The sequence below is a fragment of the Equus asinus genome, chromosome 8 (assembly GCF_041296235.1).
Source record: "Equus asinus isolate D_3611 breed Donkey chromosome 8, EquAss-T2T_v2, whole genome shotgun sequence".
Taxonomy (NCBI): domain Eukaryota; kingdom Metazoa; phylum Chordata; class Mammalia; order Perissodactyla; family Equidae; genus Equus; species Equus asinus.
This window is the reverse complement of record NC_091797.1, coordinates 87100696-87346891: the sequence shown is the minus strand read 5'-3', so window position 1 is coordinate 87346891 and position 246196 is coordinate 87100696. Positions and strand designations below refer to the sequence as shown.

The following is a 246196-nucleotide window of genomic DNA, read 5'->3' as shown; positions in this document are numbered from 1 at the left end:
GCCTGTTTGTTACTGCAGGCTAAGGCTGCTTATCATGACTAATACTGATGCTAAGAAGGGCTTTTCCTCTGGGAGAAAGGCAGATGGAATGTGAGCCACAGCTCTTGCATGTCAAACTCAGTGGACCGTTTTGGCTACTACCCTACAGCTTGGAAGACAAGAAGGGGGCTTTTTTTTTTTTTTAAAGGGAGAAGATAAGCCCTAGGGTTGTAGCTTTGAATTTTATTTTACGCTTCAGAACCCTTTGCTCGAGGGAAGTTGTAAGAAACTTCACTATATAAAATTAAGGAAAGGCTCCAGCCCCGTGACCGAGTGGTTAAGTTCCTGCTCTCCACTTTGGCGGCCCAGGGTTTTGCTGGTTCAGATCCTGGGCCCGGACATGGCACCGCTCATCAGGCCCACGCTGAGGCGGCGTCCCACGTGCCACAACTAGAACGACCCACAACTAAAAATACACAACTATGTAGCGGGGGGCTTTGGGGAGAAGAAGGAAAAATTTAAAAAATAAATAAATAAAGGACTAAATATTTTTTAAAATAATAAAGAAAGAAAGAAAATTCAGGAAAGCAGAGCCTTTCTGATTAAAGTAAACGCGGGGGACATGGAAACATGGGGGAGAGTGTGGGGAACCCCTAGGGCTAAGGAGAGTTTGCACACCCTGCATATGCCCACCATCATGTTCTTCGAGTTCCGTTATCTGAAGATGCCTTCACATTTAAGTCGCATCTTTAAACCACCAGTACTATTTTTCACGTCATGTATTTCTTTAAATAGCTTTTTCTATAAATATACACTGCTAAATCTTTTATGGTGAAAAGTGTTCACACACAAAAGTATGAAAAGCAGAACGAACCAAGTGTACCCATTACCCAACTTAAATAAATACCAACTTAGGGCGGCTCTCAGTTCAGCTGTGCTCACGACTCCTCCACCACTGCATTCCCTCAAGGGAAGTCGCAAACATCATGACTTTATATATAAATATTTCAGTAGGTATTTCTAAAAGATAGGAACTCTGAAAATATATGTACACAACACCATCGTCAGGCATAAAGAACGTCACGATTCCTTAATATTATCCCAATCAATGTTCAAATTTCTCTCATGATCTTATTTGATATTTTTTTACTGTTGGTTTGCTCAAATCAGGAGCCAGACAAGGTCCCCACGCTGCCTTTAGCCAATCTGTCTCTCAAGTCTCTTTAGTTCTTTAGGCGCCTTCTCCCTTTTCTTTTCTTGCAATTTATTTGGGGAAGATATTGGACAATTCGGCCTAGAGAATATTCTGGATTTTCTTGATTGCATTCTTATGGGGTCCCTTAACACATTCCTCTTTCTCCTGCATTCCCTGAAACTGGTAGTTTGAGCTAAGGGGCTCATCAGACACAAGATTAGTTTGTCTGGGCAAAAAGATTTCGTAGGCAGTGAAGTACACTTCCAGCAGAAGACGCAGAGGTCTGGCTGTCTTTGCAAGATGTCGGTGCTCTCGTACACATTGCCTAAATCCACATTTTCTTAGGAGTTTGCAAAAAATGGTAATCCGCCAGTTCTAGCACGCCTCCTTCATTATAAGCTGGGACCCTTCTATAGAAATTTTTATTTTTTATCAACTATTTGGTTGCCCTGAGATACAGTTTGTAAAGGAAAGGCAGGATAATTGCTTGATGTGCCAGTTTTCAGAAGAGTGAGTTGGTTCTGCAGCATCCTCCAAAGTTGACAATGAGTTTTTAATACCATTGCGAGCTCAGTGGGTTTAAATGTATTTGATATGTTTCATGCCAAGACAATTACTATCCTGATCGATGCCCACTTTGGGCCAGAGGGAACCTATTAAGTGGCTCTTAAGTCCTTTTGACACGCCTTAATAGTCTTGGACAGTTTCCTTGCTCCTCAGAATGCCAAGCTATCTCAGATTCACCTTATACCTTCTCAGCCCAGACCTTGAGTCTGCGCAACAAGGCCTGGTTTATTTCAGGGGGAAGGTGGCAGATACCACAATTAGACACTAGGGGCGCTCATTGCCACTGGATTTGTCATTGTTTCTAAGCCTTTTTCAGTAGTGAGAACGAGGAAGTGGTTTTTTTTTTTTGAAGATTTTATTTTTACTTTTCTCCCCAAATCCCCGTGGGTACATAGTTGTGTATTTTTAGCTGTGGGTCATTCCAGCCGTCATTCCAGCAGGACACCGCCCCACTATGGCCCAACGAGGGGTGCCATGCCCGCACCCAGGATCTGAACTGGTGAAACCCTGGGCCACCAAAGGGGAGTGCTCGAACTCAACCACTCGGCCATGGGCCGGCCCCAGGAAGTATTTTTAAAATAATATACGTCATGCGTTTATTCTGATCAATGCAAGTACATAACTAAGGTGTTTGTGCTTAACCTTACTTTTTTTTTTAATATCTCTTCCCTTTTCTCCTAAGCAAAAATTCCAATTCAACAGAAATACCAATGCTATCACCAATATGATTACTGAAAACAGATCCAAAGTTTTGAATTATTTGTCTCCAGACTGTACTTCACTGGGGTTACACAGGCACACGACTGTGTTTTTTTTTTCTCCTTTATTTCCCAAACCGCCCCCCGGTACATATTTATATATCCTAGTTACAGGTCCTTCTAGTTGTGGGATGTGGGACGCCGCCTCAACGTGGCCTGATGAGCAGTGCCATGTCCGCACCCAGGATCCGAACCCTGGGCCACTTGCAGCAGAGTGCGAGAACTTAACCACTCAGCCACGGAGCCAGCCCCATGACTGTGTTTTTAAGCTCCCTTGAAATAGTTGACCTCCGCATGGCTATCTATACCAGCAACTACACCACAGTTAGGTTCATTTCCGTTGTTTTTTTTCCTTATTTAGGGAGATGGATTTTTAAATTTTATATTATCACCATGTAAAATATTTAACGGCTCCAGGGCTGGCCCCATGGCTGAGTGGTTAAGTTCGCGCGCTCTGCTGCAGCGGCCCAGGGTTTCGCTGGTTCGGATCCTGGGCGCGGACATGGCACCACTCGTCAGGCCACGCTGAGGCGGCATCCCACATGCCACAACTAGAAGGACCCACAACTAGGATATACAAGTATGTACTGGGGGGATTTGGGGAGAAAAAGCAGGAAAAAAAAAAGGAAGATTGGCAACAGTTGTTAGCTCAGGTGCCAATCTTTAAAAAGAAAAAAAGTATTTGCAGATTGTTTCAGTGCTTATCTGAAAAATTCAAGAAAATCAACCCAAAATCATACATGACATGCAAGTGCAGACCAAACATAAAGTTAATAGTCAGACATCAATAACTTTAATGTAACCAAGTAATTATTAGTTAGAAGATGTAATGGAAGAAGAAACTCTACTTAAAATACCACAAAAGAGGTGAAATGTAGGAAAAACCTTATTAATATATGTGCCAGATCTATATAAAAATAATTTTAACACACCCCTGGAAAACACAAAAGATTTGAGCAAATGGAAAGACACACCAAGTTCTTGGATAGGAAGATTCAACATCATAAAGACGTCAACTCAGCTAAGTCCGTCTATAAATTCAATCAAATCCCATTTAAAATACTGCCATGATTTTTTGGGTACTAAACAAACTGAGTCTAAAGTCCATACTGGAAAAATAAATAAGAATATCCAGGAAATTTCCGAAAGAAACAAAAAGATTAATGAGAAGGTAACAGCCTTAGCAGATATTAAATATAAAGCAACATTAATTCAGTAGCATATGCTTGCACATGCTGAGACAAGCGATTCAATGTAAATGAATAGAGAAGATAGAGCTTGTCCCAAGTATTAGGGGAATTTATTAAATGATTAAGATAGCATTTCAAATTCATGAGAAAATAAATTATTCAATAAATGGCATTATACAATTGTGAAAGCTGAGAGAACTGCTCATCTAAGAAGGATTAATTTTACTGCATGTAAATTATACATATTTATTCACTTAACTTTCAAAATTAATGTTGGGACACCGGAGAGTTCTATAAAAAACAAAGGTTGGTCAGCTACCTCATACTTTATACAAAAACAAATTCCAGATGGATCAAAGATTCACACATTAAAAAAGAAAGTTATAAAAGAAAAATACTGGAAGAAAATATAAGCAAAGGATTGCCTTTCTAAGTATGATACAAAATTCAGAAGCCACAAAAGATTGATCAATTTGACTACATAGAAAAAATTTCTGCCTAGAAGAAAACATCACAAGCAGAGTCAAAAGACAAAAACAATGTTAGAAAAAAATATTTGCAACTCACATCCCAGACAAATGATTAGCTTCCTTAATATATAAAGAGCTTCCATAAATCAATAAGAAAAAGTCCAACACCCCCACACATATCCCAAAAATGGACAAAAGATATAAACAATAATTCACAGAAAAGAAAATGAAAATTTGTCTTTTAAACATAAGAAAAAGATACTTGACTTCACTCCAAAGAAAACTGTTATTAAAATACGTTGAGATACCAATTTCCATTTTTGGCAATCTGATAGGTAAAATTTGAGAACACACTCTTGATGAGAGTGTAGCAAAGAAGTACCGGCATCTATTACAGGTGAGAGGATATGTATATTGTAGAACCTGTGTCAAATGTAGTTTATTCATGCATTTTTAAAATTAAGTGTGTATTCTTTGATGCAGTAATTTCATTTATCCTATAGATATGTTCTCACATAGACAAAATGTAAATATCCCTTAATAGGGAACAGGTAAATTAAATTATGGTACATGTAATACAATGAAACACTATAGAGGTACAGAACCTCCTAAATAGATTGCTATTATTTTTAAGAAAAATAAAAGGGGGCCAGTCCCGTGGCCAAATGGTTAAGTTTGCGCGCTCTGCTTCAGCAGCCCAGGGGTTTGCCAGTTCGGATCCTGGGCACAGACATGACATCGCTCATCAGGCCATGCTGAGGCAGCATCCCACATAGCACAACCAGAGACACTCACAACTAGAATATGCATCTATGTACTGGCGGACTTTGGGGGAAAGAAGAAGGAAAATAAAAAAAAAGAAGATTGGCAACAGTTGTTAGCTCAGTTGCCAAAAAAAAAAAAAGAAAAAAAAATGCATGCACATTCAGATATGCTTACAAATTCATGACATCTCCCTGAAAAAATGCCCAAGAAATTAGCAACAGTTATTGCTCCTGGAAGAGGAGGCTTGAGTTTCACTGTACACGTGTTTGCGCCTTTTGAATTCTGCTCCTGGTATTTGTATTATCTATTAAAAAAAATAAAATTTACAAATAAGAAAACTTCCCCATTATTCCATATCTCCACACCCTATTTGTTTCTTACGGCACTTTCCTCATCTTGTAGTGATTTTAATTACGTGATTTCTTGATCTTAGGCTGGCCCCTTCTAGAAGCCTCTCAAGGCTCATTCTTGCTCATTGTTGTGTCCCAGATTCTAGCCCAGATCTTGCCACGTAATAGGTGCTCAGTAAACTCGTCGAGTGAGTGAGTTAGAATTTTATTGCAATTCTGTACCTTGTATGGATTGGAAACAAGCTAGAGAATTCAAAGAGGAGGTGATGGAGCTAAAGTCATCGGTCTGGGAGAAAGCAGAGGTTAAAGAAAGATAGTCAACACTGGTTTGCCCAAACGTGTTCCTCCTGCCAATGAATCGTAATATTAAAATGGATAATAGCCTTTTCTCTTTATTGAGTTTGTACTATGCACAGTGCCGGGTAAATGGCAGTTTGCAAATAACAGTCTGCGTCATACCCATGACAGCTCATCAGGTAGATGGTATTTTCCTCACTTTGCAAAAGTAGAAACAGAGAAGTTAAGTGACAGGGAGGCTATACACAGGGCTCAGGATTTGGAGCAGGCTAAAGCCTAGCCCCACTGCTGTAGCTGTGTGACTTTGACCGGTGTCACCTCCCCCTTTGACTTCAGGATGGTGGAGGGGTCAGGAATTGCCCCCACCTGCACCCCACGCCAGGGAACCAGCCTCCTCCCCACTCCTGCTGCAGAGGTAGGTGGAACTTGTTACAGGTTGGTCGGGGCATGGCCCTCCCCCCGCCTCAGCTGGGAGGGGAACAGATCTAAGCCGGGCGAGACAGAATTTGGCCCAGGAGTCTGGGTTAGGGCCCCCATGAGTCTTAGTTCATCTTGTCATGGAGAAGTGAATTGCAAAATTATGAAAACAGTGCTGCTGGCCAAGCCAGCCCACGCAGACGCAAAGACACAGATTTGCTCTTCCCGGAGACAGAAAAACAATGACACAGACAGACACCAGCTTCCAGATAACTTCCTGGTTCCCATTAGATCTGGCCATACTTTTTGCAACACAGTGTGTGTGCACATGACAGAGAGAGACTTTCAAAAATTAATATAATTAATACCTGTACAATTTTTAAATGTCAAACAATTCAAAAAGAATTTTAAAAGAGCAAAAACCTGTCTTAGGTCTTTACAACTCACTCCCTCTCACCAAAGGTTTACATCTGTCCTTCCTGAAAATGTATGCACGTATTTGATTTTTCTACTCACACACTCACACAATACATGGCATACTGCATCTTGCCTTTTTATCATTTAACAATATATCCTAGAAATCTTTTTATATCAGCTAGAATTCCCTTATCCTTTTTACTGACTGCATGCTATCTCGTTGCTTATTACCTTCAATTATCCACCAACATTCACCGGGCTCCTTGTGTGTGGCAGGTCCTGTTCTAGGCGCTATGCTTGGGATGCACCGTTGAACAAGCCAGAAAAATCTCCCCATCCTTAAGGAACTGGCATTTCTACAGATGGACACGTAGGTGATTTTCAGTTCTTAGTGTCACGAACCACTTGTAATGGGCATCTACCCGCTTGCGACTTGGCCTCTCTTGCGAGGGAACCAGTAGGAAGCGTTTGCAGTGGAGGAATTTCCGGATCAAGAGACCCTTCGGAGACACGGGTCAGCAAACAGCCAGCAGAAAGATCGCTCCAAATTCCCCGGAACAAACTGGGTGTGAAAATGCAGTTTCTGCCCCCAGTCTCTCCAGTACTGGTATCATGGGTCTTTTTAATTTCACCAGTCACGTGGCTGGAGATGCGAGTATTTTGTGACCTGCAAGGAGCAGGGAGCATCTTTTTGTAGGTTTATTGGGTTTTTTAATATTTGTATGTTTATTGGGTTTTTGTATTTCTTTTTCTAGGATCTGCCCGCTCATATCCTTCCTTAGATTCTAATAGGGAACTTATTTTTGTCATTTATTTGAACATCCCCTTTGTGACATCAGGAAATTGACCCTCCCATGCACTGTCAATACATCTCCCAGTTTGCCACTTGTCTTTTGACTTTGCTTGTGGATTTTTTTCGGCGGAGAAATATCTGATGAAGTTAACTACATAAAAATGAATTTTTCCATTGTGGCATCTGGAACTCCGGCACTATTTACCTCTTCTTGGATCCCTTTGAGTTCCTTGCGATCGATAACAAAAGAAACTCTCAAATTCCCTTGTCTGGGTTTTTGTTCCTTGCGACTAAATAATAGAATCCTCTCGCTCTTCATTTATAAAGCGGGATCATAATATTTCTTTAACAGATTGCTTGTAAGAATCTGAGGCAATTATACATGCAGCACAAAATAAAAGGTAGCCCCTCCCCCAAGAAGTAGTCGATAATAAAGTAACAATAGATGTAGTAAGAATAAGGAGAAATGGCTAAGTTCCTATAGCTGGTAAGGGGCAGGGCTGGGTTCAACACACATCTGTCGCTCCAAACTCCTCCTTCTTTCCCTACTCTGTTCCGCCTCTTAGGTAGCAAAGGCAAGTGTTTTTTCTGTGTCTGTCTCAATGCTCAATTTTTATCCCTTTGAATTTATAATTAGGTTTACCTGCATCGGAGGAAGAACCACAGATTTGTCCTGCACCCAGGGCTTCCGGTTCCGTGGCAAGGAGATTGTTCTGGAATCTTGAGAAGATTTGCTCCTCCTGTTTAAACCCCAAAATAAAACCCCCCCGGCTGCAATGGTCTCAAGCCAGTGTTGAGCTGTTTCAAGGGTTCCCATGTGGTTCGACTTGAGAGGACTGAAAGAAGAAGTTGAAAAGAGGCCCCTGAACTTCTTCAAGACTTTTCCCATCTTGGATAAACTGTAGCACCGGGTAAAAAATTTACCACTGGACCCCTTTTCTTTGGGCTAAATTGTAGTACTTAAAGTTGATGGGGCACAGATTTAAGAAGTTTTGGCAAAAAGAAGCGAATTGAAAAGCAGAAGCCGGCAAAATTCGGGGCAAGGCAGCTCTGGGTAGTGGGAGGGCTCCTAGAAACATCTCATTGCCCTCCTTTCATGGCTCATGGGCCACAAACGCACCCTGCGTGCTGGCACTGGGCCCACGGCCTCACTTACGCTGATCGTCTCATCATCTCGTTTCATCCTCACAAACCCCCTGTGAGATAGGTGCTATTATCTTGATTTTTCAAAAGAGAAAACTTCGGCTGAACTACCCAAGACCTGCGCATGGTGAGTGAGGAAGGCGGGAATTCACGCCAACAGCCTGAATCTAGAGCTCTCGCTCCGCCTCCCAGCTCGCCGCCTCCCGTGGGGCCCGAGAGAAGAAGTACGAGATGGAAGAACACGACTGAGAAGAAAACCCAAAAGCCATTCTTCTAATTAGCAGCTTGCTCTGTCTGGTTTTGCCTAGAGACTACCATCTGCCTGGGAATTATTTTCAGTTTTGCAATGAGATCGGAACAAGGAAGCACGCCCTGGATTGAGCTGTGTGACTCCACTGCCCGTGTGGTCCCTGGCATCCTGGCCGAAGATTACCTTTGGATGCTCAGCATCCGTAACAATTAAATGCCTAAAGTGAAAACAGCGCTGTGTTATTACCATAAAATGACAAGGAAGAGAAACAGTGCACAATACTGGCAAGACTGAGATGAAACTGAAACCCGGATGCACTGCAGACAGCTTTCTCAATTGTGACCACCCTTTAGAAAGGCAATGCTGTCATATGTAAAAAGCCATTAAAGCAAATACACCGTTTGGGCCCATAATGCTGTTCCTTAGAATTCCTACTAACAATGAGAACATTTCAAACAATTAGAACATTTGTCTGTGTTTCTGCGGTATTATCTACAAGGGTGATTTACATTAAATGTACAATAGTAAATAGTCAAATATATTACAGGACTGAATAGAATATACAGAGATATCAAAGTGATGCTTATGAAGATTATGTAATCGATGTTTTCTCCCTTTTAAGGGAGAACAGAATACAAACGTATATGTGCACTATGATTACAAAGTATGGAGGCATATGGATGCTTATGGGCCCAGACTGGACTGGGACGTGGGCCAGACACAGTTGCATGAAGTGGCAGGTGCAGGCACTGGGTCGTGCACACCGTTCCCATGTCTAGGGTCTGTCTGCTCTCCCCACTGAGTGCGTGGACACTGAGTCCGAGAGTATTTTTATTTCTTTTTCCTGTTGTGATGCTAGTATCTGTTCTTGCCTTCCCGGCACCCACACCTCCTCCTCCGACTTCCCCTGGAGGTGCGTCCTCTCCCCCACTGGAAGGTCTCAGGTGGGACAGTCCAACAAGATGCTCCCATTTCCTCCAGCCAAGAGGAGGGTGGAAGACACAGCTCAGACTTCCAGATTTCTCTCTCCAGGAACTTGGATCTTGATTGCAAGGGTGCAAAGAAGGAAAATGGCCATGGCCGACAGCTCGGTTTGGAGGCAAGCTCAGTGTGTACCATTAGGGACGGGGTAAGCTTGGGAGATGCAGCTTCAGGAATATTCTCACAGCATCCTTGGAAGATATGAAATGCTTTATGATGGAAAAAGAAACAAACGCACCATTTAACTGGCATGCAATTCATTAACTTGCAAAACAAGGCTACACGTTGCACGTGGCTATAGCCATATTTAAAGATGTACACCAAATGCATTGGGTGGAAGGGAGCCCCTGCTTAGGAAGGTAAATAGCAGGGAGAAAAAAGGAACAAAAACAAATGAAGAGAGGGATTTTACAGAGACCAAAATGACCGTGTGACAGGAACTGGGGACACTCCATTTCCACTACCTGCATGAAAGTCAGAAGAAAAGAAGCAAGTAATTCCTTCTTAAATAAGTTGGGATTGTTTCTATTGTTTGCAACCAATTAAAAAAACAAAACAAAACATAGTGGGTAGAATTTTTTTTAACGCATTTTAAATTCAGAAGAAAAATGTATTCTTTTGGCTCAAACTGGAGCTCAAATTGTGAAACCAGACATTGAACACGGGGACGTGTCTCTTCAATAAATCTCGCAGCCTATGGAGCCCCGTCCTCCCTCAACGGAATAACCGAGGACACGCATTACTCTGATGCTCCCCAAGAATTATTTGGTGGCTTGTAATTTAGGGGTAAAAGCTCCCATTTTTGCTGATGGAATTACCAAGCCTTTGGTGGCTGAGCAGTAAATGCCATTGGATGTCTGCTTTCTCTTCCAAAACTCAAAAAGAAAGCAATCTGCCCCAATTCAAAAGACAGTTATTAATTAATTCTGTGGTTCTGCATTTCACGTGTGATTTTTGCTGTGTCCGAGTCTCGCTTTTTCTATTTTTGACTGTTTGGGTTTTTTTTTTGCCTCGATGCAGGATTAACAACAGAGCCTGCTTTCGTCTTGTCCTAAGTAATACTATCTAAACAGTGATGCAGTGATTTGCTAGTCATTTTTTTGTGATACACATTAAGACACAACTATGTTCATTCTGTCCTAGTTGAAACCATCTCGATGCTTCTACTTTGTGAAACTAACGTAATCTTTTTAAAAGCTGTAATTTTTGTTTCCAAATGCTCAGCAAATGATTCAATAACAAGTCATGAAAATGCACACTGTGGTTACGTTCAGTGGGTATGAAAAGAGTTGAATGAAGGAGGCACATGAGAGGTTTCTGGAGGGCCAGACCGTGGTGTCTTGACCAGGATGGAGGTTACAGGGATGTGTGTCATAACTTGTTAAGCTGCACAGTTATTTTACGTACTTTTCAGTATGTAGGTTAGACCCTGATACCCTACAACAAAAAGGCTTTTTGAAACTCACGCGTCATAATTCTGTTGTGTTTCCTCTCAAGGAAAAGTATATGGGACAGCAATTCCCGTGAGGAACTCCATACTTCCATTTTTCACTTATTCTCTATAAAATTGTAGTTGGGAAAGCCAAGTCATTGAGAAGTCTTGGTTCATCTGGAACATTAGTTAAACTTGTGGAGATAGAAGGCAAAGAAGATAAATCAAAAGAGAACGCGGCAGATGGGGTTGTGTGTTGGAAAGGAGGCTATATCGGTTCTCTGTCGTACCTTTAAAAAATGTGGATTTTTATTTCTCTCTCTCCACTAACACAGAATCCCGTGGTTGTCTCATGTCTAAAGCTTAAAAACTAACAAGGATTTCAGGCCGAATCTTACTTCTGTTGACATCTCTAATTCCCAGATGAGAAATGCTTATCTGTTTTTTCCTGAGTACACTACTTCAATGTGATTAATCTCACAGAGAAAAGCAAGACTGTGGGTGTTTTTGGCTGCAGGTCACACGTCCTCCACGAAGACCAAAGAGGCTTTTTCCAGGGAACAGACACATTTACCATCTACCCCGTGAAGGCAGATAACCAAAGAGTGAGGCAAACTATACCTTCCAGAAAAGTTTAGGCTAGGAGCATCAGCAAACTATAGATATTCTTGTCTCCAGCTCCCTGACATTATTAGTAAAGTTCCAGAGAGGCAGAGAGAGAGAGAATGAGAGAAAGAAGACCCTTGCTATGGCAGTTGTCTAACTGGCATGGAAACTGCAGCTGACATCTCCACACCGACGTGAGAAGTTCAGAAACTCCCGTTAATTTTGTCATAAACCGATTAGAGCTGGCACATACACCCAAGGGTTTCAGTACTTAGAGAGACATTCAGTAGCCACTCAAATCTCAATGGTTTCCCAGTAAAACCCATTGGGAAATCCTTAATAAGTTCACAACAAGGTGACATTTGAAACTCCCCGCGGTCTCATATTTATCCACACACATCCGGAAAAAAAGGAAAAGATGAAGCTTAGGCAAGAGAAAGTGCCAACACCCATTCCTGGGATCTCTTGCTTGTTTCTAAGAAATAGGCTCCAAGAGCCTTGTAAAGGCTGACCATCCGGCCACTGGAACAGGACAGAGGTCGGGGGGAGTCGCTTCGCTTTCCCAAATCAAAAGGGGGGAAAGTAAGTGAGAAAATCTGCCGAGTTCAAACATTCCTTTAAACCCCACAACTTTAAATACGAAATGTGTTTCATGGCTGCCATCTTGAAAAACATTAGTTTGCCAAAGGCGGCCTTTGATTCCCATTTGGGATGGAAACGCTTGCAGATAATCCATTGAAACAGGTCCGGCACAAAGGCCTTTTTGCAACAATCATGGTGCTGTGAAGGACAACATTTTTGTGCGCAAAATAAAACATTTTAATGCGCTACAATCCATTACACATATAGCCCTCCATTTCCTTTCAGTAATTATTCATTAGAAAACATTTAACGTCACTGTGGATTTCACACTGGGCAGTCTGGACACAAAGAACAAGAGATGGCCCATTTATAAGGGGCTGGGGCCTTCTTTTCTAATCTGAGAAACTCCAGGGAGGTGGGGCCCGCAGGACACAACAGGCCGGCTAAATTGTGCGGTTAACGGCCAAAGGCCCCCTGCCTACTTTGACACTCATTTAAAGATGACAGGGAACAAAAGAGATTTGTTCTGTGCAACCCTTTCTGGCTACGCAGCCTACATCAGCTCTGCACATGAAACCGCCCGATATTTTATTCCACCTGCCATCCCCCTCCCGCCTTCATCGACTCTCTCCTCTGCTACTTTGCTAGTTCCCACTTTAACACAAAGAGACAGGTAAAGAATATCGTTAAAAGCGGTCCATTCAGCATGTCAGCTTTCATAATACAATTGCCTGTCAGGTTCCCTACGAGCTATGAGGCGCTCAGGCGTCTGGGTTCAGGCCAGAAACCCGGCCCGCAGTTCGGTTAGTTAGCAGGGCAGCTCCCCAGCCACCTCCCACCCTCAGACACCAAAAACCATCTTTAATAACAACAGTCTGAAACATTTGCTACAACAGCGAGGGACCGCACGCCAATGCCTGGTGGCCTGTATGTGTATTCCTTTAATGCCTACATTTCAAAATTTGGCTAAAAACTCAGAGGCAAAGACCTAGAAACCCATTAGCAGGAGAAGGTGGGAAATATTTATCTTATAGCCGCTGTTTAAAAGGTACTCAACAGGGTAAAACAGTTTAGTACCCAAGAGTCCTTCCCTAAATTTATAGAAAAAAAAAAGAACCCAATCTTGAAAACCTTACCAGATTAACGAATGTAGCTAACCATATGGGAACATGTACAGATCTAAAACACTTCTGGTGTGGTTGCGATTTGCATACTGCTGGCAGAGCATATACCACTTAATCATGCTTCAAAATACATTGGTAAGAAACCAGTGAGCGCAAATAGGCATCGACTTTCACACATTCTCAAAAACGACTCATGTCACTGTGTTGTTTTTCCTTTTATGACAGTCCTGATGTTTGTATGTTACACTTGCTTCTGATGATTATTCTGACGTGTTATAGAAAACTGCTTCTCATCATAGAGTCAAACAGCAAGAACACACTAAATAAGATCAGTGGGTACTCAAGGAGAAAGCAAGTTTCATAATGAAGCCAGCTGTAGAAGCTCGGCCAGCGGTCCATGAAATCCTAAAAACAAAACAGTTTTGATGCTCTATGTTAGACAAGAGCGAAATACAGCCCACGGTCCCAGTCCAGACAGCTGCCATTTTTGTCGCAAGCTAAGGATGGTTGTACATTTTTAAATGGTTGGGAGAAAAGTCAAGAGAATAATATTGCATGACATGAGAAAATTACATGAAATTCTCATGTCAGTGTCCATAAATATTTATTGGAACACAGCCACGCTGATCATCTGTGTGTGTCTGTGGCTGCTTACGTGCTACCACAGGGCTGAGCAGTTGCAACAGAGGCTGCATGGCCCACAGCCTAAAATGTTCACTATCTGGACATTTATAGAAAAAGTTTGCTGATCCTGTTTAGCACACATTTCACTTTTCCTTAAGGAATCAGACTTCTGAATCAACGGTGTTTAAAAACTGTACACAGCAAGGGAAACAAAGTGGAATTTCAAGTATAATCCTTTCCAAAATCAGTGTTTAATGGTTTACGAGACATCCCTCAAATTTGGATTGGGATATTCCTTAATTAAGATCTTCTTTATACTCTGCATTGTTAAATGTTGAAAAATGAGATCATTAAGAAGTAGAGTGGAGATGTTAACTTTCCAAACCCATGGTTGCTTCCTCGCTTGCCAGACACAAACCGGAAATTAACTGTGCAAACAGCAGGTAGCCGTTTTTCGCGTCAAACTTAACGAATGTTTGTTCCACGGATGGACAGACACGTCTAGCTCTCAAGAAGCCTTTCTGAAGGTGCCGTCCGCAATTCTGAATGATGGTACTCAGTGGCAGCTAAAATTTAAACCAAACACGTATCAAGAAAGAAAACGTGGTCTGCTGTGTTGATTCAAGGGGTCTTAGCTGTGAAACTGACAAGGATCAAACGTGAGAGAGAAAGGCATTCTAACTTTGCGAGGTTTTAGGTATCTGATTTGCTCAACACAGACGGCTCAACGGTTGAAATGAGGGGCTATCTTTCATCTAACGACAAGAAGACTGTTGGCGTTTGATTATCCAACTGCAGCCTCTTAATCACTACTGAATGAGTATAATTATGAATATCGGCAAACACAATAATGCTTCTAAATTACCTTCGGGATTACATGGTCTCCTAGCAAGAATTAGAACAACCCATAGAGTCTTAATTGCCCCATGGGAGTTGCAGGTGGAGAAAAAATTTGCAGTTACGTAGCCATATTTTTCAGCTCAGAGGACTAAGTCTCGCATTTGATATTTTTTATCCTCTGAGCTGAAAAATATGGCCATGTAACTGCAAATTAAATGCAAGGCCTAGACTTCTCCTGCTATCCAACAATAAATAAATAAGTTAAATCAAGAAATATTAGACAAAAGATCTTTGGAAGTTTATAGCAGTTTTCTTCTTCCTTCATACACATTCTTTTTTTTTGAAAAAATTGAGACATAATTGACATACGTTATACTAGTTTCGGGTGTACAACATAATGGTTTTATTTTTGTATATATTGCAGAATGCTCAACACACTAAGTCTAGGTAACATCCGTCACCATACATAGTTAAAATTTTTTTTTCTTGTGATAAGAGCTTTTAAGATCTACTCTCTTAGCAACTTTCAAATATACAATACAGTATTATTAACTACAGCCACCATATTGTACATTATATCCCAGGACTTATTTATAACTGAGAGTTTGTACTTTTGGACTCTTTTCACTCATTTTGTCCAACCTCCATCCCCCCACCTCTGGCAACCACCAATCTGTTCTCTGTATCTATGAGTTTAAGTTTTTTTGTTTTGTTTTGTTTTGTTTTGTTTAAGATTCCATCATACAGTATTTGTCTTTCTTGGTCTGACTTATTTCACTTAGCATAATGCCTTCAAGGTCCATCCATGTTGTCACAAATGGTGAGAGTTCCTTCTTTTTAATGGATGAATAATATTCCATTGTATATATACACCACATTTCTTCATCCATTCATCCGTCAATGGACACTTGAGTTGCTTTCATGTCTTGGCTGTTACAAATAATGCTGCATAGAACATGCGGGTGCAATATACCAGTTTTAAATGGAGGATTACTTTTACCCTTTCCTGAAGTCTGCAGAAGTTTCCTGAAGCCTTGTTTCCCTGAGTTTGTAGATGAACCGATAAAAGAGGCATTTTTTTGCCTTAAGGAGAATCTTCCTGGCATCCTCGGCTCTCTTTCTCTTGAACAAAAGATATTTCATGGTCTGGGAGCCTTGCAAACACTCAGCAGAAATTGGATATTGACCATGAATTATACCGAAACCTGTTTGGACAACAAATGCACGAGTGTGGCCTGGAATTTTCCCAGGTTTTTATTTTTCCGCCCCAGTCCATATCCCTTTGGGGCAATGAGGAAATTAACAGACTTCGTACAGTACACAACTTTTCAACGTGGCTTTTTAAGGATTCCCGATCCAGGAAGGGGTATTTGAATAACACTCGGGTAACAATGACTGCGACCTCCAGCACGCCTAGAAATCACTTAAACCTGGGGCTGTGGTTCCTCAAACTTTGACAAGCAGGAGAATCCCCTGGTGAAGCCGGGAAGATGCAGAGGGTGGGCCCGGGAATCTGCACGTTTAACAGGTACGCTGGGCCATTCCGATGAGGGTAGCCCAGGACCACAGTTATAACTCTGCTTCTCAAAGTGCGGTCCGTGGACCCGCTGTACCAGCATCACTGCGGAGCTTGCGGTAAGGACAGAATCTCAGGCCCCACCCCAGAATACCGAGTCAGAATCCGCATTTTAAGATCCGCAGATGATTCCTATGCACTTCACTGTTCGCGTAACCCCAATGTTGGTAAGACCCCCTGATCTAGAGAAAAATTTACAGTGAAGAAAGATTGAAAGTCAGGGGAAACCCTCATTCCGCTGAGGCAGCGTGAATGTGAAAACAGACAGAAAACTCCATCCAGCACTGTTAGGTTGAAAAGGGGCTCACAGAGCAGGGAGGCAGGAACAAAGACCGGCGGGGCGGGCTCCTGCCAGCCCCGGCCGCCGGGAGCTAATTTGGCTGTGCAAATTACAAGTCCAATTTTTCTTTCTTTTTCTATAACTAGAACTTATTAGAGATTTTTCATCTCGAATGCCAGCCAGGTTATTTCTCTTTCATGTTATTGAACTCGCCAGGCAGCACGGGCTCCTTTTTCTTTTTTTCTTCTTCTGGGAGGTGAATCATAATGGCCTAATTTCAGATTCACAGAAGGAAATGTTAGGTAGACACCGGGACCAAAAAGACACCACCAGGCTTTAAGATTCCTCTTCCTAGAGAAACACACCTTTTCTGCCCCAAATTTGTAATAAAAAGCAAAATGTACAAGCTCCTTAGCCATACATGGGATAAACTTACTGGAAATAGTCACTCCACTAAGGATAGGATTCTTGAGCACCGGCCCTGGCAAGGGGTACCCGGGGCATCTCAGGCTGGGATTTCTAGCTTCTTATGGGGAGAGAGAAGAGGCACAGAAAAAGAGCTGGCACAGGCTGCCCTTGGGGACAAATATACAAGAAATAAAGAAGAATGTGTACAGTTTTTTTTTTTTTAAGATTTTTTTTTTTTCCTTTTTCTCCCCAAAGCCCCCCGGCACATAGCTGTATATTCTCCGTTGCGGGTCCCTCCAGCTGTGGCATGCGGGACGCCGCCTCAGCGTGGTTCGATGAGCAGTGCCATGTCCGCGCCCAGGACTCGAACCAACGAAACACTGGGCCGCCTGCAGCGGAGTGCGCGAACTCAACCACTCGGCCACGGGGCCAGCCCCGAATGTGTACAGTTTTTAAGAATTTACTTTTCCGTATTTTGCTGTGAACACTGAATAGTTTATGATGAGTTAGAGTCAGGAGCTGAGGATAAAATGTTTACTAAATAAGCAACTTCCCCCATGGATATAACTCTTTCAAAATGGTATCTTTTCCCTTTTTTGTATGATTATAAAAGAATTACACATTCATTTTAGACATTCTGGAAAAATGCAATAAAGAGAATAAAAATCACCCATAATCCCACCACTTGAAAACTAGCACTATTTTCATTTGGGAATATTCCTTCCAGTTTTTCCCTCCCTTGTGCATATGTGTACATGTGAAAATATTGGGATAATGCTATATATATGGCTTTATACATATATATATCTTTTGTGTGTGTGTGTGTGAGGAAGACTGGCCCTGAGCTAACATCTGTGCCAATCTTCCTCTATTTTGTATGTGGGACACTGCCTCAGCTTGGCTTGATGAGTGATGTGTACGTCCTCACCCAGGATCCAAACCTGTGAACCCCAGGCTGCTGAAGTGGAGTGTGTGAACTTAACCACTCAGCCACTGGGCTGGCCCCAATATGGTTTTATATTTTTAAAATAACATGATTAATCCTCATAAATTAAGAACAACACTTTAAAATATCATATAGTGTGAAATCATCTGGATTCGAAACAGCCAGAATTATAAGGTTAGAAATGAAAATTCAGCCAGCAGTTAATTTCCCAGTAAGGTCTGTGGACAGCAGTGATACTGTTTGAGTCTTCTGGTCAAGTACCCCTGCTTAAAGTATTCACACTAAGGACAGGAATTATTTGCATCAGTAAATGTCAGCTTTTAAAGACTCTATTAAAAGTGGAATTATGAGCAGAGCCAGGCTTCCGTGATGACAGGGGATTTACCCCTGAAAAGAGGAAAAACCTTCATTTCCTGAACCGTATTGGCAGTGCCTTCCACTAAACAAGTAAAACAAACTCTGAAGCAAAGAAACAGAAGAAAGCTCATCCAACGGAACTCTGATTATCTAGAAAATTATAGCGGAGGGAAAATAGAGTTTCATTTTCTCTAAATGACAGGGAGGGAAAAAAGCATGCCTTGAACCGACTTCTCCGCCCAATAGAGAATCTTCCACATTAGACGGTGCTCGAGTCAAGCAGAGATAAAATGAAATAATTTTGTGGAACCTGCTGAAGCTACCGTTGGAAATGTTGACACTAGAATCTGTATATGCAACTTAAGAAACAAATGATCACACTGGAAATGTGAGTGATTCACAATCAAAATCATAATTACAGGGGCTTTCTTCTTATTTTTCAAATGAACACAGCAGCTGATCAACCAACCAGCAAATATTTTCTGAGCGTCTACTGTACGCAAGGCATTATGGGAGGCACCTAGTCCCCAGGAACTCACAATCTCCTTACAAAGAGAAGACGATTATAGGAACAGTGAACAGGACAAGAGTCCTGGACTCGATGCCTAATCTTTTAAATAGCTTTTACACAGATGCCAATAAAAAACGGTTAATTAGGAAGTCACTTCAAATAGTGTCATAAGTTCTTGCTGCAAAACTATGCATGATTTTGCTTTTCTTCAAGATTTCAGTGTAAAACGCTTATTTTGTGAGTCAAAGGAGAAGATAGCATAATGGAGGTTGCCTGGAGGAAAGCGTTCGTCCGAGTGTTTATAGAAGTAATACAAAAACACACCGGCCTGGTTTCGATGCAGCATTGCCCTAAAAATAAGCCCTACCAAAATCAGTGGCAAAATTAAAAATGAAGTATCAGAAGTAAGATCCAAGAGGCCGCTGATGTAACCCAATTATTCTCTGAAGCCGACATATTAATCGGACGCCACTGCACCTCTTAGTGAAACTGCCTCCTAACCGAACATGAGAATGAGTCTATTAAAGGCTTAATGAGCTTAATTAATTAGCACTTAAGACACTCAGGGTAAAAATAATTACTCTCAATTGTGGTGGTTTGTTCCACGAATCTACAGATATGATAAAACAGCATGGAACCATGCATGCACGTCGTACCAATGTCACTTGTCCTGGTTCCGATATGGTATCATAGCTATGTAAGAGGTAACCATGGAAAGACACCGCTGGGTAAAGGGAACGTGGGACCTTTCTGTGCTATTTTTGCAATTTTTTGTTGAGTCTATATTTTAAAATTAAAAGTTTAAAGAAATTATCTATTGCCTTTTGACTCTTTGATGTGTTATAAAGTCACAAAAATATATAAAGTCGTGAAGATGTATTTGAACCAGGGCCAAGTACTTATTATTTGAAACATGGTGGAAGCTATCCTTTATAAATATCGAACATGGGTGTAAACCATGAGTCGTTTCCTCATTATCTGAGAGGGAAACTTTCTGATTTCTGACAAAGCCCCACAACCCAACTAACTTGGAGAAAGAGGCAACTACCCACATGGTTTTTGTAAAGTGAACTTTTGAATGACTCACCCATGAACTAAATATGCCAACATGGGGATGATGCCCGATCAAGGGGCATGAAGCCAGTGCTCAGGTCACATCAGCATCATTATCCATGTTGCTTCCTTCACCAAAGGCAGCTCCCGCTGACGTCATTTCTAGATGTCTCCATCTCTAATATTACCAGGTAAGGGTTTGGGTTTTTTTTTTTACTTTTTATTTTGAAATAACTACAGATTCACAGGAAGTTTAAAAACTAGTACAGAGAGATTCCATGTACCCTTTACCCCAAAGGTAACGTAACTATAGTACCAGGAAATCAACATTGGTACAATCTTCAGACTTCATTCAGATTTCACTCGTTTTCACATGCACTCATGTGTAGTTCTATGTAATTTTATCATGTGTGGATTCACGTAACCGCCATGACAATCAAGATGCAGAGTTTCTCCATCATCCCCAAGGATGTGCTACTCTTTGTGGTCACACCCACCACCCGTTCGCTAACACCTGGGAACCAGTCATCTGTTCTCCATCTCCAGAATCATGTCATTCTGAGAACGATACTTAAATGAAGTCATACAGTATATAACTTTTTGAGGTTGTCTTTTTTCACTCAGCGTAATGCCCTTGAGATCCATCTACGTTGTTGGATGTATCAATAGTTTCTTTTTTGTTATAGAGTAGTATTCCAGTCAAATAATGTTTTACCAAGGGAATCTGGGGATTAATTCATAAGTTAAAGAAGGATAGCTTCCTTCATTCTTTAAAAAGTATAACTTTGTTTTTAGTGCCCTGGAGTCAATTCCAAACCATAGCGACCCTCTGATCAGCAGAGCGGAACCCTGTCCGGTCGCTCACCTTCTGGCCCTGTTTCAGACTATGCTCCACTGCTGTTCACAGGGTTTTCATGGCAAATTTTTTTGGCAGTGGGTGGGCAGGTCCTTCTTCCTAGTCTGTCTTAGTCTGGAAGCTCCCCTGGAACCTGTCCACCATGGGTGACCCTGCTGGTATTTGAAATACTGGCGGCACAGCTTTCAGCATCACAGCAACATGTAGCCACCACAGTGTGACAATCGACAGACAGATGGTGTGGTTCCCTGACGGGGAAACGAACCTGGGCGGAGGTAGTAAGAGCACCGAATCTTAACCACTAGACCACCAGGACTGGCTAAAAAGGAAAACTACATACAGATAAACCTGCATGTACACTTCTACATGAATTTCATATGACCATGACGTGGAAAACGCCACCTTTGACCTTGCTTGAGGACAGGCCTACCTGTTGCATTCCCCCTGTAAGACGTGTTCCGTGGTGAATGCTCTTCCAGTCACTCCAATTATTTCTCTGAGTGAATCACGCTTCCTGGAGTTACTATTCTGAGATGTAATGCAGGAATGGCAGGTAAAACCAGGAGCTCTGGGCGTTCAGATCCATTTCCAGTCAAGGACAGTGCCACTTTCAGTTACCCATTGCCAAGGTGACAGTATTAGGTGCTATAGAAATGGATCATTGACTGAATGGATCGATGACAGGCTGTAGCTAGAGTTTCTTCATTGTGCCTAGGGTTTCTGTGGCTGGCTACTAAATTATTCTAACTACATATACAAATGCTTCTATAACTTCTTTGGCTATCTAGAAAAGGAGAAATAATCCTTCAACAAATAATGTTTTCTAAATAGACAATATGTGAGATGGCTATACAGAAAACTCCCCAAAAAACAGAAAAAATTGTCTTTCTAAATCTTTACGCCTTTAATTAACTCCTGGAAAAAGGCAATAGCTTTGACACTCAACTTCTGTCTTTCATTGTCCCAGGAGAATTTTTTCATTGTCCACCTGCCAATGAAAACAGCTGTTTCAGCTTCTGAAAGTCATCATTACCTGGAACAATTTGGAGTTCTCACATCTAAAAGTAAACACGATTTATCCGGGATAAAAAAGAAAATGTACAAATAGTCTTACATCTAAGGGCCAACATGTTACCTACGATTTTCTTCACCATCAGGTCACCATTTATTATTTAAGGCCCTACTTGTGCTGCCCAACACAGTAGCCACTAGCCCCATGTGGCTATTTAAGTAAAATTTAAAATCAGTTCCCCATCGCACCAACCACATTTCAAGCAGTCAATAGTCACAGGTGGCCAGTGGCTACCACATTGGACGTCAAAAATATAGGCCATTTCCATAATCACAGGAAGTTTGATTGACAGCATTGCTCTAGACCAGTTTGAAATGAATTGGTAACACCCCACGCTTCGGTTCTAAATCATCTCACGTTCCCCAACCAACAAAAGGGGGGCATCTAAAGATCATCTTAAATAAAATTTTCACCAAACAAATTCAGAATCTTATCCATGAGCCTAGTTCTCTCTCCGTGCCCACTGGAGACCCAGCTGGTACTGCCATTTAGATAGCTCCTGGTAGAAGAGAGGGCACCAGAGTGAGGCCACCTTCCAGTCATATTACCTTGGATTCCATGGTGCATGGAGGGAGAGCGGGTTGTTAATTATTCCTCTGGAGCCATTCAAAATGTGCTTCCCACTGCTTTATGATCCTGGACGCATGATACTCAGTCTCAAGGTAGAAAGCGATTCTAGCTCGCTGGGCGGAGCAGCATTAATAATTCATCGTGGGAGGCGGTGACTACATCCTATGGCCACCCACCTGGGGGCACACGGGGCTGCCTAGGAGTGATAAGAACTCGAAACCAGACCTCCCTGCCTATTACGTTACAGCCACTGCTGATCTTTGATTAGCCATATTCCTGACCGGTCACCGACTATTCAAGTAGAGTCAGGACCCTCAGTGAGCTAGGCTACAGAAATAAAAATTCTCCGGACTTCTCAGCCAAGATCCAGCTGTGTCCTCAATGAATAAAAGCTGTCACCAGAGTCAACTAGACAGAGACTAGCTCCCACTCCACCCCTTAGTTTCCAAGACTTCTTGAAAGATGACCATTTTGACATCTTCTGGTATGTTCTTCCAGGGTTATTCCTTAAATGCTTAAACCTTACATGCTTAAAGATGTAGGTTTATGGAAGTACAAATATTAGTTAAAATACACGCAACGGGGAATACACAACATGGCCCTCTCTACTCCTAGCTTTTATTTTTTCCCTTAGTCTCTCTTGGTGGTTTTTCCATTCTCTTAATCCACCTCCAGACGCATACTGGCGCGGGGTTGGGAATGGCAGCAACACCTGGCCATCTGCAGAGAATTTACAAATAGTTACTAAAAGTCAGTCTGCTTTTTGTCATCACTAGGTACCAGCGATTCTAGACAATGTCGGTCATAAAATACTCCTCCCCCAAAAGAATCTTTTGTTGGTTTAAGTCTTAGATGGTCATAGCTCAACTATTTCTGTTGAGGTTTTTTTTTTTAATTGTTTATTGAGTTAATGATAGGTTACAATCTTGTGAAATTTCAGTTGTACATTACTGTCTGTCAGTTGTGTTGTAGGTGCACCACTTCACCCTTTGTGCCCACCCCCCACCCCACCTTTCCCCTGGTAGCCACTAATCTGTTCTCTTTGTCCACATGTTTAAATTCCTCGTGTGAGTGGAGTCACACAGAGATTGTCCTTCTCTGTCTGGCTTATTTCACTTAACATAATTCCCTCAAGGTCCATCCATGTTGTTGCAAATGGGACGATTTTGTTCTGTTGTACGGCTGAGTAGTATTCCATTGTATATGTATACCATATCTTCTTTATCCAATCATCTATTGTTGGGCACTTAGGTTGCTTCCACATCTTGGCTATCGTAAATAAGGCTGCAATGAACATTGGGGTGCATAGGACTTTAGGAATTGCTGACTTCAAGCTCTTTGGATAGATACCCAGTAGTGGGATAGCTGGGTCGTATGGTAGCTCTATTTTTAGTTTTTTGAGGAATCTCCATACTGTTTGCCATAGTGGCTGCACCAGTTTGCATTCCCACCAGCAGGGTATGAGGGTTCCTTTTTCTCCACATCCTCTCCAACACTTGTTACTATTTGTTTTAGTTACTTTTGTCACTCTAATGGGCATAAGGTTATTTCTGTTGAGTTTTAATAATGTATATGTAAGCTTCAAATTAGCACATTTTGTTGATTATTCTTTAAAAAGTGTTGAATTCTACATAGAAGTTAATTTGGAAAATTCCTGGGTCCATAGTCATCCATTCGACAGCAAGATCCTATAGAATTAAAACTGAGATCACTGTGGGCGCCGGCATTGCCTCTGGTGCCCATCGGAGCACGTATTCCTGAGCTAAAACGGTAGGTTAGGAATAACGGTAGCTGTATGCATTTTTTCTTTTCAGAGTTATCTTTTTCTTATGTGAAGTTTTAAATGAAATTAACCAGTCATAAAAACATTTATGAAGAGTCAGAATCAGTCTTGAACACCAACCTTTAAAATTGTCCCTTGAAGATCCTCACACAGAAGTTGTGTGAAAGCCACTAAATATGGCTTCTTTACGGAGAAAGCCACTAACCATGCAACAGCAAAATGTAAGGATATGGGTGTATACATATACATAGAGAGAGAGAGAGAAAAGAAGAGGAAGTCAAAATGGCAGTGTTTAAATGCCTTAGTCGTTTTCACCAACTGGAGGATTGTTCTAAAGCAAAGGGCAAAATATCCTCACTGTCATGAGAGATTGACTATTCAAATGGACAATGGCCAGTCCGTATATAGAAACAGAACTCTGACCCACAACTTACAGCAATTTGCCCAGGAAACCAACCCATTACCTGTAACAAAGAGCCCAGGAAGCCAGCTTGCTATCCATCTCTGATAACAACCCAGGAAAGTCAAACAATAACCCCTGTATCTATCACTCAAAATGGCCAGGACTTGATTAATAACAGGCAGCTTCCCTAGTTTTTGTTTTGCCTTCCAACTTAGGACCAACCAGAGAAAGGCGAATGAGCTCCCCTAACCAATCCCGTAGGACACCACGCTTCTAGGTAGTCCACCTCCAACTTCCCCACACCCCATCAGGGCATCCCTGAAGTCTCACCCTTTTCCCCACTCCTTTGCCTGCCTGTGCATCTCCGCCAAATGGCCAAATGCACGTGATGGTGGCTGACTCCCTTGTCACAGTCATCTCTGAATAAGCAGCCTGTGGTTATTCTCACTTGGTTGGTCTATTTCCACAATTGCTGTCCTTGAGCCATTTTCTCTGTTTTCTGCAGAAGAAGAAAAACTTCAGAAATTTTTACTGAATATAATGAATTCTCTAATAAATTGTTATAGTGGGAATTTTCAACTAAGGAGACATTTGAAAGCTGCAAGAATTGATCTGAAGAAACAAAGATGTGGACAATATTGCCATTTCTGGAATGTATTGTGAAAAGGAATTTTTATGAATCTCTACCAAATTTATCCTTATGTTGAAGACTTTTCCTAGCTATTTGTAGATCTGTTTCACATCTATCAAACATGCATATGCAAAGAAGATTCATATGACGAAGTCGTTGACAAATTTGCACATTTTAAGGCTTGAAAACAAAGTGTAATGTTATTACTGTGACAAATATGTAGGCATAACTTTTTTCCCCTTTTGTCAAAAAATACGTTCATGTAATTAAAAAGTACTAGTCTATTACTTATTTTTCCTATCGTGTACTAAAATATTTGTTTAGAAATTTTTTACTGGCATGATTTTATATACACAAAGTTCAATAAGACACATTTCGCTCTCTCCATTTCTTTTCTGACCATTGTTATTTGTTTCATGATTACTGAAAACAGTTTTGTTGTGTAGAAGACAGAAGTGTTAGAAATGATCTCTGCGGGTGTCAGATGCTCTGGGTGCACAGCTGTACTGTGTAAGGTTCTTCACGGCCATGTGGGTTTGATACTGGCCCTGATAGCAGCTCCTCAACATTAAACCCAGCATATATGGGCTAAAATCAAAGTACTCATCCCATTTTCCTCTTACTCCCTGGCTTCCTGGCACCAGAATCCCCAATCCACCACGGAGGCAGACAACTAAGGACATCCACCTGTGGATTCCCTTATCTTGCCATCCTCATTTCCGCAGGCAGCCTCACAAGGCCAAACGTGGGCTGGTGGGAAAATGCCGATTAGTAAGGCCACAGGCTTCCCTTCCCTACAGGCAAGTGCATGCCTTGCAATCTTTAAAACCCCTGGCCTCCCATCTTTCGGGGACATGAGATGAGACGAATCTGAGGGCTCACTCTCATCTCCCGGCTGACATCACCTGAAATAAAAACGCTTCCTGGCCATAAGCCTGGTGTTCCAGTTTTTATTTGGCCCCTCTTTTTCTTAGCTTGAGTGGCCTTTTAGTTTTGGATACACACTGCTCCTAGATCAAACTCTGTGAAGTCCTGGGAGCCTTTTGTATCTATGGAGAGATCCGTGTGTATATTCATGAAGATCTCAGAAAACCCTCGCAATGCATCCCAACTTTCTACTGATTTAGAGAATGCATGTTTCAATTGGTCAGGATGCTACTCACTAAGAACTAAGAGTCAGATTGGGGGGGGTTTGTCCTACGAAGAGAGTAAAACCTTATAGAGCCATAATAGTTCTATAATATGTTTATATATATGGTTGTACAACTCCGAATATATTAAAAACCATTGATTTGTACAATTTAAAGCGGCGAATTGTATGGTATGTGAATTGGATGGTGACTACAACTAACAGGACTCTGACACCTGGCGAGGGATCCTACTCTGGGGTGAGGCAGGCGCTAGATGTCCGTTCTGTGTGAATGGTGTGAACAGTCCCCATGAGGGCAGAAAGGCCTGAGACCCCGGGGGGCTGCCCATGTGCAGTCACTCATGGACCCTTCAACAAATATTTGTTGAGAGCCTACTGTGTGCCATCTCCTAGGAATAAGGCAATGAACAAGATAGACGCAGTGTCTGACCTCAGGACGCTCGCAGGTCAGCAGGGCCAGCAACGGGTGAGGTGAGGTGAGGTGAGGTGAAGTGAGTGAGACGTTTAGGTAGGGGGTAAAATTTAAGAGAGAGTCAGAAAACTCAGTAATTTTCTTAGTCAACTTGGGCTGCCATGACAAAATGCCAGCGACTGGGTGCCTTAAACAACAGCAGTTTATTTTCTCACAGTTCTGGAGGCTGGAAGTCCAAGATCAAAGTGCCAGCCGATTTGGTTCCTGGTGAGGGCTCTATTCCTGGCTTGCAGAAGGCTGCCCTCTCCCCAGGTCCTCACGCAGCCTCTCCTCGGTGCGCGAACACAGAAAGAGAGAGAGCTCTCTAGTGTCTCTTTTTAGAAGGACACGAATCCTATCAGATCAGGTGCCACCCTTATGAGATCACTGAACTTTAGTTACCTCTTTACAGACCCGTCTCCACATAGAGTCACACTGCGGGTTATGGCTTCAACATACGACACAATTCAATCCTTAGTAGTAATCAAGATAATATTTTACTGCAATATTTTATAAGGCAAAATTAATGCAGAAAACCCATGATGAGGCACCACTGAGAGAGTGAAAAGACAACACTCTCATCTGGGAGAAAATATTTGTAAATAATACAGCTGGTAAGAGACTTGAATCCAGAATATATGAAGAACTCTTACAACCCAATAATAATAATAATAATAATAATAATAATAAAATAACTCAATTAAAAATGGCAAAGGGAGGCTGGCCCTGTGGTCAAGTGGTTAAGTTCATGCACTCTGCTATGGCGGCCCAGGGTTCGCCATTTCGGATCCTGGGTGCAGACCTACACACTGCTCATCAAGCCATGCTGTGGTGGCGTCCCGCATGGAGGAACTAGAATGACCTACAACTAGGATGTACAACTATGTACTGGGGCTTTGGGGGGAAAAAAAAGAGGAAGATGGGCAACAGATGTCAGCTCAGGGCCAATCTTCAGGAAAAAAAATGGCAAAAGACTTGTCAAAGAAGATATGTAAATGGGCAAGAAACACATGAAAAGATGCTCAGCGTATTAGACAATAGGGAAATGCAAATCAAATCCACAGTGAGATATCACTTCACACCCATTAGAAAGGTGAGAATCAAAACGTTAGATAATAGTAAGTGCTGATGTGGATGCAGAGAAATTAGAACCCTCGTACACAGCTGGCAAGAATGTAAAACGGTGCAGCCACTTTGAACAGTCTGGAAGTTCCTCAAACAACGAAACAGAGTTACCACATGACCCGGCAATTCCACCTCCTAAATAGGTTCCCAAGAGAAATTAAAACACATGTCCACACAAAAACATATACGTGAATGTTCATAGCAGCGTTATTCATAACAGCCAAAAAGTAGACACTAGCCAGATGTCCATCAACTGATAAATGTGATATATTTATGTATTGGAACATTATTCAGCAATAAAAGGGAATAAAGTATTGACACCTGGTACGACTTGGATGAACCTTGAAGACATGCTAAGTGAAAGAAAGCAGTCACGAAAGACCACGTACTGTATGATTCCACTTGTATTTTTAGATACACGGATGGATATGAATTTAAAGAAAAATTAAAAGCCATTCAACTTGTCTGATACCTAAAACCACCTTTATGGTGGTTGTAAATGGTATAGGTCCCAGCCCAAGTGCAAAGCCGCAGAATCAGGGGGCTGATGGCATAAGTCCTAGTCTGAGTCATAAGACCCAAGATCCAGGAGCACCAAGGTTGAGGAAGGAGGAGATAAATGTTTCAGCTCAAGCAAAAAGTAAATTTGCCCTTCCTCCAGCTTTTTGTTCTCTTCAGGCCCTCAATGCATTGGATGAGTCCACCTGCATTAGAGAAGGCGATCTTACTCAGTCTGCTGATTCAAGTGCTGATCTCTTCCGGAAACACCCTCGCAGACAGATCCAGACATAATGTTTTACCAGCTCTCTGGGCACCCCTTCACACAGCCAAATTGACACATAAAATAACCCATCTCGAGCTGGCCTGGTGGCATAGTGGCTAAGTTCGTGCACTCTGCTGTGGCAGCCCAGGGTTCGTGGGTTCGGGTTCTGGGTGTGGACCTACAAACTAGTTGTCAAGCCATGCTGTGGCAGCGTCCCATATACAAAATAGAGGAAGGTTGGCACAGAGGTTAGCTCAGGGACAATCTTCCTCACCAAAAAATATTTAAAACAAAAACCCGTCAAACCTTATAAGAATCTTTGGAGTCAAACATTAATAACCAATTAGTTACACTAAAAAAATATATTAATCACCTCATTTTGCATAGGGCATGAGCTATAGATCTGAGAAACCAAGGAACTTGTCCAAGGTCACACAGCTAGTAAGTGTTGTTAGCAGGTAGACCTGCAAGCTGGTATTCTTAACCACCGCACTGGATGCTGGGAGAGGATAGCCAGTTCTCATTTAGCAGGTCCTGATATAATCAGGACAAAAACTTCTAATGAATTTTTCTTCTTTTCGGTTCTGTTGTCTTTATACTTTAAAAAAGTTGAGCCCTCATTTTGCAACCATCTTAGTAATAATTGGATCAGGCTAGAATTCTCAATGGATACGGAATCCAGGGGAAGATTTTGATGAGGCGCAGGGTATCTTCCCACAGATTGCATATTAACCAAAAGGAGGAAAATGGTAATTACACAGTAGAGAAATCAGGCAACATCCTGGCTGGGTGTCAGAAGTCAGCATCACCAATGAGGGCCGAATGGACATCGTAAGCCTCCAGGTGTGATTCCTGAGAAGGATGCAACATCTCCTCTGGAGTATTGTGGCCCAGAATCCTAACCAGAGTCAAATCATGAGGAAACATCAGACAAACACAAGATGAGGAATATTCTATCAGTAAAATGGGATGAGAGGAACTGTATTCTTCTAAAATGTCAATGTTATAAAGACAAAGGAAGGCTGTGAAAAAGTTTCAGGTTAAAGGAGGTTAAAGAGACACACAACTAAGTGTAACACCCGACCCTAGACTGAATCCTGCTCTGGAGGGGAGAAAACACTAGAAAGGAGATGACTCAGGGTAAAGGGAGAGCAAACAATAAAGCAAATGGGCTAAACTGGTAACAATAGGTGAATCTGGGTCAAGGGTATACAGGTCTTCTTCGTCCTATTCTTATTCTTGCACATAAGCTTAAAAATTAAGAAACAAATATATAAAAATCATTCCTTCTTTGGACCGCACATTTGGTTTCAGTATGTTTCTGATCACTAAAAGGCTAATTATATTGATCACATTTCTAAAGAAATTCCTAAAGATTCTAAACTATTTAAATCTTCCTTTGTTGGCAAAAAAAAAAAAAAATCCCTTCCTCCTTCTCAATACCAATATACAAAATTATACCAAAAAATATAAAAAGATTTACTTCTTTTCCAAATGTTATTGTTTGCATCCTGGCCCTCACAGTCACCAGCACAATACCAGGCATGGAAGTAGATTTCAAGATGTTGCTTTACAGATTCAAAGTTCTCTAAAGTATGATTAACACTATATAGATAAATGGTGTTACACCAATATAGAGTTTAGTCACACTGTGTGGCACACCGAGATACTGATGCTGTCCTTTATTTACATCTTTGAAATTTCACTCATTGTGGATTTTTGCATTAATTTTGATATTTTAAAATAATGCATTACAATGTTGTTTATCTTGATTGTTGAGTTTTTTGGTGATCCTTTAAATTTGAAATGAGTGGCTCACTTGCCTCATCCTAGTCCAGCCCTGCTGAAATTCAAAGCTTATGGTTTTTTAAAAAAAATAAGTAGACAGAAAAAAAATTGCAAAATACTGGTAATGTTACATAGTTAGTAGGTTTATTTCTCATTTGTGGTTGATTCCTTTTAGGCTATGAAAAGAGCAATTCTGGACAATATTATCAAAAAAGGAAAGGAGTATTATATAACGCTATAAGAGATGCTTTCATTTGCCACAAAGTTTCCTAAATCAGTCAACCTCCAAAAGACCATGTAGAAATTGTGGACTAAGTGATATAGCATGAAAAAAAAAATAATAAAATGTCCATCAACTAATAAATGGATAAACAAATATGGTACATCCATACAATGGAATATTATTCAGCTATAAAGAGGAATGAGGTTCTGTACATGTGATAATGTGGATAAACCTTGGAAACATTACACTAAGTGAAATAAGCCAGACAGAAACAGCCATATATTGTAAGACTCCATTTATAGGAAGTATCCAGAATAGGCACATCCATAGAGACAGAAAGTAGATTAGTGGTTGCCAGCGACTGAGGGTAGAAGGCAAAGGGGAGCAACTGTTAATGGGTACAGGGTTTCTTTTTGAGGAGACGAAAATGCTCTGGAATAGTGGTGATGGCTGCACAATTTTGTGAATGTACTAAAAGCCTCTGAATTGTACTCTTTAAAGGGGCTAATTTTGTGATATGTGAATATCTCAATAAAGCTACTATTAAAAACAAAAGATTAACAACAAGCAGGGAAGAAAAAATAACCATGGAACTAACCAGCATGCTAACTATAAGAAGAGATGGAAATGTTTGTCAATGAACCAGAGGCTCCTAGGTACACACGCAAGAAAACATCCTGCTGAAACCAGGAGGGAGCTTGAGGTGGTGAAACGTGCAGTGGCTTCAGCTGGCGTTTTCAATGGATCTAGTCCCGGCTTTGTTGATTGTTTAAACTTTTTCAGTTGTATTTTCTCTTCTGCAAAAATCTGGCTAATATCTACTTCCCAGGGTTTATAGGGTTCATGAGGTCACATACACACAGGTCTTAATACTCTGGAAGGGACAAAATTTCCCCCTTTAAGAGGGGGTCAAGAGGCCCATTGGGTTTATTTTTGGAACTATAAATATGTTCTACCTACATGAAGGGAAAATAGTGTCTGTGCTTGTAGAATTAATGCCTGCCAATCTGACATTACTTTCCTCTTCATCAGTAAGCATCCACTGAGTATCCACGGAACAAAGGGTGCCAAGAGACATGTTCCTCTCATTCGTTAAAAGTTGGAAAATACGTCTACAGTCGCTCAGGAACAACTCGGGAAGATCTGTGACAAGTTCCTGCGCTTTATATGGCGAATTTGTCTTCAAAAGACCTGGCACCAATTCTGACATATCTACTGGAGACAAAAAGATTTCGGAAAGAATCTCAAACACAAGACAGTGGCAGAAAATCTCTACCAGGTTAAGCTGGGTGAGTGCTACAGAACAACACCAAATAGCAAGCATTAAGAGCAATTTAAACAGAAGCAACTCCTTTCGAGCTTTAACGCAGGAGCGACATTATAAAACTGAGTGCAGGAGGGAGAAATCATCATCACGTGGGAACCTAAGGAACTGACCCCTGCCATGAGGACCTTTCACATTCCATGGAAGGCCCGCCCTGGCCTCTTTCTCTTTTCTGAAAGGTCTAAAAAGTATCCCTAAGGAGGCAAAGCCAGTAAAAGCTGCTACTAAAGTTCTCTTCCCAGGGCGGTCTGCTTTGCTCACAAGCTCTTGGCTCTAAGGAGGGCCCAGGTTCTGTGTCTAGATGTTTGGCAAGGTGTCTGGGGACTTCAGAGACCCCCGCTGACCGTGGGCACACACTCTCAAGGGATATGACCCATGCCCAATCTCAGAACTTCTACCTCCAGGGGGAGCAAGTCCTCCAAGGGCCTTTGGAGGGCAGTCAAGCTTGTCAAAGTAGGAATAATTTTCCGCCTTGCATTGTTAAAATATGGTGAAAGCTGGGACAACCGAGAACTCGATAGCAGAAACAGACATTCCTGTGGGTTCTCGAAAATGAGTTTCCTACTTGAGGCGCTGACTGATGACTTAACAACATCAGGAGAACCATAAAGAAACACAAAAGCATAGGATACGCGAAGGATGATCTATTTTATGCTAAATTGGAATAATTAGCAAGCATGAGTCCCTTTAAACAAGGAAAAATTTATCCATGGTGTAACGCCACAGCCAAAGCAGCACTGAAATGATAGTTAAGTGAGCAATCTGCCAAATTACGTCCAGTATTACAATATTCATTCATTTTGAAAGAAAAACTTGCACTTCTAGTACTCCCGTGCTAAAACAAAATAAAACAAAACAAAAAATAACCTTCTGACATAACCTGGACAGCCCCAATTCAAATATTATTTTTGGTTTAGCAACCCAAAACTACAGCCATAAAGCTAGGTGAAACAAAAGCCTGGAAAATAGTGTGATTTCCTGGAAATCCCACAATGCAATTTCACTTTGAACTTGCCGGCAAATATCCCGGCATGATCCGCATGAAGCTGGGTGGCGTTTACTTCTAGAATGATGGGCCCCAATTAAAAATAATGAGGCCTGTCTGCAGCCGCCAGACCCAATTAGAGATAATGAGGACTGATAGCTCCTGAAATAGATTCATTTTTCTCTGATAGACGAATTGGGACAGGGGTCTTGGTAGGGGTCATTGGGATAGGGCTGACAACAAAGCCTGGGTCACTGAGGCTTAAGAAGCCCTTACGAATCCAGTTATTAAATGAGGAAGTAAGGACAACCCCGTGAGACGTTCATCCATCAGCCACTTACACTCTGCCCATTCACATCCACGTCGTTAGCCAAACGGTGTGTCTGTTGATATTAAAAACTTTTTAAATAATGACCATACCATTTAAATGATTGTCTAAAAAAATACTGAAAATGTATGGCTGACTTCACATATGTGTGTGTGTGTTTGTGTTTGCGTGTATGCACGCACATACTCTGTATTTGAAATCACCGTAGACTGACAGAAAAGTCGCAGAGACACCACGGAGAGTTCCCATGTCCCCTTCAGCCGGTTTCCCCTCATGCTAACACCTTACATATTCTGGCACATTTATCACAACTAAGAAATGAAATGAACATTACTATCCACTAGACTCATTAGCCTGGGAATGGAGAAGAGAGACCAGGATGGCGTGACGGGATGGAAGCAGAGGGAGAGAGCGCGCATCAGGAAGAAATGCAGAGACACTCTAAGTGCTGGGGCCCTGGGCAACCGGGACGATCATGGAACTGCTCACCTGATGGAAGAGGACAACACCTGGACAGGTACAGATAGGCAAGCAGGTTGTGCCCAAGGAGTCTAATTAGCATCTTCAGGCAAGGGCCACCGCAAGATGACAGGACCTCAGAAGGCACAGAAACGCTTTCTAGACAGGGCCTTTACCAGGTAATGCAGAATAGTTCTCAAGCATACAATTGTCTTGTGTAAGCCTTAAAGAATGGAGGTGCTCTCAGATAGGGTGATAAATTTGGAAAGAATCCAGTGTTAACCTATCGTCTTCACCTCTGGTTCCCCGAGCAAGATTTTAAACTCTAATAAAACGACAACTTTAATATCTATATAAGAGATGTACTGAAAGGTGCGTATTTTGTCAAAACTGTCTTCATCATAGAGAGAAAAAAAGGTTTTAAAATTAAGTTTGGCAGATTTGACTTTCCAAAGATGGTCACAACAGTATCTCCCATTCCATTTGTTCTTCTAGGCCTTTCCATCCTGCTATCCAAAAGCAGAGCCTAATTCTCTCCCTTGAGTCTAGATGGGCTTGTGACTGGCTTATAATCAACCAAATGTGGCAGGAGGGACACTGTGTGGTGTCTGGGGCTAGATCAAAGACACAGCCACCATCACAGCAGTTGGCTTCCCTGAGGCCGCCATGTTGTGAGGAAGCCCAAGCACACAGAGAGGGCACATGCAGGCCTTCTGGTCAGCAGCCCTGGTCCTCCAGTCTCCCTAGTCCCGGGGCCAGACACAAGAGTCAGATGGTTTGAACCCAGCTCTCGAGTGACTCCCACCCCAGCCTTCCAGTCTTCCCAGCCTAGGACCCTGGCATCAAAGAGCAGAGACAAGCCCACTCCACTGTGCCCTGCCGGAATTCACCACCCACAGAAGGGGTGAGCAAAACGAAAGCATAGTTGCTTTATGCCACTAAGTTTGGGGTGGTAATTAAACAATGAGGAATATACTCTTAATTGACCTTCATGAACCGAATCCCAAGACTAGCCATTGCTTTCCATACCCTGTTGAACACACTGATGACACCCATGCCAGCTGAACTCTCAAAAGCAGCAGGAGACTTTCTAGAACCTGGATGCGTCAGGTCCACGAACCAGCAGAATCGGCACCATCTAGGAGCACTGAGAACTGTACAATCTCAGGCCCCATCCCAACTCACTGAATCAGAACCTGCTTTTAATAAGTTTTGCCGGTGACCGACACATACGTAAAGTTTGAGAGACAAGGCTCTCTAGAACATCCATGCATTTCTGTCCCCACCAGTTGAACCGAATGCTCGAGTTACCTGTGTTTGTTCCCAAACCTATATGTACTTATTAAACTTGCTATTATAAGCAATTCATTTCAACATCAGGTAAACTGATGAAACTCAAGCACACAGACATCCCTCAATGTGTCTTACAAAGGGAACATGGCATGGGGGTTAATTTCCATTAAATTAAAGAAGGGGAGAAACTGTAAAAGATCTAGGATAAAAATCTAGAAGCATCCTATTATGGATCCTCTCCAGATTTATATATTGAAGCCCTAACCCCCAGTGTGATGGTATTTGGGGGTGGGGCCTTTAGGAGGTAGATAGGTTTAGATGAGGTCATGAGGGTGGGGTCCCCATGGTGGGATTAGTGCCCTTAAAAGAAGAAGAGGAGGAGAGAGAGAAAGGCCCTGTGAGCACACAGCAAGAGGGTGACCCTCTGCAAGGGCCCTCCCCAAGAACCAGATCTGCCAGCACCTCGATCTTAGACTTCCCAGCCTCCAGACCTGCAGAAAATGCCTTTTGTTTACGCCACGCAGCCCATGGTACTTTGTGACAGCAGCCAAGCAGACTAAGACAGAGCCTGTACTTAGAGCCTTGAAGAGCAGTCCCTGCCATCTGCTACCCCATTCCCACCTCTGGGTGTGTGTCCCAAAGAACGGAAAGCAGGGCCCCATATTGTACACCCAGGTTCACAGCGACATTATTTGCAATAGTCAAAAGGTAGAGATGGAAATTCTGACGCATGCTACGATATGCACGAACCTTGAGGACATTGTGCGAAGTGCAATAAGTGAAATAGTACCATACAGTAAAAAAAGACCGGTACTGTACGACTCCACTGAGATGAGGTACTTACAGGAGTCAAATTCACAGAGATGGAAAGTAGAATGGGGTCGCCAGGGGCTGGGGGAGGGGAACGGGGCGTCAGTGTTTAATGGGTACGAGGTTTCAGTTTGGGAAGATGAAAAAGATCTGGAGATGGATGGTGGTGATGGTTGCACAACAATATGAAAGTGCTTAATGCTACAGAACTGCACACTTAAAAACGGTTAAGATGGTAAATTTTATGTTATGTATATTTTACCACCATAAAAAAATTACCCCATCCACAAAAAAAAAATCTCTCTCCATTTACTCCTTTCCTTCTAGACCCTTGAAAGTTTTGAAACTCTTCTCCATAAAAGCTTTTGCAACAATGAACTATCAGAAAGAGGAATTAAGAAAACAATCTCATTGACAATAGCATCAAAAAGAATAAAATACTTAGGAATAAATTTAACAGAAGAGGTGAAAGATCTATACCTGAAAACCATAAGACTCTGATGAAAGAAATTGAAGGAGACACAAATAAATGGAAAGATATTCTGTGTTCATGGATTAGAAAAATTAATATCGTTAAAATGTCCATACTACCTCAAGTAATCTACAGATTCAGTGCAATCCTTATCAAAATTCCAAGGGTATTTTTCACAGACAAGGAAAAAACAATCCTAAAATTTATATGGAACCACACAAGGCCCTGAATAGCCAAAGTAATATTGAGAAAAGACAGCAAAGCTGGAGGTGTCACACTTCCTGATTTCAAACTATATTACAAAGCTATAGTAATCAAAATAGTATAGTATTAGCATAGAAACATACACCTAGATCAATGGAACAGAATAGAGAGCCCAGAAATAAACTCATGCATATGTTAATCTACAACAAAGGAGCCAATTAATATACAACAATGGAGACAAGGATATATAATAGGGAGAGGAAAGTCTCTTCAATAAACGGTGTTGGGAAAACTGGACAGCCACATGCAGAAGAATGAAACTGGACCACTGTCTTACATCATGAATTAAAGACTTGAAAATCAACTCAAAATAAAGACTTGAAACCGTAAAACTCCTAGAAGAAAACATAGAGGATAGGTTCCTTGAATCTGCCTTGGCAATGCTCTTTTGGATTTGACACCAAAAGCAAAGGCAACAGGAGCAAAACTCAAGTGGGGCTACACCAAAGTGAAAAGCTCTGCACAGCAAGGGACGCCATCAACGAAATGGGAAGGCAGCCTACAGAACGGGAGACAAAATTTGCAAATCATGTATTCGATAAGGGATTAACATTCAAAATATCCAAGCAACACTTAGAACCCAGTAGCAAAAAAAACAAAAACAAAAAATGGGCAAAGGATCTGAATAGACATTTTTCCAAAGAAGGCATACAAATAGCAATAGGTACGTGAAAAGATGCTCAGCATCACTCATCATCAGGGAAACGCAAATCAAAACCACAGTGAGCTATCACCTCACACCTGCAAGGATGCCTATGATCAAGAAGAGAAGAGACAACGAACGCTGGTGAGGATGTGGAGAAAAGGGAAACCTTGCGCACTGTTGGTGGGAATATAAATTGGGATAGCCATCATGGAAAACAGTATGGAGGTTCCTCAAGAAATTAAAAATAGAACTACTAGCTGATCCAACAGTCCCACTTCTGGGTATATATCCGAAGGAAATAAAATCATTTGGAAGAGATATCTGCACCCCATGTTTATTGCAGCTTTATTCACAACAGCCGAAGTACGGAAACAGCCTAAATGTCTGCCAGTGACTGAATGGATAAAGAAAAATAGTATATATATGTAGATATACACACAATGGATTATTATTCTGCCTTAGAAAAGAAGGAAATTCTGCCATTTATGACAACATGAATGAATCTGGAGGGCATTATGCTAAGTGAAACATGACAGACAGAGAAAGACAAATACTGTATGGTATCACTTATACATGGAATCTAAGAGAAAAAGAAAGTCAAACTCAAAGAAAGAGAGAGTAGAAAAGTGTTTCCAGGGCTGTGGGGTGGGGGTAATGGCTAATAGGGAGAGATTGATAAAGGGGTACAAACTTTCAATTATAAAATGATAAGGCCTGAGGATCTAACGTCTAACATGGTGACTATAGTTAACAACACTGTGTTGTATAATTAAAATTCGTGAGAGTAGAACTTAAATGTTCTCTCACATATGCAAAAATGTAAATATGTGAAGTGATGGATGTGTTAATTAACTCGGTTGGGGAAATTCTTTCACAATGTATACATATATCAAATCACATGCTGTACACTTTCAGTGTCTTACAATTTTGTTTGTCAATTATACCTCAAAAAAGCTGAAAAAAAAAACCCGTCTTTGGAATTCTTTTGGCTAACTTCTTTTTTTAGTGGCATATAACATTTATTTGTTTATTTATTTTTATTGTGATAAGAACATTTAACATGAGCTCTACCCTCTTAAATTTTCTCTGTTTGTGTGAGGAAGCTTGGCCCTGAGCTAACATTCGTGCCCATCTTCCTCTATTTTGTATGTGGGACGCCGCCATAGCATGGCTTGATGAGCAGTGTGTAGGTCCACACCTGGGATCTGAACCCGTGAACCCCGGGCCCCCTAAGTGGAGCACGCCTAACCACTACACCACTGGGCTGGTCCCTAAAGAGCTGGTTTTTATTCACCTTCCTAAGAAAGGAGAGTAGACAGACAACAGATAATCCAGAATTCCGTTCAATGTGCTTACAGAACATAATCAGCAACATTCAACTATGTGCATGTTCCTTCTACCCTCCGCCCTGGGGCCCAACAGACCTTGGCTTCCACCTGCTCGTCTGCTCCTTACATCCAGCTCAGTGGGGAAGACACTAAGATGTCCAGAATTGAGAGGGACTGCTAACCAGGGTGGTTTTCAGCTGCAGAGGGGCTCAGCTACATTTTTAGACAGACAATAAAGGAGCTCCAAGCCTGGGATGTTTCCTATGATCATTGACAGGTGCATAAGCTCAACTCACAAGTCATCTTGCTCTTCGCCTCCCTTCGTTCTTTTTCTGATGAGGGCAGTTGTGGGCAGGTAATGAGGGCCAGCCTGGTAGCGGTTACTGGTGTGGCTAATGAAGGATCCACTCTCTCCTTTACCGTCATCATCACACACTTTGTAGCCTGGAAAGGACTTCAAAGACCAGTACCCAACAAATAGATGAGATGAGCGAGAACACCGTGAATACGCTAAGCATCTTGACCAGCGCTGCCCATAGGACCTTCTGTGATGATGGTAATGACCTGTATCTGTGTGGTCCAACATGGTAGCCACGAGCCCCATGTGACCATCAAGCACTTCAGATGTAGTTTATGAATGAGGAACTGAAACTTAAATGTTAATTATTTAATTTTAATGTAAATAGCCCCAGATGGCTAATGACTACTGTATTGGACAGTGAAAGTCTAGACAATTATTTTTTAAAAAATCTGTTTCCTTTCTCCCCCAGTCTTATAATAGGCCCATGGTTCTCAGCCAGGGACAACTTTGCCCTTGAGCCTCAGGGAACAGTTATCATTGTCTGGAGGCATTTTGGTTGTCATGATGGGGGGAGGGGTGCTAGTGGCATCTAGAGGTCAGAGATGCTGCTAAACTTCCTACAATGCACAGGGCAGTGCCCCCAAACAAAGACTCATCCAGCCAAAATGCCAGTAGCATCAAGGCTGAGAATCCTGCCACAGACCTCTTCATGGTAAGCAAGGGTTCTCCTAATTTGTACAGTTATTATATGCATTTCCTTGATTTTTCAAAAAAATGTTTTAAACTGTGGTAAAAAACACATAACATAAAATTTACCATCTTAACCATTTTTAAGCATCCAGTTCAGTAGTCTTCAGTATATTCACATTGTTGTGCAACGGATCTCCAGAACTTTTTCATCTTTCAAAATGGAAACTCTACCCATTAAACACTAACTCCCCGGTCCCCCTCCCCAACCCCTGGCAACCACCATTCTACTTTCTGTCTCTGTGAATTTGACTTCCCTAGAGATCTCATCTAAGAGGAATCATATAGGATTTATCTTTTGTGACTGGCGTGTTTCACTTAGCATCATGTCCTCAAGGTGCATCCATGTTGTAGCGTGGACAGAATTGCCTTCCTTTTTAAGGCTGAATAATATTCCACTGTGTGTATCACATTTTATTCATCCATCACTGGACATTTGTGTTGCTTCCATCTCAAGGCTATTGTGAATAATTCTGCTATGAACTTGGGTGTGTCACTTATTTGATTTAAAATAAACTATTCTGGAACGATTTTAGATTTACAGAAAAGTTAAAAGATTACAGAGAGCCCCCATATCCCCTCACCTGGTTTTCCCCATTGTTAGCATTTCCATTGCCACGGTACGTTTGTCACAACTGAGAAACCTACGGCAGTGCATTTCTCTTAAAGAGCCTCCAGACTTGATTTGGGTTTTACCAGTTTTCCATTAATGTCCTTTCCTTCTTCCAGGATCCAACCCAGGGCATCACACTGTGTTTAGCTGTCATGGCTGCCCAGTCCCCTCTGGTCTGGGACAGTTCCCATTCTTTCCCTGTGTCTCATGACCTTGGCAGTTTGAAGCATCCTGGTCAGGCATTTTATCGAACGTGCCTCAACTTGGGTTTGCCTGAGGTTCTCCTCATGGAGAGACTGAAGCTATGGAGTTTTAGAAAGAATTCTGGACGTGAGTTTCCCCTGTGCCTTCTCCTCTCATCACATCAGGGGGTGCACGAGACCCACATGACATCACTGCTGACGTTGACCTCTGTCACTTGGTTAAGGTCGTGCGTGCTAGCTTGTTCCACTATGAAGTTACTTTGTTTCTGTAGCTATGCTCAGTTATTTGGAGGCGGGTTGCTAAGACCAGCCCAACAGTGAAGGGGAAGAGAGGAGGAGAGAGTATCTACATACATCATTTGGGATTCTTCTATAAGGAATATTTGCCTCTTCTCCCCCATTTATCTACTTCAATCATTTTTATCAGTACATACTCATTGATATTTATTTTACACTTTGGGTTATAATCCAAAATTTTCAGCTTTGGCCATTCCTCGCCTTTTTTTTTAAAGATTTATTTATTTATAATTTAAAAATTATTTTGGTGAGGAAGACTGGCCCTGAGCTAACATCTGTGCCCATCTTCCTCTATTTTCTATGTGGGATGCTGCCACAGCATGGCTTGAGGAGCAGTGTGTAGGTCCGTACCCGGGATCCGAACTCGTGAACCCTGGGCTGCCGAAGAGGGGCACGCAAACTTAACCCCTACACCATGGGGCCAGCTCCCCATTCCTTGCTTTTTTAAACAGTATGTCAACAACTACACATTTTGCATTTGATACTTTCATGTATGTTTCCAACCTGACAGAAACAGACTTTTCCCAAAGAACGAGTGTTGCCTCAGTGTTACTAACATCATTGATAACTGTGACAATAAAGGCCATGTTGATCATTCTGAACAAGATGCTATCCAACCCCACGCCTGAAAGACAAGGCTGAGATAAGGACCAGTTGCAAAGCACTTCTAGAATAATCCCGTCAAGATGGGGCTGTGAAACCCTTCTGGAGGGTGATTAATTGGTCTGATAGAGAGGACGTGATCATCATCACTCAGCTGGCCTGTCACTGTCACAAATCCCTGGGTTCAGGAAAAGCAATAAACCCAGCATGGGCTGCATGTGTGTAAACGCAAAACAAAACAGTTTCTACAATCAGACACAGACACAACATCCACTGGTACTTTCCTTTTGCTCTGAGCTCGAGAACACCATGGTGTCTGGAAAATATTTAGAACGAACAACAGTTCATTTGGATAAAAGTTTTTTCATTTTGTTTTGTTTTTGAGAAACAAACCCTAAAAAGCCGAGAGAACTGTGTTAAATTCTTTTAAGCGTTTGGCTTTTTGGTTTCTGACAGAGACAGCTTATTCTTCTGACTGGAAAGTGATTTCTCACCTTTGCATCTGACGTCGAACCAGAGATTCAGCAGGAGAACTTTCTGGGTGCATACAGAAGCTGCATGTGAACTTCAATTATCTTTCAGATGGCTAGGCTCTGATTTTAAAATTTAGTGAACAATTATTTAAAAAGAAATAAGTGGTTTAAAAGAAAACAGCCTTTCTTGCTTAGTTCCATCCCAAATACAGTTACTCACTGTAACATGGTCTGGATTTCAGACTATGTGTACGAGGGCACCATTTTTATTCTCAACCTCCAGCTCGTCATGGGGTTGTCAGTCTGTGGCTCAGCCAAATGACAGTTTCAAAATCAGGGGCATTGTACTTGGGAGTCCTTCTCATTTCAGGCGCAGACTAATTTCTGAAGCAAAGGACCCTCCCCAGCCCCCCATGCACGCAGCACATGAGCTGAAATTAGCAAACAACGGCAGGTACTGGTTTCGACACTGAGCTCTCTCGGCACGGGCACACCTGCCAAGTTCCCACCAAATGCCCCGCTGTGAAGTTGCTCTTTAAACAAATTCTAAAGGAGTCTGGAACGGTTAAAGCTAAGCACACTGAGGGAACACTTCCGCACATGCCGTTGGTGGGTTTCAAAGCTCACAGAATGCACTGCGAAATCTCACATAGGCCAGGTGATGAAACAGGCGTTCTTAGGGACCCGAGCATCCCAAACAAGTCAGGCACTAGGACCTCCACCGTCTCCTCCAGGCTGAAGTTGTGGAGGTCTTTTTGTCCGTTACACCCATGCATGTAATCAGCGATTGTTCCTATTGTGAATTCTAGATTCACCATCTGTATGCTCCAAAGGCCTGGGTGATTCTTAATACCCGGTCCCTATGGGATTAATCTGCAATTTCACACTAAATGATTTTTAAGTATAATTTGTTACAATGATACAACATTACCATTTCTAAAACAAACAGCCAGGATTGTAAAGCGGAAAGTGTCCACGGAGGGCCACATTCAAACAAGTTCATGTGCTAATCTGTTTTACATTTTCGTTTTTAGACGCAAATGGAAAGAGATGTGAAAAAACATCAAACCCAGTCCAGAACCTGGGGAAGGGGCTGTTAGGAAACAAACACACTGCTTTTTGTTACTGGGAACAGGATCTGAACGTGTAACAGTGATAAGACTGAAAGAGAGCTCTCTGGGCAGTCTCTTAAGATCACTCAGGGTTGTTTTATGTCTGCAGGATAAAGCTGCTTACAGTGAAAAATCTGAGTTTGGATTCTCCGTTGAGCAAAGAAACGCTAAAGGCCTTTTTGTGGACAAAGGAGAACCCCCCCCCCCCCAAATCAGCCTGTGATATTAAAAAGAGCTGGCTTGAAACGTGCAGAGAATTTCTTTCTTTTCATGGGGCCCCTCTTTTTTCATGTCTTCGTTTATTACGCAAAAAAGTATTACACCAAGTTATAACTCTATGAATTTAAAAATATATGATCCAAAAGAGTATACGCATTTGAAATCAAGACTAACCCAAGCAAGGATGCCAAACGTTGAGATATGCCGTCTGTTTTACCAAGAATGAAGCCTTTCCGTTAGACTGAAACAAAGAGAGCAATTTTATTTTCCCGAACTTTTACGGTGGGTTCAACTGTTCCGTTTTATGGATCAGATGGCTGACATGTTAGAGCCAGTGACTTAACAGAGTCGTAAAGTGGTCTGCACATCCAGTTGGCTCAGTTCCATTTTTTATTAGACTCTACCCCATGAACTAAATGTGTGACCTCTACGGGGCTAATGTGGGGATCAGGAATTCCCTGGGCTATAGCTGCATCCTTACCAATGGGACCTGCCTTGTCCCAAGCCGTGCATCGTAAAAAAAGGTACCTCAAAGCTGCTGTCCATAGGTGACCACTCGCTGCGAAAATGTAGGAGGGAGTGGTCCTGCATACCACTTCTTCCCCATCCCCTAACACCGCCGGTAGCACAGATGAAGTGAGCTGACTCAGAGTCATTTTCTCATGTCTCTTACGGGTGCAGTCATACCCACCTCACAGCGCTGTAAGGACAGAGAAAGATGTGCAAAGCACTGAGCACATTGTCGAGCAGAGTAAGTTGTTCAAAATGGATAGATTATTTTTATTAGCTACAGATAATCTTTCTAAGCTTCTGATAGCAACACGGGCACAAAAAAATTTCACTTTTGTCTTCAGTCTATTATAAGGAAAACAGCAAAGACCAATGAAAAAACATGTTCAAAAACAGACCAAAGCATTGTGAATGGGCTATAAGGAGTGGTGGGGCCTGTGGCACACTGGAGACAAGGTGACCATTCCTTGAACTGGGGCAACTGCATTCGGTCCCAGCTGATGGCGACCTCCTGGGATGGTGGGCCAACTTTTCAGAGTTTTCAAGGAAAGCTGGAAATCTCAACTTGAAGGATTTTAAAATGCTGACTTCTAATTCAAGTTGTTATCGTTTAAATCCCATGAGCCAGACAGAGCCTTTCTGTGGCTGTGTGTGGCCTGTAGACCCCTGGTTCAGGACCCCTGATAGAAACAATAGAAAAAGACATCCATAGACAACAGAATAGAGTGATAGTCCCAGTTGTAATAATGTAGCCTCAGATTAGATGTGGAATTGTATATAAATTGTGCCCATAACGTGGATGTAGAGTCTGGAGAAATACGCCCTGCACAATGTGGGGAAATAACACAGGAGATACACAAAAATAGCCAGATTAAATCAATTAGAATTCAGGGGGCAACACAGCTCTCCGCACCTGGTGACTGCTGAACGGGACTTCCTGGTGGATGAACGAAGGTAAGGGCTTCGACTGGGTACCATTATGGATTGTGTGCAGAAGATAAGAACACTGGCTATGTGTTTAACACCTAGAACAGCCCTGTCCTGAGGGCACAAACGCTGACTTCTCTCTGGAAGCCAGGAGAGGCTGTGGCAAGCCTTTCGGATCACTAGAGAACTGTTCGGTGAATCCAGATCCTCTCGGTTTAAAAAGTTGAGACAGCTTCCCAAAGGGACGCGATTGATTCCTTACTTTCTCCAGGACAATCCAGCTGCGGAACAATGAGAAGCGCCTTTAGAAAGACAAAATCACCCGGAGACACGGCCCTACTACGCATCAGCCCTGCCATCTCCCAGCCTCACACAGCCCTGAACTATGGGTGATGTTATTCCTTAGGTGGAGATAAAGAAACAAGGGTGCAGGGGATAATTCTGCCTAAAGCCACTCAGCCAGGCGAGGGACAGCGCTGAGAGCCGGGAGCCATCACAAAACCTGCGTCCCGGCGTGCTGTCCCCATATTGAAGAGTCTGTGAGCCCCTGGGAACGGGGGATTCTGAATAAACACTCAAATCCAGATGGAATTGCTATGTTAAGAAGACAGAGATTATTCACTTTCCAAAAATATGATATGCTTAAGGTTACAATGATGCCAAAGCATTTGATGTCTTTTTTATTCACAGGGTATCTGAGTTTTCCAAGGCCTGACGAATAGCAGTTGGCATTCTAATAATGTAGGTAACCAGTAATACCAGCCAAGACACGGTCCAGCTTTTTAAAACATTTGTACTGTGGGAGCCCCTTTTAGTTCCTAAATTCTTCTTTTTGTGCTTTTAAACTGAAGCCGAATAGAAAGATAACTGGGTGATCACTTCAGTGTGGCCGTCACCAAGATACCGGCATTGAAATTGATAGAGCGTTATTGTAAGTTTTCCTCAAAGTGCTTCTTTTTTGCGCTCCTCTGCATTGTCCCAATTAGATAAAAATATAGTATTTATTAAAGCAGCAGAAACTTGAGTGTCCACACTCGACAGAAAATGTGCTATTGCTGTTCACGGACTTGGCATTGAAGTTCAAGGACGAGATGTAGATGACCATGGAATTTCGGCATTGGGGGGCCTCAGCGGTCTAACCCAACTTGCCTCTGGTTTGGAATCTCACCTCACCTGTGCTCAGTCACCAACAGCCAGGTCAAGGGCACTTTCCACCATCAGAGGAGACAGGCCGGCCCGGCATCACTGTCATTGTTAGAAAGTTTTTCCTTATACTGATTAAAATAAGCCCCCTGGAACCTACAGCCTGGTAACATCAGCTCAGTTTTGTGGAGTGACAGACACAAAGGCCTCTGGTTTTCATTCTTTTTATTTTTTTTTTAAGATTTTTTATTTTTCCTTTTTCTCCCAAAGCCCCCCAGTACATAGTTGTATATTTTAGTTGTGGGTCTTTCTCGTTGTGGCATGTAGGATGCTGCCTCAGCGTGGCCAGATGAGCGGTGCCCTGTCCGCGCTCAGGATCTGAACCGGCGAAACCCTGGGCCGCCGAAGCAGAGAGCGCGAACTTAACCACTCGGCCACAGGGCTGGCTGCTGTGTTTTATTCTTTTGACACTCAAAAAAACAAAAAGAATTCGAAAGGGAAAAAAAACTCAAATAATTTTCATAAAGGAATACTGGGACCTATTGCCAAAATTGATGACAACTTCATGAGATTATTATAAAGGGAAGGAGAAAGAAAAACTGGAAAATATAAATTTCCTGCAACCTGCTGGGTGCACACTCGTGGTCACGCTCTTCAATGGGATTCATTTCATTGCTACCAACCGCCTTTCTCAGGAGGAGGACGGGATGATGATTGAACTGGATCTGGGTGGAGGCAGTAGGATATCATAAAAACACCAAATCATTTTTGTATCCCCTTCCTGGAAACATCCAAGGGTTTAGCATCCTTTTATTAAATAAGATGTATAACAGCGGTAAGTGGCCGTTCCTCCACGAACGCGCTCCCAGTGGAGATCCACGACCAGCGCACTTTCACGGTCTCCCACGGAAACAAACAGATTCTGAAGCTTCAGAAGCTGCCTTTAGACATTAGACAGTGGCTTCTCAGTGCTGGAACATCCTAAGAGATCAGAATCAGGAATTCCTTTCACACGTGGCATGAGCTTGAGAGAGTGAATACGGGGCAAGCTTTCCGTTGAGAACTTGCTTAGAAGAAAATGCCTCCTGATTAGTTTTTAGCAATTAACAAACCAAGAAAAAAATGTTTTAAAAGGCTGTAAATCTCCAGAGTACCTACTATGTGCCAGACACAGCCCAGGGTGCCGTGGCCTAAGGAGGCCATTTTAGTATCATTGTTGATGAAAAAAAACACCAGGATATTTCTGCTTCATAGACATACCCCGTGGTTCGTTATACCTGCCAGTGGTCAGAGTGGAAGAGAGAGAACAGAATATTTATTGCTACAAATCATACATTCCTGACCATCCTCTCCCTCCTTACTACCCGAAAAAACCAGAATAAGCAAAGCAAACGTCAAGAACTTCAGAAAAAGGAGAAGAAACGGTCATGGCCTGTGACAAAACCAAGCTGCTTCTTAATCAGACAAAACTTACTCTAAACTTGCTACGTGGTTAGTAGTTTTTAATTTACAGTACGAACCTACGCATTGCACACAAGGAGCTGGTCTTCCCAGTTATGACTGAGTTGGTTTTAAACTCATTGTCAACGCCGTGGACAAATATTTCTTACATAGCCACGGGCACCCCAGCCCTGGACAGACTAGGCAAATAAATATGCCGCTCGACTATCAAAACTTCAGAAACACAGGCCCAGATCTGAGCATTTTCCACGACATGGAACCAGAGAGAAAGCAGAAAAGCCATAACCTGTTGCTCTGTCCCCTTCGGGAGATTTCTTATATGATGAGAAGTCTGGAGAACTGGGTTTCTGTTGAGTCTTTTGGAAATCCTGCTGGCAGGGAAGCAGTTTATCTGCCAAATCAGGAGCAGTCTAAGGCTCTCCCTACACAGAAGCAAGTAAGATGCTCTATAGATAAGAAGAGAAGCGAACTTCACACTCCTTTGTTTAAAAACGAAAAAAGGGCATTGGCCATCTTGACTTCAGTAAGGAGAGCTCCTGGTCCAGGTGCCCACACTTACTTGATCAGAGACTCATCTGAGATACTTGTTGAACAATAAGGATTCCCAGCTCTTCCCTGTTTATGGTTCTAATTTCACCCCAGGTGACTCATAATTCAGTGGGCTTGAGACATACCAGACAGTTATAAAGGGAAAAAATACATTGATCTAAAAAATGAAGGGTTTGTGCTAAGTTGCCTGGGCTTTCTGAATACCCCTAACAGTAGATGTTTGAGTGGCAATATTTTCACCACCAAACGTAAAGCAAAGAACTGAAAATCTCAATTCTTTAGTGAAATGACCACAGTTACCAGCCAAAAATCCAGGCAGAGAAACCAAGTTCATAGGGAAAAGGGAGGTTTTGAGCGCTGCCCAGAACATTCTGTATCTTCTTCTTCTTCTTTTTTTTTTTTTTTTTGTCTTTTAAAGGAGGGTCCTAGCTCTTCTTTTCCACAGCGCATGAGCCTACGGAACTCACGGACCGGATACCTTTCATTTCAAACGCTTTCCGGACTCCGTCAGCTTTCAGAAGAGAGGTTTTCATTCCAAACCACTCTAAATATATAAAATTATACCTTAATGAAAAGGACTGTACTTCCAAAAGGAGGTTGTCATCACCCCTGTTTTCTTACAACTCCATTTAGATTAACAGAAATAAACCCAAATGCTTTGAACACTTACAACTTAATCCATGCATTAATTACAGCTCATTCAGGGATGTTCAAAGCAACCTACACTACCTTTATAATCAGTCAGAACACACATTTTAAATATATGCGGGTCGGAAAACTGAGAACGTTTCACAACCATGACCTGAACTAACGTCTGTAAACTGCATTTCCCTCCCTAGAGAATGCAAGCTGATCTATTTACTCCTGGCAGAGAAGGGAAGGGAGACCAGGTACCGCAAGAAAACCATTCAAGAGGACGTGGACCAGCGCCAAGGTCACAGCCCACCCGAAGGAAAAATGCCGTCCAGGTACACCCGCCCAGGGAGCCCCAGCTCCCTCCTGGACTGAAACACCGGGAAGAAAGGCTTCCCAGCCGCAGGCGGGGAAACGCGGTTCCGCCGCCCGGTCCGGGATACCCAACGCGAGCACAGCCTCCAGAAGCTCCGGAAGCATCGGGGGCCAGGCCCGGGCGGCGCAGCCTCGAAGGTCCACGTGCAGGCGCAGCGGCTGGGTTCGAATCCCCACTCCGCCCGCGCGCCCTGGGCCCGCTCATCGTCTCTCCGAGCTTGCGTTTCCCACGTGCAAAAAGGGGACCATCCCATCTCCCAAGGGGCTGGTGTGCAGACTAATCGAGGCGGCGGAAAGAGATCAGTAAGCAAATAAAGGGTGACTGTGACCAAGATTGTTGTCACCATAGCAAATTACCCCAATGCATGTTCAAAAGGAAGGGGCCCAGGAATGCAAACTTTCTCGGGGGATCCAACTACCCCAAGCCCCGTCCGGGGCTAGAGACCTTTGTCCGCGCCCTGCCAGCCGCCCGCGGTCCGCGCCACCTTTCCCGCGCCGGGCGGGGCGGGGCGGGGCGGGCCGGGCGGCGGGGAAGGCGGGAGCGCGGGCGCACCGGCGGGCCACGGGCCCCAACGGCTCGGCTGGCCCGCGGCGCCGGACCCCAAGCGCCGCAGCCGCCACCGCCACCGCCACCGCCACAGCCGGGGCCCCGGCCGCCTCCGGGGCGCCTCCCTCTCCGCGCGGCCGGGGTCGCGCACTCCCGGCTCCCCCGCGGCCCCGGCAGGTGGAGGCGCCCGGCCCGCAGCCCCCTCCCGCCGCCAGCCGCGCGGGCGCAGCTCTCTTAAAGGGACAGGTGGCCGCGCTCCGCGTCTACCTGGGGCCCCGGCTCGGCCTCCTGGCTCGTCCCCGCTTTGGCGGACAAAGGGGCTTGCAACAGCTCTCTGCGCCCTCCCACCTCCTTTCCCTCGGGCAGTGACGGATGGCAAGTCTTAATACACCCAGCATCCTTTTGCAACTTAATTCTTCCAGCCCAAGTCACCCTCGCACGGCTCCTCCACGCATGCTCGCGGGCATGCAGGGGCTGTCACTGTGGGCAAAGTTGGCAGAGGGGTGTCCCTAGCCCTGCGCCCCACCCCACCCGGAGCCCCGGGGCGTGCAGGGCTCGCGGCGTCTGGCAAACGCCCGTGCGATCCCCTTGACCCTGCCCTGCAGCTGACCCTTGGGGAAAAGCCCCCCGCACGGCTACTGCGCATGCTCTGAGCTGGACAGCTCCAGAGAGGGAAATTTAAAAACGGTTCGAGCTGCGACGGCGGCCAAACTGCGGACCGCGAGGGGCGAGCGCGAGGGAGCCCCCTCCGACACCCCCGCGCGCCCCGGCAGCGCCTGCGGCGGCGGCCCGGCGAGGATCAGCTCCAGGTACCGCCTTGCAGCGCCGGCTTCGCTCCCTCCGCCCGGGCGGCGCCCTGCGTCGCCTTTCCAGGGCGCAGACCCGGGGCAGGGGCTGGGGGAGCTGCCTCTCCCTGCTTCCCTTGTCTCCTTCCCAGGAATCCTTGAATGACTTTTGGGGGCGGACTTGAGAGTCTTGGGTGGGTTTCTGTGTTCATTGCAGGCTTGGAGTTTGAGAAACTTAGGGAATTTTTTTAGGGCTGTTTGTGTGTGGCGGGGGTGGGGTTGGGATTGGACTGGTTTTCCGGCAAGAGCATGTGGCATTTCTGAGGGCATTTCCAGAGCCCGGCCCTGCGGGGACTAGCCCCTTTGCAAGTGGGAATTTGGCTCCCCCAGAGAAACATCCATGACACATCAAGCTATCCTTTTTGGTTTATTTTTTTATTTTCAAAGTGATCCTAACTGAGCTGCGGTTGAAAACATAAGGCTTGGAAGGGAATCAGGTTTCTCTGGCTCCTAGTTTGTGAGTCCACATTTTCCAAGACTTGACATTTGGATTCTAGAGTCTTCCTCTGTCCTTCCCTCATTAATTCGAAAGAACCTGGAATTTCATTCCATTTTCTTCATTGGCTTCTAAAACCCTGTAGAATTGCCCTGGGAAAGTGACCTGTGACGCTCAAGAATCCTCTAGTACTTTTTTCCCTCTTTTTTTTTTTTTTTTTTAGAAAAAGTGTTCTGTTAGTTGTTTGAGCTCCATCCTTCTGAACTGTGGGAAAACTGTGGGTTTCTGCCCTGTCCATCGTTGCTGATGGGAGCTTTGTTTTCTGCTTGTCTTTTCCCCAAGGAGATGATAGAAAGTGACATCTCATCCATGATGTCAGGAATTATTCGAAACTCAGGGCAACATCGCCACCCCCCACCACAGGAATACAGGTGAGGGTTTCAGCCATAACAAACGGCGGATTTTTTCATTGCTTAAGGTGTTTATGTGCTGTTTATGGTTTCTGAAGCTGCCCAAGCGCTATCGTTAAATTAAATTCTGTGATTTTGCAGGAGAGCCAGAAGGTCGTGATTTCAAAGTTGGTATCTCTTAGGCTGTGGGAGACCTGTGGCCTGGGCAGTGGGACCACTAAATGCCTGCCATCTTTTGTACCCTCCAAGAGAGGTGCCTTCCTGGGTGAGAGACTGGGCATCCTGGTGAACGTTAAGAGGACAAAAGCAGCTATTGCTTCCCCTCCGTTGGCCCCAGTGGGGCTCCAGGAAGTGCTCCCCAACTCCACAAAGCTTTCTGGGGCAGAACTGGCTTCCATTCTCCTTGGATGTTGAAAAAGTTATGAGTTAGAACTCCTGAGTTGTTAGGCTGGCTGCGTGACTTTCAGCAAGTCCCTTGCCCTCTCTGGGCCTCACTTTCTCCTTAGTTAAATGATGCTCTTGAATTAGATCGTCTTAAGGTCCCTTCTAGGTCTCATGTGTTTGAAAATGAATTAGGTGGAGACTCAGGCCAAATAAATTATTTTTTGAGACCAGATGAAGCGAGATACAAGTTGGGTGGGGGTGGGGAGCGCCCTTCACCTTTTTGTCTTCAAAATTCAGAACTAGCAAGGTCCCTAGGGAGTCAACTAGTCCAGCCTCCTTATTTTACAGATGGGGAAACTGAGGCCAAGAAAGGCAAAGGGGCTTGTCTAAGGTCACACAACAAACAGGAGCGAGGAGAAGGAGGAAGGGCCCGGAGTCCCCTCGCAGCCACTCTCCCTTGAGTCTGGGGGGGCGGCCTGACCTGGTTCCCAGGGCCCACCCCCAAGGCAAGCAGGGTGCACAGCTCCCTCAACTCATGGGATTACGGAGTGGGGACGGGACAGGGGCTGGCCTGGGAAGAGCAGGCTGTCACCTCGGATCAGCCATGTTTACCCAGGGGCTGTCTGGCCCCCCGGGGCCACCACCACTCACCAGCAGTGCCTTCTGGGGCGGACCGCAGCCCCCAATTAGAGGGAGGCTTCCTTCTGAGAGCCAAAGGAGGCCACAAATTCAAACAGATACCTGCGGTGTGTGGAGCGGGGACACCAAATGTGAGCCAGGCATGCAGCCGTTTATAAGCGCCTACTGTACACCAGCCTCCTCTCCCCATCACTCACCTCAGCCTGGGAGGCTGCCCTGATGAGCCCGGTTGTACAGGCGGGAAACTGAGGCTCAGAGAGCTTTTCTCAAGGTCACACAACCAGAGACACCCCCCCCCCCCACCCCGGGCTTCCTTCCGGGGCTGAAACAGTTTATGTCACGGCAGGTGGAGTGGGGGCAGCCCAAGGGTGAGGAATTTAGCCTCTGCAGTCAGTTATAATCCCAGCTGCCCTGGCCGTGTGGAGCTCCCTGAGCCTCAGTTTACTCATCTAAAAAATGGGGCTAGAAATAGTGCTCACTGCACGGAATTGTTATAAAGATGAAATAATGATTTCTGATTCTGCCACTTGCCAATTGCATGGTCCTGGGCAATTTCACCTCTGAACTTCTCCGCACAGTGGGGCAAATAAAAGCTGCCTCGAAAGAGTTAAATGCAATAGCTATGAAAATATCTGTGTATCCAGGGTGGCTCTCCTTCTGCCCTCCCAGCTGGAAGCCTGTGAGAAAGCTGGGCCAGCTGGAAGAGCTCAGAACCAAAGATTCTTATGGTCATAAAAGCGCCAGAGGCTGGGGCGTCACGCCGTTAGGGCAGCTGCTCTGGGGTCCACGCCTGAAGGTGCAAAATCCAGCTTTGGACAGGTCATGTGACTTGCGTCGGTTTCCTCATCTTTAAAATGGGCACACAGGGACACCTCCCCGTGTGGTTGCCGGGAGGACTAAGCCAACAAAGCTCGCAGAGCGGGAGACACAGAACCACGAGTTGCTGTTGTCCTGACCTAGTTACGTGAAAAAGCCCAGCTGTCTGCAAGAGCGGGCCTTCCACGATGGAGGGCCCTTGGGGAAGGACGTAGAGGATCGTGGTGGCGGGAATCCCTGAATCCAGGTGCCCAAGGACCGCCCAGCAGGCGCTCCCACCAGCCCCAAGCCCTGGCACTGACTTTTCCTATTCGCATGGATTCAGGGCTGTTTTCTTGTGTTAAACAGCTAGCATATCCAGAAGGCAGAAGAACAAAATAATAGTAATAATAATAATAATAACAATAGCAGCTGGTGGTTTCTTAGCCCTTTACTACCTGCCTGTCTTGTGCCGTAACCATCCCACGACAGCAGCACTTTTGTGCTCATTTGTCAGTTGGGGAAACTGAGCCTCCACCAGATTAAATGGCTTAACAAGATGACACAGCTGGTTATGGGTAAAGTGGGGACTTGAACCTGAGGCCGTCACACCCAGATGGTATGGTGGCCACCCCCTACCCCCATCCTACTGGTAAAGAGCACAGGTGCAGGAACAGAAGACGTTGCTCCACCACCTTACAGCTGTGTGACCCTGGACAATTCCTCACCCCTCTCTGTGCCTCAGTTTCTTCCTCTGTGAAATGGAGCAAGGAGAGGACCCAATTTGTGGGTTGTTGGCGGGATTCTGCGCCTCCATCTAGAAAAGGTGCTCGGCCAGGCCTGGGACGGAGCGCCTTCTCATGGAGGGGGAGGGGGCTCTTAGGATAATGCAATGACTCGCCCATCCCTTCCAACCGCTCCCATTTTTCTCCCTGCGTAACAGCCCAGGAGAAGGTTATAGGCTTCTGATGTGCCCTCCCACGTCTCCAGAGAACCACTCCAAGGACCACGCGGGCGGCTGGGCCAGCCTGGTTCCAGCCCCCTGAAGCCCTCCACGCAACCGCCAGCCCCTCTATCCCCAGGGGCCATTTGACCGTTAACTTTCAATGGCCCTGTGCGTGGAGGAGGGGGGGACAGCAGCTGGAGGCGGCTGCCCTGTCCCCGGGGAGCTGTCGGGAGTCAGTGGCCAGGCCTAGACAGCAAATTGGCAGCAGCCTCCCTGCCGAATGATGCTGGGGCCAGGGGCCGGTGTCGGGGGGTGGGGACCAGCCCTGACCTCCCAGGCAGGCAACAGCCAACAATTTGTGCTTGACGTGGGTTCGCCTGTTTCCCCTTGGCTCAAAGGCTGGGGTGAAGTCCACTCTTAGAGATGCTGAGAAATACTTATTAAGTACCTACGGTGTGCCAGGCACCTGCTAAGCTCCTTAGCAAGTGCACCATCCCGTTTTATCTTGCTAGTAACAACTGTGAGGGAGGTGCGGGCAGGAGCCCACTTTGCAGACCAGGATACTGCGGCCCAGGGACACGACTTGCCCAAAGGCACACATTCGGGAAGGGGCCGAACTGCAGATTTTAACCACCTGCCCCAACTTTTGGACCTTATTCTAGAGGTCAGGTCCAACAACCTCCTTTTATGGACTGGGAAACTGAGGCCCAGAGAGGCAAGAGAAGGTAGGCTGCTGGTTCGTTGGAGCCTCGCCTTCTGCCAGGGCCACGTGGCTCAGCGGTTCTCCTGACAGATCCTTGTGCCAGACCCTCTGCAGTCCCTCCTCTGAGAAATGAGGTGACCTTGGGCAAAGCCCTTCCTCTCTCTGGACAGTGGTTTCTCATCTGTGAACCACAGCGCCCAGCACACGGTAGATGCTTAATAAATATTCATTGGGTGGATGGATGGTCGGATAAATATCACGTGAATAATAATACATCCATGGAAATACAGGAAGGCTTCATGCTCAAGGGATGACAAAATCCTGCTGTGTGGACCAGGACAGGCAGATGGTGCCTGCCTTTCCTCTTAAGCCCCGCGCTGAGCTGCGTGTGGCGATGGTTCAGTCTCTTATCAGTGTGGCTCCGCCCATCAGAGGGAAACTCCTTGCGCAGGGGAGGGGCTCCATCTGTCAGGGGCGGTGACCCTCCCAACATCCTTCCACCCCTTCACCCTCGGGCTGGCCTGAACAGCTCCTCAGGTGACCTTGCCGGCAAGGAAGAGAGGTGGCCTTCCTAGGGGCCAGCCCTCCTTTGGGGTCTTGTGGTTCCACCCCCTAGAAACCCAGAAATACGTGCACACACACCCCCCAAGAACCAAGCCGAGTTCTAGAAAGGAAAGAGTCTCTTTTTCAAATTAATTCCTAATCAAGTCATTTCACATTGCGCTTACTCTTGGCCCAGCTGGGAATTTCTGAGCTTGCTACAAGACATTTGATTCTTTTTTTTCCTGTAAACGGTTACAAGAGATGTTACAAAATGTTAGCTAAATAAACACCTCCACGGAATGCTTAATCCCTTCTGTGTGGAAGTTGGACTGGGAACAAGAACAGTTGGTGCTGATGTAACAGTTCTTACTAACCACATCTCAGCAAGGCAGGGGAAACCGCTGTGTAATCAGAGTGGAAGTGACATCCCAGGTGGGGCCAGGCGTGCCTCTGTACTGCTGGGATGGTGATCTGCTGCCCCAGAGACAATATTTTTTGGGCAGACCCCTCCCAGTGGCCGTGCAAAGCAAGAGGAGAGAACGCCAGGGCTGGCCCAGTGGCACAGCGGTTAAGTTCACAGGCTCCGCTTCAGCGGCCCAGGGTTCATGGGTTCAGATCCCAGGTGTGGACCTACACACCGCTCATCAAGCCATGCTGTGGCAGTGTCCCACGTGCGAAATAGAGGAGGGTTGGCGCAGGTGTTAGCTCAGGGCTAATCTTCCTCACACACACAAAAAAAGAGGAGCGAATGCAGTGGGAAAGTAGGAAGAAATGTGCTTTGAGCACCTGCTGTGTGCTGGGCCCTGTCCTACAGGTTATCTGACCTTATCCTCACAGCCACCCTTGGTGGTGGTAATTATTAGTATTATTCCATTTTACAGATGGGGAAACCGAGGCACAGAGAGGTGAAATGACTTGCCCAAGGTCACACAGCTACAAAAGGGTTGAAATGGGATTTGAACCCCAAACGGATGTTCCTTCCAGTGGACAATTGCTGCATCAACACTAAGATAGGAAATAAAGGGTTAAATATGGGCTCTGGATTCCAGCTCTGCAGGCAAAGGTCCCCGGAGAAACCACAGTCCACCCACCAATATGCACGGCCCTGTGCATGCTCCTGCCGAGCCCCTTAGCACTGTCACATTTCACCTTTCCAGCAACAAAGGACAGTGACTGTGGGGTCCAGCTCTCCTCAGGTGGACAAATATTTGTCAAATGAAAGGATGAAAGCCTGAGCTGGTCCCTGTGGGTCTGTCATCAGGTGTAGGACAAAGTCACTCCTGTCCTCCAGGAGCTCAGCGTCTAGAAGGCGGGGTGTACAAGGAGCGATGCCCATGTGAAATTGACGAGTGATCTGGGGAGTCTCTGCTATGTGTAGACGCTAACGGCATCATCATTCCAGGGGCAGGAAGACCGGGAGATGCTGGACTGGTCTGGGAGGGCTTCCTGGGGGAGGTGGTGTCTAAGCTGGGCAGGAAATGGGTAGAGCCTGGGGAATGCAAAATGTGTTGGAGCTGGGCTGGACTGGGGGATCCTTTCCCCCTCCCGGACTCCAGCAGGTGTGTAATAAATGCCCGCAGGGTGCCAGGCCCTGTGCTGGGTGCTGAACAGAGCAGACGGCCTCCCAGTCCTTGATTTCCTAGAGTGGAAAGAATGGAAACACGTGGAAATGAATACCTCATTGCAAAATGCGAGCTGTTTTGCAGACGAACACACGAAGGACCACTAGGGTCGGGTGGCCAGGAAGGGCCTCTCAGAGGAGGCAACATTTAAGCTGAGATCAGAAGCATGAGAAAGAGCCATCTGTGAATGAGCGCATGGAACAGCATTCCTGGCAAAGGGAGCAGCATGTGCAAAGAGAACTTAGAATGTTTGAGGAACTAAAAAATCGACAGGTGTGCTAGAGTAGAGGAGATGGGAGAGAAGGGGGCAGGAGGTGAGTGGGGAAGATGGCCAAGGGCCAGACCATGGCAAGGAGCTGGACTCTTCCTCCCCTGATGGGTTTTAAGGACAGTGACCGGCACTGATGTTCCTTTTAAAAGGTCACTGAGCACTGGGTGTGAAATCCATCCATTCCACAAATACTGCACTGTGGTTTATGTACCCTGAACCAAGGGGCGGCCCCTATCATCACCTCTATTCTGACACGAGGACACTGAGGCTTGAAGGCTTTGAGTCATGTGCATGAGGACCCCATTAGCAGTAGAGCTAGGACTGGAATCCAGGCCCCCTGCTCATCTGCCATCCCTCCAGCAACTCAACTGAGGAATTAAGGGCATCGTTAATCAGTGTTTGTCGGGTTGGCCCCCTGCTCATGTAGGATGGCAGCCATGGCCTCCAGTGGTGTTTTGCTTTGCCCAGGGCCACCCAGGGCCACCCAGGGTCCCCTGACTGTGGCCTTGTCACCATGGAGGCGCATCCTTCTAAAACCGATATGATATTTGTTTGCCCTTCCTGCCCGCAGCTTGATTTGTTTCAGCCGAACTGGCAGAGTGTCCGAGTGAAGAGGCTGCGTGCGGGGTGGATGGTTGAAATCCCAGCTCCTTTGCTGTTGTGCTGTGAGGCTGAGGGGCAGCACTTCCCCTCTCTGGGCCTCAGCCATCCCATCCGTGATAGGGCTATGATAAGTAGCCACCCACAGGCTGTGGGCAGGCGAGGGAGGGGCAGACGTAAGAGGGCTGCAGGAAAGCAGGCATGCCACAGGGCAGATGCCCCCCCTTTTGCGTCCCTAGGTCAACTGGAATGTTATCTCCTGGACAGAGGGAGTTTTGTCTGCTTGGCAGACCAGGGCCTGGCAAGCAGGAGTTCAGGAAACGTTTGTGGAGTGAAGCAGGTGCTTACTGAGTGTCTGACACACTGCTCCCCACGGAGCCCGTCCCACGCCGCATCCACGCTAGTCAGAGGATGTTTACGATAATGTGAACCGCTGCCAGGCGTCGCACCTCCACGGGCTGAGTGGCCCACCTGCATCGTCCCGTTCAATCCTTGCGACACCTTGCAACAGGGGTACAGGTGTTAGCACCCCCACTTTACAGATGAGCTAACTGAGGCTCAGAGGCAGATGGGGCTGGGTGGGATTCCAAGCCAGCCTGGTGGACCCGAGAGCCTGCCCTTGTGACCACTGTGCTGAACTGCCAGAGAGAGAGCAATGGGGGGCGCCCCGGGGCCCGGGGTCCTCAGCTGAGATGGGCTCAGAATGTGGCATTGTGGGGGACCTGGGCTTCTGATGGCCCAGAGCCTTCAGAGCAAAACTCACAAGGACACGGGTAACACAGGTAAAGTGATAAGCACATAGTAGGCCCCCGGCCATGGGGGCCAGATGGTTACACTGCTGGTGGAGGATTACTCTCCTGTTGATTTTCCCAGGGTGCTACATTGCTCCTAGCCAGGCTCCGCTCCCTCCCGGACATTCCATGCTCTGACCCCTCCAGATCGGGGCCATGCCTTCAGCATCCCCTACTTCCTGGCAGAGGTGGGCTGCCTGCCTCTGCGGTCCCCCACCCCGGGCGGCCCTGCAGGCTGTATGTCCCCGTGGCAGCCTCAGAAAGATGGGAGGGGCTCACCCTCCTCGCGTTCCAGTTGGGGAAGTCCAGGCCAGGGGAGGCTCAGGCGGGAGGCTGCTGAGGGAGTTCCCCTGGCTCGGCCTCAGCTTTCCTATCCGTGAAAGGGGGAGATGATGGCCCCAAGGGGTGTGTGTGTTTCACAAGGAAAAGATGGATGTGGCCTAGCTTTGAAAAGCAAGAAGTGACCCCCGTGTGGGGTGGGAGCTGTTGGTGAACCACAGAAATCAGAAGGGGACTCGGGAGCCCCAGATAGAAAGAAAATTTTTATTTTCTTCTTGTCCAAAAAGCTCTCCAGTCACTAATGAGGACGCCCTGTTGGTGGTAAACCCCCCACTTGGTTTGAGAAGGGCGCACTGTCAGGGGTCACCCTCAGGACCCCTGAACTAATAGCGTAACTGCTCTTTCAGCAGAAGAGCAGATGCTTCATCGGAGCTGATGCTTAAACGAGCTGCTGTCATATTCGATCAGCAGCACCTCAGCGGAGGTGCTATCAGGATTCCCATTTTACACGTGGGGAAACTGAGCCCAGGGCAGGTGACGGTCGCGCCCCCAGGAAGAGCCCAGGCCCGCCCGCCTTGGGGGTCGTGCCTGCTCCTGACCGCTGTGCTCCTCCACCTTCCTAGAGCCCGAGAGCCGGGGGTCTGAGGGGACCTCTGCTCTGCCACGACTGCTTTATAGACGGGAAACTGAGGCCTGGGGAGAGAGAGGGCTTCCCAGGAGGACAGAACTGTGGGGATGCGCCCCGGGGGTCTGCCTGCAGGCTGCTCCAATGACTGACGGGGCACCCGTCCAAAGGGACGCTGGAGGGAGCTTGGGCTCATCTTTCCCCCAGCAGCAGCCTGACAGGTCATCCCTCGGCTCCTGCTTGAATGCTCCTGGGCCGGAGAGCTCACTACTTTGTGAGTTGCCCATTTTTACAGAGCCCTTCCCTGTAACTTCCTTGCTGGTGGGGGCATCTTTTCTAAGGAAACACACTAAAACTCCAGATTCCATGAAATCAGCTCCTGAAACCCAAACCCCAATCAAATTTCCAGTTGTTTAAAGGCAGTGAAAAAACACCACAGATTTTTCCATCAACATTGAAAAGAATGTTCCAGACTCTGTGCCTAGTAGAACTTTCTACAATGATGGAAATGCGCCGCATCTACGCTATCCAGTCCAGCAGCCACCGGCTGTGTGCAGCCACTAAGCACTTGAAATGTGGCTGGTGTGACGCAGAAACTGAATCTGGAATTTTATTCAATTTTAATGATTTTACATTGAAATAGCTGCATGCAGCTAGTGCTACCTATTATATAGCACAGAGCTGGGACCTCTAGAATTCAGCGCATGTCTTCACCCATTCCTCAAAGGGCAGGGAGACAGCACGGTAGGGCTGTAGCCAACGCAGTGTCTGGCTGGGGGACCCTGTGGTCCTCAGTGTCCCCATCTGGCAACTGGGCAGGTGGCAGTGATAACACCATCTGCCTGCTCGGGCTCATGTGAGGATGACATGAGGTCGGTCTTGTAACCACTTTAGCTCAAGGCCGGGCACATATCAAGGGGCTCCCCCATCCCAAGCTGTGTCCACAAATTAAATAAAGTTAAGCAGGGCCTTCCACCCTGCCTGGCCCTGGGGGTTGGAGTGGGGTATCTGGAAAGCTGGTCTGTGGCTCATTTGTCTAATCCGTGAGGACTATGGCGCTCCCGTCGTGTGCCGGCCTGTGCTGGGCTCTGGGGCATGGCTCCTCCCTCAGGGGGTGCGAGGTCCCTGCTTCAGCATCACGTTCTCCTGGGGCCACCTGCATGCAGCAGTCAACTCAGCCCCGTCCCGGCCTCTGCCCTGCCAGATCTGGGGCCCCCAAGACCTGGGGGCACAACCCCTGCCCTCCTGGGGATACCAGCCGGGCTCAGGAGAAGGCGGAGGCTTGTGGCCAGCTAGGGGGCTCCCTGGGGCTCAAGAAAGGGGGGACGCTGAGAGGGGCAGAGAGGGAGAAGGAAAGGTGTCCTTTGTCAGGGAACTGAAGGTGCAGAGACACGGAGGAAGGCACCATGGAGGTGGAGGCGCAGGGTCAACATTTGGCCTCATCCGGGGCCTGCAGTGGGCCCTGGGCCTCCCGGCCCATGACACCCTGCACCGGGTTGGAGCGTGGGGTCACCTGAGCCGGCCGGAGGCGGGGGGGTGCCACGGCTCCCAGCACTGGGTGTGCGGGAAGCACCTGGGGTGGGGGGTGCGGTAACTGCAGGTACCCGGTCTTATTCCCAGAAAGCGTGACCGGATGGCTCTGGGCAGCCCTGGTGGTGGGGACACAGGATTAGCGAGTGTGTGGACAGAGACGGGTCTGTGGGAGACTGGGGGGCTGCATGCCATGTCAGAGAGAAGGGGGAGGAGAGGGGAGGGACGCTTACAAGGAGCCTCCTGTGGGCGCTCTGCCACTGTCGTTACCCCATTCTGCAGATGAGGAGACTGAGGCTCGGGAAGGTTTGGAAGCAGAGCTGATGTCCCTAAACAGGAAGAGTGGGGCCGGGACCTCATCACAGGGCCCCTCAGTCACAGTGACAGAGAGACAGAGAAACACGGAGAACATTCACAGAGGCACAGAGAGGACGGAAAGACAGAGACACAGAAAAGGAGAGAGTGGGAGAGGGTCAGGACAGAGGACAGGGTGCAGTGGGGACTGGGGGGCTGGAGGGAGCCGACAGAGGATCCTTTCTTGTAGCCTCCTCTGGAGGTGACCCCAGGCGGGCAGGCACCTGCCACACGGTGACCCGCGGGGAGAAGGGGCTGGATTTCCTCGTCCCCCAGAGGCTGAAGAGACGCCCCGGAGAGTGAGCACGACAGGTCTTGGAGATGCCAGGGCAGGGCGCGGGGTTCGCCTTTTCCTTTAAATTGCAAATATCCTGTCATTTTCCAGCAGAGGAGAAACCGGCTCGCTTGGGAAACTGACACAGGGTCACACGCACGCACACCAGGGACTCATCCCAAACCCTCGTGGACGGCAGGATGGTTCACAAAGCCGCTTCACCCACTCCCCGCACGCCAGCCCTGGGGGGTGCCAGCGTTGCTGCTATTATCATCATCCGCGCCCATTTTACAGCAGGGAATCTGAGGGCCTATGGCTGTGAACCAAGAGGTCTTTCCCATGTCACAGTTGCCAAAGACCCTGTGGCGTACGTCACCTCAAATGAATCACTAGGGAGAACAAGGATGGGGTACACGGGGCATCTTTAATGAGGGAACCCCAGGCACAGGTGAGGCAGAGGTTTGGGGAGCCCTCCCACGCCACCTGGAGAGGGGGCTGCCCTGATGCGCCTCTTTGCAGGGGACAGAAGAGGGTGGAAGAGAAGGGGACGGAGACGGCCAAGGACCCAGGCCGGGCAGCGGGCATGTGACGCTCCCACTTAGGCCCTGGCCACTTCCTGGTCCCTGTGACGCATGGAGAAGAGGTGCCTGGATGCCAGACGACCCTGTGAGGTGCAGGAAGGAGCCAGGCTGCGGGGCCAGCGGACCCCACGGCGGAGCTCCAGAGCACCCACATCCACTTCCAGGGCAGCAGGGCTGGGGGGGCCCGGGGCAGGCATATGGGGGCCGACATTCTGGCACAGGCAGGAGGGGGGACCAGACCCCCTCTGGGATGCCTGGGACAGCAGGGGAACAGGGCCTGGCCACCGACCCCCAGAATGAGCAGCCAGGCCTGGGCCCAAAGTTGGGGACACACCATCTCCGTTGATCATCACAGTAACCCAGGGAGATATGGACTGCCATTCTCCCATTTTCCAGATGAGAAAACGGGGGCTCAGGGACCCGCAGTGACTTGTCCAAGGTTGCAGCCAGGGGGTCACAAGGACTTGCACCCAGAGCCGTCCGGTCAAACCTGAGCTGTGCCCCCGCCCCTGCCACACCCTCTCAGGGCCGCCCTTCCCCCAGGGCCTTGCTGGGAGTCGCTAAAATACAGCTTACTGGGCCCCATCGTGCACAGGTGCGGCTCCAGGGTCTGGGCTGAGTCTCGAACTCGGCTCTGGACCCAGCTCCTGAAGAGGCTGCTTCACACAGCCCTGGCTGCCACCCCACTCAGGGCGGGAGCCCTCCCCTGAGGAAGCCTGGTTCTCGCACTGCAGGAACCACCCAAGACTGGAGCAGGCAGACCCGGGTTCGAGTTCTGGTCATGATTTTTTGTCACCAATCTGGCCTCAGTTTCCCCATCTGTAAAGTGGGACCCCCTGCTCCCTGGCCAAGAGGCTGTCGCAGGGACTCAAAGAAGCAGAGGATGGCTCTGTGGGAACTAAAAGTGTTGGACATGACAGTCACTGTCACGCCATCCTCTGGGCTGGTGGCCTGGGGTCAGCCTATTTCAACCAGCCCAGCAGGCATTTAAGTGGCGCCACTGTGTGCGGGACGCAGGGTGAAACGGGGCTCAGGGCCAGCCCTCAGTGAGCCGAGAGGCAGAGCGAGGGCAGAGATGGCTGTGCGGCGCTTGCTGGCCCTGGCGAGGTCTAGGGAGCAGTCAGGACACAGAGGGGTCCCTGAGCTTGGGATCTGGGTGGCAAAGACCTCCCAGAGGAGGAGCCGCTCCTGGGCTGGAAGGAGCCCCAGCCCTGGTCCTTTTCTGGACTGTGAAATTGGGAGCAAACTGCTTCCCCTCTCTTGGCCTTGGTTTCCCTGGGCAAAATGAGGGGTAGGGTCAAATGATGCCTGAGGGGACTCCGGCATTAAGAGGCCAGAAGACGGAGCTGGAAGCGAGCCTCCAGGATGGGGGCGGGAAGAGCTAGCAGGCATGCCCAGCAGGGGACTGGCAGAGGCAGGGAGCAGCCGTGCTTGGGTGCACCGGGTGGGCCGCTGCTGGGTCCCACAGGAGTGGGGAGGGGGCCGAAGTGATGGGGAGGCAGTGGGACTCACAAACAGCCGGAAAAAGTACTAAGGAAAGAACCATGAGCAGAGCACTGTGCCCTCAGCCCCTGCTCCGTGCTCAGCTGCGCCAGTCAGGTCCCTCGTGTGATTCCGAAACAGGCTCAGGGCACTGAGTGACAGCTCAGGGTCTGTTTCTCTGTCTGTAAAGTGGGGATGGCAGGTAGCCCAGGGTGTGCTCAACAAATGGGAGCTGCTGGTGGGAGCAACCACAGAGGCGGCCTGTGTGACCCCAGAGCCCAAAGCTTCCGGGTACTTCCAATCCCCTGAGGGCCTGGCTCATATTATCCTTAACATTAATGTTGATGTTAATATGAATGACACCTACGTCAGACACTCCTCCGGGTCTTTACAGGCGATAACACATTTAATCCTCACGACACCCTATGAGCAAGGAACCATTATTACCCCATTTTACAGATCAAAAACTGAGGCCCAGAGAGGTGAAGTCAGTGGCCCAAGGACACACAGGTAAGCAGAAGTCAGGATTAGAACCCAGAGCCCAAGCTCTTAACCGCCACGTATACTGTGTCAGAGTCACCTACCCAGAGCTTCTGCTCCACGATGGCGCCCAGGAATCTGGTTTGTCTACAAGCCCCCAACGCCATTCAGGGTGCTCTAGTGCACCCTGCCTTGAGAAACCTGCCAGCAGGGGCTCACCTCCACTTCTCCCTGTGGCCTTGGCAGCAGGCAGAGTGGTGAGGGCAGTGGGGAGGTACAGCAGGTTACGGAGCATGAGTGGGACGTGCACCACCAGACATGTTTGGCCAGCCACGGGGTGAGGAAGGGTGGGTGGGCGCCAGCCAGGCAGCCCTGAGTGCGGGCAACACACCAGGCCCTGCCCCTCGGCCTCACCCCGTGGTCTCCAGGGGCCCAAGGGGACAGATGGCATTGCCCAGGCCTGGGCCATGGCTGTCACTTGGCCAGATGAGTTATGCGCAGGCCGAAGGGGCGGCAGCCGGGGGGCTGCAGAAACAATGGCATCGAGACCCAGGACAATGGGGCCACGTGCCACAGGGGCAACAGTCGTTTGTCACACAATGGGCCGCCAGGGGACGGCAGCCGGGCCAACTGCTGCCACTGACACGGGCCGACCGAGTTTTCAAATCGTTTCCAGGCCCTGTTTTCCTACGAGGCAGCCAATCGCTGGGACAGCCGGGCAGTCACCTGATGCCAGCTCGGTGGGCTGAGGGCCCAGGCCCGGGGACAACTGAGCCGCAGTGGCCATGGCAACGCTAATTGTGGCCCTAAAGCACAAGGAAAGAGAAGGCAGGAGAGAAGGGAAGGAGAGGGGAGAGAGACAGGGAGAGAGAAACGGAGAGAGACTAGCAGAGAGAGGAGGAGGGAGAGGAGGAAGGGGAGGAGGAGGGGAGCACCTGTGGGAGGCGGCCGCGCAGCCGGTAGGAGGGCAGAGGCTGGTGTCCCACTGGGTCCTCTGTCAGATGCACCAGAAATCCAGAGGCTCCCCTCTTCTCTGTGAGGCCCCGAGACACCTAGTTTGGAAACTTGGACCTTTGAATTTGGACCGTGGGCCTCTGGGCAACAAACCAGAAAGCGCCAGCTGGGGGACGGCAGGTGCAGTGGGGTCTGCTGTGAGCTCCTGGCCGGTTTGCAGCCCTGTTATAACATGGACAAGATGCTGTTGTGGGGCCCCGGGCCCTCGGAGCCCCATGGAGAGCCTGCCTCAGGGGCGCCGGGGAGTCAGGGTGACCCAGATCAGGGTCCCTGTCTGGCATCCCAGATGGGCAGCCTTTTTCCTTCCATGGAAGGCGATGTTCCTGCTCGTGAAGCTGTTGAGGGGTGGTGGGCAAGGGTCCTGACTGCAGCCGCAGTGGCTGCCTGGGGTCGTGTGAAGAGCTTGGGCTCCAGGCCATGCTGCCTGGGCTCCAGCCCCACCACTTCCTCTTTCATGTGGCCTTGGGCAAGTGGCTCAGTGCTCTGAGCCTCAGTTTCCCCATCTGTAAAATGGGAATAATGACAATACTACCCACCTGATAGGGTGACTGGGAGCGTTCAATGGGTTAATGCCTGTGAAGGACTCGACACGGTGCCTGGCACCCAGTGGTTGCTCCATAAACATCAGAGTTTATTATCTTGGTTGGGGCTAAGTGAGATGTGGTAAGTGAGTGAGTGAAGGAACCATCTGAGGATGTGCAATCTGGCTGCCACACGGGGGATCCCGGGCCCAGGTTCCCATGTGCAGCCCTGGGGATGGGCAGAATGGACGGCGAGGATGGCCCGAGGAGGTGAGGGGCCAAGGGGGTGATTCCAGAAGTAGGGGAGTCCCCCAGGAGCTGAACTCAGCTCCCCGCCTGAGCTCCTGTCCCTCCCTGCAGGCTCCTGGCCACCAGCAGTGATGATGACCTTCCTGGGGACCTGCAGTCGTTGTCGTGGCTCACAGCGGTGGACGTGCCGCGGCTGCAGCAGATGGCGAGTGGCCGTGTGGACCTGGGCGGCCCCAGTGCACCACACCCACACCCAGGTAGCCTCAGGGGCAACGTGGGGCGGGGTGAGGATGCTGCGGGCAGGGGAGAGGCCAGCACCGCCACCCACCCGCCGTGTGGCTGTGGCCGGGTCATTCTCTCTCTTTCTCTCTCCGAGCCTGTTTCCGCGTCTGTGAACGTGACTGATTCTACCTTCCTCCGAGGGAGGTGGTTCAGTGTGCCGGGCCCCGCGTGAACTGAGGTTTCAGTGAAGCAGTCAGACCTGCCCCTTCGCTGGGAGACGGTGAACAGCCAGAGCAGTCAGCAAACGATGGCCCGAGGGCCAAAGGCGGCCCGTGGCCTGTGTTCGTACAGCGTTTCTGTTAAGAACGGTTTGTACGTTTTTGGAGGATTGTAACAAAATGAAGATAGAGACCACAAGGCTGGCAAAGCTTAAAATACTTGGCATCTGGCCTTTCACGGAAGAAGTTGACTGACCCCTGATCTGGAGATTCAGACAGATGATACATGGAAAGTACGAAGCGCAGGGCCCAGCACACAGTAGGTGCTCAATAAATGGCAGCTGGTTGCAGTTATAGCATGTGGATTAAATGCCTAGAGACACAGAAAGCGCTGAAGAAACACAATCATACCAGTACATTCAAAGTACCAACAGTTGAAAAACTAGTGTCTGGCAGTATTTCCTTCACTGGACAAATTGTTCCTGGCCAAAGCGTCCATAGCGGAGGTTAGCGAACTCTTTCTATAGAGGGCCAGGTAGGAAATGTTTGAGACTCTGTGGCCGATGCTGCCTCTGATGAAACTACTCAACTTGGCCGCTGCAGCGCAAAACGAGCCATCGACAATATGGAAACGCGTGCGTGTGCCCAGGTGCCAATAAAGCTTTATTTACAAAAACAGGCGTGGGCCAGATTCGTCCTGCAGCCATGGTCTGTCAACCTGTGATCCAGAACCCCCAGGGGACAGCTGTGTGACTTTGGGCAAGTGCCTTCCCCTCCGCCCTGTTTCTTCATCTGTGCTGAAAGAACTGCCCTGATAAGGTGTTGTGAGCATTCAGAGTAGAAAGCATGCTGCACACAGTAGGTGTTCAATAAATGGTAGCTGAAGTAAGGAAGCCCCTTCCTCCTCACTGTGTCACCACACGCCTCCTGTGTGCCTGTCACTGTGCCAGGTGTCTGGAGCCCTGAGTCACACAAGATGTGGTCCCAGTTCTCAGGGAGCTGAGGGCCTGGTCAGAGAAGGACAAGGCAGACAGACCAAGGCACAAACGATGAGCCCAGGTGGCGGCTGGAGCTCGGAGGAGAGCTGAGGGACCCAGGCTTCCTGGGAGAGACGGCCCGAGGGCAGGATCCCCTTGCAGGGCAACTTTGCTTGATTGGAGGCAGCTCCCTAAAATCTCCTGGTGCAGTGAGAATCTGTGATAGATCAGCAATGTCTAGCACAGGCAGAGCGCTGGATGGGGTGTGGGTGTGTACCTCTGCTGTTTCTGAGCTGACCCTTGGCAGAGGAGCAGGCTCGGCAAAGGGGACAGGAGGCACAGAGTCATCTGGACCTAAACCTAGAGGCTCTGGGGAACCAAGACACGCTTTTGAGGAGAGAGGAACAAAGAATTGGAGTTTGAACTTCATGGAGGACAGGGAGCGAGGTAATAATTACACCATCATTATGACTTATTAGAGACCGATATTTATTGCGATGTTATCAGGTGTCCAGCAATGTGCTAAGCGCTTTATAGACATCGTCTCAGGTAACCCTCACAAGAACGTCACAGGTGGGTAACATCAGTAACCCCATTGTACACATGAGGAAACTGAGGATGGCCCAAGGTTACACAGCTGGTAGGAACCCACTCTTCACCACGACACCCCAGGGAAGTGATGTGCCAAGCACCTACTGTGCACCTGGCACCAATGGTGGGGATGGCTCCATTCTCTGGAGGTCCTCAGGGCCTGGGCTGTCTGGGCCCATGGCCACCGTTCCTCCAGCTCAGCGGTGTCTCTGTGCTTCCCTCCTGCAGGAGCCTTGGCTGGGGCAGCTGACCTGCATGTGGGAGCCACCCCAGGTCCCCTGCTCCACGGCCCGGCTGGCATGGGCCCCCAAGGCGTGCTGGGCTTGGGCCCCTTGGCCAGCCATGGAGCCAACGTAAGTGCTACCACATGGGTCCGAAGCAACAGGAGTATCTCCCAGGCTGGGGTGCCCCCCACCCTGACCCTCTGTCTCCTCTTCTCCTGGTCCCAGCAGATGAGCCAGTTCCCTGTGGGGGGCCAGCCCTCACCCCGTCTGCAGGACCCTCCACAGCTGTACTCTCCCGCCTCCCAACCACAGTTCCCGCTCCCCCTGGGCGCCCAGCAGGTACTGGGGCTCAGAGGGGCCCAGGACTCGGAGGCAGACACCGTTGGCTTGGGCTGGCCAGGGACCTCTCTGAACCTCAGTTTACTCACCCGGAACACGATGATACTGCTCCCACCATACCCACGGCATGGGGTCATCTACTCAGTTCTCCCCCAAGCCCTGCAGTGGCTGGGGAGCAGGTCGTCTCCTGGGGCTGGAAACCCCAATCTCGCTTTTTGAGACTCGGCTGGGCTGGGCTGGGGTTTTTGAGTGGCTTATGCTCTCTCTCACCTTCTCTCTCACCTTCTCTCTCTCTGCCACCCTTCCCCTGTCCCGCCTGTGGGAAGTGCCCTCCTGTGGGCCTGTGTGGCCCCCCATTTGGGGCACGGCCTCCCTACCCCCAGCCCCGCGGGGCCGTGCATTCATCCCAGGACCTGCACCCCAAACACTACCCCAAGCCCATCTACTCGTACAGGTGAGGTGAGGGCGGGCTGGCGGGCTCAGGGAGGAGAGGGCTGAGGGCTGCCTTAGGGCATCTCGGACAGCAAGGGCTGGTGGCCCAGACTTCCAAACAGGAGGTGTGGGGAGTGGGGAACCCCCAGGGGGGGGACCTGCTCTCAGGAAGGACCATCATGTGGTCTGTCACCCCCCAGCATTGAGAAACCACTCCAGACACTGAGCCCAGTGCCCCACTCCGTCACTCACAAGCTGTGAGGCCTTGGGAAAGTGGCTTGGCCTCTCTGAGCCTCAGTTCCCTGTCATAGAATAAGTCATCAAAATAACAGTATTGTGGACCTCACAGGAGTCTGGGGAGAGGGGAAGCAGCCTAGTGAGAGGCTACAGGCCTAGAGGCTCACTATGGGGAGGGGATGAAGACGGCCTTCTCAAATCAGTATCAAGGGCTGAGTTCAGGGTCAAGGAGAAGGGCAGGGCCGTGAAAAGGTATCCAGGGCTCACACTCTGATTACGAGGGGGCTGCTACCTGTGGGGTCGACCAGGGCAGGCTTCCTGGCAGAGGGGACCTGGGACTGTCAGCCCAGATGCGTTCATGCCCGGCTGCCCCACCTTTTGCCTCCAGCTGTCTGATCGCCATGGCCCTGAAGAGCAGCAAGACTGGCAGCCTGCCTGTGAGCGAGATCTACAGCTTTATGAAGGAGCACTTCCCCTACTTCAAGGTGAGGGGCCCCAGCCCCGGGCAGCAGTGCTGGAGCTGCTCTGGCCTCTCCCTGGCATGACTAGAGCCCAGGAGTGGCTGCAGGCCAAACTGGGCCACCCTTTTGGGCCCCATTATGTCCACAGACACCTGCACATGGGCACTTGCACAGATATGAGCAAAGAAATTCAGAAAGAGGAGGGAGCATTTGAGGTGGGCTCTGACGGATGAAGAGGAGTTTGCAGGCATCCCAGGGGCAAAGGGTAGAGGAGGCCAACCCAGTTAGTCAGCACAGACTCAGCAAAACATAATGAGGCAAAAGACAGACCTGGCGGGAGCCTCTGCCTCTCTGAGCCTCAGTTTTCTCATCTGTAAGATGGGGAGAATGATACCCAGCTGGGAGGTTAGTGAGGATTCTGCGTGTAAAGCGCCTGGCAGCTCATGGCACATGGTTGGCCGTTAGGAGTGTTATGTTTGTTGGCATCAAAGGAAAAAAAGGAGCAGGAGGTCAGAGGGTACCAAGCTTTGGGGTTGCTAGCCTGGACAGTGTCCTTAGCAGAATTATTGCAGCACAGTGCGCGTGTGTGTGTGTGTGTGTGTGTTTAGGGTGTTAAGTGCATTGTAAAATACCTGGTTACCTAATAACAAAGTAATGGGTATTTAACAATGACTGGCATTTAATATACTGGACTGGTTATCCGTGTTTTAGCATCATCTCGCTTGCTTTCTCCTCGAGTCGGGGAGAGCGAGTGGAAGATCCAACAACCCTGAGCCTCATCCTCGGGTATTAACCATTGGCTGGAGCTGAAGTACAGCTGCCCCTTTAATGAGGGCATGGGCCCTTCCGTTTGCCACAGTCCCCACCGCTCTCTCCCGTATTCCCACGTGGAGGTTGAGTGTCGGACAGTGTCATTTTACCCCGCCCACTGTTGTGTGCTGCCCCTGTAGGCCCGCATGTGCGATGTCCCTGGAGAGGAAGGGTTTATCGGGAGGTCTCTCAGGGCGTCTCCTGTGTGCCCATGTCTCCCGTAGACGGCTCCCGACGGCTGGAAGAACTCGGTACGGCACAACCTGTCGCTGAACAAGTGCTTCGAGAAGGTGGAGAACAAGATGGGCGGCTCCTCGCGCAAGGGCTGCCTGTGGGCCCTGAACCTGGCGCGCATTGACAAGATGGAGGAGGAGATGCACAAGTGGAAGCGGAAAGACCTGGCCGCCATCCACCGGAGCATGGCCAACCCCGGTGAGGCCTGGGCCCGCGCCAACACACGCGCGCACACACACACGCAGCACGTCCTGCCCAGCCGGCGGCCGGGCCCAGCCACGATGGCGGGGTCACAGGCGGGCGCCCCGTGAACCCCCCTCCTGTGAATACACCTCCCTCCCCCGTCTCCAGTGGCCGGGAAATTGAGGAGCCTGGTCAGAAACACATGAAAAGCTGTTGACCATCACTAGCAAACCCCGGTTTCTCACACAGAAATGCCAAACGCACCAACCACGGGGTGACACCGCTTTTTACCTTTCCCACCACATTGGCTGAGGTTTTAAAAAGTAATAAAATGATAGCACCCAGTGAAGGCCAGGAAGTGGAGAAGTAGGCACCTTCATAGACAGCTGGTGGGGATGGAAGTTGTTAAACGTTTCCAGGGCAAACTAATGTATCAAAACCATGCAAACTGTACGCATTTATCGGCCCGATTATTCTACTTCTGGCAATTTATCTTGTGGAAATGAAAGATTTGAGCAAAAGGTTTATGAACAAAGTTATCCATCCAAAATCTATTTCTAAGAGGAAAAAATTGAAAGCAATCTAGACCGCCTACAATAGGGGATTAAGTAGATAGAATGTCATATCATGCCAGTATTAGAGATAAAAATATTTTTGGAATATAAAGAAATGTTCCTGCTACAATAAGTGAAAAGGGACGTGTTACGAATTAATATAGCCAGCATGGTCACATTTTAAAATGCATCTACATCCACGCCCATTTATATATACATATGTATGTATGTTTTATCTGTATACACACAAGTGTACATGTATATACGTATATAACACATGCATAATGTACATAAATAACTATACAGAGAGAGACAGAGAAACAGAGAGAAACCAGGAGGAGGAAATATACCAAAATCTTTACTTGAATGGAGAGACCGCTGATAATTTTTACATTCTTCACGTGTTTCTTTATTTTCCAAATCTTCTACCCTGTTCATGAATTACTTTTATATTTAGAAAAAAATATTGCATCTGCTTTTTAAAAAAAAAAATTAAGAGACGTGAAGGGGTGGGCCTACCGGGGACATAGGAACGGAGCGTGTGAAACGGGGGCTGACCCCGCCCAGCCTTAGGACTGCGAGACTTCGGCCTGGCACCGTGTCTGAGGCTCGGGTGTGCAGGGGGACGGGAGGATAGCTCAGAGATGAACAATGACGGGGGGAGAAGGGCCACAGCAGGATCCAACAGACCCTCAGCTGAGGGGGTACCACATGACCCCCACCCCACAGGGAGCTCTGGGGGCTGGCTTGAGTCCCAGGGCCGGTCCGGACACATTCAGTGTGAGATCTTGGGCGGGCCATTTCTCCTTCCAGAGTCTAAGTGTCCTTGTTTCTTAAATGAGTGTGACCCAAATAGATCTCGGGACCCTAGTGGTCCAGTCTCAAAACTGCGCTGCGTTCCATGAGGCACGAGGCAACGACCACAAATAAGAGTGATTTCAGTCTCCTTTCCATCCAGGAGCGTTGAGGAGGATTCCATTTTTTACCCACAGTAACGCTTCTTCGTGTCTCTCCAGTAGCAGGGAGTACCAGGGCCCCTCGCATGTTAATAAATTTGTCCCAGTCGGCAGCCCCTGCTGTGCCTCCCCTTGCAGGGCTGTTAGGAGGTTCTGGCACAGTCTGGCAGTTACAGCACAGCCACCTGTCACTTAACAGTGGGGACACATTCTCAGAAATGATTGTTAGGCGATTTCCTCGTTGTGTGACCATCGTGGAGGGACTTACACACACCTCGATGGGACAGCCTCCTACACACCGGGCCTCTACGGTCCTGATCTTAAGCGACCACCCTCAAATATGTAGTCCGTCATTGTCCAGAATGTCGTCCTGTGGCGCACGACTGTGCTTTCCTTTAAGGCGCTGTCGCAGTGAGAGGAACTGATGTTATTAGCTGAGCCTCCCCTCGTTCCTCAAAGTCACTACTCAGTTTGTGATTTCAGTACTTTTCCACAACGACCCTGTGCAGAGTATATGATGTCACCTCATAGATGAAGAGACTGAGGTTCAGAGAGTCCAAGAGGCTTGCTAAGGTCACACAGGTGACAATGCTGGGATTTGAACCCAGGCCTGAGCTGGGGCCCTGGAACCGCACGGTGGCTTCTGAGTGACCTCTCCCCCTTTCCTGCAGAGGAGCTAGACAAGCTGATCTCAGACCGGCCAGAGAGCTGCCGACGCCCTGGCAAGCCGGGGGAGCCCGAGGCCCCTGTGCTGACCCACGCCACCACAGTGGCCATGGCCCATGGCTGCCTGGCTGTCTCCCAGCTGCCGCCCCAGCCCCTGATGACTCTGTCCCTGCAGTCAGTGCCCCTGCACCACCAGGTCCAGCCCCAAGCACATCTGGCCCCAGACTCTCCCGCCCCAGCCCAGACCCCGCCCCTGCACGCCCTGCCGGACCTGAGCCCTAGCCCTTGCCCACACCCCGCCATGGGAAGGGCCCCTGTGGACTTCATCAACATCAGCACCGACATGAGCACCGAGGTGGATGCCCTGGACCCCAGCATCATGGACTTCGCTCTGCAGGGTGAGTTGGGGGAACGGGCTGATGGAGACAGACCGGGAGGGGAGAGGCTGGGGTGCCGGAAACACAGGGAAGGGGAGGGAGAGGAAGACTCTGCATTTCCCCTACAGCTCACTCCTTCAACCACCTAGGAGTAGCGAATCACAGCAAGCATTTAATGAGCACTTACTGTATACCAAGCTCCATGCCAAGCACTGCAACGGTCCCATGAGGTCACTGCCATTTCATGTCCCCATTCGGCTAATAAGGAAACTGAGGTAAAGAGAAAGGAAGTCACTGGCCTGAGGTCACCTGGCTAGTAAGTGGCAGAGCCAGGATTTCAACCCAGGTCTGTCTGACCCCAAACATTCAATCAGTAACTGCTTCCACTTGCATGTGCCAACCTCAGGCCAGGCCACGCTCTGCCCCACTGCCCATCACACGGTCAGTCTCGATCCATGGGGAATGAACGAAGGGAGGAAGGAAGGAACAAAGGCATCAACAAGGGAAGCTCGGGTTTCAGTGAAGGCTCATGATTGAGTCACCAGCATTGGTGCACCTACTGTGTGCCAGCCAGTGGCCGAGACATCCTCTGCCCTCAGGAATTCCGCGTGTAGTGAGGGAAATGGACTAGTTAGCAGGTTAGTCAGCAAGTTAGTAAGTCAGTTATAGCCGTGAAATGGGTATGTTTGAACCTCCCTGCCTCCCGCCCTGGATTCTTGTTAGTGAAACCGCCCAAGGAAAGGGAGGCCATTGTGTGTCCTGGGCCTTGACCGTGAGCTTCTGCTGAAGGAGGGCTGCGTGCTTGCACACATCCCCTTGTTTGATCCTCGGGCACCATCTCTGATCATCTCCATTCCATTCCAAGGAGCTGGAAGTGACATTGCCAAGGAACCCCTGCGGGGTGGGAGGGGGCCCGGGGCCGGAACTCTGGCTCCTCCACACCTTTCTCCTCCAACATGTGGCCTTAAATCCCGCTTGTGCATAGTCTTGCCTCTTACTGAGGATGAGCCTCGAGTCTGTTGGCAGGAAGGTAGCTCCCCCAAACGCTTGTGTCTTTGACAGGGAACCTCTGGGAGGAGATGAAGGAGGAGGGCTTCAGCCTGGACGCGCTGGGGGCCTTCGCGGACTCCCCACTCGGCTGCGAGCTGGGGGCCTCAGGCCTGACCTCCGTCTCTGGCGGCAGCCACCAGTCCTTCCCAGACTCGCAGGGAACGGGTCTGTACGCCACATACTCGACCCCCGACAGTGTGGCCGCGTCCGCTGCCGCCTCCCCATCTCAGTACCTGGGCGCCCCAGGGAACAAGCCCATAGCCCTCCTTTGAGCTGCAGCCACGCCTGCCCAGGAACCCGGGCCCGCAGGGAGCGGACCGAGCTGGCTGTTCCAGAAGAAGGGCCCTGACCCACCTCCATGGGAAGCCTGTGGGACCTCCCCAAGTAAAAGGACAGCGGGGAGCGGACGAGCATCCTGGCTCCCCTAGCCCTGACGCTCCTGCGAGAGCTGAGACGCGAGGCTGGCAGGGCTGAGAACAAGGTCTCTCCAGCCTGCCTACATGCTGGGCTCCCTCTGGGACGCATTGGTGAGCCAGGGAACGGCCCTGGCCGGAAGGCTCTGTAATTTATTCTTCTGGAATGACATATCCAACTCAGCCTCCCATGGATGGGCCCTGAGGCCACGCGTGGAGCTGGCAGACTGTCGAATTTCTCTTGGACCAGAACAGGCTGAACCCTGACATGGGCGTCCGCCCTGCCGGCCCCCTTCTCCCGTTGTCTGTTAGAATTCCACAGAGGAGACCCCTGCACCATGCTGGGCACCGTGACCCCACACACGTGTATTTATATTTATTGAGACCTGGCCTCACCACCTCTTCGAACCAGCCCGCGGCCCCTCCCCACATCGCGGCGATCCTAACCCTAAATTCTCTGAGATTCTCGGCTCCCACTGGCTCTTCATCCCTTTGCGGCCTTAGGCTGCTTTTGAGAACAAACAAGCGTTTTGATACTATGAAACATCCTCTTTTTTAAAATTAGATATTTTTCTGATTGTTCCGTCATGATTCGCATCTCTCGCCTCGTGCACCTAAGAGGAGAGGTGTGCTAGTTTGCGGTCCAAGGAGCTTTCTAAGGGCAAGTCGGGATGAGCCTAGGAGAAATGGCAGGGGCTTTTTGTACTGGAATTTAAGAACCCCCGATGGGAAGGAGGCAAACTGTGAACCATGTAAGCTTGACCCACGAAGCGAGTGGGGCTGACGAAGCTGCAATGAGGAGTGACAATTTATCGTCACTTCTTGGCCTATTTCATTGCCGATGACCGTGTTATGTTTTTTTCTCTGATTGCCAGTGCCTGACTTTCCAAGTGGCAGGTCCTGCAGACAGCTGGGTCAGGCGGGAGTCAAGGGAAAAGAGAAGGTAAACAGTCTTCCAGCTAAGCTGAGACTGAGAACCTGCAGTAGCAGCTTGCACTGTTGTCCCCTCTTGACCAACTGGAGGTTTGGCTCCTGTGTCTGGGAGTTCCCAAACCCAGAGCCAGAATTTTCCAATTAAGCAACAGATCCACCACCTGGAAGGTTGGGTGTTTAGGCCTGTCTTGAAGGACCACCTTTAGGCCTTTCTTAGTTCTGGGACTTTCCACTGAGCATCCACCATCTTTAGACACACCCTGGTGCCGTCTGTCTGACCAGCCCTGCTCAGCTGCTTTGTGTGACGTGACCCCCGATGAGTTAACACATTTGAGTTGTTGTTGATGAAGACCCCGTGTTTGGGCGACCCCAAGACTGTAAGCGTAGCATTGAATACCTGCCTTCATGTCAATAAAGGCTGGACGGCAGCTCTGTGGCTCGGAGGGAAGTGGGAAGGGAGGTAAAGGAGGACGCCACTCACTCACCTCTCACAGGGGAGACCCCATTTACAGATGGGGAAACTGAGGCCCAGAGAGGCAGCACCACAGCGGCACTGAACCCAGGTCTTCTGATTCCAGGTTCCCATCGCGCCAGAAAGTGGGCGGAGTTTGTCATTATCAATAAAATTAGCATGGCTGCTGTTTATGTCCCTCAGTTCGAGGCTCGTGGCAGGCGTTCTCTCAGACAGCAATGTGAACCCCGTTTACCCTCAGAAAGTGGAGGCTCAGAGAGGTGGGGTCACCTGAAGAGGCAGGACTGAGTCTGGTGTGCCAAACAGCGGAGCGGGGCCCAGTGGGGCTGCTGGCAGCTGCCTCGGGTACACGCCTGCAGGCAGGAGACACACCTGTTCAGCCCCAGGCCTTGGGCGGGTCACTGCTGGAAATCAGCTTGTTCCACCCTCATTACAACCCAAACAGGCGTGTCTTATTAGTTATTAAACCCATTTGTCAGATGAAGCAACTGAGGCTCAGAGGAATAAAGCCGGTGACTTGCCACCCAAGATAACAGCAAAAGGTTGTATTAAGTAGAAACTCACTCTGAAGCCCACCCAGGAAGTGGCTTGCAGCCTCACATGGGAGATCCGATTCACGCACATGCCACGATTAGCGAGGAAGGGAGCGTGGGGGGTGACGGGGCTGTGGGGGGCATCAGGCAGGGCTGAACGGGCTCCCCCTCAGTGGAGACCAGGCAGCCGGCAGGGGAGGGTGCCTGCAGCCAGCCTGGGCTGCCTTTCTCTCCCCAGCACCCCTCCTCGACTTGGCTCCAGGGTGGCCCTGTGGCCCAGGCCTGGCTAACGAGAGCATCACAGCCCCCGGCCACCCCCAGTGATGAGTTGGGGTTGGGGGGGGCGAGGCAGGCTGTGTTGGTCACAGCCAATGAACGTCACCCCGAGGACCTTATAAAAGCTACGGGACAGGGGCGAAGGGCTGGGAGGAGGAAGCCTGAGCAGGCGAGTCACCACGTGGAGGACTGGGGAGCCCTTCCTTGGGTCTGACAGCCATGCCTTACACAGGCAGGTGGGGCCAGGTATGCAGAGAGTTGAGGCAAAAACGCCAAGGTCGCAGAGGCACAGCTGTAGGCGAGAGTTCTGGTCACACCAGCGCCCCCCGCACAGGGGCCACGCCGATGCCAGACGCGGCAGGAAGGAGAGACCAGAGGAATGAGGCTTCACGGAGCTTCTCCCTGAAGCTGGGTAACTAACGGGGGACAAATACAACTCGCGCCCCCTGAGCACCCGCCACATGCCGCACGGGGTTAAACGCTCGTCAGGAACATCTCCCTGAAACAGAACCACCACCGCACAGTCAGTGATGGTCCCGTCTCCCAGACGAGATAGCGGAGGCCCAGAGATGCTGGTCGTGCAGCTCTTCTTCCCCTCCGTGGGAAATCATCCACTTTCTAACAACAAAGATCACAGCGACCCTCGCTAATGCGTGAAACGGGCTTCCTCCACGCTATGTGCACCGTGACATGGCTTATCCCATTTACTCGTCCTCTCTCCGTGGTAAAGCTGTCACTGTCCCCCTTGGAAGGCAGAATAATGGCCCCCAATGGTGGCCACGTCCCAGAGCCTGTGACTAAGTTATACGAGGAGGAATTAACATAGAGGATGGAATGAAGGTTGCTAACCAACTGCCCTTAAGCTAGGCAGGGCCCCTGGATTCTCCAGGTGGGCCCCACATGATCACAGGATCCTCCTGAGTACAGAGGGAGGCGGGAGGGTCAGCTTTGAAGATGGAGCCGGAACTCTAGAAGCTGGAGAAGGCAAGCAAAGGGATTTCCCCCCAGAGCCTGCAGAAGGACCACAGCCCTGCCAGCACCCTGATTTTAGCCCCGTGAGACCCATTCTGGACTTCTGACCTCCAGAACAGTGAGGTAACAAATCTGTGTTGCTTTGAAGCCACTAAGTTGGTGCTAATTGTTACAGCGGCCATAGAAAACAGACACATCCCCATTTTACAGAATAGGAAACTGAGGCTGAATAGCTTACCCGTGACTGGTAAGGGGTAGAGATGGGATTCCGACAATGCCCTGCTTCTCCGCGGTCTCTTCACTCACAGAGGGCTCAGCCGGCATGTCCCCTTGCTGGTTTAAAGAGGAGCACCCATCTCCGAGGCCAGGCAGCTGGGACTGAACCCCAGGTCTGCAGGTGCCCCTCCTACGGCCACACACTGCCTGGTGTGGCGTTCGCTCCTGAAGGGCAGTGGGTGTAGGTTTAGGGAAGGGGATAAAAGGTATGGTCGGGAGTCGGGGATGCCGTGGAGCCAGGCATGGCCTCCGCTGGACAATGCTGGTTGCACCGACACCATCCTTCTTCTGGGTGTGGGCGCCGGACCTTCCGTCTCTGGCGTCACAGCCCCGAGTCCAGGGGTCGCAGCACAAAGACCAAACTGGCAGCTGAAACGTGGGCAACTTCAGGGGCAGGAGGGAGGGAGGTGTGGGAGCCAGGACAGCTGAGTGGGTGAGGGGAGCGGGAGGCGGACAGACGGAAAGGCTCGCCCATGGGGTCTGCATATCCCGCCCACGATGTTTGGGAGATGAAAGCAAAAAGGGTCAAAGACTTTTGAGTCAAAATTACTTCTAGGCTCCACTCATTCGTTTGGCTACTATAAAAACAAACCAAGAAACAGTTAAGTGTTGGCGAGGATGTGAGCCGCACTGTTGCGGGAATGTAAAATGGGGTGGCCCCTACGGAAAACAGTACAGCGGGTCCTCAAAAAATTAACCATAGAATTGCCATAGGATCCAGCAATTCCACGTGTGGGTATAGACCCAAAGGAAGTGAAAGCAAGGACTCGAAGAGATATTTGCACATCCGTGTTCGTAGCTGCATTATTCACAATAGCCAAAAGGTGGAAGCAACCCAAGAGTCCACCGATGGATGGACGAGCGGGTGAACAAAGGTGGGTGCTGTGGTCCGAATGTTTGCATCCCTCCAAAATTCACGTGTTGAAATGCAGAGGTGACGGCATCTGGGAGCCTTTGGGAGGTGACCACCTGATGCGGGAGCCCTCATGATGGGATTAGAGCTGTTACAAAAGATGGTCCATTGACCTCCCTCACCCTGTCAGCCATGTGAGGACACAGCGAGAAGTCTGCGACCCGGCAGAGGGCCCTCACCCACATCAGCAGCCCGCACTCGGACTTCCGGCCTCCAGAACCGTGAGCAACGAATGTCTGCTGTTTACGAGCCACCCAGCCTGTGACATTTTGTTATAGCAGCCGGAACAGACTAAGACAGTAGACTAAGAACATTCAACAGAATGTCATTCAGCCTCAGAAAGGAAGGAAATTCTGACACCTGCTACAACACGGATGAACTTTGAGGACATTACGCTAAGTGCAACAAGCCAGTCACAAAAAGACAAATACTGCACGATTCCACCATTTCTAGGAGGCCCCTGGAGCAGTCAAATTCATAGAGACAGAAAGTAAATGGCCGCCAGGGGCTGGAGGCAAGGGGGAGTGGAGAGTTAGTGTTTAATGGGGACAGAGTTTCAGTTTGAGGTGACAGAACAGTTCGGGAGACGGATGGTGATGATGATGGCACAACAATGTGAATGTACTTAATGCCACTGAATCATACACTTAAAAACGGTTAAAATGGTAGGTTTTATGTTACGTGTATTTTACAATAAAAAATTTAAAACTTACTTCTAGGCTCTTGGCCTGTGCTTCCTGCCCACGCCACCACCTGGAGATATGCTGCACGGCTCAGGGTATCACAAGATACAGACCATCACCAGACATGGCCTCTCATCTCACCTTCCAGAAGGGGTCCACCTCTCTGTCAGTAGATTGCTCTCCAAAATCCATCCTTAACTCAGCGGTCAGAAGGGTCTAGGGACCCCTAGTACACATTTCACTTAAAAATTCATGTTTCATATACATCACACAAAAGGGGGAGCATGGGGGCTGTGGGACCACAGAGGAGAGGCTCCCAACTCACTGGAGAGGTGGTCTGGGAAGCCTGCCCAGAGGAAGCACCGTTTGAGTTGGGTTTTGAGGGATGAGTAGGAGTCAGCCAGGCAAAGAACAAGGGGGAAGAGTGTTTTTGGCAGGAGAAACGGTCATGGCTCACCCGGACCAGATTGGTCTGGTTAACGAGTGATGACAGACTTGGTGGGAGGGAGGTGGGATCCGGGAGTGGGTCACGCCAGGCCTTACGGGATCAAGTGAGAGTTTTGTCCTGGGGGCACTTGGAGCAGCAAAGGGGCACTTGGGAAGATCCTCTGGCTGCTGAGCAGAGGATGCGTCATGGAGGACAGACAACTGGCAGAGCCTCGGTGTGGCTCAGGGATCAGCTGCCTGGGCAACGCCCAGAAGGTGGAGGTGGGGGGGGGTCTGTCCACACTAGTTGGGTGCAGAGGAGCCTTTTCTGTGCACAGGGGTCATCTGGGGAGCCTTTCTGTGGTCTCTGTGGGTGATCCTAGTTCCCTCCTCTACCGAGTTCCTATCACAGGGACCCTGACCGGTGGATTTGTCTCTGAAAGACACAGGACGATACAATACAAGAGACCCTGTGCATCTGCGGATTGAACAGGCAGTTTTGACTAGTCATGACCCCTGAGCTCCCGCTATGGTTAACCTTGCAGTTTCTACCTGTTGGGGACCCCGGTTGTCCCCAGCACACTGTCCTCACACGGTGCTTGGCACATACTACCTGCTCAATAAGCAGTTGATCAAAGTACTTGGCTGGGGCCACGTGCACTGCAAGGCTGGGGCTTCTCTCACTGGCCACACGGCTGGCCACTTCACCTCAGCACAGCTCTGTTGTTCTGCATGCATGCTTGGCTGCAGAAAACTCAGGAAGTGACTCATGAGGGCTGCACGGGGGAGAGGCCAGTGGTCCAGCTTGGACCCCAGCTGCCCATCACGACCTCTGATCCTTTCTCCCTTCCCTGCAGGCCACTGCACTAAGTCCCCCAGGGCAGGAAAGTGGGCCCGTTGGGGAAGGTACTTCCAGGGGGCCGCCACAGGTGGACCTCAGTGTCACCAGCCGGCAGACGGCAGCTGGTGTCCATGTTTGAAATCCAGCTGAAAGGACTAGGGAGCCCACCCGTGGCCGTGGGGATGCGAACTCCAACCAGAGCTGTGACCTCCTGGGATGGGGCTTGCTCAAGGCCTCAGCTGTTGCAGGAGGATGGCGAGCTCCAGGGCCTCCCCCAGAGAGGTGGCCTCCCTTTTCTGGTCCAGATAATAAGTCAAAGCCAATGTGCTTCCTTTAAAAAATAATTTATTCCACACATCTCCCAGCAGGTTCCTCCACCCACCGTTCCCGGACAGTGGCTCCTCTTCAACTCGTCTTTCCCTCCAAACCCAAAAGGGCCTCCGACACACGGAAAACATTTGGTTCCCAGAGCAGCATGGATTTCCCCTGAGTGGCCCTGGGATGGGACAAGGGCTAATGTGTCTTTCTCCCACCCCTCACTGCCCCCACGACACCTTCATTTGCCAGGGCTGTCATTGGCTGATGGCCAGATTTTTTTTTTTTCCTTTTTCTCCCCAAAGCCCCCTGGTACACGGTTGTATATTCTTGGTTGTGGGTCCTTCTAGTTGTGGCATGTGGGACGCTGCCTCAGCGTGGTTTGATGAGCAGTGCCATGTCCGCGCCCAGGATTCGAACCAACGAAACACTGGGCCGCCTGCAGCGGAGCGCGAGAACTTAACCGCTCGGCCACGGGGCCAGCCCCCAGATTTTCTTTTTTTTTTTTTTTTTTAACTCAGACATCCTCAAGCATTCCGGCTTCTGGGGGCTTCCCTAGGTGAGCTCGCTGGTCTCCAAGTTGGCCAGGTGTAATGTTTGGTGTCTCAGACAAACTGCCCATCACAGCAGCAGGGGTGGCCAACCAGCCCGCCACCCTCCCCCCGCCCCACCCCCTGAGTTGCACCCAGGGACGGATGGATGGGGCCAGGAGAATCCCAGGCCCTGACTTGTGCCACCTTCAGAGCTGGGAGCTGGTGGGCCTCCCTGAGCAAATCGATGTGGTCCTCGGGGTCCAGTCCTTGGGAACCAACAGCTCGGCTCCTCTGGGCGGGATCCCGCCACAGTCATCAAGGCAAGAGGTGAGGTGACGCGAAGGAGCCCTCCAAGGAGGGTGGTGGCAATCACAGTGGTGACACTCGTGAGCGAGCTGGGCCGTGAGTTTGAACTCTGACTCCCAGCCCCAGTGGGAAAGTGACGCTGGGGGAGGGGGCTGGCCCTTGTTCTCAGAGGAAGAGACGGGCAGAGGGCTGTGAGCCACGCAGCAGTGTCCCAACGCCCCGGCACTTAGGGCTGGGCAACTCTGCTCCTTCTGCTTTCCCATTCCCAAAGAGAATCTCTGCCAACGGGACACTCCCAGTGATGCCCTAGGGATTCACTTGGGGAACAAAATGTCATTTTATTCTCTTAATAAAAAATCTATCATACCCTCTTCCCTGGGTGACGTGCAGCATCCGAGTAAGCATCATCAGAAGAATAGGGTTTTCTCCTCGTCTCATCCCTATATTTCTTTCCTTGGCCTGTTTCTTCTGCTGAAGTATATAAGATGCTTACATCAAGACCTGGCCTCAGAGTAAAAAAATAAAAGATTCTGTGACCTGATATAAAACGAGCCTAAGAGAACACCTGGATCCCACACGCCAGGCCCAGGAAAGCAAGAGGAGACTGGGGTGTTTGGGTTAAATTCGATTCAGTGATGCAGCACAGATGTTGTCTGAAGAGACAGAACAGAACAAACTTCCTAGCGATGGAGAGAGGCGACTTCTGCCGGAGGGGGCACTCCTAAGCCTTTTATTAAGACAGGAGTGAGCTGGCGGCCAACAGCCCTGCAGAAATGCCCAGGAATTTTTTTAAAAAGCAAACCCCTGAGGTCCTGGTGAGGGCCTGCAGTCAGCCTCTTGCCCGTGGTCCTGCGAGTGGCCAGGGGGGCCGGGGTCAGGTGGAGGCTGGGCTGTCCATGGTGGACAGGAGGTGAACGATCTGGGCCCGCTCAGCCGGGCTGATGTGCTGGCTCATGTACACCACGCAGTCCACAGCCACCTCGGGGTTTTCCTGAACGAGGCTGCAGGGGAGGGGAAAGGTGGGGTGGGGTCATCCCTCTGACCCCCGAAAATGCCTGTGCTGGGCCGCGTCACGTTCCTGGGCAGGCAACGACCCAGAGCTCCCAAATCCCTTCCTGCTGTGGTCACCACTGGGGTGATGGTGTGGGGAACAGGAGGAAACAGAGCCTGGGGACCAGAACACCTCGAGGAACGACAGCGGACCCTACTGGTTACCAGCGGTGTGACCTGAGACACGGCACCTCCCCTGAACCTCAGCCCCATCCCCCAGGTGGGGTCCCACATGCTCACTATCTCCCTCACAGGGGACCCCGTGGGAAGGCGGAGCAGACCGTCTGGAAAGGCTGACGCTGAAGGGGAGCCAGCAGCTGAGGCCGAGTAGTTTGGAATGTGGTTCTCTAGCCAAACATGCTCAGCTGTGACCTTGGACGAGTTGCCCAATACATTCCAAAGGATCATGAGTTGAAATGATCGCACACCCTCATAGCATCCCTGGGAGATCGGGGAGTCGTGGGCTCCTTGCTGGGGCAGGGCTGGGGACCTCAGCACATGGGGCTGAGTCCAAGCCGGGGACCGGGCATCACGGCGGAATGGAGGGGCCACTCTGGGGTCAGGCGGCTGGAGGCCACTAAGTCCAGGTGGGCGAGGTGTCCACTCACCCTCGGATGGTCTTGAGGACAGAGTCTCGCTTCAGGTACTTGATGTTCTCGCGGATGGTGGAGCGCAGGCCGTCGCCCACCTGCCAGTGCTGCTCCAGCCACTGTACCACCATCTGGTTGTTGTCCCACAGGTAGGCCTGGGGAGGGCGCGGGGCTGCCTCAGAGAGGGACCCCGCTGCTGGGTGTGCCAGCCCTTGGCCCCCACAGCCCCCGCCCGCCCACCTGCCCCCTCTCGGCCCCAGGCCCACCTTGACTGCCCCCTCCGTCTCCACGAACCAGCGGCGCAACATGGACTGGATGTGCACGTGGCTCAGCTCGCTGCTGGCCCGCAGGATCTCCTGCCTGACCTGGTCCTCCAGCAGGAGGCGGCGCAGACGCCAGTACAGGAAGGTGCGTGAGGTCTTCCACTCCAGGATGTCCTGCAGACAAGCCCCAGGCCTGAGTCCCCGGAAAGTGAGGGACGAGAGGGAATATGCTTCCTGGGGCGGGCCCTGCCCTGGGCACAGGCTCTGATCATTTCACAAGCGGAAGCTGAGGCTCAGGGCAGTGAAGGCACCTGCCAGGCTGGCGGCAGAGCCGGGACTTCACCAGGACTCCAGACTGGCTCACCAGAGGCATGTAGGGTTTAGGCCAACTGGCAAGGAGCACTGGACACAGGTGTGGCGGGGGCCTGGGGGATGTCCTCTTGGGGATGGGGTGATAGGGTGGGGTTGTGATGGTCAGTGGCAGGTGAATGCAGGGCAGGAACAATGGTTCTCAAATCTGGCCCAGCGGTTACAAACACACACAGAGGTTATAGAGTAGTTCCCAAACCTTGCTGCCTGTTGGAACCTCTCGGGGGTTTAAAAAAAATACCAACGCCTGGCTCCCACCCCCAGATACTCTGAGTGAATTGCTCTGGAGACCGCCTGGGCCCTGGGATCTTCTAAAGCTGCCCAGGAGATTCAAACGTGCAGCATTCGACCCCCGTGTTGGAAACCAGGTGACCTTAGGAGGGTCATGCACACTCTCTTACCGAGATGACGCCCTTCTCCAGCATCCTGCCCGGCGTGTCGTGGAGGTCGGCAAACTGCACTGCCACCTGGTGGTAGATGGGCAGCAGCAGGTCCTCCCGGGCCTTCAGCTGCCCCTCCAGGTCCTTGCGGTCCTTGTCGGAGAGCTCGGACATCGCTGCGGGCAAGGGCACCAACCAGGGTCTGCAGGACGGGCCTGAGCGGCCCTCCGACAGCCCCTAAAGCACACTGCTCCTGTGGCCTCAGGCACGCACTCGCCAGCATTCAACATGCAACGTTCAACTTGCGCCACGTTATCAGACCCACTGCGTGTGTAGGATACCGCCGGTTACTGCTTTTCACAAATATTGTAACACGCAATAAGGGAACATTATAAACAACTCTAAGCCAATTCTACAACTTAACGAAATACACAAATTCCTTGAAATATACAAACTACCAAAGCTGCGCGAGAGGAAACAGAACCTGAACAGTCCTATGTGCAATAAAGGAGTTGAATTTGTAGTTAGAAACTGCCTATCAAAGATTTAAAGAAATCACACCAATACAGCAAAACAGAAAACAGAAAGAGGGAACACTTTCCAACCCATTCTGTGAAACCTGCATTACCCTGAGACCAAACCAAGGAAATCACACACACGTCATCATCTTCATCATCATCACCTTAAATCTTGTGAGTAGCACAGTTGTAGAGACATTGCCACCTAGTGTGGACTTTTAAAGAGAATTACATCTAAGGTTACAAGAAACAAAGCTCTCACGCCAACAAAACGAGTAAAAGACTTTTATGTCTAATTGGAAGTTTTAAAAGGACATTTTGTTATGAAAATTCTGATGTTCCCTGTTGGCCCCAAATGCTTCAATTGTATATTCTGTGTGTGCTGAGAAATAAATTCATTAAGGTATCGTATACATTTTTTAATGTTAAACAGGTTGATTTGCTGTATGTGAACATTTAAAATATCTCGCAATTTTTGTAGCTGTGTTTTGGTATGTCTTCACTTTATTTTTTTTTTTGGTGAGGAAGGTTGGCCCTGAGCTAACAGCTGTACCAATCTTCCTCTTTTTGCTTGAGGAAGATTGTCACTGAACTGACATCTGCGCCAATCTTCCTCTACTTTTGTATATGGGACACTGCCACAGCACGGCTTGATGAGCAGTGCATAGGTCTGCATCTGGGATCTGAACCCTGCAGACCCCAGGGTACTGAAGCGGAGCGTGTGAACCTAACCACTACACCACGGGGCCAGCCCCGTCTTCATTTGACGTTGGACCTGCTAGAAACCTCCAACAATGGAGCGGGCTGGGCTCCTTTGACCTCTGGGAGGTGACGCACTGCAGACCCTCTCACCTAGCTGTTCCGTGAGCTTCTTGTAAGCTGGGTCGATCCTTCTCATGGCCTTTATCAGATCTTTCTTTCGGAACTTAATCTCCACTGTTCCCTCCGGCTCCAGAACACCCCCCCTGAAAATAGAAGTGGCAGGGGGTAGGTGTGTGGTGTCCTCTAGTGAGCAACAGCCAGGAGACATGGGGTGGGGGCAAGAGAGTCAGGAAATCTGGGGGTCCGTTCTCAGCTCTTTCGTTGACTCACTGTGTGACCTTGGGCAAGTCACATCCTCTCTCTGATCATCTGTTCCTACATCCAGAAAATGAGGGACTGAGCCAACTTTTTAAAGTACAGTGTTCTCAGCTCTGGAGAGCCCTTTCAGCCACAAGAGACTATGACTTTCTCTGGAGCAGCATAACCATCCTCTCTTCAGCCACAGTCCTTTCTGACTCCTAACTTCTGCTCTCCTAGAGCCAGGGTACTACTTCTGATTTCCTTAAAGCTCACAAAGGCTCAGTGAGGAGCCCAACATGGTCCCATGTGAGCTGCCCTCCCATTTCCAACCCTCTCTCTCACCCCTCAGTCTCTCCCTGCTCCTTTTCTTTCCACAGCTTGGAAGCCCTGAGGAATACTATCTGTGGCTCTGAGCTTCCCGGTGGCCAGAGTGAAAAGTTAATGATGACCCCATTCGAGGTCCCATCCTGAGTCTTCCTGGACTGACCTCACAGCCTCCCATAAGGGTCTAGGTGCAAAAGAAGGCACTTAGACAGGTTTGGTTCATTTGCATAATATCACAATGCCTGGCATAATGCCTGGTACATGGAAGGTACTCAATAAATATTCATTGAATGAATGAATGAATAAGGGAGTGGACACAGAAAGGGTGCCTACATCTGGGGCAGAACTACTCTTGAAGGCTTTTCATCCTGCACAGCCTGGAGCCTGGTCTTCACTTTGAAGGCATTCAAACACTGTGTTGCAAGTATTATTGTCATCATCCTTTCTGTAGGAGCTCCTGAGATAAATTTCTCCTAAAAAAATGTCAAGAAGGTTTCTCTCCCCTGAAGAACTGGTATCCTCTCATGCAAGTATTCATTCAGTCATCCGTCGGCCAGCGTTTCCCAACCACCCACTAGGAGTCAGGCCCTGGGTTATAAAAATGAATGAAACGCAGCCCCTATGGGAACTCATAGCTTTGGGGTAGACTCAGAGTCTAGTGAGAACTAGCTGTCTGCTCATATTTCTGTTTTCATCCTTGCTGCCAGGAAGCTCAGGTGCTGTGGTCTTCCTTATTTTTGGATTGCAAACTTCCTTGGGAAACAGGTGAGTATAAATTATGAAAAAACAGACAACTCCTCCGCCACTTCTGGGCTCCAGCCAGGAACTCTACTGAGAAAATTCAATCACACACGGGATGCTAGCTTCAGATCGGTAGAACTGGAGACTCCCCATCTTTCAGAAACTCAGGACACCCCTATTCTCCCCGGCCAGTGGCTCAGAGGGAGAATGTGCTCAGGACTGGGAGTGAGAACAAGAAAAAGCTAAGCCAGGATGAGCCCGACATACCCACCTGCTCTCTTTGTCCGCGTACATCTCTATGCACAGGGGGTTGATGGTGGAGTCCAGGACCACCCAGGAGCCTCCCCGGAGCTCCGCGTAGGGCGGGATATAGATGAGGATGGGCTGTCTGTACTGCCTGAGGCCGTCCACGATGTAGGCGCCAAACTTCACCACCTGGTCGTACATGTCTGAAAAACCAAGCGGCCACCCAGCGAGGCGTCTTCAGGACCCAGGACGCGTCCACATGCAAAGCTACAGCCTTCGTCGTCCTGGGGGTCCTGGGAGAGTGTGTTCAGCTGGGAGGCCTCACAGAGCCATAGAAAGAGCACTGGGCCGGGAGGCAGGAGCCGGCCCATGCACAGATGGCATGCTAAGTGTCCGTGCGACCTAGGACAAGTCACTCTCCCTGCTTGGGCCTCAGTGTCCCCATCAGGAAAAAGAGGCACAGAAAGAAATGATCTCTACGATTCCCTCGGCCCTGACTCTGGGACGCCCTGAGTGGCCCTGCCTGTCCCGCCGTCTCTACACACGGAGCCCGCCCCAACAATAACCCAGGCCCTTCGCTCCTGCCAGCAGGCAGCACGGCCCTCACTCATCACCAAGATGCACCCCTCCAAGCACCAGGCACGCTCCGTGCTAACAATAATGCAGTAATAAAATCCCCATAACCACACTGAGAGGGAACGCCAGGGGCCAGCAATCAGCTCATCTAATCCTCACCTCAACCCTCTGAGGTTGGTCCTATTCTTACCCCCTTCACAGAAGGGGGAAACTGAGGCTCAGAGAGGTCACCCAGTTAGCCAGGATTCACCACAGGCCTGCCCGCCTTCCAGTCTGGCTCTTTGCTCAACATCCCACTGAGCGCCCCTGTATCCCGCAGTGTGCTCGGTGGCTTAAAAAGCACTCGCACCACTGTGGGGTCAGAAGCACCTTCTCCTCATCTTACCAAGCTGGGAGGTGACTGCCGGGCTGCCCCTCCCTGTCCTGCCACTCACAGCGTGACCTCCGGCAGCCACACTGGGAACCCTCAGTTCCTCATCTGCAAAATGGGCCGACGTTACCTGAACTGCTCCCGTCCTCAGGGCTGTGGGGGAGCTTGGCTAAGAGGACGAGGAGACCATACATAGAAAAATGGCGTCGCCACCCGAGGGGGCTGCCTGTCCTGGGCACTGACCCCACAGCTTCAGGGCACCCACGGGAAAGGTGGCTTTACCTTTCATGCCACCGGAGAAGCCCCTCCAGTTGGCAAAGATCATCAGGGGCAACTTCTCCTGGTTGAAATCCTTGATGGCCTGGGCGGTCTTGTAGGCCGAGTCTGGGAACCACACCTGGCCCGCCTGCTGGATTATCTGGAACACAGAGGAGCCTGGATCAGAACCATGTGTGCAAGAGCGGCCCCAGGACACGGCGACTGGTGGGCAATCTGACCCGTGTTGCCACCAACACCAGAGCCAGGGCTCAGGAGGGCCCAAAGCTGGGCTAAGGGCCCCGCTTGACCCTCACGCTGCAGCCCAGGGAGGTTCTTGTTGCCCTATTCACAGGCTCAGAGGTGCCCCAAGCTAGTGGAGGCCACACTGCGTCAGCGGCATAGCCAGTCCCAGGACCCACCCTCTGACTTCCGAGCTCCTCCCAGTGTGTGCTGTGGCCCACCCTAGAAACAGCAACGGGGCAGGGGCGAAAGGCAGGAGGGGTTCCCAGACACCTGTCAGCCTCTGAGGAGGAAGGAAGACAGTGTGGAACATTACATACCCCACGGAGAGAGCGCCACCAGAGAAACGGCTACAAGGCCCCCAGGGTCAAGGACTCCTCCGAGCCTCTGAGCTGGAAAGGCAGGCGTGCGACCACCCAGGACCCACTCTCGTCGGCCGAGCTGGTGGAACCGCAGCCCCAGACCCCGGCCCCCTCACCTTGGCCTCGGAATCCAGGTTGGCAGGGTCTGCAGGCACCACCACCTCCACCATCCGCGTCTCCACAGCGATCACTCCGACGGGAATGCCCCCCAGCCTGCAAGGCAGAGTAGAGGTGAGCCGGGCGCTGAGCGGCACCCCTGTAGGGTCCAGGCACAGGGTCCACCGGCCCTGGCTGACATTCCACGGGCATTCTGGGAGTGGGCACCATGGCCAGGACGAGGGCGTGCAGAGGAGAACGCTGGTTTTACTCTGACAGCTTATTTCACTGGCAGGCATGGAAGTAGCTCGAAAGCAGTACGAGCCTCTGGACAAGCCGGCAGCCGGAAAGGGCCCGTTAGACACCTTCTGGGGGCAACAGCTGTCGGGGTGGGGCAGGGTCAGCCCCCTGCAGAACAGAAGCAGCACTGTCCACTAGAACTTTCTGGGATGCTGGCCATGTTCTCTGTCTGAGCAGCTGCGAATGGCATGTGGCTACTGAGCACTTGAAATGTGGTAAGGGCAACGGAGGAACTGAGCATGTCATCCTCTTTCCTTTTGACTCATTTCAGTTTGAATTGTCCTATGTGGCCAGCAGCTACCACACTGGACAGCGCAGGTCTAGGACCAAGTCGCATTTGCCAAGGATTAAAGGATGCCGAGCCTGAAGAGGCATCAGCTCAGGGGACGCCGTGACACCAGTAACCGCTGCGGCTTGCTCCCGGCCGCCCTGTGCTGGGTGCATCACTGGATCGCTCTCATTTGCTCTCCCAACAGCCCCACGAGGCAGGTGGGGGCACAGCACTCTTCGAACAAGGGAAGGGCTTCCGAGCGGAAAGAGGAGTAGATTTCACCTCTGGTTTAAAAAGGAGTTTTTAAAATCAAACACTTACGGACAAGTGACTAAGTGCCAATACTAGGCTTAGCATTTAGTATTTTAATACTTAGTTACTGACCAGGAGGTAAATAATGACGACAGTAATAGCAGGCGCCACCACTTGCGTGGGATTTATGATATTTTAAGTGCTCAACATATGTAATCAGCACGACAATCCTCTGGGGGTGGACTCATCACCCCCGTTTTACAGATGAGGATGTGAAGGCCCAGAGAGGGTGACAGCCTTGATCTCAGGTCCGACTCCAGGGCCTGGACCGGGAGCAACGACATCAGGCCAGGAATCTGCATGGCGAATTACGAGGCTGCTGCTTTGGGTTCCACAGAGGGAGGAACTTTCGGGAAGCGGGGGCTGTCTAGAAAGATGAGGGCCACACAGCTGAGGAGTGAGTGGCTTGGCAGAAAGCACTCGGGCAGCTCGGCCTCCAGCAGCTGTGGGGTACACCAGGGCTCCCTGGGGCGGCCCTCCTGAAATGGGATTCACAGTTTGGAGCGTCCAGTTTTCTGGGGAGAGCACCCAGGGCCACCTTCTGCTTCCCAAAGGGGTCTGCGGTCCCCGTGGCTAGAGAGCCCTGACCTAGGGGCAGACACTAGGGGCAAGGGTCCTCGCCCCCAGCAAGAAGTTGGCTGAGATGCCTTCTAAGGCCACAGACAAAGCTGGACTTTATAAAGAACTGTATCATATAGAAAACCATCCTCTAAATTGGTTTTTCTTTCATAAAATCCTGGGGCCAAGAAGAAAGTGTCCCTGGGGGCCACCTGGGAGGAAAGAACCACCTGGCCTGCACCTGGGAGTCCCAGTGCCTGCTGAGGCCAGGTGTGTGCAGACTGCCCCATCCTCAGGGTTACCTTGCTCGTCCCGTCACCACAGTCTGGGCCCAGGGCGCCATGATTTCCCTGAAACTGCCCTGGTCGAAGAATCCACTCTGCCAGGATCCCTTCAGAGCTGTGGGCAGAAGGACAGAAGCCCAGGCTGAGGGGCTGGGTTGACGAGGGTCCCCAGGGTCCACCTGGCGGGGCAGACTGCCCTGCATGCTCTCTAAGGACAGCCCGATCTTGACAGCCCAAACACCTTTTTCCCTGGAAAAACCACACAGATCCCAACCATCTCCCAAAAAAACAGAACGAGAAAGCGGGAGTGCAGAAAACACACCAACTCAGGACTTCAGTCCATACGGAACACCCAACTACATCCACTCCCATCGATGTCACGCAGAGATCCTAGTCACAGTCTCTGCCTTTTCTTCCCACCAGGCAAAGAGAGCGGATGGACACCTTCGGAAGGTGGGATTTCAGGAAGGTACCACCTGCCCTGGAAAACACATTGCCAACCTGCTGGCTGCTGCTTAATCACCATTTAGCTGGAAGAAAGTCTTCAATTTCCCAGAGAGAGAGAGAATACGATGATGTCAGTTGCCCCTGTCCCTGGAGGGGCGATGGTGCTTGAGTCACCCCGTGGGGTAAAGGACTAGCATGGACCAGAGGAGCCAGGCAGCACGAGGGTCTCAAGTTGCAGGTGGGGGAGGCTGGGCTCCTGGGAACACAGCCGCCCAGCTTCAACGTCTGCCTGAGGGCCGGCCTGACTAGCTGAGCAAACCATCAGGAACCAGTTGGCCCTCTTTTAACCAGGGTAAAGCCAGCCCCCTCAGCGCTCACGGGCGAGAAAGCCGAGAGAAATAGAAAAGGCAGAAGCAAGCAGGCGGGCCTCGTCTGCAGGCAGAGCCGGGCAGGCTCCTGATGGCCGCCTCTCCAGCACCACGCAGTGGCATGAGCAGGCCGATTTCTAAGGGCGGCGGCACGTGAAATCCTAGCCTCGGCATTACTGTGACAGGGAGCTCAGCTTTCCTGCTCTGTCCTGGTTGCTCGGAATGTAATCATACACCTCCAGGAGACAGCCTGCCCCTTTCAGAGGGAGAGAATGAATGTGTGCCAGCATGTGTGTGCACGTTTGCACACACACGTGTGTGTGTGTAGAAGAGGCTATGTTGCCTGTCCTGGATAAACCCATGGAGAATCACTTTATTAAGGTCGAGCCAAATAGATAAAGAGACAGAGGGAGGGAGAGAGAGAGGCAGTGTTCTCTTTGAAACTCTCACATTTCAGCCTTGGATTTTCCACCTGTGTCAGCAGGGGGCAGTGTGGAGAGAGGGCCATGACCTCTGTTGCCCTTCACCTCCAACTATTCAGCTCCAGAAACCGGAGGCTGTCTCCACCCCTTCTTGGTCAAGAGCTCAGGAAATTCATAGAGTAGAATCAGTTCCTGCATCCCCTGCCTCTGATCTCGGGGGCACCCCTTGGGGATATCTGACCAAACATCACGCTTCTACCCACAGGCTCCTGGATCCCAGGCCCAGAAAGACACCCAGCACCCAGGTCTCTGGCAAAGCACCGTAGGACTTACTTGGGTGAGGCCTTCCCGCAAGCATCCACCGGGGGTTGTAGGGAGCTCTGGATGGGAGGAATTCGATCTCTCTGTCAATGGGGTCAGTGGGCAGAATGATAGGGACGGGGCTGCGGTTATCCTGGAAGAGAAAGCCAGGTCTGCGACTCCAGTTTCCCATGCTTGTCAGTATGCCTGTGGTCTTCTCTTCGCGCTTCCCTCCTCTGACTACGATGATGCCTGGTTACGCAGCACTAGCCCCTCCCAATCTAGCTCATCAGCACAATTATGGGCAGCAGGTGGTGAGGGCCTACTATGTGCTGGGCTCTCAACACTATTTCTTTTTTTTTTAATTTTTTTTAATTTTTTTTTTTTTTTTTAAGGATTGGCACCTGCGCTAACAACTGTTGCCAATCTTTTTTTTTTTTTTTTTTCTGCTTTATTTCCCAAACCCCCCCTGTACACAGTTGTATATCTTAGTTGCAGGTCCTTCTAGTTGTGGGATGTGGGACGCCACCTCAACATGGCCTGACGAGGGGTGCCATGTCCGCGCCCAGGATCCGAACCCTGGGCCGCCACAGCAGAGCGCGCGAACTTAACCACTCGGCCACGGAGCCGGCCCCTCAACACTATTTCATGGAACCATCGTGATAACACCCTGGGGTAGGCGCTAATCTTACTCCCATTTCGCAGATGAAGACACTGAGGCTCAGGAAGATTCAGAGACTGTCCCAACATCTCATTGCTACCAGGGAGGAAGGAATTGAATGCAGCCTGACTGCAAAACTTGGGAATTCTCTACTGTCCAAAGTTACCTCTTTTGATGAGAGGCAATGCCACCGTTTCTAAAGGATCAACATCCTTACAATGGCATTAAAAAAAACACCCCGAAAATAGCTAGTAGAGGGCTGGGTGTCAGAGAGGGAAGGAGACAGGAGTAAGGAAAAACTACCCCAGCCACATGTGCAGTGCTGCCTGCCCGCCCCCCCCCATGCCCCTGTAGCACCCAGCAAATGAACCTGATACAGAGTCTTCCAGGCCCTAAGCCGTGGGGGGGGGGGGGGGGGGTGTGGGGGATACTGCACCTTTGGCATATAGGACAGCCACTCCAGGATCGTATAAATGCCCTCAAAGTCATCTGGCACGGTGCTGTGGGAGACGCCATTGTAATGCATGATCTGCACGCCACCCAGCTGGTTGTTGGACGTGTAAACCTCTCTGCCCAGGACCTGCTTTGACACGGCACGGTTAGCAAGGTCCTGCCCAGCCAGGGTCCCTTCCACTTGCTTGGAAATCATCTCCCTCGGTGGTCCTCAACTCCGACTGCACAGGAGAATCACCTGGGAGCTTTCAAAGATCCTGATGCCCAGGCTGCATCCAGACCAATCACATTAGAATCTTTGGGGCTGGGACTCAGGCATCAGTATTTTGTTTTTAAGCTTCCAGATAATTTCACTACGCAGCCCAATTTGAGAAGCCATGATCCAGCTGATTACCTGGTTATCTCAAAAGCAAAACCCTTCCTGGTGTCTCTGATTCAGCAGGTCTGTGGTGGGGCCTGAGAATTTGCATTTCTAACAAGTCCCCAGGAAATGCTGACGCCGCTGGTCCTCTGGCCTGACTCTGAGACCCTCAGTGGGGTTTTAGCAGACACTATTTTGTGGAGGCTTTATAGCAACGTGGAAAATGTTTCAATACAGTGGAAAAAGGAGAATGCCAAACTGCACACTCACTAGGAGTCTAACAATGTAAAGACATAAGATGAGAGTGAAACACACCAAAACTACAGTAAGAGCAAAATTAACTTTTTTGTCATTTTCCAATTTCCTGCAATGTGTAATGCCATTTTAATAATTTTTAAAAATTTAGTAATTTTTTTAAAACTTAATGTCGGTAATACAGCGAGTTAGTTCCACCAGAAGAGCCTAATACTTTTCTTCCCTTTTTTTTGGCTCATAAGAGGCCCAGATAACTGCAAACTGGAAAAAATAGCTCTTACATCAGTAGGAACAAAACTGGTTTCATGTTGAGAAAAATCCCCCATCTGGAGACAAGGGGAAGGTTAAAATGACGCCCTGTGCCCACACAGGCCCCTTCGCGGTCACCTTGTTGAGAGCGCTTGCTCCCGTCAGGATGATGTGGGAGTTCTCCACCTGGATCACTCGCTGGCCCAGCCTCACCAAGTAGGCCCCGATCCCAAGGGCTCGGCAGGTCACCTGCGGAGACAGGATCCCTGCTGGCTTCCTGAGGTGGCAGGCCCCGCCCCCCACGGGAGGGACAGCCCAGGCAGCCGCTGGGCACAAATGGAAGCTACAGCTTAGCCACTGGCAACCTGATTTGGGGCCAAACAGCAGAGGCAAAGACTGCTCTTCATGCTCGTGTGACCTTGGTTTCCTATCCAGAAAGAATGCAGTTAATGAAGAAGAGTGTTGTAAAGACAGAGAGCAGACACGGAATGTTCTGGTTCTTGCCTCAAGAGGCATGTGTGTAGCTCTTCTGAGCTTCGTCATTCACGAGCCATCGCAGCCTCTATACAACCAAGAGGATGTCTGGGAGTGCGTGTGAAACTGGTGTACCGGGTTAAGGGTATTGTGCCAACGTCTCTGTCCTGGTTTGGATAATGTATGGTGGTCACGTAAGACAGTCACGGGGAAAGCTGGGTGAAGGGCACGTGGGACCTCTCTGTACCATCTTGTAACTTCTGGTGAGTCCTAAACTATTTCAAAATAAAAAGACAGATCTATACGAAAGACATACATTTATATTTTATATATTCCAAAATACATATATATCTTTTTATTTGGAAATATATATAAATGATATCTAGAAAATAAGTCTAAGGAAGACACTCATGGCCAGCATGTCCCACCTTGGAAACTAAAGATCCAACACTGACCGTAAAAATAAGGTCTTGACTGACAGTTTACACTAAAGAGGACTATGCTCCCCTCCTCCTTCTATTAGAAACGGAAACTGTTTTTGGAAAGGCCAAGTGGTAAGGGGGAGAGACTGATTCAATACCAGCTAAAATTAAACCCAAGTCCTTCTAAATAGCCAATACTTTTTAAATAAGAGGAGACTGGACTGTGATTCAAACAAATCAACTACAGAAAGATTCTTTTTGAGATGACCACTAAAACTGAACCCCAACTGGGTTCTGACGCTATTATAAAGAATTGTCGTTGATATTCTAGGTGTAATAACAGTAATTGAGGTTACGTAAAAAGTGCGGGGGAGTCTTTAGCTGTTAAAGATCCACACTGATATTTACAGATGGAAAGATACGACAGCGGGTTTGCTTTAAGATATTCCACAAGTGGGACAGAGGGATTGAGAACGCAGGAACGGCTACATGCTGATAAACAGTCTGAACTGCGTGATGAGCACATGAGGCTATCCATTCTCTTTATTTTGGTGATCACTTTAAAGTTTCTCTAATAAAAAGTTGAGACATAAGAGAAAATCAAACAGGAGGAGACTCACCAAGCTGATGGTGACGATCTCTTCGTAAGCCAGGGAGGACTCCCCGGCAATCATGCCCGAGCCCCTCAGGTTCTCCACGCCCAGGCCGTCGTCCTTCCCAATGATATCCGTGATGACGTACCTTCAAAGCCAAACACGCGTTAAAGACCGAGATCTAGTCCAGAAAAGTCCAAGGCTGATGCATCTAGCAAGGACCCGGGGCAGGAGGGACAAGCAAGGTGAGGAACTGGAAGGCGATAACGCAGCCAGAGGTGAAACGAACCCTCAGCATTGGCCCTAAAGTTTCTAGAAGGGCTCGGTCAGCATCAATAATTACCACCCCTCCAATCATAGACATCCGCCTGTTCGGAGGCTGTCTTAATGAGACGTCATCCCCACTGTGCATTTCTCCAAGAGCAATCTAGAATAGCATTTGGTCTGCAGAGAGACAGGGGTATACACGGTAAGCCACTAGTTCTCAACCCATCAACCAAGACTCCACAGCCACATAAGTGTGAGAGACTACAGCCTAACACCTGCTGGAGATTCACCAGGCACTTCAGCATGTTAAAGGTTCTGAGAAGGTCTGCAGGAAAGATGCTTGTTAGATCTCATGTAACCCCGGGTTTCTCGAACTTACTTGGCAATGGGAACTTTCCTCCTTCCCAAATATTACCAACTAACAGTCCAGAAATCCCAATCTGGGAAATTCTAATTTAATCTACCTCACTAAAAAACCCACAACTTTTCCTGGAAAAGACAGCTGGTAGCCATCGACATTCTCACTGAGCAGATGCCTGCCCAGTTCGCCAAATCACCACTGCATCAGGCCAGCCGATCTGGTCACAGATCGTGAGCCTGCAGCTCTGGGGACATCATGGGAGCCCAACCTAATTCTCCCTGCGTGATGTGCTGTCTTTGTGAAAGGCATGACTGGTTTTGGAATGACAAGGATGGGTTCACCCTGGAGAAGGCCCCAGGTATTTAACTCATCAGTGCCTAGAAGCTCAGGGCTCCCACTGTACAAACACCACCTCCCCACGGAAAATACCGCCACGAGCCCAGAGGCAGAGAGATGATGGCCCCATTAGAAGCTGCAATTAATCACGGGCCAAACGAGGGAGCTGCCTGACAGGTTATTTACCTGGATTCTCCTTCTTCCTCGATGTGTTTACAATGGACGGAGTTCAGGGAGCTGATTCGGGTGTAGTCTTGGGGGGTCAGGTACAGGTATTTGAATCCCTTAAAAAAATATACTCCAGTGAGGTACGAACCCAGGTCCCTGCACCCGACACATTAATAACAGGTATAAACGGAAGGTCTGCTCGGTGCTAAGGGCTTTCCACTCATCCTTACAACACAACCTCACGTTATTCCTGGTCTCCCTCATTCAGTGTTTCTCAATCATCTTTTCATTATGGATCCCTACGGAACTAAGGAGCCCTTCAAACATTTTTTTTCTTTATTGCCAGCCTCCTCTCATAAAATTTTATTATAGGTATATTGTTTACATAATATGTATATATATGTGTGTGAGTATATAGGTCTACATATGTGTGTATATGCTTTTTACATGAGAAAAATAATCTCTGCCCCCTTTCGGGGGAAATATCACCCCCTTGAGAATGCACGCTCTAGTTGCAAAGAATGATTCTGTCCCCTGCATTTTCACGTCACAAAATGTGCGCTGTTCTCTTACTCGTTTTGCCTTTCACTGTAGCTGGCATCTACATGTCTCTGGATGCCTTTTAAGAACTCTCTGAGGACAAGGCCCATGTATTACTCACCTTTGCATCCTCCGTCTACGCTGCATTCAGGAGATGCTCAGTACATATTCGCTCAGTGTTTATACACTTTTCTCATTACTGTCCCCCTAAGGAGACCTTTTTCCTAACTGCCATCCCCTCCCATGAAATTTTAATGCCAACATACTGTTTGTATGCCTGTTTATATTCCGCATGGATATACTATGTTATATATAAAGAGCATGTAGTAAGATTATCTTTACCCTCTTGTGGGTGCTATGACCCCCACTGAAAATACAACGCCAGGTGAGTGGAATCACACCGCCACACCTGCTTCGTGACGTACTTTGTGGGGGTCTTCTGGGTCCACCCACGCCACCTGGAACATGTGTTTGATCTCCTCTGCAAGGCCGATCCGGGCCCCGCTGTTGGCTGCCAGGTAGATCTTGGGGATGCCCTCTGCCCGGGCCATCTCGGACGCCCGCAGGTACAGAAGGTCTTCTCCCAGCCCAAAGGATCCAATGCGGAAGGTAATGTCGTTGCTGATGACAATCACGTCCCGCCCTTCTGGATACTCTCGCGTCTTAAACCTCATTTTGAAGGCCACCATGCCCACCTGGCGAGTGGATGAACGCACAAGGAAGACAGGTTTGCTTCGGCAGAAGGAAATTTTTTGAAAGGGTGATTCCAGCCAGGGATTGGGCTCCGTGGAGTCCTTACCTCGTTTCCTCCCGGAAGTCGGTTCATCTCCACCAGCTGGCCCTGAGGGTCCAGCACTAGTTCGGTGTATGTCAGGATGTCTTTGGGGTACTTGTCTGGGGAGCCCCACAGTTTAAAGAGAGCCTGGGGAGAGGGGAGGAAAGCAACACCTGGAGTCATCAGTAGAGAGTGACATTTTCTAGCTCTTTTGAAATCATGAACCATTTAAAGCACGCAGAAAAACATGCAGAATAATAAATACCCAAGCACCCATCTTGTGGTTTTGTCAAATCATAATTTTTCCATAGTTGCTTAAGATTTTTTTTAAAGAAATAAGAAAAATGTGGTTGAAGCCGTGGTGTCTCCTCCCCCACCGTCCTCCTACCTGCAGGTAACCATTATCCTGAATTTGTGTCCCAGCCCGCCGTGTATTTGCCAATTTTTATTTCATCATGTATGCACACGCTTAAAACATATAGTATTATTCTGCGTGACAAACTTTAAATAAATGGTATTGCACTGGACACATCCGTCTGCAACCTGCTTTTTCAACTCTCCTATTTGTCAGAGAGACTTATCCATATTGATAAATTTAGCTCTGGTTTATTCATTTTCTCTGCTATTCCGTTTCCACGGTGTGAATCTATCACAGTTTACGTGTTCACAACTCTTTTTAGGAACACTGGCTTGTTTCCAGTTCCACAGTATTACCAAAAGGCCGTAACAAACATCCTTATGGTTTCTTCTCATAAACATTGATGGGAAGTTCACCGGGCCTATACCCAGGAGCGGCACCCCCAGGACACAGAGCATGTGACACTTCAACTTTACTTGGTATTATCAGATCGCTCTCAAATTTTGTGAAGCTCTCTATGGTCCCAGGAAGAATGTCTAAGAACTCCTTTGCTCCATACACTTGCCAATACTTAGTTTGGTTCAAAGATGTGCACCCACCTTTCGGGTGTGACATTTCACTGTGGCCCTGCTCTGTACCCCCGATTACTAGTGAGGTGGACATCTCTGAAGATGCTCATTGACCAGGTGAGTTTCTTTTTGCCAATTTCCCGTTTATAACTCCTGCCTATATTTTTTTATAGCTCTGCTTGTTTTTTCCTAATTGATTTATCTGTAGATAATCTAGTTCTGATCCCTTGCTGGTAATAGGCATTGAAACATATTCTTCCGATCTGGGGCTTATCTTTTCTCTTTTGCATAAAGAACTTTTAAATTTTAATGTAATCAAATTTGTGGGTCTTTTCCTGTATAATTTATGCTTTTAACTGACTCATAGTGGCTTTAATCCTCTTGAAATTCATTTTCGTATGCTGGATGAGGTAGAAATCGAAATTGATTTTTTTAAAATAGATAAGCAATTTCCTTGTAGCTTTTAGTGAAGTCTGTTCCCTTCATTCACAATCTCACCTCTGCCCTTTGTCGGGGTTCTGTTTCTGAGTGGGTCTGACTCCTGGCTCTGTTCTATTCCATTGGTCTATTTATCTAGCTCCATTACAATACCACTTCTGTGTATTAAGTACTGCTGCTTTAAAATCAGTAACGGAATCTGCTAAGACAAGTCCTCCTGACTTTCTTCTTTTCCAAAATTGTTTTTGCTGTTAATGGGCTTTTGCTTTTCCATAGGAATTAAGTTTCACAAAAAAACCCTGGAATTATACGGAACTTATTAATTTAGGCAGAACTAATATCTTTCCAACAATGAAATCTTCCCATCACTCGTGAGCATGATATCTCTCTCCATTTATCTAGGCTTAAAGTATTTCGATAAAGTTTTAAAATTTCCTCCATAAAGGTCTCGTATGGTTTTTTTATTAATTTATTCCTAGGTAACCTTCTAACTGATCTTAATATTGTAAATGGCATTTTTTTTCAAATTCCATTTTACAATTACTGCTGGTCTACGAGAATGCAATTAATTTTTGCATACCGATCTTGTATCTGGCATTCTTGCTGTAGTACCTAATTAGTTCCACAGATTCTCTTGGATTTCTTATATAGGCATTTCCATCATCTGCAAAAAGCACCATTTTGCTTTTTTCTTTCCAGTCTTTACACTTTTTATTTCTTTTGCTCATCTTTTTGCATTGGCCAGGAACTCCAATAAAAAACATTGACTAGAAGTGCTGATAATGGGCACTTCTGTCTTGTCTGGGAAAAGAATACTTCCAACATTTCCCCGTCAGGTGCTATTCATTTCAGGTTGCGATTTTTTATCAAGATAAACAAATTCCTTTCTATTCCTAGCTTATTAAAACATTTTATTATAAATAGATGCTGTCTTGTCAAATACTTTCTTTGCACCTATTGAGAAATTTAAGTTTCTTCTTAATCTATTAATATGGTAAATTATATGGATAGACTGCTTAATATCAAATCCTATAAGAAGTCACAAGATAAACCCCACTTGGTCTAAATTTTTCCTTAATTGTTACTGGACTTCACTTGCTAATGTTTTATTTATGATTTTTGTGTCCATGTTCGTAAATGAGATAATAAACCCCTTCTCCTAATGTTCTTCCCTGAGATTAATATTAAGGTAATAACCCGATAAAATGAGTTAAGAAGCATTCCCTTTTTTTCCTACTCTCTAAACAACTCGCACTCAATAACAGAATTATCTGTTCCTTGAAGGTTTGACAGAAATTGTTATAAAATCATCTGGGCTCAATTTTAGTGAATAGACTTTTTAAACTATTAATTCAACTTCTTTAATGCTTATAATCTATTTAGATTTTCTATTTTTTCTTGAGTCACTTTTGATAAGATACATTTTTCTCAGAAATTTTCCACTTCGTCTAAGTTTTCAAATTTATGCATTGTCCTTAGTATTCTGTCTCTGTAGCTGAAAGAAAGGGAATGGATTTGCTCCTCATTTGTCTGTTTCTTACCCTATGGCCTTTGAGGTCAGAGGCAAAAGGATACAGACGATGACATTCTTAATCACAAAAGTTTCCATTTATTAAGCACCTACTGAATACTTTATATCTATTTCTCACAACAACCTTGTGACGTAGGTACTGCTATTCTCCTCGTTTTACAGAGGAGGAAAGTGGCCCAGAGAGGTGAAGGAACTTGCCCTCCTTCAGGACACACAGGAAACAAAGGACAGACCCAGGATTCAGACCCGTGCCTGAGCGACCCTAGACAGCAGCTCCTCCTCCTATTCTGCATCTCCTACGCCTGAGTGCACTGATGCTTTCCTGCCTGCAGCCGAGGGTCCACGAGCATCATCCACAATGCAGTGGAGGGGAGGGAAACGGACATCCAGGTCTCCAGTGCCAGTGTGTTCAGTGCCTCCAAAGGGCCTACTACATAGAAAAATAAAGGCACAGACAACATACCAGAAGGAAACACACTAAAATGCGACTGCAGTCACCAACAGTGGACAGATCACATACGGGTAAAATTGAATTCGCTTATTCCTATTTTTCTATATTTTCCAATGTATGCTTTAATAATCAGAAGAACATAACAAACGTTATTTTTTAAAAGTAGACTAAAACTTCCTCAAGGCCGTGACCCCACCCTCTTCCTCACGGTCTATCTGCCCTGAAAATGGTGCCTGGCAAGTGGCAAATACTTAATAAGTAAGTATTTAAAAGACCAGAAGGAAACACATCAAAACGTCAAGCATGGAACTATCAGTTACTCTTTTCTTCTTTCCACTGTCCTGTATTTTCTGAAGTTCTTATCTGCTATTACTTTCATCGTTGGGATAAAATTAGGTTTACTTTATGGGGCCAGCCAGGTGGTGCAGCAGTTAAGTGTGCACGCTCCGCTTTGGCAGCCCGGGGTCCGCCAGTCCGGATCCCAGGTGCAGACATGGCACCGCTTGGCATGCCATGCTGTGGCAGGCCTCCCACATAGAAAGTAAAGGAAGATGGGCACGGATGTTAGCTCAGGGCCAGTCTTCCTCAGAGAAAAGAGGAGGATTGGCAGCAGATGTTAGCTCAGGGCCAATCTTCCTCAGCAAAAAGCAGAGGATTGGCAGTAGTTAGCTCAGGGCTAAGCTTCCTCAAAAAAAGAAAAATAAATAAAAGGTTTATTTTAGAAAAAAATACTATGAAGTCATTCCCAATGTTAACTTCTTTTTCTTCATGAGGACCTTGTTATCTAGGCTGGGGTCTTCAGAAGAGTAGCTGAGGACAGAGGAGTGTGGTGCTGGTGCAGTTCCTAAGGGAGCCCAGAGGTGCTGGGTCTGACCGCAGGACTTGCCTGCCTGAACATCTCCGGGAGGTCGTACACGTAGGTGGTCCCCAGGGACTGAGCCTGGAATCGCTTGGCCTGAAGCAGGTCCTTGGTGACATAGGGAGTGTTGATCAGCATCCCGTGCTGGGGCCCTTGTTTGTTGCCAAAGGAGTGAAACATGATCTGGACCAGAAAGAGGAAAACAGAGAGTGAGGCAGGCAAGTCTCAGGGAACCAAGCTCCTGCCCACTTTATTTCTAGCCGGTCCCTCAGTGGAACCGCAACGGGGGGAAGGAAAGCGTGTCACGTCACAGAACAAAGTCAGGGCCTGGGAGAGCCAACGTTCCTCTCTGCTGCTGTGGGCAACCAGAACGAGGAGGACAGAGGGAGATGGGGAACAGAGCTCGAAAACTGCAACTATCATACGACCGTACACTCACACACGAACAAGAGGACATACAAACTGGTGAAATCTGAACAAGGTCCCCATTCCAGCTAACCCTATGGTACCAGTGTCAATTTCCTGCTTTGACAACATCCTACAGTTATGTAAGATGTTATCATCGGGAAGTCGGGTGAAGGGCACATCAGAACTCTTTGTACTATTTTTGCAACCTCTTAAGAGTCTGTTTCAAAACAAAAATTATATATTTAAAAACGGCAGTCAATGGAATATTTGATTGACTTTATAAAAGTCTGTTCTGAAATATAATGGGGGAAAATGCCCACTGCCCCAAGTGAACCAGTCTGGAAGGTGCGTTATACTCAACCACAGTACTCCACATCTTAGCCAAATATGGTCCTACAACGGACTAAATTTTGGATTCATTCTCCTCCCTGGGGGAAGGAACGACTGCCATTCAGAAGCTAACACGTTTATCCTAAAGCTCCGAGGAGCGACCCCAATCCCACCTGGCAAGGCAAGACAGCCACCGAACGCCGTTTTTATCTACGCCTTGCTCTCCCAAGCAGCCTCTGCTCTGACTTGGCCCGCCGGGGCCCCGCCCAGCCTTACGTTTCCAGATCTGGGGTCAGTGACTTCTCTGTAGAGGCTGATGTCCAGGTAGTAGCCTGACTCGTTGGTGATGAACAGGCGGATGGGAGTCGCACTGTCGGTGGTGGTCTGGCGGATGTTGATCTTGACCTCAGCCTGCAGCACGCGGAGCTTCCACAGCCGGCTGCCGTAGCGCATCACCATGGAGCGCACCGACTCCTCGATCTGCCCCAAACCACGGCAACACCAACTTCACAGCCCATTCTGTGTACACTTGTACTATCCCTAGCACTGATAATGGGATAGTGAGATAGAGCGAATGCAAAATGCCTGGGACATAGTATGCATCCAGCAACTATCAGATAATAATAACAAAAAGCACCAGGCTAAGCCTTTAAAGCTCGCTAGATCATTCTGTCTTCGTAAGCACTCAGAGAGGCTGGCATTTTTATGCCCCACTGACAGAGAAGGAAACTGAGGCTGGTGAGAGACAGAGCGAGTACTCCTATGTTACACTGTCTTTATCTCCATCATGCACCTCCAGCCTGTGCCTTTTCTCCTCCGGGAACTATGCGGACTAGTGGCGTTGGGGCCTCTGCATGGGCCCTCTGCACCCTACACATGCCAGGCTGTTGCCAGGACTCCTTCCATAAGACCACCATAAACTGCCTGCTCATGAACCAGCCAGTGGAGTACCCGACAGAGCCTGGAGCCAGGGAGAGGACAAAACTTTGCTTTGAAGCATTTTGGACATCTGTGTTGTCCTATGAGTAAAGCGTGCCCATGGAGGGTGAACACCAGAACAGGGACAGTCCTAAAGGCAGTGGCTCAAATAGGGATCTAGAATTAAATGACCGGAGGCTTGGTCTCCACCGGCAGCAACTGAGGTTCAAACACACACATACACATCCCGGAACTCGGGTCTCGAGTGCCAGGAGACAATACCCCAAAGCAGCATGCTGTGAAGAACCAGAGGTCCTGGAGAAGCTGAACCCAGAGCCCAGTGAGGGTCCCCCAGAGGCAAGACCTTGGAGGGGTCCATGATGACGGTGGGCACGAAGTTGAGGAAGATGTGGTTGCAGTCGGTGCGCACGCTGGTGTTGTTGAAGGCCACCTCCAGCTCGTCCATGGCCTCCAGGAGCAGCCGCTCACCCTCATTCTGCAGGTACTCGAAGGACGCTTCCTGCCAAAGGCGGGAGGGGCAGTGCTGCGGCAAGGGACGCAGGGCCCGCTCCAGGTGGCCAGAAACACAGCCTCAGAGAGGAAGGGGACAGGAAAACATTCCCCTCCTCTGAAAGGATCCCCAGGCGAGAACAGCAGAGCCCTGTCTCCCCAGGCGCAGGATGTGAAAGGCTCTCGAGCGTGGGCACCAAGTCTTTCTCTCCTCACCCTGATGCTTGGACAACTGGGGCCCTGCTGACCCCAGCTGACTGAGGCAGGGTTAGCCAGGTCAGGAGATGACAAACAGCTCACCCGGGAGCACACTTCTCAAACGTCCACACCCCAACCACCTCCTGTATTGGGTTCTCACACTCTGGGCCCCTATCGCCCTGCCCTAGTCACCCCAAGCCCAGGTACCAGATGACAAGGAACACGCCCTGTGCTCCAGAAGCTGCTGGAATTGTTCAGACTAGCCAATCACAAGCCTGCTTTCCCTGCCTCACCCTTTCCTTCCTGCAGAAACCACAATAAGGCCTCTCGCCCAGTGTCGCCCTCTTCCTCCGCCTCCTGGCCAACCCTGGTGCGTCCCCACGTGGCCCACATGGCATGGCGTGCCCCCTCCCCTTGGACATTGTGAGTAACAAGCTATCTTTTCAATGGCACGTGTCTCCTCATCTGTCAGCCTTACCACACCTGAATACTAATAAAACCTATTAAAATATCTAGTTGACTGAAGCAGCAAAAAACTGAGATTAGCTGAACATCCATCAATGGAGGATTAGTAAAAAAACATTACATACATACGGTACTTCCGTGCAAGGAAATACCATGGAGTGGATCATCTCTATGAACATGGACAAGGAGCTGACCAGTAAAAAGACTAGCCTTCAAACGATTTGTCCGTGCTGAGCTCCCATCTGTAACATTACACCTATAACTCAATGTATGGAATTAGGCCTGGAAAAGGTCACCAACAGGGCTCACCCCTGGGTGGCAGGATTCTGGGTCCTTCCTGATTTTTAAAGGTGATTTTCAGTATTGTTTGAAATTTTCACACATAATCATGGGTTATTTTTCTTCTTTTGGTGAGGAAGATTGGGCAACTGAAGTAACGTCAGTTGCCAATGTTCCTCTTTTTGCTTGAAGAAGATTGTCCCTGAGCTATCAGCTGTGCCAATCTTCCTCTAGTTTATGTGGGATGCCACCACAGCATGGCTTGATGAGCGGTGTGTATGTCCGCTCCTGGGATCCGAACATGTGGACCCCAGGCCGCCGCAGTAGAGCGCAGGAACTTAACCACCATGCCACAGGGGCGGCCCATGGTTACTGTCCGAAGTGCAAGAACCAGTGAAAAATGATCATGCACCCCTCCAGCAAATACAAGAGAGTCTCTTAACAAACCAGCATCTTTCCATCCTATGGATTCTCTTCTCACGCAGAGAGCTCCATGTGACACAAGAAACAGAGCCACATGCCACCAGCCGGCATAGGAAAATAGGCTACTTTGCTGTCCACCTCCATGCTCCACACTGGAGCGTCACAAGGGCAGGGCTGGGTGTGCCCAGAGCACCTGCGACCCGCAGCATGCAGCCCAGGGCCCGACACAGAGCAGGGAGTCCAAGAAGGGAAGGCACGAGCGAGAAGCTCAGAGGCAGAAAGAACCCCTGTGACATTTCACCTTCGTGATCAGGTCCGAGTGCCTGATGATGGCGCGGATGAAGAACCTGTGGTCCGTCACCTCCGCGCCCTCCTTCACCTTCGCAGCGCCCAGGTAGAGATGCATCTTGTGGTTGGCACAGGGCACAGCGGTCAGATCGAAGTTGCGCATCCGGCTGAGCTCCAGCTGGAAGGCCAGGGCGGGCTCCAGGTGCCGGTAAATGCGATCTTCTGCGAACTGTGGGTCGACCAGAGAGAAAAAGAGACACGGACGTAGGCGGAGTTTGACGTGGGGGCCGCGTGCCTGCTTGAGCCCCGCCCCGCCCTGCAGACCCTGGGGTCTCTGAGTTCAGCACTCAGGAATGTAGTAGGCACTGCGTCTCCTAACTGTGAGCAAGCCCAGGGCTCAAGAAATTTGGGATCTTGCGAAGCGCCAGAGGAGAGCCATGGGCACTGCAAGTCTGATGAGGCCTCTGGACTCCTGGGTGAGCCTCGCTCGTCCCCAGCACCTGCCAGCACAGCCAGGCTGTTCTCCATCTCTCACAGCACAGAGCATTCCTCCAGAGGCCACTCGCCCCTGGTTTCTTTGGGGAAGCTGGTCACTGACTGACAGTGCTGGAGTCTAAACCAAAGACAAACCGAAGAAGCTCAAGAAAGCACAGGTCTTAACGAGAAAAGGAAGGCTTTGGATAAATTAAAATACAAAGTACTGAATTTGCTGGAGCCTCGAAGCCGTGCTGGGAACAAGCCCAATGATCTACAACAGGGCTCTCAGCAAACTTTTTCCTAAAGGGCCAGAGGACTGAGGGAGCAGACCTCTGCCACAGCTACTCGATTCTCCCGCTGGGGCGAGAAAGCCACAGTGAACAACAGTCATGGACTTGGTCTGGCCTCGTTCCCATCAAACTGTTTATAAAAACACGAGGCTGACCTGCAAGCCACAGTTTGCCAACTGCTGTTCTAGAAGAAGATAAGAAGAGGTTGGGAGAACCATCTTCCTGAGCGCATCAGTAAGTACAAAAACCATCCAGGTGAGAGAGAAACCTGCAGCAAAAGCTGAAAAGGCAGGAAACTCGAGGCCTGAGCTCCGTATGGAAACAAGGGCTCTCACTGGAAATACAATCCCGGAGGAAGGCCGAGGTCGACATAAAAGTAGCATGTTCTAGAACATGGAGATACCTTAAGGACTGGGGACTTTAGTTTCCCCGAATATCATAGATGCCAGAGAAGAGAGAACAATACCGTCGCTTTTTGTCATACCTCATCTCTTGCTCTGAATGTGAAAAACTTGGGAAATTCTTTCTGCAAAAAGAAATCCATAAAAAGACAATTAAATCAAGCAAGACTCATTTAAACATTTGTATACCTGCTTTGTGATTTTTAACCATAACCTAGTCTGCTTCTAGAATGAATAATCTGGAAGGCCGTCTCTTCTCTAGCAATTGATCTCTTCCAACCCCGGCTACAGAGTAATTGTCAGATCGAAGGCACTGAGCCCTGAAGGACGGAAAGACTCATGCATGCGCCCTGAGAATCGGACTGACCTGCTGGGCAATCAGGAATGTGATTCTTCGGAGTCCACAACCCACGAGGATGTCTTTCTGCATTAAAAACCAAACACAATAGAAGAGCATTTGGCCACAAAAAGGAATGAAGTACTGATACACGTTGCCACATGGAAGAACCTTGAAAATGTTACACTAAATCAAAGACGCCTGTCACGAAATACCTGATATTGTATGATTCCACTTATATGAAATATCCAAAATATATGGGCAAATCCACAGAGACAGAAAATAGATTAGGGGTTGTCTAGGGCGGCAGGGAGGGTGTTGGGCTGGGGGAAAATGAAGAGTGATTGCTAATGGGGACAGGGTTTTTTTGGGGGGTGGGGGCTGGTGAAATTGTTCTAAAATATAATTTTGGTGATGGTTCCACAATTCTATGAATACACCAAAAAGCACTGAGTTGTACATTTTAAATGGGGGAATAGCATAGTATATGAATTAAATTCAATAAAGCTGATATATAAAAATACATATATACACGTATACATATTTTTTAACATTTCATGAAATCTTTAATGAAATTGCTGGGGAGGAGCACTGTTATATTTTTAAAAAGTTGAGTAAAAAAGCCTGATACAGAAAGTACAAACTGTATAATTTCATTTATAGACAGTTTTTTATTTTTGCAGGGGAAGATTTGCCCTAAGCTGACATCTGTTGCCAATCTTCCTTTTTTTTTTTCTCTTCTCCCTCCCACCCCCAAAGCCCCAGTACATAGTTGCCTATAGTTGTAAGTTCTTTTGGTTCTTCTATGTGAGCGAATGAGTGGTGTGGGTCCGTGTCCGGGAACCAAACCCGGGCTGCCAAAGCGGAGCGTGTCAAACTTTAACCACTAGTCGATCAGGGCTGGCTCTTTATATAGACAGTTTTACGAGGAAAGAAAAACCCCAAAAGACAAGAAAAGTTGTTTAATTTGTCCATAAGACAAGGAAAGTTGTTAGGAGAAATGAATAGTTTTGGCCCATTTCACAAAAAGGTAAGCAGACATACACAAAAGAATCCCTCACAGAATGCGGGTTGGAAAGGGAGCAGGATAAAGCGCAAAATGAAGCGGATTCCAATGTGAGAGGACCAGCCTGGTTACTGGGAGCCTGATTTTCGATTCTCAACTCAAGGTGTGCGTGAGTGTGTATGTATACAAGTGTGCATGTGCACACATGTATCTGCGTAATGTAAAATTTTTAAATACTATAGAAAATATAACATAAAAACTGTCTTTCCTTTCCCCAGGGGATGCAGGTTCCTTTAGCTCCCCTCTCTTCACTATGTTTTATATACATATATGCACACACACATATATGACACATGCACCTGTAACACACTTATATGTACAGAAATACACACATTCAATCTTTTCTGGCTCATCGATATCCTCTGGGTATTTAGAGAACTGGTTCCTTGCTTTCATGGCCACGTGGTACCCACGGCACAGGCGGGCATACTGCAGGATTCCTCACTGCCCACACCTTCCACAGGTGATTCCGACATCCCTCCCACCGCCCTCTCCAGGTAAGAACCACCAAGCATCCTGAGCATCATCTGATTTGGTTAGAGGGGCAGGCAAGCTCCCAATCAGCTCAGATGTCACCTCGTCTACGCGTGGGCTGCCACACTGAAAATCCAGTAAGGACGTCAGCTATGTCAGCAACAAACAGGCTGGAGGGAAATACGCCACAGGGGCAGCCTCTGGATGGCGGGGCTTCGTTTTAAAACCTGCTTTTCAGATTCGTCTGCACCTTAAACATTCTGTACAATGAACATCATCATGCTGTTGATTAATAAGTTACAGGCTAAGTAAATCACTAATAACCCCCCTAAGCTTTTACGGAGTAGCCACAACCTGGCGTCATTCACCCAATGTCTCCTGTCCAGGAAGCACCAGGCCAGGTCCACTGAGGGACGCCAAGTCAGAAGACACAAGAGGTGTCCCTCCCACCAGGATAATACAGGGAATACAACACATACATAGATAAACAGACTAAAAAGAACAACTGAAAATTTCCAAGTGTTCTTGAAGTTGAGACCAAGTCAGGAGGGTAAAGAACTAACAGCCAGACAGCGTGCCTGGTAGATCTATGTGCCAAGAATCTCAGCATCCCATTTTTACAGATGGGAAAACTAAGAATCAGAGAGGTAAAGTAACCTGCCTGAGGTTACACAGCACCTTCCCACTGTTTCTACTACCCACACGCACCAAGCTGCTCCACGTTTGCAGCTGAGGTCCTTGAGCATACATATAGCAATCCCCCAAACCAGAGGCACGCCAGACGTACCTTGGACTGCACAAACGTCCGGAAAATCGGCACCAGCTCCTCATCCTCTGGATGGTCCGCACACTGAAGGGCCACGTTCAGGATGTGAATTGGCTCTTCTCTGTGGCTCTGGGAGAGAAAACCAAGACGGGGCAGTAGAAGGGCCCAGGGCCCCAGCTCGTCCCCTCCTCAGCTAGCTCCTGGCTCAGACACTTACCTTGCTGTCGTCCTCGGAGTACAGGGAAGTGAGGGCCTTGCTGAAGAGGGGCATGTCCTTGGGCACGTTGGCAAAGCAGGAGATGACTTCATCAAAGTTCCTGGGGGCGCAGGGCAGAGAGGGAGGGCTGAGGGGCTGCGCCCTATGCCATCTAGGTCAGACCCAGGCCCTCCCCCTTCCTGACCACCACTGCAAGCTCCTGCATCCCTGTGCAGAGCTCATCTGGCTCCTGACTAGGCCTAAGGCACCACTGATGGGGTCTTTCCCAAAAGGGAAGCACGAGCCTGTGTGATCGGAGATCATGAAAGAAAGAAAACACGTCCAACCCAATGCTCTGGGCACCAGCTGGGCCCCCCGTTTCATTGGCTGGGAGACCCTCCCAACCTCACCCCTCTGAGTCAACTAAGGATAATCAAGCAATCACTACCCTCCTAAGGCTGCTGTGAAGGTACAAGGTAACCCAAGCGGCCTGCATAACACACAGGACCAGGGTGGAAAAGGGGCGATAACAACAATGGTTCCCACAGCTGACATTTATAGAGCACCCTATTCACATACTAATTACACTTTAAATACAATATTTAATAGGTACTATCTTGCTTCTTTTCCTGGTGACCCTATGAAGTAGGTCCTTCTGTTATACTCACTATACAGATGAGAAAACTAAGGCACAGAGAGGTTAAATACTTTGCTCCGAGTCTCACAGTTAGGGAGCACAGAATCAGAATTCAAAGGCGGGTGGGCTGACACAGAAGCCCACACTCTCGGCTGTGATGACATTCTCATTCTGTTATTATGAACTCTCTGTGCCATCTGTCTGGGCCGCCCCCACCTGGCGTGTCAAATGAATGGGTGGGGGTCAGGGGACGCTCGCCCAGCCCCTCTGCTGGGGGTATCTGGGAGGCGGGGCCACGCCGGGTACCTGGTGAAGTCCTCAAATCTCCTGAAGGCGACCATGGCCCCCATTCGCTGGCACAGAGGGGAGAAGCCGCTGTCCATGAAAAGCTCGGTGCTGTGCCTCAGCAGGTCGGGGTTGGAGACACTGATGGGCATGGCCACCCTGCAGGGGCACAGGAAGCGGGCACTGAGGAAGCTGCTTGCGAGTCTGGCCCCAAGCTTCCTGCCCTGGAAGCTTCAGTGAGCTAGACCAGCCGTAGAGCCCTTCCAAAGGGGGCCTTAAATTGGGGGTGGAGGGGACTGAGGTCGGCCCGGTGGCTGAGGAGTCTCACCTGATTCCTCAGAACCCGGTGTAGCCAAAGGGCTCAAGAAGTGAGTGAGCGAGTGAATGAATGAATGATGCAAACAAGCCCATTCAAACATGGTCCCCAAGGGGTGATATTGTGATTTATAATAAGAAATACATATTTGGTCTTTGTCCCTTTCTTGGCAGAGTTCCTAAAACCCTTGGAATTTCCTAAGAGATGAGAGAAATAAAGGTGTCTTCTGTTATGTTAATGAGCTGACTTTGGAAAGCACCCACGGATAGGGGCTGGTTGCCAAGGGAACCAAGCTTGATTAGAGGGCTGGAATTTTCAGTCCCACCCCCCACCCCCCCCACCCCCGATTTAGGGAGGAGAGAGGGGCTGGAGGCAAAATCAACTACCAATGGCCAATGATTTAATCAATTGTGCCTATGTCATGCAGTCTCCATAAACACCCAGAAGAAGGGGTTCGGGGAGCTCCCGGGCTGGTGAACCAGAACACATCCATGTGCTGGGCCCTCAACTCCACAGGGACAGGAGCGCCTGCGTTCAGGACCTCGCCCTAAGCATCTCTGCCATCTGGCTGTTTCTCAGTTATATCCTTTTATGATAAACCGATAACCTAGTAAATAAAATCTTTCTCTGAGTTCTGTGAGTCACTCTAGCAAATTAAACCCAAGGACAGAGTTGTGGGGACCTCTGATTTAAGCCAATCAGTCAGAATGAGACAGGAACCAGCCTAATGAGACAGGGCCATCTGCAAGGCCCCTGGCATAACAAGATAGGGCCCCTAACCAACTGGCAAGCCAGGGGAATCAGATAGAGCGCACAAAGATCCACATTCCACAGCCTCTGGACGTTCCTGGGTTCACGCACGCGCCCTAGCACCCAGGAGTTGCCTGAGGGTGACCCTAGCCGCATTAGCACGGTAAACATCACACCCAGGGGTGGTGAGCTAGAATGCTAATGATACGTGCATCGCATGTGGTGGCATGCTGAACAACAGCACAGGTGCAAGCACAGCCCCGCCTCTCCACGCCATGACAAGGCCATCCTCCCAGGCTTGCCTAATAAAGCCCCACAGTCACGCTCCCTACCGACTGGGTCACCTGCCCCTTTTCTTTCTGCGCCAGCCCCCTTGTGCCTCTCCTGTGCCCAAGCTGATAAACTTTTGCTTTTCTACTCCCGTTTGTTGTCTCTCTTGATTTCTACCCTGGGGGACAATAAGAACCCAATGTGCTGGTAACAAGCACACGTGACAACCTGGACTTACAACGGGCATCTGAAGTGGGGTGGGTCGGGGGCAGTCTTGTGGGACTGAGCCCTTAACCTGTGGGATCTGACACTGTCTCCAGGTGGACAGCATCAAAACTGAGTTAAATTGTCAGATATCCAGCTGGTGTCAGAGAATGGCTGATGGTGTTGGAAAACCCACACATAGGAATTGGTGTCAGAATCCTACAAGGTAAACAAACCCCAAGTAGTGAGGTCAGCTGGAGAATGAACACTCTCAGAGCCAGCTTCTCCCAGAGGGCCCCGGGCCCGGGGGCAGGCTTGGTTCCGAGACACTCCAGGCCCTGCTCTCCGGACAGGGTCCGAAACCAAAACTCCGCCAGGCCAAGCAGCCCACTAGAGTTTAGCCGGCCACTGCCCCTGACACTGGCTGCTCACCAGGAGCAAATCCAAGCGGGTCCCCAGGGGCAGTGAGAGCCGGGGATGGAGGGGCTGTCCGTCAGATAGGGGGCAGGAGTCAAGAGAGGAGACTGCTTGCAAGGCCGGCCCCTGGCTGGCATCCACGACATGGATCTGGGGAGGGTTCCCAGCCCTCCCTAAATGATGGGGGAGGCCCATTGTTGCAAACCGTTTGTGCTGTGGGGTTTATGCCGAGCACCTGCTTTCCTTCGGGAGCCTGGACTATCGGGACGTGCTTGGCAGAGGGTGCCACGTGACCACCTCCCACTGAAAACCCCAGGCGCTGAGCCTCTAACCGGCCACCGGACAACACGGCACTCGGCCGTCACACTCGTTGCTAGGGGAGCGCAGCACATCCCAGGCACTTCCACCAGGAGAGGACCCCGGTTCTTCTGCTGGCTGGGCTTGTGTCCCATCACCGTAATAAGTCATAGCCATGAGCACAACTACATAGTGAGTCCTGGAAACCTTCCTAGCGAATCGTCGAACCTGAGGGTGCCCTTGGGGACCCCAGACCCGGGGGGGGGGGGGCCTGTGTGCACCTTCCTGTTAGGTACCCCTGAAATCATCATTCGGGCCTCCTGCTCCCCGACAGAAAGATGCAGAGGTAAGAGAGTGGCATGGCAGCATGGGCTGAATTCGGCCAGACTGACTCGGGGCCGTGCAGCATTTTTAATATATTCCTATACAGTAATTACCTGGCCACACTGAAAAGTTAAGGGATTTGATTTTTTTTTTTTAAGTCTAGATGGGGGCTGGCCCAGTGGTGCAGTGGTTAAGTTCACGTGCTCTGCTTCAGCAGCCCAGGGTTCACAGGTTGGGATCCCGGGCGAGGACCTAGCACCACTCATCAAGCCATGCTGTGGCGGTGTCCCACACAGAATAGATGAAGATGGGCACAGACGTTAGCTCAGCAACAGTCTTCCTCAAGCAAAAAGAGGAGGACTGGCAACAGATGTTAGCTCAGGGCCGATCTTCCTCACACACACACACACACAGTCTAGATGTCCTGCTTCTCTTGTAAGAAAGACACGGAAAGATCAGGCGTCGCTGGGCTGCTTTTCTGCAGGGCGCCAGCAAGCCAGCAGGAACAGCAGCGCCCAGGCAGGGGCGTGCTCTCCAGCTCCCACCTCCTGGTTGTGCTCACAGGCCCCTTGGGCCTGGACCTAAGTCCAAGCCACAGCCTGCAGGAAGCCCTGCTGGCCTCTTCTCTGACTTCCCCTTGCTGCCCTGACCCAATTCACCACGCGCCTGGCTCTGCAGACACAGGTGTGGAGGGCCCAGCCAGGCCCTGCTGGGAGGTGGGACCTCAATCCTCACGGCCCTTCTCGGAGGCCTTGAAGGGCGGGGTTGTGGGGGCAGCTGCAGGCGGGGTCTCCTCCTAGGCCACAGGCCCCAAGTAAGCTGATGGCATCCCAGCTGACAGCAACAGTGAGGACCTGAGACAGTCAGGGACCCCTCCATGGTGCTCAGTGTCTCCCTGGGTGAAAATAGCACCCTGCGCCCATATTGAGGGTCACAGCCAACAACCCGGATACACGGGTCGGTCCCTCCTAAGACACAAGGCACGACTGGCCCACAGGCTTCAGGAGACCACCTTCCTTTCCTAACTGCATTGAACTGCTGAGATGACGAAATTAAGAAAGGAAAAGAATTCCTCCTCAGGAGCAGACAATCCCCGAGTCCTTACACACACCTCCCACAGCCGCCAAATGGTGCCAGGCCACAAGCCATCAGTCCCCTTTTCTCTCAATCAAACCAAACATCACAATCCTATTTTTTGGGAATAAGAAGTGTAAAAATAAACAATAGATAAGAAAGGAGGTGCCTCGTGGGGAAGCCCTTTTCTTCTCCATCCATAATAGAACAGCACCTTTCCTCTTAAAACCAACAGAAAGAGAAACATATTTTTTAAAATCCCAAGAGACCAGAAAATCCCGTTTCAAGAAAGCATGAACCCTGTTGCCCATATAGACATAAGAGCTGATCAACTCCGCGACCAAATCACGAGACCGTCCTAGCCACAAGCGAGGCGTCTGGGAACCCCCATGAGAAGCAGAAACAGAGGGGCAGGAAGAGCAAAGAGAACGCTCAGATCCCAGGGAGACGTCATCGCTTTAGCGGAAGGTGTCGCACTCTGTCTGACCAGGACGGTACTTCGGGTCCTGAAAGAAGCTGGATTAAAAAAGAGATGGTGAGGGAGCCACAAAGACACACCAGGATGTCCCCCACCGAGGACATCATGGGATCCAGACAGGCCAACACGCGGGCTGGCTCTGGGCGGCCCTCAAATGCTGAGGGAAGAACCCTGAGGTCAGAGTGTGAGCTGGGCCAAAATTCCTGTGCAAATGAGCAGCTCAGCCTATGTCAAGTGAAGGCCCCAGGGCTCCTGGTGTGTAAAACGGAGACAAGAACATATTTCTGGCCGACAGATAGCGAGGGCTGAATGAAACAGAGTGTGGAGGCACTTAGCATACTGCCTGACCAACAGCATGCCATCAGACAGCAGTAACAGTATCAGCCACAATCATCACAGTGACCTTAATATTCATCAACAACTTCCTGTGCGCCAGGCACTGTTCTAAAGGCTGCAAGTGCCTCATCTCACTTACTCTTCACAATGGCTAGGACAGCATGGTCCAACAGAACTTTCTGTGGTGGCAGAATGTTCTAGAATGGCAATATCCCATATGGCAGCCAGGAGCCCCATGTGGCTACTGGGCACTTTAAATGCAGCTGGAATGACTGAGGAATGGAATTTTCAATTTAATCTTCATTCGTTTTCATTTAAATAGCCCACATGTGGGTAGTGGCTACAACACTGGATTGTGCAGGTGTATGAGGTAGGCAGTGAATTATCTCCAGTCCACAGAGGAGGGAACAGAGATGTGGGGAGATCCCACGGTGGGGCAGTGGCACCCCTGATGTCCCCCAGCAGTGTTCACACACCCACTTGCTGGCTCCCTCCAGAGACAGGAGACAGTGGTTAAAGAGAAAAGAAATACCACCCACCCCCGAGTGCCCCTCTCCATACCGGTTTGGGTGGGAGGAGGGCAGCATGAACTGGAATTCCACCACGCAGGTGCCATCCGGGAGCTGCCGGTGCTGCAGGCTGTTTAACTCATAGGCAATGTAGGCCCTCCGCACGTAAACCTGACGAAGAAGCAGAGCAGACACTCTCTGAGGGCCGCACAGAGCGCCCTCAAACAGAACCGTCAAGCTGGAGAAACCATCTCTAAGTCACCTCAAGGCAGTAGTTAAGAGCAAATTCTGCTCCCATTTCAGGATGTTACCTTCTCTGCAAAGATATTATCTCTATCGCAACTACTCACTTCTGCTGCTGTAGCATGGAAGCAGCCACAGACAACGTGTAAATGATTGGGCATGGCTGTGTTCCAATAAAACTTTATTGGCAAACACAGGCTGGGGGCCAGATGTGGCCCAGAGGCGGCTGTTGGCCGACTCCTGCTCTAGAGTAGCGCTGTCTTATAGAAATGAAACATGAGTCACGTAGATAATTTTAAATTAATTTTAAGTTCTCCAGTAGCCACTTAAAGGCAACAGGTAACAATAATTTTAACCATATATTCCATTTCATTCCCGATATTGAAAATATTATCATTTCAACGTGTAATCAATGTAAGAAATTATTGCGATATTTTAAATTCTTCCTCCAAACTTAGTCTTTGGAATTCGGTGTGTATTTTACATTGAGAGCAGAGCTCAACTCAGACGAGCCACATGGCAAGTGCTCACTAGCCACACGTGGCCAGTGGCTGCCATCCTGGACAGCACGATTGTCAGGTTCGAGCACTGGAAGCTTTGTGACTGAAGAGGGCACATGAGGGCAGTGCAGCAGGGGTTAGCACAGCAGCCCTAACCGCCATCCTCTGAAAGGCCTGCTTACGAGGCTGGCCCTTGGCTGGCATCTGGGACTGGATTTGGGGAGGGTTCCCAACTCTTTTATCCCTGATGAGAATGGTTCACCATGCTAAGCTGTGCAAACGATAAGATTTAGGTGGAACATGTGCTTTCTTTCTGGGAATTTAGAATCTGGGTACCTTCTAGGCAGAGGGGGCCTGTGTGACCAGCCCCCAATAAAAGCCTTGAATGCTCAGTCTCTAAGGAACTTTCCTGGTAGACAAATTTTTTTTTTTTTTTTTTTGAGGAAGATTAGGCCTGCGCTAACTGCTGCCAATCCTCCTCTTTTTGCTGAGGAAGCCTGGCCCTGAGCTAACATCTATGCCCATCTTCCTCTACTTTGTATGTGGGACGCCTACCACAGCATGGTGTGCCAAGTGGTGCCACGTCAGCACCCGGGATCCGAACCGGCGAACCCCGGGCTGCCAAGAAGTGGAACATGCAAACTTAACTGCTGCGCCACTGGGCCGGCCTCCCTGGTAGACAAAATTTTGTGTGTGTTGTCGCAACTCACTGCTCGAGGAATTACAAGTGCCTGGAAGACCCCGGGAAGCTGGCACCCGGTTCCTCTGGATGTCCCCCATGTGCCTTTTCCCTCTGCTGACTGGGCTCTAAGTGCTTTCACTGTAACAAATGGCAGCCATGAGCACAACTATATGCTGAGCCCTGGGAGTCTTCCTAGCGAATCATTGAACCTGGGGGCAGTCCTGGGGGCTGCAGACACATTTAGAGCAGGCACAAACTCTACCCGTCTCAAGAGGTCAAGGAAAGACGTTATGTTCACAAGGCTCATCTTGAGTCGTGAAGAAAAGGTTGGACTATGTTCAAAAGATCTGCCAAACAGAGTGACGGAATGTGTAAAGCATCCGAGAAAAATCTCTCATAGAAATAAATGAGATTCAGCACTTCAAAAAGTGAGGAAGGTGAGATGCTGCTTTCCGGCTGCCGTAAGACCTCCCACCCCCAAATGGGACAGGTGTTTGGACGATGGGGAGCAACAGTGATCAATATTTACTTCAGGTGCTTACTCAATTATCTCCAAATCATCCTGTAAGGTAGGTTTTATTGCTCCTACTAAAGCAGGAGGATGTAAAAGTCCAGAGAAGGAAAGCAACTTGCCAGAGGTCACACAGCTTTGTGTATGTTGCTCCCACTGACTGGAAACTCTCTGCGTCTCCCTCCCATCAATTCCTACTTGCTCTTCATATGCTTTCCTATCACCTTCCCAGCACAGCCTGAGCTGAACCTCCCGGTAAGGTTAAATCCTGCTGTCCAATTCACACCATGGCCTGTATTTTCCCGCTGCAGCCCTATCGCACGTGTAATTAAAGAAATACTGAGTGTGTGTGTCTCCCAAGCCAGAGAGAAGCTCCACTAGGGCAGACACTATGGTTGCTCTCTGCTGCGTCCTAGAGCCTGGCACACAGAAGGTCTCAATAAATAGCGCTGAAAATTGGAGAGAGAGAAAAAGAAAGTAATTACTAAAGAGCTGTATTGGGTCTCGCTGGAAACAAAGAGCGGAACCTAAGACGGATTCTGAGAGGTGAAACCACAGAGGGGGTAAAAACTGTGGGCCCAGAAGACTGTTATACGCTCACAAGCCCAAAACGGTCTCCATGGAAACCCAGTCAACCTCCCAGCATCAGCATGGGTGACCTGGTCCAAGGTCAGAGGGAGAAGAAATGAGAAAAAAAACACCAGGGGAAGAGAGCCACGTTGAAAACACAGGACGTCACCCCTATCTCCTCGAGAGGATTCTGAAAGAGCAGATGAAACACTGCGATGTCCTGAAACGCACAAAACCCCTCCCAACCCCCGAATTCAGGAAGACCGGAGCGGGAGGAAGAAGACCAGCTCTAAGCCAGGTTTCGTCGCTGGTCATGCCCTTCTCTGCCCTGTCGCACAGGGAAGTCACCTTGAATCACATGTAGGCTCCTTCCAGCTCTTCTAGTTCCAAGTTCAAAGGTATCTATCACAGGTGAGTTGGGAAGTTTGGACCAGGTGCCTCGGACTCAGCTCTTGGGAGTTAGTATTCAACTGTGCCCTGTCTGGCTGAGGTTGGAACGGCACACGAGACAGCAGGAGTTACCAGCAGGAATTTGGACTATGGCAGATGTAGGGTGAATCCTGGTTCTGCCACCTCCTAGCTGTGTGACCTTGAGCAAGTTGCTTCACCTCTCTGAGCCGTTCCCTTCTCTGTAAGATGGCTATAATAACGGTACCCACCTTGTGGAGAGAATAAGATTATGTTTGCAAGGCCCAAGATTATGTTGCAAGGTCCAGGATCAGGCACGTGGCGTTTGGGCAGTGGATGCTAGAACTGGCATGTGCGGGACTGGTGCTGTTATGGGGGCCTCTCCGCTACTTACCTCCAAGGACGCCATGCAAACGATTTTGTTAGCATGATAGAAGAAAGTGGGCAGGACGTCAAAAATGGTTGTTTCCGAAAGTATTAATTTCTACAGGAAATGGAAAGGGAAAAAAAGGAAAAGTAAAGGTCTACAAGTTTTAAATAAGTCAGATGAGCGTGGGGTGAGGGCTGGAGCAGGGAGAAGCCAGTGGTGGTGTTCTCGTGAAACCCTGCCAGTGCTGCAGGCCCTGAAGATCTGAGAGTGGCCGCAGCTCTGGGACGACTGCACCCAGGGCTCCCGGTTTCAGATGCAGACCAGACGGGGTACCTGGAAGCTTGTAAAGGAGCCAGAGTCGGGGGTGGGAGCCTGGGAAGATGAAGCCATGACTCAGCCATGCCAGTGGTCGCAGCTTCCAGAGAAGCCTTGCCATCACACCTGAATTGCTAAACTTGCACCTCCAGGGCGAGTCTCTCTGCCTGACGCTCTGTCCATCCTACAGGACTGGGCCTCCACCCAAGGCCCCACTGGGCAGCCCCGGCCACACTGGACTAACTGACTGGTGTCTGCACCCGACCCTGTGGCCTGCACCCAAGTGCCAGCATGGGAACCCACCCCCCCGCAGCCCCACTTGGGCCACTGTGTGTGCTCCGTGGAAGGTGGACGGAAGGTGACGGCCTCACCTTGAGGTTCTCCGGGCAGAACTGGTGGCCGTACATGTCAATGGCAGACAGGAAAATGGACTCCACCTGGTTGTGCCTCAGCTCGTAGGAGGGCAGGTGGGAGGCAATCAGGACCTTCAGGGGGAGGGGATGGGGGGCTTGGGTGAGCCGCCTCACAGGGGAGAAGCCAAGGGCCCGGCCTGCGGGTCGGATGTGGGGCAGAGCATGGCGGGGAGGACAGCACCCTGCAACCGCCGTGCCCTGGGGGGACTGCCCCCCTCGAGCCTACCTGTCTGGCTCTGAGGGCCACTTTGCAGTGCTCGCTCTTGCTCAGCTGAGTGAGCTCATTGAGGATGGCGGTCAGCTCCTCGGACAGGGACGGGTCTGGGCCACAGAGCTCGTCCTTCGGGGGACAAAAATCAGAATCCAGTGGCTTTTCTCCGGGAGAAGGAAACACGCCAGCGCTCACCCTCGACCGGGGGTGCAAACGCCCCAACAAACCTGACAGCAGCTCCACTTCTGACACAGCCCGATATACATACCCTTGACTACTTTCCACTGTGTGCCCCTACTCACTCACTCATTCACTCATTCATTCAATCACCCATCCGACTACCCCAAACACGCTCATAATACCAGCTCAGAAAAGAAATACCTCTAGGTCCCTGCCTGTATCGCTATTAATAGCCAGTGATTAACAGGAACTCACCATGTGCCAGGTCAGCAGCTAGACCATTTACATTCATTTCCCCAATTCCCCCAACCCTCTGAGGAGTTACTGTCATGATCCTCATCTTACAGATGAGGACACTGAGACTCAGGGAGGCAAGGTGCCTTGCCCAAAGCATGTCAAGAATGCCTGGCACACAGTAGGTGCTTTGTGAGTGTTGGTCATGATCTCCGCCAGGGGCTGACAAACCCCACCCACCGGCTGCCTGGTTTGGAAACAAAGTTTTATCGGGACACAGGCACGCCCACTCGCTTACGCTGAACATGGCAGGGCAGTGTTGCGAGGTCAGGACAGAGACCATAGGACTGGCAAAACCTAAAATATTTACTCTCTGGCCCTTTCCAGAAAAAGTCTCCTGCTCTGGGTACAGGGCACGCTTTCCTGCTTACGATCAACATGATCACCAGCTGGTTCTTCTTGGCCACCTGCGCGTGGGAGAAGATGCAGTCCAGCACCTGTGACATGTCTGGCTTCAGCCGCTCCCTGAGGTTTATGACACACTTGTCGTAGTGGGCTGGAGGGAGACAAAAGGCCGCATGCGGGTAAGGCTTGGGGGCCCCTCCTGCCCTGTGGCCTTGTCATCAAGTGCCAGCGGCTACTCTTGCCTTGTTGGAAATGGTGCTCGACGTGTAAATATCTTCGCAGGAGATCCAACACCACGGTCTTCATATAGCCGCGGGTCCCGCTGCGGTACCTGGAGAGGAAGGGAACGCCGCCTTAACAACTAACTCCACTCCCCGGTGAGCCTGAATAGCCACAGCCAGGGCTTCTGGGATTTCAAGACGGAAAACAGGAATAAAGTATCTGGAGGATGCACCCCTCTAATCCTTAGACCTGGGGGGGACGTGTGAGTTGAGTCATTTGCGCTAACTCTGTAGGCCAAACTGAGCAGTGACTTGCCCAAGGTCACGCATCGAAGGAGAGGTCAAGCCCGAGCCTTTGCATGGCAGCTGCCTGTCTCCAGAGAGAAGGAAAAGCACTTACAGAGTTGGGATGCGGAAAGGGGTCAGCCTCGCATGCATGCTTGAGAACAAAAATTTTCAATTAACCATCCAATACATAAAGACAGTTTGGGGAAAAAACCACAAAACTTTCTCTCCCTGGGGAATCCACACTGAATTCTCCTTCCTCAGCTGCGGTCCTGGATTGTCAGCATGAGTCCTGTGAGCCGGGGAGCTCCCTGAAACGAAGGGCCGTCTCCCGCCACCGTACATGCTCTGCACCTCTGATCGTTTCTGGCATGTGGTAAACATGCGCTGAATTAATTTGTTTGAGTCTGAGAGCTTCCACTTGTCTTTACAAGCAAAGCTTTTTGGCTATGTAGTTTTCACAAAAAATAGCAGTTCTTTTTATCATCAGAATAGCTTTCCTTGCTCAATAGCTATATAAAATAAAATATAAATGCTTCATCAACTCTCCTTTGCAATGGTCCCCAAAAACCACAATGAGCATTTGTACAGTTTTTTATGACATATAAAGCTATTTCACCTCATTGTGTCATAATCAAAGCTACCACAAGTAATTGCTACGCATCAGTGCTTTACAAAAATTAATCCTCTCGTAACGAGTTCAGAATGACTTAGCATGCGGGAGGTGTTTGTATTTCCCTTTTGCAAACTGAGATTCACAGAATTGCCTTGCCGTGGGTTCTGCTATTAGGAGTGGCTGTGCCAGGACCGTAATCAGGGCCTTCAGACCCCATGCACTGGCCCCAGTTGGAGCCTGCCCTTAAGAAAGCCCCAGAGCACCAGCCTGGTGCAAGCCCTGGGACAACTCAGAGTGACAACCACACCCCACGGAAGGCCCCGGATTCACCTCTGGATCAGCTGCACGATGCTCTGGGTGTTCATGAAAAAGACCTCCCGGTCAGCCTTCCGCTGCAGGGTGGCCGCGTGGCAGTCCAGGATGGTGGCGATCTGGACAGGAACACAGGACAGGTCTGGCCACTCACAGCCACACAATCCGGTCGCCACACAGAAGTCACCGGAAGGACCCACCACGGGCTCCGGCAGACATCTCATCCAAGGCTCATTGGAAAACGGAAACTTCCAGCCCCAAAGCCCTCTGGCCACCCAGAAACAGCTCTGTCCCTCCCACTCAACATGTCACTCGAGGAATTCAAGAGCTCAGAATGACAGCAATTCCACAAAGACGCACACACACTCTCATTGCTCCTCTCCACAGACATGACTGGTCTGGGGAAAGAGGAGAAGGGGATTTCCAAACGCAGGGACAACGAGGGTGCTGGGCGGGGAGGGGTCCTGTTTTTATAATTAGACGTAATGTTATCAGCATATTGTTCCTGGCAACAAAAATTCTTCTAAAGAATAAACCTACATCAATGACAAATTCCTACAAGGTCCAAACGTACTTTTCTCAATATGGGGTCCTTTAGAGTTTTGTTTTTGCTATTTTTTAGTTGAGCTATAATTCCCATACCATAATATTCCCCCCCTTTTAAAGTATACAATTAATTCGGTGGCTTTTAGTATATTCACAGAGTTGTGCAGCCATCACCACTATCTAATTTGAGAGCATTTTTATCTCCCCCAGAAAAACCCTGTAACTGTTAGCAGCCACTCCACATTCCCCCTTCCCTCAGTCCCCTGCAACCACTAATCCACTTCCTTTCTCCGTGGCTGACCGATTCTGGACACTTCATAAAAATGGGATCCTTCATCACGTGGTTCTTGTTGACTGGTTTCTTCCACTTCGCAGAATGTTCTCAAGGTTCATGGTGGCATCGATCAGCATTTCACTACCTTTTTTTTTTTTTTTTTTGAGGAAGATTAGCCCTGAGCTAACTGCTGCCAATCCTCCTCTTTTTGCTGAGGAAGACTGGCCCTGAGCTAAGATCCATGCCCATCTTCCTCTACTTTCTATGTGAGACGCCTACCACAGCATGGCTTGACAAGCGGTGCCATGTCCGCACCCGGGATCCGAACCAGCAAACCCTGGGCCTCCAAGAAGCTTAACCGCTGGGCCACCGGGCGGGCACTTTTTATGGCAGAAGAATACTCTGGGAATGAGCTGACCTCCGCTGACCTCTAGCCCCCCCGAATCACGGGGGGAAGGACAATGGCAGGCAGCCCTTCTACTCAGACTGAGGCCAGGAAGATAAATGGGCAGACGGGGCTCTTCCAAATGTGAATTACCTTTAAAATGCTTGACAAAAGCAATCCCCTCCCCCCCAAAAACTAAAATGAGGCCAACATAGAATTATTACGGATACTTCATACTACCATGGAATATTTCCATTCTTAAAAATATTATATATACGTAAGGCGCCAAGATCATTTCTTTACAAAAACCAGAGGGAGGGAATCAAAGCCACAAACTAAGAAAAACTCACCTTTTCCTCTAATTATTTCAGCCAGAGTACTTTCTGAAAACGCTCATTCTATACCCACTGCTTACTCCTATTCTGAACCCAAGTTTTATGGAGTGAGGCCTAATAACTGTCGATGTGCATCTCAACAACTGTTCTTCTGGGGAAGACGCTGGGAGCCTGCAGAGAAGGCTTGAAAGAAAATTCTCTGCCCCGACATCTCAGCTGTAAGTGGGTGTCATGAAACCCATCTCCATCAGAGCCCAGAGGTGGAGACGGCCCAGGCGCTGAGTTCCCAAGGAGGCACCTGGCCTGGCAAGAGCAGCGGGGGGCGGGGCAGCGGGGGGTGCGGCACATACCTGCTGGCTGGGGAACTGGCACAGCACCGAGGTGATGTTGCTGGCATACTGGGCCATCACCCTGCGGACCAACTTCTCCACGGGGACAGGGATGCGGCCCGACACGCTGGTCATGATGTCCTGCAGCTCCAGCAGCGGCAGCGTTGGGTGCCGGAGGGTCATCATGAGCTTCTGCACCCACTCCTTCAGCTGTGGTGGAGACCACAGCATCGGCCAGAGGCCCTGCAGGGGTGTGGGCGCCGCCCCCCACCACGCGGTGCCCAATGCACTCAACCCACCCAGGCCCATGCACTCAAGTTGCCAAAGATCTAGACCCAGCAGCCTCTGGAACTGTCCAGAGTGACATGGCCCTGTGACCACAAGTGGTATACCCACCTGCACCCCCCCAGGAGGGCCCCCACTCCCCTCTCCATGCACGCAGAGAGCCGGGTGGTGCGGGAATATAACCTAGGCCATGTGAAGAGCTGACGTTGGTGGGAACTTGCTTCATGCCACATGCTGTTCTAAGACCTTTATCTGCACATTCTCATTTGATCCCCCAAAACACCCTTAGAAAGTAGGTATAATCATTATTCTCGTTTTACAGCTGAGGAAACTGAAACACAGAGAGGTTAATTAAGTTACCCAAGATCACCCAGCAAGTATGAAGCAAAGCCAGGAGGCAAACTCAGGCCAATTCCCTCCAGAGACTCTTAACAGCTGCACCACACCGCTCTGGCAGCTGAAATGTTGATGGTCTTTGAATGAGGAGGGTAATGGTGCCAAGCCCATAGGGTGGTCGTGAGATTTAAAATGAAATGATGCATGCACCGGCAGGTACAAAGACTAATGTTGCAAAGAGAGCAATCACAATTAGGCAGTGGCATGGGGGGAAGAGCACGGACTCTGAAGTCACAGGCCCAGGGTTCAAATCCCATCTTTGCCTCTTCATGGGTGAAACAGGGTACATTTCTTAGCTTCTCTGTGCCTCAGTTTCCTCACCTATAAAATGGAAATAATAACAGTTCCTACCTCAGAGGTTATTGGGAGGATTAAACGACTTAATAAATTGTAAGTGCTTAGAGAAGTAGCTGGCACACCGTATGTATCAGACAAGGGCCAGCCATCGCTATTACCACCATCACCACCACCATCGCCCAGATCGGCCATTCTGAGATGGAAGGTGGTACAGCACAGTTTTATCGCTACTGATGTTGGCTTTAGCATCATGGGCCTTTCACGGAGGTCTGCAAATTTGTGGACTTACTTCTCTACCTGGGATGGTGAATGAGGAACTGAGTTGTGTGTCTGAACCACGCCTTCCTCACTGTCTCTTTAAGAGGGCAGACCCACAGGGACTCCATCCTTAACCTGCTACTCGAATATTCTCAGGTTGAGCTGAGCCGAATCACCAAAAACCAACGTAACTTCTACAACAGTTTATAATCAGAGAGAAATGATACGCCGACGTCTACAACCAAATGGAGGAGTTCCCTGAGAATAGGTCCTTTCTACAAGCCACACAGGACTAACCATTTTCTCATCCCTTACTTCAGAAAGACCTCTGCTCTCATGGAGTAAAGCCTTCTGGCTCTTCACACCGACTTACACACGTGTGTAGAAGACAGTTACCCTTCGCGCAGACGATGTACCTTTATGCTAAAAATAGGCTCAGGCAGACAGTAGCCGCTCATGACGTTGGTCAGGTTTTCTAGGACGTTGTGGAAAACCTGGTGCAGTTTCTCTCCGAGGATGGGCAGAGTTTGCTGGGAGGGGAGCTCCCCTGTGAACGGCTCGGCCTGAGGAGACACGACAGGAACTGGAGGTCAAGGACACTGTGGCCTCCCGGAGGAGACAAGACGAGCCAAGGGCCAAGGCAGATCCCCCAATTCACAACATTCACAACACAGTCAGCACGAAGCCCGAGAACAACCAGAAGAAAACATCACCCTGGAAAGTCAAAATTGCTAAATTCACACCTCGATGCAGATTTTCCAAATCATGCCCTTTGCAAACGTCATAGTGAATTGTTAGGTTCTCCAAGAATTTTGGAGAAGGGTAGGTTGGTTTTTTTTGCTTTCTAATCAAAATGATCTCCCTATTTTCAGTCTCTATTGAATCCCAAAGATAAACACCTAGCAGGATGAAAATTTATGACATCCTTATACAAATGCTCTTGATTTTTATGTTTTTTATTTTTATTTATTTATTTATTTTTAGGAAGATCAGCCCTGAGCTAACTGCTGCTGCCAATCCTCCTCATTTTGCTGAGGAAGACCGAGGCCCTGAGCTGACATCCATGCCCATCTTCCTCTACTTTATATGTGGGATGCCTGCCACAGCATGGCTTGCCACGTGGTGCCATGTCTGCACCCGGGATCTGAACCGGCGAACCCTGGGCCGCTGAGAAGTGGAACATGCGCACTTAACCACTGAGCCACCAGGCCGGCCCCTCAATGCTCTTGGTTTTTATAAATCATATACATTTAGTCTTAGAGGACCGAAAAATAAAAAGCTCCCCAAAGGGGCAACACTGACTTAATGTGCCCGTTCATCTATTAACACATTCCACAAATTTCCACTGCATGCCTGCCACATGTGAGGCGCTGGGACCCAGGACGTTTGCGAAGAGCTGTCTGGCTGGCCTGGACCCCTCAGCTTTCCGCCCCCTCCACCCGCCCACCCTGCAGGCTGCCCTCGCCCCTCAAGATTAACTGCAGGCCTTCCTTCTCCACAATCTGATGCCAGCTTCCCATCTGGGCCCCTAGAGCCAGGGGCCAAGGGCAGTCCTCCTTACTACACTTATCGAGCTGAATCACAGCGCTCATCTGCATGTCTTTCTCACGGGCATATATGAACCTGCGGGGCCTGGGGGCCGGGCCCTGTCTCACGAATCCAGCCAAGAAAATGTCTACTGAATGAAGTCACAGTGCAGGCACAGAGACCTTCCCAGTGATCTAAAAAGACCCAGTTCCTAGCTTTGGGAACCCGCTAAAGAGAATAAGGAAAAGAATGAGAAGAAAACAAACAGAATGAACAGTCTAGAGGAAGACACAGTGATCTTTTAAGAAAAATGCTTCTCTAGCATTTTTCTGAGCATATGTACTAATCATTGTAGAGAAAACAATAGAAGCTTGGATGGCTGGCTACCTCTCCGTATGCATGGCTGACTTAGGAGGGTGTAAACATTCATTTTTCCATCTCTAAGACCTGTTTTCCTCTGAGCATCCTCTGTGCCCTGAGCACTGTGCTAGACACCAAGGACACAACGATGAACAGAAGAAGGCAGTCATCGACCTCAGTACTCACAGTCTAATGGAAAGCTCAACCAACGCTGAACAACTCATTAACAAGAACCGAAATTGCTGATCCCCCTGGACTCTGAGTTCAGGGCCACAAGACAGACACTCTGGCACAGGCTCTGCTGGTCCCAAGGACAGGCTGCTGCCCTGGGACGTGCCAGGAGCACATGTGAGCCAGCCGGGGTAGCTGTGCCAGGTGCTGGCTACATACCGGGTGCACTTTAGAAGGGTCGTCGAGCTCCAGCCTGGCCACCACACAGCCCGCTTCCAGCACGGCCCCTGGGCGCTTGACATACTTCACCCGGCCACTTTCCTGCACGTTCAAGGTCATGATCATCTTCATCACCTGTTTTGCAGAAAGAAGAAATAAGACAGAGCCCACCAAGACTGGCCTGTGTGTGTGACACTCAGAGTCGCCCAGAGCTATAGTAACTCTGGAGAGGGGACTGGGTCATTTGAATAAGATGACTCCCTGGGCAGAGCTCAAGTGGAAAGGGTAGAGGGAACCAGCATTTACTGAAAGCCTACTGTGTGCCAGGCACAGGGCTGTTCACGAATCCTCTCCATCTGCAAAGCCAGCCGGGAAGGTGGATGTTTATTGTGCCCATTTTACAGACAGGGAAACTGATCTTTATTTCCAAAGTAACGCCACTCTCCTAGAAATACAGTTAAATCATCATGTAGGGTGATTAAGACACATGTTCCTAAAACATGGTGCATCCTGTGACCAGCTCCTTTACAAGGGCAGTGAGAAAACCCTCTGGGAAACACTTTGTGAAATGAAGAACGTGCTCACAGAACAGCCACCAGCCCCTTTAACTGGCCTCTCTGAGCATCTGGATATGTGGACGTGACGAGTCCTGTTACTGTGGTGTGGGCCGCAGATGGTCAGCTCTGTGCTGCCGCTTCTCAGCAGTTCAGGCTTGGGACCCAAGTCAGCCAGGCCTAGGCTGCAACCCCAGCACCCCACCCATCACTCTGTGATCTCCAGCAAGTGCCTTCCCTTCTCCGAGCCTCAGTTTCCTCAGGTGTAAAATGGGGAATAACGACGGTCTCCTTTCATGGGGTTCTTATAAGGATTAAGCAAGATGAAGGCTCCAGCACACAGCAGGAGGCCAACAAGTGTAAGCTTCTACTGTTGCTGTATTTTCACTGCCATTAGCATTATTATTTTCCTTGGCGGCATGGAAAGGGGGCTGGGTTTGAATCCTGGCTTTGTGTGACCTCCAGTGAGTTCCTCAGCCTGCTGGGCCTGGTTTCTGCATGTACAAAATGGGGACCATATTCGTGTCCGTCTCCTCTGATTGCTGGGAAGATTAAAGGTACTAAAGATGGGTGAAATGCTTAGAACAGCGCCTGTCGTGTGGTAAGTGTTTTACAAGTGTTGGCTTACCACTTCATCGTCATCATCATCATTATTCACCAGTTCTTACTCATCCCTGGGCAGCCATACATTTTTGAGGTTTTTCTCTCTGAACACTGCTGGGAATCTGGGCTGAGCCCCACACACTGGCTTTCTTAGGAATCTGCACACAATGGCCCAGGTGAGAGGGGAGGCCTGTGCTCATGTGCAGAAGCAAGGTGAGCCCTCCCTTGGGGACCGGGTGTAGGGAGGCCCGGCTGCAGCCACATCCCCCAGGCTCATGTCTTTGCGCACCTCCATCTCAGCGTAGCTGCTTCCAGCCTCGACGTGGGCCCCATCCTCCACGGTGTACTGCATCAGCTTCCCAGCCGAGGGGGATCTCAGGACCGTGGGGTCATTCTCCTTCTCAAACACACATGTCTTGTTGCCGATGGTGACTCGGTAACTGGGAGAGAGGAGCGGGCAGGTGATGGGGAGACAGGGTGGACCATGGACCCAGGGTGCCCGAGTCAGGTTTTTGACAAGATTTTCTCCCTCCTCAAAGCAGCCGTGAGCATCGCCCTGTGTGCAGTCGGAGAGACTGCACTTTCCCTAATGGTGGCGATTGACAGATGCCACAGAGATACTGGGAGTGAGCTGGGTGAGCAAAGGGGGCATCATTTTTCTGGCTGAAAATGAGTTCCTTTTACTGAAGTATGTTGGGTACAGAGATGGCAACCAAAAACATTATTCAATAAATATTTACTGACTGAATGTCTTCACCTTATAAGTGAACTGGGGAGAGGCCGCCCCATGGGTGGAGCCTATAAAAACCTTGACTGTTCTTGGCAGACAGAACATGGGTTAAAAAGAGGCAAGAACACACCGCTCGGGGATTGGGGAGGGAATCTCCACTCTCTGACTGGGGCTTTTTCTGGCCTGGGGCCTCTGGCACCCCCTCACAGGTGCCTTGCTCTCCTTGGCTGGGGGTCTGCCCCGCCTGCTCAGCAGGGGTGGTCTCCATTTCACTGTGTGAGCTCAGTGCGGTCAGATACACCGGAGCAGGAGGCGCTTTGGGTCCGGCTCACGATGCCCTGTGCTCCATGCCTTCAGGCCGTCCCCTATCTCATCCATCCAGGCGACCTGTCCTGCCACTGTCTGCTTGTTTAACGTGCCGTGTCCCCAACGGACTCCAAGAGTCATGACCACACTTCTCCCGCAACACCCGGCCCAGGGCCTGGCACGAGCAGAGGATCAATAAACAGCTGCTGCCCAACTGGACGGCCACATCTCCTCCAAGCCCGGGCTCAGACGGGCGCGGACACTGCCGTTCGGACACAGAGCACGTGTCCCCTCGCCACACACCTTGCAGGCCGTGGAGCTGGGAGTGCCGTCCCATTCAGCTCTGAATCCTCCCACGTTACTAGAAATGGGCCCCCTGGGAGCATTCCATAAATGTCTGCCATGGCGCGACATTCCAGCCAAGAGATGGACCTCTCCACGGGCCCCAGGATTGAGCAGAAAAAAGAGAAAGTACTTTACAGAAGACCTCTGACTGCCCACAGGCCGGCTTTGTATTTTTGGCCCCGTGGGAGAGAGGCGGCCCGCGGCAGGCCTGAGCGCCCCACGCACCTGTCCACCTCTTCTTTCATGTAGGTCGTGTAGCTGTTACCGTTGTAGGACAGCAGTAGCCCACCATCGTTCAGCCGGTGGGCGTCAATCTCGATGTGACAGCCGTTCATGATGAGGATGAACATGGTCAGAGACTGCCGGGCCACCTGTGGGGACAGGCTCATGTCCCCACCTAAATTCAGGATGCCTGCTTGTCCCTGTGCCCCAGAGCACCATGTGGCCCCCGACCATGAGCAAGGGCCAGTGTCCAGGAGACCCAGGGTGGACACCCCACCTTTCTAGTTCCTGCTCCCACTCACCCCAAGGGAGCAGCTGGCGGGGCTGGAGAAAGCCTGGAGTCAGGGCCCCGCACCTGTGCTGTGGGTAGGCTAATGGCCACGGGCCACAGGTGTAGGCCACAGGGAATCCGGCCATCTCCCACCCACTGAGTGCCCTCACAGGCTGGGAGCTTCCTTCTGATTCCTGTTTCCAGGCATCAGCCCCAAGCATGGAGCACTGGGCAACAGGGAGACGGGGGTCTCGCTCTGGGTAAGCGGCTCTGGGGCTCCACCAGCAGTGTGGACACGGACTTGGGCTCTGCCCCCTAGACCTGGCTCTGCACAGGGGCACACAGGAGATCGGGGCACACGAGAGGCACAGGCGGCCAGGCCCTGGCCTTGGCTCTGCACTTCAGTCTGAAGTACTGGTCCCATCTGGCCCTCAGTTCAATGTGTGTCTTCTCTCCCAGAAAGAGCCCTCAATCTATAAAATACAGGGGCCGGCCCGGTGACACAGTGGTTAAGTGTGCACATTCCACTTCTGTGGCCCAGGGTTCAGATCCTGGGTGCGGACATGGCACCGCTTGCCAAGCCATGCTGTGGTAGGTGTCCCACATATAAAGTAGAGGAAGACAGGCATGGGTGTTAGCTCAGGGCCAGTCTTCCTCAGCAAAAAGAGGAGGATTGGAAGCAGATGTTATCTCAGAGCTGATCTTCCTCAAAAAAAAAAAGAAAACTATAAAATACATATTTTGAGATGAAAGACAGCAAGAAAGATAAGAATATTTATGGCAACATTATTTACGGTAACAGACAACTTAGAACCAAACTAGCTATCCAACAACCTTGCAATGAAATAGTCTAGACCTGCGCTGTCAAATGTGGCAGGTCCTAGCCCCACTTGGCTATTTAAACGTAAACTAAGATTCAATTATATGTAAAACTCAGTTCCTCAGTGACACTTGCCCCATATCAAGGGCTCAGTGGCCACAGGTGGCCCATGCTGGGCAGCGGAGATACAGACCATTTCCATCCTTATGGAAAGTTCTATTGGACAGCGCTGCAGACACTAAACCAATACTACAGAAAACTTGCTAGTAACACAGGGAAACTTTATGCCGTGATAATATCAAAGCAGGAAAACCACATTTGCACCATGATCTCAATTTTGTCAAATTAATGCATGAGGAGAAAAGATAAAAAGTTAACAGGATTTCCTCCAGGGGTCAATGCATAGTGGCTTTGTTTGTTGACACTTCGTGTTCATTCAAAATTTTGAAATTTTCTACAAGGAGCATGTGCCATATTTAAAATCAAGTTGGGGCGACTAGGCCCCCAAAGGTAGCCAAGAAGCACCGGGAGCAAAAGTGAAGTGGTTTTACAGCACATCCCCATGGATAACACGCTCGTTTGGCTGAACCAAGCCTGGAATTCTCCAAAGTGGAAAGTTTGACATGTGCTCAGCAATATTACAAATAAAGGAAAAGAAGATAAAAATTCTGCCTCAGAAGCAGACTTGAGCTCTATCTACTTTTCCCTCCCCAGAAAGTGACACTAAGAAGTACACAGGGGCCTTGGCTTCCTGGGGACACTTTGCCCCCACAGGTTACCATGACCGGGACCCGGGGCCTCACCCTGTGCCTGCACAGCTCAGATACTCTCTGACACTCTCTGCTGAACTGACCTCGGGTAGCTGTGGAGGGGTAACTGGATACTTCCAACAGAAGACAGCAATCCTGAGTAAGCTCCAGGGACACCAGAGGTGGACCAGGAAGAGGCTTGAAACCCACACGTTGATTCTTGGTGCAGAGACACAGGACAAAGCCAGCCTCACAGCCCTGGGGAATGGACCCAACACTCTGCCAGCTCAGCAATGGTCCTGCTCAAGCTCTGTCCTGGGTTGGATAGCGTCCCCCCAAATTCACGTCCTTCCTGGAACCTCAGAATGTGACCTTATTTGGAAATAGGGTCTTTGCAGATGTAGTTAGTTAAGAGGAGGTCATCCTGGATCAGGGTGGGCCCTAGATGCAGTCTGACTGGTGTTCTTGTTAGAGAAGAGATGCAGAGACACAGAAGGAAGACAATGTGAAGACAGACAGACAGACACACGTACACAGAGAAGGTGGTCACACAAAGTTGGAGGCAGAGACTGGAGTGACGACCTACAAGCCAGGGAACACCCAGGACTTCGCACAACCACCAGAAGCGAGGAGAGCACGGGACAGAGTCTTCCCTGGAGGTTTCAAAGAGACCACGGCCCAGCCAACACCTTGATTTTGGACTTCTGGCCTCCAGAATTGTGGGAGAAAAATTTCTGTGGTTTGAAGCCACCAGTGTGTGGTACTTTGTTACGGCAGCGACTGGAAACGAAAGACTGCATGGGCCGTCCTGGGACCCCAGCATGAGAAAATCCACTCCGGGGATGGCTCACAGCAGAAATCAAAACCTCAAGCCCCCGAGTGTCGGAGACATCGAGAGCACGGGCCTTTACCTTGAGCACGTACTTGATGCCTCCGTAAATTAATTCCACGTCCACGGTGTTCAGCAGAGAAGCTGCGGGGAGGACCTGGCCCCTGAAAGAGAAGACAGCCCTGCGGTCAGCCTTGGGAGTGACTGAGAACTCCACAGCCACCCCCTGGGTTTAAAAAACCACCCCGCTCTTTGCCTCGCCTAAGCACCCACACACCCGGCTACACTGAAAAAGCCGTCTGATTAAAAGGCAAGGAACGTGGATCATCCCAAGGAACCCGAGATTCCTCAGAACTCAAAGGAAGTGCACTTGCTGAAGGATGTGAAATTTCCAAAGGGCTTTCCAGGAAGCAAAATCCCTAACAGCTCCATCTGGCAAAAATTCCCTGTGTGGGAATCCTGCCGCCTGCTTATGAAGGAAACCAGCGCACACACATTAGTCTATTACCATTCCAAAGCACGATCACCAAATGCTGAAAACTTTTCTCCTTTTATTTTCTTTTTGGTAGCTTCATCTGCCTATCACAGTGGTTCTCAACGAGGGGTGATTGTGCCCCTGCTCCTGGGACATTTGGCAATGTCTGCAGACATATCTGATTGTCACGACAATGACATCCTGGGATTGGGGTAAGAGGAAGCTACGGATGCAGCCAGGGATGCTGTCAATTTCCCACAATGCACAGGACAGCACCCCCAGTAATAAATGGACCAGCCCAGAATGTCAATGGTGCTGAGATTGAGAAAGCCCGGCCCATTCTAACAGTGAGCACCTGGCCACTTCCATGCTGGGCCATTTCACTCGTCATCTTCTGACTCAGGTGAGGGTGTGGGAGAGAACATTTGCAGAAGTGACCCACACCACACTTTGCGTCTCAAATCCACCTCCTCCGCTCTGAATGCCTGAGCATTATGACGTCCCTTACAGGAGTGAGCACAAATATGCACATGACTGTGCACCGACTGCTGCCTTGGCCTTGACAATCCCATCCCCACCGGCCTCTTCCGGGGCAGCCCAGGTTTACCAAGACCGCACATGGCGGCGAACAGGCACGCAGAATTGACTAATTGCCTGGTCACCAATCTGCACCCACACGAAGCATGTTCTGCCTTACTTGCTACCAACACATACCCTAAGAGGGGGAAAGAATTACCCATGCTGCCCACCTTTCCAGTGAGTGTAAGAAATCCGTCATGCACGTTCTGAACATCGCGTCGGCCACATTCAAGGCTCCGCACACCACCCCAAGCATGATATCCGGCTTCTCAGCCTAGGAAAGACTCTGTGCCTCAGTATCCATGGTGAGCAAGCCCACAGGGAGCTGGGGGTGGTCTCTGAGAGCCAGAGGGGAACTCCCCACCTGTACTTTCTCAGCGATGAGGTGATCCAACCACCCAGTGTCAATGTCATTGTTCTGAAAGCTCTCGGTCTCCAGGAGGTTAATGAGATATTCCACAGTGGTTCTGAAGTCGCCCCGGATGGACAGTTCTTTCAAAGCCACCACCATGTTCCTGGAGGGGAAAGGCACACGGATTGTTTCCCAATTAATATACGTGTCAACAGATTTCCTGAGTGGTTCTCTGAGAGCCAAGACGGCACAGAAATGAAGAGAGGGCCCTGAGTCAGATGGCCCTGGGGTCATCTCAGCTCCCGCATTTACTAGTCGAGCAATCTTGGGCAGGTGACTTAACCACCCTGGGTCTCGGTTTCCTCATCCAGAAAACGGGGGACTAGCCTGTCTTCACACAGGTGCTTGAGGGTTAAAGTGAGACAACCCACATAAGGCACACAGGTACTGACCAAAAGACGGCAGCTGCTGTGAACATGATTAATTACTGAGGTTATAATTATTATTAGCCACTGCCAGTCACTCTGCCTCTCTCTCCACTGGACCTATTCAGATCTCCGTGTCCTGGAGCTGGCACTGCCTGCTGGCCGTCCACACAGCTGCTCTGTCCAGTGTGCATGGGGTGACCTGTGGATGGCTAACAGCATTACCCGGCACGTGCATGGCCAATAACCACCTCCGTTTTCACAACAAACAGGCCTCCAGCCCAAAGAGTTGAAACCTCCACTCCTATGAAATCAGAAGGTTTTGGGGGAAAAGCACCAGAGAGAGGGGGAGGCTGAGAAATCCTGCATCCTCGGAAACGCTCAGCCCCAGGAAAACCGGACAGCTGATCCCCCTATTGAGACACTGGACTCTGACTAACAGCAGGAAGAAAATCGGGAATTTTTTCCTCTGAATTCTGTTGAAGTTGCTACTGGTGATTCACAGCATGGGTGATTCACAGTGAGCCACAGGCCACTTCACGCAGAGTGGGCTGCGCCGCCTGACCTCCCTCTCACCCCCTATTAATCTTTATTTGCTGCAATCCTCCATAAGCTTCGAGCGTCTCAATTTTTCACTGACGAAAACTAATTATTCGAAGCTGGCGAAGAAAGCCTGATCATCAAAAACACCGAATGTAATTTAGTTCATGGCTAAGCGCCCCAGGTCAGAGAGATCTTAATGCTTTCTAAATGAAATGGCCATACTGTCTTTGGGCTTCTCCCCTCTAAAGGGCGCTTATGCACCCACACAGGAATGTTTAATTACAAAGTGAACTGGATTTTACCTTTTTGTGCCCACGTCAGGGCAGGAGAAATGTAAGATGTGGGTGTTGTGGAATTTGGGGGCCCCTTTGTCAATGTGGGTTTCTCTGAGGCCACCCTTTTTATCAAAGCTATAGTTCTAGGGCCAGCCCAGTGGCATAGTAGTTGGGTTTGTGCACTCTGCTTTGGCAGCCTGGGGTTTGCACGTTTGGATTCCGGGCGTGGACCTAAACATCGCTTATCAGGCCATGCTGTGGCAGCGTCCCACATAAAAAATAGAAGAAGATGGGCACGGATGTCAGCTCAGGGCCAGTGTTCCTCAGCAAAAAGAGGAGGACTGGGGGTGGATGTTAGCTCAGGGCTAATCTTCCTCACACACACAAAAATAAAGCTACAGTCCTCAGCACCTTCTAAACTTTTGGAATCATCTTGAACATTCTTTTGATCCCCTTCCACTTTGACCTATAAGAAGCTCAAGACCAAAAGGCCTTGGCGGGCTCATTTTACTTCATGGATCTCAAAGCCAGGAAGAGGGCAGGCTTTGTGCTTGGACTACAGCACAGGGTGGTGACAAGTGTCTGCTCTGTGATTCACCTCCCTCGATCTCCTCCAGAGCTACTGCATCTGAAGCCACAGGCTAACTCAGTCTCCTGAAGGAAGGGAGGGAAGGAGAGAAGGAGGGAGAGGGGGCCGGGGGAAAGGCAGGAAGGAAGGAGGCGGGGAGGAAAGGGGCGGAGGAGGGAGATACTGACGAAATGGCCTCTTCCCGGTTCTCTCCCCAGGAGAAGCAGTGCCCAAACTGGGAATCAGCAAACTCGTGTAGGCCACCAGTAGCAGCCACGCTGAAATAACCCCACACATTCTTGCTGCTGCGGAAATTCAGCTCCTGGACCGTTCCGGAGCTCGGCTTAAACCCCTGGAGCCCAGACAGGAAAAGCAAAATCAGAAGAAGAAATCATTACTTCAGATATATTTTCATCAGGACTGAATCCTAGGAAAACCCAAAAACCCCCATCCGAACCAAAAACTTAAACTGATCAATCAAACGTTGATCCCTCTCATTGGCGGAGGGGGTGCATGTGTCTGTGGGCGTATCCACGTGAGCACTTCAACGCATTGAATTTTTACTTAACAAAACCTATTTAAAGGGGCTGGCCCCATGGCCGAGTGGTTAAGTTTGCGCGCTCCGCTGCAGGCGGCCCAGTGTTTCGTTGGTTTGGATCCTGGGCGCGGATATGGCACTGCTCATCAAACCATGCTGAGGCAGCGTCCCACATGGCACAACTAGAAGGACCCACAACGAAGAATATACAACTATGTACCGGGGGGCTTTGGGGAGAAAAAGGAAAAAATAAAATCTTAAAAAAAAAAAAACCTATTAAAAAAAAACTAAGTTGGGATTGGGAGAAGAGGGACAGAGCTAATATGGGTGAACACTGATCATTTTTGGAGCTGAGTGAAGGTACCTTCTGATTTTAAATGCTCGACATTGTCGATAATAAAAAGCTTCAATAAAAGAAGAGAGCAGTTGGATTTCCAATTCTGGATTATGAAAATTCCAGCAGATAAAGAAATCCAGTGTTAGCCCTTGCTGATAATCACAGACACCTAGTTCCCTTTGGGGGGATGGCACGTCCCTGAGTATAATTTTGGCAGGGGGCATGGATGTGGACCCCCTCACTGGGATTAGGGCTCTTGAAGTGGCTGACGGAGGCACTCATTTTGACAGAGGTGCCTGGAGGTGAGAGATGGAGAGTTCCCGGTGCCTGGGCTGTTTCCACACCTGGTCCTCCATCCTCCCAGGCATCTGTGAATAAGCCACGATCCCTCTGAAAAGTTCTCATTTTGCCTGTCGCCCCCAGCATCAGTTGCTTGCTTGCAACCAAAGATCCCAAACTAATACAGTGGCCATAGTTTAAAATTCATTAATCAAAAGGGGGAGGGTAAAAAACAAACCTCTCTCACCCCAAGGTTCTTGAATATAATCACTATATAATTAAGTTGCGGTAGATGATGGGGATTATGTAACAATCAACCATTAGTAAGCATGTAAACTGCGACAGACACCAGCTGGTTGGTTTTTTAAGGCACAATTAAGAACAAGTCACCAAGGGACTCCTTACAATGGGCCAGACTGCATTATGTTGTAGTAAAAAGTTCATGGGGCCAGAAATCCAAGGACCCGGGCTCTAAGCCTGGCTGCGCAACCCAAAGATGGACATGTGCTTTAGAGCCCACTGAGGAGGCTCGGCCACGGCCTCAGCAGGTCCCAGGCTGGGTGGTAGACAGGTCACCCCAACCCCCTGAGCTGAAATGCAGGGTAATGATGCCCAGCAGCGGCGGTGCTGTGTGAGCGAGCAGTGGGATGCATGAAGGGCCCTGTCCTTTGCCTGGCACACACTACATGCCAATAAACCCTGTCCCTGCCCGCACCTGTTTGTTCGCCTGTAAACCAACAACCCTGGGCGTCTTGTCCAAGGCACACTGGGAGACTGAAGATGGCAGAAGCACAGGGGGCCCCCACAACTTGCCTCATCTGGGTTTTCACTGGTGATTCTGGCCGCAATGACGTGGCCTCGGGCGAGGGGAGGGTTGGAAGGGGTTTCAAAAGAAATGGGTGTCACCCCCCATGGTGACTCTCCATACAGAAGCCGGATGTCCTTCAGCCGGTGCAGTGGCACGCCCATGGCGATCTGAAATCAAGAAGTCCGTCCCACAGACTGTCAGTCCCACTAGAACCCCGGCCCCTACCATGGAGCACAGTGCTAGATGCGATGGAGGGAGGGGGCAGCGAATGATTCCAGACCCACCGAGCGCCCACTGTATAGGCAACACTGCTACATGGTGGCAGGTGGGGCAAAGAAAGGAAAAGGCAAAAGGCTTCGCTCTGCCCCAACGGAGCAAAGAGGGTTGTTGGGAAAAGCAGCAGTATTCATAAAACACCACAAAACAGGAAAATAAGTGCATCAGATAAAAGTTACTGATGCTTAGTGCTATGGAAAATGAGAAGCTAAGGGTCCAGCTGCAGAGTTCAAGGAATGGCGAAGGACGCAGGGAAAGCTGGACTAGAACAATGAGTGAAAAGCAGACAACGATGAACAGCAGCTTAACCAGTTTAACAGGCTGTCTCTTCTGATGGGGCACACGGAAAAGGACCCAACATGACGGGTGTAACGGTCTGCCACAACGCTTAAGTGACTCTCATCGGGAAGAAACAATCAGACAGCTCCAAACCGAGGGACATTCTGCCTGAACTCTTCACAAAGGCCAATGTCAAGACCGGAAGGAAAAGACTGAGGAACGGTTCCCGATTAGAGACTAAGGAGACATGACAAGGAAAGGGAATGCGTGGTCCTCGACTGGATCCTGGATTTAAAAAACAAACCAACAGGGGCCGGTCCATGGCCAAGTGAGTTTGTGCGCTCCGCTGCAGTGGCCCAGGGTTTCGCCGGTTCGGATTCTGGGCGTGGACATGGTGCCACCCATCAGGCCACGCTGAGGCAGCATCCCATATGCCACAACTAGAAGGACCCACAACTAAAATATACAACTATGTACTGGGGGGATTTGGGGAGAAAAAGCAGAAAAAGAAAAAAAGAAGATTGGCAACAGTTGTTAGCTTGGGTGCCAATCTTTAAAAAAAAAAAAAAGCCCAACAAAAATAGCTAGAAATTAGGGACAACTGGGACGATTTTACTGTGGACAGCAACAGCACATAGATAAGAGGTGGCGTTGATGCTGTGTTTCCTGTGTCGTAATTTCATTGTGTTGTTGTACTGGAATGATCTTGTTCTCAGCAGGTCCTTATACTCGAGTATTTAGAGGCAAAGTGGGATGAAGGCTCAAATCAAAACATCTCTCAAAAGGTTGAGCCCAAAAAAAAAATTATACAAATACACAACTAGAGAGAGAGAAAGCTGCGATGTTGGCTGAGACGCCAACAACTGGGGCTCAAGGTGGAGGGTACGGGTGTTAGTTGTGTTATTCTTACAGCTTTTCTGAAAATTTTCAAGCTAAAAGAAATAAACAGATAAAAATTCTGGTGATGGAAGGAAGAAAGAAAGAGAAGGAAGGAAGGAAACACTAATAAAAAAATTGAAGCATTCCCATTAACGCAAGAGTTTCTGACTCTGGGTCATGAGTCTCAAGGCGGGGGATACTGCCCCCAAGGGGGCAAAGAGGTCCTCTTGGAGGTGAAAAAAGTCTTACTCTCTGTATGTATAAAGCACAGATATATCTACAGTATCCAAATAGGTACAGTATATCTGTGATATTCAAATTGCTTGTGGGAGAAATTAGAGGAAAGAAATGTCTAAAAGGGCTCCTTAAGGGGGCAATAATGAACAAAAGGTTGAGAAATACTTCTCCAGGTCTATGAAATCAGGGGGTCCACAAATGCATTGAAATTATACAAAATACATTTTTCCAGTGAGAAGGTCCAAGGCTTTCGCCAGTTTCTCAAAGGACTACATGGCCAGACCAAGATGACAAACCCATCATGGAAGGTTCTCAGCCTGCATGGCTCTCAGCGCGACTCACACCTCAGAACAGTCACTCGCAGGGCCAGGCGGCCAAGAGATGGGCAGGAAGGCCTAACGTGAGCAGGACGGGGAGCCCCACCCTGGGCGGACAAAGCCCCAGGACTTGGAGCTCGTTTGCTCGCCTGTAGCTGGGCGGCCGGCAGGTTGACATCAGCGATCATTTCTGTGCAGGGGTGTTCCACCTGCAGGCGGGGATTCAGCTCCAAGAAGTGGAAGCTGCCGTCCTGGCTGTAGAGGTACTCAACCGTCCCTGCACTCACGTAGCCCACGGTCTTGGCCAGGCGGACGGCACACTGCAAGGAAAGACACCGAGGGGATTCCAGAGGTTTCTCAAGTCGTTTTAATGGCAGCTCATTCATTCTCCCACCAAATGCAGACTGAGGACCTGCCATGTGCAAATTACTTTGGGACCTCATGGATACTACTCCAATAAACCCACGAGAGGCTGAACGCCACCCTACTCTGGCAATCCAGACTGTAGGGAGCTCTTGCCGGCTCTGAGCTGCAACAGCCCCCCCGCGGCTGCCCCCCGAGCTCTGCGGAGCCCACCTGCTCCATGAACTCGAACACGGCCGGCGTGGCGATGGTGGCTGGCGCCTCCTCGATGATCTTCTGATGTCTCCGCTGGATGGAGCAGTCTCGCCCAAACAGAGACACGGCGTTCCCGTACTGGTCGGCAAGGATCTGGACCTCCAGATGGCGGGCGTGCTGTGCCAGCTTCATGAGAAAGACCGGGGAGCCCGGGATCTCGCTCTGCACCTAGGGAAGGCACAGAGACTGGCTCTTTCTTGGGGACCAGAACCCGAGCAGAAAGTTCTCCAAAGAGAACGAAACGACAGCAGTGCCATCCACAATTTTGCTGATCTTTTAGTTTTTTTTTTTTTTTTAAAGATTGGCACCTGAGCTAACATCTGTTGCTAATGTTCTTTTTTTTTTCTTCTTCTTCTTCTCCCCAAAGCCCCCCAGTACATAGTTGTGTATTTTTAGTTGTGGGTCCTTCTAGTTGTGGCACGTGGGACACCGCCTCAGCATGGCTTGACCAGCGCTGCCATGTCCGTGCACAGGATCCGAACCGGTGAAACCCCAGGCCGTCAAAGCAGAACACGCAAACTTAACCACTCGGCCAAGGGGCTGGCCTCCTGATCTTTTAGTTTTGTTTTACCTTTCTCACAGACATTACATTCCCATTGTTGTTTTAAGTCAAACATTGTCAAAATACATAACATAGAAAGTGAAGTTTCCCCACGATCCCCTCTCCTGAAGATAATGTACTGTTCAGAGTTGGGTACAAACTGGTTAAGAGTTTACGTACTGTTAAGAGTTAATGTGGTTAAGAGTTAATGTGCTGTTAAGAGGTGGGTGTACAAACTGGTTTTCTGCTACACGATCAGTAATACACACACAGAGAATGTTTCCTTAAACGAAAATAGGACCAAAACACACAACTCTGTAGCTTTCTTTTCCTCCTACTTAGTGCACTCGCTCAGCCAGCTCTCCACGGTGGATACTAAGGACAGACCTGCCCCACCCTTTGAATGGCTCAGAGGCATTGTCTTACAGGCATGTCATCTAGAGATTCTTAAAGAAAGATGACGGAAAAGTAAGTTTTCACATGGAATGATTTCTAAGACAAACCAAGAAAAAAAAAAAAAAGCTGTGATAATACCCATGTATATTGCATGGGTATATTGCATGGGCTCATTCCATATGAGCCCACTTAGGTGAAAAATAATCGAACAGAATTATATGAACGTGCATGTAGAAGTACACACCATAAAAGTACTGGGAAGAAACCCCACTGCTAACAGGGGTTACATCTGAGAAGCAGGGAGGGGTTGGGAGGTGATGGGGGAAAGGGAATCGTCCTTTTTTCTTCTTAACGTACCACTGAAGTGCTGGAATTTTTACGTTAAGAACATTTCCAGGCGCCGGCCCCGTGGCTGAGCGGTTAAGTTCCCGCATTCCACTCCAGCGGCTCAGGGTTTTGCTGGTTCGGATCCTGGGCGCAGACATGACACTGCTCATCAAGCCATGCTGAGGTGGCGTCCCACATGCCACAACTAGTAGGACCCACAACTAAAATATACAACCATGTACTGGAGGGCTTTGGGGAGAAAAAGCAGAAAAAAAAAAAAGAAGATGGGCAACAGTTGTTAGCTCAGGTGCCAGTCTTTAAAAAAAAAAGGACATTTCCGTATTGCTCTTATTCATTAATTAATTAATGAGGAATTAAAAGAATTAAAAGTAGTTGTAAAAAGTAATTAAAAGAAGGCGGCCTCGGAGAGATCGAGCGTGTGTGGGCGCCCGGGGTCTATAGGAACTCTGTGTGTCCCACTCAATTTTGCTGTAAGTTGAAACCGCTCTAAAAAGTAAAGTCTATTTTAAGAAGAGAAAGAAAAAGGTTTAAAATTTATACAACCCCTAAATGTAACGTGGGATCCAGGACTGGATCCTGGAACAGAAGGAAGACATCAGTGGGGAAAACTGGTGAGAGCCGACCAAATCTGGGGCTTACTTGCCAGAAATGTCCCACTGCTCATCTCTTAGTTGAGACAAACATGGCGTAGTTATGGATGATGTTAACAGCGGGGGAGACCGGGTGAGGGGCAGATGGGGACTCTTACCAGGGTTGCAACTTTCCTGAAAATATAAATTCTTCCCCCAAAATATCCCCAAACAAGTACCCCCCAATGGAGACACAAGGTAGTGAAAATACTACTTTATATAACACTTTCATTGCCCACAGCTGTATAATCAATAAACCTCTTCAGAAAGCAAATTACTGATATATAGTCACCAGTACACGGACAGCGCATACATTTCACTAAGTCTATCTCCTCCCATGGTCTTTCCCGAAGAAAATAATGCAGAAGAAGGAAAAAAGCTAAGCATTACTTATAGTACTAAATACCATAGTATACTACAGTAGCATTATTCATAATAATAATGAAAGTGGAAACAAGCTTAACATTTAACAAAAAAGGAAAAGTTTGATAAATAAGACTACGGTCATATAGGTATATTGTACAATCATCAAAATAATTGTAAAGACTGGAACGACATGGTAAAAACGTTCATGACCTACAATTTAGAACGTTTTAAATGTAGAACAAAATATTGTGTACACTGAACGCAGCTCTTTAAAACATACACGGAAACAAGGGCTAGAAGAAAACCAAGACGTTTTAAAACAGTTGGGTTAAGAATGAGACGATTGTGGGGCCGGCCCCGTGGCCGAGTGGTGAAGTTTGCACACTCTGCTTTGGTGGCCCAGGGTTTCACTGGTTCAGATCCTGGGCGTGGACATGCCACCACTCATCATGCCACGCTGAGGGAGCGTCCCACATGCCACAACTAGAAGGATCCATGACTAAAATATACAACTATGTACTGGGGGGATTTGGGGAGAAGAAGGGAAAATAAAATCTTTAAAAAAAAAAAGAATGGGAAGATTGTCAGCATAAATTTTTTAAAACATTGCCAATAATAGGCATAATGTTTTAAAAGTGGAAAACCAGCTACAAATAAGAAATGTACCTTTAGTTCCTACAATAAAAATCAGTCATCTAGAAATGTTAAAAACATCAAGACTACTAAGATTTATAAAATATCCCATCTCTCAATGGACAATTAGAGTCACAGACAGATTTTCTGACCCTCTATCTCTGAAATCACTGACAGACACACTGATTCACGGAATTAAACATCTAAGGACGTGGTGTCGAGATCAAGACAAACGGTAGACTTCTGGGAGTGAAAATGTACGCATTTGCTTCAGAACCCAACACAGTGACATTCCAGCTCCCACAGATGTCCTCTTGACTGTGACACAGTAACGCTAATGGAAACAGTCTGGTGGCCAACAACTAAATAAACACAACTCCCAAAGACACGGAAAAATATGCAGCAAGACCAGCTCACTTGTCTGAAAAGGATAGGGAAGTCCTCGGCGCTCTCCGCCTTCCGGATTCCTTTCCCTCCGCCACCTTCAGAAGCTTTGATCATCAATGGAAAACCGATTTTCTCTGCCGCCTGGGGGTGAAGGACAAACAGGCCTCTTTAGAGGTCAGACAGTTTCCACCACTAGGGCAATGAGGAGGTTCTGGCGCCCGGGCCCCCTGGCTCCGCATTTACCTCCAAGCCCTCATCTACGTCCTTCACACAACCCTGATCATAAACGTCTTCCGGGACGCTGATTCTTTTCCCCTGATGCAGATTGTCTTCTGCCCACTGCACCGTCAGACCTGGAGAGTCACAAGAAAGCTGAATCCTCCTAAGGATGGCAGAGACACACACAACACAGAAACCACGGGCCGCTCCTCAGCCCCTCTAGACCTGGCCTCGGGACCAACAGCATACAGACACGTTCCTCAGCTTCTCACAGTGTCTTTTAAGTTTCTTAAGGACTGACTCCACCTTGAATGGGAAACCAGGCTTAAGAAAGTCAGACTGAGTCTACCAAGAACAATCATATTAACCCAAATCCAAAAAAATCCCAATTCTACCCCACAGAGTCATACGTGTGTGAATCCTTACTTTCCAAAACCCTGTGAAGGTTAAAAAAAAAAAAAAAAAAAACAGCAAAAACAAACATTCCACCCCAAATTTAAAATTCAATCTTTAGAGAAAAATCAAATTGTATAGGAAACTCCTGAGATATTTTCCTGTTTATTTTTTCATTTATCCTAGAAATTCCACTTTTAGGAATTTATCCTAAAGAAATGATTAAAATGTACACAGAGATTTAGCTACAAGATTATCAAGCCTCCATTACTTTTAATATTTTCAAAATTAGAAAACAATAACTGGAAACAACCTAAATGTATATCCACAGAGATTGTTAAGTAAATTACAGTCTATCTGTATGATATAGTCCTACGCAGTCATTTTATATGTTGTAAGGTGTATTTATTGACACAGAAAGATTAGTGAGAAAAAACAAGCCACAAACTAGTAAATATAAGAACTCCGGCGTTTCAGAGGATGTGCCTAGAAAAGGAGGGACAGCTACAACGCAACAAACGTTCAACACTAGGTCATAGGATTACAGATGATTTCTATTTCTTTTTTGTACTTCTCATATTTTCTAAGCTGTCTACAATGAAACTGTACCACTTTAATAATTTTAAAAATTTAGATGAAAGAATTAAAAAAGCATACTCCTGTCACCCCCTCTGCTCACATTACAAGACTGGGCTGAGGAGACCCCCCCCCCCCCAAAGTGAAGGTCAGGTCATCTTACCGCTTCCACTCCAGGGCAGCGTGGGAATCTGCAGCGTCTGGGCCACAATGGTAGAGGCGATCTTATCTCCCAGGGCCCACATGGCTTCACTGGGAGGGCCTGAGTGAGGCGGGACAAAGGGGAAGGCAGACTCGAGTCAGCCACAAGACCCTCACAGCCAAGTACTGACCAAGTGCACAAAGTCCCAGCTTTCAACGAGTTTAACATCGAGTCAAGGAAGAAAAAAATCTATTAGTTGGCTACTTCATCAGTCAACTTTCAACACATCTGGTCTGAGTTACCAGCTAACCTATGGGGGGGGGGTGTGCGGCAAAAAGGTAGATCAAAGGGGCAAGCTAGCACCTCAAAAAAATCAGACCACGTGTTAGCAAACTTTTTCTATAACAAGCCATAGGCAACACATAAATGAATGAGCAGGGCCATGTTTCAATGAAACTTTATTTATAAAAGCAGACAGTGGGCTGCATTTGGCCTGTGGGCTATAGTTTGCCAGCTCCTTAGCTGGACCATCAACCTCCAGACGAGTTAAAAATGAGAGTCTCGTGTGACAGCTGATCGGAGACCACGGACAAAGAAAACATCAGTGGCACAGGTCACCAGGCAGACCCTCAGGGAAGTAGAAGGTGCTGATTTGCACCGAGCTGCTTCAAATACACAAGTCAGTGTTGCGGGCCCAGAGGGAAGGAGAGGCAACAGGGATTTATTGTGGTAAATGGTTCCCCTAAACCACACAAGGATGTCAGACAGCATATTTGCACAAAGTTTACAAATACAAATACAAATCCTGAAATAAAGACATGTCACAGACAATAACTCTCATTTTACCTAACCTGTAGTAGAGAGGAGGGGCTCTGGTCCCAAGGCCCAAGCAAAGGTGTGGCCTTATCAGAACTGTGACCTCCAAATCTAGTTAGAAATCTGAACGTGGCTGGGATCTCAGTACCAACAAGAACCTAGCAGAGGGTTCTGCTTGCCCCACATCCTCCCACCATGGTAAACATAGTAATGGCTCCTGCGTCGCTGGGCTAGCTAACCTACAGTGTGCTTTCCCACCCTTGGACTCGCTTGCTCCTGACAATGAAAGCGTGAGGTGGGAATATCCAACTGACCCCCGCTTACAGGGCTGCTCTAGAAAGAGGATCTGACCCCGCCGAGTGTCCCATCCACACCCCTGTCCCCACGTATCTGCTGGAGACACACTCTACCTAAGAAAGCAATCTCGTGCTTGCGCAGGAGCTCTGGAAGTTTGGGGTTTTCAGAAGCATGGCCCCAGCCAGCCCACACCGCCTGCAAACACAGAGAGGAATGAACAAAGATCTCCCTTCCAGGACCCACTTCCCGTCACACACCCAAAGTTCTTCGCTCGGTCCTACCGGCCCTGGATTTCAGAGTCTTGGAGGACCTGGCTCCTCTGCCCCTTCCAAACAGTGGACGCAAGTTGTTCCAGAGCTCAGCGCATCAACCCCTGTGGGCAGACTGGGGCGTCCCAGCCCACTTACCTGCACGGGGATTCTCTTGGCGATGTCCACGATCAGCTCCACGTTGGCATAATTGTTGTTGTTGGGCCCTCCCGGGACGGGGACATACTGATCTGCCATCTTGATATACTCTGGAATTAAACAGAAGAGAAAAGAGAGTGTGAAGACGACTGCAGGACTACGTACGGCCAGTGAAAGGACAACCGTGAAGACTCTAGGGCGACAATGGACAAACGCGTAAAATGATTTGAAAGAAACTGAAGATGATTCTAATTACGTGAAAATACACATGCATGAGGACAAGGCTTGGAGGGGAGCAAAAAAGAAGGAAGGAATAGTGGGATTAGAGACGGGTTTTTAAAAAATTCCCTATTTAAAGTTTACCTTAATATTGCTTTGACATTAAATAACGCAACTTTTTTTGTTTTGTTTTGCATTTTTGAGGAAGATTAGCCCTGAGCTCTGCTGCCAATCCTCCTCTTTTTGCTGAGGAACCCTGGCCTTGAGCTAACATCCATGCCCATCTTCCTCTACTTTATATGTGGGACGCCTACCACAGCGTGGCGTGCAAAGCGGTGCCATGTCCACACCCGGGATCCGAATCAGCGAACCCTGGGCCGCCGAGAAGCGGAACGTGCGCACTTAACCGCTGTGCCACCTGCCGGCCCCCCAAGGTTTGTTTTTAATTGTAGAAAAAACACACATAAAATTTAACATTTTATTCATTTTTTGAGTGTACAATTCAGTAGTGTTCAGTATATTAAAATTGTTGTGGGACCGGCCCGGTGGTGCAGCAGTTAAGTGCGCACATTCCACTTTGGTGGCCCGGGGTTCGCCGGTTTGGATCCCGGGTGCGGACATGGCACTGCTTGGCAGGCCATACTGTGGCAGGCGTCCCACACATAAAGTAGAGAAAGATGGGCATGATGTTAGCTCAGGGCCAGTCTTCCTCAGCAAAAAGAGGAGGATTGGCAGCAGTTAGCTCAGGGCTAATCTTCCTCAAAAAAAGAATTGATGTGCAACAGATCTCCAGAACTTTTTCATCTTTTAAAACAGAAACTCTGTCCCCATTAAACAGTCATTGTCCATTCCCCTCTCCCAAGCATCTGGCACCCCCCCATTCTACTTTCTGTCTCTATGAATTTGACTACTCCGGGACCTCACATAAGCAGAATCATACAGTATTTGTCTTTTTGTGACTGGTTTATTACACTTAGCATAATGTCCTCAAGTTGCAGCTTGTGACAGCAATTCCTTCCTTTTTAAGGCTGAATACAATACAATGTTTTGATTTTAAAAGATTCATGCTCTCTAAGCCATAAATTCCACTTCTAGGAATATGTCCTAAAAAAATACTTATCAACGAAGCCAAAGCATGATGTCAGAGGATGTGCACTGGGCAGTGTTCTGAACTGTGAGAAGTTAGACTCAACATGAAGCTAAGAGTTAGTACATCGGTCCTATGGAATTCTCTAAGATCCGAGAAGGAAAGACGTGGAACTTTAAGTGCAGATTCGGAAAGAAACGTGACAGTAATGGTTCCTTCCGGCCGGCCTGCCTCCAATGTTTATCAAACAAGCAAGTGATGGTGACTGGGGAGTCCCAGAGATTATAAACTGAGAAGTCAGACAAGCTCCTTCTCCTCATCAAGTTTGACTCTAATGTTGGAGAAGATAAACAAGAAAAGAAACCCAATAACTACAGACCGTGGTCAGCGCCAGGGCTCCCTGAGGGAGCCAGAGGGAGGGGTGGAGGCCTGCTCTGCAAAGAGCTTCGGGGAAAAGCCCTCTCGGCAGAAGGCCCAGCACCTCCAAGGCTCTGTGACAGGAAAGAGCACGGTCTGCCCTGGAGCCGACGAGGCCAGTGTGACTGGGACCTGGGGATGGAGGATGAGAGGCAGGAGCTGAGGCCAGGAGGCGGGCAGGGGCCGAGTCACGTGGGGCCTCAACTGGCCCGAGCGAGGATCTGGAGTTTCAGTCTGAGCAGGATGGAAGACCCCACAGGATGAGGCTCGGGCCTCAGACCAGGCTCCCATCCCGCCTGGATTGCATGCTGGTTTGTGTGACCCTGGGCAAGTGATTTATGTCCCTGAGGCTCGACTGTCTCATCTGTAAAATGGACCTACCAATCAAACCTCTCTTCACTGTTGGGAGTAAGAAGGAGGCGGTGTCTGTGCAGAGCAGAGCCCAGGGCCTGCACTCAGGGAGGGCCCAGGGGGCTAGGGAAGCCGCTGCGAGAGACAGCACGGCAGCCTCTGAAGCATTTAAGGAGGGGGCTGACGGGGCCTGTTTTTATTTATTTATTTATTTATTTGAGGAGGATTAGCCCTGAGCTAACTACTGCCAGTCCTCCTCTTTTTTTTGCTGAGGAAGCCTGGCCCTGAGCTAACATCAGTGCCCATCTTCCTCCACTTTACATGTGGGATGCCTACCACAGCATGGCATGCCAAGCGGTGCCACGTCTGCAGCTGGGATCTGAACTGGCAAACCCCAGGCCGCCGAGAAGTGGAATGTGTGCACTTAACCGCTGCTCCACCGGGCCAGCCCCAGGGCCTGTTTTTAAAAGATCAGTTTGGCTGCTGTGTGGAGAAAGATCTGATAAGAACACTCAGGGAAAAAAGCAGGGAGAAACTATTGCCCAGTAGTTATTTACAGACTCATCTATGCTGAGAGACATAGGCAATGAAGAGAAAAATGAGCCAATGATTGAAATACAGTACATACACCTGCAACAAACAAAAATCTGGAAGAAGACACACCAAATTTCTCAAAGATCAGATTTCCACTTTGCATGTTAATCATTTGCATTTTTATAAGGCACATGGGTAGCTCTTGTTATCAGCAGACATTTTAATTAAATAGAGAAAAAAGGGCAAATAAATACGGGCTCATGAGAGGTACCCTGGGACTCCATCTGAGGTCCAGGATGGACTTGCCCAGGTGGAGTGGAGGAGGTGAGGGGAGGTGAGGACCAGGTGTGGCAGAGGGAGGAAGTCAAGACCCAGGTACCTGCGTTGGCCTTCAGGTCCTCTGGGGTCACCATGACTACAAACCGGATGGCTCTCTCATTTCGGAACATCTCGTAGGCCCACCTGCGGATGGAACGCATGCACTTCACGGCGGCGATGCCATTGTTGGCGATGAGCACCTGGACAGGGAAAACGAGGAAGGGTGGGAGCTGCACATGGACCTGCACTGGAGGCTGCGCGCTAAGCCAGGGTCCATCTCACCACGGCAGAGCCCCCCGCTGTACCTGGAGCACGTCACTTTGTATTTCTACAACACAGAGCAGGTGCTCAAAGACCGCAGGCTGCATGAATGAATGATTGGATGGATGGTCAAATGGAATGACGCATGGATGGATGGACGGATGAATAAGTAGATGGACGGAAGGATGGTTAAGATGGATGGATGCATGACTGGATGGATGGACGGATGAATAAGTGGATGGATGGATGGATGAATGACTTTTGATTCCTTCCTTTTATACCATTATGATTGCCTTTAACATTTTTTGAGTGTTTAGGATGTACTGACCTTAGCACGATGTATTTTACGTGCATTATTTCATTTCATCCTCACAACAGCACTTTGAAAGAGATTGTATTATTAACCCTATTTGGGATTAAAGACATTAAAACTCAGGAGTTAGGGCACTTGCCCAAGGTTGTACAGCTAGTAAGTGGCAGACCTGTGCTGTGAACTGTGGCTCCCTCTGCATCCTCAAGGTTAAAAGTCCCAGATTTGATAATGAGGAAAGGCGGTGATACTGGCTATCCTCAACAACAGAGAGCAACAACAGGGGTCCTGTTTTCAGTTCTCATTGGTGTCATGAACTTGCTGTGTGGTAACAGATGGATCCCTTCCCTCTCTGAGCTTCATGCCACATGAGGAGCTCAGACTGGCCAACTCCCAGCTTAGTCTCTAAGAGCTAAAACCAAGCTCTAGTTTTCTAGTTAAAAAAAAACAAGGTATATGGCTTCAAAGTTTCAACTTACATAGCAAGTCCATAATTTTAAGGCCCTTCCATTGCTGACTAATCTTTATGACAGCCCTGGAGGACAAGTCTCATTAGAGATTTGGGATGTGATCGCCTCTATTTTACAGGAGGGGAAACTGAGCCCAGATGTCACGTCCTGTGAGCGGCCACAACAGATGGACCCTAGACTTCTTACTCAGGTTCAGCATCCTCTCCCCTTTCAACAATGTCCCCCGAGGAGTGATGACGAAATGGCTGGGCTTTGGCTTTCTCAGTCTGATTCCCAAAGCAAGGGCTGGTCATGAGGGAAGGACTACGAATGGCCCCATTGGTTCTAGCACACTCTGGGAGTGCCCGGGGAGAAGGCAGCTGCAGCAGGCTGGCTGTTCCAGCCTCCATAGCTGTGGCTTTCCCACAAGAAGTCCAGGAGAGGGCAAGCTATAGTCGGCTCTAAAGTCAGAGGGCGGCTCCGGGCTGAGGCCTTGGGCAGCCACCCCAGCCTGTCGGCTCCCGAGGGCCGAACCCCGGCCACCGCTTGGGCCGGCTGCAACACAGTCCCTAGATGAGTGCGGCAAAAATGCAGCTTCTGGATCCCCACCCAGGAGATTCTAACTCCCAGGGTCTGAAATAAGGTGGAGGAATCATATTTTCAGCCAGCAAGTCTGGCGGCAGTCAGGTGTGGGAGCCCGTATGACTCCAGCGCTCAATACTGCACTTACGACGCTGGGGCGAGGGCCTGGGCTCCGGAGTCCCATGGCCGGGGAGCACATCCCAGCTCCGCCGCTGACCAGCTCTAAGACCTGGACAAGCCACCTCGCCTCTCTAAGCCTCAGTTTCCTCTGTAAAATAATACCCACTGACAGGGCTGGAGGGAGGATTAAATGAGATATGATGATGTAAACACAGTTACCTGGATGCCTGGCCCAGAGCAGGCCCTCGATAAATGGCAGCTGCCACTGCTGTTACTGTTATTATCATTATCATTATTATTATTACCATTACCACCACCACCTTGGAGTAAAATGAAAAAGAACAAGGCCTTCCAGTCAAACTGACCTGGGTTCAAATCCTGGCTCCAGCACTCACTAGCTACTGGCTTTGGATAACCAAGGCCAAATCTCTGAATCCTAGCTTCTCCGCGAATACGATGGCAATAACCAGTCTGTGGCCAGGGACTTGGCCAGATAGAATGGGAAATGATGTGAAAAGCCTGCATAAATGGCAAATTTTAGCTGTTTCCTTTCTTTCCTGCCATTCTAGTACACGGGTCTCCTCTGCTCTTTGTTGTTACTGGGTCAAGTGGATTCTGACTCCCAGGGCGCCTGTAGACAGCAGAGTGGAACCCTACCCGGTCTTTCTGTGCTATCTCCCCACCTTCTGGTGCTCTATCAGACAATGCTCTGCTCTATTCAGAGGGTTTCCATGGCCTATTTTTTCAGAAGTGGGTGGGCAGGTCCTTCTTCCTAATCTGTCTCGTCTGGAAGCCCCACTGAAACCTGTCCACCATGGGTGACCTGCTGGTAGCTGAAATATCAGTGGCATAGCTTTCAGCATCGCAGCAACACGCAGCCGCCGCAGTATGACAGCCGACATACGAGTGGTGTGGTTCCCTGACTGGGAAACAAACCTGGGTCTTGGTGGTGAGAGCGCCGAATCTTAATCACTAGACCACCAGGACCCTTCTCTCTTCTAAGGAGCTGTAAACCTCAGGAGCGCAGGGCTGTGTCTTATGCTTCCCTCCCAATAACCTAGGAAGAGCCCCTTGCACCAAGGCACCTCAGGGTCCTTTGCGGGAGCCTCTCGACCCTGCGCAGAGCCCTCAGTCTCGTCCTCTGTGAAATGGGGGTCGCGGCCGTGCTGCTTCAGGCCATTGTGGGGGTGAAAAGCTCACCAAGTCCAGCACCCAGCACTTAGCAGGTGCTCATGGAAGGGTGGGCCTGAAGCTGGTTCTCCCACCCCCAGCTGGGAGGAGCAGTTCCACCTTGTCCCCACCCAGCCCCACCCAGAATGCAAGGACCCCATCCGTACCTTCTCAATGACCCGATCCCCCCCAAAGCGTGTGACAAACTCAGCCGGGGAAGCCACAGTAAAGTCTCTGTGCAGGTCCAGCTTCCGGTGTTCTCGGCCCCTCTTCACCAGGTAGAGTCCGGACATGCTGGTCCTGCAGAGGGCACAGGACAGACCCAAATGAGCGAGGAAGCCGGGGATGCCCAGGGACGAAATCAACATTAACAGAGAAGCCAAAGCCCATCAAGACCCCTTCTGCTCTGCAGTCCCTCTCCAGGGGCACTAAGCATTTCACGAGGACACTCAAGAAGCTGGAGCAAGAATGATGCAGGAGTGATCCTCTGACCTGCCCCAAGTTGCACGTTTAGATTTTTTTTTTTTTCCAGGGGGAGGAAGATTGGCCCTGAGCTAACATCTGTTGCCAACCTTCCTCTTTTTGCTCGAGGAAGATTGTCACTGAGCTAACATCTGTGACAATCTTCCTCTACTTTATGTTGGATGCCACCACAGCAAGACTTCATGAGCAGTCTGCACCTGGGATCTGAACCCACAGACCCCGGGCCGCAGAAGCGGTGCACGCGAACTTAACCACTATGCCACCGGGCCAGCCCCTGCACGTTTAGATTTTTCACCTTAAATTAATTTTTACTTTATATGCCCCTGATTTAGGAACTGAAATAATACTAAAAAGCTTCTAACAGGGGGAGAAGTTTATCATCAGGGAGAAAGCCCACACACTCTAATAACTTAGACTTGTTGAACAGTATTGATATCTTTCATGCACTTTTCTGTATATATATCAAAATTTTTTTTAAAACTGCAAACAAACCAAAAGAATGTATAACAACAAAACAGAGGTTCCTTGCTCCACCCCTCTTCCAGAACCCCACACCAGAGGACAGATCCTGTGAGTCATCCATCTGAGACACCATCAATGGCCTCATCTTGAGAGACGAGGAATTAGCGCCCTTTCTCCGCCAGCCCATCAGCCGGCTTCCCCCAGCCTCTCAACAGAGGCACACGGTAATCTGGTAGATTCAGTATTCGGTGTTTTATGAGTCTGGGATCATTATTCACAGACGAGCACTGTGGTATACCAGATTTTCCTTCCTTTCTTTTTATTTTTCCCCCTGGAGTTAGTGACTTTTTCATTTACTTGGTTTTCCTTGAAACTGTTGTTAATTTAACCCACTCCTAAGAGCATCCCAAGCCATGTAAGATAACGGATCGCTTCCCTTATGTTCCACGGTGACTGCCTCCTGGAGGTCTCTACTCTCCTTTCACCTGGGCTGGCTGTTCTCTAGACCCCCATACAACCATTATTCTGGGCCTTCCCTTTGCTGCCATCCTTACGATTCCCTGTGCCCTTCCTTGGGGTTTGATCCCTAATTTGGGGGATCACATGGCTCCCTCTTTCTCGGTAGACTCCCTTGTTTGGCTGGGGCATCTCTTCCAGTAGTTTCATCCCAGCGAAAAGACGGTACAATGGCAGGGCCCATGATGATGATGCCCTCAACATGCCTGTACTGCTCCTTGCTGCACGGGGCTCCCATATCACTGTCACCTTGGAGATTCCCTTTGATTCTAGGCTGGATCTCTATTTCTCATCTCCTATGTGTTGCTCTTCTTTGGCTTACTATCTTGTTTCAGTGGAAGACATCCTTCGGCAGCTTTCTAAGAAAAGGTGTTCAGGGGAGTAAACGTTTTGCAGCCTTGCATGTTCTAAAACTGTCTTTCTTCTGCCCTCACATTTGACGCTATTGTTTGGCCGTGGATGGAATTCTAGAAGGGAAAACCTTCTCCTTCAGAATTTTGGAAGCCTCATTGCATTGTTTTGTGGCTTCCACAGATGCTAGAACCAGAGCTGTTCTGATCCTTGACCTTTCGTGGGTGACCTGTTTTTTTCACATCAAAAGCTTACAGGACCCTCTCTTTGTCCTCCATATTCTACAGTTTCATAGGGATGTGCTCAGACAGGTGTCTGCTTCCATCAGTGAGGCTGGGAATCCATCAGCCTCCTTCAATCTGGAAAATTATGTCCAAGACTCTGTCTTCAAATGTTTCCTTGATGACGTCCCTGTCTCCTTTTCCTCTATTCTTATCAGAAGTCCTATTGTCTGGATGTTGAAATTCTGGGATGGGCCCACTAGTTCATGGACATTGCCCTCTCCTATTTTCTCTCTCTTTTCTTCTGCTTTCTGGGGGTTTCCCGCGGCCTTCTCTTCTAACTGTTTAGTGGAGTTTTTCACTTCTGCTATCGTGTCTTTAACGTCCAAAAGATTGCTTGTGCTCTGCAGATGTTCCTTTTTATGCATCCCATTCCTCTCCATCACCCTCCCTGAGCCAGATGAGGGTATTCAGGAGAGCTTTTCCAAGTTCTCTGCTCCTGGCAGGGCTTCTGTTTCTTCCAAGTTTCCTGTATCCCTTTGTTTGGGGCCTGCTTTCCATATCATAAACTGTACCTAAATGTTTGGTAAGCCTCGGTCACTCCCTCGTGCCCAAGAGCGTGAACTAAAGGCCTGATGAGAAGTACCGGGCATGTCGTAAGGCCAGTGAGCCCCGAGCTCAATGCAAGGTGATCTGGCAGGGTTGTGTGTTGGGGAATCCCAAGTATCTTTAGAGTCTTCCTCCCTCGCTGGTCCAATTTCCCTGGGAGAAGTCTCCAGGTCTTCTGCCTGGAGGATAAAGGTTGGCCGGGCACCTGGGGGGAGAGACATGGAGGAGTAACAACTGGGACTGCTCTGGGGGGCAGGTTCCAGGATTCAGCATCCACACAGCTGAACACCACCTGTTAGGGATATGGGTCCCACACCTACACTGTGCCTGTTGGTCCCCAGTACCCAGACTCTCTGCTTTTCCCTCCAGAGGACAAACGGACAAACGCCTGCCTTCTGCTGGATGGCGGTTCATATCCAGAACCACGCTGAGCGGAAGTGGGCAGCTGCCAGCCACACAGAGCAGGGGAGGGGATCCGGGCGTCTTTACCCAATCCTCTTATTTTGGTACCCCTGTTCACTGCCCCTTCACCCGCCAGTTGCAGAGGCACCTGATGCTGCCGGTCCCTGCACCTTCTGGGCTGCACATCCGGTAGGTTCTCAGCTTGCCTCCCTGCTGCTCTACGACTCAGCCCTCTTGGTTCTGCTAAGCCAGTCACCACTCGTCCAACAGCTTCCCAGCTTCCAGAACGTTGCTGCCAATCTACCCTCCTGTGCTCCCAGAGCTGACGGGCTTCTATTGCTTTAAAAAAAAATGTGTTTGGTGGGATTTAGACAGGAGTCAAATCAGGCACGCACATCCAGTCCACGCTCTTAAGCCGGCAACGGGGAATTCAGGCGGAGAGCCGCCTGCAGGGAACCAGGTTAGAGGTTAATGCCCCAGAGGTGTGTCCAGCAACTGCGTCATCAGGCATCTCGGGAGGCCGGGGGCCAAGTGGGTTCAGCGGACCAAAAGTTTGCTGAAGAACTGATGGATCATGAGGAACACCACCAACATGCCATCATCTATTGTCTGAGCAGGAAATAGCAAAGCTGGAAGCAAATGGGCAGTCGGAGAAGAGAAATTCCATTTTACAGATGGGCAACCCGAGGCCCAGGCAGGCAAGGGGGTCAGCCAGCAGGTCAGCAGGCATGGGGCTCTTTCAGGTCTGGGAGTTTTCTGCTGTAGAAAGTCTGTGTGTCCACTACAGCTTCCCATGGGAAAAGCCTGCGGACCTCCAGTCTGCCCCCGCTTCACGGTGTGGGTCCCCAAAGGCTCTGCTTATCAGAAATGAAGACACGGGCTTCCAGGCCAGGGGAAGACAGAGGGACGAGTGACAGGCGCCCATCGTGTGCATAGGCCACAATAGGATACGTATTTTCAGCTGAGACTTTCTCTGTTCAACTGGCCTCACGCACGGTGCCCAAATGAACAGACAAGTAAACAAACTATTTCTGGCCCTTGACATGGCCTCGCTGCCTCCCAGGAGTTGCAAACAGCTTTTCTTCTAAAACCTCCTAGGATGGAACTGCTGAAACAAAACAGGCCTTAGAAGGGGACTCGGGAAGGTGGAAACCATCTTGCAAATGTGAACAGGGCTTTTACCATAATTACATTCTATTAACCAGCAAGTCGTTCTGGGTTTTGTTTGTTTGTTTGTTTTCTGAGGAAGATTAGTCCTGAGCTAACATCTGTCACCAATCCTCCTCCTCTTTTTTTTTTTTTTAAGATTGGCACCTGAGCTAACAACTGTTGCCAATCTTTTTTTTTTTCTGCTTTTTCTCCCCAAAGCCCCCCAGTACATAGTTGCATATTTTAGTTGTGGGTCCTTCTAGTTGTGGCATGTGGGACACCGCCTCAGCGTGGCTTGATGAGCAGTGCCATGTCTGCGCCCAGGATCTGAACCGGTGAAACCCTGGGCCACTGAAGCAAAGTGCACAAACTTAACCATTCAGCCACAGGGCCAGCCGCAATCCTCCCCTTTTTGCTGAGGAAGACTGGCCCTGAGCTAACATCTGTGCCTATATTCCTCTTCTTTCTATGTGGGATGTCTGCCACACCATGGCTTGATATGCGGTGCGTAGGTCCACACCCAGGATCCGAACTGGCGAACCCCAGGCCGCTGAAGCCAAACATGTGAACTTAACTCAAGCCAACCCCTTCTGTTTGTTTTTAAGAATTTTATTTCTTTACAAAAACAGGCCGATTCGGCCTAAGGGCCCTAATTTGCAGGCCCCTCACCTAGGGAAACAGACCCCAAAATGTTAACAGCAGTTATCTCAGAGGAGTTGAATTATGGCTGGTTTCTGTTTTCTCCTCTTTGCCTATATTTGGTAAATTTTCTGCAATGACATATTATTTTCAATAAGAAAAAGGGCTGTTAATTCTGTAACAGAGATGCTGCAAGCCGTGGCCATTCCGGTACCCCCTGAGTAAGGCACTCAGTTTCCTCACCTATAAAATGACGAGAAGAACACGGACCTCCTCGGGTTGTGAGGATTAAATTAGTTAACACATTCAAAGTAAAAGATGGCGCCCGGCACACAGGAAATTATCTATTATTATTTCAGTGCCACTATGCCAAGAGAATGAGGGGCTGCTGATCTGCCAACCTCACCAGGAAAGGCATCAGCCAGGGCCCTCTGCGCAGGGCCTGCTCCCATCCGTCCACCCTCCCTTTCTGTCCACAGCCTTCCCTGACTGGTGGCTTGATCCGTTGGCCTCAGGAAGTCTGAGACATCCCATTTCCATGCACACAAACATTAAGACTCTAGCAGTTTGACCTAAGGTGCAATGCGAAAAATGCAACCACTAGAAAAACACCATGTTATGGGCTGGGAGAAACCATTCACGGTCACCATTTTTATTTCAAAACTGTTGACAGAACCCTCCATCAGGCAGGTCATAAACCCATCACAACAAATTGGTGGGTGAACACAGAATGCTGCCGGAGTGGCCTTGTTTCAGGCCCAGTCTCCAGACTGGTGGCTATTTTTATTTGCTTTTGACAAATTGGAGGCCAACCAAAAATCGCTCTGCAGGGCTGACCTTCAGCCTGCATTTGCTCCAAGGCAAGTGCGGAGGCTGAAATATTCCATGGTGGCTTTCGAGATGGCTTCAGGTGCAACCTACTTACTCGACAGAGCTGGCAGCGAAACACCAAACACCGTCAGTTCGTCAGGCACAAGCCCAGGCAGAAGTGCACTGGGAGGGAGGGAATAAACATTCTCAAGTGTCACTGCGGACGGGGCACAGGGGGCTTCCCACTGAATCCCACAGCCCTGTGCAGGCGAGCCCATCATCTCCTGCTCACGATGAGGAAACTGAGGCTCAGAGAGGCCCACTGACCTCAAGTCACGCAGTTGGCAAGTGGCAGAGCTGGGTTTCCAATCTGACTCTATCTGACCCCTAGAATTTAATTTTGAGGCAGACAGATACCCGCCATAAATGGAAGTACCTCTATTGTCTGCACTTTAAAAAACAGGCACTTAGGGGCTAGGCCGGTGGCATAGTGGTTAAGTCCACATGTTCTGCTTCAGTGGCCCAGGGTTCACAGGTTCGGATCCTGGGCACAGACCTACACACTGCTCAACAAGCCATGCTGTGGTGGTGTCCCACATACAAAATAGAGGCAGACTGGCACAGATGTTAGCTCAGGGCCAATCTTCCTCACCAAAAAACCCCAAAAACCCAAAAACCAAGCATTTCCATTTGAGAGGCAATATGTGTAAGGCAGGGTTCTCAACTGGGGGCAGTCTGGCTCCCCTGGGGACAGATGGCCATGTCTGCAGGCATCTTGGTTGTCACAACTTGTGGTGTCCTGCTGGCATCTCATGGGTACAGGCCAGGGATGCCACGTTGCATCCTGCAATGCACAGGACAGCCCCTACCACAAAGAATGACACAGCCCCAACGTGAGCTGTGCCACAGCTGGGAAACCCTGCTAGACTAGAGCCATCCTCCCAGGCTTGGAATCCATAATCCACGACTTATGACCTGTGCAATCTTGGGAAAGTTGCTTGAGTACTCTGTGTCTCGGTTCCCTCATAGGATGAAAATATTAATAATATTAACAGTATCTGCCTCACGGACCATGAGCCCAGGGTTCAGCTCTGGGCCTGGCCTGCAGGAAGAGCTATAGCTCAGGTGCCTCTCAGCAGGGCAGCCGCTAAAAGAGCCCCAGTGTGAGACCACGGGCCTAGGACCCTGGCTTTAACCACCCTTAAGTCCCTTAGCCTTTCTTTTCTTTTGTAAAATGGGGATGGTAATCGCTGAGAGCTGCTAACCTGATGGAAGTAAGGCCTTAATATTATCACCAAGCAAGAAAGAACATTGTACAGCCCAGTAAAGGCTGCTCCCTCTAAACTCATCTGTAGGCTCCCAGCTAAATGGACCCTTGGGAACCTCTCAGGCCACTCACTCCGTCAGTGCCTCCTAGGATGGCCACTTAGGCTACGCCAGGGGTCAGCAAACTAGGGCCTAAGAGCCAAATCCAGTCTACCACCTGTTTTCCTACCTCCCACAAACTAATTATGGTTTTCACGTTTTTAAATGGTTGAAAAAATTCAAAAGACTCATATTTTGTGACACGTGAAAATTATATGACATTCAAATTTCAGTGTCTGCGAATAAAGCGTGACTGGAATACAGTCAGGTCCATTCGATTACGCATCATCTCTAGCTGCTGGTGCAGTAAACAGCAGTTCTGAGTAGCTGTGGCAGACACCATATGGCCACAAAGCCAAAAACATTTACTATCTGGCCCTTTACAAAAACAGTTTGGAACTCTGAGTGAGGCAGCAGTCTTCAGCCCCAACTGTACACTCCATCACATGAGGAGCTTTACAAAATATTGATGCCCGGGCCCCACCCAGAGAAATTAATCAGCATCCCCAGGGCGTGCGGGATTGGACGGGGTGTGCCCCGGCATCTACATTTTCCAAAAGCGCCCCCCGGAAATTCTAATGCGCAGGCAGGGGTGGGAAATTGAACAGATCAACTACCAACATTGTGACAAGGCAACATTTGACATAGGCCTCTGTTCTGAGTAGATGTCCCATGGCAGTGACGTCACTCATAATGGGGATTGTGGGGCTCCCTGAGGACCAGATTCTTCTGCCTCCCTCTCCCCAACTTTTCTTCATTCCATTCAACTCAAGTCTCCAAGAAGCCCTTCTCCAACCACTCCGACCCACATTCATTTCTCCGTTCCCTGCACTCTGGCCCTGTTCCCACTCGGAAGGACTCTAGTCAGCATGTGGCAACTTGCCTTCCTATTCATTATGGCTCCTTAGGACATGCTGCAGGTGTCAGGACAGGATCCCAAATGCCTCTCACCTCAGAGGTCCTCTTTCATAAGAGAGCTCTGTCGTCACTATTATCAATTGTGCAAACGTTTGTGCTGACCTGGGATGGCACTCGAGGCTAGCACCTCCCCAGTGCTGGGGTCTAGCAGTGAACAGTCTCAAGAACCCTGGCAAGGCCTATTAGGATCAGCCCCATTGACAGAGGAGTAAACTGAGGGTCAAAGGGATGATGCCATGTGCTCCAGGTCACAGAGCTCAGTGGCAGAGTTGTGCTAACTCCATCTTTTTAGCAACTCTAAGCTAAGAGAGGCACCATCAATGACCCAAGAAAGCATCTTCATCTTATTATAAAAATGGTGACCACACGGCCTGCACTTGCTGGGACAATTCCAATTTCTTGCAAGTTTATTCTTTTGGAATAAAATGGTTTGTGAAAGGTATTATTTGGGATTAAAATGTACAATTAAATGTGATTCAAGAGTTATATGTTAAACTTTCCGGGTAAATAGCTTTATAGATCAGAACAAAACGTGCCCTTTGTCAACCACGTGGCCTGCTTTGGGCACTCCAGAACTTGAGTGCTTCTGCCAGAGGAGTTAGATTAGGGCTGGAAATGTGGAAGAAACTTGAGCTCTGTGCTCCGGGAAAGACAGTACATGAGAAAGACCCGGATCCAAACCCAGGACCCCGCCCCTCAGCAAGCCCTTAACTCAGACACGCCCTGAGCGCCCCAAGAAGGGCCCCTTGAAGACTCTGCTGGTCTCCTCTGTGGAAGGACCCGAGAACTGGAAGGCAAGCCCCCATCCTGGAGGGCTGGCCGCACGTGTGGGACATCTGTCTTGCCCTCTCTGAACCACCCACCAGAGAAACTAAACCACAGCTGAGGCCATCTGGCTCCATGAGTCCTCACTCCCTGGCATGCTCACAAGCCACAGTAACGTTACCAGCCAAGTCCTTTAGTCTCCTACTAGTCCAGCGTTAGGAAAGGCCTCTCCTTTCTGAAGGAGTCTATTTGAGCAGGTTGTGAACCTGCGGCCTAGGGAGCCGTTTCGGCAACAGCCCGAGGGTGAACCTGGTGATGCTGGCACCAGCAACAAGAGCCTCAGTTCTTACAATGGGGATGAAGACACCCACTTAGTGCCGCAAGGCGGTGTTGCAAACACAGCCGGGCACACAAAGCCGCCAGGAACGGGAGCGGGTACCAGTACTGCACTCGGGAGCCTTGAATTTGAATTACCGAGAAAACATCTGGCTCCCCAACTGGGTCAGGCTCCTAGAGACCAAGGTCACGATTCCCAAACATCTTTGTGTCCTTTCCGCCTCCCAGACACAGGCCTTACACATAGGAAATGCACAGGGAATGTTTATGGACTGGGTAAATATACCCTGAGAAAGGAGCAAAGGATGGAGGCAGAGACTGCTACAACACCTCACCGTGCTGGTTATAATAGCAAAAAAGGAAAAATAGCCCAAATACCCACTATTTATAGGGGATTGCTCATACATTTTAAGGTGCATCTGTTTAAAGGAACACTACGGACCCAGTAAAAAGGATGCTGTAGATCAAAGGTTGGCAATGTTTTCTATAAAGGACCAGATAGTCGATACTTTAGGTTTTATGGTCCAGACAGTCTCTGTCCCACTACTTCACTGTGCCCTTGAAGCAAGAAAGCAGCCATAGGCAACTCGTAAACAACGAGCGAAACCGTTCCAATAAAGCTTTATTTGTGGGCACTGAAATGTGAACTACATGTAATTTTCACATGCCACCAAACAAGATTCTTCTGTAATTTTTTTTCAACCATTTAAAAGTTCAAAACCATTTTTTGTTTACAGGCCATACAAAAACAGGCCGCGGGCCACAGTCTGCTGAGTCCAGTGGTAGAAAACGTCACGTCCACTGAAAAAGCAAGTTATAACACAATACGCTGTGTATGACTCAAGTTTATAAGTTAAGACATATCTGCACCAAAAAAAAAAGGCTGCAAGGATATACAGCAAGCGTTAATAAAGATCACATTGTGTGTGTGTGTGGGGGGGGGGGGCGGTTAAGGCTGATTTTTGTTCCTCCTTTTTGTTTATCTATAATTTTCTGAATTTTCAACAACAAACATAGCATCATTTTGGTAATTGTTTAAAATGCAATCAATCAAATGACAAGAAAAGAAATGAAATCAAGCAGGTTGGGCTAAGAAGCGCTCGGCACAGAAATGCCTACACGAACCTGTTCAGAAGATAACCCTAAAGGTGATGGCTGCTCAGGTGCACGTAGAGTCGCCCCGGCTTCCCAACCACTAGGCTTCAAAAACACCTGCCGTGTCATCACCTTTATCAAGGCCAAGAGGACGAAGAGGGGGAAAGCCGAGCCCCCGCCAACCGGTCCACCTTGAGGCACCTGTGCTCCTGAGCGCCCTCCTCCAGTCAGCATCACTGCCCAATCCAGCCGCCGCTTCAACCACCGAGGCAGCTAGAGTTCGCCAGGCGGGCTCCACCTCCCCAGCCGCCAACCTGAAGCCTGCATTTCTTTGGGTGGGGGCGGGGAAGAGGGGGCGGTGCTAAGAGGACACACAGCTTGTCTTCACCGAAGGCGGAGGGGGCGTCGTGCTGCAGAAGTTAAAGAGAACTCAACGGTCATTAAAATTGCAGGCTTACTTACCTGACTTTGCGATCAGGGAAACAGACCTTGCACTCGGCAGGGCTCATGTTGACCACCCCACCGGCCCATCCCACCGGGGTCCTGCTGGGATGCCGAGCATGCACCACCTAACCCCTGAAGCGGACCCTGGTCCCGGGGCCCAGCAGGACAGCCGGATCGTGACCGGGGAGAGGAGGCACCGTCCTAGAGCGCCCCGGGCTGGGTTGTGCAGCAGCCTGCAGGCCCCAACTTGGCGCTGCGCTTCCTCCATCCCGAAACGCACCCATCGCGCAAGTGCCCAGGATGGACACGCCCGCCCAGGCCCCGCCCCCAACCCAAACGGACCCCGCCTCCCACAAGGGTCCCGGCCCCTGACGTGGCCCCGCCTCCAGTCCCTAGTCCGGGATCAGGACCCCGCCATCTCCCAGACCGGGTCCCGCCTCCCGGACCCGCCAATCCCAGAGGCACCGCTGACCTTGGGCGCCGGGCGGGCGAGAGCCGCCCGAGTCTTAAACCCTGGGCTACTTCCTCCCCAGCTCCCTGCCCGGAGTGGAAGAGTTCTAGGACAGGCTCCCCTACACGCTGACAGCTGCAGAAAACCCCGTTACCTAAGTGCTTCCATACATACCCAATAGGGAAGTGGTGGAAAATACGGGTTATTTAAAATGTGACTCAGATGTCACCACGGTCGGTGCCTGGTAAAAACCCCCGCAGTCAACCTCTGGCTTCCAGGTTCCTGTTTTTGCTTCTTTCACCCCTCCTCCCGGGGCCATGTCTGCGCCATGCCCCCGCCTCCCCGCAGTGAGCTTGTAGCACGTGCTTTGAACGACCTGAGTCCCCTAGGAGGCGAGCGCCTTCAAGACAGGGAAGACCCCAGCTGCCCTGTGACCCTAAATAAGCTTTCTAGTGAAACTACCATTTGCTGAGTGCTCTTTTGTGCCTTTGTCTTATTTAATCCTCGGAGCAATCCTATTGTCTTTATTCCGGTGATACAGATTTTAAAAACGTGACCCAGAGATGCTATGTTTCCCAAGGTGACAGAGCCGGTGACTTGAACCCAGGTAAACGGGTTCCGGTTAGAATGAATAGAATGAATGCTTCTCCAAGTAGTTATAATAGGTAAAAAGGACCCCAAACACTGCCTAGAAAGCATTGCAATGATAAGAAATATAACCCATGTTCGTAGCAAACAACAAGTAATATAAATGTTTGCAGATGAACGCTCTTCAAAAGACACAGCCAGGGCCACACCTCCAGAGGGCGCCACCGACGTGGCCACAGTGGGAGCAGGGACCTGGCCCTGGAGTCCTCAGAGCAGCCCTGCCCGAGGGTGCTGGCTAGCTGTGCTCTAACCACATATTAAATAATGATTCAACAAGCAACGGGTGAACAAAGTTCTCAGTTCTTCAGAGTTTCTAGAAGGTTCTTCATCACCTTGTCTACACTCTTTCTGAAAAAGAAGCCACCTCAGGCCAATTTTTTTCTTCTAAGTTTCAAATCAAAACCAAAAAGTATTCATCGCCCACATTTAAATGTAACCACCTCAACATAGGAGAAACAATTAAAATCAGGAAATGAAGGTGTTTCGACCCACTCCTGCCCTACCCAAAGTCAGTTAGGATGATGAGTGGGAGAAGGCTCGCCAGTTTACTTGCGTTGCTCTAGGGTTTTATTCTCTTTTGACAAAACCCCAGCACTCACTGGACACTGAGTGGACAGTGTCACTTCTCTGCTAACACAGCCGTGGGGACATCCTGACACACCTGCGTTCACCCAGGGCTCCCAAGGAAGGGATTTCACTGAGACGTTTGGGCTTGGCATGTCACCAGAGTGATGATGACTTGGGTTTTTCTCTGCCTCCTTTATTAGGGAATAGAAGATGAGAAGAAAAGAATAAGCTACACTCATATGCATAACATCACCGGCATACAAACATCCATAGTTGGGATTTTCAATAAAACGGTTCAAACTTGGCTAAAGCTGCAGTTTCGTGCTATGAGCCCTTCTGCTTAGACTTATCAGGGGCTAAATTTAACTTGTTGGTATTGCCAAGGGAAAACCCAGGTCACTGACAGCACAGCACACAAAATCAGCAAGGAAACGCACATACGGTGAACAGCAGCATGGTGGAAAGACCTGAGCAGAGGTTGGCCTCCAGCCTGTCCCTACCTGCCGTGTGACCTCGAACAAACCCCTTCTCTCTCTCTTTCCACGTCCTCATCTGTAAAATCATCCACATATAGTGTGCTTTCAATAAAAGAAAAATAACCCCTTTCCACCTATGATGGGGGAAATGTTACATTAAGTAGAGAGCAGAAGTGAATGATTTTTCTAAAATGGGATACTGACACTTAAGGAGGAGGGGAAAGTAAAAATATTTAGTCCCTCTGTACCATATTAATATAACAGCCAGCCTTCCCCAAACCTCAATATCCATCTGCAAATGGAACAACGCTCGGACAGGGACCCCTTTATCTCAAGCTCCCAGAAAACATCTCAGGAGCTAGAGAGATTTGAAAATAGGGTTTTTGCTGGTCCCTTCCTAAATCAATAACTGAATAAATAAATTAAAACATTATAGAAAGATCCATGACATTCCATTTAGGGACAAATGAAAATATGTGTAGACAATTTAAAGTTTCATGAGCTGCTCCCTACTGAGAGCTGACGAAAACAGGTGCAGGTGCAGACGATGAACAGGAAGGAGCTGGGGAGGCGCCCACCGCAAGCCCACCCAGGACTCTATTTGGGACAAGTAGAAGGAGGTAAGGTCCCAGATGTCACTGTGCTTTTCTGATGTGTCTTCACTCTGACAGGCCCCCTCCTTCATGTCCAGACCCCACAGACCTTCACCTGCCTTCCTGGAATCTGAGGTCTGTGTTGCTAAGCAGTTCTTAAATGCAACACTCCCAGCATGGAAGCGAGCAGACCCGGACGTGGCAGGGGAAATACCCAGCACTTGTGTGCTGGTTTGTAGTTTATCCTTAATCAGGGCCACTTCTCCTGCCTCTTAAATTTCTCTTCCTCCTCTGTGGACACAAGTTGCTTTCCTTTAAAGGTGTATGCCAGGCAGGGCTCAGGAACAGCTGTGGCCACAGGCAAGACCTTTGAGAGAGGCCCAGTCAATGGATGGCAACCGAGGCCGCCTCGGGGCCACCCACTCTGGCCCTTCCTCCCGAGTGGTCTCAACATGCTTCCAAGGTAGACACTGGCATTATCTGGCTTCGACAGAGAGAGAAATTGCAGCTCAAAGAGGTCATGGGACTGGTCTGAGATTTGAACCCAGACCTGTCTGACTGCGGGTCCTGGGCCCTTACTGTGACGCTGTGCTTTGTATTTAATGACAGTGACTGCACCGTGGGCACTGCTGTAAGTGCTGTGCTCACAGTAACTCCACTAAGCCTGACCCCAGCCCTGTGAGGTAGGTACCACTGTGACCTCATTTTAGAGGATGCTAAGGCACAGAAGGTAACAGCTCGGCCCCAGGTCACACGATAGCTAAGTGGAGGAGTCAGCATGCCAGCCCTCAGTTGGCCTCCAATGAGAATGCTCCTGACCACCCCACTACTCTCTCCACCCATGACGGAGCCGGGTGTCTATGCGGCCACAGTGCCAACTGCAAGGCCTGGCACCCAGCAGGGCTGCAATAAATGCTCCCCAGCCAATGGATGGGCAGGACAGACCTTAGCTTCTCCGCTTGACCATTTCATCTCTTAGATTGCTCTTACACTTGCCTAGAACCCAGACTTTCTGTGGTAATTTGCCAAGGGGAAAATGGTTATAAATTAACAAACTTTTCCCAATTTTCCCACTGCTCTCTTCCCCATCATCCAGCTGCCCACCCACCCTTCCACATACAAAGAAACAAAAGCAAAGACTGTTAGAGCCACAAAGGACGTCCGAGCATCCAGTCCAACCCTCGAGAGGGTAGGTGATGTCCCCAAGGTCACACAGCTGAATGGTCGCCCCAATAAATTGCTCATCTCCTAACACTTCCCACTAACGGAAAGAACAAGTTAGGAGGAAGGCAGAGGTGCCTTGGCTGGAGCCCAGGTGAGGCGGCAGCATGAACCCTGGGAGTGTGCAGAACACTTTCTGATCTGCGTCTGCTGAGGGTCTGGGTTCAGATCGAGTCCAGGCCCGGGCCCATGATTATCCTGCTGGGAGACCTCGGGCAGACTCCTGAACTTCTCTGGGCCTCAGCTTCTTATCTAGGCAGCGACAGGACTGGTTCACTTTTCTCCTCAATACTTTATAAGGTTTTATTATTAAACATTGTTGAAACTTATATTATAACAAGGATATTTACAGCAGAAAGTTAGGAAACACAGAAGAAAATTTAAATTACTCAGAAACGTACCACGTAAAGACAAAGACTGTTAACTGTCTGGGGGCACTCTCACTGTCTCTCCAGTGACACACACACGTTTATTCGGCACAAGCCTTTTTCGTGCTTACTGTGTGCCTGGGCATGTTCTAAGCATGTTGCATGCACCTGTCCACAATCCCTTATCCGAAACTCCCAGGGCCCAATGTGCTCTGGAATTGGGGAATTTTTTTTTTCGGGAAGGTAAATCTTCCTATAATTCCTTCCTACACATTACCACGTTAATATTCCAGCAGCAGACGGCATGAATAGTCACACAAAATGGGATGAATCAAGACTATGAATAAATTCACCTATCCAAGGCGGGTTTGCTGCTGAATGAGCTCGCCGCCAGCTTAGGAATGTCAGTTTCATGACTTTAAATTTCAGGGCGGTGGGTAGGCGATCCTGAACCTGGGCCATCCATTCAATCCACACACGCACCCCAGTGGGTACAGCTGTTGGGGTGACAAGCTAGTCAGGGGCTGCTTTGAACGGGGTATCTCAGCCCGGGCCCACTGCGTAGGAACCTCACGATGCTTCTTAAACAAAACGGGCTTACCCTGTCACCTTCATGTCATCATGGGTGAGCAACTGTTTGCCCCATCACATAACGTCCTCAGCAGCTCTGTTTCCAAGGGTTGCATGGAATTCCAACCCTCGGGGACTGCTTCTAAGTCCAAGGAAAGGCCGAGCCCCAACCCCTGGCCTGAGACGAACCCAAAAGGGAAGAGACGGCAGTGGGGGGGGGGGCAGACCTGAACAGACAGCACAAATCATTGGATCTAAAATCTTAGCCCTCATCAGGTGGGGAAATGGAAGGGCCGGTGAGACTGCCTATTAAAGGCAGAAGAAAAAGTCAGAATTACAGTTTAACCTCAGAACTAGCCTATGAAGTCACAAGATTTATGCAAAAAAGAACTTGATGAAAACAAAAATGCAATTTCCGCTGAAGAGCAACAACAAAATGCCTGTTCCTCCATCCATTCACTCCTCTATTCCCAGACTCATGATCAAGTGCTCTCCGGGAAGGCAGAATTCTGTCTTCAGCAAGCTTGGGTTGCTCGTCTCATTCAGGCGTTTGGCAAATATTTATTCAAAGTCTACCGTGAACCCACACTAGGTGAGGCAGAGGGGAAAAGCAGAGACCCCATAAATACGGCCCCGTTTTCATGGAGTCTGCAGTCCAGTGCGGGAGACGGGTAATGACCAGGTAAAGAAAGAAGGAGATCCAAGACAACCTCAAGGAGTGATTAAAGGTTGTGAAAACAACACGTCAGAGTGATGGATCAAGAAACTGGGGGCACGCGGGGAATACTCCGTAGGTGGGGAGGGGACAGGGAAGGCCCTCAGAGAGGGTGGCTTGGATGGGCAAAGAGCCAGAGGTGGAGGCAGGACTGGCTACAGAATTTACGGGGCCCTGTGCAAATGGAGAATGTGGAGCCCCTTGTCCAAAAGCCACGAAGAATCTCAAGAGGGCGACAGCAAAGCACTAAACCAAGCGCCACGGGCCCTGCGTGACCCTGGAGGGAAGTCTGGGGAAGGATGGGAAAGGGAGAGCTCAGGTCAGATGGGACAGTTATTGCAAATGCCCAGAGTCGGGATGCAAGTCTGAGTATTCTGGGATGGGGAGGGCACAACAAGAAGAAAACGACCCCTTTGAAGACTGTGTCAAAAAAAGCTCCCTCCCAAAGCACAAAATTAAACACGTGCATTTTCTTTTTCTTTTTTTTTTTTTTTAAAGATCGGGCACCTGAGCTAACATCTGTTACCCATCTTCTTTTTTTCCCTTCTTCTTCTTCTCCCCAAAGCCCCCCAGTACATAGTTGTATATTTTAGTTGTGACTGCCTCTGGTTGTGCTATGTGGGACGCCACCTGAGCATGGCTTGATGAGTGGTGGCACGTCCGTGCCCAAGATTCGAACCGGTGAAACCCTGGCGCGCCGAAGCGGAGTGCACAAACTTAACCATTCAGTCATGGGGCCGGCCCCAACATATGCATTTTCCATCCATGCCTAGTCAGTCTCCCACTTGGTGGCCTGGCAGGAAGAGGCCCGTGTGGGCCACAAGGTGACCTTCGGGGCACCACAGAGGCCAAGTGGCTCCAGGAGGACAATGCCAGGGGCAGGGAAGATCCACAGACATGGCTCACTTCTTTGCTCTGGTTTCCACGTGAGCCCAGAGCCCTGGAATACACACCCCAGGTGTGAGTTTCCCATCTTTGAAATGGGGAAGGTATTAGATCAGGGCCGGAAGGACTAGCCCAAACACCGACTCCCTGCTCCCATTTTGCAGAAACCGGGCCTCCAAAGGTTAGGAGATTTGCCCGAGGGTGCAGATGATTAAACAACTTATGAGGAATAAACTAATAATAAAAGGACCTTCTTGGATTCTAACAAGGACTCCGTGACCACCTCTGCCTTCTAGGAGGTCAGGCTCCATTTCCTGATGCTCTGGCTGGTTGCGGGCAGCACACCAGCCTGCCCACCCGCTCTTAGGACCCACATCCCAAAGGAGCTTTTGACCTGTGGGTCCCCAGGAAAAGGCATTACCGCCTGTAGAGGAGAAGCAGCCCAGGAGCGGCCCTCCACAAAGCAACACTCTGCAGGCGTTTTTTTTGGAGGGGAAGGGGTGGTCCCCCTGAACATCCCTTCAGAGACTTGGCCCAAGCCCCTGCCAGTAGGTGTGAGCAAAAGGGTCAACAGAGGACCACCAAACGCCAGGCTACTGAGATTCCCAAAGATGCCAAGATACCAAACTACAACAGGACAACAGAACGCTCGGCTTCGTTCGGATATGGCATGGCTGTTCCCAACAGGCTGGAATGCACAGGTTTGACATAATTCTTCATCTAGCCAACCACCAGAGGCCATGGCACTAGGACGAGTGTCTGAGCCATCACGCCCTGAAGATGCTTCCAAGTAGGTCTCTCATTCTAGTTCACTGGAAACAACGAACACCGGAGGGTCTCCTCCATTGGAGGCCTCTGATTCGGGGACTTGGTTGAGGCTGGAAATGTTCCTCATGGAAACGCCAGCATCTTGGGAGGTGTCAGGAGAAGTGCCCCAGCTGACCCTAGGTGCTAAAATTGTAGATTCCCAACTCTGAAAAGCACATCCATTGGGGACAAAAGGAACTGTGTGCCTAGTGAGCTTTGTGACCAGGGGTCACACCTCAGGGGCTGATCCAGTGCCCATATGCTACAGATGAGGAACTAGAGGCTCAGAGAGGGTAAGGGACCTACCCAAGGTCACACAGCACATCAGTCCTCCCCGTGCCCCCATCGTGGCCCTTTGCATCTCCCACCACTCTGCAGTGTGCCTTCATCTCAACATTTGGTGCCTCCGGTTTATAAAAACCAAGATCCCCCGACCATCCTCCCAGTCCTTCACTGGGACAAAGCGAGAATAAATGATTTACTTACAATGCTAGTTTCTAGGCACTGAAGAGACAAGAGCAAAAAATTCATTTAATATTTTGGCTCATAGCCATGCAAAGATAGGGCCTTAGTTAAGTATCTTTTGCCTTTACAAATTCACCAGCTCAGAAAAGCTGTGGTTTAAGCACAAACCAGCAAATACCCCTCCAAGTAGCGGTGGAAGACAGAGTGGAAAGCTGGAGACTTGCCCCTACTCCATATTTTAACCTAGCATTTACTGAGTGCTTTATTCTCCTGCTAAGTACTTTAGAAATGTTAGTTCATTTAATCCTCACAACTTTCTGGGAATGGAAGACTCAGGAGAGAATAGCAATAGTAACAATGTTACTATTTGATAAATTCTTAATCAGCACCAGCAGAAATTCACACAGCTGCTTCTTTCTCTTTCAGGGCTGGACCCCCACTGTCCAATACAACAGCCACCAGCCACACGAGGCTTTTTAAATTTAAATTAAAAATTCAGTTCTTCAGTCACACTAGCCACATTTCAATTTCAATGGTTACAGGTGACCAGTGGTTACTGTATTGGACTGCACAGTTCTAGAACATTCTTTTCCATAATATTCCATTATGGCAGAAGGTTCTGCTGGCCTCTTCTGGTCTAGCCTGAAAGTTGCCTCTTCCAAGGGCTCTTTACTGCCCTGACCACGTCTTTCTAAAATAGATCCCCTCAGGTATTCCGTCTCCTGTACCCTGTTTCCTTCCTGGCACTGGACGCTCTTGAACACCATCCTCTCGGTTTACCTGTTTATTTGCACACTTCCATCTCCCTGGTAGGACCATCTGTCTTGTTTCCTGCTGGAGCTATTGTGATACACGCATCTCGCCCTCCCTCCTACTTTGATACCACTTAGCGACCTCCCATTGGGCAACCACTTCTAACATCATCTCTGATGTCCACCAATTTGGGTGAATTGGTTCAACGGACTGCTTTTCCCTAACCCCTGCTGTAAGTGCCACATCGAGGGAAAGAAAGGGGTTTGCAGGGGAGAGAATATAGGAGATCATGGGAGAGCGCCCACCGTGGCACAGCGGAACCTGGGTTCTGCAGTCCGACAGACCTGACCTTGAAACTTGGCGCTGCCACTTCCTAGCTGTGTGATCTTGGGAAAGGTACTTCACCTCTCTGAGCCTCAGTTTTTCTCATTTGTAAAATGGGGATCCACCAGTGGCCCTGTACCGTTGTTAGACGGAATAAATGGGTAATTTACATAAACTGCAGGCAGAAGGCGGGTGGGATGGCTCTGGGTAAATTCAAGTGCTGGGTGAAGTGGGTGCCGGTGGGCCAAGGACAGGCCCAGGAAAAGAGCTGGGGAGGAATCTAGTGTTTATTAAGCACCTGCTGTGCACCAAACTCTGTGCATACTTTACAAATGTTATCGCATTTAATCCCTTCAACGTTTTGCAGATGAGGGACTGAAGCCGGGAGAGGGGGAGTGCCACGCCCGAGGTCACAGGGTGTGGGTGACAGAGCCAGCGCTGAACCCAACTCTGGGTTCTGACTCCAAAGACTGCGCTCTTTGTACTAGACCCCGAAGACTTCTCTTCCTTTAGTCCTTCCAGAAACTCAAAACAGTCTCCCCTGGAAGACCGTCAGTAGAGGGAACGCTTGCATCTTCCTGTGTCTCTGTTTCCTCCTTCCAGTAACCAGGGTTAAAATTAAGCTCACCGGGAACACCGTGCCTATGAAAGAACCCATTTCCTCAGACAAGTTTTTCCCATTTTGGTAAAGTGAGTACAAGAGGTGCTTCAAAGAACAGCTGGTAAGCCTGCACCCCTGGGAAGAAAAACAGACGAAAGGAAGGAAGGAAGGAGCTCCCGAACAGAGCAAGGGTTCTCTCCAGCTGGCCAAGCTGTGGCTGGTGGCTCTTTTCTACTCTCCGCCCTCCTATTTTTTCCCAGGTTTTCTACCTGGAACTACTGTATTCAGTTTGTAATTTGGGAGCGGAAGTGGCAAAGCTTGATAACAAAGAAAGAAAGCCACCAACTGCACCCCTGGGATGGTCCCACGTGTAACGGACCTTCAGGCATTTGTTTCCAGCCATCAAATTGATGGCTGTGGTTATAGTGTCTGAGTTCCTGCTTTTAAGGCACCACTGGGAGAAGATGTGTTTTTGAGTTGTTAGCTACCTGTTGAATGAATGAATGAATGAATGTCTCTTCAGGAAGCAGGGAAACTGTCCCTCCCTCCAGGCTCCCATCAACCCTTGTGGTTCTTGCCAGCCTTGAATTATAACTAGTTACACACAAGGTCATCTTCCCTAACTAGGCTGAGATCTTCTGGAAAGCCAGTTTCCTGGCATGAGGCCCTGTACACGCAACAGATGCTCAGTAAATGATTCTGAAAGGACGGAAAGCTTCTATCTTCTTTTCACATAGCTACCCTCGAAGTGTTGGCATCCACAAATGGCTTGACAGAGTGGGAAGCATGCAGAGCCCACCCGAACTCTGCACCTCCCAGGATGAGGACCGAGGACACATTACCTTATAATAGGGAGGAGGGTGTCAGACTCGCCCGCAGTCAGAGCAGCCTCCAGGGACAGGGCCCCCAGGCTGGCCCGGCTGCCCTTCCGGGAAGACTCTCGGAACAAGCCAGCGCCAGGGTCCTCATCAGAGGAGTTGTCATCAAAGGAGCCCAGGATGAAGTTGGTCATTAGCTGCCTCTTGATGTGTGCCTGCTTCTCGTCTTCTTTGGAGGGGCTTGTGGCTTGCTGGCCCTGGGGCCTGGCTGGTGAGGACAGGTCATTGGTATCTGGGACCTCCAGTCCTTCTGTCCCTGTCGCATTGGCTGGGGAGGTGTCATTAGAGGAAAGGGGGTTTCTTGGGGGATTCTGGTCTGAGGGTGGCTGGGATATTCTTTGCTGACAGGCATCTTCTGGACCTTTGTGGGAGGCTGGCTCAGCCTGCTTAGAAGTCCTTGGCAGAGAGCTGCTGTCGCCGTTTTCCCGGGGTGGCTCCCCTGAGCCATCTGAGGTGGGAAAGGGCTCCTGGCTTGGGCTGAAGCTTACTTCCGATTTACTCTTGGTGACCGGCTTGGAGTCCATAATTTTCCCCCAGATTTTCAACCAGGAAAAGGTCAGGCAGGATAAAATCAGACAAGATAGAAAAAGAAGCAGGGTCATTCAGAAAATCTGTAAGGAGAAAAGGAGAGACATTTTAGGGTCTACATAATTGAGTTATGTCTCTCTCAAAGGAGCTAGTAGGACGAGAGGCATTTGGGTTTCCATGAATTCAGCTGAGAGAGCTGGAGGGGAGGAGCACAGGACAGAGCGTGGAGAAAGGGTTCTCTTCCTGGCTCTGCCCATAACATGCTCTGTGGTCTGGGGCACGTTCCTTAACCCCTCTCAATCTCAGTTTCTTATCTCTAATTTAGGTATACTAACACACGCTCCCCGTAAATCATAAACATGCATGTGAGAGAGAACTGAAAGAGATCACGTATGTTAAAGGACTCTGTTACAGATCATAATATCCCAAAAATAGGAACCCAAACAAATGTCCATCAACAAATGAATGGATAAACAAAATATGGTCTATCCATAGAATGGAATATTATTCAGCCATAAAAGGAATGAAACACTGACATATACTACAACATAGATGGATATTGAAAACATTATGCTAAGTGAAACAAGCCAGTCACAAAAGATCACATACTGTATGCTTCCATATATATGATATACTCAGAAGAGGCAAATTCACAGAGCTAGAAAGATTGGTGGTTGCCTAGGGTAAGTGGGATGGGGGTGAGGGCTAAAGGGTACAAGGTTTCTGTTTGGAGTGACGAAAATGTCCTAAAATTGATGGTGGTGATGGTTGCAAAACTCTGTGAATATACTAAAAACTACTGAATTATATACTTTACATGAGTGAACTGTAAGGTATATGAACTATATCTCAATAAAGCTGATATCTTAAAAAAAAGACTCTTCGCTATGTTCCAATTTGTAGATATAATGGGATTGTTGCTTCTGTCAACATCATCTTCATCACTATCATCATCATCATCATTGTATTCTTAGCATAATCATCATCATGGTCCTGGAAGGAGGAAGGGCACCTTGGCTTCTTTTCTCCACGGCGCTAAGACACGTGACGTGGGGTATGCTCACAACTAGAACAAAGGCTCAACAAGACCAAGGGTCTAGAACAGTGCCTGGCATAGAGAGAGCTTCATGATGGACAAAAATTCAGTCTGTCAAATAAAGGAATTCAGATATTCTGATTTCGAACCCATGTCTCACCACGCTAACTCTGTCCTTTTAATGAGTACATCATTCTTATTTGAAGGAAATGTTGTTAAAAAGCAAACAAACAAAAATGCGACTTGAACGCACTGAAATTTTGGAACCAATTTTGCCACAGTTATATGCTGGAAGCATTAAAAAAGCAGAATCATAAAGCTCAAGCATGTCAATTTAGTATCTAAAAGGCTTTTTCTTTTTTGATTGCAACACAATGTTCTTAAAAGAAATGGAAAGGTTCTCAAGATTTCCCAGAATTACATGACCCAAGTACTTCTTTGCACATTTTGAGCAACAGAATTTGCTGAAATGTGGTCAAGGGTATTTTCTAAGTAATACACAGGGTCAGAAGGTTTTTCTTTTAAGGTCATCAAGTTTCTTTTGAAAGAAAAGTCAGTCAAAGGTGGTTCAACATCAATCAAGGTAACAAACCACACCAACAGAACAAAGTAAGAAACCATACAGTCACCTCAATTGACACAGAAAAAGCACCTGACAAAACTCAACAGCCTTTCGTGATAAAAAGTCCAGAAAACCAGGAATAGGTAGAAACTTCTACATAATAACGCACATTTATGAAAAACCCACAGCTAATCTATACTCAGTAGTGAAAGGCTGAATGCTTTCCCCCTAAGATCAGAGTAAGACAAGGGTGCCCACTTTCACCACTGCTATTCAACATTGTCCTGAACGTCCTAGACAGAGCAATTAGACAAGAAAAAGAAATAAACGGCATCCAAATTGGAAAGGAAGACATAAAATCATCTCTCTTCTCGGATGACATGATCCTATGTAGAGAAAATCCCAAAGAATCAATACACACAAAAAAACTACTAGAGATAATAAACCAATTAAGCAAATTTTAAGATACAAGATCAACATGCAAAAAGCAATTGGGTTTCTATACATCAGCCATAAACAATCTGAAAAGGAAATTAAGAAAGTAATTCCATTTACAATAGCATCCCTAAGAATAAAATACCCAGGAATAAATTTAACCAAGGAGGTGAAAGACCTATACACTGAAAACTACAAAACATTGCCGAAAGAAATTAAAGATGACCTGAATAAATGGAAGGACATCCCATGCTCATGGACTAGAAGACTTATTACAGTCGCCCACCACTTGACGTTTCAGTCAACAACAGACAGCATGCACGACAGTGGTCCCGTAAGATTAGTATTATATGGCCTAGTTGTGTAGTGGGCTGTATCATCCAGGTTTGTGTGAGTGCTTCTAGGATGTTTGCACAATGACAAAATCGCCTAATGATGCATTTCTCAGAACGTCTCCCCATTGTTAAGTGACACATGACTCTATTGTTCAAATGGCCATACTACCCAAAGCGATGTATCAATTCATATCAAACTGCAAGGGGTCCAAAATAGCCAGAACGGTATTTAAAAAGAACAAACTTGGAGGACTCATACATCCCAATTTCAAAACTTACCACAAAACTATAGTCAAAACAGAGTGGTAGTGGCATAAAGATAGACATACAGACCAATGGGATAGAATTGAGAGTCCAAAAATAACCCCATACATCTATGGCCGATTGATTTTTGTCAAAGGTATCAAGACCGTTCAGTGGGGGAAAGCAGTCTCTTTAACGTATGTTCTGGGACAACCGATTTCCACATGCCAAAGAATGAAGTTGGACCCCCAACTCATACCATATACAAAAATTAACTCAAAATGGATCAATGGCCTAAAGAGAAGAGCTAAAACCATAAAACTCTTAGAAGAAAACACGGGGGTAAATCTTCATAACCTGGATGTTGGCAAGATTCTTAGATATGATACCAAAAGCGCAAGCAACAAAAGAAAAAACAGATTGGACTTTACCAAAATTAAAAGTTCTTTGTGCACCAAGGGGCATTATCAAGAAAGTGAAAAGATAGCCTACAGAATGGGAGAAAATATCTGCAAATCATATATCTGACATGGGTTTAGTATCCAGAATATATACAGAACTCTTACAACTCAACAACTCATTTAAAAATGAGCAAAGTGCTTGAACAGACATTTCTCCAAAGACGACAAATAGCCAACAGCTCGTGAAAAGATGCTTCCTTAGTCATCATGGAAATGAAATCAAAACTCCAAAGTACCACTTCACACCCACTAGGATGACTATAATCAAAAAGAGAGAGAAGGAAAGACATAGGAAGGGAGAGAGGGAGAGAGAAAGGAGGGAGGAAAGGAAGGGAAGGAGGGAAGGAAGGAAGGAAGGAAGGAAGGAGGGAAGGACGGAAGGAAGGAGGGAGGGAAGGAGGGAAGGAAGGAAGGAAGGAGGGAGGGAGGGAGGGAGGGAGGGAAGGAAGGAAGGAAGGAAGGAAGGAAGGAGGGAAGGAGGGAGGGAGGGAAGGAGGGAGGGAGGGAAGGAGGGAAGGAGGGAAGGAAGGAGGGAGGGAAGGAGGGAGGGAGGGAAGGAGGGAAGGAAGGAAGGAGGGAGGGAGGGAGGGAAGGAAGGAGGGAGGGAAGGAAGGAAGGAGGGAGGGAAGGAAGGAGGGAGGGAAGGAGGGAGGGAGGGAGGGAGGGAGGGAAGGAGGGAAGGAAGGAAGGAGGGAGGGAGGGAAGGAAGGAGGGAGGGAGGGAAGGAAGGAGGGAGGGAGGGAAGGAGGGAGGGAGGGAGGGAAGGAGGGAGGGAGGGAAGGAAGGAAGGAGGGAAGGAGGGAGGGAAGGAGGGAGGGAGGGAAGGAGGGAAGGAAGGAAGGAAGGAGGGAGGGAGGGAGGGAAGGAAGGAAGGAGGGAAGGAGGGAGGGAGGGAAGGAGGGAGGGAGGGAAGGAGGGAAGGAAGGAAGGAGGGAGGGAGGGAAGGAAGGAAGGAAGGAGGGAAGGAGGGAGGGAGGGAGGGAGGGAGGGAAGGAAGGAAGGAAGGAAGGAAGGAGGGAGGGAGGGAGGGAGGGAGGGAAGGAAGGAAGGAAGGAGGGAAGGAAGGAAGGAAGGAGGGAAGGAGGGAGGGAGGGAAGGAAGGAAGGAAGGAGGGAAGGAAGGAAGGAGGGAAGGAGGGAGGGAGGGAGGGAGGGAAGGAAGGAAGGAAGGAAGGAGGGAAGGAAGGAAGGAAGGAGGGAAGGAGGGAGGGAGGGAAGGAAGGATGGAAGCAAGGACAGAAGCAAGGAAGGAAGGGGAAAGAAAGAAAACAGGAAGTGTTGGTGAGGATGTGGAGAAACTGGAACCCTTGTCTGTCACTGGTGGGAAAGTAAAATGATCTAGCTGCTGTGGAGAACGGTTTGGTAGTCCCTCAAAAAGCTGATCATAGAATTACTATATGACCCAGTATTTTCACTCCTCGGTGTATCTCAAAAGAATTGAAAACAGGGACAAGCACATACATGGACACACATGTTCATGGCAGGACCCCAACTCTCTGATGCCCGAGCCTTGCTCTTACCCCAAGGTTTCTCAGTCGTAGCACTATTGACACTTGGGGCTGGAGAAGTCTTTGTAGGGGTCTGTCCTGTGCATTGTAGGACATTGAGAAGCATCCCTAGCCACTACCCGCTAGATCCCAGTAGCACACTCCCCTCGGTTGTGACAACCAAAAGTATCTGCAGACAATGAGAAATGCCCCTGGGGGACAAGCCCACCCTCCCGTGAGAACCACTCGCTTTAACTCCTGCTCCTACTCCGCCTCTCCCTCCTGCTTCTAGATGGTGAGGCAGGGACTTCTGGAGACAGGGCCTGTTTCTTATTCACCTCTTGCACACAGTAAGTCCGCCAGAGCAGGCTTAAAAAGCAGCAGCGAGAAGGGTCAGAGTCCTGAAACTGCTCACGTGTGCCCTCAGGACAAATTTTGAAATCAGGAATTGGCAGACGGCATTGCCAAAAATGTTGCAAAAGCTATGCTGGCTTCCTCAGAGGCTCGAGCAGGTTACAGTTCTACCTCCTCAGGCAGGAAGGCACGGAAGGACTTAAGGGTCCTTCCAGACCCCTGCCAAGTGGCTACTCCCCCTCCTCAGGCCCTCTGCTGGCCACATGGGCCAAGGGCTTTCACTACTCTGCAGCAGCTCCCTCCATGCTCTCTGCTGAGCCCCTCCCACCAAGTTAGCCAGTGAAGACAGACCTCTCCTGTGGTAACATATAGCGTGGGAATGGCCAGTTCACTGGTACGGCCCCCCCCTCCATCCCCCCCCCCCCCCCCACCCCCCCCCCCCCCCCCCCGTCCCCGACTCAGAGCCCCTAGGGCACATGGACCAACTGTCATTCATTTCTGGATCCTTCTTGCCCAGCTTGCTGCTTGGTACACAGTAGGTGCTCAAAAAGGATGTCCCGAAAGAATGATAAATCCAGGCACACACACTGAGCACCTCCTATGGTTTGAGTCCAGTTAGAATTTTGATTTTAGGCTGTCATTTCTGAAACTGTATTCAGGAGTTCTGGAGGAATAAGCTGGGTGTCTCCATGGCAGTTCTGAAGTATAGTGCCGAGCAGGACACCTTATACAAATGTGGCCAATTGAAGGCACATTTTAAATGTGCACATTTGAAATTGCGAGATATAAGAAATAGTAAGTGCATAACATTGAAATGCCCCCCCGTTCCCCAAACAGAAAAACACGTGAGTTATTGCCGAGAAGACAAAAGAGTAGCATCAAGGCAAAAGTATGCATGCGATAATGGTCTGGGATTCTGGAACCCTGAGAATGAGCCTTTACATTGATTCCCATGGGGAAACCAATCTGATTAGGCAAATTTGACATTATACAAGCTCTTTGGGAACTTGCTCAGGAAACCCCAGCTGGCCGGACGAATGGATGGCTGATCGGGATGGAAGAATGGAAAGGCAGTGCGTGGAGAGGGACTGAGAGGACGGGCAGATGGACAGACCCACGCATGGCAGGCAGTTGAGCTCGGTGGGTGAAATTGCCAAACTCTAATGAATGGAGTGGCCAGGAGGTCTCCCCAGTTTGGCCCCCTCTCTCACTCTGCCTTTAAGATCTGCAGTTACTCTGAGAGGAGCCAGAGGATCTCATATCCCAAAGCTACCCTGCAAGAGTTCCCTGCACCAAAAAACCTCAGGGTCTTTCCCTTTTCTCAGCAGAGTAATGACGTGGGACCCAAAGGCCACAACACGAGAACTTTTCCCAAGTACTTAGACACAAATGGGGGAACTATTTGAGAAACTCCCAAAGAACCTCTCTGAGCCTCAGTTTCCTCATCTATAAAATGAGGATACTAATTCATGCTCCATTTATATCGCCTCACAAGTTGCTGTTTGAGTAGCACATATACGTATACAGTATTTTTTTTTTTTAAAGATTTTATTATTTCCTTTTTCTCCCCAAAGCCCCCTGGTACATAGTTGTATATTATTCGTTGTGGGTTCTTCTAGTTGTGGCATGTGGGACGCTGACTCAGCGTGGTTTGATGAGCAGTGTCATGTCCGCGCCCAGGATTCGAACCAACGAAACACTGGGCCGCCTGCAGCGGAGCGCGCGAACTTAACCACTCGGCCACGGGGCCAGCCCCATACGTATACAGTATTTACACACACAGAAACCATCAAGAGTGCAGGGCCTTCAAGCTTCCGGTCCTCAGAACTTGATGGATAGTATTATCGCTATTGTCTTTATTTTGGTGGCATTTTACGGTTTGGTAAACTGTGGCTCAGAGAAGCTCAGTACCTTGACTTTGTTCAAACCCAGGCCCAACGCCCACACCTTTCCTGCCGCCCCACTACCCAAACTGGATAGAAAGAAATTCCACACGGCAGAGGGTGTTACAACGTGCAGGTAAACACAATTCTAAAACCAGACCCCTCGCTGTGTACCTGGAAGGTGGAGCAGCGGAGCGATGTGTAAACTACAGCGCCAGACAGGCACAGTAGTCTAGAAGGAGCACTGTGCATGTGGTTCGATTCCATGGGCAGGAAAGGCAGAGTCCTCCTTCCAACGAAACTTTGTGGACCATGTCACGCCACGCCGCTGCTCTTCGCTGAAACAACCCAGCTGACCCAAAAACCGAGCACCAGCCAAGCTATTTTTATTTCTTGCAAACCAAACCCAACCAACAGCTGTCTGGTGCCAGAGCCATCACGGCTCTGGCCATAATGAAGGCAGGAAACTGCTCGGTTCCAACAGGTGCTAGCCAGTGGCCAGACACGGGCTGGGGACGGAGGGGTCATGAGTATGTCTTCCAGCTCCCCCCACACACCCATACCTGGCAAGGTCTCTGAGGGACAAAGGGGGCAGAACGTCAGCATTAAACCAGCAATCCTGTTCCACCCTCGGAGTTGTCCTCCCACCAAGATAAACCCCTGGGTGCTTGCTGCCACTTACCCCCACTGTGGACACAGCCATCGGCTCCATTCTAATGTGCCTCTGCCAGGCGCCCACAGGGTGACTAAGGGAGCCCAGCCCTCAGAGTGTCACCTTTCAGCAGGAGGCTGGCGTTGTGCATCAGGCCATGGGGGAGGAGTCTGGCCAGGCCAGTGCACCATCTCGGGTGAGCGTTGACACTGGCAGTGCAGCATGCTCTTATCTGGCACGGCAAACATAGGCCGTTCGCAAACGTTCTCACTTGGCCCCCACCTGCGCTCAAGCTCAGGTACTTAAGAAGCTGTCTATGCTCTCAGGAGCTTGCTGGCCCACAGGTTTGTCACATTCCTGCACTTAGGCCCACTTCTCGGTTCATGCAATCACCCCTTGCCCAACAATGCATCTCTAGGCTACATTTACACAAGCCCAGAATCATGACAGCCTCTTGCTCCTGAGTGTTCATCTGTCAGACACCTGCTTGGAGGGAGGGCAAGTCTCAGCAGAGGCTGGCTTTGGCCATGTTGGGCATGATGGCAAGAGAAGCAGAAGTGTCAGGGCGAAGAGTGGGTGGTTAAGGACCCTCGGCTGGCAGGCAGATGGTGCAATGTCCTTTGCAAATTCAGAGAAAATTTAAGTTGTAGAGCCAGCCATGTGTGGCTGCCAGGGCGTTCAAAGCTGACTGGTGGATACCATAACCTGCACTCCAGCCTGCAGGGCTAGGGGCGTCACGGGTCACAGCGTTTCCCAAAAAGCCGCCTGCTCTAAGCTGCAGCCCAAGGGAGGGGCACTTGGGGACAATGTCCTTGTTTTATAGATGAGCAGAGGCCAGAGATCACATGTGAAATGAGTGACACAGCCACGACTAGCACAAAGGTCCCCAGCTCCAGGCCAGTGCTCCTTCTATACTGAGGCATCATTCACAGCAAAAGTCCACTGTCCTTGGGCACCTCGTTTGGTGCCTTGCAAACTGACCTGCGTTCACATCTTAGCTCTGCCACCTACAAGCAGGATGAGTCTTGGGCAAGTTCATACCCTCTCTGAGCCTCAGCTTGCTCATCTGCAAAGATAAGGATGTGCCCACAAGATAGAGTTGTTGAGTGTCCAATGCGATCACTCACCGGGGACCCTGAGCACAGTGCCAGGCACACTTCACGCTCTATGTGTCTTAGCAATTGTCACTAGTGATGTGCGCTGAGAGAATCATGCAGGATGAGTCACCACTCTGTGATGCTCTGCCACCCACAGAGCGTTATCTCTGAACCTCAGTTTCCCCATCTAGAAAAGGAGGGAAAACAGCCAGCCTCACCCACCTCAGAGGAGTCTGGGAGGATCAACCAAGATCTGTCTAGTCACTAACCCCAACCTTCCTCTTCTCGGTGCGCCAAAACAAAAGAACAAGGCAGGCAGCCGAGAGTCTGGTTTCCACTGGGAGGGTCCTCCTCCACAAACGGACAGGAATGAACTCACATTTGGTTAGTGGGCACCAACCAGTCTGCCACTGGTCAGGCATCAGAGCCACTCCCTAAGGATCAAGCAGCCCTGATGGGACAGGCAGATCCCCCCATCAGGGACAACTCCAGGATTCGCTTCAGCTTCTCAGGCCTCCAGCTGAGAGAGGGGACCAAAGGGCAGGCACTCTCCCAAAGGGGAGAAGTCTCTGGGCCTCAGCAGCCCGGGCCAGGCTGAATCAACTTCCCATCTGTTCCCTGATCCAGTGGGGCTGTTCTCAAGGACTGTGCGTGTTTGGGGCAGGGGATGGGGTGGGGGTAGGAGGGTGTCACTTTTGATATTATTCACAGAGAGGATCTTTTAAAATGCCAACACAGTGGTTTCAAAAGGGAAGAAAGGAAACGTGAGGGGGCATTGCAGGGAGTAGGAAGTGAATCCCACCAAATCATAGGGAGTGTTTTCTGTCAGGAGCACTCACTGCGCGCGCAGTCCATCACCCCACTGTGCTAAGAGCCTCACGTGCGTGAGGCGTCAACACCTGCCTGCAACGCTCCGCAACAGGTACCCCCTCACCCCCCTTTCACAGGAGCTGAGACAGGCTCAGTCACTCCCCACACTCACTTTTAGAACCCAGGTGGCCTCACTTGGAAGCCCATGCTCCTAATCCTCAGGGTCTCTTGCTCTATGTGCGGAAGTCCTGTCCCTAAGCCGGGAAGAGGTCTTAAGGCAGTGGACCTGAGAAGAGACTGTCAGGGTGCACTGCCTGGTTTCTTAGGGCTGTGAGCTTGTTTTTTAAGTCTCTGTGGCCACTCCTAAGAAACTAAGATGCAACCAAGAAATAAACAAAACGACTTCTCTAGACTTGAGGTTCTTCTCCTGGGAAAGGCTTTTGGGGAGATGGAAGAGTTCTGCCAAAATAAAGAAAAAGCCTTTCAAATCAAGGTCTAGTTGCTAGAGTCACAGAATCAGGAAAAGCCACATCTGGAAGGCAGCTCAGTGCGAATGCATCCAGGGTAGAGATGGGCAGGAGGGAGAGCTAAGAGAAGGAGACATCTGCTCCGGGCCTTTGAAGGCTGAATAGGAGTTCACCAGGTAGCTAAGGGGGCAGGGCATCTCAAGCAGAATTTGCTCTTGTGACTATGCCAGATGGTGATTTAATAACTCTACAGGCTAAAGATGGGGACTCTGCCAAAGCTACTAAACCAAGAGCAGTGACTAGCAAATTGGCTCTATGGTAAATAATCACTTGTTTTAATATTTTTGTGTTGAAGAAGATGTGACAATCATCAGGTGACAGTGGTGGGACCCTCCCTACAATTGTGGGGTTTTGAGAAGGAATGCACCCTTGTGAAGGCACCCAAGAACCTCGCCTTTCCCTGCGATTGTGACCGAGGGTGCTGGTACGATGTCACGCTTCCCTACTCCAGAGGAACAAATGCTCAGGCAGAGCAAAGGAACTGCCATCCTCCCCTCTAAGAGACTCACTAAAAGCAGGATAACCCGACATTATGTTGCTCTTGACGTGATGCAGCAGAAAGCACACAGCAACACCTTTAAGGTATTCTTGCCAAGGATTTGGACCTGAGCTGATTCAAACCTTTAGGCCTAAGCACTTATCCATAGGGACAGAGGAACAGGTTAAAAGACACATGAAAGATGCTTAATAAGCCAAATCCAGAATGTGGAAAATTCTACAGGACAAACGACTTAGGTTTCTTCAAGAAGTAACTGGCATTTAATAAAGGACGGTGGCGATTATTATAGATGAGAAAAGACTTAATAGGACCTTTTGTGGGTCCTGATTGGAACCAAAAAAACTGTTCAAAGACATTGGTCAGAGCACTGGAGGACACTGAGCACGACCTGGGTACCATAGAAGGAAACATCCTTAACTGTGCTGGAAACAACCATGAGATGGTTTCATAAACAAGTCCTCATCTCTCTTAGAGAAATGTTCTAAAATATTTACCTGGCTCTGAGATTTGCTTGAAAATATTCCAAAAACCCCAGAACTCTAGATAGTGATATGTATGCTGAAGCATTTGTGGGAAAGGTACCAACACCTGCAATTTATGCAAAATGCGTACAAAATTTAGATAGAGGGACAGACATGTGATAGAGCAAACACAGTAAAATGTTCACGGCAGAATGAAAGTGGTGGGTGTACGGATGCTCACCGTAAAATTCTTTCGCCTTCGTTGAACTTCGGAAATTTTCATAATAAAATGTTGGGGGAAAATACATGGAAAAGAGGTGGACGTGAGAGCAGACGAAGCTAGAAGAGCAGAAAGCGGATACTGAAGGTGGGTGGGGATGTGTAGGGGCTCGTGTGCCATTGACTCCACCTCCAAATGTGTTGAGGAAAAAAAGGTAACTTTTTTCTATACTAAAAGGTTTAAAAATATGTGGAACAAAATGTGAGGCAACCTGCCTGCTGATTAAAAGCTGAATACTAACTGTTAATACTGCTTAGTACTTACGGTGTGCCAGGCTCTGTACAAAGCCTTTTATAATCACGGCCTTACGCCGCCCCGGGGGGGCAGATCAGAAGCTTCCTTTGCTGAAGAGGAAACTTGGGGAGTGAGAAGCGCAAGCTGCCCCAAGTCACCCCGGCAGTGAGCAGTGAACTGCAACTTCCCAGTGGCTTCTCCTTCCTGTGGGCCACAGGGCCCCGGTGGCGTGGCCCCTGCCTACTCTCTGGCCACACTGTCCTCTTCAGTTCCTCTGCACTTGTTGGCCCATGTTCCGGAATGTTCTTCCCCTCCCTGCCCCTTTCCCGTGCCCTAGTTTGGTTATCCCTTGCTCCTTTTTTTGTCTTTGGCTTCACTGTTCCCATCTCAGACCCGCCCTGACACCCAATGGGTCTGTCTTGTTCTCTACGACACGTCCTTTTCCTTCAGGTCACTGATCACATGCTGACCCGACACTGTGTTTTCACCGACGGGCTCGCTCATCTCCCTCAGTGGAACGTGAGCTTCTAGAGAGCAAGGACTGGCTATTTTGCTCTCGGCCCCGCAGTGCAGTGCCCAGCACACAGCAGGGTCAGTAAACACCTGACCCCGGATGCATCAAAGCCTGCACCTCGCTCAGGTGTACCTGCAGGCCAGCCCGTCCTTCGTGCCTCACTGAGTCCCAACAGGGTGAGTGTCAAGGGGAGGCACTGGGCAACCACCTGAACCCCACCACCACCCTGCGCTCCCTTCCTGTGACGTACGGGCCACTGGAGATGCTGCCCAGAACGCCCAGGCTCCTGTTCTCCGCCATCATGGCCCCTGTCCTCTCCCTCCCGGTGCTCGTCGCAGGGTGCAGTCACGTGCGAGGTCACCACTACAAGCACACCCATCTCCCCCATGGGGTGGTAAACGCCATGAGGGCAGACAGGGCCTGAAACCCAGGTCTGCCCAGATCCAGTCACCCTGACCCACTTCCTAGCAAGCAGGCATTTGAAAAAATGACTCTGGGGACAGGGCTCCTGGGTAAATCCAGTACAGACACGGTGGGAGGCATGGAGTAGTCCTTCCACAAACCCACGAAATTGCTGAGTGATCATCAAGGCTAATACGTGTTAAGCACTTACTACCCGCCAGGCTCTACGCTGGGTACGGCGAGTTCATTATCCCTTTGAATGTCCACAAAAACTCGATGAAGTATGTGCTCCTGTTTGGCAAGTGAAGAGCTGAGGCACAGAGGCGAGCCTGTCGTCCGAGGTCACGTGATCATTAAGAGGCAGGGCTGGGCAGTCCAGCTGCGCTGCATGTGTGGGGCGTATGTGTACATTCGTGTTTTCTTCATCCCTTGCCTCACACCCACTCGCCCCAAGGCTGAGTCAGGGCAATGACCTCTTAGCAGATCCCCCTGCCTCCACTCCAGGCTCTCTCCGTTCCAATCCATCCAGAACCCCGGGAGCCTGCACTCCGTTTACACACACGCGCGCACACAGCCTCTGAAGCCTACTCAAGAGCTTAAGCCTGTGAACTTTATCCATTTCACAATCCTGCCTCCCAGGATTCTGATGGGAAATGAAGAGGCAGGAAATGGAAGCGTTCAATGTTTCTCAAGAGGTGGCTGTGGGATCCCAGCCCTGAGAGATGGCCGCCTTCCCTGCCAAATCCCAGTGACAGCTTGCAGAGGCCCACTCTCCACACAAGCAAAGCACGGCAGCACAGGAAAGGCTCTGAGAAGTTCACAGGCAGCCCCGTGTTTCCCAAAGGGACAGCAACCAGTGCTCCTCTTCCACCTGTCACGGGTTATCACTGCAGACAGGAGGGCTCCGAAAGGCCCACTCTGCTGGGAGTGCGGAACTAAGAGCCTTCCTTAGAACCGACTAGGGAAGTTCTGCTAGGAGGGGCATTTCCAACAGCTGCTTATTCCAGTCACTGCTAGAGCCCGTGACCAATTGACTTCCGAATAGAAAGGAGAGTGTGTTCAGGGCTGTCCTGTAATACCACTCCCACGCATGATTTAATTTGATTTCAAAAAGCGGAGCTTTAGTGAGCCCAACAGGAGTGGCACAGGACCCAGGCTAACTGAAGAGGGTGGTGGTTTTCTGGGGCCCCACCACAGGCAAGGATGCGGAGGTGTGCTGGGTGGCCCAGAAAGGTCCAGAGAGCAGCACTTCAGGCATGGGGTGACCCTAGTGGACACTGTACCATTTGTCACCTGACTGACCTGAACCAGTCATGGAAATTCTCCGAACCTTGGTTTCCTGGTCTGTGAAATGGAGTAAATGACACCTCCCTCCTGGGACTGTGCCACTGCATGACTGAAAGCCTGGCGCATGCCAACCACGCAGTAATCGATACCTCAGGTTCCCCACTGTGCCCGGCCTGTCCAGTACCGGGAGGCCTGGATCCCCAGAATACACGCCCACAGCCTGTTCCTGGAGAACCGTCTCACTCTGTGGCAGGAAGTTTACTATCATTATCACAAACAGAGAGGTCTGCTAGACTCGAATGTGAAACGTGCATGAAATCTTCAGATAAAATGCAAGATTTCTGACCATGCTTCCAGGCCTCCCCAAGTACAGACGCGCCCTCCTCTGAAGTAAGGACCCCCGGAGTCAAACGTCGGAGGAAGCTTTAGGAGAAGGTATCTAAAGTTTCTACAGGGGTAAGACTTCGAGGAAACCTGCATTTGAAAAGTCTGAAATGTTTATTTCCCCAGAAAGATTGACTATCTCCTGAAACGTTTTATACCAATTTCTGTCTCGGATGCACAGGTGATAAAAGTACCGGAAAGTTTACACAACATCTGAGCAGGGGCAAAGAAAACCCCCTTCATAAACATAAAACGCCTTCCCAGGGTTCCTCAAGTAACGTCACAAATTGGGGGTGTTTGCCCCTCCAGGTCACAGGACTTGGGACGGGCTGGGTCTTTCCATTTAAAACTCGTAGAGGGCAGTCAACAAACCACGTTTCGTAACGATATCCCAAGACACTGTGAGAAGGAAAAAACAACTGATCAAACCACGTCTATACCTCTGTTTTTAAATGGAAAGACCCCACTTCCTGGGAACTCCCCTCACTCCTGGGCAAACTTGGATGTTTGGTCACCCCACCTATGTGGAAGCCCGTTTACATTAAAATAATAATGACGACAATAGGTTGAGAGATACGGCTGTGCACTCGGTGAACGCACAGAATAAAAGGTCTGCCAAGTTTTACACTAAACCGTGCACAGCAGGAGGACGGACAGACGGACGGATGGTGGCAGGAGATGCCCCGTTTTACTCTGTGCGCTTCAGTCTTTTACTTTGGAAGACGCTTTTTAAAAATTAAGGCAAATCGTGTCTTTCTAGCCACACAGGACCACTGTAAATGCTTTACTCTTAGAATCTGCTTTTGAAAAAAATGAGCAACAGGTTGAGAGATTGGACATCTCTAAGAAACAGAATTCTTTTCCTGAAGACAGAAACTTTGGGGGCAAAAAAACCCAAAAGTAAAAATAACAGAACTTTTAGCTAAACTGAAACCTAGAGCTACCACTTTGGTGTGAACTGATGAAAGTTTGCGCAAGGATTCCCAGTAACATAACCATTTATAGAAGCAAAGACAGGCCCTTCTTCATCCACATTACCTTTCCGGCCCTTCAGATCAGCTCCTGCAAACACAACAGGAATTGTCCCCTGGAAACCCCACATGCATGCTTCTGCACAGGGGCTGCCCTCACGTATTAAATTCTCCCTCACTTGCACGTTGGTTTCAGGGTCAGTGACCGCAGGGAGGGGCGAGCTCACTTACCACCTTCTCTCTCCACCTTTTCTTTTCCCGTTTCCGCTCACCTGTGTACTCAGGGTTACATTTTCTAGGTTCCTTGTTTGCTGAGGGCCTGATTGAAGCCGGCTAACTGTCCACTGCCGTTACTGTAAATGTCACTTTAGATCAACTGGCCCCTGCCCCTTAGATATCTAAGCCACGAGGAATCTAAAGTCCAAGCTGTCATAGGCAATATGAACACAGTCATTTTGGCCCTCCTATAACATGCTGAAAGTTAACTGCAGATGGGTTGTTGCTTGTTTAAGAAACGGCTTCTGGAACGAGCCCACAGTGAAAACTTGAACAGGCTCAGGTGCTCACTATCAGAAAGATCACCTGGCTTCTCTCCCCAGAAATGGTTTGGTAAAACTCTCTCAAGGAAAACGCCACTCGAAGAAATGCTTCCTATTTCTCGTGACTTGGGAAAAAACCCCAAAACAGCCCCGTTCCCATTCAGAGTCAGCCTGCTCTTGCTAGGGCTGGGCAAAGAAGACGGAAACCCAGCAGAAGCTGCAGTTATAGAATGTTCTTTAACGTGGGGAGAGCTGGAGGCCTGTGGGACAAAGGTCGCCTCCAGGTCCAAACCAGTGCAGGTGGCAGGAAAGCAGAGGCCACACAAAAGGGCATTGTGCTCCGACAAAGGGAGGGGGAGCAGCAGTTTAGTGGCCCAGATTTCAGTAAAGCAGGATGCGCCTCACTAAACAGCAAGTGGAAAAACCCTCAAGACCACCGACCTGATGTGGAACAGTTTAAACAGCGGTGGTGACACGTGCAGCCTTCTCCCTGCCAGAGCGACTTCACCTGTGGGCTTCTTGTCCGAGGAGGAAAAGTGATCAAATACTGGACTTCGTAGAATTTTCTCCAGTGGACTCGTAAGCAGGAAGCACACTCCCTGCCTGCTATTCGAGTGCCCGTGAAGCCCCGGCATCATCAGCTGGAACCTGGGACCGCGCCACGTCCGTTTCACGGGAGTCGGGGATGAAAGCATGCAGCTCAAGCGCTCAGCGGGACATGTGCACACCTTAGGCTCTCCAAACCTGCCGCCCCGGACGGTGCTTAGATCATTTATCGAGACTACCTCATTCTAGAGCGGCGTGCACAAGCCTTGGAAAGAGGCGCCTCTCCAGCCGTAGACAACGTCCTTCCGACTTTCCTGGCACGGCCATCTGTGACTCAAGAAAATTTTTTTAAACTCCATTTAAAATTCCTCCCCAAATAATTATGATCCAAATAATTATGACTCCAAATAATTATGATCTGGGCAGCGTGTCAACAGTGGGCTTTAAAATCAGGTTGACGTGGGTTCAGACCTAGCGCTGTTAGCTGTGGCTTTGGGCAAATGGCTGAGGCTGTTCCCTCACCCAACCACGTCACCATATGGTTGAGAAAATTCAATGAAATGACATACACTGAGCTTCCAGCATAGTGGCTGGCTCATAAGAGGCACTTAAGATCTTTCTAATGAAACTCCTTACTTTCAAAAAGACTAGAAACACCCACCCTCCCCCTACACACACGCATACACACACACACACACACACACAGATGAAGAACACTTCTGGGGGCTCAGCTCTCCATTGACACTCTCTATTTAAGGCATAGCTATTTTCTAGAAGCCAAATGAAAGGCTTGAAACCAAAGTTATTCATAAATTTTTCTCGCCAAACACAAAAACATTAATAGAAAAATACATTTCTTCAAATACATCTTAGATTCAGATAGTCATACATTCTGTTATTTGCCAACAAGAAAAAAAAAAAACAGTTGAAGTAACTGCATGGCCTGAGGGAACAGGGCCTCTGGAAAGCTGCCAGTCCTGCTGCAGACCGGACACTGAATAAAAATGCCCATTGTCCTCCTCCCCCGAGGACCGGTAAATCAGAGTCTCTGGGAGTGAGCTTGGCATTCGGATCTCTGAAGTCTCCCCACGTGACCCTGTGCTGAGCCTTGAGGAGTACCCATGGCTTGTTTGAAGCCTGTGGACTCTGCTCTCTGTCACTCCAAATGCCGCTAACTGAGAGGGACACAAGGACACAGGAAATACACAGCTGAGTAGCAACGAGCGCAAAGTATTGATCTCCTGGTTGGCCCCATTTCACAATATCTGCATTTCCAATATTGCAAAAAGGTAAAAACCGAGACAATCAACAAAGTAAATTTAGGTGGTGAGAACCGGATTAAAAGTGTCAGAAGGACTCTGCATAGCCAAAGAGGCCGCGTCCAGCAGGTGTACGCTCCACTCTTTCCACAGATGGAGTCACCACCAGTCACCACGCCAGGACCCTCCAAAGCAACCCAGAGCCCACTGCCTGTTTCTCCTGGCACATTTCTAGGGTCTGACAAGAATGAAAGGCCACTGCCACACATACACACCAAAAAGTTACTTTCTCCAATCCAAAACTCTTTCTATGACTTTTTACACTGGGACCACACTGAAGCAGAAAGGGACTGTAAGAGGGAGAGAATGTACTATCTAATACTGGAAGCATGCTAACAACAGGCTAAAGTCTAATATTTAAATTGTGTTCACATTCCCCAACCTTTCCCCGAGGACTCAGATCACAATGAGAGTGCCTTCCACAGGACTGTGTATACCGAGGGGTTCCCAGGACATTTTGTTTAATTACAGACTTCCTTGTGTCTCCACTTCCGAAAGCCCAGCTTTCCTGGCCTGAGAAGGGGACACAGGAGTGCTTTCTGGCTGGGCTCTCACGTGCTCCCACCGTGAGCCACGCAGAAGTGCCCAGACAGCGGGAGGACACGACAGAGGCTGTCACTGCTGGCATCTGAGCGAGAGCACCTAAAACAGGGGTCCACAAATTACAGCCCCACCACGTGTGTCCCCACGGCTCTCCAACTAACACCGGATTGTACATCTGGTAAACGCCTGGAAAACCATTTCATGACACGTTCAAGCCATATTAAACTCCATTTCAGTGTCCATAAAGTTGTACTGGACCACAGCCACCGTCCTCTGACATTGGGCACGTGGCAGCTGTCTGACGAGTTGAGTAGTTGCCAGAGACAGCATGGCTGCAGCCTAAAATAGTTCCTATGTGACCCTTGACAGATAAACTGTGCCGAGCCCAGCCCCCAAAGGCCAGTCGTTGCCTTTTCCTCACTTTGGCCCACCCAGCGCTGGAAGCACAGCCAACTCGAAAACACGGTAAGACAAGTGCAACGACAGGACTGAAGGGTCATCAGCCTCAGTCTTGTTTCTTAAAGATCAATGATGAAACTTATATTTCTTCTTGCGGGAGGGTCACTGATGACAAAGACGCTGCTGTGTTCTGTTTAAAGTGTCACGACACCTCTAGGGTTCAATGTATTTTAAACCATCGTTTGCTTTTTGAACACTTACAGTAACTCAGAGCTGACTGTCTCCTAGAAGTGGCAACACCTAAGAAAGAGAAACAGCATCCCCTCTCTCCCAGGGATGAGGAGCCCCTGGTGAGGCTCCGGGGAGGACCCCACAGCTACCGGGGGAAGGCGGGGTGCCGAGAATGTCTGTGCTGCATCTCCCCTCGTGGAGGCCAGGGCGCTGATGACAGAGGGCATCATGAACCCTGCCCTTCAGACATCAGAAAACTGGGGACGCAGGGGAAGCAACATTCTCAAGCAAGACGAAAGGGTCTGAGTCCCACCCTCCTGAGAAAGGTGTTTGCTGGTCTAGATGCGCTCTCTGGACACCATCTTTCTGGCCCACTTGAACACAAGGCACTGTGAGCAAGCCCCCCAAGCCTTTGGCTTCCTTCCTCTGACATCTGGGAGTCCACCCTTTCATGGGGATGTCCGCCTGCCACTACAGCCAAGTGCTGGCAGGTCAGCGGGCCAACGGGGCGTCTTCCCCGTGCCCTGGCCTCACACCTCAAGTCCAGATGCCTGGGGAAAAGTCTGGAGACACACGCAGAGGGAGGATGGGCAAAACTCCCTTTGCACTGTCCAGGGCTTGGCAGGACACGCAGCCATGAAGGGCTAGCCAAGATGCCCAGAGAAACGCTTTCTTCCAGCCGGAAACGGCCCCTTTAGGGTCTCAGCTGACCTCGACCCTGTCTAGCCCCCACAGAGCTTGGGGCAGGGGAGCAGCTCCTCACTGGGGTGGGACCCAGCTCGGAGCCCGCTGGCCGCTGTCCTGTTCTCGCCCCTCCCTGGGACCTGGCCCAGGGCTTACCGAGGCCTGACGGAGGGCAGAGGCAGGAAGAGGTGAGGGCTGAAGAGACAGACAGCCCTTCATGCCTACAACAGTTCCGTGGTGACCAAGCTGTTCCCCAGCCCAAGGGCGCCCAAGAGTCCACAGACGCCCAGGGCCCAGACGAGGCTGACTTAGAGCACTGGCACAAAGTGAAACTTCAACCATCTTTTATTAGGAAACTCAGCAGGGTTAACTCTTTTAACCCAACTCAAAGCAAAGCCACATCTCTAACAGGATCTAGGATGGAGGTGACGACCTAATAAAGATTGTTAAACGAACAGTAAAATATATATACAAATCTGCGACGTATTTTTACAAAGCAAAATCCGGCAGTGTTGCAGAAGAGAGATCCCAAAGTGATTTTAGTTATAAAAAAAGCTTTTGGCAGTCTGTGCTGCCTTAAGAACCCCAACTCACGACACATCTAGGAGAAAAGCACTTCCTCTTAAAAAAAAAAAAAAATCAAAACCCCCCTTTGTCCTCCTCGCTGTTCAGCTCACACTGCTTACTCCTAGAAGAGCCGCAGGTCGAAGCTATAAACCAGACCCAGCTCCCCAGTCTCAGCCTCTGCCTGGCCGTGAAGGCTCACACCAAGAATTATTCCTTAGCCACTTTCTCCTTCCCACACTCAGGAAAGTGAGGCCTAATTTCTGGAAACTTGCAGGTCGTCCTCATGCTTCCTTCAAGGAGGGGCCTGAGGCTCTGTGAGGATCAGGGGCAGTGTACCTGGCAGGACTGGAAGGCCAGCTGGGCAAAGGGGCCCTTCTAAATAAACACACCCAACACCTTATAAGCTAAAGTCTAACCCACCAGGTAAAACAAGCAGCAGCTGGCCGTCCAAAGAGGCACTTATCTCACGGCCTTCCTGAACCAGGCAGCAGAGGGAGCGAGGTGAGAGCACACGGCCTCATCTCTCTCCCAGGAGCTCTGGCTGACGGCTCGTGTCAGGCCAAAGCCATGTTGCAAAGGCAGACATGTGGCCATGGGACAGCCTCGGCCACTTCTGCTGGATAAGCTCGGCAGCTGGGCTCACGGCCGCTTTACTCAAACTGTCCCCTTACGCAGACTAAGAACTAGGGAAATTATCTTCTCAATTCAACTTTGCAACCGACAGGTACTTCAACAGTAGCAAAGAGAAAACTGCCCGGAGGCCCCTGGTGCAGGGTCACAGCTCCTTCCAGTCGATGGGCTCCTTGCCAGACTTCTGTAGCAGCTCGTTGGTCTTAGAGAAATGTCTACACCCAAAGAAGCCTCTGTTCACGGAGAATGGGGAGGGGTGAGCAGTCTGCAGCACGTGGTGCCGCTTCTGAAAGATAATAAGAGAAAGAACACACAGTGGCACATTTGGGACTTTAATCGCCCCACGTGCCGAAGTGGACGTCCTCACCCTTGGCACCCACACTGGAGCATCAGCGCGTTCACTCCTTCATTCGAGAAGCCACTGCCTTTGCTAGGCTCTGAGGCTGCAAAGCAGACGGTCTCAGCCTTCAGTCAGGCACCACCTATGGGAGTCTAAGTGCCCGGATCCTGTGAGCCAGCAACTCCACTGCTAAGATCATATGTGCTACAGGACAGCACGATGCACAGAACTACAGAGATGCAGGAATGAGGAGCTTCCCGCAGCACTGCTGACAGCTGGAACACCCAATGTAAATCCAGTGTCATGCAACCAACTAAAAATGTTTCTAAATTTCTTACAATGGAACACCACGTGGCCACTAGAAGAACAAGGCGGAGCTCCATATGCTGATAGGGGAAGACCTCCAAAGTATGTCAGGTGAAAAAGCAAGGAGAGTGACAACTAACTGCATCAAAAAATTTGGGGGGGGGCCAGCCTTCAGACCGAGTGGTTAAGTTCGCATGGTCTGCCTTGGTGGCCCAGGGTTTTTCGCCGATTCAGATCCTGGGCAGACCCAGCAGTGCTCACTAGGCCATGCTGAGGCGGCAGCCCACATAGCAGAGCCAGAAGGACCTGCAACTAGAACATACAACTATGTACTGGGGGGCTTTAGGGAGAAGATGAAAAATGAAAGATTCGTAACAAATGTCAGCTCAGCTGTCAATCTTTAAAAAAAAAAAAATCGGGGGAGCGGGGGGGGGGGGGAATAGCCAGATGTTATTTACAGCGGTTCCTTTAGGGGAAAGAAACAGCGGAAGGCATCCTTTCCATCGTGTACCGTTCTATACTGTCTGAATTGTCTCCCCACAAAAATGGAATACTTTGCTCTTCTAAATGTTGACTGTAGTTAACTCAGCACGGCCATATGGACCACTTCTGTTTCCTTCTTTATCCTTTTCTGTCTTTAAGTAAACACCACCTAACAAATCATTGTATTAAAACATCCCCGCCTTCAAGGAGCTTGGTCCAGGAGGGGCATAATTACAGGCAGGCTGCCCAGCATGGTCAAGAGCCAGGAGGCCAGCTGGAGAAGGCCTGGGTCAAGTCCCGGCTCTGCCCCTTGGCTGTGTGGCCACGGGGAAGTCTCTGAACCTCCCTCAGCTGCACTCCACTTTTCACTGTAAGTTGGGAACAGCAGCATGCAGCTTACGCAGGTACCGTGTAAGAACAAACCAACGATCGTGCGCACAGAGCTTGAGAAGTAACGCAGGTCAAGGTCTTAGCACGACAACCGGCACGCGTACAGGCCCTGAAACGTGAGGGGCACTGAGTGCTGAGGGCCAGTTAGCCAGCATCTGGGGAAGGAAAAGTCCTTCATCCTGGACAGAGGCAGCAGGATGCTCAAAGGCAGGCAGGGACGGGGGCCAGAGCAAGAAGTCCAGGCGCTTCAGTCAGCCTGGAGTTCAGAGCAGAGAGAGGGGCGCTGTGGCTGAGAGGCAGCGGGGCCATCCCAGGACCCGAGGGCGTCAGCCCCAGTCAAGGCCGTCCTTCCACAGCGAAAGCCCTGGAACACTCCAGGCAAGATCAGATAGGGGCTGAACCAAGGCAATGGTGGTCAGGCAGGGGTGGGTTTGACAGAGACAGGAGAGAGAGAAGAGAGGCTATGACTGACTGGAGGGACAAGGGGGGAAAGAGGAGAAAGGGTGCAGGGGAGAGGGAGAAGGGGGAGAGACAGAGGGAGCGAGGGAGGTGTCAAGAATGCCACCTGATTTCTCGTTGGGCAACTGGGTGTATGGTGGCCCTTTTGAGCCTTGGCTACTACAGAGGAGCAAGTCTGGTGAGGGACGCAAGAGGAAAGGACAATTTCTCTGGAACCTGTTGAATCTGGCGTGCTCATGCGGCACTAGCACGGAGGCAGGTGAGCATACAGATCCAGGGCCCGGAGACACACTGGGCTGGAGATCCACAACTTGGTTTTCAGGATCAAAATCCCTTAACAACTGTTTACTTTCAACCCGAACTATATTTAACAATAATAAAGAGGACAAATACACTGAGTAGGAGGGAGACTGACCACTGTCCTCCCCAAGGCAGAGCCTGGAAATCACCCCTATGCACACTCCTGGCTCACCCAGACCATAAGATCTTAGCAGCTGGTCATTCACACCAGATTCATTCCTACTGTTCCCGTCCCTTAAAAGAAAAAACCCAACAGCATCATCTTCTTTCACTCAAACCTTTATGAAAACGAGGCCTTTTAATCTGACTTACACAGTCCACTGCTAGCTGCTGGCATGTGCATAAGACGACACTGGAAGGGGCCGCGAGAAACGAGAATCCAGTGCTCCGGCAAGTCAGGAAGAAACTGACCAGCTGGGGACGAGGATGGGAGACTTCTCACCACATACCTTCATCTCCTTTTTCCTTTTTTATTGTGAATCTACCACCTACAAAAACCCTGAATTCTGAACTAAAGACCAATCTCCATCTAAGAAGAACAGAGGTGATGACCGACACATGCGTGCAGTCTGCAGACGGGAACTCAGTCACTGGCTTAGCATCCCCACTCACCCGCGGCCCACCCTGGGCTCATGCCACAGCCCACCCGGCTGAGCGGGCTGCTCAGGAAGAGCCTGAAGCTGCCGCACAGGCTACATCTTGGCTCCGAATTCACTGCAATCCTAGGCAGTGACTTCATCTCTCCGAGTCCCAATGCAAAATAGGGTCCGTACATCCCTCTCCCCATAGCCCTTGTGAGAGGATGAAGTGATTCTGCACAGAAAGTGCCAGACTTGGTGCTGACACAGGGCAGGGAGCTGAGCGTTATCTGCACATCTCTGACCCTACTGTCGGTCACCTCACTTAGCCCCTCTGCTTCACTTACTGTAGGATTTACCCTGTATTTCTTCCCCACTCTCATGCCCCAATTCAGTCTCTCCCCACTGCCCAAGCTAAGCACTCCTTCTTGACTCTTCTACGCCCCCTACACCCCGTCTGTCCTCCTCCACTCTGCTGTTCATCAAACCCCCTTCATCTCCCGTCTGTCAGGGACCCTGGAGAGAAACGAGGGCTCAGCCCAGGGTGGCAGCAGCGTCCCTGTGAGAAGCAGTGGGCCTGGGATGTTTGAGGACTCTCGGAGGCACTGGATTTAAGGCATGAGGGAAAGGAGAGGATTCCAGGAGACTTCTGGCTTTTCACCTCAGCAAGAGGGTGTGGAGGTGCTCCGTAAGTAAACGGAGAAGATCGAGAAGGAACGAGTGGGGCCAGGATGCAGAGAGGGCAGCGATGCAAGAGCTGGTTGGTGGTGCCGCGCACTGGCCATCAGACCTCAGGGTTAATGGTTATCACTGGGAGCCTTTTCATGGGCGAAGTGACATTTGTGTTTAAGGGGAATTCTTCGTGTGTTCTGTATACTCTCAGATTTCTTGGAATCGTGAAACTCGTCTTATTCAGCACTTATTCCACTGTTTCTTAAATGAATGGTTCCCGGGACCTGCGTATCTTTCTATGTATATGGCAAGTTTACGCCAATATTACTAACTGCATACACCAGAGTTGGCCAGTGGCTTTCTTCATACACAACCAGGCATTCGTATCACTTGTCTGAGTTCTGCTCAATTTCCAGTGGGAAACCTAACCCTGAGTATAATAGTCTTAAGGGAAAATAAGCTTCATTCCACGTCATGGATTTTCCAAGACCACAGAGCAGGGAGTCCTAGAATTCTCTAAACAGGCTTAAACTACTTAAAAGAAAAAAAAGCACACACACACATACCCTGTCGATGGCAATGCCCTTCTTCTGAGCATAAGAGCCCCAGAGCAGGAACACGAGGCCATTTGAGTTGTGATTTAGCCAGGACACGACCGCGTCGGTGAACTCCTCCCAGCCTCTCTCCTTGTGAGAATTGGCCTGATGCGCCCGGACTGTGAGGACAGCATTGAGTAGGAGAACACCTACGAAGACATACCAGGGAACTATGTGAAAGGTGGGCTACGACCACCAACCCGACAGCCTACAATAGGGGCTCACACAGGATGAAGCCAGTTCTGGATGGAATCTGGCAGCTGGCGGGAGTCAGGTCAGAGAGAAATCATCCCCATGTGACTGGTGTCTACCTCTGGGCGAGAGTGGAGGGCATTCTACTTTCAGCTCTGCACTTTCAACCTGTTCCAGGTTTCCAACAGTCAACACGCCTTGTTTGTGTCACCAGAACGAATTGTTTCAAAAATACATCCTAAGCGACCTTAAATAACCCCAGAAAATAACAAAAGGAGGCCAAGACATTTCACTGAAACAAAAATGTAACTGCAAGAAACCAAAGAGTCAACAGTCTTTCCTTATCCTGGTTAGCGTGTTAAAAAAGAAAGAAGAAAATGGAGTTCTGTAGATAGGTATTAAACACACACAACACAGCCTTTGTGTTGAAATTAGAAGTCAGGCCACCTTCTGATGGTCAAAGTTCAGTCAAGTGGATAAACTCAAAATACCCAGGAGGAACAGACTGTTAAACATGAAAGAATCGATCGGTTGCAGGGTAAAACTTATACCCATTTTCTGATGTATATAAATTTGGCCGTTTTGTTGGAGCGCTCTAGTTCCTTACGGCTAATCTTTCACAAACATGAGCAAGACGGACAGAAAGGAGAAGACTGCTGAAACCCTCCAGGACACTTCCACAGCGGCTGGTTTACCTTGTTTGGCCCACCCAGATAAATCTCCATGACCAGGATGAACAAAACCGTCTATGTCTGTGGACAGCTCCTTATAAATGTTTTCCAAGCTAGAAGCAAGCCGGAAGAAAAACACAAAACAGCATCTTAAGCATAGTCCTGAAAGTTCTGTCCCCTCAGCGTTATGTGCATTAGCCCGTAAAGCCAGCCCCTGGAGAGGACAAGGGAACACCTGCACTGATTCTGGACGCGAACTCCATTTCCTGACAGCTCAGTCTGCCAGAGACCTTTACTTCGGTCTGCGCTTGGATTTAGGGAGTTGCACTTTGGAAAACCTGAGTAAATGACTCCAGGAGTTACGAAGCCCCTCCCAATTGATGCTTGGTTACAATGTTACATCTTTATGTGTTTATTATATTCGTACATATTATGTAAAATCCTCCAAAGCAGCGGTTTTTAGTAAGCAGGGGTGATTTTGTCCCCAGGGGACTTCTGGCATCATCTGAAGACAGCTTTCATCATCAGAACCAGGGGGGCAGTGCTACTGGCATCTAGTGGGCAGAGGCCCGGGGTGCTGCTAAACATCCTACAGTGCACAGGACAAAGTTTTCCCCCTGAGACCCAGCGCCAAACGTCGACAGTGCTAAGCTTGAGAAATTTTGCTCCAAAGGCTAGTGAAAACCCCCCAAACAGGTGTCCCTGTAATTTGCAAAGTACCTATCTCAAAGTAATCGTGATTGGCCCTGAGCCATCTGCAAAGCAATCGTACCTAGGGGGAGGTGGAACCGGTCTTTGAACACTGAAGCAGAGCCCGTGAGCTTGATTGGGTCCGTGATACGGATCCTGCCCCAGGATGACGACCTTCACCTGTTGATAATAGGAGGCAAGAAGTTAAGTACTAGAGTGTAGGTAGTTTAAACCAACACCTGGCCGACTGGAACCTAGACAAAGGGACACAATGAGAAGGGCAGCCCCCTTCCTGCCCCAGCCAAGAACCCGAGGGAGGAGGCGACCTGGCAGCAGCACTCTCCATTACCCAATCATCCTGCACGCAATCGCCCTGCTGCACTGCCTCGCCCCTTCTCTGACATCCGTGTTTGAGGCACTTTGGGCTCAACTTTGCTTCACGGGTTTCATTTGTCAAATTACAAAAGCAGATATGTCCTTGTTACAATTAGAACCATCCAGAAACATACGAAATGGTTTGTCACCCTCCGCTCAGCCCTACCCTGTCCTGATTCAACCTATTTTTAATCACCTATAGAAGTGGGGTTCTTGTACTCACTGCCCTACATTTTTGCGTTTCTCACGTCATACATGCTGGGCCTCCTTCAAGTCAACGGAGAGCTCTATCACTGAGAGGCCGTCAGCGTGTTTCTCTATATTCTCCATGACAAAAAACAATGCAGCAAACATCCCAGTACAGACCTCCTTACATACTGTTGCTCTTATTTCTATGGGATAGATTCAAAATAGTGGAGTTGCTGGTCAAAGGATAAGTGTATTTAAAATTTCCATAGACATATGCCAAATTGCTTTTCAATGAGTTGAAGCAAGTTAAATTCCTCAGCAGCAGCATACGAAGGTGCCTGTACCCCTATATCCTCTAAGGGATGAAACCAGAAAAGAATAAAGTCAGGTCAAAAGGCAGCAGGAGCAGGTGGCAAGATGCAATGAAAATTAGGTCATTGTCACAGTGGTATTGAAACACAGCGAGTCCTTCCCACCTAGTGCCTGCCTGCCTCTTCATTTTCATGCTTCTGCTCATGGGTTTCCTTCTCAGAATCTTCTTCCAAAGCCAACATACAATATGCCCTTTAAAATCCAGCTTCAGGAGCTCCCATGATCAGGAACCTTTGTGGACCTCTCCGTTCTTACTGCTGGTGCTCATGCTGTCCCCAGCCTATTTCCCACTGTGAGGCTCCCTGTCCCTGCAGGGAAGCTTCTGGGTTCAGGGTTCTGGTCCTCGATGAAGGACGACCTTGGACAAACCGTGTAACCTCCCTGACCCTCCACATGCTCGTCTGCAAAGAGGCCCTGTGGGCCATCTGATCCTCTGAAGTTTCACACTCTTTTCTTATTCTTCCTATTTACAGTGATCACCAGTATTCGAAACAGGACACACTATCCCAGCGAGAAGCAAACTAGTGCTGAGTTTAATAGGACTTAGTTCATTTAACTTCATGCCACGCTGTGGTGGCGTCCCACACACAAGACAGAGGAAGGGTGGCACAGGTGTTAGCTCAGGGCCAATCTTCCTCACCAAAAAAACCTCAGAGAGAACATATAGATACAGGGTTTATGTACGTATTTTTCTTTTTTGCTGCATAAACAGCACACTGTAAAAGTTAATAAGAGTAAATATAGGCTAAAACATAGCCTACCAAATCTCACAATTTCAGTATTTTACTTATTACTGAATTATGAGCAGTGACTTAACTCCAGTGTCCCTAATTAAAAAATACTATTGGATTCTCATCCCTCTCTTCCCAAAATTCACTCGCAACTTGTACTTACATCTCTTATGTCACACATTTGGGTCCACGTGAAGACTTGGTGTGGGGGTGGATAAACAGTGTGATGTCTTCTTTCTTCTGCAACAAACCCCATTAGCTGATTTAAAGATAAACCAGATTTAAAATCAGATCTCACTGGGAAGCATGAAAATTCAACAAGAAAGCTTCTAATGCAAGCTATTTGAAGAAATATTATCTAGCTCTTTGCCGTGTTTGACACCCAAATTCTCTGGAAAAACAAATACAGTACCTGCTCCCCACCCATGTTGTTCACTCACTCGGTTCCCTCCCCCTTTCTTTGGGCTGGGTCAGAGTTGATTGGCCCGGCTGCTCTGATTTCCTTTTTCCCTCCCTGAGCCAGGTTTCATTCAGTTCGGTTTGTGGTTTGACCATTCCACGCTTTCCTGGAGAGCAGACTACCTAAACGAATTAAAATAAGCCGTGATATCATCTTACAGCCTTTTGAAGACAGTGACTCCTGTAAATGCACGCATCAAAACACCATGCCTTTCGTTTACCGCTTTAGCGTGCAAAGGACGTTGATGGAGACAAAACGGGAGATTACAAAGGAATATTGTATACACGTGGCCTTGGCCTGCTATACTAACAAGACAAAAGGCCCGCAGGCCCCACGTTCACCTTTATAAAATACGGTTTGCCGAACTCTCCGCTGAGGTGCTTCTTCCAACTCTCGCCGAAACCCACGGGAACGTTGCGCGCCGCGAGTCTGAGCAGGGCCGCGGCCTTGTTCCTCTGGATGCGGTCCAGCTGCTCCGGGCTCAGCGGCGAGGAGGGCGGCGTGCCGGGGTCCTCCTGCCCGGCTCGGGCCTTCTTGGCGGGGCTGGCCTGCAAGTGGAACCCGCACAGGCGGGTCACCAGCTGCAGCGGGCCTCTCCCAGGCGTCTGCAGCTTCCGCCCCCACCCCAACAGGCCTTTCCAGAAGACGCCCATTTGTGGGGTTTCAGGCCCACCGGGCAGGTCGCAGCAAAACCAGACTCCGGGAATCCAGAGCTGAACCCAGTTGGGACTAACGTGCCGCTGCCCGGAATTTCGAATTTGGTACTAAAACGCGGCGGGCAGAAGGGCTGCGAGCAACGCGCTCGCGGGAAGGCGGGCCCTGCACCCCGCCGCCCCGCCCCGCGGAGCCCGCCACTGGCGTCCCAACGTGGCCTTTTCGCGGCAAAAACCCTTCCCCGGGAGTCCCGCCCCCTCCCTCCTCTGATTGGACGGCGCACCGAGCAGGGCGGGCCCCTCGCCTCTGATTGACGCCGCGGGCCCCGAGGCTCGCTCCCATTGGCTGGCCCCTCAGCATGGCCGCCGACAGGCGCCGGGGCGGGTGTTTTGAACGCGGAGAGGGTGTTCTGAAGCCGAGGCCGCCGAGGCCCGAGTCCCGAGTCCACGGCGCGTTCCCGCAACCCCTCGGTCGCGCGGGGCCCGCCGCCCTCTCCCCGCTCCTTTCCCCCGGCCCCACGGGAGGAACCTCCGCGCCTCACCGTCGCATCCCCGCTCTCCTCAGCCACCGCCGCCACGCCAGTCCCCGGGTCGGCCGGCTCGGGGCTGCGGGCAGGTCGCCTCCTGGTGGGGTTCGTGGAAAAGAAGGAGTAGAGCGTCTTCTGGCCGATCATCCTGGAGCCGAGGAGGGAGCGAACGCGCGCCGACCGGGGACCCGCAAGACTCGAGCTGCTGAGGCGGTCTGCAGTTGGCGCCAAGCGGCCCGCGCATGCTCCGACCGGGGTCTGGGCGGGGGGCGGCGAGGGGCCTAATGCGCATGTGCGGGAGGGGCTGCCCAGGACGCCCCTAGGGGAGGCGGGGCATGGACCAGTCGTTCGGGCGGGCGGGGTGCTTTTGTTCGGTTCCCGTGTTTACTGTTTCATTTATTACCATAGGCTCTTTCCTCGTCCGTCTGCCTTGGGGCAAATCCTTGCGTCTCTCCGCGGTAAAAAGTGCCTGCCTGGGAGGCTATCTGGGTGGGAAATTGGCATTGAAATAGTATTTATTGAGCTCTTACATCTATTATCTCATTCAATTTCCGCTACCTATTTTCCTGACGAGTAATTAATGCCAAGAGCGGTCCGACATGTGGCTAACCTGTAAGGTTTGGGGGAGACTTTAGTTGAGGTCGTGGATGTCAAAGTCTAAAGTAGTCATCCCCCAGGGGGCTGGCCCCGTGGCCGAGTGGTTAAGTTCGCGCGCTCTGCTGCAGGCGGCCCAGTGTTTCGTTGGTTCGAATCCTGGGGGCGGACATGGCACTGCTCATCAAACCACGCTGAGGCAGCGTCCCACATGCCACAACTAGAAGAACCCACAACAAAGAATACACAACTATGTACCGGGGGGCTTTGGGGAGAAAAAGGAAAAAATAAAATCTTTAAAAAAAAAAAAGTAGTCATCCTCCAAAAGTCACCACTATATCCTCCCCCACCTCCGTCACCCCCCCATACACCCGGGACTTTTCTCTTTCCCTCCCTCCCCACATCCAAACCATCAACAGGTCCTCTTGGTTCTACCTCCAAGATAAAGCCCGAATTCAACCGCGGCTCTCCACCTTCCGGCTACAACCCCAGCTGGTCTCCTCTTTCCTTAAGAGAGTGATCTTTTTGAAATGTAAGTTACATCACCAGAATCCCCAGGTTAAAATCTTCCTATAGTTTGTGTCGACGCAAATAATTCGCAACCAATCCATAAATCAAAATTGGGGTGAGTTTATTGTGAGCCCGATCTGAGGACTAGCCCGGGGCCTTCCTTCCTGGAGGAAGTGGGGCGTACAGAGTGGTTATATACCGTCTTGGAACAAAGAGCATATATTAAACGCCCCCAGGATACATTTTCATCAAAATTTCAAAGAGGTACTCAGTTGCAAATTAGCAGGTCCACGTGACCTCCATGTCAGGAAAGGGACTACTGTGGGCGTTACCAATAGGGCGTCGGAGGGGAAGTAGCATTCTTGTCTGAAGAGAGTGCAGTCTTTATTTTAATGGGTAAGCAGATGTACAACGTATGTGACAAATAAAAATGGCAAGTAATAGGATATATTGGAATATATGAGGATGCTATTTGGTGTAAACCTAATTCGGCCTGACCTTGTCTTTCCAAAAGGGCCTGACCGAGGCCGTTGAGCATGCATTGTATACCTGCTTTAGAGATTCCCTATGGCAAGAGCAAAGGCCCTTGAGATAAAGGTGCAACTTCCCTGCCTCTCCCAACGTTGGCGTCTCCTTAAGGATTAAGCATCTTTCCTTAGGCTAGAAGCTGATTGCTGAACTCACCTGTGACCGCCCAGCTCGAGACAATAGACTTGGATTAAGCATCTTTCCTTAGGCTAGAAGCTGATTGCTGAACTCACCTGTGACCGCCCAGCTCGAGACAATAGACTTGGATTAAGCATCTTTCCTTAGGCTAGAAGCTGATTGCTGAACTCACCTGTGACCGCCCAGCTCGAGACAATAGACTTGGATTAAGCATCTTTCCTTAGGCTAGAAGCTGATTGCTGAACTCACCTGTGACCGCCCAGCTCGAGACAATAGACTTGGATTAAGCATCTTTCCTTAGGCTAGAAGCTGATTGCTGAACTCACCTGTGACCGCCCAGCTCGAGACAATAGACTTGGATTAAGCATCTTTCCTTAGGCTAGAAGCTGATTGCTGAACTCACCTGTGACCGCCCAGCTCGAGACAATAGACTTGCCTCCAGCTACGCCCAGCAAGATAGCAGACCCACTACCTGTTGTGTCTGTCAAGTGCTGTGCCGACAGGGCAATCTTGTGACTATTGTGGGAGGGACATTTCAATCATATGTGAAACACCCTCTTTGAGGGTATATAACCATCCTGTGTACCCCCACTTCTTTGGAGTGCTCTGTTCCTTTGTGGAAAGACTCTCCCGGGTTATAATCCTAAGATTTAAGCTCAGAATAAACTCACCCAAATTTTCGTTTATAGATTGGTTATGGATTATTTTCATCAACATATGTTTGATAGGCCGTAAGTCAGGCTTTTTAGTTCAAGCTGAATCCGTTTTAAACTTGGTTACCCCATATACCTCAGTGTGAAAATCTCTGATCATTTCTAAATATGCTTGGGGAAAAAACCCAGCTTCTGGCCCTGCCAGCAAGGCTGCTTCCCTTTCTGACAGAAGCCCCCGCTACTGTGGTGTTAACTGAATCTGGCTCTCAGCAAATTCGCTGGTCCCTGGCCGGGCCTTTACTCGTTGCAACCGGTCTCCTGCTCGGAAAGCTGCAGGTCTCAGCTCAGTGCCCTTGCTCTGAAAGGCTTTCTCCTTCCTCATTTTCCAGCCAGTGACTCTATGTGTAGCTTCTGTATAGGTCTATTTACTCCTAGGCAATTACCCAAGTGAAATTAATATCTATATCCACACTAAAGCTTGTACCTGAAGGGATATAGTGACTTTACTCGTAATTGCACCAAACAGGAAACAACCCAAATGCCCCTCACTGGGCGAGTGGGTAAATAAACTGGGGGACATTCATACAAGGGATGCCTCCTCTGTAATAAAAAGAACAAACAACTGATCCAAGCAACATGGATAATATCTTAAGAGCATTATGCTAAGTGGAAAAGGCCAGACACAAAAGCCTATATATTGTATGATTGCATTTATAAGAAGTTCTGAGAAAGACAAAACTATCGGAACAGGAAACACATCATCGGTTGCCAGGGCTGGGTGAGTGGGGGACAGCTGATGACTAAGAGGCTTGGGGGAATTTTGTGGGGTGACAGAACTGTTCTGGATCTTGACTGTGGTGGTGGTCACCCAACTGTGTACCTCTGTCAAGACTTGCAGAACTGTACACTAAGGAGATTCAGAACAAAGCCCCCAGCCTCACAGAGCTTTCCATTCCATCCGGAAAGACAGTAAACAAAAACTAGGAGCAGTAATAGAAACGAACATTTATTCAGAGCATGGAAGCACTTCTCACACGTCCTCTCAATTAATCCTCATGGGGCTCTCATGGCATATGTTTTATAGTCCCCATTGTACAGATGAGGCAATTCAAGCCCAGAGAGGTTAAGTGACCTGTAGGAGCCACACAGTTGGAGTGGAGGAGACAGAAATGGAAGCCGGGGTCGGACTGCAAGAACTCATGCTCCTATCTGCGACAATAGGCCGGTGACCCAACTCCCTGTCAGAATGCCAAATTAATCCTTAGGGAGAGGTGACTCCGAACAACAGCTCCCAAACCCCAGATGTTCCTTAAGAGATGCAGAACAAGCAGTTACATAGAAACAAGCAGTGCTTGCACTGCGCCGGGAAGGCCAACAGGTGGCGCCAGGAGGCCGCCCACCACCTCGTTTTGCAAATTCGCCCGCCTCTCGGTTTGCATCGGAAATCGACCCGGAAGCAGTACTGCGGGCCGGGTGAGTCCAGCGTTTGCAGGACTGGGAGCTGCGCGGGTGCTGTCCGCGGTTTTAAAGAGAACCCCTGCCATCCCCCCCAGCCCCACCCCCTCCCCCACCCCGCGCACGAGTCAAAATTCTTCTTTTCTATCAGAATTCGGCGTGCGCCTGTTTGACCACGTTTAACTGGTTTCCATTTAGATTCAGAATCATCGATTTGAGGATCACCGTACTTACCTATTTTAATCCTGGCGTGGGAGGGCCGGTCAGTTACGGGTGGGAAGGAATTAGCGACACTGCTTTTCTGGGTGACGTGGAGCAAACCCCTTCTCCTCTCCCGGTGTCAGTTTCCCCATCTATAAAAGTGACCGTTTGGATCACACAGTTTCCAAATTTGCCGGTGGCATGTGAATTCCCAGGGGAGGTTTCTTTAAAAACAGATTCCTGGGGGTGGGATGCAGGCAATTGGGCTTTTGCAATATAGCCAGCTGATTCTGATGCATTGCCAGGAGAGGAGTGGGGGGCCCCCGAACCATCCCGGGGACCCTTCCAGCTTTAACGTCCTCTACTTCCTCTCTAGGACATGGTGTTAAACATGGAAACTTAGACACAGTGAGGTGTGCCGCTGTGGCACCACTTTGCCACCGAGCAGATTTTTGCATCTGGGTGAGACCCTGGGCAATCTCTGTCTTTGCCCTGCACCAGCTCCCAAGTCTTTGCTTTGTGGAGACAGGATGGACAGATTCCTGGTGAAAAGCGCTCCCCGGGGCCTTTTGGGAAAGAGGCAGCCAGCGCAGACCGGAGGAGGCCCAGCAGCATTGGGAGACGGGGAGGAAAGCAGCAGGAAAAGGCCCAGGAGAGAAACTCCGGAGAATGGAGTGGACTTGGCAGGGCCCAGCTGGCAGCGCATTCGAGCCGAGGGCCTGGACTGCGATTACACAGTCCTGTTTGGCAAAGCCGAAGCAGACGAGATTTTCCAGGAGTTGGAGAAAGAAGTGGAATATTTCACAGGTAAGCAGAGGACTGCATGGCGTGTGCTGAAGGCTTGTTGGATAGAACTGGGGGTCTGCATTTAGAGAAATCTGAACTCGGGGGCCGTTGGTTACTGATGAGTTTGTTAACTGATTCAACACATATTCCCTGGGCACCTCTGGGCCAAGCTCCTCGCTAGGCACTTGGGATATAAACTGGAAAAAAACAGGATTGCCTGCCCACTAGGAGCTGACATGACCAGAGCCAGTCTCCGCCTGGCTACTGATTAGAATCATCTGGGAAAATTGGAGGAAAAAAGGATGCTGGGTTCTACCCAAGACCCACTGAATCAGAGTAGCTCGAGGTGCAGCCCGGGCATCAGCGTCTTTAGAAAGCTTCCTGGTGATTCTAATGTGCAGCCAAGGCTGAGAACCCCTGGTCAAACAGGAGAGATGGCAAATAACCAGGTAATCCGTGCGCACAGGCGTTCCCAGCACCACCTGGAGGACTTTGTTGCTTGTGGGAACTCAGATTGCTGGGCACACCCCGCAGTCTAGCATCTGAGTTTCCAGGTGATGCTGCAGGTCTGGGGACCACACACAGAGAGGCAGTGCAATGTGGCAGGCACTTAGAGGCATAGAGGAGCCCACAGGAGACCCCAGCCTACAGCCTGAGCTGCGTTAGCTCCATCTTTCATGGGCCCCACAACCTTAGGCCCCACAGTTGGCAAAATCACCCTTGTGTGTGACCTGACTTCATCATACTTGCATTTCAGCCTCTTTATTCTGCCTGTCCTGTAGGTAAGGCAATTAAGTTAGTGCTTTTAAAGAAATCGGACAAGACCATGTTTCTCTAAGCCTAGGACGAGAATCGCTGTTCTTACGTGAACATCTTGGGTGAGCCGTAATGATTTTCGAGAAGGGGGTCCTGGGTTAGGGCATTCAGTGTTACTCCTGTTTTTCTTCCCTTTCCATCCTGAATACTTAGGGAACGAGTGTGGGGCGCCCGCCTGCCTGGTTTCCTGAGCTGCCATGTTTCATTTGTGCAGGTGCACTGGCCAGGGTGCAGGTGTTTGGGAAGTGGCACAACGTGCCAAGGAAGCAGGCGACGTACGGCGACACTGGGCTGACCTACACCTTTTCGGGCCTCACTCTGTCCCCGAAGCCCTGGATCCCAGTGCTGGAGCGCATCCGGGATCGTGTTTCTTTGGTGACCGGAAAGACCTTCAACTTTGTGCTCGTCAACAGGTGACACCCTGCCTATTTTGTAGTTTTTAGACCAGTGGACTGAATTTTATAAATCTTCCATTTCTCCCAAAAGGAAGAGGTTAGGATTCCACCGTATTTTATTCATTTGTACCACAAATAATGCTTTAGTGTACGAGGGAGGTGGGAGGGGAACCGCACCAGCAGTCAGTTGTGAGCAGGCGTGGAGCTCACGCCACAGTGGGGAGTGAGAGAGGATTGATGAGCAGACAGTTAAACACGATCATTGCAGACATTGACAAGTATCTTGAAGAAAATGAACCAGGCTGATTTGACTAAGAATGGCCAGGAGGAAGGGGTCTGGGTTTAGGGAGGGTTTCTCAACAGCAGTGCTATTGTTTCGCGCCAGATAATTCTGAGGTGGGGGCCATCCTGGGCATCGTAGGATGTGGCCTCCACCCACTAGATGCCAGTAGCGCCCCCTCCCCAGTCATAGCACCGGAAGGCTCTCCAGACATTGCCCAGTCCCCTAAGGTGGGGGCAGACCTGCCCTGGTTGACAACCTCGGGTTTAGGGGAAGGCGGTCAGAGGAGGGCTCAGTCAGGTGGTGACATTTGAGCTGATAACTGAATGGAGAGAGAGCATGAGCCACACAGAATGTGGAGCAAGAGCCGTGGAGCTCGGAGCGTCTGTGGAGTGGAAACCCCATGGATACTGCCAGAAAGCAGTGGTTCGGGGCAGGGGGTATGGGCCGGGCTCAGACTGCGAGGAACACAGATTTCACTCTAGGTGGAGGGAGAAACCATTTTATGCGATAAAGGTTTACGTGGATCAACAAGGAGAGTCTTTGGGTGTGTGAGGTTGTAAAGCGTATGATCAAATAGGACTAGGTAACCGAGTGAAACTGCTCCAGGCTCGGCTGCTCTGTAGCAGCAGAGGCGGCCCTCCGGCCCTGGGGGGGACAGCGTGCTCGGAGCCCGGTTCTGCACCATGAGGAAACGAGGACCCTGCAGTGCTGGCACGCCTTGGGGGGTGCTGTTCCGTGGACGGGCTCGCTCTCCCGTTGCAGGTATAAAGATGGCCGAGACCACATTGGCGAGCACCGAGATGACGAGAGAGAGCTGGCTCCTGGGAGCCCTATCGCCTCCGTGTCCTTTGGGGCCTGCAGAGACTTCTTCTTTCGGCACAAGGATGCTCGAGGGAAAAACCCTTCCCGGCGGGTGGAGGCAGTCAGGCTTCCGCTGGCCCACGGGAGCTTACTTATGATGAACCCCCCCACCAACACTCACTGGTACCACAGCCTCCCCGTCCGGAAGAAGGTTCTGGCTCCACGGGTCAATCTGACATTTCGTAAAATTGTGCCGACTAAAAAGTAAACTTCTTGTTAACAGTACTTCTGTTTTCTCCTTTCCTCTACTCAGGGAGCTGGCATTTCCTTTACCAACACGGAAAGAAAGGGTTTAACCAGAGTGTCGGGCTTATTACATAACAATGCAGAATTCAGAAAGATAATGTTTGTATCAAATTGGAAAATTATGAAGGAATATCAGTTGATTTTTTCCTAAAAAATGATTCTTTTATTGCTATAATACACAGCAGATACAAAAAGTACCTTTAGCAAATACAGAAATCAGCAGTTGTTATAGCATAAACTACTAGTTTAACTTAAGTTTTTGCAAAATGATGCTACTTTGTAAATAACTTAAAACTAAAGATCAGATTATTTGGCTGCTCCTTAATGCCTAATAATTTACAAAATGAGGAAGTCAGCTGTAAGTCAGGTAAGAGACTTTGCACAGGTGCCATTGACATTTACGAGCCTGGTTCAAACCCTGGCCTCTGACCAAAGATCCGCTTACAACGAGCCGAGCCGTTCAAAGGATTAGCCCCTTTCTGCCGCCCTCTCTCTCATGGCAGATTTCCAAGAGGCGGCAGTGGCGAGGCGGCAGTGGCGAAACAGCAGTCACTCAAAGCCTCAACCTTGCGACACAGCATAAGGGCACTTGCTCCACCAGGCTCAGGTAGAGCTGGCACGCTCGCTTCAACATCAGAGCCGGGGGCGGCCGTGAACCCCTCAGACGCATCAAGCTGCTCCTTTCCCCCTCGTGTTCGCGGCCTGAGGACCTTCCCAGTATGTCCTGTCGAAAGTGAGGGTTCCGAGTCCTCAGGATGCACCGCAGGCCCTGCGGGATGGTGGGCGCCTGGGCCTCTGGCGCTGTTGGCTGACACCGAGGCATTGTCTAGAAGTGTCTGCCGGCTCGCCTCCACCAGAGAAAGCACAGTTCTTAGCTTTATCTCAGGCGACCTTTTGGGCAGGTCTGATTCCAAATCTTATTTCTGAAGAGTCAGTTTGAAAGTGATATCCTTTTATTATTTTTAAATAAAAAAATCTAGCTAAAACATAGATGCTTTTGTGTCATCAAAATTCCTGCAGCCCTGGGGCCGGCCCGGTGGCATAGCGGTTAAGTTCACACGTTCTGCTTCGGCGGCCTGGGGTCCGTGTGTTCGGATCCCGGGTGTGGACATGGCACCGCTTGACAAGCCATGCTGTGGCAGGCGTCCCACATAGAAAGTAGAGGAAGATGGGCACGATGTTAGCTCTTCCAAAAAAATAAAAAAAATTCCTTCGGGCCTGGGCTACATTCATGAGTCTTAGCTGAAGAGGGAGCAGCATGTGGCCGACAGTGCTTGTTATTAGACTACCGGAAATGAACACACTTAGAACATGGACCTCTAACAAAATGACAGTACTAGATGTCAGCTGTGGTTATATGTTTAAAAAAAGAGAAACTTCTGTCTTCTTTTGCTGGCCTTTGATGGTAATCAAATCTAACCATTCGCTTTAGAAACAAGGAAACAGGTCCAGACAGACCGCAGCCCGTGGCCGGCCCCTTCCTGCCCACTCCAGCCCTCGGGGCAAGGCAGGGATTGTCTTTTCACACAGCCCCAGCTCCACCTGTCAACCTGGAGCGCTCTCTCTGCGTGGCAATAAACCAACAGATGAGGATGACCGTCCAGTGATCTCTGTAGGAAAGGGTTTCTCCGGAGCGGAGGAGTTGGAGCGTCGCACGGGTGCCGCTCAGTTTTGGGGTGCTGCGATCTCACCTCTGAGTCCAGTATATGAAAGGCAAGCGCAGCGGGAAGCGGTTTGTTGATAACTGACAGAAGGGTTGGGTCTCACCGAGGGGCAGGTTTGGCAGATGAACTTTCAGCACATAGAAAGAATTGGAAGATTAGAAAAAGACATACAAAAAGGGAAGGCAGCTGTTCTTTAGGCGCCTAACTGTTCTTCTGCTGTCCGTTGAGTAACTTGGAAGAAACAGAGCTTTTCAAAAATTGTTTATATGACTCTTTGATAAGGAATATTTTCCAGAATGGACGTGCTACAAAAGCAATCAAAAGTGAAAGGCACTTTTTCTTCTAAATTGTTGCCTTTAATAATTTCACTAATTCTTATCAACCATTTTTATGGGCCTGCTTATTAAAAATAAAAGATCTATGCTGAAACATCAGAGGATCAGACAAAGTTAACTCTCCTCTGAGAACACCTACCATGTTAGAATATAAAAAAGGTGGCTTCCGGAGTCTGATTTCTTTTAATTACCTGTATCGGGCGAGTAAAAAGACGCTGTAGACACAATGAATGCTTTCCTAACACGACACCTTCAGTGCAGGCTAGCAGAGCTGTTTGAATTGGGGCCACTGGGTCCTGTGTGGAGCCTGCTCTTAGAACACACCAGAAGGCTAACGGACACTAGTGGGGCTGTTGCACACACACACAGTCTGAGTCCGCCTTTCTCCTGGCGCATGTGGACAGCGCCATCAGCTCAGCTCTGGGGCCGGGCTGGGTCACTCCTCAGACTTGTACTCCGGACTCTGCTGCTGCGTCCTGGACAGAACACGCTCGTAGAACAGCAGGTAGGCGCTGGAGGACAGGACCTCCTGCAGGCTCGCCTTGCGGACGCTGTCATCAGAAATCCACAGCCACTGGCTGCTGGTGGAGAGAGGGTTCTTGGCGGAAGGTGGGGACCGTCGGTAAGTCACAAAGTGTCCAGAGTGCATGTCTCCATGGTGGACGACGACTGCCATCAGCCGGAAGAGGTACGAGGAGGAGCTGGATGGTAGGAACAAATGCCAGTGCTTTACAAACACAGCAAAGGAGGTTTACGGGCAGAAACGAAAAGTAAAAGAATCCTAGATGACAGGGGACTGAGACAACGGTCCATCCAGACAACTGAACACTATCCAACCACTCAGGTACGGACCGGCTTTCCCGGCATGGGGAGACGCCCATCCTCTGAGTGTGTGTACTGTGTCTCTGATCTTGCGTGTATGCACACACATACACTCAGCTTTCCAGAGCGGACGACCTTACAGATTTAACTGGTGACCTATAGGTGGTATCCCAAGAAATTTAAAATTTTCTTGTTTATACAAACATTCATACATCTAGACAGACATACACATATATTTAAATTGTATGTACTTTTATAATTCTTATTTTTAAAGTGATTTCCATTTTGGACAAAAACAAATGGGTGAATGTGTAATAGTGAAAGTCTACCTTAAAAACGAAAGAAAAAATTAATCTCTGCATTTTTATTCATTTCTGTAGAAGCTAATTTTGGAAACCAAGAGAAACAGCCTACAGTGAATGAAGAATGTGCTCCTAAAGAGAGGCTCACCTGTAGTCAGGAAGAACTGGGAGGGGGAAGGGCATCGGGGTTGGCAGCGTAGGCAGTAAAGATGGGGAGCAGGCGCCATTCATAAAAATTTGTGTTTTGGGGCCCCCAGGCTGATTCAGAACTGCAAGAGAAAAAGGCCCGAGGCAATTAAAGTCAGCGGTGGCTTTGGGTAAATAAAACATGGTTTTGATAACCTTGAAATTTAATTGCCTAATAATGCTACAAAGAAAAAACAAGTGTTTGATTTTGTATTACGCTGATTCATAAAATTTCCTCCCTTTTTATCCGACTGCTTTAATCCTCAGCAGGAAGAGTGCACTGAGCTCCTGGTCTACCGCTCACGCTGACAGCTCTGTGCATCTGTGAGGCCTCTATCCCTGTTTGCCAGACACGTGTCAGTTAAGCAGCAGCTAATTGACTGGCATTCTGACCTAAACCAAGGTTTCTCAACCTTGACACTATTGACATTTGGCGCTGGATAATTCTTTGTTGTGAGGGGCTGTCCTGTGCATTGTAGGATGTCTAACAGCATCCCTGGCCTCCACCCACTAGATACCAGTAACACCCTTCTTCCAGTTGTGACAACCAAATATGTCACCCGCCATTGCCCAATTCCCCTGGGGGGCAAAAGTCCCTGTTGAGAACCACTGATCTAAACCTTCTCTCTTCTTTAATTGTTAGCTTCTGAGGAATACCAACATGTAAGCACGTTAATCTATGTTTGTGGGTGTAGATAAAGTAATTAAGGAGACATCTTCATCTCTCTTCCTTTCACGTGTCATATTTGGGGCCTTTAAGCACCAAGTAGTTCACTGATGGCCTCTTTAGCCCCAGCCACCATGCTTTGAACACGAGCAGAGCTGCACCTGACCCAGGAGAGGAGGAAGCTAGGGTGAAGAGATCCTGGGTTTAAAACGGGCCAAGGACTGAGCCCTCTTCCTGCCCGAGCTGTCCCTGACGCTGATCCCTTGACCCGTGGAGAAAGGGCAAAACAGGCTCCCTAGGAGTGACATCCTGCCAGGCATGCAATTGTGGATGCAGAAAAGAATAAAAGTAGCAAGGGGAGCAGGGGGCAGGGAAGACAGTCCTGACGTGCGGGGGCAGCACGCGGACAGTGAGTTTGGGCTTGGCGCCCGAGGTCGGTGGGTTTCCTCATCTGTAACTGTAAAGAACCCAATACATTATGCAAGGTACTTCACAAACTGCCCCAACACCACCATCTAGGGCCAGTGCTCCCACCTGCTGTTTGCCCTTGGACCAGTCATTCAGCCTCTTGGAGCCTCGACTTTCTCCTCAGAAAGACTGAGGGTAAGAATGGCCCCCTTGCTTCCCCGGGACGTGATTCAACGAGGAACCTCAGGTGAGGACGGTGATGGAATCAGATAAGTAACTCAGTAAAGAGGAAGGATCAGCGCAAATAAGACGTTCAGAGATCTTTAACAGGACGTGTCCTCCCCACATTTCCCGTATAAACGAGGTGACTGTGCTGGGGGAGCAAAAGGAGAGGAGAAGTTCACTGCAATGACGTGAGCCGATGCTTGTTTGGTCAAGAGACCAGAAAGCAAGACTGCGATCTTAAGCTTTCCTGCCTATATTTTTTCATCTGTAATAGAGGTTTTAAAACTACACATCTCATGACTATATAGCTTTAACCTCTTTTAAGAAATCTTCCCTCTCCCACCCTCAATCCTGCTGTTCTCAAGAATTTAAGCAAACGCTGTACACGCTTTGCCCTCACGGCACAAGAGACCAGGAGGTGGGGATGCCGGTGTCCTTGTCTGTGTGCTGCAGGGTCCTGCTGCCTCGCGTCCTCGGGCACACACCTGATCTGGGGGCTGCCGGCCCGTCCTGCAGTTCCACCGCAGGCCCCGGGTTCTCCTTCAGTTTCGGGCCACGCTGACCAGGTTTATGTCCGAGGAGGTGGTACTTGTAGATGTCCATCATCAGGAACTCGTTAAACTGCACGTGCTCGTGCCGCTTCAGGGGGGTGCCGTGGCTGGACCAGCTCAGCCGCTGGAGGTGGATGCACAAGCACTGAGGGAGCTGCGGGGAGAGAAACCGGGAGGAGCCGAGTGTCGGAGCGGGACCCAGGGAGTCCTCGAGAGCAAAGCCGCCGAGGGGGATGGTGTGCGCTCACCTTCCCCAGCTTTAACTGTTTAACAAAAGTGGTCCTCTGGTGCTCCACCTTCTCCCCGTTCAACGTCCCTTTGGCTTCGATCTGAAATAAAAGAAACGTCTCTGTGCAGAAATCTGTGACGCAGGACCTCTGTGGAGGGCTGTAGGTCAGGCGGGCGTTAGACTGTGTTCAGCTGGTGCTTGACTTCTCTCTGGGAAAGAACTCAGCTGCCCAGCTACGTGTGAGTTGTTTTCACTGTTGTAGTCATTAAGTAACAGTGACAGTGGAGGCAAGAGAAATGAAGAAGGAACTCTAAACTCTCACAGTGGCATATAATCTCTTTTGTTCTGTGTCTTTAAGAATTCTCTTCCACACAGTTCCTCCTCATTCAGAGGATGACGTTCACTCGCTTAGGGGAGTCAGGCAGGTAGTGTAGGTAAGGCGGGGTGTGAGACAAGAGGGAATGGAGGGGACTGTAGCAAACTGGAGAGGACATGTCCCATCTCAAGGATGGCGTTCAAATTTTTAAACATTCTGTGAATGAAACAAAACTCATCTGAGAAAGAGATTTGGTCCTCGGGCTGCCAATTTCCTAAGCAAGTTAGGTAGAAATGGCTGTGGCTAAAAAGATCCTCTGGGTATGTCAGCAGAGCTCAGGGCCAACGGTGTGACAGGCACTATATCAGGGCCAGCTGGGGAGATGACATTTGGGGTTTGAGGCATACCTTCGTACAGTTGTCACATACAACATCTCGCACTGATTCTGATGAGATGAAGTGGTGAAGGCAGTGGTCCAGGGTCAATGGATGACCCTACAGCACAAAAAGAAGAAAACTCATTATTATAATTCAAAGGACAGCCATACTGAAACTATTAACAGATGGCAATGTGAATCCCAGAGCTTTATTTTTGCTTATATAGACAATAAAGCTTCACAGTCACAACTGGATGTTTCCTGAACAAGCATGGAGCTCAAAGCACTAGACCTGCTGTTACAGATAGATTCAAGGGTATGAGGACATAACATCGCAGAAAGTTACGGACTTCCACGCTGTTTTAGTTATCTTTGAATTTGAGATTCGTGTGTGTGTGTATTAAAAAAGCCAAAATTTCTGCAGCAAGAGAAAAACTGCCCACCTTTTTCTCTCCCCAAAATCAGGACATGGTTCCACGTGTTAAAACTAAGACAGGTTCAACCAACCAACTACATGTCTGAGTAACACATGGTACGTGAGCTACACAAAATGCCTCAAAGCCCTTTCAGATTTAAATGTCTCCAAAACAGACCCAAAATAAGCCATAGACAGTACATACCCACGTGGCAGCTGGAATACTTAGCGAAAGGCTATCAAAGGTATCAAATCGAACAGGACTCTGAAACAGTGCAGAAAAGCCAGAAAGGAGTTAGGTTCAATTCAAAGCTTTATGGATGGGAAGATATATGCCTACAAAACAGTTTACTATTTAGATGCCCAAGATTAACCTAATGAAACATAATGCACTTACCTAGAAGCCAATTCTACTAAAAACAGCCTTGTAAACATAAGAGATACAATAACACTGAAGGGTGGTTTGGAAAAACTCTAAGATAACATACCTGACCCAGAAATTTGGGGATTTTATCCTAAGGAAATAACCATAGACATAACTCAAGGATATTCATCAGCATTATTTACAACAGCAAAATGTGAACAGTTGAAATTTCTAGGGAATGATGAAATAAATTATATCGTGCACAGAATGGAATACTGTATTAAAAACAGTGTAGTAGACGAATGCATGATTACATGGAAAGATGTACATGTTACATTATTAACTGTGAAAAACAGATGATAAAATAGGGTAGGAATTCCTGCCTTTGGTGATGGCAGAGCAGCTAGACGATCTCTCCTTAAGGTCACAACTGTAAAATTTGGACCAAAACAAAACCATTTGAATGACTAGAGAGCTGTCAAAAGCAGTAAGGAATTGAAAAGAGGTCAACTCGTGGGGAACAGGAACTCCATGGACGAGATCTGCATGTGTGGCTTTTTGCTTGAGGGTCCTCCCCAGTCTACGCAGTTCAGGGTTGGGTGGCAAGAAAGCAGCAGTCTTACAGGATCGAGGTATCAGAGGACAGAGTTCAGGGCTGGTGTAGAGGCTGAGAAAATCCCACAAAGAGGATTTCTCTCTTTTCCACAGAGAGGTTCCGCCCCCAAATCCATGCATCAACCCTGCCCAATTCCACGGCTGACCCCTGAACCACACATACACGGGGGCCTGGCAAAAAGCAGCAGCAGGAAGCTGAAAAAACTGAGCCGAGACTCTGCTGCCCAATGTAGGGAAGACAGAGTTTGGAGTTTGAGCTTAGCCAACTTAGCTGCCCGTCAGGGTAGAATTCATTATTTTTCAGAGAAATGTAACAGAATCCCAAGTCTCTACTACAATGTTAAATATGCAATAAAAAATTACTAGACACTCAATACAAAGAAAGTAGAAAATGTGACCCATGGTGAAGGGAAACGGAGGTGACTTGGATGGTGAAATTAGCACAAGGGCATTTATAGGTTTAACCACCATAAAGATGCTCCAGGACACAAAGGAAGATGGAGGTTATTTAGTTCTAGTGGAGGACAAATAGAGAATCTCAGCAGAGAAAGGGAAACGATAAAGAACACAATGGAAATTATACAACTAAGAAGAACAATAACTAAAATGAAACATTCACTGGACAGGCAGAGACTGAAGATGGAAAAGAGAGTCAGTGAACTTGAAGACAATAGAAATGATCTAATGTGAAGGACATGGAGGAAAGAGGTTGAAGAAAAAGGAACCAAGCCTCAATGACCTGTGGGACAACATCAAGCAGACTGACAAGTAGAGAATGGGGCATAAAATTTTTTGAAAAAATAATGGCCAAAAAATTGTGCAAATTTGGTAAAAAATGTAAGTTTACAGATTTAAGAAATTCAGCAAACTTCAAGCAAATACAAAGAAAACCATACCTATGCGCAGCAAGGACAAACTGCTGAAACCCAAAACTAAAGAGAAAATCTTGTAAGCGGCCAGAGAAAAAAATGACACTTTACATCCAGAAGATATAAATGATACTAACTTCACATTAGAAAACATGAGGCCAGAGGACAAGAGAACAATGCCTTTAAAGCGATGAATTTAAAATAAACCAAACCAAAACAACAGCAACACTGTCAACCCAGAATTCTATATCCAGCAAAACTATTCTTCAAAAAAAAGGCAAAACAAAAACATCTTCATATAAATAAAATCTAAGTGAATTTGTTGCCAATAGACCTGCAAGAAACGTTAAAGGAATCTTCGTAGGCTGAAGGGAAAAAACATCAAATGGACTGGGGTCTACAGAAAAGACTGAACACTGAAAATGGCAAATATAAAACTTTTTTTCTTTTAATTTCTTTTAAACATACATAACTGTTTAAAGCAAAAATTATGACAGTATTGTGAGGTTTATAATTTGTATAGATATAATATGTATGACACAAATAGCAAAAGCAAAGGGTAACAGAACTATATTTTTGTAAGGTTCTTATATTTTACACAAAGGAGTGTGACATTAACTCTAAAGAAACCCTAAGTTAAAACTGCATGATGTAATCACACACACATACAAATGTAAAATAGTATAGCTAAAAAGCCAACAGAGGAATTACAACAAAATACTAAAAAGCATTCAATTAACCCAAAAAAAAAGAAAGAAAGAAGGAACAGAGGAACAATAAATATATGAGACAAATAGAAAACAAATGGTAAAATAGCAGACCTAAATCCAACAATATAAATACTTACATTAAATGTAAATGGACTAAACATGCCAATTAAAAGGCAGATTATCACACTGGATAAAAAAGCAAGACCAATTATATGCTGTCCACAAGAGCCACACTCTAAATACAAAGACAAAGATAGGTCAAAAGTAAGAGAGCAGAAACAGACGTACCATAGAAACACAAGATAGACGGAAACGACTCAGACGAAAGAGACTTCAAGACAAGGAGTCTCACCAGAGACAGAGGGACACTTTATGATGACAATATAAGTCAACTCATCATAATTAATTTATGTGTATGTGCTAATAGAAAGTCTCAAAAGAAATTCAGCAAAAATAGAACTAAAGAAAGAAAAAGAAATACACAAATTCTAGCAAACATTTAAGGAAGAACCAATATGAATGTTAACCAAATTCCTTCAGCAAACAGAGGAGGAGGGAACACTTCCCAGCTTATTTTATGAGGCCAGAGTAATCCTTACAACAAAACCTGACAAAGACATTACAAGAAAACTGTAAGGCCAACATTCCTCATAAACACAGACACTAATATCCTTTAGAAAATATTAGCAGATCAAATCCAGTAATAAATAAAAACAATAATACGTCACAATAAAGTGGAGTTTATCCTAGAAACACAAGGCTAGTTTAACATTAGAAAAATCAAAAGAAACAAAAGAAAAATCAATCACTGCAATTCACTATATTAACGAAATAAAAGAAAAAATTATGATCATCTCAATATATGCAGGAAAAACATGACAAAATTCAGCATGATAAAAAAACTCTCAGCACACCAGGAACAGAACTTTCTCAGGGTGATAAAAGGGGTATATTAAAACCCAAAGCTAATATCATAATTAGGATACAGCAAATACTTGCTTCTTAACATCTGAAACAAGGCAAGGATGTCTGCTATCACCACTCCTATTCATCTTTGTATTGGAGGACCTCACCATGAAAATAAGGCAAGAAAAACAAATAAAAAGCATAAAGATTGGAAAGGAAGATGTAAAACTTCTATTCACAGACAAATGATTGTTTACACACACAGAAAATTCTAAAGAATATACAAGACTTCTAGAACCAATAAATCTTTGCAAGATCCAAGATATAAGGTCAACATACAAACAACAGTATTTCTATATACTAGTGGCAAACCATTGGAAAATAATTTTAAAATTCCATTTACAACAGCATCAAAACACAAATAAAAAAAAAAAGATGAATGGGTAACTTATAGACCAGAAGATATTTAAGCTCGATCAGTGACTTGTAATGTATGGACCTTATTTTAAAAAAAAGATTCAACATCATTAGTCATCAGGGTAATGCCAATTAAAACCACAATGAGATACCACTTCACACACACTAGGATGGCTAAAACTTAAAAAGTCAGATAACAAGTGTTTGTGAGGATGTAAAAACGTTGGAACCCTCATTTACTGCTGGTAGGAACATAAAATGGTACAGCCACTTCGGAAAACAACCTGGCAGTTCCTCAAAGGTTAAATATAGAGTTGCCATATGAGCTAGCACGTGTATTCCCAGGTATCTACCCAAGAGAAATGAAAACATATATCCACACAAAAACTTGTACACAAATGTTCATGGCAGCATTATTCATTATAGCCAAAAAGTGGAAACAACCCAAATATCCATCAACTGATGAATGGATAAACAAAATGTGGTCTATCCATACAATGGAATATTATTTGATAATAAGAAAGAAGGGGCATGGCGGGGGGGGGGGGGGAGGGTGGTGATGAAAATTGATTGAGGAGACAGTTACACAATTCTCTATTTTTGTATTATGTTGAAAATTTTCCCTAACAAAAAATTACTTGAAAACCTCAAAGGCAAAAACAAAACAAAACAAAACACCAGCCCTAGAATCTGCTGTGTGCCATGAGTATAGACCCAACCTCAGGACTCCAAATCCTGCCAATCCACAATGGATCCGCTGCTCTTGGCGCAGAAGATGCCACCTGAGGATCAACTGACGTGTCAGCACTGACCGAAAGGGGGCAGTCGGTCCACTACGTGTACACAGCCCAGGCATTCGCAAATGCAATACAGCAATGTCCATCTACTCCTTCTAGATCCTCCATGAATCTTAACTTAAAAGAAAACCTCACCAGAAAACATCAAGTATTGATAACGTCTTTACCTGGTGTTCACAGTGCTTGCAGACCATATTACTAGTAAGTCTCCCGTGGAAAGGATGCTGAGACTTCCAGTGAGTGAACGTGGGATGCAGTGACCCTGGAATACAGAGCATCCTTTGATGTGCCAACTTTAGCCCTTTGGCGTCAACCTCGAAATTCACCCTCCTTTTTACTATGTGGTAGAAACTCCCTCTTTAGAAAAAAAACGTTCCTGAAAAGTAAACTGAAATAGCTTTCCTTATTGACTTCCCCCCAAAAATGACAGCCTAGTCCTTTCACGGGAGAATTTACACAGGTCCTTAAATATGGTTTCTGCATAATGGGTACAGCTACATTTAAGAAAGGAATTTGTGTTCACTAATGTCTTTTTACAAACACATACTTAAAATGTTTGCGGTGTCAAAAAAAGGATACCACAGGTGAATATTGTATAAAGTGACATAAACTTCTGAAATCATCAGAATAAGTAAGTTCTGAAAAACTAGGATTTTCTCTGGCTAGCATGGGGGTTAGTGGAATAAACACAGAGTGGTATGCGAGTTAGAAACACAGGCTCCTGGGCTGGGTCCTGGCTTTGCTTTTTATCAGCTATGTGACCTGAGAAGTCCCTTCATCTCTGTAAGCCTGTTTGCTGGAAATGGAGAGAAGTATTATTCCCTTATCCCCACCACCATTAATTCCACTGAGTTGTCAGGCTTAAATGAGATATTACAGAGCCTGGCAGACAGGGTGGGCTCAAAAGACAACCATTCTTATTCCTGCTTAGTACAACCGTACATATTACACAAAGGAACTGATGTGTCTTTTTTTTTTTTTCCAGGTTTAAGTCTTAAGAAAACAATGATTTCCTTCTAAAGAGGACAGTGATAATTTGCAGTAAAAGTTGGCCCAAATGCAAATACTGAGGACACGCCAGTTGCAGCTTATTAAGTTCCTCACGAGATCGATTCAAGAAGGTAAAAAGAAGCCCCTTGTTTGGAGTAGAAATAAGTCTGTTTAGAGGAAACTGAGCAGGGCTGCGGTGTGAGGGAACAATTTAAGATAGGCACAGAGGGAACAACTTGAAGCTGTTTTCCACAACGCGAGTTCCTCTGTGAGTACACACACTGCAAGCTGGAACAGATGTCACCAGAAAAAAACTTTTTCTAAACATAAACCAAATGACTGTCCTATCTAACAAGCACCCGCCTTGCGTGTTACGGTTCCATGGCAAACGCGTACCTCTTGTGCGGCAGGTTATCTGCTTGGGAGTTGCTTCTGACTGCTGCTGTAGGGAGAAAAAAGGAAGGCTGAAAACCCTCCTGCCATGCCCTTCAGCCCCTCACCCCACTCCCACTTCTTACAGTTTCTGTGCTGACCACACCGTCACAAGTCAACTGCAAACAAAGGTTTCTGAAAGCAGCCTACGTACCCACTCTGTTGGTTACTGTTCCTATTCCTTCACCAAATGCAACTGGAACACATTTCCTCTCCAGGGTATCTCCCCCTTTACTAGTTAACTTTTACCAACTCCCTAACTTTTATACTGTTCTGGGGAAATGAGGGTTCATTTGGCATTCCTATGGCTCCTTGTTCCCCTGCATTAAACAGAGGGGGAAAAAAGCATTCTTTTTTCTCAAAGCCAACACAAATTACAGCAACACATCATTTTGTTTTCTTTAAAGACTGTCAGCTGACCTAACATCTGTTGCCAATCTTCTGTTTTTCTTCTTCTTCTCCCCAAAGCCCCCCAGTACATAGTTGTATATTCTAGTTGTAGGTCCTTCTGGTTGTGCTATGTGGGACGCCGCCTCAGCATGGCCTGATGAGCGGTGCCATGTCCACGCCCAGGATCCAAATCGGTGAACCCTGGACCACCCAAGCGGAGCGTGAACTTAACCACCCAAAATGCATCATTTTAAAGAGACCTGACATCCCTAATGAAAGTCACCAACTGCAAAGTTCACAGTGTATGACCGGCCCCCAGCCCCACTCCCACTACTGATTTTTACTGAATCTTACTTTTGAGTGTAAAGTTGTACAAAGATTTACACTTAAGTTCCTACACCTATTAAACATGCACAAACCCCATTAAATGTACTGAAAATATTACTGGTTTACCTCCAGGGAGTGAACATCAAACAAATGTGTGACCCGGGGCTGGCGGTCCCGCTCATCCTCCAATGACGAGGTAATGACGTGGAATAACTCATGAGCATCCTGTCAAGGGCAAAGCATTCTTCAGAGAGGCCCGAGGAGGTGGGGCAGCACCAGAACCACCCCTACATGGACTGCCGGGCAGACCCCCTATGGCTAACGTGGGCAGAATTTCCTTTCCACCTTCTCAAAGCCCAGCTCATTACACAGAGACAGTTACATTCTAGACTTTTCACAATAAAGACCCTCAACCGAGAGGCCCAAGGGGAGAGAAGGAAAGAAAGGTGGGTGGGCTGCCTCCACGCCAGCTCTCTGGAACCTGTTTTAGCTTTATCTAGATGGCCCTGACTTCCCCTCCACCTGACTACACTTTTTCTTGTTTTTAGTGCGATAAAATGCACATAACATAGAATTGACCATTTTATCCATTTTTAAGTGTACCATTCTGTACTGCTAAGTCCTTTCACATTGTTGTGCAACCATCACCACCATCCATCTCCAGAACTTTCTGTTCTTCCCAAACTGAAACTTCGTACCCATTAACACTAACTCCCCCATCCCCCACCCCCAGGCCCTGGCGACCACCATTCTACTTTCTGTCTCTACGGATCTGAGTCCTCTAGGGACCTCATCTAAGTGGAATCATACAGGATTTGTCTCTGTGTGACTGGCTTATTTCACTCAGCATAACGTCCTCAATCCATGCTGTGGTGTGTGTTGGAATTTCCTTCCTTTTCAAAGCTGAATAATATTCCATTGTGTGTATACACACACACACATTTTGTTGATCCATTCATCCCTGTGGACAAGGGTTACGCCCACCTTTTGGCTATTGCCAATAACCCTGCTCTGAACACAGTGCACAAATGTCTGTCTGAGCCCGTCCTGCAGTTCTTTGGGTGCACGCCCAGCAGTGGAACGGCTGCAAAGACGGCAGAGGTGCACTCTTTAAGGGTCAACTCAACCGCCGCCTCCCAAAAGGCCAAAGCCACGGCTCCCTCTCTCGGCAGCTGCTGGTCCTCACTCAGCTGTCTCAGCCTCCACTCTCACCCTCCCTCCAGTCACCAGAGTGATCTTTTGAAAGGCAAATGACGTTACTCATCTGCTTTCAACTTTCCAAAGGCCTTCACTGCTAGAATGAACCCGTTGTAGCCGGCCCACAAAGGCTGACCGGCCCCTAGAACCCTCTCGCTCCCTCCCTAGGCCCAGCTCCTGGCTCCTTTTAGCGCCTTGAAGCACCAGGCCAATTCCCGCCTCAGGGCCTGGGTCTTTCACGCACTCTCGCCCAAGGAGCTTTGTCCAGATCTTCACAGAGCTGCTCCCTTCTCACCCTCCAGGTCTCTGCTCAAAGGGCAGCTCCTCGGGGAAACCCTCCCTCCCCAAGCCTCCCTGACTTAACCCTACCTCAGGCCAATTCAGCAGGCGTCCTGCAGGCTTGACCTCCAAAATAGCCCCTAGTCCCTGAGGATTCTCCACCCCCTCTGCCTCAACCCCAGCCTCAGCCATGCCATCCCCGGCCTGGCTATCTGCAACAGCCTCCCAACTTTCCTTTCTGCTCCCCTCTTGCCCCGCAATGGTCCCTCCTGGACGCAGCCGCCAGCACGGGCCTGTTCAAACCTAAATCAGATCAAACCAGCCCCCTGTTCAAGGCCTCTCCCGCCTCCGCACTGCACACGGAGCAGAGGCCAGCTCCTGCCATGGCCTCTGTGCCCTGCACAACCTGCTCCCTGCCAACCTCTGCGACCCTCTCCCCCACTGCTCTCCCAGCCCCCAGCCCGGCCACACCGGCCTTCTGGCCGTTCTCCAGACACCGCATCCTTACAGCTCTCCCAAGGCCTGGCCCTGGCTTGTTCCCCTGTCTGGAACACGCTGCACGCAGACCTTCACAGGCCTCACTTTGTGTTAGACTGCAGGTCTCAGGTGAAAGCTGAGGTCTCCGGAAGAGCCTTCCCCACCTAAAGTAGTCCCGTCGCTTCTCTTACTCCCTAGCGCCCACCAGAACATGCGCTCCGTGAGAGCAGGACCCTACCAGCCAGGCTTGCTGCTACCACCCCAGGCCCTCGATAGGCCCTGACCGAGGCGGCAGTCAGTAAAGAGTTGTTGCACGTATGGATGAATCCCCTCCTAGGCTACGAAGAGCGGTGAGCAAGAGAGTGACGGAGAGTCAAAGATAAATAAGGCAAGGCTCTTGTCCTCGAGAGACTCACAACCCAGGGCAGATGTGGCAGCCTAGCTATTATCCAGCAGCACAGTGCTACGGCCCTGTCGTGACCAATGAGCCCTCGGAGCCTGAGGGAGGACCAGCTCTTCCTGGGAGGCCGCACAGACAAGGCGTCCAGGCCAATCCTTGAAGCATGAGGAGAGGGTCACCAGAGAGCAAAATCCCAAGACAGGATGGAGTTGGATCCGAAGCCTACTCCGTCACAGTCAGCCATGTAACTACTCGGCTTTGAGAAAAGAACAGCATCGCAGAAGAGAGTGGAGCTGGAGAGCATGCGCTGTAGTGCCAGACTGGCTTGAATCCTGGCTCTGCCACTTAAATAGCTGTGTGACTTTGGGCAAGTCACTAAACTTCTCTGAACCTTAGTGTTCTCATCTGTAAAGTGGGGATAATAACAGTAACTCCTCACTGGGTTGTTGTAAAGATTACATCAGGTAATGTACACGAAGCAAGCACTTAGCCCAGTGCATCCCCGAGAGCTCTAGCTTTAGGAACTGATAGTAGAAGTTTGCTGGTGATTGACTAGATCACTGATAATGAAGACATGGACAATGCCTCATGCTAGGGGCTCTGCGTGCCTTCAAAGAGGGAGACCAACAGACAGACACGCTCCTCTTCTCCACGCACACACACTATGGCACTACGTGGCTCCGTGACTGCTGTGGGCTGAAGATGTCGGAAGTACTTCCAAGGAGTAACTGGGACTTAAGTGGGTCCTTAATGGAAGGACAGGACTTAGAAAAGGTATCTGATGTCCTTAAGGACTAAATCTTAGTCACGCTCTCAGTTTAGAGAAATGTCAAATGTAGCTAAATAATTCCAGCTACCAGAGAAGGATTAAAAAAGTACTTTCTAAACAGAAAAACATTTAAACATAAATAGATTAATCAGGATGCATTTTAAGGAAGTAAAGATATCATCAACATCACGCTGAGAAAGTAACACAAACATGGCTTTCAAGTGGAAACAAGAGACCATCTTTACAGAGAAGAGGAGCGAGAAAGCCTTCCCACCTCACTTGGCAGAGTTTCAAATGCCTCTCACTTCAGCCCCACAGTTCTGGGAGCCTGAAGGCTGTCCCATTTCTCTGATCCAGTGTCTGGACAGTGGAGGCAGAAACAGCCAACACAAAGCTGGACAGGGCCCTCCTGGACATGTGGCCAGCGAGGGTGTCCTCGTACACCACTGAAAGCACATTTTTTGTGCCTAGAGCTTCGCTCTCTCAGCCTCAGCCTCAGCCCTGACATCAGTAATAGCGATCTGGGGAGGAGGACGTGGCCAGGACCAAAGACGACAGTGAAGCTGTAGCTGTGCAAAGCGGGGTGGGAGTGGCTGGAATAAGGCCCTGGGGTTGCCTATGACAGATGCTCCAGATTTGGGGCCACTTGAAGCCAGCCCCTGAAGACTGATTTTTTTTTAAAAAAAATGAAGATGTGGCTCAAAATAGGGTCTCACCTAAACCTCTGGGCCTCTAAGGTGAAGCCACCTGCCTCTCTCTAAAGGACCCGGATGTTGCTATCATCCACTGAAATGCAACGTCACTCAAGAATGGAAGAGATTTTCTCTTTTTGGTAACTGTGTGTTTATACCCTAACCTCCCAACTCCTCTGATCATGAGAGCAGGAATAAAGTTCATGATCTGGTCCCAGAACACTGCGGCTGTCTAAAATGCCACAGAAATGTACACTCGGGCCAGGCCACTGCAAGGTTCATGCTGGCATTTCTTCTTCCCGCTGCAGCAACGCAGCTGTTCTTCAGCGAGCACTGCAAACTCAGGCCCCAGCCCACTAGCGGGAAGGATTCTCAAAGTAAACCTGCTCTGAATGTTGCGTTCACCTGCTCTTCAAATGAAGAGATCTGCCATCTGTACATTCTTAAGACATCCAGCAAGCAGCTTGCATCCAAGACCTCATCATCAGTAACTTCTTGGCAGGATAAAGCTGGAAACAAAGAAGGTACACAAATATTACGTTCGCCAGTATAACGACCAGCCAGAAAATCTGCACAGCGCAACGTATCAAAGCAAACTAAAACTTTAAGGACTGTAAAATTACCTTGAATTACATCTTTCATCATCCTTCCTTGTAGCCGTACCCAATGCTGAGTACACTATTAGGCAAGTCATGTTTACTAATTGAAAGTAATGTTTCATGAGGCTGCAGCATTTAAATGAAGTAATTGATTTTTAAGTATCTGAATTACCACCATGAAAATAAATTTATTATTACAAGATTCTTACTGGACAAAATGATTTTATTTATTTATTTTTTTGAGGAAGATTAGCCCTGAGCTAACTGCTGCCAATCTTCCTCTTTTTGCTGAGGAAGACTGGCCCTGAGCTAAGACCCATGCCCATCTTCCTCTACATTATACGTGGGACGCCTACCACAGCATGGCTTTTTGCCAAGCAGCACCATGTCCGCACCCCAGATCTGAACCGGCGAATCCAGGGCCGCTGAGAAGCGGAACGTGCTAACTTAAGGGCTGCGCCACCGGGCTGGTCCCTGAACAAAAATGATTTTAACTCACACGCTCAGGGGTGGGAGGGCCCTTAAACACTCATCTAGTCCAAGTCCACACCCAGTGCTTCACTCCTCTCCAGGGAGTCTCTCCCATGGCTATAAGGCCTTCGCTTCTATTTGCTTACGTTTGCACTTCTGATTATTATGGCAAAGCATCAAGCTATATGTGGCAGCCTGAACGGATCTGCTGAGTGGCTTACTTTTCAGTCATAAGTAGAATTGAGCCTAATAAATAACAATAAAAGGTTGATGGGCTTATGAATTTATATTGTAATTATATCTAGATCACAGGTTGGCAAACTTTCTCTGTAAAAGGTCAGAAGGTAAGTATTTTAGGCTTTGCGGGTCTCTGAAGCAATACTCAACCCTGCCACTGTAGCACAAACACAGCCACAGACAATACATAAACAAATGGGCATGGTCATGTTTCAATAAAACTTTACAAAAACCTGTGGCCCCAAGGCCCGATTTGGCCCAGGGGCCATAGTTGGCTGACTCCTGATCTCGACCGTCCCTGTTCCCACAGTATATTACGATGGACCAGTATATTACACTGGCCCAGCACTGCTGGAGCGTGGGAGAGAAAAATACCGGGGCCTGCCATCTCAGCGCGGTTTCTGCAAGTTCAATACACTAAGCCAACCTGTCTCTTCCCTTTGATTTGCAGTCAGTGAACTTGAGAGATTCCTTTGAATAGTTCAGGCCCTGACCCTGGAGGTTCTGAACACTGCCACCCCCACCCCCATGTGAACGTGGTTAGTGACTTGAGTGTGACCTGTGGAGAAGCAGCAGGGCTGGCAGCCAGTGCTGTGAAGTCCTGCGGCTGGTCTCACCGGTGCAAACACACCCTGAGGTCAGACCTCTACCCTCCAGGACAAAGGGAGCCCATTAGGAAAGGCAGGGTGTCTTCCCTCGTCCTCCTGCACCCCTCGGGCACAGCCCTTTTGTTAGCGCTTTCCCTCCCTAGGAAAATTTGAATATCCCCTTTAGCTCAATTTTGCCTAAAACACTGTGGGGCAATTTGGTGATGTCTACTAATTTTCATATCCTACAATCCAGCAATTTGACTTTGTCAGCATTTATCCTAGGGAAACACCAAGGCCCGGAAAGCAAATGGCTAGATAAACTGGGGTGTCTTGATTCTACAGATACTCGGCAACTGTAAAAGGGAATGAAGTTTGCAAATCACATATCTGATAAGGGACTGCTATCCAGAATATATAAAGAACTGCTACAACTCCGCAACAACAAAAATACAGACAATCCAATTCAAAAATGGACAAAGGATTTGAATAGACATTTCTCAAAAAAAGACATACAAATGGCCAATAAACACATGGAAAGATGCTTAATATCACTTATCATTAGGGAAATGCAAATTGAAACCACAAATCACTTCACACCCATCAGGGTGGCTATTATCAAGAAGACAATAACAAGTATGTGAGGACGTGGGGGAACTCTGTGCACTGCTGGTGGGAATGTAAAATGATGCAGCTATTATGGAAAACAGTATGGCAGCTCCTCAAAAAATTAAACAGAATTACCATTTGATCCAGCAATTCTACTTCTGTGTATATGCCCAAAACAGTTAAAAGCAGACCCTTGAATAGCTATCTGTATACCAATGTTCATAGCAGCATTGTTCACAATAGCCAAAAGATAAAAACAACCCAAATGTCCACTGACTTATGAATGGATAAACAAAATGTAGTGTATATGTACAATGGAATATTCATATTAAGCTTCAAAAAGGAATGAAATTCTGACAAATGCTACATCATGGATGAGCCTTGAGGTCATTATGCAAAGTGAAGTAAGCCAGACACAAAAGGACGCATAGTGTATGATTCCACTTAAATGAAGCACATAGTCAACTTCATGGAGACAAAGTGGAATGGTGGCTGGCAGGGGCTGGCAGCCGTGGAGAATGCGAGCGGTTGTTTACTGGGGACAGAGTTTAATACGGGATGACGCAAAAGTTCTGGAGACGAACGGTGGTGACGGTTACACAACAAGGGGAATGTACTTAAAGCTACAGAACTGTATGCTTAGAAATGGTTATGATGGCAAATTTGATATTGTGAATCTGTACCACAATTGAAAAAGATGAGCAAAGGATATGGGCAAGCGATTCACAGATGACAAAATCCAAAAAACCAATAAACTCACAAAAGGAAAAAAAAGTGAGGTGGAGCCATTTCTCCAATGCATATTTTTTCAATGTGGTTATGAAGAAACATAAGCAATATATCACTTCTCCGGGCATTCAGAAATATGTTTAAATGCACAGACGATGGTCTGGAAGGAGACAGTTCTATTTTACTTGGGGAAGGAAGGAGGGGAGCGGGATTGGGGTAGTGATAAAGGGGACTCTAGCCTTTTCTGTAATGCTTTAATTTTTTACAAGGAGAATTTATTCATGTATTACTTGTATAATTAAAAATTATTTCTAAAAACCAAAATAAAAGACATCGAAAAGCAGGAGCAGAGAAGGGAGCGAAGAGCCGAGGCGCAGCTGCCCAGGATGGCTCTGGTCGCCAACACTGGGTCACACGTGTGGCAAGAGAGAGGGGCGTGCTGAGGTCACGGTTAGGACAATGCCAGAACCTGTGTTACACCTGTGGGGACATGTCAGCTTACATGATCTCTGGAATGACGGTTTTTTTTTTAATAGGGTAGTAAAAGAATTAGTTTCAAATTGCCTCTTAAACACAGAAGAGCAGAACGTGCTTCATAAAGATTTCTGTGTCAAGCTGAGGTTGCATGGGAAAATACCTCCGTGAAGCAATCATTAGCTGAGTGTTTTTTAAATCCAATTTTTTTCTAACTGTGAGAATGATTCTTGTTGAAAGTTTTAGAAGTATAGTTTTGTTTTTTGGAGTTTTTTAAAAGTTTTTAAACCATCAATTGCACAACACCAAAATGGCCACTGCTAACATTTTGGTCTTTTTCTGTCCAGCCTTTATTTGTGGAAGTCTTTGCTTTGCTGAAGTCAAATTATATCATATTTCATATGCTGCTCCCTTAAACTTAATATTATAGCCTACAACCTCTCCCAAATCTAAAAAAAAAACACTTAATAAAGATGATTATTAACAACTGTGTAATATTCCATTGATTAATGATTCTACTGTCAGACAACCAAATTCTTTCCTTTTTTCCCCATTATACATTATAACTAGTTGGAGATCTTTGTGTTCTGTGGAATGTCTTTGGGAGGTTAACAGATGTTGTGGGGGGAGAAAATAGTTCTTCAGTGAAAAAAGGTAGTTTAAAAATGAGTGACTTTTTTTTTTCTGCTTTTAACTCCCCAAACCGGCCCCCGTACACAGTTGAATATCTTAGTTGCACGTCCTTCTAGTTGTGGGATGTGGGACGCCGCCTCAACGTGGCCTGACGAGCAGTGTCATGTCCGCGCCCAGGATCCGAACCCTGGGCCGCCGCAGCGGAACGAGAACTTAACCACCCAGCCACGGAGCCGGCCCCTGAGTGACTTCTTAAATCCTTTCCCAGCCCACGTATACTGTGACTCTCCAGGCTCGGAGGCCAGTGCTCAGCCATTCTCAGACTGGTTTGCTCTTAGAACTCCAATTCAGGCTAATGTGAATCACGGTCCACAGAACGATATGTCAAACGATGCTGGACATCTTGCAAGTTATTACTGTGTAGTTCCCAACGGCTTTCCAGAGAGGTTGCCCCGAGTTATCCCACCACACAGTGCATGAACACGGTGTCCAACAGCTGGTCAGGATTGTGGATTTGCTTTTCAATCTTTGCTGATAGGCAAAAAAATGTCGCCTTACTATTATGTTATTTATCTCTCTCTGATGACTGCCAAGTTAAATATCTGCGAGTTTGTTAGGTACGTTCTGTATCTATCTAAATACCATGTGTATTATTTCTTTTTGCAAATTACCATCTTTCCTAGGCTAAGACACTTTTTTTTTTTTAACTTTAATGTTTTGGAAACCAGAGTACTTCTTAAAATCAAAACGCTTATGTGGCAGTGGATTTTTTTCTTCCCTAAAAAACTATTACTAAACTGACAATTTTTTAAATAAGTGGTTACATCTTTGATTAAAAAAAAAATACCTGTAAGTATCTATTGGGCTCTCGGTGTTTTTTTTCCTAACGATCTGTATGATCTCTCTATTAACCCTGTGCCTGTGCTCTGGGCTGCCACCATGAAAATGCACACGACCCTCAGCCAGATACCTTTCAGGAGGTGCAGCAGTGTGAGCGAGAGATACTGGTGCGGCGGGGGCTCCATCTGATCCCTGGCGTACTGGCTGGTGAACTCCTCCAGCCACCTGATGAAGGCGGGGCAGGCCGACAGGCCCTGCAGCAGGGAGTTCATGAAGCAGGTGTTCCCGAGGTTGACGAGGCCAGGCACCAGCCCTGAAAGGGGGGTGGGAGGAGAACAGCACGTCACATTGGCCCAGCTCTTTTTCTCTCTCCTACTCAGGACCGAGTTTCTGCACTGTGGCCTTGCATTTGAAATCCCAATCTGAAAAAGGCCTTATCCGCAGACACCCGAGGCCCAGTCTGAGCACTGCTCTTTCAGGAGACTGTAAGCGACAGAAGGACAGGGCCCGTCGTGCGTTACTTTTGAAACCCACCATGGTGTCTGGTACAGCTTGGCTTATATTGAAGGTACAAAAACACTTAGTAACATCTCTCCCTCTCTCTCTCTCTCTCTCTCACTCTTTTGCTCCCTCTTTCTCTCTCTCTCCTTTGATAAGAAAGCAATGTTTCTCAGAACAGAAAAAAACAATTGTTCTGTTGTTGCTCCCCAGGACAATGATCTTGTTCTTAAAATCAGCGGGGAAGACACTACTGTAGCAATTCTGATCAGTCTTTCTGCAAAGAGATCAACAAAATATGACATATTTCCCTCTTCTGCTGAAATTTCTTTAAAAATTCTTTTTACTATGAAAAGTTCTCAAACATGCACAAAAGAAGAGAGGATATATAATGAACCCCAATCATAACCATCCCCAGACTTAAAAATGATCAACGTTTTGCTACATCTATCCCTTTTTTGTTTGTTTGTTTTTGCTGAATTTAAGTCAATATAAGAAGAGTAACATTTACAAAATGGGGCACTTAAAAAAAATAAATAGAATTTCGTATTAAAGAAACTAACTTGGAACTATTCCTGGTGACTAGCAGCTAGTCAGTGAAACCACAAATCATCACACAATTAGCCAGTTGTACTAGTGAAAAACACAACAGCCATATTAATGAGAACACAGACAATTAAGCCACTTGAAAGTTTTCATTACAAAGCATGCCTCAAACTCAAGACTTCAGAGGGTGAAATGTAAGTCTTTTTACTGCAGGGTATAAAATAATGAATCCTTAAATGGACTCCTGCTTAAAAGAAAGTACTGTTCAAAAACTGAAGATACAGAAGAACCAAGGCCCTCCCCTTTCGCACTCTTTCATAAGGGCTGGGGTCAAGTCTGCAGCCCCCAAAGCCATGGCCTCCTTCTTACCTTTTCTACGCTTCTTTCTTTCCGTAATGGGACCCCAAATAACATATATTCCTGCTGCAAGAGCAGCCGCAATTCCACCTATAACACCCCAGTTCTTCATGACTTTATATCTAAAAGAGAAAATAAATTTACCGTCTTCCCTCATCACAAACACAATACGTCCATATACAGATACAGGGACGTGGAAATAACATTTTGTCAAATAACCCAGTGGCCTGTCACAGAGCTAACTTTTCAAGTTAAAGTAACATACAGTATACGGTTGTATCTTGAAAATCAGCACATTTAGACGTTAGGATTGAAAACCCAAGTCAGAGCACAACCTTCCAGAAGTCCCGTCACACTCAGAGGGGAAGCCAGGGTTCTCCTCCTGCTCTGCTTCTCACTCTGCCGCCATCCCAGCCCTGCTCCCACCTCAGGGCCTTTGCACCGCAGCTCCCTCTGCCTGGGATGCTCTTCCTCCAGATCAGTGCTTGGCTCACTCCCTCACCTCCATTCTCAACAAGGCCTCCCCTGAACAGACTATTAGAACCTGCACTCCTCGTCCCTTTGACCCAGTTCTGCTCTTTGTTTTTATCAGAGCACCTACCACCTTCTAACATAACATCCACGTATTCACTACATTTGTCGTCTGTCTCCCTCAATGCAAAGTCCAGAGGGCGGGGTCTTTGTCGGTTTTACTCATGACATATCCCAAGTGTCTATGTCACACCTGGCACCCGGTATGTTGTCAATAATATTTACCGGAAGATTGAGTACTGGCACAAAGATACAGAAATGGATTTCTCTTTCAGATTAGTAAACAGGGAGGGGGTATACAATAGTATAAAAGATCTTCTAAATATTTATTAAAGATTTCTTACTTTTAGGCTTGACTTGAACACTGAAGTTATTCTTTTACTACAAATGAAGAAATTTCACCAGCAATTTAAAACACTGTTTTTATACAATGTATTTCCACTAAATAAGGCAAAGAATACGTGTGTATATATCTATGTGCAATACATACCTGTATTTATGTGCTAGACATGTGTGTGTATATATGTGTGTGTGTGTGTGTAATATACTGCTATCCCGACGTGTGGATCACGTGAGTATTGTTTTGATCTCGGCTCAGTCAACGTTAACTCAGTGAAGAATCACTGGTAATACCAGTAACTCTGTCCACAATGACCAACGACATTTTCCTAATGTCATAACCGATACGATTCATAACTGATAACTGAATTCCAAGTAAGTCTTTGTTCTCTTGAGACAGAGTCAACAGACTGTGCAACTGCATTACTCTGGCTCAATTCTGCCTCTGCTATTCCCTAGGGCATCATTTCACCTGCTAAGCCTGAGCTTCCCCGTCTGTGCAATGGGGACGATCACAAGACCTACGTCCCAGAGTTGTGGGGATTAAATAAGCGCTGGCATAGGGTGCATGGGAAGAGCTTCCTAAGTGCTGGCTGCTACGATTATTAAGTATCATCATCTCAGTCTCATTCATGAAAGTTATTCTTGAAGTTTCTTACTGCATCATGTGCTGACTTTTACACAATAGGTGTGTGCACAAAAGTGCCCGGCCAGAAAGGTTAAAAAGGACCATTACTGAAATTCTAAAGCACTTTACAAGCAGGAGAGAGGACGTGCAAAGGTCCTTCGCAGGGCATGCACAAAGGACCAGGGGGAAGCGGTGACTGTGGAAATCTCATTCCTCTGCAAAATGACAACACAAGGAGAGTAGTGGGGCCTGGGAGTGAAAAGATCTGGCCTCCCCCCCAGCTCTGCTGGCAGGTCAGCTGTAGGACCACAGACAAGGCCGTCCCAAGGCCTGTTTCCCATCTACAAAATAGGGGCACTGGACAGGATAGCAACTGAGCTTTTCCAGCCCTGGGATAATAAGCTCTTTACACCTGCCCCAGTTCCAGAGAAGGAAGCCGACCTGAGCAACAGGTCTGAGTCATTTAGGGTCAGTAACGGGGGTGAGTGCTCAGCTCTGAAGCCTGGAGCCCACAGGAGGATGGACAAGAGGAGGGACATAGGGGCCCTAACAGGATGGGGGACCCATCTCTTGGGGGTCCTCCCAGGAATAAGCGACCTTAACAGGACTGGAAGCCTTAACAGGTTAAGGAGTCCTGATTGGTTTAGGGACCCTTGTAAGCTAAGGAGTCACTAATAAGATGGGGGACCCACACAGAACAGGGCATCCCGGGAGGGGGGCGGTGGTGACAGGAACAGAGGTCCTGACAAAATGAGGTGGGGGGGTCAGATGCCAGGCACTTTACAGGATTGTGAGAACCACGGCAGGACGGGAAGCGTGGTAAGGCTGGGGCAGCGCGGCAGGCCGGGGACTGACACGACGGGGGAGCCTGCAGGGATCGGGGGCACCCTGAAAGGAGGAGGGGGTCCTGGAAGGCCTGCGAGGCACGGAGACGTCCAAAGGGCGCTGACAGAATCCGGGACCTGGACAGGCCTCCCTGGAGGTTCCGAGGACAAGGACGGGGCCGGCGGAGCCTATGGCGGGCGGGGTGGGGGCCCTGCGAGAATTGGGGGCGCCGGCAGACATGGGGCGCGCGGACGGAACTGGCGCGGCCGGAGGACCGGAGGCCCAAGAGGCCCGCCCTGCCGGACGCAGAAGCCTCCAGAACGCTCCGGGGACCCGGGGACCCGGCCAGGGCGCGACACGGCCACCACAGGGCCCGGAGGGGGACTCTGGCCCGGCCGCCCCGCCCCCCAAGCTCACCTGACGGCCGCCCCGGTCCGCAGGAAGCGCTGGATGGCCCTGTCGGCCGCGGTCACCGCCGCCTCGGCCCGGGAGCTCAGCATCGCGGCCCCGCGGAAGGCCGGCCGCCCCCGCCGTGGCCGGACCCACGGCTCCGCAGGCTCCCGAGGCGGTGGAACGCGCAGCCAGACCCCCAGCTCCTCGGGGGAAAGTAGGCCGAAGGACCGGCTCCCCAGGGGACCGGAAGCTGCCGCTGCCGGAGAGCAAGAGCCGACGGACCACATCCTTGTTATCCTTTTTCTCCTTAGCAACCGGCGCTGGCGTCGGTTGCTAAGGGAGGCCCTGCGGCCAGGGGCTGCTCTGTTGTCAGGTTTTGCCAGGGCTGCGTTCGTAAATGCAGATACCCCACTTCCACGAGGGACCCTGTGTCATTTTAATTTTTCAGTGGGAGGAGGGCAGCCTCCGCACGGAAGCGGGATCAGGCCTGGGCCACAACTAGTTATTATTGTCGTCAGTGTGGAGATAGGTCGCAGAGGAACTGCCTTTAATGCGCATGTGCCCATCTCCGACGACATCAATAGAGAAACAGAGGCCTTTCGTGATAGCCACCAAACTTGGTTTCCTTAGGAGCATTGGTAAGTACGTCACATGCATTATTCCCATTCAGTCTACGCACCAACCCTGACATTACTCACATTTTACATCCCAGGAAACCCAAGAAGTTGAGAGAAATAAGAAGTCTTTTGACACAGCTTGCAAGCGGTGGAAACAAGATTGGCAGTCAAGTCTGTGTCTCCAGAATAGCGCTGTCCAATAAAAATGTAAGGAGAGACACATTTAAAATCCTCTAGCAGCCACATGAAAGTAAAAAACAACAGGTGAAAGCAATTTTAACAAAATCTTTTGCTTGATCCAATATATTCAGACTATTGTCATTGCTACACAAAAATTATTAGATAATTTACAGGTTTTTTTTCGAACTAACTATATCTCAATTTGAACCAGCTGCTTTCATGTGCTCAATGGCCGTATGTGGCCTGGGGCTGCCATATTGGACAGCACAGCTGATAGAGTATTAGAGCCAGAGAGAATTTGCCCTCCCTTTTAATCACTTTCCCCAACTCCAAAGCAAGGAATTGCAGCTGCTTTAGTAAAGAAATCAATGCTTTTGCTCAGCGATTCTCAAAGTTTTAGATTTTGGTTTATTGAGAGATTTCATTTATGTGAGCTACATCAAACTGTAGTTATGCTATTAGAAATTAAAATTGAGAAATAATTTTTTTAATTGAGATATAATTTCTACAGTAAAATTCACCCATTTTTCGCGTACAGTTCTATGAGTTTTGCAAATGCATAGTCATGTAACCACTATCACACAATCAAGACAGAATCAGCACTCCCCCCCCAAAAATTACCCCCTGTCCCTTTGTAATCAACTCCTCCACCCACCCCCAACCCCTGGAAACCACTGATCAAAACAGAAAATTTTAAAACCCAAGAATACCAAAGCACACATTCCATTAGATCTCAGAACCATGACTTCATGACATGTTGTGTTGCATCTGGAAAATTCCAGGGGACTCTCACGAGTGAATGAGAGTGGGGAAGGCAAACAATGTCTTAGTGTTATTATGAAAATAGTTTTGACCTCAATCACCCAGGGGATGATTGAGGAGCCCAGGGGTCCTGCAAATACACTTTGAGAACCAAGATTTTAGCCTGCCAGGTGCATATCCTGCCACCCAATAGGTAAATCCGCTCAGGACTCTGCATTCCAGGCTATTTTGAATAATTGGCACTGGGGCCGGCCCCATGGCCGAGTGGTTAAGATCATGTGCTCTGCTTCGGTGGCCCGGGTTTTCGCAGTTTCAGATCCTGGGTGTGGACATGGCACCACTCATCAGGCCGTGCTGAGGCAGTGTCCCACATTCCACAACTAGAAGGACCTACAACTAGAATATACAACTATGTACTGGGGGGCTTTGGGGAGAAGAAAAAAATAGTGATAATAATTGGCACTTACAGAGTGTCCGTAGTCAATCGATTCACAAATATTTCTGAGGAGTTTACATGCCTTACCTCGTTTAATTCTCGCAATGACCACGTGAGTAATAACAGAACTCCACGTTTCAAGAAGTTAGCCAGGTCTCCTGAAACCTGGCTGTTGCTACTCCTCTACCCAGTAGGGCTGTGGCTGTCATTGACTAATAGATGTTCCTATAAATAAAGAGATATTACTGACTTATAATGATAATGCTGCAGCCAGCAACCAGCAGGGTCTGCTCTAACATCCATCAGGCAGATCAAGGGTTTGTGGCACGTTGGGAGATCACAGGGTCACTGGTCAGATCCTTCGAGATCTTTCAGCTGCTGGGATTATTCTGCAGGTAAATGGTTTACTCAGGACCCCCAACTCCTTGGGATAAAAACCTGAAGTGGTATTTTTCCAACTGCCCCCACCTATACGAAATCACACCTCCCCCTCATGGTCAGACACCATTGATAGCTCCCTTAGTACAACTTTGCAGCTACTTTCAGAGATCCGTCCCATTTCAGTATTTAAATTACTGCCTGTTTATTTTTTAATTTAAAACTCAAACGTGATTCCTCTGACTCCAGAGGCAAGAGCAGCCTGGAGAGAGAGAAGTCCAGCCCTGGACACCTTCTCCACTCCCTCTGCCAGCTCTCTTGTGTCTCAGAAGATAGACTTCGGCAATTGTGATCACATTGTCAGACAAAGCCACGGGAAAGATCTAGCATCCAGTTGGATGTTTTTTTAATATTTGAAAAAGTCATTCTTGTCCTGCCAGATAGCTAGACTCTGAAAAGAACATTAAATTCCATCCTGTGGGACAGTCTTTAGCACTTGACGGAGAGTTTGAAGCAAGAGACATTTTTCTCCCTTGTCTTGGGACAGTCTTGTCAGTGGAGAACTGGGGACCCCTCTCTTCAAATACCACACTTACCAAACACCTTCCTGTAAGCCCTGAGGGGAGGGCTGGCCCCAGTAATGGGCTCTGATTGGCAACTCTCTCAACTTTGACTGTGGAGCACTTGATGTCTTGTGTCCTCAGCTTTGGGCCTAAGTAACTGTTCTGGATAAAGAAGAAGATCCTTTCACGTGTATGAAATACTTGCTTTTATTTCCAGGCAGAGAAAATAGAAACAGGAGGATTCGAGCACTAGCAAAATTTTTATTGTTTATTTTTTCCTTATTTGGTTGTTTTAGAGACCAAAACAACAATAACAATACAATGGCTCAAAAATTGGTCAAATTCTGCCTTTCACAGCACTCCAGAACTCTCCTGGACTCCGCTGTTGTTATTGTTGTCTTTTCCCATCGGTCCTCTGACCACACAGTTGGCCATAATCATGTCAGCAGCACATTCTTGGGGCTGGTTCTCCCTCCTTCCTAAATGAGTTTGTGGGTTCACCCCATGGGCCAGAAAGGGATGGCCCTTAGATTTCTCAATGTTGTGTGGAGGTGGGAAGGATTTCCTTGGGGAAAAAAGTGACCACCTTCATTGCTCAAACTAGACCCTTTGGGGAGTAAAATGTGTTGTTACGGGGCCAGCCCAGTGGCGCAGCGGTTAAGTTCACATGTTCCACTTCTCAGCGGCCTGGGGTTCGCTGGTTCGGATCCCGGGTGCGGACATGGCACCACTTGGCACGCCATGCTGTGGTAGGCGTCCCACATATAAAGTAGAGGAAGATGGGCATGGATGTTAGCTCAGGGCCAGGCTTCCTCAGCGAAAAGAGGAAGACTGGCAGTAGTTAGCTCAGGGCTAATCTTCCTCAAAAAAAAAAAATGTGTTGTTACTAATATTCTGCTGGGACCACAGGTATGAACTGAGACTGTCCTCAAATATGTGATCACCCTAGCCTCAGGGCTGAAATAAAGAAATCCTCCGTTCTAGATTGAGACCAAAATTTCCAGCTGACTGACTGCTAACTCAGGTAATTCATCTTTTTCCCTGGATGTGATGGTTAATTTTATGTGTCAACTTGGCTGGGCCATGGTGCCCAGATATTTGGTCAAACATTATTCCGGATGTTTCCATAAAAGTCTCTTTGGATGAGACTAATATTTAAATCTGTAGACTTTGAGTAAAGCAGATTGCTCTCCCTAATGTGGGTGGGCCTCATCCAATCAGTTGAAGGTCTGAGTTGAGCAAAGAGACTGATGTCCCCCAAGAAAGAGGGAATTCTGCTAGCCAATGGCCTTCAGACTTTGACTACAACATTGACTCTTCCCTGGGTCTCTGGCTTGATGGCTCACCCTACATATTTTGGATTTGCTAGCCTCCACAATCATGTGAGCCATTCCTTAAAATAATCTCTCTCTCTCTGTCTCTCTCTCTCTATATATACATCATATACACATAGAATATGATTATGATTCTGTTTCTCTAGAGAACCCTGACTAGAACATCCTTGCCTGCAAACATAATAATCATAACCATTTGCCAAACACTTGCCAGCAGTTAGACTCTGTGCTAAGTGTCTGTGTACACTGTCCTATTTCATCCTCCCAGCAACCCCACCAAGTGGGTTCTATTAAAATCTGTATTTTATAGAAGAGGAAACTAAAGTCCAGAGAAGTGAAATGCCTTGGCCAAAGTGACGTAATGAGTTTGCGATTAGACAGGATGTCAGGCAGGTCTCTGTGGTTCTAAGGCATCTGTCTTAAGCCAGACACCTCTGCCTCAGACTTGAGCCCATCGGGATGGGACTATCACCGCCCCCCGGACTGTGATCGGCATTCCACGTTTCTGTTGGTTTCAAGTACCCACCTGGGCGTGTAGGACCACCTGGCTCTGCTTCCAGCTGAGGTTCCATTTACACCAGGGAGCAGGCTAACAGGGCAGTAGGAGAGGAAGCATAACTGGCTCTTACACCTTTGAAAAGATGCTCCTCCTTGCTTGGTAATGAAAGAAATGCAAATTAAAACTCCAATGAGAAAACATTATTTTCCCACCCATCAGACTGACAAAGCACGAAAATATGATAACACTCAGTGATGGTGAGTGTATGGGGAAACAGGCACTCTTGGGCAGCCCTCTGGGAGGATAAATGGGTACCATCTACGTCCTATTGGACTGTTTACAAAAATTACAAATCTGCATCCTCTATGACCTAAGAATTTATCATACACACATAAGAATAAAGGCATCTGTTGCAGCATTGTTGCTAATACGAAAAGATTGGAAGCAATCTAAATACGCAGCAAAATTATGGTAATCCCACACAGCAGAGAACTATGTGCTATAAAAATAATGAACCATCTCCTTGTGTACTGATAAGAAAGATTCTAAGGTATATTATTAAGAGAAAACAGTAAAGTGCAGGACAGTGGAATAGAATGCTGTCACTTGTGTGAGAGAGTAGAAAATTAAGTGTCTGTAAATGTAGAGATAATCAAGAAACTGAGAACACTTCTTAGTGCCAGCAAAGGAACTGCATGACTGAGGACAGGGCAAGACATCCTTTTGTCCTTTGTGAATTTTGTTGCACGTGCATGCATTATTTATTCAAAAAATAATTAAAAATTTAAAACTTGAAAAACATAGGGGAAACACGGCCTCAAAATTGGCATTCCTTCTGGTCAAAAATGCTCATTAGTAGCTGATTAAAAGTGAAAAAGCAGGCCACCTAATAGGGCAAATGTGAGCTCAAATTTGTAAGAAGATATCTAAGTGTTCCTGCATCGAAAAATGGTTGGAAGGATATACGCCCGAAGTGATAACTCTGATTATCTGTTAGTGGTAGATTATTAGTAATTTTTATTTTCTTCTGAATGCTTTTCTGTATTATCTGAATTTCTACAACGATCATTTATTTCTTTTATAATTAGAAAAACAATTTTAGGAGAAGATGATATGTTTTTCTCTATGTAGTAGTTCTGAACTCTTGTAACCTTTGTAACTCAAATCCTCTTCTGGTTGATCCCCAATTGACACAGAGATCCTAAAACCCAGCTTTTAAGCTCTCTTACCTCAGATTCTTACAGCAATAAACCGATATTTAAGCCTTCCTAGGTAGCTCTTCAATATAAATCTTTTATTAAAATAATTAATTTGCAATGTCATTGCAGTAATCATGACCTAATTTGTCTGATTGATCAGCTCCTACTTCACACATATTCACTTTCTTAAATCAGCAAGCCCATGCCAGCTTTCAAGAGCTTGGATGTGGCTAATTGTGCATGTTTCCTCTTTTTTTTTTAATGCTAATTTATGGGTTGTCAAACAGTGACTGGATTCCTTTGTTTTGCCCTGTAAAAATGGCATTAGCTTCAAAGCCATTTTCCCCTGTTCAAACAGAAGCACTGTAAGCATTTAGCACATTGCTTCAGGAAACTGCCAAACAGTTTTCCAAAATGTATCTGCCCCAGGTTCCCAGCACAGAGCTCCTGACACCCTTGTAATTTCCTGAGTGTGAGAGCACTAGGAGCATCTCTTGTTTTAACATTAATCTTTGACCCTGTCCCTGACACAGGGCTCCTCAAATCCTTGGAAACCCTTAAGTGATAAGAGCACTAGGAGCATCTTTTGTTCTAATGAGGTGACTCTGGGTGGGCTCCTGGATGGCTCCTGGGTGGGGGCTGGTCACCAGAAAGACCAAGCCATGATTAGAAGCTTGGAATCTTCAGCTTTACCCCCATCCTCCAGAGCGGGAACGAGGGCTGGAAATGGAGTTAATAATTGATCATGCCTATGTGAAGAAACCTCATAAAACCCCAATAGTGGGGGGTTTAGATTGCTTCCAGGTGGGTGAACATATCCACAGTGGGAGGGTGACACACCCCAACTCCGTGGAGACAGAAGCCCCTGTGCTCAGGACCCTCCCAGTCCTCACCCTATATATCTCTTCATCTGACTGTTCATCTGTATCTTTTACCATATCCTTTAATAAACTGGTGAATGTACAGAAGTATTTCCCTGAATTCTGTGAGCCACTCTAGCAAGTTAAACCTGAGGAGGAAGTCATGGGGATCTCTACTTTGTAGCCAAATGGGACAGAAGTTGCAGGTAACCTGAAGACCTATTATTTGTGATTGGTGTCTGAAGTGGGGTAGAGTCTCTTGTGAGAGTGAGCCTTTAACCTGTGTAACATGACACTGTCTCCAGGCAGATAGTGTCAGAACTGAGGTGAATTGTAGAGCACCCAGCTGGTGTTGCAGAGAATTGCTTGGTTGGGGGGAAACCCCCCCAAGTCTGATGTTGGAAGTGTTGTGAGTGTGGTAGTATTGTAAAAGTAAAAGAGAAACACAGATGGAGAACTGGGTTTTTCCCTAATAAGGAAAACTAGGTAGGTTTTTCCTATACCCAAGTATAAAGAACTAAAGGAAAGAATGAGAACAGTATCTCATCAAATAGAGGATGCTAATAAGGAGATAAAAATTATAAAAAGAAGCCAAATAGAAATCCAAGAGTTAAAAAGAATAACTGAAATGAAAAATCCACTAGAGGGACTCAACAGCATATTTGAGCAGGCAGAAGAAACAGTCAATGAATGTGAAAATAGATCAATTGAGATTATCCATCTAAGGAACAGAAAGAAAAAGGAATGAAGAAAAATGAATGGAGAGGCTGGCCCCATGGCCAAGTGGTTAAGTTCACATGTTCCGCTTCGGTGGCCCAGGGTTTGCTGGTTCAGATCCTGGGTGGGGATCTAGCACCGCTCATTAAGCCATGCTGAGGTGGCATCTCACATAGAAGAACTAGAAGGACCCACAACTAGGATATACAACCTTGTACTGGGGGACTTTGGGGGCAAGAAGAAGAAAAAAAGAAGA

General features: G+C 48.7%; 5 protein-coding genes across 14 annotated transcripts; 2 read left to right on the top strand and 3 right to left on the bottom strand.

The window, feature by feature from the left end:
* Positions 1-50029: 50029 nt before the first annotated feature.
* Positions 50030-74660, top strand: FOXN4 (forkhead box N4). Of its 3 annotated transcripts, none has more exons than XM_014867811.3 (10): positions 50030-50157; positions 50972-51060; positions 65834-65979; positions 67959-68083; positions 68183-68293; positions 68620-68747; positions 69351-69447; positions 70458-70665; positions 72832-73224; positions 74266-74660. In XM_014867811.3, the coding sequence occupies exons 2-10, from the start codon at positions 50975-50977 to the stop codon at positions 74523-74525; spliced, it is 1554 nt and encodes a 517-aa protein (XP_014723297.3). In that variant the 5' UTR covers positions 50030-50157; positions 50972-50974; the 3' UTR covers positions 74526-74660. The 3 variants fall into 3 exon arrangements, with proteins under 3 accessions (XP_014723297.3, XP_070372338.1, XP_070372337.1); XM_070516237.1 differs by having other exon boundaries at positions 68180-68293; XM_070516236.1 differs by having other exon boundaries at positions 67959-68293.
* A 6659-nt stretch (positions 74661-81319) lies between these two features.
* ACACB (acetyl-CoA carboxylase beta) lies at positions 81320-199732 on the bottom strand. 5 transcript variants are annotated; one of them, XM_070516234.1, is made up of 53 exons: positions 199617-199732; positions 174588-175234; positions 153904-154036; positions 150906-151044; positions 147919-148028; positions 147625-147706; positions 146420-146518; positions 145312-145421; positions 145099-145209; positions 141727-141936; positions 141300-141470; positions 139168-139329; positions 137389-137552; positions 135402-135552; positions 135208-135311; positions 134066-134147; positions 131318-131463; positions 130001-130151; positions 128555-128689; positions 126694-126840; positions 125063-125251; positions 123191-123291; positions 121981-122069; positions 121765-121889; positions 120935-121048; positions 120667-120780; positions 120005-120094; positions 116749-116867; positions 111743-111880; positions 110821-110920; positions 110625-110732; positions 108328-108384; positions 108044-108085; positions 106806-107021; positions 104994-105149; positions 103988-104191; positions 103001-103156; positions 98792-98914; positions 98418-98687; positions 97471-97568; positions 96348-96468; positions 94970-95080; positions 93950-94093; positions 92886-93006; positions 91334-91430; positions 89611-89707; positions 88917-89052; positions 87714-87891; positions 86168-86280; positions 84819-84973; positions 84052-84222; positions 83804-83940; positions 81320-83146 (listed from the first exon to the last, which is right to left on the bottom strand). In XM_070516234.1, the coding sequence occupies exons 2-53, from the start codon at positions 175223-175225 to the stop codon at positions 83020-83022; spliced, it is 7362 nt and encodes a 2453-aa protein (XP_070372335.1). In that variant the 5' UTR covers positions 175226-175234; positions 199617-199732; the 3' UTR covers positions 81320-83019. The 5 variants fall into 5 exon arrangements, with proteins under 5 accessions (XP_070372335.1, XP_014723267.3, XP_014723266.3 ...); XM_014867781.3 differs by lacking the exon at positions 199617-199732 and adding an exon at positions 182629-182764; XM_014867780.3 differs by lacking the exon at positions 199617-199732 and adding an exon at positions 182121-182258.
* Positions 194653-204765, bottom strand: UNG (uracil DNA glycosylase). The gene is made up of 7 exons (XM_014867786.3): positions 204522-204765; positions 203668-203874; positions 203030-203125; positions 201282-201379; positions 200534-200622; positions 199617-199795; positions 194653-195808 (listed from the first exon to the last, which is right to left on the bottom strand). The coding sequence occupies exons 1-7, from the start codon at positions 204651-204653 to the stop codon at positions 195668-195670; spliced, it is 942 nt and encodes a 313-aa protein (XP_014723272.1). The 5' UTR covers positions 204654-204765; the 3' UTR covers positions 194653-195667.
* A 3499-nt stretch (positions 204766-208264) lies between these two features.
* On the top strand, positions 208265-211951 carry ALKBH2 (alkB homolog 2, alpha-ketoglutarate dependent dioxygenase). Of its 3 annotated transcripts, none has more exons than XM_044775720.2 (4): positions 208265-208402; positions 208962-209392; positions 210402-210600; positions 211628-211951. In XM_044775720.2, exons 2-4 carry the CDS (start codon positions 209116-209118, stop codon positions 211932-211934), a joined length of 783 nt encoding a protein of 260 aa, XP_044631655.1. In that variant the 5' UTR covers positions 208265-208402; positions 208962-209115; the 3' UTR covers positions 211935-211951. The 3 variants fall into 3 exon arrangements, with proteins under 3 accessions (XP_044631655.1, XP_014723275.1, XP_014723274.1); XM_014867789.3 differs by having other exon boundaries at positions 208391-208610; XM_014867788.3 differs by having other exon boundaries at positions 208391-208646.
* A 161-nt stretch (positions 211952-212112) lies between these two features.
* USP30 (ubiquitin specific peptidase 30) lies at positions 212113-238872 on the bottom strand. 2 transcript variants are annotated; one of them, XM_014867783.3, is made up of 13 exons: positions 238420-238872; positions 235692-235801; positions 234409-234591; positions 229505-229608; positions 225412-225510; positions 224533-224578; positions 223314-223408; positions 218674-218733; positions 218085-218171; positions 217381-217461; positions 217067-217286; positions 215244-215364; positions 212113-214672 (listed from the first exon to the last, which is right to left on the bottom strand). In XM_014867783.3, exons 1-13 carry the CDS (start codon positions 238680-238682, stop codon positions 214408-214410), a joined length of 1734 nt encoding a protein of 577 aa, XP_014723269.2. In that variant the 5' UTR covers positions 238683-238872; the 3' UTR covers positions 212113-214407. The 2 variants fall into 2 exon arrangements, with proteins under 2 accessions (XP_014723269.2, XP_014723271.3); XM_014867785.3 differs by having other exon boundaries at positions 224533-224575; positions 238420-238635.
* Between the last annotated feature and the right edge of the window lie 7324 nt (positions 238873-246196).

Excerpts from the sequence above, each read along its gene's own strand:
- FOXN4 (XM_070516236.1), top strand. The coding sequence starts at position 50,975 with ATGATAGAAAGTGACATCTCATCCATGATGTCAGGAATTATTCGAAAC. Across the intron at positions 65,980-67,958 it reads TGCACCACACCCACACCCAG|GAGCCTTGGCTGGGGCAGCT; the intron begins GTAGCCTCAGGG and ends TCCCTCCTGCAG. Across the intron at positions 68,294-68,619 it reads TCCCCCTGGGCGCCCAGCAG|TGCCCTCCTGTGGGCCTGTG; the intron begins GTACTGGGGCTC and ends GCCTGTGGGAAG.
- ACACB (XM_070516234.1), bottom strand. The coding sequence starts at position 175,225 with ATGACCCTGCTTCTTTTTCTATCTTGTCTGATTTTATCCTGCCTGACC. Across the intron at positions 154,037-174,587 it reads ACCCTCCTCCCTATTATAAG|GACCAGCATGTCCGGACTCT; the intron begins GTAATGTGTCCT and ends TGCCCTCTGCAG. Across the intron at positions 145,210-145,311 it reads ACGTAGATGAGGGCTTGGAG|GCGGCAGAGAAAATCGGTTT; the intron begins GTAAATGCGGAG and ends CTTCACCCCCAG.
- UNG (XM_014867786.3), bottom strand. The coding sequence starts at position 204,653 with ATGATCGGCCAGAAGACGCTCTACTCCTTCTTTTCCACGAACCCCACC. Across the intron at positions 203,126-203,667 it reads GCAAACCGTATTTTATAAAG|CTAATGGGGTTTGTTGCAGA; the intron begins GTGAACGTGGGG and ends TCTTTAAATCAG. Across the intron at positions 200,623-201,281 it reads CCGGTTCCACCTCCCCCTAG|CTTGGAAAACATTTATAAGG; the intron begins GTACGATTGCTT and ends GCTTGCTTCTAG.
- ALKBH2 (XM_044775720.2), top strand. The coding sequence starts at position 209,116 with ATGGACAGATTCCTGGTGAAAAGCGCTCCCCGGGGCCTTTTGGGAAAG. Across the intron at positions 209,393-210,401 it reads AGAAGTGGAATATTTCACAG|GTGCACTGGCCAGGGTGCAG; the intron begins GTAAGCAGAGGA and ends TCATTTGTGCAG. Across the intron at positions 210,601-211,627 it reads AACTTTGTGCTCGTCAACAG|GTATAAAGATGGCCGAGACC; the intron begins GTGACACCCTGC and ends CTCCCGTTGCAG.
- USP30 (XM_014867783.3), bottom strand. The coding sequence starts at position 238,682 with ATGTGGTCCGTCGGCTCTTGCTCTCCGGCAGCGGCAGCTTCCGGTCCC. Across the intron at positions 218,172-218,673 it reads GTATTCCAGCTGCCACGTGG|GGTCATCCATTGACCCTGGA; the intron begins GTATGTACTGTC and ends TTTGTGCTGTAG. Across the intron at positions 214,673-215,243 it reads CCAGTTCTTCCTGACTACAG|CTCCTCCTCGTACCTCTTCC; the intron begins GTGAGCCTCTCT and ends CCTACCATCCAG.